Source organism: Coffea eugenioides, chromosome 1 (assembly GCF_003713205.1).
Source record: "Coffea eugenioides isolate CCC68of chromosome 1, Ceug_1.0, whole genome shotgun sequence".
NCBI classification, from domain to species: Eukaryota; Viridiplantae; Streptophyta; class Magnoliopsida; order Gentianales; family Rubiaceae; genus Coffea; species Coffea eugenioides.
In genome coordinates, this window is record NC_040035.1 from 46,523,975 (window position 1) to 46,766,910 (window position 242,936).

Genomic DNA, 242,936 nt, shown 5'->3' on the forward strand with positions numbered 1-242,936 from the left:
CTCAAACTTTCTGGATTGTTCGAGCTGTTCAAGTGTCCATTATACAATTAATTTCAGACTTGAACTTGGAAGATCTTTTCCCAAAATCAAATTACCTATGTGGATGAATAAGAGATAGTGTAGTACTAGTAAAACTCCAAAATTTCTACAGTTCACCATGCGAAACATGAAAAAAATTCCTCCTGCAACGTTACTTATTACCTTGCACATGGGCGCAACAAGAACAGCACCGTCCCAAAAAGCCCTGTCCTTCTTGTGCACTAATAGAGCCACCGCCCCTCCCATCGACTCTCCGTACAAGAACCTTTTCTTCCCCAAGTATTCTTCCCTACCTGATCCCACAAAATAAATAACAGCAGCCATCAAGGACTTAAGCCATGGTTATCATTTTCTTCTCTTTTGTTCTTCCGGGCATTCATTTTCCTCACCGTTTTCAAGAAAAAAGGTTGCATAAAAATTCAGTCAGGTATCATAACTGACGCAATGCTAAAACTTGAAGGGGAAAGTGGGGTGCAATTTATTTAATGCATTGTTTCCTAAAAAATTTTGCTCTCCAGGCCATCGGAATATTAGGTAACTTACAGCAAACGGATTTGAAGAAATGAGAGCAGTCGTTGACAATGTTGTCGAACTTTTTAATGTAACAACGGGCACCCGCGGATTTTCCATGGCCTTCATAATCAATTCCAAACACGCCATACCCGTATCTTGCTAGCCTGCTCCCAACACCTAACCACATGTATCAGCAACCAATGAAATTATTAAGATAACATAAATCAGTGCCCCTATATATTAAAAAAAAAAAATTACAACCATGGGGATTGCTCAAGTTTTGCTGGCTCATACACGGCTGGTTCAATTGCCAACTTGGATATAATTGATTGAAGATTCAGGTTGCTATATTTCTCCATCCACAAAAGATTTTCCCCCTATTTTCTCCGCTTCTAGCCAAATTTAATTTCATAACCACCGAGTTTTCGCTCAGTGGCCACCAAAAAGGAACTAAAATCACTCTTTAGGCTGTAGATTAGGTGTTCGAAACCTACCTGCAATGAAAAAAATTCAAAAGAGATGCCAAAGTACCCCTTTGATTTAATAGTTTCTTATACTTATCGTCTCCTTATACATAGCCTCTTTGAGTTTCCCTCCCCTATAGATTAGGGCCTCCCCTCCTCTCTATATTAGGATAGATTAGATTATAGAAATGTTATCGTTGTTGTAAAAATATATATATATATATATAATTGTCTAGTAGTAATAATATGATAATGTGACTTTGGGGGGGGGGGTGAAGTCAAGACTGACTACCATATTATGTGCTTCCCATTAGTGTTTGCTAACCTAATTAACCAGCGCCATTTTCAGCTTCAAATCTTCTGTTCAATTTATTACTTCAGGCATGCCATTGACCCAGTAGAATACGACGTCATGACGTTCCATGGTTGTCAACTATTTCTTCAGCAAGCACTCTCAACATTTCCGATCTTCAGTTGTTTAACCAACTGCGACATTCAATCATTGTACACATAATTTGTGAATTTTCAATTATTCTAAATGTTTCTGCCAATGTGACTACTTCTAGCAATTCATATCTAAATTATTTTTTATTTTCCGTTATTTGTTGAGAGAAACAGACAAATTGTTGAAATTAAATCCAAAAGGTGTGTAGCAGCGCAGCCCTTTAGTCTTGAGAGCTTCCCTCCCTCTAACTCACTTTGGTCTAATTTGACCCTCCCTTAGTATAATGTACTAGCTTAGGAGTAGTACAAATCTTAACAATTCACCCAAGAAATTTTTTTTTTAAAAAAAAGAAGAAATAGAGAGGTTAAAGCCCTCAATGACATGAGAGTTGTGGCTGTGATGTCACATGCAGAGGAGGATAAGTGGAGCGGGGGGATGGGCATCCATGCTGTGCTACTTCTGTTCCTACACTACTTTTTGTCCTACTTTCTTGCTCCTTTTTAAGCATGAACTGTTTGCGCGGACTGCAATATATACCGCGAAGAAACATGAAGAAGAAAGGAAAATAAAATGCAATTCAGCAAGAACCAATAAATTCAAAGTTAAGAACCCACTGACTGACTTCTTTGCTTGACCAACTTCTTCTTCTTCTTCTTCTTATATTTATTTATTGGTTGAGGTGGGTGGGGGTTAAACTTAAAGGAGTCTCTATGGCCAAATTTGTTGGGAGTCCCAGGAAGTATTTCAGAAAGCGCAAAGGGAAAGGACCAAAATAAAGAAGCAACACAATTTTCACGCATGGATTTAAAGAACATCAAAAAGGACTTGGCTGAGTCAATACTGGCCGAAGAAAAAAAGGGAAACGGATCATTGGAACAACAACATTTCTTACCTTTCATGAACTGGCTGCATTCCATGCCATAACCTGCAAACAAATAATGATCGAATAAAAAAGAGGACTAAGATTTATATCCGAAGGGGTTGGGGTTGGAGAGAGAGAGAGAAACCATGGCAAAGGAAAACAAGGGCCTTGGGAGAAGAAAAGGGCAACCATCTGCAAGAAAAGAGTTGCACTCCTCTGGAGTTCCTCGTATGCTCCTAGTGTCATCCCAGAGAGAAAATTACTTCAAACCGAGGAAATAACAATAGCTTGCAGATGATTCATTAAAAAAAGAGAGAGAGAGAGAGAATGATATGCATGGAATTAACAGAAACTAAAACACAATGACCCACCTCGTGATATTCAAAATCCATCTTGTTACACATGGCAAGGACCAAAGCAGGCCGAAACTAAGAAACGGAACTCAATATGCCCACCATTTGATCTAGATCTATGAAAGTCGAAAGTCTAGGCAGGATTTTAAGGTGGAAATTGGTCGGGTCTCCAGGATTGGATGAGACGTGGGACTTTCTTTAATTTTGTATAGGATCTTTGGAGACGTGAGTGACAGACGCCTGGTTAAGTTAATGGCCTTGGTTGCTTCCGTCAGAGACTCGGAAGGTTCCAAATTTTGCTGAGCTCGTTGTGGGCTGAGATAAGCCCATTCCATGTCCAGAACATTTTAGATACAGAAGATGGATTCGCAATAATCGCAGTGAAAATACACTTTCAATCTAAACACTATCACAATTAAATATATATTATACATGTGTAAAATTTACTCATGTGTAAAATTTACTCATGTATCATCCATCCAATCATGATAATAATGTATACACTGGCACAGTATACGTAAAATTTACCCTTGTTAATATTAAGGGCAAGTTTGACAGGTGAAAGAACAAAAAATTTTCTATGGACATTTGTGCCAACTAGAGTAGTGACGATATTTATGGGACCAAGTAAAAGAAAGAACATGAATGATTGCTGCGTAATTAAGCAAATTAAAATGCGAAATAACTGAAAATCAAAGCGGTTGCAAATTTTGGAGAGAAATGTTTTGGACAGGAGACCATTTGAAATAATAAATTACTATATCACTTTTTTGTAGCGTGATGTATTTGAGATAAAAAAAAAATGACTATACAAAATAAAATGTATTGAAAAATATGTTTCTGATACAAATAAATGAATTTTAGTTAGATAATTGCGATCCAAACAAACACATGCGTTGACGTTGTTAGCATTTCAGGCCATGGGAGCCCATTTCCGATTGTGGATTCGGGAGGGACTTCTGACGGTCGAAAGACGCTCATCATAGATAATTTGATGATTCACCATATGGGATGGGACGAGGGAGGCTTTCCATATTCATCTGCATTTTCTGGTTGTTGTTGCATAACCTTAGACTGTCTCCTCATACAGACACAATGAATCCATGTTATATTCCGACCCAAATCAAATTCCACACCAGTACAAATCCACAAATGTAAAACCCATGTCATGTCATCACCGCCAACCGTGACACGGATTGGATGAATTTAGTCCAACCACAGTGCATCCGCCTTGATTTATCACTCAGTAGCAGGTTACAAAACTACTCCACACAACTCCTGCCTTTCAAAATCTAGCCTTCTAATCAGAGGCTGGTTTCCATCAAAACAAATCTACACTGGAAACCATACCATTTTCCCCTTAAAATCTTAATTCATTGTCTGTCTATACATGTTTCACCAGAATCAACTATGGCCAGAGATGCTAACAAAATAACATAAAGAAGCACCCTTCCACCCAAATTCCCTCAAGAAGCCTGGAAAATACTAACAAACAAACACAGGATTGAAATGTTCTCCTGACAGAATTAAGTTTGCCTAAGCTCATCTAATGAGATCATGCACTCGCTCAATCTTTCTGCAAACAATGTGGTCTCATCTTGTTCGTTACTGTGGGCTTTATTGAGACCAGACATCTTAAAATCACGTGGCATCTTCAGCAGCGTAATACAAGGCACAAACAAGGCCAGAAACTCCAGCAGCCTGCTTCCAATTACGCGCACTAGCACCGATAACTGTCCCAGCTACAGCACCCGCAACTACAGGATTTACCTAGAGAAAGATTAGATAACAAATCTCAGATGCTTACAAGACTCTTCTGTTCCATAGCATCATATCACATTTGAGGACATGCTCAAAGATCAAAATACACTCCATCTAGACTATCACATTCCAATTTCAATCTCAATGTATCACCTACAAGCATAAGTTGAATAATTATAAATTACGTCCAGGATTTTTGTCATCTGTTCCAGACATACAAATAGCAAACAAGAATAAGAATAATCCGATAAACATCTTTTGATGTAACTAAAAGAAGGAAACTTCATTACTCCTCAAAATCTGTGACCAATTGCCAGAAAATATTTAAAGAAAACTGTTTCTTGTTAGCCCCAGCCAGCTCATTATAAGTTACTCCATTTCTCATAATTCGAATCTGGGACAGTAATCAAAATCTTTCTGTTCCTCTTCGTGAAAAGAGAAGAAGAGAACAAGAGTTACGAGATTGTGCTGCAATACCTCCAATGGCAGTCTTAGCAGGGGTGAACAGTAGCACAGATAAGTTAGTGATGATAAATTCGACTCCCGCCAAAAAAAAGATAACTAGTAGGCCCTTATTTTGTGCATGTACACGTGCACGTGTATGTTTGTATTTTTTTTTTTTTTAACTTCCTTCACTGCACATAGCTAATCCTGTGCTAACAATCATGCATAAATTCTTAACAAGAAACAATGTTCTACTATTTTTGTTAAGAGACATTTGGCTTTGTGGAAGTATATGAACTTTCCAGATTTAGCAATTTATAATCCTCCCACAGTTTCATTATCAGAGAGTTGAATCTAGAAGTTTTTGAAACCTACAATAACAGGATCCTAGCCCATTAAGAGGTGGACTTTTATTGGCTCTACAGTAAGCAGGTTGCATTATATGGGTAATTAGTAGATAACAATTCAAAAATTTGTTCATGTAATGGCCCTGAATGTAGTGTCAGGACACAAATGACCTTAGTAATTATGGATAGTAACGAGTTACCTATAGCATGATCCCAATATGCTTTGGAATAAACCAACATGTAGAAGTGATTTGGAAACAACTAAATTATTATTATTCTCATTATTATTATTTTTAAGTCTCATGCATGCCTATAACACTTTCTTTACTGACATCACCTTTTACAAATTACAGGACATGAACCAGATATCCTACTGACAATAAGCTTCCCTCTAACATTAGTGGGTTAAATATTCCAATATCTTCTACAATTTAAATTCCAAAGAGAGTGATAGTGAAACGATATGTTTCCTAAACTTTTCCCTTTAAGTTGGATATCTTGTGGACCTAACTTAAGTCACTCGAAAGTCTTTCCCACCTTTTCAGGATCAACTGCGCAAATCTTGCACAAATAGCTCTGGAAAGCTGATTCATGTTTCAAGATGAAAAGCTCCTTTTAGAGTGGGACAGAATTGCAAAATGTGGTATGAGGCATCACAGCAGAGAAGCTACACCTACTAATCAACTGGAAAATATCCATTAACTTGAAGACAAGTAAAAGAGTATAAAGAACCGAGCTAGTAGACTAACCCAATCATGTTGCCCGCGATATCTCTGTAGTCCACAGCGAGTAAAAGATAAAACTGTAGCAAAGAGTCCTAGAATAGACAACAGTGAATCATGTTCACAAACAAGGTCTAAGGAGTATCATTTTGAATATCTGAATTCCACCATGGTGAATGACAAATTTTGTTGTAAAAAGAAAGACCAGAAGACTAAGCCAATAATCCAGAAGGAGATTGCATTCAGGGAAAGTAAATGTAAACAAGATTGACAACAAAACAATGTCAACCAGGGATAATTAATGGAAGTGAATGCAGCGGAAAAGTAGTCTACAAAAGCACCAAGGTTAGAGAGGAAATGGACGATTTTAGTTGAGATATTGTCGCGAACAAAACCAGTCCAGGGTACATAGGTCATGGCAAAATTTGCGTAGGTACATAACGCATTCCTGTCTTCATTTAAAGCAGCATAAGAAACGGTAATTCTTCTTCACCATCGCAGCTCTATATTACCTTGAAGAAGATGGTAGAAGTTTACTGTGCGGCTCAGGGTTCGCATGGAAGGTGAAAAGCATGATTGTCCAACCTTGTCTATTTCCTATACTTTTGCTTCAATTTCCTTCTAGCCGTCCCTCGGTTACCCAGTTTACTGCTGCAATCTTCTTAATACATGTACACTTGTTCTGTTCAAGTCCATGTGTTATTGGCCAAGAAGAAGTGCCATTTTTCAGCTGTTTCTCTAGTTGAAGAAAAAGGGTGTTTACCATCCGACTAATAGAGCGGTTCGTAGAAGTTGTAGTTGCACAAAATTAAAAATTTACGTGGTGTGAAAAACAAAAAATGAAGAAAGTTCACTGTGTGAAACATTAAAGAAAAAGAGACATTTACCCCATTGAATGCCATATCGACCCGCTGACTTAGCCTGCAATTTTTGCACAAGAAGAATTACTAGTTAGATTAGAACTTTTATGGTTGTAACATAAGATAGAAAGCAGTTGTGGGTTGGAATTACCACGAAAGATGCACGAGTAATGCCAGTTAGACCTAAACCAAGTAGACATGTAAAAAAAAAGCTCAGCTAGTAATACTGGAACTCCATAACCGTAAAGTAAAGAAGATTCAGCACGGATTTGAGAATCACCTAATTTGGTAGCTTCGAGCGATCCTGTACAAGAACCCCAGATTAACCCAGCCTGCACCAGCCCAATTTAACCTCTTTTGTCAATAAAAAAAAATAATCGCAGTAAGAATATATATACATACACACACAAGTAGAGGAGGACGGAGAAGCAGAGGGATGTTCCCTACGGTGCCTACGCGTAGGGCGGAGTCGACCGCGAAGGAAGAGCAGGGAACCTCACCGCCAATGTCTCCCTCCATTTCACTCCGACCTCAGCCTTCCAAATTTTGGCGGTGCATTTTGCAGAATACTTAGCAGTATCGTTAATCCCATGAGACCCCAGTGCAATAGCCCCAACCGAATGGCCCAAGTACCATAACCCTTTTTTGTTTTTTGGTAAAGGCCCAAGTGTGACAACTGATTTACAGTTTCGAAGGAGCCTAAGAACGCCAAACTACAGTAATATTTTCCTTTCCCCCTCTAAAATATTAAAAGTAAGATTCAATATCATGTTGAACTTGAACGGATTTTTATTTCTGCTGAACTTGAATAAAGATTTTTCCAGCTGGGATTTTTCTTTTTTCTATTTGAGCAACGTTGAATCTTTATTGATCAGCAAGGAAAGTGTATTACAAAAGAATGTACTCATTTCAACCATGTTAGCACTATTACTATTTCACAAATATTTACGCTTCAATCGTCACTCGGTCAGAATAAACATAAGTTTATAGGCTAGTAGCCACCACCAAATCCTTAAGTCTTGGTAGGGAGAGAGGCCAATTCTTGGCTCCCACCAAATGCCGCAATATAGGGCTTTTCTAAAAAATTCAAATGGGATTCAGTTAATCCAATCCAACCTTTCCCATGCGATTGGATCTTTGACCTTCCTTAGCATGAGTTGCAGGTGGGTAAATTTTAGACTATGTGTTAATATTAGACAATTCTTTGGTTTCGCTAGTGAATCGCTCCCTCAGTTTATATTTCTTAATAATGACGAAAGTGATTTACATTTTGAATGATCAAAATCATGAGGATTATTTATTTCACTATCCAATGACAAATTTAACCTGAAATTATGATACCCAGAAAAGAGCGTAAAATCTCCCAGTAGCATTACTTGTCACACGTGTTTGAGCTGATATTGAAATTTAACAATTATCTCATCTTGAAAGGAAATGCAATTGGGTCCATTACTGGATTTGCTTTCTTCATTTGTTTAGGCATCCTGGTCTTTCTCAGTAATTGGCAACAAAAGTAGATGGGGAGCCCAGATATCCACGATCGATAGATGAATGGCCCAGACAACTGACCTTATACAAAACCACGGCTTAGGCCCAATATCAAAAATAGGTTTCAAAGTCTAGGCCGAACCATTCCAATTTGATAACCCTAAACCCTATTTTCCGTTTTGTTATTTTCATCCGAAATCTTTGAAGCACGCCTTTCCTCGTACACAGGCGCCTACCGCTGCCGGTCGTCCGCCCAAGTTGACGCTCGGTAAGCTGCTGACGTCGCTCAATCTCTCCATCTTATTTCGAATATTGCTTTTAAAAATCAGGTAATTAGGATTTGTTGTCTTTGAGATCCGATGGATGGTTACTGATTAGTACTTATTTGGGAAAAAAGTTGCAGAGAAGAGAAAGAGAAGAAGTGAAAATGAGCAGAGTTGCAGGAGCAGCTGGAGCCAAAGGCGGGAAGAAAAAGGGGGCCACCTTCGTTATCGATTGCGGGAAGCCAGTCGAAGACAAGATCATGGAAATTGCGTCTCTGGAGAAATTCCTTCAGGAGAGAATTAAGGTCGGCGGCAAAGCCGGAGCCCTTGGCGACTCTGTCACCGTCAGCCGTGACAAGAGCAAGATTACCGTCACCTCTGACTCCGCCTTCTCCAAGAGGTATGCTTAACTACCCATTTCTACAGCGTTTCCCTTGTTGAAACGGTAATTTTGCCTTCGCCGCCCTTTGATATTTTGGAACGAAAAGCTTCATCGCTAATTTATTCCATTTTAGATATGTTTTTAGAATTTTTTTTTTCCTTGGAAGCTATTATTAACTAACACTGCTTGGCTGAAATTCAACATGTCCCCTTATTTCTGGTTCTTGGCATATTTGACTAGCGGGTCTTTGGAATACTCGGAACCCAGGCCTCTATATGGTCGGAAATAGAATAAATATGATGGCGAAACAGATCGCTGTTGTATTATAGTAATAAGTTTCTTTGGAGAGATTTATTTCAGGATTTTTTGTGTCATTTTTATGGTTCATGTTCCTGTAATTTGTTTGTTTTGCTTACCATAGGGTTATGATAATAGCCACATGTCGTTGTACACATAAAGGTTCTCGTGGGCTCCTGTTCTGCATGGTGTTGAAGTTTTTTAGCACAGGACGGCATGGAGTTCGCTTATGCATGTACGTTATAGATAACGAATCACTTGTGCTGTAGTTTTAGCTCTGTTACTTCTGTGTTCCAGGTATCTCAAGTACTTGACAAAGAAATACCTGAAGAAGCACAATGTGAGGGATTGGCTTCGGGTGATTGCTTCTAACAAAGAGCGAAATGTTTACGAGCTGCGATACTTTAACATTGCCGAGGGTGAGGGCGAGGAAGAAGATTGAACTTAGAATTGGATGGTATTTCATGTTTGTTTTTGGCCTTTGGCTCAACTATTTTGGAACCCTCTTTTTAGTTACTCTTGTAACCTTGCTACCTGTTGGAGTTATTAAGTCAGCTTAAAAGTTTCGTTTACTTGCAAAAGGGACATGTAATCTATGGCTTGGCTTTTCTCTGAGCATTAAAATTGAGAGTTAATGGTTATTCGAGTCTTTATATGGTATTATTGTCACGTTATCCTTGGCATTTTGGATATGTTGGTTGCATCTCATGTTAATCAATTTTGTAGTAATTGATGATTGTTGTCAACTTTCCTTGGAATAAGCTCTGAATTTAACATTTGTCAGTTGAATTTTTTTATTGGTGATACGGAATGCTGTTGTCTAGCTGAATATGTACATGCTTACCTGTCCTGGCTCAGTCTGAGTACAGCTGCATGCGGAGTTAGAGAAAAACAGGGATACGGTTGGGTGAGGGCATGATTGGTTTCAAGTCCACTTGAACAATGATGAAGTTTCTTTATGGTGGTTGTGTTTAGAAAGCGATAGAATTGAGGCTTCAATGGCTGAAGTGATGGATATAATACAAAAGTTCTGTCGTTACTAGTATATATGCCTTGAGATTGCACTCTCTATAGGGGCACTGGACCAAAAGAGAGGAGCATTCCGGATTCTCCAAGCATGAGTGATCTTTGTGTCGGACACTAAACTAAAACTCCCCCAACGGTGTCTTCGGCGCGGTAGAGTTTAGACGGAGCAACCGCTTGGATCAGGTTTTCCAGATCTGATACGAGATATTGAGAAAAAATCCCCCAGCTTCATCTTAAATGTTGCTGGGAAGTAGGTGGGTTTTGTTCTGGTCTTCCAGTTTGATCGAAACATCTCATGCATGATTTAGAGTGGACCGAATCTTCATACGCTCGACTGGAGAGAGTTACAGAACGCGGTAGAAGGCCGGAAAGAGAGTGCTTTGCTTTTGCCAGCCGATTAAACTGCTTGGATCAAATGATTCTAAAAACACTCGGGTGCACAAATTTTCAACTCCTAATTTGAATTTAAAATTTAAATCTTAACACATTTATTATGCATCCTATTGTGACATGTTCGTTGTCTTGTGATTAACTCTTTCATTTCAAGGTGAGATTTATTAAGATTAATTCTTGAAGGTGAGATGCATCCGACACATGCAATGCAATGGCTGACATGCGTCTACCAAGTAAGATCAAGGAAGGGTCGGAAGTGTGTGGGGTTACTGATAATCGCCTAGAATGATGTAACACTTTTTAAATAAATTATAATTACTTTTTAACTATTTATGCATGATTACAATAGGGAATGCGATATTTTAATTTGAATTATTATTTTTGTGAGTTTTATACATGATAAATAATTATATGATATAAAGTTTGAGTAAATCTTATATATATTGACAGTGTATATATTATCATGATTGGATATATGACACGTACGTAAAATTTGGATTTCAAATTCAAATTTAGATTATATATCATACATCCAATGATGAAAGTGTATACATTGTCAGTGTATAAAAAATTAATCCATAAAGTTTTACAAGTAACTCGTGTAAACATTCAAATATAAAGTGTTCAAAATGTGTTTCCATCTATGCTCTGGTTCCGGAAGGAGGAGCTGCGCTGGTATCAACAAAACGCGTCAGGGATCTGTCGCACCGGGCATCCACCTTAGGGGAGGCGGGGCGGTGCCAGTAAAATAATCACTCAACATTTTTCCTTTTGGTTGATTTTTTTGTTGTGGTTATTAAAAAGAGAAGGATAATCCCCACATAACCGAAAAAAAAAAAGAAGAAGAAGAAAGATAGAGTGACGTCATCATCAATCTCTAAAGTCGTGAAATTTGATACGGGCTTTTATGGCTGGTCAAGTTACACGCTGCCACTATGGACGGGACGGCGATGGGGGACCCGAACCGAACGTCCATAATTTATTAAGTGCCTCGCGTTTTTCAGATGTAGGCTGCAGCAACGTCAAATCAATATAAGCATACGCAGCTGTACGTGGCGACCAACCAATCATGTTTTTTTTTTTTTGTTAAAAAAAAAAAAAAAAGTAAGTGGTTGTGGTGGGTGATAACAACTTTCGTTTGATTAAAGGAAAAATGTTCATCCTCAATATTTAAGATGTTAATTAATTTCATCCCTAAAATTTTATACAAAACATATTTCATGTCATAGTTTTATAATTTTAACCAATTTTGTCTCTGAAGATTATGTAGAGCACATTTAATCATCATAGTTTCATAATTTCTACCAATTGAGAATAATTAAATGATTGTTAACCAATTTGGACATAATATCATCATACGTCCTGTTAGTAATTGTATTATTAATACTTAATTCAATTATTGATTAAATTACAGAAATAATAACAAGTATTTTTGGATACGAGACTATTCCTTTTGTTTTTTTAATTGTGATATGATGTATTTGAGATAAAACATATAAATTGAAAGATAAATAGATGATTGAAACATATGTATGTGATGCAACAAAACAAAATTTTGGAAATAAATGAGAGTCCAAACCATTCATTCTTTCGCATTAATATTTTTCTCCAATTAGTTGTAGTGGGGTTATTTGATATTTTTTTCAATTGGCTATAGTAGGACTGTTTTTTTTCCATGACTTTATTTTCCTTGGATCTTCTTATTCAATTGTGATTAAGAAGAGAGTAATAGTGAATAAAAAATTCTTATGTTTTTTTTTGTACTAAAATGAAAAAGTGACTTAAGAAAAGATTTTTGTACTTTTTGTTGATCTAATATTTGTTCACTAAAGGGTATATTGTGGTCAAGGTGACGATATTCCATTTAAATTACTTGGCAATCCATTAATTGTCCTCAACTAGCCAAATTTATGAAATTATGAGAATGAAACGTGTTTGTGTGAAACTTTAAGTATGAAATTAGTCAAATTTAAAAAATTATAAGGCTGAAATATGTTTTGCATGAAACTTTAGAGATGAAATTAGTTAACACCTTAAACATTAGGGATGGGAAGTGCATTTTCCCTTTGATTAAATTGCCACTAATAATTGAACCCACTGCCGAAGTAAATTACTACTAATAATACGAGTAGAAGCAGCGGCAGTATGTTAGACTCTCTCTCCCTCTCTGCCTCCAATTCAACGCCAGGCCAGCATCCCTTACGGCCTTAGGATTCACCTTTTAAAAGCCCAAAACTATTTAAATTCAACTCCCCAATTACAAAAAACCATCCAGTGAATGCCGTGGATTGGGATTCCTAAAAATTGCTGGATGCTCCCCAAAATCAGACCGGTGACAGCTGTAGCATGCATGGTGGAGGAGTTTATTATCACGACAGTGGTTCTCGCAGCAGTATGATTGCTGGGAATGAGAAATGCGAGTCCTATCTGCTTTTCCATCACGAAACTGTACTGGGCAATACCTCCAGAGCATTCTTGTATTTTGCGTTGCTCGCCTATTGTTTTATCGGCCTGTCAGCTATTACTGCTCGATTTTTCCGATCAATGGAAAACGTTGTCAAGCATAGTCGGCAGGTGGTCAAGGTAGATCCCCTTACAGGGGCTGAAACCATTGAATATGAAAAGGTGTGGAATTATGCCATTGCCGACATCAGTTTGCTGGCCTTTGGGACTAGCTTCCCTCAAATTTCTTTAGCCACAATTGATGCTATCCGAAATCTTGGAAACCTATATGCTGGAGGTTGGTCTTTCCTTTTTTCCATTCGTATGCGTTCTGGTCACGATTACTTCTCTTACTAGGAGTTACAACTCGAAAGTGTGAAGAGGTAAGAAGGCGTGAGTGACCTGATTCAAAGTTTTATTGTTCTACCGCAAATTGCTTTCTTGGTTATCATGCTGATCCTTTATAATTTTCGTGGTAAAATTTTATGTTCATTTTTTCTGTTTCATTCTTTTGGTTTTCTGGGATCCGTCTGTATTTAAGTCTAGATAAGTTGTTACGTTCTGTCTTGATACGTACTTAAATTTCAGGTTTGGGTCCTGGGACACTTGTTGGTTCAGCTGCTTTTGATCTATTTCCAATACATGCCGTCTGTGTTGTTGTTCCTAAAGCTGGAGAACTCAAAAAGATATCTGATCTTGGTGTCTGGCTGGTAGAGCTCTTTTGGTCCTTTTGGGCTTACATCTGGCTCTACATCATACTGGAGGTGATTTTCATTTCTGTATTGAGCTTTTGATCTTTTTGCTTAAGCGAACATCTTAGAGCAGACCTTCTACACTGTTTAATAGGTTACCTGTTTAATTCAGCAATCGCCATTTTACCTAGAGAAGAAAGATGCTGTAATTGAGAGATTCATATTCCAGTTACTTCTTTAGAGAATGGAAAGATAGGTATTAAATATAGTTTTCAGTTATAGGGATGAAGATCAATGATTTCACCTTTCCTGTCACTATACAGGCTAACTTTACCAATAAAGTTTGACATTCTAAACAAAGCATGAGCCTTGTATGTGCCATTTCTTTTTCTGTAATAAGTTGAAATGCTAGTGTTGTCAGTGCTGGTCCTTCTGTTTATCTTCAATTCATGCATATGTGTTGAGCATTTAGCGCGTGAGTTGAGTTTTCTTAAGTTCATTTGCTTATCATTTTACCTTATGCACTTCACAGGCATATTTGGAAGCAGGGCAAACAGATATATTTTTTAACAGGAATCTCTGTGAAGGAGAATATTTTATTTTCTATGCAAGAATGTCGTGTGACTGATATTCAAAACGATTGTGGTTTTCACTTGCATTTGATGTCTTCTTTCACAATTTCATTTTAAGATGGTACACCAAAGACACTGCCTGTGTGCTAAGATTCAGCTTTGTTGTTCTTTGCAGGTGTGGACTCCAAATGTTGTTACTTTGTGGGAGTCTTTGTTGACAGTGCTACAATATGGGCTATTGCTTACACATGCCTATGCACAAGACAAGCAGTGGCCCTATTTGTCCCTTCCGTTGTATGTTCCAATTATACTCATTTTGGCCTTTTGAGTTTACTTTGTCCATGCTATTGAATGATATCTATACTTGTAGAGATATAAGATGTTCAATGGTATAAAACAGAAAAAATTCCAAATTTTTTGGTGTATCAGGGAAAGAAGTGAGAGGCCAGTCGACTGGGTGCCTGCTGAGAATATTTCATACGGACGAGTGAACAAGTTCCATCAAGAGTACTCTGAAGTCCTTAAGGATGAAGAAGAGGGAAGCGAGCAGATTGTTGACATCTTAAAGCATTCAGAGAGCATGGAAGGTAACTCTCACCTTTAATTGTCCATAAGACTACGTCATTCATTTGGATGACTTTTTCTGCCAATTAGTTGCATAAGCTTTTTCTGAGCACACATGAAATTTAGATCATGAAACCTTTTGAAACCAAAAAGTAACTGAATCTGATTGCTTAGGAAAGTTGTATTTTAATACACATCCAGCTTCCCAGACTGTCAAATTAAGCAGCTAGAGTGTGCCTTTCCACATGATAATGAAGTGTCCTGAATTCTCAAATAGAGGGACAAAATTGCAAATATGGGAGTCCCAGAACATCTCGAGAATTTAACTTTATCTAGAAGTGCTTGTGTGATGGTTTGGGTATAATAATAACTTGAGAATTATTTCAAGAGATAGTTTCAAGGAAGTATTGCGGGATTTCTTATTACTGCATATATCTTGAAATATGAATTTAGATCAATGCTAAATGGAATTTTAAAGTTTTTCGTTCTCTGGATTTTACATCTTATCCAATCTCCTCGTTTTGTCAATTTACATTCTGATTAATCTCTTGTGAAAGTTTAACTTGCAGGTCCTCCCATATATCATAACTTGCCCGCTAGTGATGTTTCTGAATCCTCATCTCACCATTTGAAAAGTGGCATAATTCTTGAAGAACCTTCTGTGCTTGCAATTTGGAAGCTGCAGTTTGTGGAGGCATATATGGTAGCCTTTTCATGCCTCTCCCATTTCATATAAGTCTCTTTGTTTTCTGTGGCATGGGTGTGTGTCTTAGTATGAATTAAGCAGCTACTCTCTCTCTCTCCAAGCAATGACTAGAGTCAAACAGGTTATAGATTTAGTTTTTTATCGCGCCATATAATAACCAACAGGAAAAATGAGAACACGGACGTATTTCAAAGCTTGCAATAATTTCTGGTCTCTAAATAATCATGACAACCAGCATTTGAATGAGCACTTCTAAGCTGTGGGATGATACTTTCGAACTAAAAAATTAATATGCGCGCACAATTACCTGATATAATCCTTTCTTATAATAACTTCTTGCTCTCTATATCTTCCTTGATGCTTATACTATTCATTAGCTGGTCATGCACTGGTTCTTATGTTAATCCGTAATTCCTTTTGTTGACCTTGATGAAAAATTCCTGACATACTTAAGATATGAAGAAATCTTCACACGTCTCCATCCTTGTCGTTGGTTTTATTGTTAAACAGTTGGAAAGAAGGGACTCAAGAAAATTGAACAATATGTGCCTGCGGCTAGCTAGAATCTTCTGGCAGCTTCTTCTTGCTCCATGGAGGCTCCTGTTTGCTTTTGTGCCTCCGTATCAAATTGCTCATGGGTGGATTGCCTTCATTTGTTCTTTAGCCTTCATAAGTGGAATAGCTTATGTTGTGACACAACTTACGGACTTAATAAGCTGTGTTACAGGTTATAACCTTGACAAGACTATCTAGTGCTTGGTGTTAATTGATTCTTCCTCTTAGCTATAATGCTTGCGTGCTGTATGCCTGGTGCAGGCATAAATGCTTATGTCATAGCTTTCACAGCATTGGCTGGTGGGACCTCATGGCCGGATTTAGTCGCAAGCAAGATTGCAGCTGAGCGGCAGATTTCTGCTGATTCTGCTATTGCAAACATTACTTGCAGGTCTGTCTCTCCTTTTCCATTTTGTTTTGAGCAAGTTGTTGGATGATAGATTCCTTTTCTCTCCTTTTCCATTTTGTTTTAGACTTGCATCCTCAATGTTCTTTGCTCTTGCAGCAATTCGGTGAACATCTACGTGGGAATTGGTATTCCGTGGCTCATTGATACAATATACAACTTCATCGCATACAACGAACCGCTGCGCATAAAGAATGCCGACGGACTTAGCTTTTCTTTGCTTGTGTTCTTCTGCACTTCCGTAGGCTGTATCGGAGTTTTGGTATTAAGGCGTCGCACACTGGGTGCCGAGCTTGGAGGACCAAAAATTTGGGCCTGGATCACTTCAGTGTATTTTATGTTCCTATGGCTTATATTTGTTGTCTTATCCTCCCTCAGAGTTTCTGGCATCATATAAGTTTTCTTTTTGTTCGCTTTTTCACTTTCCTCTCGACTCTATTTTTTTGTCTCCCCTAGGTAGTTTATCCATATCCATTTCCTAGTACAGGGTATGTAGGGTAGTGAGTGAGAGTTCTTACCATATTCTTAATTTCCTCGAACTCGTATCTTTTGTGGTGCGTTGCCACAAGTGTAAAGGCTGTCAGCTGGCTATTTATGCAAGAGAATCATTTCTTTTCAATCTGGGCATCGTTTCGTTACTGCAACTGTTGCTTTATATGATAGCAGCTTTCATTAACTTTTTTTTGGATTTGTTGTGATTTGCATAACAACACCAGGCACCATCCTTGCCATTTTAGATGCAGGATTCAATCCAAGACTTTCGTTCTAATGCTCTAATTGGTCTTTTGACCTAAATGAGACTCGAAAATTGCATGTTAACTGCATATTCCAGTTGAATCTGCAATTTCGACAGAGACGTGTAACTTATATTTAATCATAAACTTTTTGTCGTAATCATGACTCCTTGAGAGAAACTTTACCTCCGCTCTTGAAATTGTGTTCTCTTCGGTGAGTCGCCGAATAACATTATTCCCAAAAAAAATAAAAGGGATAAGACGTCACTTGATTATAATGACTAATGCAATAGTCCAAACCTTTTATGCACCAAAGCCTTGAGAACCAGAAAGCTCCAAGTGAGGCAAGTAGTTAGGGAGAAATGAAAGGTGTACGACTAATATTTTCCTGTCCACCCCATTTTCTAATAAACATGAAAACATTACACAGGAAGAACTGGACCGCAAGTACTTGTTTCACAAGCGGGAGAATGAACTCACGAATTTCCAATATGAAAACCTTTATACTTTGTGAAGATGGCACTTGACAACAGGAGGACAAAGTGCAGCACCAAAGCCAAATGCTCTGTAGAAATAGAATCAGCCGAAGAAATCACATAGCCACAAACATAACCTTCCCATGGTAGTATATGTCTAATGAATCTTCAATATGGTTCAGCTTCAGACAGCAGCACCTGTACAAGCTGTCACTGGAGCAGCATTGTGCTGTCTTGCGGAACTGTATTTTTTGGTGATAAATCTGGTGGAGGGCAATAAATATTGCACAATCAACAAATCCGCAATCGAAGTCACAATCAAAGTGAAGCATACAAGTTTTACCAATATATCACATCAGAGAACTTCAAATAATGCATACAAAGCTTGGAGATTGGTTTGGTTACCTGAAGAAATCTCTCCACAATAACTCATACATCAACCAGTTCATCCCAGTGTCAGAAGAGCTGTTTCCACCATTTTTCTGAGCAGATGCAGAAGAAATTGTTCTGCAGAAAATAATTGCATTCAAAATGTTAAACTATAGGACAATATCAAAATGCTTTAAATCGAGCAGGAAATGAAGAAGTGATAAATCCCACACCTTGATACAGATTTTTTCAGCTCATCAAACATGGAACGGGGAGAAAGGCAACCCATGGCAAGCCAAGGAGATATTTTACAAGAAAAGTTGGCACCATAAATGCTATCATTAGTGCCATCCTTGTTTGCCTTGTTTGGTTGCGCTTGGCATTCAGCTGCAAATCTTCCAAGCCTCTGCAACGCTTCTGTCTCCCCTCCAACAAGAGAGGCACTTGCTGCTGGCTTTCCATTCTGCCAGGAGGTAAGTTTGCAATAAAAAAATGAGTAAAACAACATGCACTCCATCTGCCCCCAGTATCCCCAACCCGTACAAATTTTTCTTTTTTTTTTTTATACAGAAACAGTTCCGTATTACTAAATGCTCAATAGCCAGTTTTAGACAAGTTCGGAGTTCATCATTATTGAGGTTTGATTTACACCATGGATCCAAGTAAATAAATTTGCTCTGCAGCCCCACTCTATTCCCAAAATCCAAGCACAGTCAAGAATAAGCCCCCGTTCAAATAGCCATTAGAAAGAAGCATAGACTGTCTAAACTCTTGATCTTCTTATATCAGGTTGAAAATAGGTACTACTTAAGAACCAAGCCATACAGACACAAGGTAACCAACGTAAATAAGTTTGCTCTGCAGACGCTTAGTAGACACAAAGGTTCAATTTACACCACGAATCCAAGTAAATAAGTTTGCTCCGCAGCTCCACTGTATTCCCAAAACCCAAGCACAGTCAAGAATAACCCCCCATTCAAATAGCCATTAGAAAGAAGCACAGACTGTCTAAACTCTTGATCTTCTTGATATCAGGTTGAAAATAGGTACGTACTTAACTAAGAACTTAGCCATACAGACACAAAGTAGCCAAGGCATGATACTGTTAGGATCAAGTGCATAATAACAAACTTGTTACACTTTCACTGCAAGACTTTGCCCAAACATTAATAGCACAATTACATCCATATGAAATCAAGCATTAACAAAACCGATACCTGGCCCAATGTAGCACTTGGGTTGAGACCCAAATCAACCAAGGACGGAATCTCCCCAGGCTCCACGTCTCCCTTAGCAGGCAATCCTTTCACCTGATCCAGGGCCTCTATTGTCTTCCTAACCTCCAGTCCCTGCACTTTCTCCTTAAACCCGCCGTAGTTAGTCGGCATTTCCGTCAATTTAAAGGGCAAATCGTCGATGTGATACAATGTGCTTCCCCAAAAGTACTTAACCTCCACTCCTTCCTCTTTCAACACCGCCTCGATATTATCCTCCGCCTTCACCTCGTCATGCGATACCTCCCTGTGGGCATACACAGCTTCCGCCCCAACGGCCTGCGCCAGCTCCACCAGCACAGTCTCTGGCTTCCCAATTCTCACCACAAGATCAGACCCCTTAGCCTGCAGAGTTTTTCTCAAGTCGGCGACGGATTCAAGCAAGAAAGTGGCCCTAAACGGGCCAGTCCTATCGAACCCAGAAGAGGATTTCCCGTAGTCCCTCGGGTCGAAACAGTAGACGGGCAAGACTGACATGGACTCGTTGTTGGCAGAGTTGAGGCACTCATTGTCGTGTACCCGAAGGTCGTTGCGGAACCAAACGATTGAAGCACGGCGGAGGGCGGCGGCGTCGGAGGGGTCAGAAGGGCGGCGGGGGTTGAGAGAGAGTGGGTTTTGGAGGGGGTTGGCGGAGATAGTGGACTTGAGGAAGGGTTTAGTGGGAGGGGAGAGAGCGGAAGAGAGGGAGAGGTGGGAGAGTGAGGAGATTTGGGAGGGGATTTTAACTTTGGCGGCATGAGGGGTGAGAAGGGAAGAAATTTTGGTAGGTGGGGTGAGGAAATGGGAGGGGAGGACGGCGTTGAGAGAGAGGGAGATGGTGGCTATGGGTAACTGAGGAGGTGCCGGTGGGATTGAGGACGGGGCAATGGCCAGGTGTGGTTGGTCTTCTCCGGGGTTTTCTGGGATTTGGTTCTTTTGGCTAGAGTAATCCATTTTCTAGGATTTCTTCTTCTATCTAGAATCTATAATCTATGGGTGAGAAAAAAGGAGGGTCTGAGGTCTAATAAACTCTTAAAGGAGGTGAAGTGAAGACTGAAGATGAGGAAGATAATCTGACAAGACCCTCCTGGTTTCTTCCCGTCCCCTGGAGAAGGATTTCGCAGCTAGAATGGATTTTATTTATTTAGGGGCAGGGAGAAGGGGGGTTTGGTATAAGCTATTTCCTACGTCTTTGTAGCCGACGGAGGGAGGTTGGTTGGTGGAGTGTGGAATGGATGGATGATGCAACTGGTTTGGTTTGGACTTTGGGGTGGTGAATTAAAATCTACGGCCATTGTTGTCCGTTGCACCCTTGTAGTATTTATTATTTACGACTCACTATACTAACCTTTGGTTAAAATGTCCAAAGTCGGAGCAGCTGCACTACTAATTCTTAGTCCATACTCCACAGTAATTGATATTGATTGACACGAGGCTTCGACGGACCTCCTCCACACCAAACTCCTCCACCTACCTCAAATACTCACAGCCGATTCAGTCTTTTTCCCAGAATACCCTACTGGGGAGTGGGCAGCACACGAAAGATGTGGGGTGGTGGTTGTATTAATTGGGAGTTCAGTGAACAACACATGCGGTGGAGGGGAAGCCACCCCAAAAGTTTAAAGAATTCTATTCACGCCACTATTGTATCGCAATACTTTATTAATATGACTTTTTTTTCTTTTATTTTGTACCTTAGGCAAAAAAAATATATATATATATATATAGCCCTGGCCATCCCAAACTTGAGAATAGTTGGTTTTATTAATTACGTTAAAATAAAATATTTAAAATTGGAAAGAATTTTATGCATCGAGAAAGAAATCTATGCACTACACATGGAAGCTGAAAAATGGATTAGGGCGTTGAGGTAGAACCGTAGAAGGGCGAAGACCGGATAAGCGTAGTGTTGCAGTAGCAAGCGCCGTGTTGTGTTTGTTTGTTCTCCATGGAAATTTTGGTCTCACCCACGCCGCTGGCTCCTGCCATTGCGAATACGAGAGGATCCCTATCTCACGCCGCCGCCATTAGAAAGAGGAATTTGACGCCCAGGTCCAAGCTCAATCACCAAAACGACTCCTTGTACCAAGCTGCAATTGAACGCGCTTCTCTTCGTTTCCAGGAGACTCTTCGGCCAGGCAAATTTCACTTTTATCTTGGAACTAACAATTTTGCTAAGGAAACAGAAAAAAAAAAAAAAAAAACTGCATCCCTAGTTTCTATTTACTTCTCATTGGGAAATTTGGCCATGCTGCTTACTACTAGAAGGAATACTGAACTAGGAACAATCGCTTCGATATCAGACCATAATCTCAACGACTTGGCGTTGCAACAATGATTTGATATCCGTAGCTTGTCATTTGGCACTATATATATATATACTAGTATTTTTTTTTTTGGGCTATTTGAAAGAGAGCATGGGCCGTGCTTGCATCTGCAGATCCTCTGTTTGTCGACCCATATGCTGGTTGCCTTGTTCCTACCAACAAATTTATTGAGGTAGACGTGACACCCCGGCTGCCTCTCTACTGCCTGGCGACCAAATTTATTGATGATAAGCTGCTGAATGCATTGGGTGATGATGACGACCTCAGACAGGTAGAGTAACAAGCACAATGGTATTCAACTTATTCTCTAGATCTTAACATCCGTCAATTGGCTATCTACTGAAGTCCTGCAGGTTGTTTTGTTCACCGATGGCATGGATACTCGGCCTTATAGACTCGACTGGCCCAGATCCACCCTCGTATTTGACATATCCCCGCAAAGGGTTTTCGGGGAAACAACGCTGAAGCTTAAAGGTGCGAATGCACGCCCTTGTCAGTTTCGCTTCTCCAGATTCTTTCTCTACGCCTCCTTCTTGTAAAGAGTTAGATACGCGTACTGACAAAATTCTCTTGAGAATCCCCAAAGAGGTTGGGGCCAGGATTGGAAGAAGCTGTATGTTTATCCATATACCATGCGAGTCGGCTAACATAGAAGAGATGATGCGTAACAGAGGATTTACAGGTGCCAGGCCAAGTATATGGGTTTTCCAGGTGATTTGATATTTTTAACCTGCGCTCATCTCCTTGAACTCTGAGCTAACGTAGCAACCTTGTTTCCCGTCGTTTATGTGGTTATTTCCGAAATTTAGCTGCCGTTCTTTCCTACCTCGTAATATTTCTGTAAGTGCCAATACTACCACTGTTTATTGTGTATGGTCATTATCATGTTCCTGATGTTGAAAGATTCTTTTGGAGAAACTAAAAAGTTTTTATTCTTGCCTAAAAATTTATTCTGCCTTTTGATTTCTTGAAGCTAAATAATGAGGGAGGTTAGAACCATTAGGAAATCTGTCTTAGTTTTTGTGTTCAACTTGGTAATTCCTGTAAATTTCCTTGTGATTTCTTGAAGCTAAATAGCGAGGAAGGTTAGCACGATTAGGAAATTTGTCTTAAATTGTTCTATCGAGGTTGGTCGTGTCAAGGTTTTTTCTTTCGGAAGTGTAAATATGATTGTATATGTTGTTTTAAATTGCAGGGACTGCCTCTTGTAAATTTGGCTAGATTTAAAGAGATCCTTTCTGTTATCAGCAATTTAGCCACAAAGGGGAGTGTTTTACTGGGAGAACTACCTTCTTGGTTATCAGCAGTTGATGCTGGTATCAAGGTTTGTTAATCTGAACACTTAACTGGTATTATTTGATCTCCGTCTCCTTTCGCTCTGAAGAACCCATCTCTTATCAGTCCACCAAAACACAGTGGATGGATAATCTTTTCATGAGCAATGGTCTCCGGGTAAACATAATTGGCTATGAGAATGTTGCAAGAGATTTTGAAAAAGAATTGGAAAAAGTAGATGACAACCATATACTCTTCATTGCTGAGCAACTGCGATTTTCTGATGAACAGGTAAAATTTCCTCTTTATCTCTGTTATGCTGATAGTTTCTGCAAAATTGTTGCTTCCGCTCATCTTTTCAGTCTCCTGATCTCAAACTGCGAAAATGTTTATGACTTATCGAAATGCCAATATCCTGATTTTGATCTCCAGGATTATGATATTTGGTTATAACAATCTCTGTCTCTCTCTCTCTCTCTCTCTCACACACACGCGTATGTTGATTGATGAATACATTGGGGGACCTCAGAAAAGACGAGCTTAATGTTGTTTCATTTATGTATTCCCAGTTAACTGTTACTGTAATTGGAACAGATGGAAACTTGGAGTAGAGAATTCCAGAGGATAGAGGAAGAAGCGGATGAGGAAGGTTTCGAGGAGCTATAAAAGTCAGCTTCAGGTCGCATCCCTTCAAGAAGATACGGAAGCTTCCATTGCTGATTAGAAACAAAATAAGAAGATGGGAGTATGGGACTGAGAAAATGTACATAAAATCTATTGAACATCAGATAAGCATAATAAATTCCTCATTTGCAAGATTCATAGAGAATCTAAAAACTCGTTTATTTAACACCCTAAACAACAATAATGTACAACTCACCCCGCACTTAAACCACTACGTGGTAGCTGTACTAGGATTACAAGTAGAGGTGGCAATATGGATAAATGGTTCATAATTGGTTTTGACTTAATGAATGGTGGATGAAATTTATTCAATCCATATAGATCCATTTAATAAATGGATCTAAATGGATGGATCTAAATGGATTAAATAAAATCCAATTATCCATTTATAATCCATTTAAATATTTTGGTTACTTTGTTTTTGTATTACCATTTCTTGTAATATGAATAGCTTTGAGAAAAAGCCGGAGTATTTATAAACACAATAATCTTGGACTAGTCTAAATCGCGAATTTCTGGACGTCCTAATCACTTTTTTTCTCACCTTCATTAATTTGATGCGGATCTATTCTGCAAGTTTCCGTTAATAATTCTACAGCATCTGAGATGTCAATTAACAACCACATGCCCCAAGTCTTCAGCGTGCAAAGGGCGTTGGAAATTAGTTATGTTTAAGTTGTTAAGATTTTCCCACTCAATCCTTCATTCAACAGCTGTCACATGTGGTCCTTCATTCCCAGTTGGTTCTAGTTAGAGGGATCTATCCGTTTCTTTTATTTGGTTTTTAGGGAAATGGATATATGTGGTTTTTGTGGATAATCCATATAAATCCATTTAATTTAATGGTTTTACTTAGGTCAACCATTTAAAACCAATACCATAAATGGATAATCCAAATCCATTTAATTATGGATTATATGGATGGATAAATGGATCTCAATCCAAATTGCCACCTCTAATTACAAGCAGCTTCAGGCAACCAAATCAACAACTTCCCCTCTTTAAGGCACAGTTCATTACACCCTGCTCTAAACCCAGCTGTAAATGGTTTAAGATTAACCAAATGTTATCAAATGCAGCATAAAGTGTGACGAAGGAGAACCAACGTCATGAAACTGGGAAAGGAGCACCTAAGTCAGGATTGCTGTCTGGTGAAAAACAACTGTTGCAAAAACCAAGAGGCCCATAACAAGTAGCCAAACGAGCAAGAATCAGTTTACTGTTAAAACTCAGTCAACCACCACCGGGGGAACACCATATTTGATGACTGAGAGACCAAGAAGGCCAAGATTGCAGGTGTACAGGTCAATCAAATGCTGACATCAATGTAAAACTGCGAGTGTTGGACGTGGTCTCACAACATTAAGCACTCCTCTAGCAGTTGCCTGTCAGCAATTACGTGACATAAAGCATAGTTTAATCATCATGCATAAACTATAAGTTAAGAAAATGCTGCAAATATTACCTCAAAAAATGAATTGAAGTTCAGACGCAAAAGAAAACGCCTAAGAAAAGGGGCTCGCTGACTCCCAGCCAGTCTGGTACTACGCAATATAGTGTACAAGGAGTTTGATTTCTTATTGAATTCCTGAAGACAATCAAAACAATTATTTTCAATGGAAGAACTGATGAGCAGTATAACAGAAGCAAATTCTAGCCGTCACAATCATCAGAAGTTGAGAGTACTGGAATCCCTAATAACATGCTAATGACATTGCAAACAAGTGCCTGTCTAGTCAGTCTTTGGAATACCTTGAAATGATGCAGGAGGGCCAAAATGCAAGACTAGCACTATTTCTGGCTTAAAAATATGCAAAACATCCAAGCGACAGAAATACCAGGTAAAATTAATAAAATAAGCTTCAGTTTTACATCACAATTCCTGGACTTAGGCCACTTGAAATAAATTTCTCAAGATAACAATTAAAATGATAGATCGAAACACCTATCTTACAATACTTCATATTTACCCCAAAAGAAGGGAAAGAGCACAAAGTTTACCTCTGATATTTGCTCCAGTTCAACTGTAATCTCATCACTCTCTTGGTTTTCAATCTTCCAGCAGAATTGCAAGCAAAGTTTCATTATGCCATCCAGAATTCTCGACACAGAACCAATGTCCAAGAAAGACTGAGATATTAACGCAGATAAGTACCTGCTTGCAATACTAAATTCATTATACATCCACCAAGTTATTAAACATGCAAAAAAAATTCAAAAAATGCAAAGTCTACAGGACCTTGGACAGAAATGAACCACAAGTTTAAACAGCCCAAAATGTAACAAGTGCATGAAGAACAAGATCTGAACATCTCTAAGCAAAATAAATGAGGTAACAGAAAATGGTTCAAGATTCATAATGGATCCATGAAAAGATCATTTTCATGGTTGTCATATCTCTCAGCTAAAACAAATCAAAAAGTTCTCATGTACCTTGTAATCTAGTTCCTTTACTATGAATAGCACTGGTCTAGGTTATCTAGCTCCATTTGGTATTTGCAACAAAATAGAGCATTCTTGACTAGGTTGAACCAGCCAGAAAGAGCAATACTTTCAATGTGGTCTGACATTAGCATGAGTCCTGGAGCTCAAAAAGAAATTGGAAACATCGGTAGTAGGTGCATTAATCTTATAGAGGAACAGAACTGCACCAAGGACACAGTCATATTATATTTGTGTGCTAATTTTGAGAAAGAAATCTTCCCTTGACTGGTCCCTCCTATCGACATCTAGCAAGTCACTTTCACATCTCAAGACAATTTCTTTATAATCTGCAGATAGCACTTTATTTTCTTTGCTAGTCAATCTCTAATGACAAGAAGCTAGCAGTAACCAGTAACCAATTTAACATAACATCTACGTAAAGAATATCAGGCATAAATAACAAATCAAAACTAAGAAGTAATTTAATATGAGAAACATCAATTACTCACTCTTGGTGGAAGCTCACAAGTTCTGTGAAATCATGAGAGTTCTGGATGTGAGATTGCAGAACATTCCACTGAGATTCTATTACATCCACCTAGGAAATCAAAAGGGGTAAGGAAGAAGGCAGGAAAAAAAGACCATACTACACCAATGATCATTAAATATGCAGGAGAAACTACTCCAACAATTTCTAGCAAGGAGCCCCAGTTTATAAAATTGTGCTAGCCAAAATACACATATTGATTGATGCATTTGCAACCAATTCCACCCTTCTGCACAAGCTTAACAGCTTCTACTCATTTACAATCAACATGTTCTGCATACACAGTTAAAACAAATATGGATGTAACAGCTCAAAAGGACATATCCAAATTGGTTTGGCTATTCATAATTTTTCATCTGTATGAAGATTTACAGGGTCAAACCATTGAAAAGAACTTATCCAAAAGGTGCTAGCTATGTCCTAACATTGTCTTTTACAGCTTTAATGAATACCATTCCTCTTCCAAAATGAAGTCACCCTTCAAAAGAGGTGTACCAAAAGCTTCCAGAAGAAAATGCAACTAACAATAACCATCCAATTCAATTTACTTAAGCCCTAGATTCCCAGTCTTCTAAATGAAAACAAACTAATTTATGTGAGCAAATATCTATGGCAGTAAAACTTCTTGAAGAAACAGGCGAGTTATTTAGGAAAGAAACAGGAATTATTGTGAACAAATATGGCAAATTTCTGTAATAACAACCTGGATGTAAAATTGAAGATTTCTGATCAGAAATGCCATATGTTCTCTAATACGCCACATTGGTCTAAAGCGCTGCCTTCGCTGATGCGATGTCAAGCAGCTTCTGCTATCATTGCGATGTTTTGCAAAATCAGAATGATCTTGAGACATAGCAGAGGCCCATGATTTCTCCAATTCCATCTGTGTTCTCTTCAGTCGAAGCAAATATTGGAAGATTCTGCGATACCTATAGCAAACTTCTTAGATGTATCTACAACCCTGTCACTTGTGTTACACTTGTAACTACTGATGAGACACTGTAATTTCTGAAACAAATTCAAGTTGTAATTTCCACACATTTATTGAACTCAAATGATACAATGCAAGCCGCTTTTCTCTACTTCCATGAAGTACCCCTCACAAATCATTTTTGTGAGATCAATGCAAACATAATAAGTGCAATAGATAAAAGTAAAACTGCAGGGACCAATGGCTTACGACTTGGGAAGAGGACAAACTATTAGGAAAAGTAGATATACCAAATAAGAAATGCTTTTAAGCTACCTTTCAATTCACAAATTAGAAGCAAAGAATATCACTCTACAGGATCAAGTATCTTACTTAGAAAGCACCTCCTGCGTGAAAAACAATTGCAAGGGCCAGTCAACAGAGTATTCAAGAGCAATGCCATCCCAGCCATCAAGTGGCACCTCCAGGGAAGTCTCTGATTGCACACTTGAATCTCCATCAACATAAGCTTTTGTCTTTGGCAGATCTACTTGGGAGGATTTAATAGGGATCCCAAATGAAGGCATCCTAGAAATTGCATGAATAGTAAAATAAGAATTTTTTAAAAATCTTTTCTCAGTCATTTGTTACCAATCATACATCAGACAAATCAAAATGGGTTCTGACCTTAAAGACACCCTTGAAAAATATCTGTCGTCATCTCCAATAGTTTTCACTGCAGCCTGAGTTGCGAGCATGTTGTCAATAATAAGGCACTCAAAAAAGCTCTGTACTTGAAAATAACACTCATTACAGGAACAAAGGATACATTCATGAGTTAATGAAGTATTTGTACGCCATAAAATCACCACAAATCCAAATGGTTACACTTACATAAATGAAATGCAGATCACTGCTGGTGATGGATGGGCTATACTAATTCCCTAATACTCTATGACACCTGGTGGCAGAAGGTTCTTCTCAAATGGACAAACAGGTGTTTAAATTGTCTCCATCCTATTGACTTATGCTTCTTGTTACCTTTCCAATAGTATTCTCATTTCAACATTATCTAATTTATTTTTCCCCAAAAAAGGACAGCAAATCCAAAATTACCTCAGGAAAATCTAGATCTGGCATGAGATATAAATAGACACAAGAAAAACTCCATCGTGTGCTGAAAGAATGTGGCATTATAGACACAGGTAAGACAACAAGCAAGTAGGAACGAAGAAGATTGATGTTCATAAAAATTTGATGGACTTACTAGCTGAAATGGAATCATGAGATCAGCTTCTGCAGTGGACAGGCGAGGTGGCAAATGCATCAGCTGGCGACTCTCCTCGAGAAAACTCTAGCAATGTCAAAGAAACAGCATTCAACAATACTTTCTTCACACTAAGAAATGGCAAAACACTTTTAAGAGGAGAATTTCCAATACTTTCTTCTTGGCCTGCATCCACAAGACTATTAGGAGATGCTCAGATTGTCCTAATCACTCTTATGTGTTCTCCAAACAAGCACAAACCTAGAGTGACACACAAGTGTTCCTCCCTCAAAACTTTAGAAAAGCAAATCCTAAACAGAAATGAAAAGGCTAAGACTGTCTTTCCAAAGTATTAGTGGCGCTTTGCAAATTGCATTTATACGTAGCAATCGACAGAAGATCCCCAATAATATTACTCCTTTATTGTGAAGTAATGGGATAAGCAAGACATTTTGAGCACAAGAACCTTTTAAAGAAAAGACCAACTTAAGTTGGTCTTTGCAAGATTTGAAGTTAACATGTATGAAAGTAACAAAAATCCATGCTTTACCTGGAAGAAATCACCTTTTGCTAAAAGAAAATAATCTTTAAGAGCCCTCAAATGGCCATTCAAGTCAGCACGTACAACAACAAGCTGCATAAGTAAAGAACTATGAGCACATTAGTATAAAGAGCTAAAGAAGAATAATTTTGCGGTCAGCACCTGCCAAAGATGACTTGCTGCGATCACCCTAATTGAGTCAATTGCACTCTCAAATGATCTTTTGTGGAACTCAGATGACTCCTGCAAAATACAAAAAATTCAATATAAATCAACAATAAATTCCTTATGTGGAATTCATTTGAATTTCAAGAAACAATAACAACAGATCATGCAAGAACAGTTTTCTCCAGGTAATACAAGCGACACAATAGTGGTTTTGTTAACGCTTAAACATATTCCAACCTTTAAATTTTGCAGCATGGTTTCAATCTTGTCAGCATCAGATTGAGGAAGTAACTCCTCCCCGGTGGACTTGTTCTGTGAAGATGAATCCTTAGTGAAAAAAATTCGAGAAGTGGACAATTGAGGTCTTTGTGATCCTCTTGGCATCTGCTGATAGGCTATTGCACCCTGGAATCTAATGGCAGGGCTTGGATTTCGTAGAACCCTTACAGCTTTCCCAGCAAAAAGAATTGATTCGGCAACACGCATCGGGATATGCTCTGGCAGCATATCCTACCAAGAAAACAGAAAAGATTATTGAATGTGGCAGTATAAAAGAATAGCACATAGTTTGTCAATAGCGAAGCCTTGCCATACCAAATCTCTGGAAAAAAAACGGGCTAGTACTTTAAGAAAGTTATTATATGGAAGAACAGAGGACTTATGCCTGAGCCTGTACTGAAATTCAAGGACACAAGGAGTCTTAAGGAGGCACATAAGTCAGATGAATTGATGAACAAATAAAGTAAAGTATGACATATTTTGTGGGCTCCAACCTCACACTTTAGCTAGTCTCTTCAACCGCCTATGATAACGAGTTTGCTATTGGACATGCCATCTGAAGTATAAACTTTACCCAAAAGGCATTTTTATCCAACTGCACTAAAATAGGATCACATCATTTGGTACTTGGTGTTTTAGGGAAAAACAAAAACAAAGGAAGAAGATAGCAGCAGGTAATATAGCTAGACAGATCAAAGAACTACATCACAACATTATGTAAAAGGAGCACCAAATAATGCAGAAATAACAAGATTCATATACCAGAGAAATATGGAAGCCTGAGTGCCAGTCGGTCAGAGATGCATCATTAGTTGACATCGACATCAGTTGCTCAACCACCTCTGCAGGTGAGTCATTCTCTGCATCCCTACTCTCCAGCCTAGACAAAACATTGAACTTAATACCTAGATTCAGGTGCTCTTAACACCAAAATGGAACCAAAAAAGAATTTTAAAAAAAATTCCAATTGTGGAGGTTAGAGATTTCAATTCTCATTCAGTTCACCAAATTGAGAGATTGTAGCAATTACAGTAAACAGTAATATGACATCAAATCATCACAGCAATTAGTTGAGATAGATTCCATTACCTACTTATAAAAAATTCTCCATACTGATCATGAAGAATCCCATAAATCATCCAAGAGGCAAGTTGATTGTACATAACCTGATGTCCATGCCAAAGCAGCCTATAAATCAAGCAACAAATAGCTGGCTAATTATAATCTCCAAAGATTTGGCTAAACTGATGTCCATGCCAAAGATCTAGCTAGTTATAATCTCTAAGTCAACAAAAATTATATGCACATAAAGATAGAACACTATAAACCTTTATCATGAACAAGCATTAGTAAATACTACCAGAAACAATCATCTGGGAAGAAAAAGTCATCCACAGACTTGGCATGCTTTTCGATATAACACAAAAAGGCAACAGATGGGTCCTCAAATGGCAAAGGGTGAAGTGTTAGCCAACTGAGTGCAGATAAATCCTTCTTGTCAAAACTAAAGATAACGGGAAAAAAAAGTTCATACCTCTGAATGCATGTCTGCAATTCAGGGACGCCACAGTGGCATCGTTTGTGAAGGAGGTTAAGAAGCCTCCCTCCACAGTAGCCATCACATTCAATTTCTAGAATAAGCTCATAAAGAGGTGGCAGAAGAACAAGGAACTGGGAAAAAAGATGCATCAATCACTAATACAAGATTTTATTAGGTATGACAAGAACTGCAGTGAGGAGAATCATAAACTACCTTATTGAGGCCTTGAGTAACTGTTGCCAAGATGGGTAGAGAATCAGACAACAAATTCTGCTCAATATGTAGAACGGCTGACCTGTAAACTGACAAAACCTCAGCAATGCCGTTAGCAATGGCCCTTCTGTAAACACCCTGCTTCTCTTTCTTCCCTTTGAACAATTCAGAAGTTCTTGAAGAGGGAGACTCATTTGAGGACCTTATCCAACTCAAGTTACGGGACTTAGTTGCAAAGCGATCAAGCTCCCTGTAGTAAAATCCCAGCTTAATGATCCTCTCAATGGCGTCCCTGTGATGAAGCCCAACATTAAATTAATTCTCTTCCAACACTAACTCCAATACCCCATATTGTACTAGAAAATGCAGCCAATCTAAAATCTCCTTCTGAACAGAGAGATTGTCACTGATTTAGCGATCAGACAACCCTAATAGCAGGTAGCCAACAGATACACTCTTCAACTATGGACGCGTGATGAAACTGCCGGAAAGAAAGGCAAAGAGCGGAATTGTTCCCTTATTTTAATTTCCTTTAAAAAAGTAGGGAGATCAATGAAGAAGAAGAATAGTAGTGAATACCTTTCACTGGGTTGGATGAAAGAGATATCCGGAGCGAGCTTAAAGGTGAAGCATTCCTCTGAAATGGGGGCATCCGGGGACAAGTTAATGCGGAGGGAATCTTGCTGCTCTCTTTCGTCGACGATGAGGTCTCCGGTGTAACCCAGTAGAGCCAGTAAGAGTTCGTGCAGCATAATTTGGCTTCCCCGTTGGCGCTCTCTAAAGTTCTGCCCAGATCGATTTCGAAATTGGCCCTTCTCCTACTCGAGTTTTAATTTTTAAGCAGCCAATACCAAGCCGGCATAAAATTTAAAAAAAAAAAAAAAAAACTTGTGGTGTTTTTTATAAAACTGAGTTTGAAAACCAAAATATCCAAATTATTGAATTGTTAAATACTAAATCTGATGCATTTGCATTTTGAGTGTATATTGCTTTCAGTGATAAGTGAATATTTTATCACTTGTATTAGAAGCAAGTTTTACTTTATAGATTCAGTGATACTTAATTAACTTATCCAAATGTTCAATTTTTTGTTTATCAAATACGTTTAAACAAGTTGAAATCCCAATCAATTAAATTAAAATGCTAAATTGGAGTATTAAACAGGGTCTTGGCTTTATTTGTTTGTACACATACAATGGCTATCTATTTGCACAAATAAGGAAAAATACAATTTTAGTCCCCAATTTTTAGCTCCTATGTGATAAAATTTTGGCAAAGGCAAATATGGTTCTCAATGTCTAGCACGGTTTTCATTTTCAGTTCCTAAAGTTTTGATAGGAGCAAATATTGCCTATAATGTTACCAATTTTAGAACAATTAACGGATTTTTTTTTAATATCAATGGAATCAATAACATGTTTGTTGAATTAAATTTCTTCAAAAGGAAGCAAAATAGTGAGTAATCTTGAACAACAAGAATAACTAGTGTGATGGCACATTAGTAACTGATTAACTAAGAATAAAAAATTGTTAAATCAATATTTTAAAAAAAATTACGATTGTTTGCTTAAGGGTGGTGGCGATAGAGAGTGAAAATAAATTATATGAGTGGATAAATTGGGTGCTCCAACTAATTTTAGTTTTCAGTTTAAAAGTTTTCCTTCTTTTTACTAGGAGGAAATTTGTTAATCTATACAAAAAAAAAAAAAAAAAAAAGGTATTACGATTGTCTGCTAGGGGTAATGAAGATGTAGAGTGAAAATAAATTATGAATCAATGAATTGAGTGCTCCGACTAGTTTTAGTTTAAAAGTTTTTCTTCTTTTTACTAGTTAATTAGTTAGCAAGTGAATTATTAGTTTTCAAATTTGTTGTTTAAAGTTGGCTACTATTTTGCTTCTTTATTTTAAGATTTAATTTAATGAACACACGATTAGACGTGACTAAACCTTGTCAGATATTGAAAGAAAAAAAAAAAAGGCATGCAGATGAATAACTTGAAATTTGTTGACTCTTCTCTAATACTCGCTCCCTTGAGATTGTGGGTTCATCATATTGACATGGAGCGAAATCTAGAGGCTATCCTGATAACTTTCAAAAACGTTGTTCGAGAAAATTCTAAACCCACACCCTCATTGACTACGCCGCAGAATTCTTGCATAAACATGAGTCAAAAATCATTACATGCATGAGAATTTACATAAGGAATAGTTTACCCTCCCCCCAAACCTACAAAACGCAGGGATATAACCCTTCGCGACCAGATGGCTAGACAAAAATTTATTTTTGGGATTGTAGTTTATTTGTAAATTTTTATTTGATTGCATCGTTAACACATTTTTCAATATCTTTAGACAGAAAATCCAACGACATGAACAACGCAAAAGTATTCGACAGATTACAGGCTACTTGATACATTTTGAACTCTGCATACAACTACATCACCCTTGCACCAAAAGAACCACCATTATTGACGGTCACCCAATGCAGGCCAAGGGCGCTGATTTGATCCGAATCAATTACTTGTGCAGAATAATTGGATAAATGCACCAGCAGCAAGGCGTTTCCCAACCCACGGGTGAAAGGGATATTTTTCCCTGAAGCCTTGGCATGAACTGCATCTCCAATGCACCCTAGACTCGTTGAGCAAAACTAGGAGGTGATCACCGCGCCATGCGCGGTGCGCGAATGTAATGATGCCCAGTAATGCCCAGCTGAGTAATTAATTTTGTAATATTAATTAATTCAAACAAGAAGTAATGTATTAAGGTTCACGGGCCAATAGCTGTATAGGGTAGCTAAGATGAAGCGGAAAATACCGGTAATGTATTTAATTTATAGGCAAATTACATTCAGTTAAATTCGTCAAGCATCTGAACAAATATTGAATGCGTGATACCAAGGAAAAATCTTTTCAACTCCGGTATCGTCGAAGATTAAAACTGTAAATATATTTTCAGATTCCGGAACAAAAACAAGGGTTTCGTTGTGCTGCAGTTGATGTCCAAGAATGAAATCTCTCCAGTTTTTGTGAAGGCATCTATGCTTTACACCTATCTGAGCACTTTTGTTTCCAGTATTGATAAGCAACATGGGAGTCTTGGTACCATTGATGAAGTGATCAATAAAGCGTGGAATTTTCTGTCATGAAGAGGTGCAGATCAGAAGATATGCAGAAACAAAAGGAAATTGCTTGCAAGAAAATTGGGATGATAAAGAGAATGCAGGTAAACATGGAATAGCTGACCAAACTGTTTGGAGTTGCAGAGTTAAACATTTGATAAAAGCAAACCGAATCAGATAGATCTTGGCAGAAATTTGGTCTGAGCGACGAAGCAACTTGTTGTTGTCTAGTAGGTGCATGGATATCATCTGCAATCAGTGATTATGTGTTAAATTTAAACTATGTATGATATGGATGAGGATATGAGATAGATACAGTGATATTTTCACCTCGTGATGCAACGCTATTCAAGTGCAACAGGTCTGGTAGGGGAACTGTCCAGGGCAATAAAACTTGTTTTTGTAGTTCACAGAAGTGAATGACATCAAATATCAGATTTCCGCTATGTCGAAGTAACAATGTGTCATGTCTTTTAACAATGTTTTGTTCACAAAAAACATCCCATCCTTCTTTGAATGCATGATCAGTAACTGTGATGGTCCATTGCCGCAGTCCAAACCTTAGAGTGATTCTATTGCAGTGATGCTGATGAAGCAACAATTCAAACTGAGCTGGTAATATCTTGAAAAAATGAGACAGGAAAATAATGTCAGAGAATACCATGCTATTCAACTGTAAATGTCGCAATGTAGGTGAACATGAACTAAAAGTTAACCTGTCCTCTGTGAATGCATTTGACCAGAAAACAGCAAGCCGGTAAACAGCTATTTGTCGGAGGAAAATTCGCTGGAGATACAGACATTGTATCTGCTATTGATCTATTAGGAAGAAAGCTGAAGAACTGAAAAATCAAAAAAGTGCCTTGTTAATAAAAATTGTAAGCACAAACCTATATTATCTTATGAGTGCTAGAAATAGATCGCAGAGTAATTCACCTGTGGACAAGTTCTTATGCAGAAAATGTGCCAGTGCAAATGTATGGTGGACAGTTTTTATGTATGATTTTGCAATAGCATCTAAATAGCTATTGAGAAATAAAATGCCAACCCGGAGTCTGCTCCGTCACACGGCGATGAGAACAGCGTTCTCGGGTAAAAGGCTGCGCTTTACATGGGAAACCAGAAGAGCGGGCAATTTTCGTTGCATTCATGACTGAATTATTTTTTTCAACAGTATCTGTAGAGCGGCTCACTTGAGCAGAGGTGGTTTCTGCAAGCGTATAAAGAAACAAGCTAAACAAAACAGGCTGATGTCATTTGAATGAATATAATTAGGATGTGGTGAGAAGTAAAGAATATTCAGAAGGGCTGTATTGAGAGTAGCCGCTGTTCAAAAAACATACCTTGAGATGTTGAAGCTGCTTCAAAAGGTTGGTTCTCAAAGGATGGTATATTTTTTTCAAAATGAAATAATCGGTGCTTATCATTGAAAGGAGATTGCAGCTGACCAGGTTGCATATAAACCTTGGCCAAAGGAGAGTACGTAACAACATTTTCAAAAAGCTGATGAGCAAGTACAGGATCCTTGCCTATGCTGGAAGGTTGCATAATGCTTCTAAAAAGATGAGAAGAACTGTTGGTCCTGTTAACTGATATCACAGGAACAGAGCAAGCAGATCTAATTATAGAATCGTGCCTCTCAAAAGATTTGTCTTTTTGGTCCAGAAATGGGTCTGCATGAACATCAGTTCCGAGGGGATAAAGCTTTTCACAGTTCATAGAAACATGGGCAGAAGAACAATATTCTACTGAATTCTGAAAAAGACAGCTCGTAAGCAAATCTTCTTTGCCAGAGTTAGGACCTTGGATGACACAATCTGAATGATCAAAGCAATCGCTCGGACGTTCATGCAATGCTACAGGTATAGAGGTCCTAATTTTTCTCCTAGGCAGACAAAAATCAGGCTCAATAATGGAAGAAGAGAGGTTCAAATTCTTTCTTTTTTCTGGAAGGAATTTTCCTTTGCAGCTCCTAAGATCAGCCTTAGCAGCAGGTGGAAGCTCTGCAGATTGTAAATGAAGATCCATCCATTTACGTAGAATTGAAATGTAAAAACAGCAACCAGTAGGCAGGGGAGTGAATGTGGTCTAAAAACAACCCATTGGATAAGGAGGAAGAAGGGCATTACTAACTATACCTGCAAGAAAACTTGCATTTGGAATGTCGCTTGCTATTTCAGCAGTGGAAGGAAAACCAACATGAGGAACAAAAGAAGCAGAGTCGCGAGAGGACATATATTGCAATGCCTCAGTAATGACATCGGCACTGTCATGACCGCTCTTCAATGCTTCACCTCCTAACACGTCACTATGCAGAGAAGGGTGATTCGCACTATCAAGGTTTTCATGATGCGAATCAGGGAAAGAAACACCTGATTCTATATAACCAAGCGGAACCTTGCGAATACGCGAGAGTAAACGTGTATCTTTTTTCTTGGCAGATCTATTTTCTCTTTGACGTTGAAGCAGTTCTTTTTTTTTTTAACGGTGGCATTTCTGCATACTTTTTGCGGCGAACAGCATTTCTATCCATTCGAGATCGCTAAGAGTGCTAAAAAGCCGAAGGATTATATAAAGAAAGGAACATCTTACTCAGCAAAAAAAGAATATAAACTAAAAACTGACAAAAAACAGAGCGAGTAAAAATAAAATAAATAGTAGAGAGGAAAAGAACCTAATAGCTAACAGCTGAGCAAAAAGCAAATATTTAACGAGGGGAAAAAATCAGGCAGGTAATTATAGTGCAAGAAATAGGCATTTTTTTACTGGCAATGGAACAACATCAGAAACAATAGAATAACGCATACATGGAATGTATAAGGATCATAAAAGGTTTAAAAAGTCAGAAAGAGCCAAACAATAAAAGGTAAAATTGGAGCAGGATGAAACTAACGATGCATCAGAAAATGCACGTCAAAGAGGTACAAATTAAAGCATAGAACATAGAGAAAAGAGTAAAAGAAGAACAGAACAAAATGAGGAAAACTAACCTGCTTGTACGAAGAAGTTAAACACCGTAGAACCGAATAACAGCAGAAGCTATCAAAGAAACCACGAGAACGTAAGGGGTAACAAGAAAAGGTGGAAAAAAAATGAGAGACAAAAAAAAAAAGAAGTTGATTTGGTGATAAGAATTTAGCAGGGACAGGAAAAAATAAAAATGGTCGAACCAGTTCGCAAGAGAGTAAAGAAGAAAGGAAGAAATAAAAAAACACAACAGTATGGCAGCAATTCTGAAATATTTAAACGATTAGAGGGAAAACAATAGAAAACAAACTGTAAAATCAAATGCTCACCAGGAAGCAGCAGCAACAACAGCAGTGCAAAATTGAAACTAAACAAATAAAGCGGGGAAAAGGAAGGTTCAAAATAGCTAAAGAAAATGAAGAACAATGCTTATGAGGTAGCTCTTTCTGTTCAGCAAAGAAACAAGAGCAGTAGAATAGGGAAAATAATGCAGCAGATGCACAATTACCACTAATCATGATGATGGCCAGCAGAAAATATGCTGTGGAAAACCAGAGAAACGCTATAACCATTGTGCAAAGGTAAAGTAGAAAACAACATCAATCAAGTGGAGCAAAAGAGCAATTAAATGCGATTTGTCTGGAAATTAAACAGCAAAATCAGAGCCTAATTTTAAAAAAGTGAATTGAAAAAAAGCTGTTGAGTAAACCTCATTTGTCGAGCAAGACTAATAATAAATAAAAGAGGACATTTTGTTTAAAAAAAGCTGGGAAAGAACGTAATTAAATGAGATTTTTTGGGGGAAAAAGTAGAGGAAAAACAAAAGAAAGCAAACTGTAAAAACCAACATGCTCACCAGGAAGTAGTGACAACAACACCAGTGCAAATTAAAACCAAGGCAATATATCGGGAACATGAAGGTTTAAAAGAGCAAAAGAAAAACGAAGAACACTGCTTATGAGGTAGCTCTTTCTTCCATGCAAAGAAACAAGAGCAATAGAATAGGGAAGAGAAAGCAGTAGATGCACAATTACCACTATTCACGAGTCAATAGTCCAACAACTGAACAAACAACAAATATTTAAGAAGAACAAAAAAGCCAGGCAGGTAATTATAGTGCAGAAATAGGCATTTTGTCACTGGTAACGGAACAGCATCAGCAAAATAGAATAACATGTACATAGAATGTATAAGAATCACAAAAGTTTAAAGAAAGTAAAAAAAAAGCTAAATTAAAAAGGCAAAATTGGAGAAGCATGTAGCTAACGATGCATCAAGAAATGCATATCAAAGAGGTACAAATTAAAGGATAAAATACAGACAAAAGAGTCAAACAAGAAGAGAACAAAATAAGAATAGCTAACCTGTTTGTACAAAGAGGTCCAACCCCGCGGAAACGAATAACAGCAGAAGCTATCAAAGAAACCACAAGCAAGTAAGAGGCAATAAGAAAAGGTGGAAAAAACGAGCGAAAAAAAAGAGTCGATTTGGTGATAAAAATTTAGTAGGGACAGGGGAAAAGGAAAAATGGGCAAACCAGCGCACAGCAAAGTAGAGAAGCAAGGAAGAAATTTAGAACAAAGCAGTATGACAACAATGCCAAAGTGTTCGAACAATTAGAGGAAATAAAAAAGAAAGCAAACGGTAAAAATCAACATGCTCACCAGGAAGCAGTGTCAACAACACCAGTGCAAATCGGAACCAAGGCAATAAATCAGGAAAAGGAAGGTTCAAAATAGCTAAAAAAAACGAAGAACAATGTTTACGAGGTAGTTCCTTCTATCTAGCAAAGAAACAAGAGCAATAGAAAAGGGTAAAGAAAGGGGTAGATGCACAATTACCACTGTTCATGATGCTGAGCAGCAGAAAATCTGGTGGGGAAAAGCGGAGAAATTCTATAACCGTTGTACAAATGCAAAGAAAAGCGGAGAAACGCTATAACCATCGTACAAATGCAAAGCAGAGAACAATGCGAATCGACTGGAGCAAAAGAGGTGAGGGCGACAACGAGAAGAGGCGACGGCAGATTGCAGATTTACAGACATGACCCCAGAAAAAGGACAAAAAAGACTACAAAGGCTCTTATGAGGAAGCGTAAATGGAGGCAGAAAGGATGGGTAGTATAATAAAAATGAGCCAGGTATTATTCAACTCAGGTAAAATCAGCTGTCAACAAAAGGAGGCTGGAGGCTGATGACAGGAAATATGAGCGGCGGATGAAGAAATCGAGAAACGATGCAGCCAAACTAAACAAACAAAATTTGTCCGTTGCAAAGACCTGGTAATTAAGGGTGTTAGTTTATAAGATTAGTTAATTATGAAACAATTAAATATTAAGCCCGCCAAAAGCAAAGAAGACAAGAGTAACGAGAAGCGGTCTTCTCAAGACAGAGCAACGTAGACAGATTAAGTAACTAACAATTAATAACAAGGTAATTAATTGCAAATCCCCAGGCAAAAAAAAGTAACAATATTAATTAATTAGTTAGCAATCAATTGTTAAAAAAGGGCAGCCAAATATGATTCGATCCGCAACCCCAAAAAAGAGGCTAAATTGTGGCTAATAACTACCCAGAGCCGGTAATTAAATGTGGCTTGTTGGGTAAAAAATTTCAATAACTATAAAATTCGGTAATAAAAAAGGAAATTGTCTGGAAATAAACTGCAAAATTAGGGGCTAATTAAAAAAGAACAATTTTAAAAAGTCGATAATTAAACTTGATTTGTTGGGCAATCCAAGATAAAGGTGAACATTTTCTTAATAAAATCTGGAAAAACAAAGGTAACTAAATGCGATTTTGTGAAGAGGCAAAAAAAAAAGGTTTTTTTTAATAGTTTCGAAAAAGTCATGAACTAAATGTGATTTGTTAGGTCCAAAAAAATAACAATTAAAAATGACATCATTAATTAGCTATTAACAATGAATAAAAGAATTGGTAATAAAAGTGTGATTGATTGGGTAAAAAAATGGAATTCAATTAAAAATAGATAAATAAATAGTTATAACAATTAATAGTGGAGAATCAATAATTAAACGCGGTGCGTAGCTTGAATAAACGATAAATGACACCAGCGGAAGCGCACTACATTGCTGATTGTTTATGTAGAATCAATACCAAATAAAGTTGTAATGAAAATTTGATAATAATAGGTGAATGCCTTCCCCTCTTATATTCGAAAAAAAATACGTGTTAATAATAATGAATATGTGTCAATTACAAGAATTTGATAATTAATTGTGATTTATTTGGAAACTACAAAAATGTTAATAATTGTAAGAAGTTGAAAGCTAAATGTTATGTGTTAGGTAATAAAAAATGAAATTATTGATAAGCTAACGAACAATTAATTGGAAAAAAAGTATTACTAAACGTCTGAGCAAAAAAAAGAAACAAAGTCCAAAAGAATTGTTAAACGTTTGAGCAAAACAAAAAACAAAAGAATTCACGCGTGGGAATGGATGGCAATCAATTGGAAATTGGCACGGGTACACAAAAGGCAAAAGGATTGCTGAACGCCTGAGGGAAAAAAAAAAAAACCAAAAGAAACAAAGCAAAGCCAACCAAAGCCACGTGGGACCACAATTTAGCTGCAGACTTCCAAGCAAGTGAAGCAACGTCCAAGCAAACAAAGAAAAGAAACAATCGGCTCGCGAGCAAATTCACATCACACGAAGCGGACGACCAAATTCACACGAGCGGACGATCATCAATCAACCAATACAAGCGGGCCACGTCAGCAATTGAAGCCCGATTGAAAACTTCCCCATTCCCCAATAGACTAGGGGGGCGTTTGGTAAGAGGGTATCGGAATGGGGTTATGGAATAAACCCCATAACTCATGTTTGGTTTACTGGTATTGGAATTGAAATATTGGAATGATATCTAAAAATATGTCATTTCTCCATTCCTGACTAAGTTCGTGGGTTTTGTCCAAAACCCAAATCTTATTCCCGGTCCCTCTTCTTCCTCTCTTTTTCATTATTTCCGTCGCCTTTCTCCCCCCAATTCTCTGCCCTAATTACCCCTTAAAAACACGACAAGCTGGAGCTTTTGCCGTGGGAAGAAGAAAAAAAACGAATGAAAACCACATCTGTGCTACTAGAGAGGTACGCAAGTTTTCTTCTGTTTGTTTTCTTGTTCCAAGTTCTCTATTCTCCAAGTCCATAAACAAGAATAATTTGTGCAATAGTGGATCTTCTTCTGCTGATTCTCAATCTTCCATTTCCCTTGTAGATTGCTCCTTAAAAGGTTTGTATCTCTAGTTTCTTTAGATTTTTTGCTCTTGGGAGCAGTACGTACTATGCTTTCTGTACGGTCCGGCAAATCTGCACACTTTTCTTATTTTGTTTTCTCTTCTGATATTAGCAGTTAGCAGATCTTCATGATTCTTGAGCTTTAGTGCTTCTTTTTTGTGGGTTCTGGCTCTTTTTTGTTTTGTCTTCCGCTATTGACTTTGTGGGGTCAAAATGAAAATCATAGTTTATTCCATCATCTTCTTGAATGCTGATCTCAAATGCAACCCAAAAAATGCAAAAGAATCCAAAACCAATAAGCATCAGATTTGTATCAATAGGATGAAGTACGGATCTGCATCATATCACCAAAGGTTCCCCACTCGCAAATCGAATTGGAATTTAGGCGTTACTCAAACCATTGATTTTGTGAGTTGAGTTATCACTTGAAACCCACCTACTTCATATTGGTGCAAGATTAGAAGTGCAGACCGTGGAATATTATAAATTTGTTAAATAGCCTGAAACCCGCTTGCGGGTTTCCCCCTTATGTAAAATGACTAAAAGCTGCGTTTCTGTTCTATTTATATCAAACACATACTCTCAAACCCTCACCTGAAGGGTGAGGATGAGAGGGGAGGTTTGCTGGGCATCCTAGGGCCCTCCGATGGGCATGTGCAACTCAACGCAGCTTGCATGTAAAATTTTTTTTTTTTTAAGTAATTTGTTAAATAGCCTGCCTGAAACCCGCTTGCGGGTTTCCCCCTTATTTTCGTCTATTCACTCAGCTCCGTCTGTTTTGACGATTTTCGTCCACTTTTCAGGTTAATTCAAACCACGGGGTATCGACTGGTATGATATGAAACCACAGGGGGTTTTTATGTATGATTGCTTAACCACAGGGGGATTTTTTGTTGTTTACCCTTAAAAATACAAAAACCTGCATAACTCTCCCCAACATATGACAAGATTATTAATAAGATTTATGTAATTTTTCTTTTGAAACTCTAAGACAAGGTTTATTGTCAATTTTACAGGTAAGGTTAAAATTGGAAATTTATTAGATTCCATTCCGAAAGAACCAACGAACCAAACATCAAGTATAGTAATGATACCCATTTCAGATACTTGAACCAAACAGATGTATTGGAATGAAAGGTCTCATTCCAAACCCAGGATATCCGATTCCAAATCCGAATCCGATTCCAAGCTGCGAACCAAACGCCCCCTAGATATGTTAATAAAGGATTGGGCAACCTCCTTCCTGCCTATGCCAAAACTGAAAACCTCAGAAAATCAGTAGATTACTTGCCTGCTCGTACAAATTTCAGGCATAAAACGACTCATCACTCAGTCTTCAAGGTCCCCTTGACTTCATATTTTTATTGGATTTGCCTTTACTTTTGCTCATCTGCTGCTTCTGTCTTTTGCTTCTATTATTCTCCACCTTTTCATGGGGATCAACATCCTCAAGCCTTATTGGCTTTATTATTAGACCAGCCTTCTTCACCACCTGGCAAGAGTAAAACACAAAAGTGAGCAATTCTCCAAAATTGCACGGTAAGACCAGCAAATATCTTTAATTTCCCTGACACAATATATTTACTCCTAAAAGATCACATGCGAGGAATTGTCAAATAGCACAAAAATCAAAGACTAAAGTATTCACTGTTTTCAGGAACGCACTTCTGGGCGATTAAGAGCTCCAATTGCTGTAGCAGGGTTAAATTCTGGTCCAATAGGCATTCGCATACTTTGTTCGAAAACTTCTTTGGATGTGTAAGGAAAGGGCAATGTCTTCATATGAAGTTTTTCAGCCTGTCAAAACCAAATAAATGCTTGTTAAGGTCACAGAGGAGGAAAAACTATAGTCAAAAGAATATGACAGAGGCTTCACATTTAACCACTAAATTGCAATGAATGCAAACATTGATTAGACGTCATCAACAGTAACTTGAGACGGAAGATAGAAGGATCTCGCCACCATCCTTTCATTTGATTACCCAGCAAAGAAGGGTGTTCAACTATATTCCATCCTTTATAATACACATGCCCACCTCGTAACACACAAGCAATGTATGAACCACATATCCAAAATTACAAAACAAATAAGATGGAGATAGACCTTCTTATCCAGCTTCTCAGATATTATAACATGATTCAGCTGCGCATCTCTCCTCTTCTTAAGGGCTTCCTCCCTTTTCTTTTTAGCATTCTCATGTTCTTCCATCATCCAAGAAGGTAATCCTTTCGATTTCTGTATGTGAGTCCACTGACCCCATCCAGGAAGTAGAGTCGGTTTTTCTGGTTCAGGATTTTCCTCATTCAAAACCACTTCTTTATCTTTTTCAAATTCCTCTTCAACATCATCTCCCGCAAAAGCACGGCGTATAAGTTCTTCCTGGGATGGTTGCTCATAAGTGGACTTAGTTCCAGAAGACAAAATGCCATCCACCATCTGTCCTTCGCTCTCTGTATCACTATCAGCATTCTCTCCCTTCGTACAAACAGAAAGCCAGAACACAAACACAAGTAAGCAACAATTTCCATTAGTATGTTGCATATGTGGCATATCGTGCGGTGACATACCTCCATATCTAGGTCCCCCATTTCAGTGTACCTGGTTGTGTTGCAATCAGAGACTTCCTCGTTCTGGACTCCTATTTTCTCATCAACGTTTTTCATCTGTTAATTATCCAGATATCCTATCAGACTTGGTAAAAACTCCTTTTTTCCCTCAGACATGTGAAACTAAAATTTTAAGACATGACTCACCTTTTTCGATGAATTGGACGCAAAAAGAGCGACTTCGTACGTAGTTCTGGGGCCTGGTTCTTTAACAATGTCCTCAAAACTCTATAAACCCACAGAAATAACCCCATCAAACTCTGTGGGATGGTGCCTTTAAAGAATAGATAAAGAAGAAAAGAGGGGCCAGGTGGGGATTTGGAAAAATAGAGACTCCATACCTTAAAAATAGGGTCATGGCCAATCTCGGACTCCTCACGCAATACATCAGGATTGATATTGACATCTGTCTGAGACTCATTATTCTTGTCCATTCCATCTTCCTCATCACCTCCAATGGCCTCAAGGCCTTCGTCGCTGTCACTGTTTCCATAGTAATTATCTGAATTGTTCTTATCCTTAAATTCTTGAACCTGCCTTTTAGTAGCACCAAAAACCCTTCTCCCGCTGGAGACATGGAGGTTTTCACTATCTTCCTCATTTTTATCTTCCAATTGCTTCAATGACAGCTCATAATCCTGAAGAGCAAGCCTTGCTTCTTCATCAGCAGCCTCTTTTCTTTTTTTCAAGCCACGGACCTATGAGAACACAAGTTGGCAGAAGAGTTAAACAAATATACAAATTTGCAGTCTGGTGTCTTGGTCAGAATAAATTTCTAAAATGATGTTGGACCACTGCAAATAAAGTAAATAAATCTCCAATGAACCAAAAAGAGTTACCATGAAAGGCAAAGAAAGAACTCCTGACTTAGGCAACTCTTCATTCCCTTCTAGTATTTCAAGTGTCTTTTCCTTTGCTTTCTTTAACATTGTTGATGGACCTTCTTGATCTGAATCAATTAAAATGTCATCAGAGTAATCCTCATCACTGCTCTCGTCACTACTTCCCATCATAGAATTCATTTTTCTTGTCAGCAGAGCATGTTGATTGAGTTGTTCAGCTATAGCAGCTCGAGTCCCATCATCTTGGATATTCAAACCGCGCTGGAGAATGCGCTTTGCCCACTTTGAGCTGTTCTTGTGTTTCAACGTCAAGCGTTCCTGTGCAATATTGCCAGCGAAAAATGGATTGACTCATGTAAGCTCATTATTCTTTTTCCACACTAGTCTTGCATTTTCAAATCCAAGTTTCAGTTGTCAAGGGTGTTAGACAAATTTGTCAATTACCTCTGCTCTCTTGAACTCTTGTTTCATTGCAAGTTCTTTAGCAGCTTCTGGGTCCATTTCCATTGCAGCAGCAGTTGCTTTCAGGCGATCTTTCTTCAACAGACGATGATATGTTTTAGACTTTATCTTTCTTATACGTTTTGCTTTCAGTTCATGACGGAAAAGAAGACTACGCATTTTTGCAAGCCGATTCTGTTGATCCCTCACATCTTCAACAGATATCTGTCAGCATCACGTTGCAAAAGGAAATCATTCAGGAAACTAAGTTTGGCATGCCTTAATTGGCAAATAGATTCTTTGAGAGTTATCTCATAAATAACATGACCAAGAGAGATGCATCTGAGCTATGTTTATAGAATATGGATACCTTATTCAGTTCCAAAAGTCTAGCACCGTCTTTTCTATGAGCTTCAATAATATCATTATCATTGACCAATGATGCAATTTTCTTCTCAAAAACACTCCTTGGTTTAAATTCAGAAGCTATTGATCCAACAGTGGAAAACCCCACATCTGTTTCTTCATCAAAATATATAGTGGGTGCTTCTCGGTTCCTCTTAACAAGAGGTTCCCACTTTGTAATATCCTTCTTTGACAGCTCATAAGCTGCCTTTCTTTCCAATCTCTCTTGATCTGATCTTGGAAGAGGTGCGTTAAGGGACAAAGACTTCCTTTCCATTCGATGCACATCCTTCCTGAGTTTACTGAAGCCGGACTTCCCATGAAGTGGATCCAAAAGGTCCTCAATGCTTATGCGGCTGTCACCCTCAAGAATATCACGACTGGGATTGTATTCAGACTCCGGATATGCCTCAGATATGACAAAATCACTATTCTTCCTCTTACCTACGAGAGAGTAACAGAATTAATCAGCCTAATTGCTCTCAGTTTTACAAGTGGATTATATGGTCTGGTAGCTTTATCACTCACTACAAGCAAGCAGAGAAAGAAAGAAACAAACACTGCAAACAAATAGGCATAAAAAACAGAAGAGGAGAATGTCCCAGAAAACAATTAGTAGAAACCGCTTCCATTGTATAAAGATGCCAGCTCCTGGAAAATCAGTGTACAGACAGCATAAGGAACATAAGGTCGTCAAGATGCATATAAACAATGTACCAAAAGAACATTTTGCTAAAAGATGTTTCATATTGCAACCTACGGGTGTTAAAAATCAAATATTCTTCTTCAGTCAATGGACTCAAAAGCAACAAGTCGGTGAAACTTTGTTGAGCGACATGCAACAAACCTAGCCTAAAATATGAACGACAAAATTGAGTATCATTACTACCTTCAAAGGCATCACCAGGCAATCCAGTGATCTCTTGCAGCATCCTAGAATGCCTTCCGTCATCTTCATTATCAAGCTCATCACCGCCCCTATTAGCCTCATCTCCTTCATCATTGCCATCATCTGATGCTACATCTTCATCCTATTTGACGAAAGGAAATAAAGCAATTAAGGAAACAATTCAAACTAGCAATACCATAAAGGAAAAATAATAAGTTCCAAAAAATCACCGCATAATAATTTCCAGCAACGACAAATACCATTGTTAACTTTTTTTTTATCTTGGGTATACCATTATTAACTTTAATTATCTTCACTCCAACTCAATGCCACCTTCAAATGCATACAATGTATTCGACGTATAAACGGAATTCTCAAAAAGAAGAAAATTACTCCGATATTTCAGAAATACGAGGAAAAAAAATATATTTTGCTAAAGCATGGACCTCAAATTCCTCCGGGAGCTCATATTCGTAGTTATCAACGGAGTCAAATCGTTTATTCTTCTTGGATTCCTCCTCCGGTAGAGCTTCTTCATACTCGTAAAGGTCGTTGGTTGCGGCCACATCGGAGTCGCTGGCTGCGTCGTCGTCAGAGAGCTGAGTAGTAGAGTTTAAGAGATCAAGTTCCTTCCGTAGGGCATTGGGCAAACGAGGACCCGTTCTCCTCCTAGCCTCCCTGTCCTGCTTCGAGCTATTGCGACCGTTCTTCTTCTTCTTCTTGAATTCTCCCCTATTTTTGTGCCCGTTCTCGTCTCTCTTTTTTCTCTTCTTCTCCGCCATGCCGTCAGGGCGTGTTTCCCGTTCAAGTGGAAAAAAAGCGAAAAACAACTCGATCGCACTGCTACTACTTGAAACGAACTTTTAACACCGTGTTTGGAGGCGGTACTGGGTTATGTTGCCTCGAGTTATTGGCTTTTTTAGGGCTCTCGTTTGGCGGTCAACCCGACGCAGCTTTTCGGATCTACAGTGGAGCTTGGTGTTTGCCCCGTTCTTTAAAAAACAAAAACAAACTTTTCGGTTTGCATTTTCCTAGTTTGGAAAGTAATTTTTCTATTTTGCAAAGATGAGAAGTATTTTTTTCGTAAAAATGTTTGATAAAAATCACAAGACTAAATCTTTTATACAATAACAATATATACATTATTACAGTTGGATTCATGATATATATATACAAAAATTAAATTTTAAATGGGATTAAATTTTATACATTATCGATGTAAAATGGAATTAATTTTTATACACTATCAGTGTAAAAGATTCTTTATACACATAGTTAGATAGGAAATAATTGGATCGGATGGTAAAAAAAAGGGTATTATAGGACCCCTCACACAAAAAAAAAAAAAGAAAAAATTTTTAGATGAATGTCACATTATCGTTATTCAATTTTTAAATTCACCTTTTGTTCATATATCATATATCTATACTTGTTAGTGTAAAAAATATTTACACTGACAGTATATATAATATTAAACTATAACAAATTCCTTTAGTATCAAAATGACACTATTTTTTGGATATGTGATTATCTAAAAAAATTTTAAATTCATTTTTTATTCATGTGTTATATATCTATACCTATTAGTATAAAAAAAATTTTACATTGACGGCATATATAACATTAATCCATAACAAATTCCTTTACTATCAAATGGACACTATTTTTTGGATATGTGATTATTTGGAAAACAAATATTGTAATTGCACCATAAATATGGAGTGTGTTAGGGTAAAGTATTATTTAATATATTATTTGAAATAATTACGGTAACATTTTTTGTAATATGTTGCATGTGAAATAAAAAGATTAGTAAGAAGATAAAAAATACATTAAAAAAATGTGTTAGTGATGCAATCAAATTTTTTGTAAATAATTTCTTATCCAAACAAACTCCATTTTAATTAAATTTTTTATTTTTTATTTTTCATACATCACATTATAAAATGACTACAATTATTGCTTCATATATACTATATGCAAACAATCAATTTTGTTTGGATTTGAATTGTTTGGTTGAATCATAATGCATTTTTCAATTATTTATTTATCTTTGTAAACATGTATCACATTTCTATTTTCATTTTTTTCACACTAAAATTCGTCTTCAAGCGGATTCACAAATTTTTATATAAATTTATCTTGGTTTGCATTTTCCATCATGGTTTGCAAAATCATATGTGTAACCAATTTACATGGCAAATGTTATAAACAAACATCACAAAATTCTTGCACACGAACAAGAGGTGCACGCTATTTTTGCAAATATTACATTCACATTTGATCTTATTTGTATAAAAATTTATCAAAAACTTGTATTTGACTTACTTCATTGGAATGAGTGGAAACTAGCTATTATCTTGGGCAATTATTTGTTAAGCAAAAGTTGTTATAAATCATAACTTTTGCCCTCACAATGATTATATAGCTACAAATGAGAGTGCCAAATTAAATTTTAGGTTTCAGGTCAACTCGATGGAATGCTTATTTATAATTGTGTGAAATTACATAGCTTTATGTTTTGTGTAATTGATAGAGATTTGTAGAAGATATTTCTCTCTATTCCGCTCTCTTTCTCTCTCCCTCCCACTTCAATTTATTTTTGGTCATATGTATTAGTGGCTCTCACAAAATATTCATCACAAGTTCAGTTTTAAGAAATTAATTTTGGTAGGGACTAAAGATTGTATTGGTTATATTTAAAAATTCTCATACTAAAATTTTAAAATATTTGTGTTTGGATATGAGATATTTGAAATAATATTTAAAATAATTATTGTAACACTTTTTATAATTAGTATATAAAATAAAAAAATGATTGGAAAGATAAAAAAAAGTGTATTGAAAAAATATGTTTATAATGCAACTAAATAAAATTTTTCCCCAAATAATTGCTATTATTCATCACAAAAAAATTTTACTTTAACGGGATGTGTCTGAATACAAAAAAAAAATCAATTTTTTAATATTTATAATCATGTTTTTTGTATTACATATATTGCATCATAAAAGTGTTATAGTGATTATTTCAAATAGTACTCTGGTATATTGTTTGGATTAGATATTTTGAAAAATTTTTTGTAGTAATACTTTAGTAGATCATACACATGTGTGAGATAAAAAAAATAATAACTTGAAACGTGATTAAAGAGAAGAGAAAGGAGGGAGGGGATGGAGGTGAAGGAAAAGAGGGATGGAGAGACGAATGACGAATGAAAAGAGATAGAGAGGAAAAAGAAGGGAAGTAGATTGCCTATGGCAATCGGGCCAATTGATCGGTGCAATAGCAACAATGCGAAAAGAATGATGGAGTGAGGTGTGGACATGAAAGAAGATGAGAGGAAAAAAAGGGAAAATAAAGGGTAATTGTTTTTTTCTTCAAACCCTCAAATGTACAATCACAGATACAAAATTTTTTTACAATTTTTATACAAACATCCGTAAACATATAATCCAAGTGGAGCGTAAATAAAGAGCTCCATCGAATAATCCAAAAACACACCATTGGATAGCTTGATCTTCTGTATGGCACATATGAAAGATGCACGGCAAGTGAAACAGATTATTGACATCTATGCAGAAGCTTCTGGCCAAATCGTAAATGCTGATAAATCCTCAATTTTTTTTGGTAAGAACATAAAGGGGGAAAGTAAAAATAGGATACTGGAAATGCTAGGTGGAATGAAAGAAATAAAGCAAAGTAAATATTTAGGATTACCACGAGTGATTGGAAGGTCCAATAAACAAGTCTTTATCTACATTAAAGAAAAGATAATAAACAAATTGAAAGGATAGAAAGAGAAGCTGCTAAATCAAACTAGAAAAAAGGTATTACTGAAGTCAGTTATTCTAACTATGCCAACATATGCAATGGCATGTTACAAATTACCCAAAGGATTATGTGAAGAGATCAATAAAAGAATGGTAAAGTTTTGGTCGGAGGGAAATAAGAATGAGAAGAAAATCCATTTGATGAACTGGAAAAGGATGACTGAAAATAAAAGGTAAAGAGGGACTAGGCTTCAGAGATCTTCCGGAATTCAATAGTGCATTGTTGGCAAAACAGTTATGAAGAATACTAACTCAACCTAACTTAATGATGAACAAGGTGCTGAGGGGAAAATTACTTCAAAGGAGAATCAATTTGGGAAATAAAGATTAGAGCTAGTGATTCATGGATTTGAAAAAGTATTATCAATGCCAAATATTTGCTTGACATTTAGAAAAACAAATGGATAATGGAAAGGGGAAATGGGAAACTATATAATCCAAAACCACCAAACTTTTAACTGCAAAAAGTACATGAGTTAATACAAGATGGAAAGTGGGAGGTAGATATGATAAGATCTATGTTTGTGAGGAAATTGCAAGCGTATAATCAATACCCCAAGCAACATCTGTAATGGAAAAGATAGATTAGTATGGCCATTCTCAGCAACATGAGTATATACTGTTACAACTGGTTACATGGTTATGAAGGAAATCCAATAGGAAAAAAAGGAGGGATTATAACAAGAAGCAACAAATTGTAGAAATTAGCAAGATTTGGGAACTTGAAAATTTATGTGGAGTCTAAATATGAAGCAAAAGCTTAAGCATTCCATATGGAAATGTTTGCACAGAATAATTCCAGTGAATAAGGTTTTGAAAAGTAAGATATGAAAATGAGATGATGAACGCATATATTGCGGAGAAGGTGTTAAAGCAATTGAACATATGATGTTCTTTTGCAGACATACTAAGATGATATGGAAAGTCGCTCCAATTAAATGGGATGAAATACTAGAGTTTAGAAAAAAGTTTTGATAATGGAGGTATATTATCATGAAAATCAAGGATAGAATGGAAAAAAGATCATATTATACTAATTGTGAACATATTGCAGTGGATTTGGAAGTCAATAAACTAGATACAATTCAATAGAGAAAGAAAGTGTTTATATCTAATAGTTAAGGGGGCTGTGCAAGAATGGATTGAATTTCAGAATAAATAGAGGCAGAAAGCATATGAAGAGGAAAAAATGAAAGGTAAACTCAAGCGGCGAGAGTAAATGGATACCACTGTGAGAAGGTCCAATCAAGCTCAATACAAGAAGATATTTGGATTGTAAATTGTTTGAGATTTTTTACTGTAGCACTTTTTTGTGATGTGATGTATGTGAGATAAAAAGGTAATTGAGAAGATAAAAAGGTGTATTGAAAATTGTAATGGTGATGTAAACAAATAAATTTGGGGAAATAATCTCCTGTCCAAACACACTCATTGGGGAATTGTTGCTAGAAGAGCTAATGGAGCTATAATAAGAGCTTGGGCAGGTCCTGAACAAAGAATCAGTGAACCATTTGATTGAAGAAGCAAATGCAATTAGAAATGCACTGGTCAAAGCAAATTTATAAGGCTGGAGAAATATGGAAATCCAGTCAGATTGCAAAGTGACAGTGAAGAAGATCATGCTGGAAAATATTAATGACCCCAAAATAGGATTGGTTGTACAAGATATCAGTGTGATTAGAAAAGAGTTTAGTAAGCGTTGCTTTTCTTTTATTAGATGGGAAAGTAACCATCATGTTAGTCACAAGCTGACAAAGTATACCATAAACTTGATTAGTGAAATTAAGTGGAAGAATTCCTTCTATCTCTGATTAGTTAGATTAGATGGAGAAGATTTAGGAGCAGTTGCTCCAGTTTTGTAATAGCTTTTGGTATATATAAGAAAATGTTATCGTTTGAAAAAAAAAGAAGAAAGAAATAGGACCTACACAAAGAACTCCATCGAATAACCTGACATGGAAACTAACTACTTCTAGAATAGTTGGTTACTAGAAAGAGTTTTAAAACTCTTATTGGGTATAAGTCAAGAGATCGAATCCGTTGGCCTGTATTATTGTTCAAGATTTTTTGAAAATTTCATCAGCGAGTGCAAAGATATCCGTCTGGTGACGATTCAGTCCCCTCCGCTTACCCATTGATTCTCTTGGATCCACCCCTTCCCCTTAGTGTAGAGTAGGAGTAGGTCTAGATAAACTTCAAATTCTCCATTAACCCTCTTGGGTCTATCCATTCTTCTTAGTGTAGAGTAGAGATCCACCGATTCGGTCCCCTCCGATCCGAATTTCCTATTGATTTCCTTGAGTCCATTCGTTCTCTTTAGTATAAAATAGAAGCAGGTCTATATAAACTCTAGATTCTTTATTGACCCCTTGGATATACTCCTTACTCTTAGTATAGAATAGGTTGGCCTAAAATAGAATTTATTGTGTAAAAAAAAAAAACTTGACAAAAAGAATAGAAAAAATCGCCAATTTAATCCCTAAACTTTTTTTTTCTGTCGATTTAGTCCCTATACATTATTTATAGCCAATTTAATCCCTAAACTTATATTTCGGTTTCAATCAAGAAGCTTAGCGGCGGAGCCACCGTATAATTTCCATCAGCTTCCCAATCGAGCAACCCAGAAGGGGTATTTTCGGAACTTCCATTCTGGAGCCTTTACCAAAATTAACCGAAACAAAAGTCCTATGAGAAATACTCACTCAAAACCCAAAATGAAAACAAAAAAATTTCTCCAGTCGCCACAGAATTCTTGAAGAAAATCCTTGCATAAGATTTAGCCACCACCGCTGCCACGCCTAGCGCCACCGGGGCGTGCTTACGGGACGACCCATATCCGAAATTGTCACCACCGATGACGATGGAGTAATTCGATTTGAATTGATCCGGTTCAACAAAACGAGTCTGGTAGGAAGAGGGAAGTCTGGTTAGAGCATAGGACCTGAGCTTTTTGTATTCTTTCGGGTTGGAGGGGACCAGGGTAAGATACTTGGCGGGAATGATTTGGTCAGTGTCTATGTTGTCGCCGACAACGTAGCAGATGCCATGAAAAGTGGAAGCGGTGACGGTGGGAGGAGGAGTGGTGGAGGCGTTGGGGGGAGTGATGGCGGAAAGGGGCTTGTGTTGGAAATGGGGAAGAGCAGAATGGGAAATGAGGGGTTTAGTGGAGGGATAGTTTGGCGAATTTGAGGCGAATTTGAGGGAGGAGGGTGGGGAGAGAGAGGTGGTGGCAGTGGTTGAGGTGGTGGGAAATTTGGCGGTGGCAGTTGGGTTTGATGGGATGATTGAAGTTGAAGCCACCATTTTGTGAAACGTGTTAGAGTCGTATTTTAGTGGGTGTTGTGCGTGTTTTTGTGCTCTCTGAAAGAAGTGCGTCACCTTGGGCGTTTCTTGTACGGGCTCTAGCCTCTGAGGGCTTCTTTCTTCTCTGGCCGAATCAAGGGGCGCAGCGCCCTTTGTTACTGGTATTCCTACTTGTGATTCTCATTTGCATTTATTCTATCAATTGGTTGGCTGAAGATTAAGAAGATTTAGATGATAAAACACAAACATGGGATGCATTCAGATTTTTTAGTGAGAACTTTTCAAAAATTCTTCCAAGATTCGAAAGAAAGCCACAAGGTCACCACCCCTCTTCTATGAGAGCTGAGCAAGAATTTTTTGCCCAAGAAATTTTTTTGTTTTCATTTTGGGTTTTGGGTGGGTATTTCTCATAAGACTTTTGTTTCGGTTAATTTTGGTAAAGGCTCCAGAATGGAAGTTCCGAAAATACCCTTTTGGGTTGCTCGATTGGGAAGCTGATGGAAATTATGCGGTGGCTCCGCCGCTAAGCTCCTTGATTGGAACCGAAATATAAGTTTAGGGATTAAATTGACTATAAATAATGTATGTGGACTAAATCGACAGAAAAAAAAATTTAGGGACTAAATTGGCGATTTTCCCAAAAGAATAACCTGAAAGGAGGTGCCACGACGCCGTGTGGGCATTAAGCAAGTCGTTGGGCATTACAAATCTGAGGGGAGGCGCCAAAAACCGTGCCGCGTACACTAGATTCTAAGTTTTCCTTCTCTCGGAAGCTTATTTTTATTATTTATTTATTTAATAATAGTTAGTAGTGGTAATAGAGTGGTAATAGACCAGTAATACTAGCAGAGACTAGTGCATAATTCATCCGCCCCTGAAACTTCTATAAAAGCCCTTGTACCCGCTCTTTGTTCTTCAGTCTTCCTTTCCTTCAATCTCTCTGTCTATCTCACAGTTAAACGACTGTAAATGGCAAGTCAACTCAAAGTGGATGAACTCCGCTCCGAATTATGCAAACGAGGCCTTAGTACCACTGGAACCAAGCCCGCATTGGTCTGAATACCCAACCTCTCCCCTGCCCCTTTTTCCCGCAATGATTTCTCTTTCCTTTTTTCTTCTCTCTCTTTCTTGTCTGTTTGCTGTCGAAATTTTTGATCGAGTGAATCATCTATAGGTTCGGCGACTGGAGTCGGCGGTCAAAGAGGAGGAGGAGGAGAAAGGTAAGAAATCCAGAGATGCGGACGGAGATTTAATCAGTCGGAAAAGACAGAGGGATGATGATAATGGGGATTCCAACGACAAAGTCAAAGCCACTGAAGATTTTCAAGAAATGAGCGTTAAAGAACTCCGCAAAGAAGCTAGTCTTCGAGGGATTTCAACGACTGGGTCCAAGAAACAACTTATTGAAAGGCTTTCAAGTGATGCAGATGCAGATGCAGACAGGAAGGACGACGACCACAATCTTGAAGGTATAACATGGAAATTTTCTTACGGTTATGTATTTATGGTATCACAGTCCTGATAAAATTTTGATGGATAAATGATATGGGTGGCAGAGGAAGACAAAAGTAAGAAGGCGAAACAAATTACAGCGACCAAGAAGGGTGCAGCTGTATTGGATCAGTGGCTTCCGGATGAGGTTAAGTCCCAATACCATGTTCTGCAAGAGGCAAGTCTTCTTTCTATTCATGCTGAATGGTTTCTGTTCCTAACTGTTTTTCTTTACAACTCAAACATAATATTCTTTCTTCTTTCGAGCAGGATGAGGATATTTATGATGCCACCTTGAACCAGACAAACGTTGGGGATAACAATAACAAGTTTTACATTATTCAAGTTTTGGGTAGGTATTCAACTCATGGAGCGTCCAAATTACGTCTTTCTTAGCAAATTTCTGATACTTGGATTCCATGCTCTTAGTCGTTTTACTGAGTCATTCAATTTCCATTGCATTGCACTTGATTGAATCATAGAATGCCGCTTTCCCCTGTCTTTTCAATTATTAATGCTTCTCTGAACGCCGTAAATTGATTGATTGCAGAATCCGACGATGGTGGAAGATTCATGGTTTTTAACAGATGGGGTAGAGTTGGTTCAAAGGGTCAGAACAAGTTAAGTGGCCCCTACACGTCTAAACAGACTGCCATTGATGAGTTTCAAACCAAGTTCTATGGGAAGACTAAGAACAATTGGTGGGAGCGTCACGAGTTTGTTGCTCATCCCAAGAGCTATACTTGGTTGGAGATGGACTACAGTAAAACTGACAAAGAATCAACTGTGAGTTGTTTTAAGACTGATTCTGAAATTTAGTCCTAATTCAGTACACAGAAATAAATGACTACATGAAGTGAATGACTCAAAATGAGAAGCCAGGCTATGTGAAGTTTGCTTTTCTGCAATACATAAGATCCTTGGTCTCAAGGGCAAAGACATTTCATATCTATCTCCAATTAGTATGATACCGCAAGCTTTCAGATGGTTCTGGTATCAGTTCTTAAACTTTTTTGACAATTCCAGGTCCAAGAACCATCAGCATCAAAAATGGACAGGCAACCTCGTGAAACAAAGCTGGAAGCGCGGCTTGCAAAGTTCATCTCTCTTATCTGTAACGTCAGCATGATGAAGCAACAAATGATTGAAATAGGTTTGTTTATCAAACTCCTATAGTTTTTCTTGTGAAGAGGGTTATCACAAGTTTATCTGGTCATCAGCAGTTAATACAATATGGTGGTTTTGTATATATGTAATGTCTCTGTCCTTCATGTGAATTCTCAGGCGATTGTGATACACCTGCCATACTTTAGAGTGTATGTATGTCTTGCTATTAATATTTCTGACGTATTTACCTGGTGTCATTCCTTACCCTGTGTGTCCTAAGCATATGGCACTTTATCTTTCTCTGTCATAGTTAATTTGGTTTCTCTTGTGCTATTCATGGTTTTAAAAACTAACTTCACCACATGTTTTAAGAACACAGTTATGAACTTATATTGCTTTGTTTAACCCTGTAATTTCATGCGTATTTTTTCCTTAATATTCTCTTTTTTTTTTCTTTTCGTGAATCCCATTTGGCATGCTTAGTAGTTTGTGGAATATAGTATGGTATTTGTTACTCCCTGGAAGAAGAGATGGAGGTCAGTGGAAAGAAAATGATCTTGAAAATGAGACTACTCTGTAAGCATGTCTAGTTTAATTATGAGATGCTGGTTACTCAAATTGCTTTTATGATAGTTTCTTTTTATCACATAGTTCTGTCATTAATCATTCATTATCAGTTCTCTATGTTTTGAATCAGCTATGGGTAACATTTACATCCTCTGCTATTTAATAGGATACAATGCTGAAAAATTGCCTCTTGGTAAACTAAGCAAATCAACAATTTTGAAGGTAAGTTGCTTTATCATTGGCTTCTGTAGTGCTTTATCATTGACTTCTGTAAACTATATGCATGCATTTGTACATATAAATTTTTTCTAAGCAGTAGGTCAACAATTTATGAAGATATTGTGCATGAAACCTTTCCTTCCCTGGATATTTTTTACTCAAGTACTGAACATATGAACTTTAATTTCAAAGCCAGATTAATTATGTTTATTGACTCTTGCATCATGATATAATGAAATCTTGGCCTAACATGTTTGATCGTGCTAGAAATGTTTCAAAGCAAGACTTTTATGGTCTTAGTTTTGTACAGTATAGATTGCAAGTGTCTAGTCTTCATGTGAGATGATGAAGTCCTAGAATTCGTGATTGTTGCAACACTCAGTGCTCCAGGGCAATTTGATGCTTCTTTTAATTTTGAAACTCTGACATAGTAAATTGGCATTTGTTCTGATTTTTCACTTTTTTCCTGTTATTATTTGCTTCCATGACCTGCAACAGTTTTATAAGTATTAGTACATAACTTTAAATAACTTTGAGAGGGCCCATCTTTTACACTTTTTTGTGACATTGTAATGAGGTTGTTTTGGAACTAGGTGTAGTTGTAATTTCAGCAAGCTATTTTCCTTCTTAAGTTTGTTACTCGAGGATTGATGTTAAAAATGGAAAAGCATAGGCATATCTTGACCATAAAAATGACAAGTTAAATATTCAAGGAATTATCTGGCAATCAGTCGCAAAAGCATATTGCTTGGCAGAAAAATATGTAAGGATTGATTGATTGAATGCTTTCTCAACTACTATCTTAAATCTGTCAAAAATGAAACCTTTTTTTGATTTCTGAAAAGAATTTTCTATAGGATAAGAAATTGAAATTATTTGTGGCGAACAAAACCATTTATGTTACCTCTTCTCCCGTGAGAAAAAAGAAATATTAGGTGTTGCATTTTTTCTTAGCAATGATCCAATTATCAAGCAGGTCTGCATTTCTGCTTGCTTATCTTGACCAAAAAGATGTTGATGATAAAGTTTGCTTGAATATGTTGCTTTCTGCTTGGTGTATTATTTTGCTTCATAGCTTTATTTTGATATGAACAGGGATATGATGTATTGAGAAGAATTGCAGACATAATTGGGCAGTCAGATAGGGAAATTCTTGAGCAATTGAGTGGGTAAGAATATATGCAATGTATGAATTTTCTACACAATATTGGTGGTATATGATTTAAGCACTGTGTTGATGATCTGGCTCTCTATATAATGATTGTGATGCAATTTCTTCTGCAGGGAGTTCTACACGGTTATACCTCATGATTTTGGTTATAGAAAGATGCGTAAGTTTCCTTCCTCCTGCAGCCTTTGCACCCATGCTTGAGTTATACACCCTCGTTAATAAGTGTGTCGAGGTTACAATGGGCCAGCTGATGATGTTAATTCAATTGTCTCTTTGTTTTTCATACTCCTTGTTCTTTTTTTTTTGGGCCATTTTCTTCCTTCTTTTCTTAGTGCTTCTGCAGTAACTTAAAGTTATGCATGATGACAGGTGAATTTGTCATTGATACCCCTCAGAAGTTGAAATCAAAACTGGAAATGGTGAATCTTTATCTCTTTGTTGATTTAATGCATATGTTCCTTAATGTACTTGAAAATATTTCCACTAAGAATGTCAAGCACATTGAGTTACTGATCTTAAATGCTTGACAGCGTTCCTCATACTGAATGACTGTTGTTTTATGTTTTAGCTACCATGCAATTGTCAAACCACAGTTATCTCTTTTTAATCCATGTTTCTATGTGATATATGTTCGGTATAGTTTTTTCTAATAAGAACAATTTTTGCATCTTGGGAAATTTGAAGGTTGAAGCTCTTGGGGAGATTGAGGTGGCAACAAAATTGTTGGAGGATGATACTGCTATGCAGGTACTCGTTTCTGTAACCGTTTATTCCTCTTACAAGTGATTCAATGTTATATTTTATATTATTCCTTCTACTTGGACTATGTCTAATTCAAATCTAGCCTTGGTTGCAGTAATTAATAGTCTAAATTGGATAGATTTTCTTTCTTCTTTGTTGAGAAAATTAAAATGGGCTAGATTTGCTTGATTCTATATTTGCTGAATTTGAGAAATTCAGCTCTTGGCTCTAGTAAAAAATTGAGGGTCAATCTAAGAAATGTTAAATGGTCATTGTTTATTGGGAAGCATTGGACTTAGATATCTTAGAGAAGGAATAAATTGATATGGTGCTTAAATGTCAATCTCAACATAGGAACCATTAAATAAATCTTGCTTTCAACTTTCTTCATGCCAACATCAATAAGCAAATATAATTATTCCTTCTACTTGGGCTCATATCTTTGTCTAGGCAAGGATATCATTAGTTAAGCCTTTCACGAGGATGACTTTCTGCTCTTTATTCACAAAACTAAGATGCATCTGAGTTGCTTTTATTTCTTCAGTGCTAAATCAGGATTCATAATTTATGTCTTGTGAAAAGTTGATGGCTAGATAAAAGAGAATGCTAGTGGGCATCGTCTTAGGATAGCACCCATGTTCATCTTGTAGAAAGAAGATTAGGAATGGTGTTTGAGGGCAGATTTTAGTGCAACAATCACTGGATTTTTTCCTTTCAACTTTCTTTGCGTCAGGATTCATTCCACTATTTGCTTTTGCTTGTTGAACAATTTCTATGACCAGTGGACTTCCAATATCACATCCAGGTTCCCAGGAGAGAGGTGGTTCATATGAAAATGATGCTTCATGGCGTGGTATTTTTAATTAGTACTTCTAATAGAGATTGATGAGAATCTATTGCAGGAAGTGATAATATTCCAAAGATTCAATAAGAAAATGAATGTCAAAGAGGAAACTCAAGGTGTTAGCTCCTTTTCTTTGGGAGAAATTAAAAATCTGAGAAAGTGAATTTGTCATGCACCCGGTGATTACTTCTCTGTCACAGTATATGCTTCCTGATAGATGATTTTCTTCCCTCATCTGTGGCATCATTATTTTCTTCAGGAAACACTTTCTTGAGTTGCAGACATTAACTCATCATTTCTGGTTGTGAATAGGTGGATCCTTTGTACTCCCATTATCAACGGCTTCATTGTGAACTGACTCCCATTGAAGCTGATTCAATTGAGTATAAAATGGTATTTGTTTACTGTTCTTGATTTGTTATATTCTTAGTTTTTGGTCTTCCAAAATCTGATCAGGCATTGAGATGCTTACTTTACGGGTCTGGGATTGGCATAGGGACTTATTCAATTGCAGTCTGTTGTTCTTGTTTTGCTTAGTGCGCAAAGGTGCTAATCATATAGAACTTAGTTACCTTCTTTGCTCAAATCATAGAATGCAATGTGCTTTCTGCTTTTCAGATAGAGAAATATATGAAGAACACCCATGCAAAGACTCATTCAAGTTATAGTGTTGATATCATTCAAATCTTTAGGGCTTCAAGAGAAGGCGAATCTGAACGCTTCAAGAAGGTAAACACATTTGTATCGCACATCCTCATCGGTTTTTTCCTTTCAGTCCTATGCTTTGTCCAATCTCTATTTCTCTCCTACGCTATGAGGCTGATGCAAAAGTCTGATTGCTTTTCCGAGCAGTTTTCTAAGACACACAACAGGTTGCTCTTATGGCATGGTTCTAGGCTCACAAACTGGACTGGAATTCTATCACAAGGTTATACATTTCATTTATATCTGTCATAGTACATTTCTGTAGTTATTGGGCAATAGTTGACTTGAAATGTGCCATAAAAATTTTCAGGTTTGAGAATTGCTCCTCCAGAAGCACCGGTAACAGGTTATATGTTTGGGAAAGGTGTTTATTTTGCAGATATGTTCTCCAAAAGTGCAAATTATTGCTATTCATCTTCCAATGCAGATGCCGGTGTGCTGCTGTTGTGCGAGGTTACTTTATTCTAATTCATTTCAGTTCTCTTGACTTTCAAGGAAAAAAGAGAAATCATAAAAGTGGAAAGATAAACTTCATATTTAGTGTCCTGAATATATTGTTGCTGGATTATATTTAAGTTGATATGAATAAGAGGTCTCATCTCTCTCTCTCTCTGCGCATATGTATAATATGATGTTTTATCAACATTATTATTTGCTCACAAATACATGAAAAGCTATTCTCAGATATCCCTATCAAGTGTTCCTACTGAACAAACCGGCTGTTGTCTTGTAGGTTGCACTGGGGGACATGGCTGAACTGCTACACGCAGACTATAATGCAGACAAGTTGCCTCAGGGGAAGCTGAGGTCTGCGCCTATATTCTCCTCTTATTGTACTGACAACCTGAGTCAGTCCGATGAATTATTTAGTAAATGGAAAACTTTTTGAGTTGTATGGTACTTGCTAAATTGCAGCACAAAAGGAATCGGTGCTACTGCGCCAGACTCTTCCGAGTCTCAAATGCTTGAAGACGGCGTCATAGTTCCCTCAGGTAGACCAAAGCAACTAGGAACCAAGGTTTGTCTCGTCATAATTACGCACACTACTGATGTTACTTACATAAGCTTTTCTGGTTTTCACACAGTTATAATAGCTGATTTACCACTGAAATTTTCTGCTTGCAGGCTAGTCTTCTGTACAATGAGTACATAGTTTACAACGTGGAGCAGATAAAGATGCGATACGTTTTGCAAGTAAAGTTCAATTACAGGAGATATGTGGTTCAAAAGGTTTGATTATATAAAGGGTTTGATTTCTGTGTTCTCCTGCCGCTCTGTGTGTGTGTATATATTTATTTATTTTTGGGTGGTTTTGGAAAGAGGCGGGAACCGGGCTGTTTCATATCACCATGTATGACAAAATCGATCTTCCAAGTCATTACGCTTGTTCTTATTGGAGTACCCTTCTCTCTCTCTCTCTGGGTGTATAAATTGGTACCCAAGAGTATGAGGAGGACTGAATTTTCTTCCCGTGATAAATGGCCTCTGTTCTGCTCCGATTAAGACAGACGAAGCACTTTTACAAATTGTTTCCTCTGCAATTTCATCCTTTTATCACACATGCGCTCCAAAGGAGTAGCCTCTTTTTTTTTTTTTTTTTTGAAGTGTAAAAGTGGGAGGCTTTCGAATTCATTTATACTTCCGTTCTGCTGTATCACTCAATTCATCTGCAATCTCCTTCCTTTTATCATATGCGAAAAAAGTAGCCTTTTTATTTAGTGTAAAAATATGAAGTTTTTGAATTCGAAATCTCTCATTTAAACTCACCTTCTCGTATGCGACTCAACTCGTTTTCCCCCAACCCCCTCACCCTAGGTGAAAGAAGTAGCCCTATCAGTGGGCATAGGTACAAAACAAAAAATTTCAACAGGTTGAGTTGCATTGCACGCCAATGATAAGATGAGTTGTATTTTTTTTTTGTCCTATAACTACTCCTCCTGTATACTAGGGGAAGGGAATTTAAAAAGATTAAAAGGAATTCGATGAATCAGCACTGCTCCAGACGGGTGCCTACACGCATCCACTAGCAAAACATTTTTAGAAAAGTCTAGATATTAGAATGTGTAGGCACAAGAAACATTTTCAAAAAAGCCTGGATATTAGAATATAAGTAAAAAATTTGATCCTTTAACTTTCGCTCAAAGAGTTTAAAACTCTCTCGTGCTTTGAGCTTAAAACTCTCTCGTGCCAGCCTAGTTGGTTGATAAGGTGAGTTGCTGCTAGTGCTATAGCAAAAAGACTGCTATTAGTACTTAGAAGGGTAAATTTGGAATTGAAATGAAGAGGCTTTAGGACCTTGTTTTGTTGGACCATGTACAGAAAAGCCAGTTCTACTGGCAAAAAAAAAAAAAAAAAAAAAAAATCCAAGTGGAGTAGGAAAAGACGGCTCGCCACTCATGGGAAATTAGTTTGTATACGAAGTAGTGCCTAAGCAAATCTACATTGTCGCTGGCAGTCGGCGGCGGTTGATCCCCCTGGCCGCCCTGGTTTCTTAGAAATTACTACTGCTAGAAATTAAGAGAGCGGTCTTCTCCCCCAGGGCTCCGGAGGTGACCATTTTTCGTCTTTACAATTCTTTACAACCGTACACAGCAAAATGTGAATGAGAATTATAATTGCAAAACTGCCCCTCTCCCCCCTTCTTCCCGTTTGTGTGATTGCCTTCTTTTATCTTTGGCAAATCATATTCTTTATTATTTTGTGAATAATTAACTTTATTGTAAGAAATCTTTGGTGAGATTTTGCGAGGAGCAAATGTGTTCAAATTTCTATAATATTGTACGCCATATGTTTGTCGAATTGTGTGGCCAATCCTTTCTCTGACATTGGAGCCTTTTTGGGATTTTTTTTTTTGGGGTGAGTTTGCCGCAGCAATCTTGCTTCCATTTGTGTCTTAGTCTCCTGATCACTAATTCACTATGCGCTGTGAAATACCGTTAATTTCACCTAAGGTATTTCTGCCTTTTCAACCCAAAACTCCAATCTGGCAGGCTAAGTATTTCTGTAACGTGTTTTATGAAAGGACTTTTTTTTTTTTTGGTCTACTTCGTTCTTGCTGTGTGCCGAATCGATGATTATATGTTTGCTTTTACCATAACGTGTTTATAATTTTTCAGTGTCTGCAAGGAGCGGAATAGAGTTACTTGTTCATTTTTGCTGAAGGGCATTATTTATCGTTTTACATTTTTGTATTTGGGGGACATTTTGGCGGCCATCATTCAACAGGCATTGATGATCCGTTGTTTCCTACTTGCAGTACAGAATCCGTCTCTGGCTATTGGAGTAGATTCTGGTTGGTTGGTTGATCTATAAAGCATTCAGCTGACATAGATATGGCTGACAGGCAATCAGTTGATCAACAGCAGCATGCACTTGATTCACAGTCTCCTCCTGCATCTAAGGACGACATGATTGCCTGTGTCACAGCCTTAGAGGCTGCTTTGCTTCCATGCCTGCCTGCCAGAGAACTCCAAGCAATAGATCGTTCTCCTCATCCTTCTCATCAGAGTGAGTCTAGTCAAAACCCTGAGAAGTACTCTTTGTTCTCATAATTTATTTCAACTTTCTAGCGATCAAATGTTCACTACTAGGGAGCTTTTTAGAATTTCGCCTCCACACCCCCCCCCCGGGCCCGCGGCCTTTTTCTTATTTCCAGGATAAGTTTTTTTGAGGCATTGTTTAGAATTTCGAAGTTTTCCTTAGGCTATTCAATGCAAATTTTGAGTCTAAAGATGAAGGGTTATTGGATAGTGAATGAGAACAGTATTGCAGAGCTAATTCTTAGATAATAAGCCTAAACTTTTTCCATCGTTTTTTATTTTCATCTGTAGCTTCTCTGTCTGCACTAGATGTATGAGGATTACCTTTTGAATTTTCTCATTGGCTTTGTTAACCAATCCTTTCCTCTTTATATTCTTGAATATGGCTGGTTCTCTGAAGCAAGCTTGCTGCATCACCCTGGATTGTTTTTTTTTTGGCTGAGTGCACTTTTAGAGGTTTGCTTATATATTTGTGTGGCATTACCTGCTGCTCCATGATTGTGCGGAAATTGATATGTGGTTATCTTGACACATATAAGCGCATTTTATTCTTCTCCACTGTATCCTCTTTCCCTTATTGTTGCATGCGTTCTTATTTTAAGCAAATTGAAGAATTGCTTTTGTTGCTTGCTAAGTGGTAATACCTTTCTTCTGCTTCAGTTGATGTGGAGCGGCATGCCAGAGATTTTATGGAGGCTGCAAAGAACCTCCAGCTTCATTTTATAAGCTTGCAACGGGAAGATCAGCCTTCCAAAGCTGAAACCCTTCGAAAGGTAATGCGCAGCTTGCATCCAAAATTCATTTGTTTAATAATCTTCATCCCTCCTTCTCCTATGGGGAATACAGAATTCTTTATTATTATTATTATTTTTAAGTGTAAGCGGGATCGCTTACATTCCATGCCATCCAACCCGTCCCTCCCTCTGGGAATATAAAATTCATGTTGTCTCGTTCTAGCAGGAGATTGCTACGATGGAAGAAGAGTTAAAGTTGAAGAATGAACTTATCGATCGGCAAGAGAGGCTGATTCATGATTGGAGGAAAGGGTTGAAGGATCAACTAGAAAAGCACAACAGTGAGTTAGAAAGAGTGTAGAGAACATGCTGAATACTAGATTAAATTTGGCATCTGAGTTTATACTGAATCAGAAGATGCCATTTTGTTATAATCATAGCTAGTTTGCCTGTATTGAACTGTGTAACTGAGGACAGTATTTTTTTGGGTTATCAAAGTCAGATATCTGTTGACAAAAGAAACGGAAAAAGACTGATGATCTTGCTGAATCCAATTACACCAGCATCAGCCTTTGTATGGCTGTGTTATACATGCTTAGACATACCTGGAAAAGATTTCGCTACCCCTGCCGTTCTCTTACTGATTGCTCGCAGCAGCAGCAGGCGAATTTAAGAATTTTGTGAGGGTGTGGTAAAATCAAAATGGCAAGGAATTGTTACAGCAATTGTCACCAAAAAATCTCTTTTGATGGAAACAGAGAAGAATAGAGCAATCCGAGAAGACGTTTTAAGGTAATTACACAACAATCTAAAATTACACGACTACAACTAGGAAAATTCAGGGTAAAATTGTTAACAATCATACTTGATAACATTCTTACAATCCTACCATCCTCTTCCTCAAGGAAAAATAAAAAGCAAAGATGGTAACTCATCCATTTACTTCTTTGCATAAGTTATTAACATGGGATTATCTGCTGTGATCTTGAAACCTTGAAGTGCCTGCATCGCAACAGTTGATTGTATCTCATTTTCATACTCAACAAAAGCAATACCAGGTTTCGCTTCAACCATCCTAACTTCTTTAAAGCCAGGATATTGACAGGAGAGCATCTGCAGCATCATTGGAGTCGTCTGGTGAGGGAGATTCTGGACAAACAGAATATTATTTGGTGGTGCAGGAGCCTCAGGCATAGCAGCTTTAGAACCAGCCATGTATGGTAGCTGTGACAACTGTAACATTTATAGAGAGAGAGAGAGAGAGAATTTAAAACAATTATAGGTATGATGAGAAACAATTTGCAGTACAGGTTAGTATAGACAGGCCTCATATAAACAATGAAGCCAGGCCTAAATTGCCAGACACATTTACAAAGAAGTAACACCGCGTATTTGCAGCATCCCTTGCAAAATCAGTTAAAAGACCAGCTATCTGAACATATGCAGAAATATTATCCAATCTTTTCATCTGAAAACTAGGTATGCCAAATTATCACCAGCTCTTTACTTGCATTTCCAGATTTAGCATCATGGGAACACCAAAGAACAGAAAATTTGAATCCTCAAGATCAAAGTTTTATTATTCGGACTTGAATATTTTGTTTTTCAGTGCATATGATCCAATGCTCCTATTAGAAGAGACAACTGTCAAAATCTGATTCACATCTGCTTAATCATAAACTCATGCAATCCATCATGAGGCAGCACCCACTTTGCACACAAAAGGGAAAAACTAGTACAAGGAGTTCCAATACTGTGACACTGAGAAGGTAAGAATGTGCTACCAATTGAGTGACATTGGCAACACACCATGGTGCTTCATTTATTTATGTCCTTTCTTAAAGAACTCTTGGGAGGAACATCATTTTAAATCTTCATTTTACCAATAAATATTAAGCTAAGAAAGTTAATTTCATCTTAAAATATTTATTTTATGGGGTATTGTAAAACAGAAGTTCAGTACTCAAGAGAGACAAATCTGATTCATGGGGGCCTGTTTCTGTTCTATGGGCCTAAGAGAGCAACAGCGACAAATAGCAAAGCATTTGAGAACTTATAAACCCAACAATCATGTCTATACTGTTAATCGTCTTAAGGTAGCAATTCTTTCATGCACAGCTTATTGAGGTTATACTTTTGAATTTCACCTTCCAGGAAGCTTCACTTAGTTTATTCTCCTTAAATATCATTACATCATAGATGGAAGCAATGCAAATACAATGGGGGAAATAGAAAACAGATAATAAATTTATCATTTGACAACATGCTTACCGGAGGTGTTGCCCCATAGGGACTAGTATATGCAGGATGGAGACCCATCCCAGGTTGATTTGCATCATGCTGGTCCTTTTTCTTCCTCCCTGTAGAAGACAGAGAGCATAATTAACAGGAAAAATTGCTAAACGAGCCTCAAAATATTAAGGAAAACTAGCCCCAAACAATATCATGAAGTATGCACATATTTATGCAGATTGCTTATCATCCTCACTTAAAGTAGGATTTCTAAATTCATATTGACAAAAACAGCAATTTCTTCTGGCGGGCAGAAAAATCTACAGAAAAGGAGTTTTATATGTCGCAAAAATTTGAAATCACCTCTAACAAACTCTGTTATGGTGATATTCAGCACTTGGATAAATACCAAGGCAAATATATCATATGTGACAAAGTGATGCATAAGGTGTCTTACCTCTGTCATCGCTCTTCTTTCTTTTTTCTCGAGGTACAAAAGTGCCATCGGCCTTTGCTACGACATCTGATTTTGTCTTTGCATATTGTATTCTCTGAGATGATTTTAGCAAATCACTTCATCAGAAGTACTCAAAGAAAAGAAGATTTTGTTCAGAATCCACTGATAATGTCAGGAGTGATGAATAAAAAAAATAACAAAGAAAAAAGAAACTTGAGTTACATTAATGTTATATAACTAGAAGTATAAACACTTTGAGCATAACAAAAATTGCGACAAAGGAATTTGAATAAAGCACATAAAAGAGAAGAAGGGAAAAGGTTTTAGGCATTGGGAATTTTACCATAGGCTTGTCGTAGAATGGAAAGCCCTGCATTTGGCGAAGCGCACTGGGAGCAGAAGAAACGTCCTCGAATACCACCCAAGCCTGTCCTTTGTGTTTGAGGGTTTTGAACGCTAATACTTCCACTATCTTTCCGAATTGTGAGAAAACTGCTTTCAGTGATTTCTTCAGCTCTAAAAGAACCACCATCACCCCCCACAACCAACAATCAAATTACACAAAAATTTCAGTTTGAAACTAGCAAGGAATAGGATAGAGTTTAATTATAGATAATTAGAACAAAAGATGACAATTACCGTCGAGCTTGATTTTCTCGTTTAGATTGTTAATGTAAATAGTCTGATTTTGAGGAATATCAGTCCCTGGGGTTGCCGCCGTCAGCTCCGCCATGGCTGCTGGACGTCTTCCTCTCTACTTAAGAGCAGCAATTTGCAGGAGCAGCCGTGCTTCAATATACTCTTTAACGAAGCTGGAGAATTGCCTAAAACCACCGACTACGACCTTGGCTTGGAGGTTTTCCGATCGTTGGGGTTTGGAATTTGGGCCTAATTTTTTTTTTTTTTTTGATAATGGAATTTGGGCCTAATTAGATGGGTTATTGTACCGCTATTTGTTTAGTTTTGTAGTATGAACGACGGATTGCGTCTAAGTTGCTTGTCTTCTGGGCCATCTGTTTGCTATTATTGGATACCCGAAATGGGTTGCTAATACCAGGCCTTTTGATATTGGGCTCACCCTTCCGAGCTAGACCGTCAACCGACCTAAGTGGATACGAGCTCCCCCCAATCCGCAGACAAAGAACAACGGGATAATAACTACCTATTCAAATTAAGTAGCCATTTAGCACGACTGAAAGGAAATGTTATAGCTAGTTTGTGAGTTGAGGATAGAAAAGAAAAAAAGAGAGAGGTTATAGAAAAGAAAAAAAGAGAAAGGTTAAGTTATCATAGAAAAGAAAGGATAAGAAAGGAAGAGAAGAGATTTTAATGTTATTTGAAAATTTAGAAAAGAAAGGAGATGATTTTGGACACATTGATCAATAAATATTTCATTCAATAGTTTTTCAAGGATAGAACAGGCAATTTTAAAAATTTTTGTAGCCTTTCCGTAGCTTTCCTTTGCTTTCTGCCCAATTTGGACTGGAAATTTTTTTAACCTAACTGTAACGGATCTCCTCTTCCTTCCAAATCAGCCGGATTCTCTTCCTTTATATTTCATCAAAACTCTCAACGTGAAAAATGTCTACCTTTCTCTTCCCTTCTGTTTCTTTTTTTTTTTTCCTGTTCAAATCTCATCTCCCAAACTAAGCATTAGATAAGGCTTCTTGGTTGATGATCCTATTTTATTCCAAGAAAGGAAATATTACCAACTTCACTTTATGGTGTACTAGTCAGCTCACTTGGAGAAATGCTTAAAGTAACAAGGAGTTGTGGAGGGGGAGGGGGAGGTTATCAAACCACGGGGCAAAAGTTTCATTTCATATGTCATTGAAATTGAATTGCTAACCCGCAACGCGAAACAAGAAGAAAATCACCAATTTGTTGATCATGATTACAACACAACAGAAAAGGAATAAAACTTGTGTTTGTTCCACTTCAGTTCCAAGTTCCAACTCCAACTTTAGGCAGCAAGATATACTCTTGTGGTGTGATAGCTACCCCTGACTTCATTGACAAAATGCTGAGACAAGACAAGGAGATATTTTAGCTCCAACAAACTTCTTCAGCCATTCCTTGTCTTTGTATATTTGAGGTAAAAAAAAAAAAAAAAAAGGGCCGAGCACTAGTCAGTAAAGTAAGGTTTTCGATCACTTCCGATGGCATATTCGTTGAAATGTCCCAACGGATGTCATAGTAGTATGTGAATCTGATGGTAGGCCAATAAACTGCATTGAGATGTAAGAGCTGCGGCCCCGGCAGCCATTCGTTTACTCTTTTGGAATATGTCATTGCCATGGCCCAAAACCACATATAATTATTTTCACCTGAACCGCCTAAACCGACAAGGAATACTCCTACGAAAGGGTGGGTCGAAGCCACAAACTTTTCCATTTCTAGAGACTATAAAAATAATCCGGCCACTTTATGGTGACAAAAAGGAAGAATTGCAAGAAAGCAAGGGGATGTGAGCATACAATAATACCGGAGGGTTTGATTCCTTAATTTGTCTTCGCGAGGGAGATGTCTTTCTTCAGAGAACAATCCAATAGGGACCTCACATTTATAATATAGATATATACCATATGTATTATAAAATTTTTCCAACAATAACCACTCATTAATGCGACTAAATTTCACTCAATCTATTATATATATATATATATATATATATATATATACCAATAATTATTACTTTATTTTATATTTATGTATATTTTTTAATTAATTTTATCTTTTCAAATATCTAACATTTGAAAAACATGTTACGAGCACACTCGTTAAACAGAGCTATATCAATCAGCTCTTTGCTTGCTGCGTCTCTTGACTGCCTTCAAGAGCCACCGATGGTGAATCGCTCACCCTCGTCTAATCATTATAGATTCTAACGTCAGGCACGATATGCGGCTCTGACAATCTCTGATATGTTATGTATCCAAAGCAAGCGGCGGCGGCGGCGGCGGCGCCGCCAATTCTCAAGACCAGCACCAGCATCCCATGAAAAAAGAAGAAGAAAAGGTTATAAATTGCAAATGGGCAAAGGTGATGAGAACCCAAAATTGCTAACCCAGTAATTTGCACATTGATTTGAGCCATCCCAGTTAAGCAAGAATTTAACTTGCGCTAATGTGTAAATAAATCGATATGGATGCTTGACGAAGTTAAGTGGCCACTACTTGCAAGGTTGTATGATGTAATTATCAACTGCACCTGAATGTAGATTAGGGCAGGCAGCAAATGTCAAATGAGCAGCCAACTGAGAGAGTGAAAGGTACACTTCATCATTGGCATTGGCCGTAGGGTGATTGTTGTCGGGTGACGACGATGAATTCCACTCCACCATTAGGCTAGGCGTCGGAGATCAACCTAATTTCATGACGTCCAAGGGTGAATTTAATTTAATTACTAATAACAAGACTCTCTCCAAATACTTACAAAGCAATTTCAGTCGTTGAATATTTTTTATTTTACTGTGACACTTGCATGCAGATGCAAAGTATTTATTGTTCTTATTTAATTTATATAGACTCGATCTTAGTTGTACAATGGGTTTACGAGAATCAATCACCTCTGAAAAATGTTGTACGTCCCCTTTCTGCTCATGACTTCTTCTTGTTTGTTTGTATATAGCATTGGCTTTGATGTAAGACAGATTAAGAAATGATTTTATCAGCATCCACAGCTGCAACTGAGTGCCTCGATGAAACATTCTCAGCCACTAATGGAAAGCCGTCCATCCACTTGGAGGAGGATTGGAGATTCACTAACAAAAAGCTTTTTAAGTTCATGGCCACGAGAATCACGACATCCTGACTGTTAGTACCCGAAAAGTAATAATGGAACCCACGAAGCAGTCTCCCCTTCGTTGGCTTTTGGTGTCTCAAAAGTAGAGCTGTAAACGAACCGAATCGAACCGAGTATCTCATGTTTGAGCTCTGTTCGTTAAGCAGTTCGAACAACGTTCGTGTTCGTTTGTTAATTTTCGAACTCCAAACCTGTGTTCGTGTTCGGTTCGTTAAGTAAAATTCGTGTTCGAGTTCGAGTTCGAGTTCGGCTCGTTTAACATAAACGAGCCGTTCGCGAACATGTTCGAAATGCTCGAATCCAAATTATTTTATGCCTTAAATATGCCATGCAAATTATTAATCATTCTAAAAAATAATTAAAGCACTAAGTGACTAAATTCTATTATTCATTAACTATATAACTAACATTAACATAAAAACAACAAATAAAACAAAGAAATTTGCCCTCCAAATATAAAAGTCCAGCCATAAAATTAACCCTAAATTTGTTAAATAATAATTATGTCTATGTTCGCGAACGTTCGTTAAAACTCGCGAACATGTTCGTGTTCGTTCGATTATTAATCGAACAAAAAAATTCGTTCGAACTCGGTTCGTTTAAAATTTCGAACGAGCCTTTCACGAACACGAACGAGTCGAAACGAATCGAGCTACCGAACAGCTCGGTTCGTTTAACAGCTCTACTCAAAAGCTTCACCTACGTACGGGTCACCCTCGGGTAACAAGGAACCCACGAAGCGTGCTTTTTTAAATTGGAGACCATCTGGAATTTTTGTTTTTGAAATTTAATTTTTTTACATATATCATAAATTTAACGATAATAATAATATATTAAATTTAATTTTTAAATAAAATTATAATATTTATTAGATTATAATATATGTAAAATAAAATAAAATAAAGCGTGTGGCGGGATAGAATATTGCTTTTTTTTCTCTTTTAACACGTGTCTGAAAACCAGTCTCAAAACAATATAAAAAACCATTAATTGAGCTAAAAAATTCTTGTATTCTACGTGCATGAATCCAAGGACGTAGGCTTGAATATTTGGCCATGTACAGACTAAAATAAGCGTAAGTTGACGTGCACCAAAAGATCAGCGAGTCCCGTGTTAGTATGAGTAGTTTGTTTGGATAAGAGTTTATTTGGATGATTTATTTGAGATATTTACTGTAGCACTTTTGTGATGTGATGTATGTGAGATAAAAAGGTGGTTGGGAAGATAAAAAGGTGATTGGGATTTGTGAGGCCAAATTTTTTTTTCCAAATTTCCTTTGGAAATTTGGCCAAATATATTTGGCCAAATATATTTGCTGACGTGCACCATTACAATTTCCAATACACATTTTTATCTTTCCAATTACTTTTTTATCTCACATACATCACATCACAAAAAGTGCTACAGTAAAAATATTTCAAATAACTTACAATCCAAACACACTTTTCATTCTTATCCGAACGAGTTCGAGGAAAAAATCAGAGAGATGCAACCCCGATAAAGCCATTCAAAGAAAAAAGAAGAGGAAGAAGAAAAGAAAAGCAGAGGAAAGCGAAAAGAAGCCCCAGAAGAGTCGAGAGAGGAGTAGAAACAAGGCATATTGATTGACACATGGCGGGGGCAAGTTGGCAAGAGGATGAGGGGCCGTTCACGCTGGGGTTTGGGTGGCTGTGTTGACCGATGACTGAGCTGGACGCCACTTTTCCTGCAACGTAACAACCAACCACATACATTAACGGAGCACCCTGCAGTGAAAGAAAAAAAAAATTCCAAAGGTGATGATCTAGTCAATTCTATACACTTATTAATTCCTTACACAATTTTTTTGGGTTTTTCTGTCTCTATCTTTTTCTCAGTGCCCACCAAAAGGAATTAAATATCTCTTTGAGCAAAAGATCAAAAATTTGAATCTCACTTATAACAAAAAAATAAATGGCCAAAAAAAAGTACCAGAAATTGGAAAAGTTAAGGAAATTTCACCGCCACCAGTACCGTTCCAGCTACTAGTATAACTTGGAGACGTTAAAACCGAAAAAAAGGAAAATTTAAGGAAGTTTCGCTGGCAGAGTGTGTCATTCAACTTTCACACGACCCGGTATTATATTATAGAAATGTTATTAGTTGCGTCAATAAAAGGGTACTACTAGTATAATTCGGAGAAGTAAAACCCACACGATACGAGACTAGTATAACTTGGAGAAGTGAAACCCGAAAATTGGAAAAGTTAAGGAAATTTGGTCAGTGTCAACTTTAACCTGCACGAGGAAAATGTATAATAGGATATCTTTGATTACGAATGTTATCATTGCGGTAAAGAAAAAAAGTATATTACATAATTTGGAGAAGTGAAACCCCAAAATTCGAAAGGGTTAAGGAAATTTCGCCGCCATCATTCCACTTTCACACGATGCGATATTAGTTTCTGAGAATGTTATTGTTGAGTCAATAAAAAAAACTACTACCACTATAACTTGAAGAAGCAATGCTTTGTTTGCAACGTGATTTTACGCAAAAAATATATATATATATTTTTCGTGAATATAATATAGGCTTTGTTTGGATATAATATTATTTAAAATATTATTTGAAATAATTATTGTAACACTTTTTGTGATGTGATGTATGTGAGATAAAAAACTGATTGAAATATAAAAAAATTGATTGAAAAATATGATTATGATGGAAGCGAGATATTATTTGAAAAAATTTTGCTATCCAAACATATATTTTTCAATTGTTTTTTTTATCTCATATATATCAAATCATTACAATTAATCGCTTTTTTTTTTCTATCTTTCGTGCTAATGTTGGACATAACCATTTACTCATGAAATTAACAAATCTCCTCCTTCATGAGTAACCCCCACATTAAATCTAAATTTACAAGCCTTTCTTCGAACCCACTTCTAAATTTACAAGCATCTTATCATCTAATGTCACATTTTCTCCCCATTATGGACTCACTTTTTTTCAACATTTAAACTGTATTTTGGACCCTTGCTAACCCTTGGCTCATTGATCTAACACCGACCGAACCCCTGCCAAAATCCATGGCCCACATAGTTTAATATTAGCCAAACTTCTTAGCACTTCGGTCCATTACCAAGAAGAAAATTTTTATCGATCAAACTTCAAGAAGAATTCACTTGCTAATGAGTAGTCCAGTTTCACAACTCAAAACTTTGATACTAATTTGGTAAGGAGAAACATCTCGAAAGAGTTCACCAAAGAGCCCAATATATAAGTCAGGAATCGAACTCTGACAAAAAAATTTAAGCTATTAGGTTTCAGACCCCTACTTACATATTAACCGCTATTTCTCTATCTTTCGTGCCGATATGGGACAATAATACATTATTTTATTAAAAAAAAATTTAAAAAATAGCGATCCAAGAAGGTCCTCGAAACCCAGAAATTGGAAAAGTTAAAGGAAATTTCGCCGCCAGCGTCATTCCGCTTTCACACGACACGTGGATATCGGCACCGCCCCGGAAGCAGCAGATGCAAACTTTAACCTGCACAGTTCTTCTTCGCCACAGTCAATGACGTTATTGAGAAGGGTGCTTAGGACGACGATTTTTCCTCGTCGAAAGAAGTATCACGTGTCGAATGACAATGATTGATGTTAAGATAATAAAAAGTAGAAGAGAAGAGAGAGACACCCCCCCCCTTTTTTTACTTGCTCCAAATTAATTCCCAGCCCGTTCCAACCATAAATAATTGTAGCGTATTGCTCCATTCGTCAGTCCGTCTTCTGGAAAGTAGAAACACATTCGAGCTGGCGTTGAATGTTCTACTTTCCGTTTCCCTGGGCTCCGGGGGTGGGGCAAAGCGGTTTTTTACATTAATAATAATAATTCATGCAGATTCTCGGAATAGAATACAGAACCAGCTTGCGCGCGCGTAGAAATTAGGGGTGGCAATTTCTGACATGACCCGAAAACACGATACGAATCTAACACGAAATTAATGGGTTTGAGTTGAAGTTTTGGGGGTTCGGGTCAGAATCGGATCGAACCCGATGAACCCGAAAAGAAAACATGTCGATTTCGGGTCAACTCATGGTGACCTGATATGACCCGATATGACCCGTTTACAAATTAAAAATAATTTAATAAACATAAAAATTATTTTATCTAACTAAACTAAATCATTCTTTTTTTTCAAAGGCATTAATTACTTAATCCTAAATGAATTTATTTACCTTGTGTGAAGTTAAAATTATTATATTTGGACAAATAATATAATTCATTTTAATTTATTTTATATTTGATTTGGGATAAAACACTTTTACGGTATTTAATTTATTTTGGATTTGATTTGAAATTATTTATTTAAATTTTTATTACTTGATGATGTAATTAATTTTGTGAGAAATTGATTTATTAGAATTTATAGTGATAAATTAATAAATTAAAATTAATTTTCGGGTCATTTTGGGTCGACCCGCCGACCCGTCAACCCAAAATTTTCGAATTCGTGTTAGATTTACTGACCCGTCACGGATTGATGGGTCGGGTTCGGATTGGACCCGAATTGCCACGCCTAGTAGAAATCTTCTGAATTTGATGCATAACTCGAATTTACTTACCGCCGATATATATATAATATAAGTTGTTGCGTTTTGAGACGACAGAGAGGTTAGAAGCACAGAAAACCAACAAGTTGTGGTAGATGTTTGTTTAAGTTCTCAACTTCGGAGATGGCCGTCTGTCAATCGCCCTCCTCAATTCAATCATGCTAGTTGGCTTTTTAGTTTTTCAATAATTTTAAACTTACAAAAACATTTTAGTCCTGTTTAAATTGCCATTTTCTGTCAGAAAATTGCGCTGTTTTTCGTGATCATATTTCTTTATTATCTTTCAGAAAATTGCGCAATCATATTTCTTTATTATCTTTTTTCTTCACATATATCAAATCGCTACAGTAATTTTTTCATGAAAAAATGACGGAAAATGCAATCCAAACGGGGATTCACCAAAAGCATAATTAGTAGTAAGTATTTAAGTTTAATAACTTCTAAGTATAATTTTTTTTTCGTTTGTTTGTTGGTGTAAAAATAATAATAATAGCTTGAGACTTCCAGTAACTTCCATATTGATTCTAATAAAAATATCTTATCCCACTTCATTATAATTATTAGTATTAATTAATATAATAAGATGGAAAAGACGGGGACCAGGTGTCAAAACACCGGAGGACGCTTTGGACATGAGCAGAGGCCAACTTTGACGGGGGGTGGCCGAGTCCATCTGACCCAATATTGTGCGTCGTGCCGCATAACGCGTCCCGCAGTCCTATATAAGACGCCAGCTTTGCAGCCCTAATGAAACCTGAAAAGCAAAGCCCTTTCGCTTCATAATACAACAGAGAGACAGAAGGAGGGGAGGTTAAAAAAAACGTTCATAAGACGCTGCTGCAGGAGTTCTATTCCCATCCCCAAGTAAAACTTTCTGCAGCAGCTCTATCATCCATCCAATTATTAATATATATAATCGGGTATAATTTTCCGTCCTCTTCGTATCCATCCAAACAAACAATAATGGCACGCTCCTTCCCCAACGCAAAGCTCATCTCAGCTTTCGTTGCCCAAAGGATCTCTGTCGCTGCGAGCAGGTATCCGTTTTTGTTCTTTTTTTTTTGTTCCTTTCTATTTCTGTCGTTCCCAGATATTTATATATTGTTTTCAGCTTCTCGTGGGCGATTTAATCATGTAGGGGTGTAATAAATAAAAAATACGTGTCAATAAAATTATGCAGGCGGGGATATGCAGCAGGTGCATCACAGGGAGCGGTGCCTGGTAGCATGAGAGGAGGAAGCAACGCGAACATGATGCGGAAGAAAGGAGGGGAAGAGTCGAGCAGCAAGACCACCTCGTGGGTGCCGGACCCCGTGACCGGATATTACAGGCCTGAGACACACGCCGCCGAGATTGATGCTGCTGAGCTCCGCAACATGCTCTTGAAGCACAAGAATTGAAAAAGAAACCCACAAAATGGGGGAGGCTCTCAACTCCCAACAGTTCTTGGTAAAGACGTGGAGGGATCAGTTTTCGCCTTCTTTAGTTCTGGTCCAAGACTAGTGCCTTTTTTTTTTTTTTTTTTTTTTTTTTTTTTAGGGGGAGTGGTTTTACTTGGTAACCTCATTTCGTTTGATGAAACGTTGGAATTGTCAATTGTTTGTTGTATTACTGCTACAACCAATATACATCTCCCTTAGGCCTCATGTGTAACGACTGGTGGGGTTAGCACCGAGTAATTCATGCGGGTCATATTCATTTTAGCTTTTTAGCCTCTCTTACCTTCTCTCTCTCTTTTGCTCTTTTCTTTCTGGAATATATGTATATACATCAGTGCCGGTTATTGCCAACCATATGTGCTCCTGTTAGTTACCAACCTACATAATGTTAATCTGGATATGATCAACAAAAAATAGTTTGTTTAGTTGGAAAGGACTTCCAGGATCCAAAAAAAAATTCGAAAATAAATGATTTTCTTTTGAAGGAAAATTGCTAAATAAGGAAACCAGCATATTTGTTTTGGGTATGAATTACCGGAAATTTTTAGTATTTGGAAAAATGTTCATGGTGCTCGCCGGTTCTGAAAGTTCAAACTGTTTGGTCAGGATGATGTTGAATACACGCGCTCAGATTTCATGCGATCACCATGAGTTTTTTTTTGCTTTTTTGGGGGTTCCTTTGTAGGAGCATTTTCTCAACAAGCCGCCATGCACGATAGACAATTCTAGCCGGAGAATCTTTTTATTTTAACGTTTTTTGATTTCTACAACCCTGCTGTATGCCAGCAAAAATTAGCTAGCTAGTAAGGTGGACATGAAAATGCGCCTCAATAAACAAAGGTTATCTTTTCTGGAGTGAGTAGCATCATACGTGATGGACAATTGATCCCCTTGGGACAAAATCAAATGGGGCTTCCCTTTCTTTCATCAAAGATCAGTGTATTTGATTAGTGGAATTCGGGAAGGGAACCTTCATGGTAAAGTTCCACAAGCAGCAAAAACAATGAACACATTCTGACCACCTCTTGCCACAGAGCTTAAGGATTGATAAGTGGCAAGGCCGCCAGGAACGGCTCCTTTCGGGAGAGCCAAAAGAGAGAAAGTTGGCACGGGGAGTGCTCAAGAATCAACATTATTCTTGATGCATGTGATAATCGACCAAAGCAATTAGGTGGTTACCCATTATTCTTTGTTTCAGTAATTTGAATATTCTGTCAAATTTTAAAACAGTAGTGTGTTATTTTTGCATCTGTGTGTTGAATCTGACAGGCAGTTTGAGACTTGGGATCATTAACCAGAGCCTAATTTACAGTATATGCTTTAACTACTAACCAATTGATCCTTCCAATTAAACCAAAAGCCACAGGAACCGCAACTCGTCTTCCCCCGGATGCTGAAAAGGTTCATCCTGTTTTCACGAATCACAGATACTGCGCACTGAAGTTCATCCACATTCCTTTAGAGATGACCTGCCCAAAATATATTCGACAACTATTTAGAAGGACTTCAACCAAACTGTGCAACCCAATTTCACAACACAATCACATCAAGTTCCTCAACGCATAAATACACACTTTTGCTGTGTTTCTCTCTAATCAAGTAGACAGACAAGCAACATCACTCACCTAAGACTTGGAAATCCCAATGCTTCAGCTAGTACATGCACATGCACATTTGCTATATTCGTACATAAAGAACACTTGTTGAGATAAAAAGGGGATTCCTCTGCAGTTCAACCTACATAGGCCATCATATCCAAATGCAATGCAACTTTTGACACAAGGCACTGTTGTTGTCTACAATAGCAGTTGCAAGCTTACCATGAACAAAGCTGTTGCTTTGGAAGAAAAAAATATTTACTTCCCCAAAACAATTGATCCAAGCAAGGAGCTACACTAATGTTGTTAAAATATGTCGCAGCAGATTGATGAAAAATTCGGTCCACAAACCAACAAGCGTGGCATAATTCAGATTTGTTGATCTACCAATGAAGTTAAACATCTGAAAATAACCTTCTTAGAAACTGAACCAAAAAATAAGATCAGTCTTTGCCATCTATCTTTTTTGTCACAAAATATGAAAAGAAAAAAAACTATCTTTAAACTGACCTTTTGGCCTGAAAATGTCTTTTCTTTCACTCTAAATGAACAATTCAAGGAAATAAAAGGTGTCTCTCATGATCCCTTTCTGCTAGTCCCCATAATGAAACTCCAAAGAGAACTATCACTAAGCAAATGCGGCACCCTCGTTTCGTTTACCTCGCTATAAGCAAGCACCAGCTGATAGCAGTCTATCTCCCTAACTAGTCTCTCCAAGTATAGCACTTAGTCTATGAATTTTGAGCATGGATGTGAAACCGAGGATGCCATTTAGAAGTCCATTTTAGATGAAAGGAAAGCCCTCAGGATTAAAAAGCCCGAAGCCCTAATCCTGAAAGTAAAATACATGAAAATAGCTTAGCTTCCTTAACTATCTTCTCGATCGTTTAATTTCTCCTGTCCATGGTGAAAACTAAGCGTAAAACCGTGTTCTGGCTTTCAGCATTTTAAATTCCAAACGTGAAGACTTTAAACAAGATACAGACCAGAAGCAGTAAATGTTCCCAATAGAACAAGCGAACGCTCCACATTACAAATATCATCAACGTAAAGAGTTCCTGTGTTGTCCAAAATTTCACAATAAACTAAGCGAGAGATCAATTTTCAATGGTTGCAGGCAGCAGAACATAAATCAGCCACTTTTAGTTCATAGCAAAGGGTCTTACCAGCAATTGACATGCATTCAACATCTAAAACTAATCTCACAAAGCGAATTCGGGATAGGAGCAATAAACCGCCAAGAACAAAAAAGAGAACTAGCTCCAGACGGAAGGAAATCAAGAAGCCAGCTTAGGCTGAACCCAAATTGGTACAATATGATATTGAACAGCTGACAACAGCAGTATCTCCAATAAGAGGAAAAGAAAGTGAAAACAGGGGAACTATTTTTTTTTTTTAAAAAAAAAACAGCCTAAATCCAGAACTAACCTGCCAAGTGGTCGTGGTGGTAGTGGGTCCGAAAAGCTAAATTGAAGAAACAAAAGGACTCCTGAGAATCTTCCTAGTTTCCCCATCGCAATTCAATCCGCACCCACACTGCGGAATAAGATCGAAATTATCAACTGGGAAATCTGCGGAGGCAATCCCAACGGAAAACTGAAGGTCATCGCCGTTCCGAGTAACCTCCAAAATGTTGAGCCAGATAAAGAAAACCTTGACGCTAACGCCGGTGAGCCTCGAGAGCTTGTCCTTGGATATGTAACCACTGACCTTGGAATTATACTTCAATTGATACGAACCCTCCAACGAAAAGCTGCAAGACTTGTTAAAGTAAGCATTGAATTTACCGGTTTCCTCATCCAGATCATAGCCGGTGGCGCCTTTAGGGAGGAGGCCCACGGGAAAGTCATAGGATTGGAGGATTTCGTAGGCGCTGGACGCACCGTGGCTTGCGGCGGAGACCAGCAGCGGTGGGTTATCGTATACCGTCAAGGAAGAAAGGAAAAAGACAACTAGGAGAATCGAACAGTTCATTGAGCGAACTTTTGCGGATGATTTGTTTCAAGAATGTTTATAATTTTTTTTTTTTACGCGAGTAATGGGTATGAATTCAACAAGACAATGCTTGAATTGCGCTGGGCTGGGGAGATGGGAATGTGTCGGCTCCCGGGTCAGAATGCGCAGAGATATCAAACCAAAGTTGCCAAACCTATCTTCACACAAGTTTTTTTTTTTGGTTTTTCTGTGGGGGGGGGGGGGGGGGGGGGAGATTTTACATCTGCAGCTTTTGCTTGCAACCAAACGTAGGCAGGAATAATTAATTAATTGTCTGTGGGAACCAGAACGTAAGTAAGTTGGATTAATTATTATTGGGGACCCGGAGACCGAAGCAGTTAAGGTTCTACAACAGAACAGCTGTATCCAGTGCAGCAGACTAATACTAATAAGAATAACCAAATCAAAATTCTTAATTTAGCTGAAAATAGTAATAAGTCTCTCTCTCTCTCTCTATTAAAACTTCTTCTTTCTTATCCCCTACCCCCAAAATTGTAATAACCTCAAAGTAGTAATAATTTGTGGGCCAAAATTAGACTTGCCAAAAATCCAATTTGACACCCCTAATCCTAACACCTGACTCATTGAGACAGCCACGCGTCATCTCCAGAGTTCTGCCTATGGTAACTGATCCTACCCAGTGTCTGCATCTTCCGTGTCATTAGTCCATCGGCACTTCTATTGGATGAATGAAAGTATTTGTGATCCTTTTATCCCAAAAAAAAAAAAAAAAAGTCCTAGGAATGAAAAACAGCTTTCGCACGTGTTTGTGGTTGTGCACAGACCCAACTACCTATCATACGTGTCCTACTAGTACTACTACTGTTTCACCTAAAAACCAATAAAATCTATTGACACAGAATTATCTTTTCTTTTTAGTACTAGCATTTTCCTAACGACTGTCCTAAAACATTCACTAACAAAACTAATATTCAGCTAATCCGTCATATATATATATACACACACACACACACACACACAGATATACAGTGCAGCTTTTGCCCTTGATTGCCATAAACAGGACGTAACCAATCCGGACCTTTCCTTTACAAGGACAAAATGAAGAATCGGAAACTCCAAAATAAATATGATTGGGTGCAGGATTTCTTCAACGAACATACAAGTACACAGCTACATAGATTCGTATTTTGCAGAATAAAGCGCATAAAATGGATAAGTCTACGAAATGGGAAATCTGAAAACAGTGCCCCTTATTTCTGGATGATCCTTCAGCATTAAAAAGAGAACCATCACCTCCAGGTTACAGCTAATACGGTACATAATTTTTAAGCGGAAGCTCACCGGTGCTGTTCAAGAAGGATAGAAAAGGCGCCTCCAATTAAACTTGGAGCCGCTTCCGTACATTCCGATTCCGTCCCCAACGGCGTTGACGCAGTCAAATCCACAGCCACACTGGGGACTCTCATAAAAGTTGTCCACATGAAAATCAGCAGAAGCGATCCCAACGGAGAAGTCCAGCTCGTCTCCGTCCAGGGTCACCTCTCCAATGCTCAGCCAAAAGAAGAGGACCTTGACTTGGACACCGCTCAAGTCCGTGAGACGTTGATAGGATATGACCCCCGTTACTTTTGACTTGTACCTGATATTGTAGCCATCTATGGTGAAGCTGCAAGTCTCGTCCAAGTAGACGGTAAACTTGCCGGTGCTCCTGTCCAGTTCATAGCTAGTCACCCCCTCCGGTAGAATACCCACAGGGAACCCGTACTCTTGCAACACTTGGTACACTGTTGGAGTAGTACCGTCGTCGCTCATCGCCGGCGAACTTGACAAGAGTGCTAGGGAGACGAAGAAGATGCACAACGTCGTCGTCGTGGTTCTTGAATCCATGGTCATTAGACGCTACCTGCTGTGTTTAGCGATCAAGTGGTGGGAATTAGTTCCGAGATTTGGTCGATTTTGGCTAATAGATCCTGTGAAATAGACTGCAAGAAACTGATCCGGTTTCCTTCTTTTATCCCTAGTCTTACCTGTACTGCTGCCGCCGCTGCTGCTGCTGTAGTGCTACTGCTACTGCTATTGTATTCTCACGGGAAACTAGGAGGTGCTAGAGTGAAACGCTTCTTGGCTAAGGTCGGGGATACGAGTCCTGTAGTCCAGCCGCGTGATCAGTACGTGGGTCAAAAAATGGGACTTTGTTGATCGGGAAAAGCAAACGGTATTCAAGTCCGTGACGGATGTATCGACATTCAATAATGATTTCAAGTTTTCAACCACTCACATTCCAGGAAACGGGTCAGGAGCGGTCATTAATGGCCATGATTTGACCTCAACAAATTATGCAATCCAGATCACAAGTTGTGCATCAATTTTCACATCGTGTGTAAGACTTATAAAATCTATATGTGTATAAATTTGAGAAGGGATTTTTAGCAACAAACCTTCACAAACCTTCCCACTCTCAACTCTATTTTTCTAGCATTTTATATTTAATTTATTTCGTAAAAAATATCATGGGCTAGCATTTTATATTTAATTTATTTCGTAAAAAATATCATGGGCACGTTACACCCCCCACGTTTCCCTCAAATAAGAAATTAACTCCAACTAACACTCCCACGTTTCCCTCAAACAAGAAGTTAACTCCCACTAACACTCCTTACACACCTTACTCCAACTAACACTCCTCACCCACCTTCCCACTACAATAAACATTTTCGCAGATCATCTCCATGAAGTCAAGGTATACTGGTTTCAAAATATATATGTAATTCTGGCAGATTTTAAATATCGGCTTGCACCACATCAGTACCAATTATCATTTGGAAACGATACGAATATAGTGAATATTTTAGATGATTGTGGAACCATACCCCGTTTCAAGTTTAATCTGGTCAAACTAAGAGATACAGAACAACACATGGACAATGATTTGCAATTGATAGGTATTTCATTCTTAATTAACCATACTTATATTTAAGTTGTATATTTGAACTGGTATTACTTATACTTTTTGATCTTTTGCAGATGTAATTGGTTTAGTTGTATCTGTTGGTTCAACACTATCAAATATCTATCAATGATAAAACTAAGTGTGACATACTTTTACTTGACAAAAGGTTAGTTAATAGATTCAATATCTTTAAAATATTTTATATTCTGCAAATTTTGATTTATACTTACCAAAATTCTCTAAATGAAGTTTGACAGTAGTTCGGTTGACTTTATGTGATAAATTTGCAACTGATGATAGTGAACACTTGCCTCAAACTGTTACAAAAAATAATGTTTTGCTAGCCTATGGTATTTGTGTGAGAAATTATAAAGGTAATTCAATTTATTTTCACTTTATTTTATTTAATTTTTATAGTTTATCAATAATATGCACATTGTGCAGGACCATCACTTTATACTATTCGAGCAAGCAAATTGTATGTCAATTACTACTTGGATTTAGCTCAATACCTATATAGTTGGTAAGTTTTACAAATACCAAAATATTAAATTATTAATAATATTTCATACCCTTACGAATATGTATTTGAAAAATGTGCAGGTTTGAGAATGATAAATGTGCTCAAAAATTAGTGACGTGGTTGCGGTCATGCAATTTTACAATGTCCCAAGCATTGTTGATATCAAATGCTAAGAGAATATCGATATCCGAATATGCAGTTCTACCTACGGTACAATTCCTCTCAATTAATTAAGTAATGAATAAGTATCTACATGTAGTTTCGAATTAATAATTGTAATTTATACATTCTTTGGATGGTTATAGGTTAAATATTTTCGGATACTTGCTTACATTCAAAGTATCAACATAGATAATATGTTCCATGAGTTATGCAAAAATTGTGGACAACCATGTCAATCTCATTTTGTAAAAATGGTGTGTATCCATTGTAATGATGTAGTCGACATTATTGTTAGGTAATTATTTTCATATATTTTGAATTTTAATATAATTTTTTGCATGATACATCACAATTTCTTTTTAACAGATACAATGTTAACATAGAAGTTAGAGATTCCAGTGGTAACCTATACCTCACTTTTCAAGACAAGCATGCACGATTCATGTTTCGTTGTAATGCTTCTTATCTTATAAATTTAAAAACAAAGGTATACATTATTTATATGTATATATTTTTATATAATATTATTTACAAACTGTCTAAAACAAAATATAATTTTAAATTATGTATGTTTTTAATTGTTAGAAAAATAGAGGTGCATTATTCGACTAACACATTAATTCATGCAAAAATTGTGCATTCTCATTTATAGTACAAACTTCACAAAAATCAACAGAATTAATTAAACCGCCAATACTGGCGTTCGTACTTAGAGGTGACTGGTGTGAAGAATGTTCACACCTTTGTAGAAGATTATCAAATCAAAGGCAAAATGTTTGTAAGTATTTCATTTACTTATCAAATTAAATATTCAATTATATTTAATTGGACCCTTATGTCGCTCAATTTATGATATAGACTTCTATTTTTTTTCATCAAAGTGATAGTTTATAAATAATGGAGATGTTTTATCATATATTGAACTATTGTTACAAAGTTTCATTTTTTTAAATATACTTTCATGTGCCCGTGATTATAATATTTTACTATTTTTAAATTCCTCCATAGATTGTAATTTTTTTCAAAAATATAATCTGCTGTGCGTAGCACGGGTATTTATACTAGTTTTGTACTAAAATTACAAGTTGTGCAAACAAAATTACGCCGTGTGCAACCAAAATTGCAACCGTCCGTGCCCCTTGTCCCACATTCCACGATGAGAGTGTGTTTGGATTGCAAATTTATCTCAAATAATAATACGCTTGCATCATAAACACATTTTTCAATCCACCTTTTTATATTTCCAACTACTTTTTATCTCACATACATCAAATCACAAAAAATACTACAGTAATTATTCCAAATAATATTTCAGATAATACTCTATCCAAACACACTTTTTGATATTTACCACTATTGTCTCACTTGTCTTTCTCACGTAATTGCAATGGCATGTCAATCAGGAAATAAGTTCAGAAACATCTTTCTAACAATTTAGATTATCTCCTCTAAAGTTTAAAAAATTACATTAACCTCTCTTATTATTATTACTAAAAGACTACACTGACCTTCACAAAATCTACTAATCATATGAAAATGGAGTTAAAAAAAACAAAAAAAAAATCCTTTCCCACTAAAACCTCTTTATTTAAAAACCTCATGTCTCATTTCATCTACGACAATATCTAAAAACTCTCATCTTGTTTCCTCTGATTGGATTTCTTGTTCAATTATGCAAAAAAGCCGATCAGCCAATAAGGATACATTTGTTCTAACTTAAAATTCTTCTATCATTAAAGTTGTTTTAGAAATCATGTAAGGATAATATAGGATATTCATTGCATCCTTTGTGCATATATTACCAATTGTTATCAAGACACGACATATGAAGAAGGTTTCTATAAATTTTCAAACTTCATGGAAGGTAACTATAACTGTGAAAAACTTTAAGGTACGTTTATGAAATTATCCCATCAATCAATTTCCTACTTATCATTTATCAAGCCATTCAAGAACCCCACCATTCTTTTTTTTTTCCTTTTTTTTTTCGTGGATCGGTGCTTGTCTAATCCTATACTTACTCCTAGTCCTACTCTAACTTATACTAAGGGAAGGGCCTAATTGGACAATTAAAAAATCGCAAAGATTGAACTACAGTCAGATCAGACGGATGCACTGCACACTAAAGGGAGGACCGCACCATTCTATTATGTCTTGTGACTCCATTGCCCCGTCAATGGTACAAACTTTTTTTTTTGAGGGAATTGGACAGGAAACTTAGGTAGAGGATCCATTTCGGATTCAAACTGTAGTGGATTTGTTTGGATAAAGTATTATTTGAAATTATTACTATAGCACTTTTTTTTTATGTGATGTATGTGAAATAAAAAGATGGTTAAAAATATACTAAGATGAGCTGAAAAAATGTGTTTATGATGCAAGCCAAATATTATTTAGAATAATTTGCTATCCAAATACTCTCAAAATTATCACTTGCTAGTTACAACACCACCAATGCGTGTTGCAGTGCAAGTCGAGATGTCCTTTTTTTTTTAAAATTAATTGACAATATCTATACGCTATGTATACTTTAACCTAAAGGAGTGTCCAACTAGATCATAGGAAGCTAAAGAGAGGAAAATCCACCTCTAAATAAAAAAGGTACACTAATGCACATGAGCAGGTGCAAAGATCTATAAAACCTTAAAACTGCAAATTCCCTATTACATTCTATGCTATGCATGTTGGTCAGATGCTCTCAAATATTCACACATTCTTTTTAGTTCCATTTCTAACGTTTTCCACTAAAAGTAGCTCATAGAGTCAGTAGTATTACACATTTTTTTTTTCAAAAAAAATATAATTCGGACTAGTCATACTTAGCTTTGTCCTTTACCCCGTTATTTATCTATTTATTTATTTTTTACTTCCGAGAGAAAATAATAATGACGGATAACTAATAAGCTCAAAATTTTCGATTAAAAAAAGGCTAAAAAATTAAAAACATCGTGAAACACATTGGTCAGTGCATTTTTATCGAAAAAAACCTGCGAGGTGCTGTCCTAACTCAGGAAATGAATATTTAGGATTGATTGTTGTTGGGTCCCGTTCTCAAGTGTCAGACTGAACTTCTACGGACGCAATCCGGACTCCCTGGGCTTGGGCTTGGGCTTGGGCTTGGGTTTCAAGTTCCACCACCGGTAATCCCACACAAGCCACAAATTGCACAGTCGCCGGTATTTTTAACAAAGTGATGGACTGTATAGAATATACAGGATGCCCGCCCCGGCGCGGCAACAAATACTCATTACCTATTTGCTTTCATTGCAGACTCTTTTGCTAATTCAAATCCGAATGGACTGTAAAAAAGTGATGATTTAACTTTGAAGTGAAAATCTCCCCTAACAAGTCAGTAGTGTAAAGACGAAGACAGATACCAGTTATTTTTCCAATCACCACCACCTGTAACACATTTAAACCCACATCCACACCGGGGAGACACCTCAAAATCACGGACCGGAAACTTGGCGGAGGTGATACCAACCGAGAACTCAAGATCTTCCCCATTCCGTCTTACCTCCACTATCTTCAACGACAGCTTCAGCACTTCAACGCTAACACCTCTGAGTTTGGTGAGCCGATCCTTCGATATCACTCCGGATATGGTGGACTTGTACCTCAGCTTGTATAAATTCGTCAGCCAAAAGCTGCAGGTGCCATTTAGATGAGCCGAGAACTCACCGGTGTTGGGCTTCAAATCATAGCCGGTTGCACCCTGTGGAAGAAGACCCACAGGAAAGTCGTATTGCTCAAGAGCTTCGTAAGCCGAAGGCTTCTCCTTTCCAGAATAAGCACATAGGCAAAAGGGGCAGAGGCAGAGTAGGGTCAACCACGATGACATGGATTGGATACCTTTTGGCTTAAGAAAACTACTACCACCCCAATAATATTCTGCTCTCTTCATTTTTCTGGGCTTTTTCCCCGTAATGGACGGACGTTCAAAAGTAGTGCCTCATATAGAATTCGCGACAACTTCAACAGCTAATGCCTAGTTGGTATCTCCCGAAGTTTACAAAATTACATTAGTAAAGGTGAATGAAGGAAAAAGAAAGGTAAAATTTAAAAAATTTTCTACTCAAAATCATAAATATCATAGCAAACATCATGTCAAAAGAAATGAATAACCTATTTTGTTGAATATTGTGATAACTAGTATAATTTTATTGCTTATTTATGTTATGTAATTTATTATATGTGAACTTTTTGACTAATAAAATATGTATATTAATTATTTTTATTTTTTTATTAATACAACTTATATACATGCATATTATGAAATTAAAATTCCATCTCTCTTCTCAAAGTATTTTTTTAATGTTATTTTTTCTAATTGAACTAATTTTGTTATCAAAACTTTAACTTTATGAGAGATTTGTATTACTTTACAAACTTCAGAGGAGGCTAGTGAAATTATTAAAAACCTTAGGGGAGGTATCTGAAATTATCCCTAATGCCTAATGGGGAATTTTGACCCCAAAAAAAAAAATGCCAAATGGGGAAGGCTACAAATAATTGTCGCTATTGGTACACTATCATCTTAGCTGTCATGCACCTCCACCTGTCCACGTGGTGCTGTTTCTTTTTTTTTTTTTTTTGGGGTGTTTTTGTTTTTTGTTTTTTTTCGGGTGAGTTCTCCAAATAACAATTTAAAAATCCATTGATGTTAATACCCGCTAGACGACCAGTGCAAGCAATCAATAATGAAAGTTACAAACAGAACGAGTTCTTAAACCACTGAATGTTGCTGATACTTCCCCTTCAATTATCAGATGCCAATCAACATCCAGTTGAGCCAACAACCAGGGAACCTTTTTTTTTTTCCGGCAACGATGACATTTCAACCAGGGACCTACCCAATTCAAGAAGACAAAAAATAGAAAGCAATGGGAATCTGGCGATTATTAGAGGGAATATTACAGAAAAAGCAGAGATCAACTGTAGTAGAATGGAGGATTAACAGGATATAATTTCCTCAAGACTCAATTTACATGTAAACCTTTCTTTCCTGTACCTGTTCGGTTTTCAAGCAACGGAACATTATTGTATGAGTTCTAAAATAGACTTAAATCATCTATACAATTCATATGTCCTATTTACAGAGTATTAGTTCCCCAATCCTCGGGTATTAAGCTTTTATGTTTTTGAGGTTTTAGAGATTCTAAAGCCAAAACAGAAAAGCAATCCCGAAAAACCATTATTTTTTGGGGGAAGAGTAGAAGGGGGGATGAGGAGGCGTTGATTAATCTTTTGGTATGTTCTTCGTTCTAAAAGGAAGAGTAAAGTAAAGATAACAAAGAACAGCAACTGAAACAGAAAGGGAAATCACCAAAAGGTTGGCATGAACATAGCCAGGTAAGGACATGATCCCACGGTTACAATGTCAAAATATAACGAATTGCAAAATCAAGTAAATAAAGCAAAGAAAAAATAATTTTTGGTTAAGTTGGACATAAACCAAGTCTGATAGAGCTACCTACGATCTTAAGAGACCAAGCAACATTCTAATCAGCAAACAGAAACAAGCTATTGGAGCTGCAAGAGAGTGTGATGAAGTACGTAACACCAAATTTCATGGGCAATTATGAAAATTTGAATAGAAACAACCAATGAATAATAACGCGAGCCAACATACTATGATTAAGCTAATTCCAACTAGTGTAAAGTAACTGGCGAGCCAATGGAAGAATTACCAGCAAATAAGCACGTATAGAGAATGAATAAATTTAATTCACATCTTTCAGTCGTTTTATCAATGCATCTAGAGATTTCTTCTTCGTATTCTGCTTCGCTCCCCTTGTTCCAAATGACCCAAACAGCCTGTCGGATTGATCCCTTAACTTCTCTGAAATGGCCACTACTTTGCGGTAGTCCAAAGCATTATAACTTCTCTCTCGGATAACTGGATTTAAGAAGTTCTCAGGATGATTGCTCAAGAGCAAGTTAATCAATTGCCTTGACTCAACAAGTGCTGTTTTCAACTCATTTGCATCTGCATCAGACAAAAGTGTAGCTTGGTTCTCAGCAAATGATTCCAACATCCGGATATCCACATCAAGTCCCATAATAGCGTTTACGTTAAATCTCTTAACTGATTCCCCAAGTAAAGCTCCAACGATCATCTCAGATATGTGAGAAAGAACATCTTGCAGAACCCTCTTAAGAACCTCAACCGGCAAAATCTGCTGAGCAGTAGAGACGAGAGTTTCTAGAAATATAATCACCTCATTCGCATATTCATTACCACCCTGTAGAGTATCATCGGCCATCCAGTTCACATTCTCAATTAGAGTCAAAAATCCATCGACCTTCTGCTTAAGCAACCCAGAGAGCATCTCCTCAGCTGCATCACGAGCTTTCGTTAGAGGAAACTGCTTCCTGCCCCTTTCGGCCATTCTTAAAGGAATTCCTGAAAGTTGTGCAGCATGGCAAAAAAAGAAGTCACAAGCACGCTCAAATACAGCCATATTCGCTGCCATCTGCATTGCCTGAGTAACCCCGTTAACTGAAGTATTAATGATCTTCAATAAAGCCCCATCCAGAACTTCAGCCAAGAGCCTATCCAAATACTTCTTCACCACATCATAGAACTCGAGCTGTCCGCCATACGACATGAAACTCACCGAATCCTCAATGAATGACCGCACAATTCTACAGCAATCAGGCACGGTGGAAGAAAATGGTGCAACATAAGGGAATGCGGGCATAAGATTAGAAGTTTGTAACTGAAACGAGAGAACGTTCATGGAATATTCATACTCTTTCTTCATATACATCTGCTCAAGCTTATCCGCGGCAAGAGCCTCGGCAATCTGCTTACGACAATCAGACAACAAGAGCTCATGATACTTATCCCTGTGCTTGCTCAAAACATCAAGCAAAGCATCAGTAGGATAACCATATCTCCGCAACGTAACGCCAAGCAAACTCACATAATCCTTTATCAGTAGCAGATGATTAGCTGTCTGCATTCTAGAGAATTGATCCTCTAAAACGGAACACATTTTGCTCACAGCAGTATCCCACAAATTCTCAACCTCCATCTTCGAAATTAACCCCCCACCAGTCCTCAAAACTCTATCCTCAACTATAAAGAACCCGGCAATTTGAGCCAAAAAGGTTTGATGCGATTCGAGAAAAGGGGTCATTGAAGATACCTGAAAATCCGAAGTTAATTGAAGCTTCCGGTTTTCGAAATAATACTGCCTGAAACGATCCTCCAGCCCAAGAGTCTGGTGAATATGATGGGCTCGGTACAAGGGCATCAAATCAAATCCCAAAGCCCCTGCCCCACCGTTACCATAGCCTTCCCTGTTATTCTCGCTGAATCCGTCTAGCCCTTCATCATCTTCTTCCTCAAGCGCGTAAACGCAGTCCCGAAGACTCAGACGACTCTGCTCCTCGGCTTGCCTCTGCTTGATCCTGAGCTCCTCCTCTCTCTGCCTAGCAGCTGAGGCTTGCCCAATCGCGAGTTGACCCAGATTCCGACTCACTATTCGAATCTCCACCAGCCAGTCCCCGAACTCCTTGCTTACTTTCCTCTCTATATGAGCTCGAATCTCCGGGATCTGCTTCTCCAGCATGCGCCGGAGAGTAGACGACGGCATCTTTTTCAGAAGCTCACGCTCAATCGAGTCCACGCACTTGAGGGCCATGTAGAAGTTGTTGTTGGAGAGATGAAAATTGGCTCGGGAGCAGAGCTCGACTAATTGAGCACAGGTCCGAAGAGATTCGATGGCGAGAGTGATGTTCTTGCATTTGTTGCGGGCCTCGACGAAGGAATCCAGGGAGGTGAGCAAGGGGAGGGCGACGGACTGAAGCTGGGAGTTGGAAATGGAGAGAGAGGATTTTAGGGAATCGACGTCGGAGAGGAGGGAGCGGAGGTCGTCGACTGCCATGATGAAGTCTTGGTAGTGGGCCCTACAAACGTCCTCGATTTCGGACTCTTTGGATCGGGAGAAGTGTCGGAGGTGGTGAAGGAGGGTCTCGGGTTTACCGGTGGCGAAGGCCTTGCGGACGAAGGGGCCTAAGTCCTCGCCGTTGCAGATGGCAGCAGAGAGGAGGAGCTGGTCTTGTTTGTCGGCGGAATCGCCGTTGTCAGTTGAAGCCGGAACTACTTTCCGGCGCATCTTGGACGAGTGCATGGGATGGGTTGGGGAGTTGGAACGGACAGTAAGTGCTAGAGCGACGGAGCCGCTAAAAATGGAGGGGATTTAGGAAGGAGGAAAATAAAACCCGCCAAAAAAAAAAAAAAAACGGAGTTGGGAGACCGCTGAAGAAGAAGAAGAAAAAGAAGATCGTGGATTCGTGAAAAGTGGGGTGGTTAGGACTTAGGACATTGAGGAGGTCCGCTTAGAATTTTAGTCCCCTCCAGTAATCTTAGGTATCTATTGACTAAAATGCCACTGGAATGGGTTGGGTGGGTTGGTTTGACGGAGTTTGCACTTTGTTCTTCATCTCATCTCATAGTTAAAAAGATGCTCCAGGAAGTGTTACGTTAAAGGTAAGGAATTAGAAAAGGGCAGTCAGAATTTGAAAGAAGAGAAGGAAGCATTTCGAGGTCTTTTCGTCATTTTCCTGCTCTCATTTCGCACGACTGTCTGAAGTCGAAGTATTAGTCAAAATCAGACGCCGTCCAAAAGCATATCCAATTGTCGACCCCCGGCGGCCAACTGCCTCGACGTACAACGCAGCTACGGAGTACATACCAATTTTCTAACTAAAAGAAAATTTGGATTCTTGCATCTTATTGCATTCCGCCCTAAACTTTATATAATTTCTCAAAGATTGTGTTTAGATCGGTGGATTTGATTCTTTTGAATTTAGCGAAGGATGTGATTCATTTGGATAAGTGGTTGCTTACAAAATATTACGTTTTTCAATCATCCTTTTTTATTTTCTTAATTTTCTATTTATCTCCAATATATTGAAAATTAGATCGACTTAAGCCGTCCATGGATTTGATCTGGTTCATAATTTGGGTTGACTAGGCCTAAGACTCGGTCAAAATTTTATTAACCGTGCAAGCTGGAATGCATCATAAACTGGCAGTTTATGCTTTCGTCGATTGAAAAGAAAAAATGATACATTTTTCCAATTCTAAAGACTAATCACTAAAATTTATCTTTCAAAATCCAAGTTCTTTGGAAATATTTTTGTTTTTATTAGGTGATGTCTTAACTCTTAAGTTAGTCCACGAGATATCTTACTCTATGCATGTATATTTATATATTTTATTTTTGAAAAAAAAAATCATTGAACCTAGATTGAATCAGTCAGATCGATTGAATCGCTATCCGGACACTTCATTAGTTCACTTATCGATCTGAGTTTTAAAACATTATTATTTATCTCACATACATCACATCATGAAATGTGTTACATTAAATTCATTCTTATTTGAACACACTCGTTCTAAGGATGGTGACGAAATGAGTATTCTCGAAAATTTTTCTTATCAAACCCTATCGAGTGATCCTACGAGTTTTAATTACTATTACCTAACCCTCTTCATGCGAGTTCCGATTACCCATCGGGTACTCTCTATCTGCTAATTTGAATGATCAAAAAATAATTATTTTTATGAAACTAAAATTAATTTATACGTCACCGTAAATCAATAATACAAACATTGAGTCTTATATTTGGACAAAGCAATAGAACATACATGTACAAAATTCAACATTTTATGAAAACTAAATCAACATTATTCTATTTTTAATCACAATTGTCTCCATTTGAGACTTCTAGTTAAATCATGCTTCTCACTACTAGCAATTTCAGCAAATTTCCAGAAGAAGATTCAGACGATCATTCTCATGGTCATTTCCAAACAACTAGTTTTATACAAAACATGACAGAGAACGCTTGACACTATGAATATGGAGAATAAAAATACAAACTAAAGAGAATAAGAGGGTTATGGACTGTGCAACGAGTTAGTTTAGAGGTATGGGTTATTAAACTATAAAGGGTAAAATACACTAAACCCCCTTGTGATTTGGGTTATTATCATAAAGCCTCCTCATTATTTGAAAATCCCCAAAGAACCCCCACGCCCTCGTGGTTTGGATTAATTTGGGCAATGAACGGAAATCGTCCAATTTAACGGAAAATATGAAATTTCTATATTAACCTTGTTTCAACCTATACTAAAAGTTAGTTCAAGATTTACATAAGATTTTAGAAACTTTCTCACTCCATTTGAGAATAAAGAAACATCAAGTGGCTCATTTGAAAATTTCAAAAATTTGGAGCAGCTGCTGCAGAAGAACATCGAGGAAAAGAAATTGTTGATCCATTCAAGCGATTACCAGATGCAATAGTTTCCGTCATTCTTGACAAAGTTTTTGAAGCCAAATACCTCTGCAGGTGTTCCTTTAGTCTCCAAAAGATTCTCTTCTCTTGTTTACAAATCCGAATCTGTTTCTTTCAAAATCCCTGTTCAGATCTCACTCATCCAACGTAATCCCACACTCCGACTGGCTGCTTTTCCCGGCAAACTGGTCCATGCTGTCACCTATCCTATGGTGTTTCTTCAGCCGGCAGCCTATGACTCCGTCATGTGGACATTTTCGCCACCCTATTGTGCCTTCGATCACTACCTGGTGCTGGATTATCTGCCACAATTTCTTCGTAAGTTTACTTGGTTGAAATCCCTTGTCATAGATTTCGATTATTCCGCTTCCGGGGGCAACAACAATAACCTCAATTTCACCAAGCAGCCAGCTCTAAAGTGGACGTTTGACACAAATTAACAACTAACCCACGGTACTATTGGTACCCTTATATTGATGATGATGATGATGATGATGATTTTCGCATTTTTTGGTGGTCTCGTCCTCGGGTTTCTCTGGGTCCGGTTGAGCTTACGGGTCTGGGTCACGTCAGCCTCCGGGCAGGTATCGGGCCAACCAGTTTAATTGTACTTGGTGGTAGATGATGATGATTCTGAAGGAGTTCGGGGAAATTTTTTTCCCCCTTCTAGTAGAAATTTGTAATTACAAATTGGTGGTGCAAGTTATAACAACTGGGAAAAGCAGATGGTTTTAGGCTTCGAGGAGTTTGAAGGTTGAGGTGTTGGGTTGCTTCGGTTGGTGAAGGGTTGAAGCAAATACTGGATTCCATTGGTGGAATCTTTTGCTGGGTGTCACCGGATTAACAAAGGTTGGTGTTGATTTTGCTTCAGTTTTTCTACTCCAGATGGTTTAGTTCAGGAGAAAGAAGAAAAATGAAGAACAAGGAAGAACAAGGAAAAAAAAAAAGAAAAGAAAAGAAAATGTAAAATTACCACATTACCCTTGATGTATTGTTATCACACTCGCTTGTCAAGCGTGTGTAATTCACTTCCCGTCAAATTGGACGATTTCCGTCCATTATCCAAATTAGTCCAAATCACGAGGGGGTTCTTTGGGGATTTTCAAATAATGAGGAGGCTTTATGATAATAACCCAAACCACAAGGGGGTTTAGTGTATTTTACCCAACTATAAAATTAAGACCTAAGAATATATATATAAAAGGTATCATGTATTGAATTTTTTGGTATCCTCTTATCAAATCCTCTCTGGTTACTCGTCGGTAAATTTGCATAAATACTAAATCCTAATAACCCTAACAAATAACCCATTAATCATCTAATCAAATTAACTATCAAGTCGACTTCCTGTGGGTATTAGATTTTATCCTATCTATTGTGATCCCTAACTAGTTCAGCTAAAATTCTTTTAAAACAAGAAAGGTTTACAGTTAATAAATAGAGTTGGCATTATGATTGAATAAAAAGTGGCTAAATTCCCTTTCTTTCCCCCAATTCGTTCTTGAAGCACCACTAGAGCCACAATTTTGTTCGGCATCTTTAGGCTTTTATGACATTGGAGCTTACTTCGTTCTCGTACAAATACTTGTACACTCACACATAAAAATAGTTTTGGGCGTTTAGAAGTCAGATTGCACTTTAGGATCATTTGATTTTTTTTTATTAGAGAGAAAGTCATGTAAGAAAAAATAAAATGAAAGAAAGTGAAGCAAATGAAAGAAAATCACTCTCCTATAAAATGTTTGGTTGATAAGAAAATTTTTGAGAGAAAATAAGTAGTTTTGTGGCAATTATTTTAAACATTGTAAATAACCAACAAATTTTCTACAAAAACTTTTAGCTTTTGCAGGATATGAAGAGCTTAAAAGTGGAGGAAAATTCGATAACTTCTTGCTAAATAAACACATATAAAGGGAAAAAATAATTTCCATTCATATTTTCACTATTTTTTTAATTTATTTTTTCTAGTAGGGAAAATATAGGATTTAAGAAGTGAAGAGGAGGAAGGGGAATTATAACCAATGATTTCTAAATTCTAAAGTATCAGTTAGTAAATGAATGCCTTTTCAAATATCTTTACACTCTGTTCCAATGCTGTAATAGTGGAATGCGATGGATCTGGCAATGGCAGTGAAAGTATTAAAGAATTGTTGATTTGAACATTGAGGATGCTCACCTCGGCCACCGTCAAGGCTGAGGTCATCTCACTTCGTCCGTCATATAGGCCACGATGATGTCTCTTAGACATGACTCCTGGGCCCTGCCAGATCTCTGGTCTACGGCATGAATGACCTCTATACTTTAGGCATCCCACTTCAGCTGCACGCTGATGATGTCAACCTACCTGACACAATACAGAATCAGTGCTTTATCTGAAAAGCACCTGATACTCTTAATGGTTACTCTCACAGGACTCCTCGTCAGCATGTCCAGAGTGCTACAGTGTCAGAGTCAGATGAAGAGGTGATTTTTGGTAGGTAGCTGGACCGACCTAAATCAGTCATCTCTCGAGTAAGGTGAGGTGAATTCACTTCACCGAAGTGGATGGCACTACTTGTTTATCCGAAGTGGATGGCTGGACTTCTCCCCTGGGATCACTCCGACGATCAAGTTAGTACTAGAACGAGAAAAATAATAGTATGTGTGAATGAACAGTATGCTTACTTGTTGGGAGTACATGAGGGGTATTTATAGAGCGAAAGCGGAAGGTAGGACGGAGGGCTCACGCTGGTGGGACCCATGTCCTGGTCATTACGGCTCTGTTCCCTGCCAGGAGGTCTAACTCTGACACTGTAGCCGCCTGGACATGATGACGGGGAACCTTGCGTAGTAGCCATTAAGAGTATCAGGTGCTTTTCAGATAAAGCACTGGTCCCGGATGATGTCAGGTGCGTTGACATCATCAGCGTGCAGCCGAGGTGGAAGCCTGAGGTGCAGAGGTCACCTGAGCAGCAGACCAGGGACCTGCCCGAGCTCAGGGATCATGCTCAGGACATAACTGCGCTCGGGTGAGGGATGAAATGAGGTCACCTCGGCCGTATGGGGACTGCCGAGGTGAGCATCCTCATCAGACCTCCTGGTGCGGGACAGAGCCGTAATGGACAGGACGTGGGTCCCACTAGTATAAGCCCACCGTCCTGTCCTCCACTCCTGCTCTATAAATACCCCTCATTCACTCCTAACAAGTAAGCATACTGTTCATTCATACCCGCTCTTATTTTCTTGTTTTCTCAATATACTGACTTGATCGTCGGAGTGATTCCAGAGGAGAAGCCGCGCCATTCACTTCGGACAAGCGAATTCATCACACCTCACTTGAGAGATGACTGATTCAGGCCGGTTCCGCTATCCACCAGAAATCACCTCTTCAAACACCTTGTACATTTTGAAATAAATAGCTCATGGGAAAAATAAAGAGATGTGAAGGACAAATTTTAAATGACATATAAATTGAGTAAATTCGAAATTCATCATTTTAACTATTAAAATTCCTTCCACTTAAAATTCACGAGAACCACGCGAACGACTATTGAACAATAGATCCATTTTGATTCATTGGGCTTTGTCAGGAATGATAAGTACCACAATTGTTCCGTTGCATAAAGTGGGCCGAAATACATCATTTAGGGCTAGGTCCATTCACGGGCGACAAACCACACTCTCCTGATTCCCAGTTAGATAAAACGGCAGCATATAACCCTAGTAGTCTTCCTTCCCTTCCAGGCCGAAAAACATCTATCGTTTCTGCAGGCGCCGCTGTGGGGAAAAGCAACAGAAGCAGTCGCCATGGTACTAAATCCCATTTACTGAATAATAGTTTCTGACTCAATCACTAGCATTTCTTGTTGCTTTTAATTATGTTAGCAATGGATTTGTTTTCCTTTAGTGTTAAGGAGTTTTACCTATTTTTTGGCTGGTTTGTGGGATTGGGTTAATTAGGGTATCGATCTAAAAGCCGGAGGTAAGAGCAAGAAGACGAAGCGGACTGCCCCCAAATCCGATGATATATACTTGAAGCTGCTGGTGAAGTTGTACCGGTTCCTTGTGAGGAGGACCGGTAGCAAGTTCAATGCAGTGATACTGAAGAGGTTGTTCATGAGCAAGATTAACAAGCCTGCTCTTTCGCTTTCACGCTTGATCACTTACACCAAGGGCAAGGTGCCTATCTTAACTCCCTCCCTCTGCCATCATTATGCCCTTTTTGGAGAATGCTATGGGAATAATAAGATCTTTGCTACCTATTTCGTCCAGGGTTAAGAACTCGTGTAATATTTCCGTTCTGTTAAATTTAAGTTGGCAAATTTGAACTGCTTCTATACACAGTAAGTTCCAGGGATCGAAATGTTGATATAGCAAACGGCTTCTATCTTCTCATTTAAAATTGTTGACTGGCTGATTCATTTCCTTCATTCTCTATCGGTGCTCAACATTTAGTATCCTGCCCCTGAGTCCATTCGGGACAAAGTGCAATCTAAAAGCCAAATATAGTATTAGTCTGTGTTAATGTAATTGAGTGTATAAACATGTGTTTGGTATGGTGGTTCTCAGGAGGACAAGATTGCAGTGGTTGTTGGGACTGTCACGGATGATACTCGTGTGTATGAAGTTCCTTGCCTGAAGGTTACCGCACTTAGATTTACTGAGACTGCGAGGGCTAGGATTGAGAAGGCAGGAGGAGAATGCTTGACTTTTGACCAGCTCGCACTCAGGGCTCCTCTTGGCCAGAACACGGTATGTACGTGTGTGTGTGTGTGTGTGTATATATATATACCACCATGATGCTCTTCCCTTGCATGTTTTCTTACATCTGGCTGGCCCTTAGAAATATGTAACAGGTCCTCTCTCTCTTTGCCTGGGAAATTTTAGTTTACCTGTTAGGTGCAAGGGAATAATGTAGTTTACCTGTTAGGTACATGTAAAAGAGTGATAATTTTGCTTGTAATTGTACCTTGTTTTCGGATTTTTCATGCTTTTACAACTTTTTTTTTTAAATTTTTTTGATTTTATCTCAATGTGAATCGCTGGCAAGTCTTTCTATGACCTGTTTAGGTTCAGTAAACCTCTGTAAGCTTCTTGCTGAGGCCACATTGGATACGTTAGATGGGTTTGCATCCTCTTGTGTATTAAGTGTCTAAATGGTTTCTGAATTCATGACAGTAGTGAAAAGCTGGAGATTTATGTTCCCCCTCAAAGCCTGTGCAATTTCATATGTTGCAGATGGACAGAAGGGAACTAAATGTAGTTGTTGGAAAGACTATCCTGCAATTGAGTGGTTTTTGACTTATACTAAGCAATCTTTATGAATATGGAACTTTTAAGATGAAAAATTAGTCGTATTTACTTCTTAGAATTAACTTAAAATCCTTCGAACTTGTGTTCTGGCATGTCTACCCGCTTCATTTTGAGTTGCCCTCCCCAAAAATCCCCAAAACATTTAGATAATGACATGGATTTCTTGGCTGTGGAACTTGTACATTCAGTTAATGGCATGGATTTTTTGGCTCTATAATGCAGGTACTTCTTAGAGGGCCTAAGAATTCTCGTGAAGCAGTGAAGCACTTTGGACCAGCACCTGGAGTACCACACAGCCACACCAAGCCATATGTTCGATCCGCGGGAAGGAAATTTGAGCGAGCTAGAGGAAGAAGAAATAGCAGAGGATTCAGAGTTTAAGTTGTTGTCAATTGTTGAAGGCATACTAATATTCTATTGAGATATGTGTTTGAAACGTTCTGCCCTGCCCGCCTATTTGCTTTCCTTGATGTTTCTCCTTAATTATTTGTTTCGTGTTTGAGAACTACTAGACGTAAACGTTTATCGGTAGCAGGCTCTTGAACTTGCACCTAATATTTTTAAAAGTGTGGACAGCGTCCATGGCTGAGAGTACATTGCAAGTAAACATTTCATACTTTGAGCAGGCAGCGGTGCCATTTAGGAAATTTTCTATTCAGAATCATATCCTTCTTCTTTGCTACATATCTAAATTGGCTAATTGGGAGAGGATTTGGCAGGTGTTCAAATAATGTCGCTCTTCGCTATAATTGAGTCAAAACTTGGCAAAAAAACTGAAAATGAGCCTGAGGCCACATTGTTGAGTTATTTTTTATTTAAATTTTTTCATGTGAAAAATTCCATTAGCTTTACGAAATACATTCTGCTGTAAGCTGAAAGACAATTAACGGGACACAATAATTTGAGAAATAAAATCTTATTGCTTCCTATAGAAGACACGAGTGTTCAGTGATTGTAGCCATTAAGTTTGTGCAATGTCTTTTCAATTTCATACGAGTATAAAGGAGAGGTAACAAAATTACTTGCACTAGTTTTTTTTTGGCTTTCAGATACATTTAATAAGAGTATTTCAGTAGTAAGCGCACTCTTATCATAGATTGATCTTGCTCTTTCAATGGTCACTACTACGATAACGTGCTATACGAAAATTTTGTTAATTCAAGGAAATTAATAAAGTTTTGTTTAGAACAATATGTTTGTACATGCTTTATTGTAATCATATACATACGAGAGACATAAAAAGTATAAAGCCAAATATGCGGGAGGATTATTTCTATGATTTTCCCTTCTTAATAAACTCACAATCTTTTTTCAACTCGTTGTGTGATGAAATATAAGAAAAATTTAAACACCGATACGATATAGGTACTTATCACATGTATTAATTTTTTATAGACCGTTGGTGTGTATATTGACAAGTCTGAATGTATGTTATATCATTCTAATTTAAATTTGAACATCAAATTTTGTTAATATGATGTGTATTTAAACACGTATACATTATCAGTGTATAAAAAATTTACTCTTATAAAATACTATATTTGTTCTTTTAACACAGTGCAAAAAAATGGAAAAGCAGGATAAACCTTTTAGTAAAAGACCAACATCAATGATATTTTTCTTCCAAAACTTCCTAACAATATAAAGGCTAAAGCCAGTTTTTCTTCCCCTCTTTTACGTTTCCGTGATTAAATGATTTCAACAAACAGGACCTTAATTTTCAAATCTTTTATTCTTAATCATGAGCTCCCAAACTAGCCATTACTTCTTCTTTTTTCTTTTTTTATTTACGATAACGATAATACTTTTATAACCTAATCTATTCTAATCTGGAGAGAAGGAGAGTCTAAAGAGTTTATGCAAGGAGCTAGTAGGTATAGGAACTTACTAGATCAAATGAATGTCCTGATATCTCTTTTGAATTTTTTTCATTACAGGTAGGGTTCAAATTGCTAACTTATAACCCAAACTAGTCATTACATAGGGCGAAAATTCTTGTGTTCAAACAATTTCTTTTTTTTTTGGTGGAAGTGTTCAAAACAATTTCGACCTCCGTATTGGTTCAACTTTCAAGTGCTGTAACCTCCATATTCCAAATTTTTGTCATCTTCCGTACGACTTTCTGATATCAAATTCCGTTGTTTCATTCGCTCAGATTTAGCGAGTGCTCACTATAAAATGATTAGCAGACTATCCAGATGCTAAAAGCACCTGAGTTTTGGTTCTTCAACTTTTCCACGGTTCCCAATACCAACAAAATAAAAAATTAAAATTAAAAAAAGGCCGCCCGATTGGCGAAGTTGAAATCCTCCGCCTCCATCACCATGGACAAAATACAGCACAGAAAGGTACCCGTTAACGGAATAAACCTGCACATCGCGGAAATAGGCGATGGCCCTGCAATATTATTCCTCCATGGCTTCCCAGAGCTCTGGTACTCGTGGCGCCACCAGATGCTCTCACTTTCTGCCAAAGGTTACCGGGCTATTGCCCCTGACCTCCGCGGCTATGGGGACTCCGACGCCCCGCCTTCCCCTTCCAACTACACCGCCCTCCACATCGTCGGGGACCTGGTGGGCCTCCTCGACTCCCTGGGCCTCGACCGGGTCTTCCTAGTGGGCCACGATTGGGGGGCCGTCATGGCCTGGTACTTTTGCCTGCTGAGACCTGACAGGATCAAGGCCCTGGTGAATATGAGCGTTGTCTTCACCCCTAGGAACCCCAAGAGGAAGCCCTTAGAGGCTATGCGCGCTCGTTTCGGGGACGATTACTACATCTGCAGATTTCAGGTGCTTGCTTCCACTAACAATTTCTTTTCTTTTTCTTTTTTTTGGCCCCTCTTCTTCTGGCGTTAACTTCACTTTTGAAAATTGAAGTCCATTTTTTGTTGTTGATGATTTGCTTAATTTATGGGCCTTTCTTCTGTTCTTGATGTTTCGGTTGTTTTGCTACTGCTAGTCATCTCTTTCTTTTCGGTTAAGCAAAAGATAACAGGGCTGCAAGTACAGATTTTTTAGCTTGTACGTAAGTGCAATATGTCGTTGCTCTGCCTTCTCATAGTCATGCATCTGCACTGAGCAGCAAACTTCTGGTAAGTTAGGATTATTAACATTGTAGAGACACACAGATTAAGGAGAGGCTTATGTGTGCGTGTATTCTATTTTAGGCAAGCTGTTGGGTTTCAAAATGGGCATTGATCATGCTTCATTGATCTAACTCAATGAAAATTTCAGGATTTGGTGCTTTATTGCCTTTAGGTGTCACCTGAGCAAGCCCATATCCGTTTTAGTTAGGATATGGGCTGCCAACTTTATATCACAGGTTTTAGTTAGGTCTGGATGACTATTTATTATCCGTTTGATATCTTCCAGCTGCCAACTTTGGCAGCTGAAAATCTCACCACCTGTCTTCAATTTTGTCCAACCTGCAATGGAGTTTATCTCGATGAAATATCTAATTACCTGCCTTGTCATTTCATTTGTATCCTTGTTTTGTTAGGAGACTGCAGCTTGCAAGAGTTTTGGACGTTAAATGCTTCTTGGTTTAATCATTCAAGAGAGCAAATGCATTGGCCTTCTTTCTACATGATGCTAAATAGAAATTCATTTCCTTTCTTGATGGTTTTTTCGTGTAGGAACCTGGAGAAGCAGAAGAGGAGTTTGCTCGTGTTGACACAGCAAGGATAATAAAGAAGTTCTTAACATCTCGAAGACCAGGCCCTCTGTGTGTACCTAAAGAGGTAGGATTTGGAGGCTCACCTCATAACCCAATCCAATTGCCCTCTTGGTTATCAGAAGATGATGTCAATTACTTTGCCAGCAAGTTCAGCCAGAAGGGCTTCACAGGTGGATTGAACTACTATCGAGCTATGGATCTGTGAGTTTTTACTCATCAACTCTCTTTTCTTGTCATGAAAACTAATCTTTTATCCTTGTTTACCTCTGAACTCTTCCTTTGCTTTGTTTGTTCTTTCACTTTTCATATAACCATTGACTTGCATTATTGCAAAATTGAGCCTTGAAAGTTAAAAGCCTTCAGTTAAACTTGAGAAATAATATGTTGCTGATCAGCTCAAATCAGACTTATGTTGATGTATGCAGTTGTAATATTTCAGCTTCACCTGGTGTATTTGCTACATTAGAACAAAAAGTGAAGATGTTTACTTGCAAAGTTTGGCTTACACTTTTTATTCAACAAAGATGTTCCGTTAGTATCACAGAAGATAACACAGAATTAGGTGCATAATTTTCTTTTGACTGCTGCAGAAATTGGGAGCTCACAGCTCCTTGGACAGGATTGCAAATAAAGGTACCTGTTAAGTTTATTGTGGGAGATCTTGACGCGACTTTCACTACCCCGGGTGTGAAGGAATATATCCAGAAGGGTGGATTTAAAAGAGATGTGCCGTTCTTGCAGGAATTTGTTATAATGGAAGGAGTGGCTCACTTTATTAACCAGGAAAAGCCAGAGGAAGTTAGTGCCCACATCTATGACTTTATCCAAAAGTTTTAGTACTTTTTCACCGTTTGCAAATGTCATTTTACTGCATCTCCTAGTTGTGATCTTTTAAAGGTGTAGTGTTTGGAATCGGATATCCTATAAATATCCATGGGACAGTTAACTGTTCCTGGTCAGGATATTGCTTATTGCCTTCCAAGAAATAAAGAAGTTCGTACTTTGTATTTTTTGTATTGAGAATATTGTTACTATAATAAAAGATGTGCAAATATTTTGAGAAAATTTCTTGCTGTATTGAGTTGAGAGCTAGTGCAATACTTTTTTTTTTTTTTTTTTTTTTTTTTATTGTATTGACTGCAGAGTCCACTGAGATTTTTAAGAACACGTTCATACAAGAGTACCCGGCTTCCCTACCCTCGGGGTAGTTTATTCATGCAACGCTGTGATTGGACTTTAGGTACGAAGTCAGAAATAGAGTAGCGTAGAAACTGATATACCTTCTTTTTAAGGGCATATTACTCTGGATGGAACAATAGGTCAAGCAATGTCAATTTAACACATTGCGGATCAAACAGAACTGAAACTATCAACAAAGCGGCTTTGTTTAGTAATGCCTGTCATATGCTTATTATGCTAAGGTCAAGAAGGTATTTCTGAAAGTTGCCAGATATATGCAGAGTCTCCAAGCATTCAAAAACTTCTAAAGGGGCATGAATACTTGATGAAAAGCATAGCATTAACAAACAGAAATCCTTTCATTAGGTTCATGAATTCAAACTTTCGGGAACTCCATCCTAAAATGAAGGCTTACCGAGGAACCCTTTATTTGGAGTTAGAAAGCAGGAAATAGGAGCAGATAATTGCTGTAGAAATTAAAACTTGCTGATGAAATCATAAATGTGGATGCTGCACTCGTCTGCCTTTTCCTGGTTGATAAAGTGGGCAGCTCCTGGTATCACAATCACTTCTTGCAAGTCAGGAACATCTTTCTTGAATCCTCCATTGTGTATGTAATCTTGGATGCCCGGTATATGATAAGTTAAGTCGAGATCGCCCACCACAAACTTAACAGGAACTTGAATTTGCGCTTCTCTCCATGGTGCTGAAAGCTCCCAGTTTCTGATACATTGGCCATATATACTAATTAGGTGGAGATAATATGCGTGATTTGAGAGCATGAGTTTCTTTATAATATAAAACTTGTGAGCTTATACAACCGATCATTCCTATTTTCATGTGTCTCAACTTTGACAATCGCTCTGTGATTGATTGGGATAGTGCTGGTGTTGTGAAAATTATCTGATTCAACCAGTGGGGAGTTTAACATGGGCGTGGACTCATTTCTTGTTAAATGTTGATTAAAATGTTGTGGAGTATCCAGTGCCATCAGATTATTGAGAATCGAATTTAAGAAGTAAGTGGTATTAGGGGTAGCAGAAGTAGTAGAAAACTATAACTTACAGATCTATACAGCGATAGAAGTTGAATCCTCCGCTGAAACCTGTCTTCTTGAATTTAGTGGCATAGTAATTCAGGTCTTCCTGTGTCAGCCATTCGGGCATTGGGTTGGGATTTTGATGAGCAAAATACTGAAAACCACCTCTAGGAATACAGGGTGGACGTGTATCACGATTTGAAAAAAATGCCTTCACAAGGGGCAAACTCCTCTTCCACCTCTTCCGTTGCCTGCTACAAGAAAAAACAGTAGTAGTAGCACAGAAATTATACTGAGCAGGGGCCGGGAATGGGATGAAATATGCAGAGCAAGTTTGTATTTTTCGAAGGCTTATTTAGGAGCAAGCATCAAAATAATTTACAACTCCTCAATTAAGGTCCCGAAGTTCCATCTGTTTAGGAATTTTTCTCTAGCATCCTCTCTCCTCAATAATCTACAACTTCCGTTCATGGATGGTTTCACTTTCAACTACTAAGTAGTGGTAAAGAATATGGAATAATTTCAAAAATCTCGCCTGAGGTTTTTAACTATTGCAGAAAATTCTCATCTGATTTAAAAAATTACACCTACCTCCCTTATAATTAGCATTTCAGTAACAATATAGACCCATTATGCTATCCTAAAATACTCGTTTGTTATTTAGAAAAGAGAAAAACAAACTAATAAATTTCTTTCACATTGCAATTATTATAAACGACAAAACTACCATCCTAACGAATTCAATAAACCACTTCACCTTAATTTTCATATTTTTACAATTTTAATAACCTACTATTGCCGCCACAAAACTTCCCTTGCAAATCAACTATAACAATTAAAGTCTACATTCATCTTAATATTTAGCCTTAATTTTTTTTTTACCTAAATTCAATATTTGAATTAACCAATGTTACTATTCAACCTCGTTATTACTAAAATAATGTAACCTACCAAGAATATTAACATGCAGTAACCAAAAGTAACACTAGAAATCACATTCCATGTCTTTAGACAAACCTGACTGTAATTTTTATATCTCAAAATTCTTTTTTACATAATTGGCATAATACCATAATCTTCTTTAATCCACGTTCCCTTCGTAGCTATCATTTTTATTTTATTGTATGCACTCTGTATCACCGTCATTTTTTCACCTTTATTTAATTTGACAACAAATATGATCGTGCAACTTGTCATTTTGTAATTTTAAGTGAATAATATTTATAAAAAAAAAAGACAAAAAAGAGAAAGTGTGTCTATTTGCAAAAAAATAGGAATTATAAAATGCAGGAGAAAAAAGATAAAAGAAAAAGTCTGAGAGATAGAATAAGGGTTTAGTTTGTGTGACAACAATTATTTTAGAATAAAAGATTAGTTGTAATTGTAGAGATTTTCTATTTGTAGGAATCATTTATAAATAAAAGATATTATAGTCATTTTACTATATAAGAATGGAGAAGAACGGAGGTTTGTGTAATTATTTAAATCTGAAGGAACGTGAGTGAAATTATTCCAGAGAATATTTTACCTGAAATCTGCAGACATAGTAGTCATCACCAAAAGTCTCGCGCATCTCCTCTAGGGGCTTTTTGGATGGATTTTTGGGGTCGAAATAGTGGTACACACAACTCATGTTGACCAGGGCCTTGAATCGATCCGGTCGGAACAAGCACAAGTACCATGCTGTGAGAGAACCCCAGTCGTGGCCCACCAAGAACACCTTATCTAGACCCAGACTGTTCAAGAGGGCCACAAGATCTCCGACAACATGGAAGGCCGTGTAGCTGCTGGGACTGGGCGGCGCGTCAGAGTCGCCGTAGCCTCGGAGATCGGGGGCAATAGCTCGGTAGCCTTTGGAGGCAAGATACAGCATCTGGTGGCGCCAGGAGTACCAAAGCTCCGGGAAGCCATGTGCAGAGGCCCCGTCCTGGGCCTGTACACGTGGCAGCCCAGGGCGATCCGAGTTGGGCTTGGACCCCGGGCCCATGGGGAACCAGCCCAGGTCACGCGGCGGCTAGGGCTCCGTGGGGCTCCCGAGAGCTACCCCGCGGAGGGCGGGGAGAATCCCCCTCAGCGCGGGATTGGGAGCTATCCAGGGCAAGTCCCGAAGCGTACGGAGGTCGGACTCCTAAGAAGGTATAAGTAGTAACGCACAATGACTGCGCAAGGTACGCTCACCATTGGCAACTCACTCCCGACTGCTTTACTGCTAGTACACTCTCCACTCACCGGAAAACTAACTTGACCGTCGGACCGCCCTCGGGGACTACCTCGGGGCCCCTGTTAGTTCACTCTCTCGTTTTTCTTTCAGGCTTAGGACGCGCTCTTTCCATCAGCTCGCCGAGCTCATCAGTTTAGCTCGGTCCGGGGAAGTTCCGTGCTTTTTCAATTGGCACCGTCTGTGGGAACCGAAGGTACGAGTATTTGCGTTGATGGCGAGAACGCGTTCCAAGCGAACCGGGAATAACACTGACCCCGGAGCCGGTGAGGGGTCCCGGCGAATGGAGACCGAGGCGGCCCGAGGCGCCGGGGGCTTGGCCCTTTCAGGGGAACGAAAACAGCAGATCTATCAGTTTGTAACCGAGAACCTCCCCATGCGGGAAGACATAATCCGGCAGGCGAAGGAGGGGGGTGAGGCCGGGGGTGTGCAGACCTCTAAGACGAAGGGGAAGGAGAAAGAGTCGCTCCCCATTCCCCTCGGAGAACGAGTCACGGGACCAGCCCCCCAGGAGGAAACGACCGCGGACTCCTCCTAGGCCGCGAGCCTCGGTGGTCGGGGACAGTGAGAGATATTCTCGCGACCGGTCCGCTGGGGGCCGACCGAGGAATCCCTCCTCGTGGAAGCTTGGGCGGAACGAGCCGGAGCGCTCCCCCGCCCGATCTATCAAGAGCCGGCTGCGGGACCCTCCCCAATGGCAGCCCGTCCGGGACGAGCTCGAGCAGATCCTGCGTCCGCAACTATACGAGGACAACTACGCAGCCTCGCCCTTCACCTGAGAGATAGAGGACTACCCGTTACCTCGGAGGTTTAAAATCTCGAACATCGAACTGTACGATGGTTCGACTGACCCGGAAGACCACCTCTCGGTCTTCCTGACGCACATGCGTCTAAAAACCGCCGCGGATGCACTCCGTTGCAAGACCTTCCCCATGTTTCTGAAGGATAAGGCCCGGCTCTGGTTCCAGGGCCTGGCACCGGGGTCTATCCGGAGTTTCACCGAGCTGGCCAGACAGTTCGCCGCCCAGTTCGTCTCTTTGAAGACTTACTCGAAAAACGCGGCTCACCTGATGGCCATCAAGCAAAAGCCGGACGAGTCCCTGAAGAATTTCATGACTCGCTTCAACACAGAAAGCCTGCAGATCAGGGACAAAGATGAAAAGGTGGTCATGGTTGGCTTCATGAACGGGCTAAGGGTAGAGGAACTCTACTACAAGCTTGCCGAACAGCCCCCCAAAAATCTGGAAGAGCTCTTGACCCGGGCTCACGCCGCCGCCAACGCAGAGGAGGCCGCCCGCCTGAAGCGAGAGTCAGATCGGGAACTCGGAGATCGGAGAGGACGGGGAAACCCCCCAGAAACCAAGGACGGCCAAGACAGGAAGAACGTCTTCGATCGCCTCTCTAAGGATAAAGCCCCCGCTCAACCGCCACTCCCGAAAAAAGGGTATACACCCCTGACTCGGCCAAGGGCACAGATCCTGGCTGTGATGGAGGCAGAGGGTCTAGGAGGACGGCCGCGCAAGATGGGGACGCCCCGGAATAAAAGGAACCAGGACCGGTACTGTGCCTTCCACCGGGATGTAGGGCACGACACGGAGGGATGTTGGGCCTTGCAGAAGGAGATTGAACACCTAATCCAGCGTGGTTTCTTGGGGCGGTTTGTGCAGCCAGGTCGGCCGGACCAGGAGCGCAGACGTGCCTACCGCGAAGAGAGGGGTGAAGGCTACCGCCGAGACGGCCTTGAGCGGCGTGACGCGGCCCGAGGCCACTCCCCCGACCAGGGCACTCAGAACTTGGTAGGGGTTATAAACACCATAGCTTGGGGTCCTACGGGAGGAGACAGCCATACAGCCCGGAAGAACAGGTGACCTCCCCCAGACGGAGATGATTCACTGAAGCGTCTGCGCATGGACGAGGAGATCACCTTCGGACCGAGGGACGCGGTTCCCTTGGCATCCGGAAATCATGAGGCCATCGTAATAGACGTTGTTACCAATAATTACCGGGTGAAGAAAGTATACGTCGATCAGGGAAGTGCAGTGGACATCCTGTTTTACAGGGTGTTGAAAGAGCTCGGCCTGGAGGACGGACAGCTAACCCCTGTTCGGACACCTCTAGTAGGCTTTACCGGACCGCCCATCAATCCGGAGGGGATGATCACCCTGATGGTCACGGTAGGTCAGGCACCCAGATGCCGGACCATCCCTGTCAACTTCGTGGTGGTCAAGCAGCCATTCTCGTACAACATATTCCTAGGTCGGTCCGCTTTGAATGCCCTCCGAGCGATTCCCTCATCGCTCCACCTCAGCGTCAAATTCCCCACCCCAGGAGGAATTGCCGAGGTGCATGGAGATCCGGAGGTGGCCCGAGCTTGTTACCTAGCCATGCTCCGGAGACACGAGAAGGTGGTCGCTCAGACGACCAGTTTGGAGCCTTACATCCCGGGGGAGGAGGATCGGCAGCTGGGCACTCAGGATGAGATCGAGGAGTTCCCATTGAAGGAGGACAGACCTGACCAGATAATCCGCATCGGTGTGTCGCTATCGCCCAAAGAGAAGGATGACCTGAAGGCCCTCCTAAGGGAGTACGCCCAGGTTTTCGCTTGGACGGTAGAGGACATGCCTTGGATTCCGACTGACCTGACCGTCCACCACCTCAACATAAACCCCCGCTCTAAGCCAGTGAAACAGAAAAAGAGGAATTTCGCTCCAGAGAGAAATGAGGCGATCAGGAAGGAGGTCGGAAAGCTGCTGGAATCCAAAATCATCATGGAGGTCTACTACCCCACCTGGCTAGCCAACCCTGTTCTAGTAAAGAAGGAGGACCAGTCCTGGAGGATGTGCGTTGACTTTGCAGATCTCAATAAGGCCTGCCCGAAAGACTGCTTCCCCTTGCCGAGGATCGACAGGTCCGTAGATGCTACTGTTGGTTTTGACGTTTTGTGTTTCCTGGATGCCTTTAAGGGATACCACCAGATAGAGATGGCCGAGGAGGATCGGGAAAAGACTTCGTTCATCACCGAGGAAGGGACCTACTGCTACCGGACGATGCCATTCGGGTTAAAGAACGCTGGAGCTACTTACCAGCGCTTGGTCAACAAATTATTTCAGAACCAGATCGGCAGGAACATGGAGGTCTACGTGGACGACATGATCGTCAAGAGCCGAGCAGGATCACAGCTCGTCCCCGACTTGAGGGAGATCCTGAACATCCTCTGGGAAAGCCGGATGCGGTTGAACCCGAAGAAGTGCACCTTCGGAGTTAGGTCGGGCCGGTTCCTCGGTTTCTTGGTCTCCCGAGAAGGGATCGGGGCCAACCCCGAAAAACTCCAGGCCATCATGGACATGGCCACTCCACGGAATGTGAAAGAGGTCCAGCGACTCACGGGAAGGATGGCCGCCCTGAATAGGTTCCTCTCATGGTCCGCGGTAAGGGGGCTCCCCTTCTTCCGAATCCTAAAAGCGCCTAAGGACTTTTAGTGGACCGAGAAGTGCCAGAAGGCCTTCACCGACTTGAAGGCGTATCTGGCCGAGCTGCCCACCCTGACCGCCCCAGAGCAGGGAGAAACCTTGTTCCTGTACTTGTCCACTTGCAACGAGGCCGTCAGCGCGGTTTTGGTGCGGGAAGATAGGGGGGCTCAGAGGCCAATATATTATGTTAGCCGCGCCTTACAAGGTATGGAAACGCGGTATACGCCGGCAGAGAAACTGGTCCTCGCCCTGGTACATGCTGCCCGGAAGCTCCGACCATACTTCCAGGCCCACAGCATTGTGGTCAGGACCGATCAGCCCTTGCGACAGATACTCACAAAACTTGAGGTTTCGGGTATGATGACTAAGTGGGCCGTCGAGCTCGCCGAGCACGACATCGGCTACCAGCCCCGCACCGCTATCAAAGCCCAGGCCCTAGCGGACTTCCTCGCCGAAGGAGTCAGTCTGTCCACAATTGAGCCGAGCTCCCTGCCCGAGGAGGCCCGGCCGGAAGAGCCTTGGGTACTGTTCGTGGACGGGGCCTCAAACAAGGAGGGAAGCGGAGCTGGCCTGCTACTCACCTCGCCTACAGGGGAAGAGCTGACCTACGCGCTCAGGTTCGACTTCCCGGCATCCAATAACGAGGCCGAGTATAAGGCCCTATTGACAGGGCTGCGGATAGCCCACCAGATGGGTGTAACCGCGATCAAGGTCAGGAGTGATTCTTAGCTCGTAGTCAACCAAGTCCGCGGGGAGTACGAAACTAAGGAAGACGTCATGAAGAGATACTTGGCCAAGGTACGAGAGGCGAGAGCCCTGTTTGACATTTTCGAGATCGAGCGGGTGCCGAGGTCACAGAACAAGCGGGCGGACGCCCTGTCAAAATTGGCATCCTCCTCGTTTGCCCACCTTTGCAAGGAGGTCCTAGTCGAGGTGGTCAAGCAAAAAGCGTTGATCAGGTTCAGGTCCTGGCCATAGATAGCCCGGCCTCATGGATGACCCCCATCGCAGATTTCCTCAGCTCGGGAAACCTCCTCGCAAACAAAATCGAAGCCCGCCGACTCCAACTCAGAGCTGCTAAGTACACCTACGCCGAGGGGACCCTCTATAGGAGGTCTTATTCATCCCCCTGGCTAAAGTGCGTAACTCCTGAAGAGGGCGATTACGTCCTCCGTGAAGTCCACGAAGGATTATGCGCGGTGCATGTGGGGTCCCGGGTACTGGCCAAAAAGTGCCTTCTCCTGGTCTACTATTGGCCCTCGGTTTTCCAAGATGCGGCGGCTCTGGTTCAGAAATGCCGAGCATGTCAGGTGCACGCCCCGCTGCGCCACCAACCCACTCGGGAGATGGTCCCCATCCACGGTCCTTGGCCCTTTGCCCAGTGGGGGATAGACCTCCTGGGTCCCTTCACCCGAGCTCTGGGCAGGTACGAACACCTCGTGGTGGCCATCGACTATTTCACGAAGTGGATGGAGGCCGAGCCACTGGCCACTATCTCCGGAAGGGCAATTCAGAAGTTCTTTTGGAAAAATATAGTCTGCCGCTTCGGGATCCCGCATGTATTGATATCCGACAACGGGCGACAGTTTGCTGAAAATCTCTTCAAAAGCTGGTGCGCCAAGCTGGGGATTAGCCAGCACTTCACCTCGGTCGGACACCCCCAGGCCAACGGTCAGGTGGAGAATGTTAACCGAACCATTCTGCAGGGGTTAAAGATCAGGTTGGAACTAGCCCAGTTTAACTGGTTAGAAGAACTACCTAGCGTCCTTTGGGCCTACCGCACTACACCGAGGACGGCCACCCACGAGACCCCGTTTTCCCTGACTTACGGGGCGGAGGCGGTGGTGCCCGCGGAGGTCAGCCTCCCATCGCCCCGAACACAAAACTTCGTTGCGACAGCCAACGAGGAAGAGCTGAGGTGCAACTTGGACCTGCTGGAGGCCAAGCGGGGAGAGACGGCGATACGAATGGCTAAGTACAAAAGCCAGCTCGCCCGTTACCACAACGCGAGGGTACGGAGTACGCAGTACCAGCCTGGAGACCTCGTCCTGAGAAGGAACTCAATCAGCCGAATTCATAGCACCAACAAGCTTGATCCAAATTGGGAAGGGCCGTACAAGGTCTTAGAGACAAGCCCGGCTGGGTACTGTAAGCTTGCAAAATTAGACGGAGTAGAGGTACCCCGCACTTGGCACTTCTCGAATTTGCGGTTATTCGTAGGATAGGTTTGTCCAGGGTGTCTTATTGTATTCTTTGAAATTTTAGTACCATTTCATCATTAAATAAATGCTCAGTTTCCTTGTTTTAGATCCCTTCTCACTATCAATTTCGTTTAACCTTTCACCTCTACACTAGCACACTCAGATCAAGCTAAGTGTCCTAGCGAGGGGGTTGGGGGTGAGAAATCGTAACGGGTGAAAGGCTTTTTCAAGTTTGAGGAATCGACGCTCGACCCGGGAGGTCAGCATGATTACTTTTGAAAATGTTTGGGCGTTCGACCCAGGAGGTCGGCGACCAGGGGACAAGTCGAAATAATGAGTCGACGGAAGGCCTTCAAGGTCTGGGACGTGATGCTCGACCCAAGGGGTCGGCAGGACCGCCTCTGGAACTTTACCGCTCGACCCAGGAGGTCGACGCAACTCAAAAACCTTGGGGCTCGATGCTCGACCCAAGAGGCCGGCACGCCGTTCCATTAAATCGGGTTTGACGTTCGACCCTGGAGGTTGGCGTAGCTTGAAGCCTAGGTGTTTTGTGTTCGGCCCTGGAGGTCGGCGCATCACTCCGGTTTTTTGGAATTCTACTGCCAAATCAGCCTGATGGCTTGATGGTTTGGTGTCCCTGACAACTTAGCTGTTAGCTTAAAGGGCGTTAGATGCTCGACCCAAGAGGTCGGCACGCCGCCTTGAAGGATCTATTTGGCGCTCGATCCGGGAGGTCGGTGTTCCTTTTCGGTCACTAGAGTTTGCCGTTAGCAGGGAATGGAAAGACAAATCAGACAGTTTCATTTAAAAACTTCATCTCATATATACATTCAGACCCTATCTATTACAAGGCTTACCGAGCTATACAAGGAAAGGGGAACCTAGCTATGCCTTCTTCTTGCTGGCGATCTGCTCAAGGAGGAAGTTGAAGGTACACCTTAAGCATGTTGAGAGGTGGGAGCCGAAGGTACACCTTAAGCATGTTGGGGGGGCGTGTGGAGAAGGCTGTTAAAAAGGATCTGTGGAGATCTTGAGCTGCGGGGCATGGTCACATCCTTATAAGAGGATGGAAAGGGTTTCTGGAGTGACCGCTGCCCTAAGCCACAGGCTCCTTTCCGGAAGCCCTGCCAGGAGTCTCCTCCTCCTCCAGAGGAAGCTCCGCCAGCTCGGCCCCCACGTCGCTCCTTCCCATCAGGTCCTTCAGGGCATGCCCCTTGCGGTACCCATCGAAGAGCCAGTCCAACTTCTCCTCGACCGCAGGATTGTAGTCCTTGAAATCCGCCAAGTTGAAGCCGGGTGGGTTGAGGCTCTTCACCTTGTCCAGGGCCCGCGTGGCGCCGACCTGGAGGATGGGCTGGTTGAGGAGGGCCACGTCCTCGGCGAACTGATCGGAAGAGATGAAGTCTCGGACAGCCTTCTCGCGTTCCCGGCTGACGGTGCCGGAGAGCTCAATGGCGTGCTCCTCCCTCAGTTTCGCCACGCCCTTCTTCTCTTGGTCCAGCTCGGACCGGGTGGAGGCGAGCTGGACCTGGGACCCCTCCAGCTCCTTCTCAGCCTTGCCCAGTTTGGCCTTAAGGGAGTCTACCTCCTTAAGGGCCTTGGTGAGCTTCTGCTCGGTCTCCCGATTCTTCTTTTGCATCTTCTCCAAGTCGGGAGACAGCTCGGAGAAGCGGGTCACCAGGGCAGTACCGGCGGCGTTGGCCTAAAGAAATGAAAGTAAGAGTTAGCATATTACGAACCCCATTCAGAGAAAGAACAGGGACCCAAGGGGCCTAAAAGGGAGAGGGCTTACTTGGGCCTGGGCGGTGTAGTACATGTCCTGGAGCTCGGACGGGCTGGCCAGCTCCATCCACTTTTTGTCGCGTGGAAGGACTGAGCCCGTGACCAGCTCGCGAGCCACCCCGGGGAATTGGGCTCGGTCATTGATGGAGAGCTCCCAGGACGGGCAGAAGTGCCGGGGATCGTGCATCGTGGGGGCCTGCCCCGGCTTCGCGGGGGCCACGTGGCGGAAATGCCACAAGCTCGGGGGGCGCTCTCCTGGGCGTGCTCTTCCGCAGAGCCTATCCCCAGGTGGACAGGGCCCCCAGACGTCAGCTGGAGAGGGCGCTGTGCCGGGCCCTGCGCAGGTTTCCTTCCGGGTTGGGAAAGCTCGTCCTCTCGTCCCCTCTTCTGCCCCGTTACCTTCTTTTTGCCGGGGACCTGCTTGGAGGGGGACTGAGCTTGAGAGGCCTCCTTCTGGGGGACCGAGCTGCCCCCAGGAGTCGCAGAGGTCTCAGGTGCCCTCTTCGCCGCCTCAGGCTGTGTAGTGGAGGCGACCTCCTCTGTCGACGCGCCTAGTAGCCTGGAGAGCCTCTTCACTGCAGAGAACACCACCGGATTAGTGCTATAGGTCAGAGAAATAAAGGGGAAAAGGTAACAGATAACAAGGGAACAGGTGCAGTATTACAGGCATCTCGGTCGGCGGGGGAGAATGCCACCCCTCCGGGGGACCCAGACAGCTTCCCCAACAGCCCGGCCGCGGAAATCTGCTCGGTGGAGAACTTGGCTGCGTACAGCTTCACCGCAGAGCCCAGCAGCTGGCCGAAGGCCTCAGGGTCCAGGTCCTCCGGACAGGAGTCGTCCTCGACCCCCCCAACCTTCCACGCATTGGGAGGAAATTGCGTGGTTTTAACGAAAAAGAAGTCCCCCTTCTAGTGTTTTACGGAGGAAGAGGGGACCCCGTATAGAAGATCTTGGGTGCCCTTTCCGCCGCGATTGCTGGCGGATCGAAGCCTTGAGAAGTAGTACCACCCAGGGAGAGAAGCCTTGAGGGCGTAGGAAGCACGAAAGAGAGAGAGAGAATAGGGGATGGAGCAGATCTGACAGTAGATCAGGAATCCGATGATGATCCTGATCGAGTTAGGGTGGACCTGGGTGATCCTGAGCCCCCAGTAGCTCAGGATCTCGGGGGCGGAGGAATGGGGAGTCGGAGCCCCGCGACCAGTTGCTCTTTGTAAATGACTACAAAGCCTGGGGGAGGTCGGCATGCTCGATCGGTGGGCCCGGCGGCTCGCGGCTCGAAGGCCGGGGAAATGGAGAATGACGCGGCCAGCTCGGCCACCGCCCCGGGCGAGAGGGTGGCCCCCTCCCGGTCGGGGTGACCGTAATTGAACTCCGGATCATCCCCCTGCTCGGAAGCAGGGGTCCCCTCGGAGGAATCCCTGTCCTCCCCAGCTCCCCTCTGGGTTCCGCCAGGGGAGTTATGTGGAGACTTGGGGGAGGGGATGGAGGCGGCTTGCTGCTCGATGAGGGTATCGAGCTCGGCCACCTCCTCTAGGAGTCGGGCAGAAGGAGAATGGGCGGATGGAGAGCTCATGATGTCAATAGGCTCCAACAAGTCAGCAATTGGGAAATTGGGATTGGAAGAAGAGGAAGAAGCAGGAGGAGGAGAAGATGAGGATGAGGACGATGAAGATTAGGACGAGGAGGAAATAAAGATTCTGGGGGCTCTACGACGGGCCGGAATCTGGGATGCGGTGGAAGTGACGCCGGAATGGTCCGACATAAAATGCAGAAGGGGGCCAAAGGAGAAAAGGGAACGTGAAAGAAGAGGGGAGAGAACTTACTGATAATCGAAGTGAAAAAAAGGATGGAGAAGTCGCCGGAATCTGGATGCTGGAAGCCGGAAGCCTTGTTGCTGAGAATTGGAAATGCACGAGGAAAGGAGAAAATGACAAATAGAGTTAAACGGAATTTGGCAGCCCCTATTTATAAGGGACGAAAGGGGGGGAAAAACGGTTACTTGAATTTGAACCGTCCCGTGTGAACGCATTCAAGAGCGGTACGGAGATCGAGGGGACGTGACAACTGAAAGGACGCGAACGCCACTTCCCAATGTCAGCACTGCACCGGAGGTGACCGCGGCAGAGCAGTGCGATGATGGGCTTCCACGTGGCAAGGGAATAGATCAGGTCTGCCTGGGAGCCTGACCTAATCTAGGGGGTTAGTGCAGAGGTCCCGTCCTGGGCCTGTACACGTGGCAGCCCTGGGCGATCCGAGTTGGGCTTGGACCTCGGGCCCATGGGGAACCAGCCCAGGTCACGCGGCGGCTAGGGCTCCATGGGGCTCCCGAGAGCTACCCCGCGGAGGGCGGGGAGAATCCCCCTCAGCGCGGGATTGGGAGCTATCCAGGGCAAGTCCCGAAGCGTACGGAGGTCGGACTCCTAATAAGGTATAAGTAGTAACGCACAATGACTGCGCAAGGTACGCTCACCATTGGCAACTCACTCCCGACTGCTAGTACACTCTCCACTCACCGGAAAACTAACTTGACCGTCGGAGCGCCCTCAGGAATTACCTCGGGGCCCCTGTTAGTTCATTCTCTCGTTTTTCTTTCAGGCTTAGGACGCGCTCTTTCCATCAGCTCGCCGAGCTCATCAGGTCAGCTCGGTCCGGGGAAGTTCCGTGCTTCTTCACCATGTAAGAGTAACACCGCTGGGCCTTCACCAACCTCAGCTACGTGCATATTTATGCCGTTGACAACTACACTTTGGTGCTTTATATTCTCCATCTCATTGCTTAAAGACCTTTTTGACTTGCTAATGTACTAGCCAAGTATAGCTCACCATGCCTTCACTTTTGCTTGCATTTATGGGTCTTATATAAGAAGAAAATCGTAATTTAGGGAGTATTTGATAAAATTGAAATGTGAATTATGCATTCAATATTTATTAAATTATTGAATTGTAAAATATAAAATCTGACAAGTCATTGAATTGTTAATTACGTATTAAAAAAATATAGTGCTTAGAAAATTTATTTATTACTTATTTATGGGAGTAAGTTTTGTTTAAAAAATTCAGTGTTATTTAATTAATTCAAATGTTCAATTTTTTATTATCAAATTTGTTTTTAACATGTTAAAATTTGAATTATTAAATTTAAATATTAAATTAAATTATTAAATAGGATCATATAGTTTCAAAGATGGGACGATGTCCCGAATTTCTTGTTTGACCATAAAAGAAAAACACATAAAAATATTTTTTTTTGCCCTTTCGGGAGGGGTAAAACACCCATGGAACGCTCCTAGTCTAAGAGGTGAGCGAGTGTATGTGAGGGAAGGTCCCAATAAAAAAAAGAAGGTCCCAAACGTTACGCATTAATTACTCACATGGCCAAGTCTGAAAAGCATTAAGAAGTCGGTTGCAGCACTTTGAGTTTGCGGAATTGAAAATGACGTAGAAACGGCATTGTTGTTTCTGTAGCAAGTCCGACGTCAAATGACCTTTTCATTTTGCTTTCCACATTTGTTTAGATGTTAGGCCAGTTTTGTACCGTACTTCAAGTTTACACAAATGTCTGAACCCATTGCTTCATAGTAATCGTCGACTACTTAGACAACAGAACCACCTTCTCGATTAAATCCCCCAAACCCAGACAAACCCCTTTTTCTATTTTTAAGGTTTTTCCTCCTCCTTGGATAGGAAACTATTTGAAATAATTTTTTAAAAAAAATACTGCAGCATTTTTAAAAAATGTATTGATAATATGAATAAATTAGTGTGTGTAAATAACGTGCAATTCAAAGCATTGGCCGGTTGCTGCACTTTTGCGAGTGCCCAACACCTTCAATAATCATCATCTCAAGCTTAAAGTTCTCATATCGCTTGTTGAGTTTACGCAGCCTTTAACAGAAAGCAATCATCCACAAACGAGGAAAAGTTTCCATAGCTTTATTGGTCCTTAATCTTTTATACATACCTGTGATGTGATCCGGTCGCTTGATGTGTGTCCACCTCATCAAACATATAATGCTTTTTTTTTTTTTGGTATAAATCATATGTATCTGCATACATTTTATGATCTATGATTAATTCTGTTATAGTCAAATTGAGCCTCTCGCGGGGATAATTTTCCCAACATTACATTTCCATGAATTTTGAACTCGAGACGTTACGGTTAATGATATGCAAATCCCTTCTATTTATACTAACATCTATTGGTGAAACATATGATACATTGAGAGAGATCAACACATGTACAGTATGTAAACATGAAAGGGGAAAGAACGTAGAAAATGATGACAGACATGTGAATGGTTCACAAATAAATTCCTTAGTAGAAGGAAAAATACAACTAAATATGCTATTGATTTATAGCCACGGAAAAATATATAAAAGAAAATAAAAAATAAAACAGATTATTCTAGTAAAATGCCTCCAATACTAACCAGGACCACAATAAAAAAAAATAGAAGAATAAAATGGGCCTAAAAAAAATTAGAAGAACCAAACTAACCTTTTGATATTTATAATGCTACAGCCTACAGCCACTTTCTTCCTTCCAACTTTCTCAGGTATATTTGGAGACAAAAATTGTGATTATTTACCAATAATGAAGGGAGAAGTGTAGTAGTATGTACTAGTACCTGTTGTCCTTAATAGTAAGGGTAAAATTGATAATTAAAAGATGACATTTTTTTTTAATAAGGGTAAAAATGACATATTTTTTACACCAAACTCTACTCACGTTTTATATTTAGACTAGTGGGTGAGGCAAACATGTGTGTGTATATTTTAGGAAAAAAAATAAAATAATGAAAATTGATACAGAATAACAAACTAGTCAAAGCAAAGAAATTAATTAGAGTCGTGAATTTTTCCCCTTGTCTATTGATTGAACTTGGTGGGAAACTGGGGATAAGTATGGTAGTAACGAATAAGTATATTAGTAGGAGTTAATGGAAGCATGGACCGTGGGGCATGAAATTAGAGTTGCAAACAAGTCAATTCAACTCACGGGAGCTCGACTCTAGATTGGTCAACATCGAGTTTGAATTGACTCTGACAAATGAGTCAAGTTGAATATACGGACACTTGATTCGTTAGCTCGTCAAACTAGCTTGAATTTATATATTTTTAATAATAAAATTATGTATATGTCCTCTATATTTTTATTATTTAATTAGGATAAATTGTCAATTTTATTCATTTTGAAAAAAAAGAAAAATTATTTTTTATTTTATTTAAACTTGAGTAGACTCAAAATTGAATTCGACAAAGCTCAAATTGGAGTTTGAACTCGAACTTGAGTTTTAAAATAAAAACTCATTGAATTTGAATTCGAATTCGAACCTAGTCAAAATTGAATTAAGCACGACTATTTAGACCAAAATTCAATTCAACTCAGATTGTTTGCGGCCATATATGAAATGGTAGTATAGTATTTCATCTTGTAAGAGTAAAATTGGGATAAATTTGATGATAGAATTTTTCAACACTAAATCCATAACAAAGGCTTTATAAATAGAGAGAGATATATGTGCCATTGCGTTTCCGCTCAAGGCATCAAATGGGTCAACTATGCCTCTCTTGCTACTTGCCATCACATCATCAACATGTTTGGATAGTGTATTATTTAAAATATTATTTGAAATAATTACTGTAGTACTTTTTGTGATGTGATGTATGTGAGATAAAAATATGGGTTGAAAAATGTGTCTATGATGCAAGCGAAATATTATTTGGGATAATTGAGATATCCAAACAAACCCGTCTCTTCGAATCCTAACGCTTCTACCCAAAAAAAAAAAAAAAAAAAAATCCACTGACGTGGTAATCATTTATGAAGACGCGAGATTCGAAACGCCTGGAACCTACGGCTTTCACAATTGTCCCAATCCAGGTGGAAACTCAAGTTGAACCAATGGGCCTTACCACGTAGAAGCAGTGTGGTTTCGGCATAAGTCCGCCAAGTAATGTCCTCGTACACCAATGTCTCGATGACCGTTCCATGGGACTTGACTTGTCACTGTGGGCGGAAATGCTTAATGGATAAAGCCCACTGGAAAATCTCCCCAACTGGACCTTTGGTACTTTTTTATTCAACATACATAATATTTGTGTAATATATTCTATTCTATTCGAAGAAGAGGATCTAACCTATGAGAGGAAAGCCACAGAAGTGGCAAGCCACAAATAATATCTGGTGGGAAGCAATATTATGTTTGAACCTTTAACCTCGTATCCACAATCAAGATTTAAATTCTTGGTCATGAAGATTTAAATTATTGGTGGTGACCAAGAGACAATAGACCAAATGGCTGTTGGCAAACCTTGAGACGGTGAAAATGAATAATTTGTCCCGGCATCCCGGGAAGGAGATCTAGAGATCGAGTGAAACTTGTCTTTGACGGTTGAACAATAGCCGCAGTCAGGAAGTCTTCATGCGAAATGACAAAATCCTGGGGAAGTTTTTCATTCATCTTGTTTGGCAATTGAATTGAAAAAATGAAACTTAAGATGCATCCGTCGTTTCGTTTATGTTTGGAAACTATGGAGTAAATGAAGGAGGTGAAGAACCTTGAAAGCCAGAAGTTTCTTGAAACTACGCTTAGGTCTTTGACCATTTAACCACCGTTCGTAATCCTCTCCTTCTCTTTCAAATCAAGTGTACAAGAAAAGAAACCTATGACGCAGAATTTCTACTTTTGAAACGTGCCCAATGTCTGTTACCCAAGAATTGTGCCTAATGGAGTAAAAAGCATTCCATGTCCGACTTTAGTTGTGAATTCATTGGATTCTCCTTCCTTGGTTCATTTCTCCTCAGCGCAAGATGGTTTGGAAAAATTAAATAATATCAGAACAGATTCCATGTCAATTGGTATCTAGGCATAGGCACCTGTGTTCTTGCATCATTGGGTTGGATGATTTGATGATCGTATAGGGATATATCTACCTCTCAATTTCAAAGAACTAGCAGCAGAAAATGAATAATGTGGTTATAGTAATAAGAAACCAATTCTAATTCCTAAACTTGTATAGAATAGGAAATAACTTTTAATCCTAAACTAAATAGAATATTCTTTGGCTACTACTTCAAGTAACTAAAATCAATTAGAAAACCAGTTACTTCCGTACAAAACAAGAAAACTATCTAAAAGAAATAAAGCCAATTTCTTAACAGAAATATCTACCTCTCAATTTCAAAGAACTCGCAGAAACGCCGCAGAAAATGAATAAAGCGTTATGCGTATGAGTATGCCTTTTTGCATGCGGGAAGATTGCTCAGTTCACTTCAGATCAGAAGAGCACATGATGGTATGAAGCGGCCACAAGAACAAACATACTTCTCAGGTCTTACTCTGGCCCATCTCTTGCTGACTAAAACTGCCTTTCTCAATTAATAATATTCGCAGCCATCGATCGATCCACGCCTCCCTTATCAACTTTTAAGTACTACTACTGTATGTCTAGGTTTTGTAAGTGGGGTGGCGTAGTTCCTTTATTATTCTTGATGTAAAGAGTACCCAAATGCCGGGTGTGGTGTCATTGGCTGATCGTTTTCATTCTTTGACTTATTTTTTTCCCTTTTAAATTGGGTGGGGGCTGGGGACAGAATGCCAATAATAATAATATGTTTTTGTATACCGCTGCTTTCTGTTAATTCTGGCTTTTGCAGGAATGACTCCTTAAAATATTCGGGGAACTCACCGGAATGTTTACCACCAAATTCCTTTGAAGCTAGCTAGTCGTTTCTCTTCCATCTTTCCTCTACAGAAAAAGTTTGGTCTTTCTGTGCTAGATTCTGACTGACCATTATATCCTGCAGTTAACAGTTACACTAGAAACATATCGGTGGTATGAAGAAAGAGTATCAACTATCAATGAAAAGTCAAGACAACTCCAGAATGTAGAGTGGAGCTTGAGATTAGCGTCAAATTTGATAATATGTACCAATGTGGAAGCATATCGTTCATTTCAAACTCTCGTGTTGTTTGCTTGTACAGGGCCGGGAAAGAACAAAACAAAAGTAGATCAAGGTGTGAATCAAATATAGAATCCATCAGATTGAGGTGGATGATGGGGCTTTAGTTCTACCGGTCTCAGAGCTTGTGTTGACTATAATTTCATATTCTTGATACATTAAAAGGCATACTGCAGATGCATGAGAGCGGACGGGCCTTTTTTGAAACTTTTTGACTAACTCACTGAACTCAAGATTCAAGCCATCCCATGCCATGCTTCTATTTGTCATCTTTATCCGACAGCAGTTTCCCTCTCATGACTGCAACATTTCGTCCTTTTTTCAAGACTCCCTTAACTTTGCTGCTATTACATTACTATATTCCCAACTTTCTTAATTCCGAGTAAACGGGAGTACAGCTTCGTCATTATCAAGTATCATCATCTGCTTCTACTAAATTCAAAGGGGGGTTTCAAAAAAAAAAAAAGAAATTACCACTTCGCTGTCCATGACAAGTTTTAACATTACGGTAACTTGGTCATTCCTCTTCACAAGCAAGAGATGTACATTGCTCTTATCCAGTACCGGGGATCTGGAAATCCACCTCCATCATCTACCAGCCCTCGGAAGTTATGGAAAAAAGCAGCTTATTGCAACATCTAGGCTTGGAAAAATTGTATTCTATGCTATTTTCAGTTTCACAACACCAACCTAGGCCGAATGAGCAACATCGGATTTTAGCTTCTTGTGAGATGGACGTGCATATGGTATGGCAAAATGTAAAATGAGGCCTCCATAGTATTCTATTTATTTTTTACTTCTTAATAATGTAACAAGAAAAAGGGGTTATTTATTGATAGTACCTTTTCAATGAAATTTGTTGATGCATATAAGCTACTCTATTTCACCCTGTTTTCCACTAGCCAGTGAGAGCCTCTTGGAGCTTTGCGGTGCACTAGATCGCGAGTTCAAACCTTACCCAATACATTATAAGAAAGTATTGTGCTTCTGTTGCTCAAAAAATAAATTAGAAAATGTACTAGTGCACTTGTTTGGTCCCCTATACAAGTCTACCTGAACTTCCTCTTCTCTCCTACAATACAGAAGTAGTGTGGATTATTTCCGTTAAACACAAAAAAAAAAGGTGCATTAGAACTATTTTCTGTTAGAACAACATTAGTGTAGATTCTTAACGTTATGTTTTTTTTTAAAAAAAAGAGTACATTATAAATATTTTCTTCTAGAACGCACGCAAAAAAGAAGAAAAAAGATCTCAAGCGTCATTCGCCAAAATATGGCCAACCTTTCCTCTCTTGGGGGGTTTTTTCGGGCGGGAAGGGGTTGGGGGTTGAGTGTGTTACCCAAAGAGAGTATTCTTTTTCGGCCCTCGTAGGAAGGGGAAAATCTTTCTTGGTTATTTTCTATTAATCTTTCTTCTTTTTTCTTCCCAAGCATCTTTTCCGAGACTAAATTTTGTGAAGTTGGATACGAGGTTCATTCATATCTAATTTGTGGTCTTAATCTAACTCTTTCTGTCTTGGGAATATAGTACTGTTAGTCAGTCCAAGCTGTAATCTTCTTTTTTTTTTTTTTTTGAATTATAAATGGAGGTAATATAGATGAGTGCCGAGCAATCCAAGTAAGTAAAGTGATTAACCCACACAAAAGAAATAAAACGAGGGGATAAAAGTGACTAGAGGATGAGCTTAAAAAAGGAAGAGAATTTTTCCCAAAAAAAAGGAATAGATGCAGAGCTTCCACGTGACAAAGTCACGTTCGCTACTAAGCCCAAACCCCCATGTACTTCCATTTTGTTCATTCATTCATTACTATCCCGTGAAAAGCTGTGACAAACGTGATTTAATGTAAAAACCAAGCTGCAGCAAGCAGTAGTCAGTTACGACAAAAGACTTTTAAGGCTTGTTGAAAAATTACGAGTTCAAATAGCATATTATTGAGATCCAAATGGGCTTTAGGTTTAAACTATAATCATAAACAAGTGTATAAATATACTTTTAAAAGATAAGTGAATATAGAGAGCCATTTGGTTGAGATCCAGCTAGGCCACGAGAAACTGACAACCACACAAATTTGGAGAAGTCACGTATTAGTGTCAAAGTGATTATAGATAAGATTTGAAACTTTTTTTTTTTTTTTGTCGACACAGGGGTGTGACAAAATAAGAATTTGTTTGGATAGTGTATTATTTGAAATATTATTTGGAATAATTACTGTAGCATTTTTTGTGATATGATGTATGTGAGATAAAAAGGTAATTGAAAATATAAAAAGATAGGTTGAAAAATGTGTTTGTGATACAAACGAAATGTTATTTAGAATAATTTTGGTATCCAAACACTCCAATATGGGTTTGTTTGGATAGTGACTCTATATCCCAAATAATATTTTGTTTGCATCATAAACACAATTTTCAACTCGTCTTTTTATATTCTCAACCACCTTTTTATCTCACATACATTATATCATAAAAAGTGCTATAGTAATTATTTCAAATAATATTTCAAATAATACTCTACAAAATGGCTTTCTATATCTACTTGCTAGTATATTTAGAGACTTGCTCATGATCACACTTTAAACCTACGGTGGATCTCAACGGCATTGCTTTCTAATATATCTAAACATCTGTGCATGATCATACTTTAAATCGATCGATTTTGTTAGAAAATATAGTTTATAATAATAAATTCAGTTTTCTAACTGTGAAACATTTAATCACTCGAATTTATCAACAAAATTATTTTATTATTTTTGCTAAAAATTTGAATCAAAATCCATTTTTTTATTTTGATCAGAATTTATATTCTCAAACAATTCTATTTTATATATGATTAATATCTTCTCCAAGGGGGAAACAGATATTAAAATATAATAATTTACTATCAATTCATTCACTATTTCCTTTTTTAGAAAATAATTTTTCACAGAATAGACTAAAGTAGAAATATGAATACCCTAAAAAAAAAGTAGGAATAGGAGTACAGTAGGCATAGATATTGATGTTTGATTAAAAAATAAATAAAAAATAGTACTAATTGTCAGTCGGCCGAAATAAAACGTGTAATATCTATATCTATATGTATTCAGGAAGGGATTTTTAGCAGAAACCCTCTCAATGCCTTCTAAACTTGTCATACTTTTTTCTAGATTTTTGTATTTATTTTAATACATAAAAAAGTAGTGGGTTATAACCCACCTTATCACCAATCAATATTTTCACTATCCCACTATCACCTTATCACCAATCAATATTCCCACTATCTCACTCCCACTATCCCACTATCTTAACTCATATTTTTGTATTTATTTTAATACATAAAAAAGTAGTGGGTTATAACCCACCTTATCACCAATCAATATTCCCACTATCCCACTATCACCTTATCACCAATCAATATTCCCACTATATCACTCCCACTATCCCACTATCTTAACTCATCCTACAATTACTCCTACAAATTCTTCTTTTACTGATCGATTTAATTAACTTATCGAATTAATTCCCTCACCCTTTCTCTCAGTTTCTTATTTGTTTTGGGTTCTCTATTGATTTTATAAATGTATTGATTTTGTTTCTTTTGTGAGCAGTAGTGGAAGATATTATGTGCAGAGACTCCAGCAGAAATCAACCTTCTTGCGGCCGGCTTAATTTTCCAGGTCAGTCCCCTCTGCCTTTTAAGTATGTTTTGCTTTTGCTTTGTTTTTTGTCATGAATGATATTGCATTGATTTTCTGATCATCCATTATTTCTGAAAATTTTTTACAAAATCTTATGAACGGTTGTTTGCTTATTGTTACACTGTAAAACAAATGTAAAAAGGTATTGCTTGCTTATATAATTGCGGATGGTATAGGTTCATGATTGAGGGTTCTACTATTTCTAACATAAATTGTATATTATAAAAATTTATTTGTTTGTATTACTGAAATTTTTTTAATTATTTTTTATTGCACATTTATCACATAAAATAGGTGTTACGATAGTTATTTTCATAATTTTATTCCAAAAATGATCGTGCATGAAATAAAAAAAATATTTTTTTATAATTAAAAAAAATAATTAAAAATGGTTTATAATTGGAGAAAAACAATTCAGATACTACTAATAACTAAGGCACTATACGCCCATTATTAAAATTGGATTAATTTTTAATTTCGTCAGAAATCTTTTTGGCAAAATTGCATTCTAGCCTTTCTTTTCTTTATCAACAATGACAATTACAACTACGTGATTCAACTATCTAGCAACGGCACAATTCAACTCATGGAATAAATAGTTCATTACTTAAAGTACTTAAACGAAAGGTTAGAGTCAAGTCCTACTTAACACCTGCAAGTAATATATTACAATTAGAAAAAAGAAAATGATTCAGGAGGAGCAAAAAACTCACCAAGCCCCTGATATATGTGCAATCGTCAAGGCACTTTTGAGTATTTAAAACTGCATTCCTTAGTTCAGGTAACCACTTCTCTGTAATTGTTTTCATTTGATTACAATGCAATTCTATTAAATTCTATTGATGCTATTTCTATATTAATTATTATATTTTTTTGGTTAACAGTTCTCATACAATGTATCTCTATTTACACATAAAATAAATACATAAACTATTGATTTTTAATTTAATATATATTTTATTTCTAGATCAAAGAAATGAAAAATCTAACTGTCCTCAAGATCGCCAGACATCCACATCACCAATGATTTTGCGTGATCATGGTAAATATACAGTTTCTTATATCGTCATACTCATATTACATACACATTTTTTGGCTACACTATCTTGCTAAATCAACTATAGATACAATACAATACAATTGTATTACAATTGTTCGATTACAATACAGTTGTATTACATTCTATTGATGCTATTTATAGACAACTTAGCAATTTTATAGATTAGCAATTGATTTTATTTTATAGATTACCAATTACTACATGTACCAAAATATTTTTATATAGGGATTACTTCATTAACTATGGGTGCTAATAACAATTCAATTGGTGCGTATTTTTCATTTGATTACAACACAATTGTATTAAATTCTATTGATGCTATTCTATATTAACTATTGTATTTTTTTGTTAACAATTCTCATACAATGATAAAAAAAATTCTTATACAACCGAAAAATGACGGTTCTTGAATGATATATACATTCTATTATATTTCAAACTATTGTTAAACAGATATTATATTTTAATTTGATTGGTAAAATTTTTTCACCTTTATTTGTTCACCATTTTATTTTTTTTTCAATAATGTCAGCACCGTGCATAGCACGGGTATTCCCACTAGTACTCCTAGTATTACTCCTGCCGCATACTACTCCCTCCGTTCCTTATTAGATGTCCTAATCCATTGTTTCTTTTTATCTGTCATTTTATGATATCAAGAAAGCATTTATGAACTTTTTTCCAAATTTACCCTTGTTTACCCTTTCAATTTTCTTGAATTGGAACTCTAAATAATTAAATGACAGATAGTATTAATTAGGTATAGTTGAAGAGAGATAAAGGGTAATTTTGAGAAGTAAAGTAAAACTTTTGTTGACTTTTAGAAAATAACCAACTTTCTTAATCTAAGAGAATTAGTTATTCAGGCCATCTAATAAGGAACGGAGGGAGTACTATACTGGTAGTATTAGCATACTACTCGCGAAAAGAAGAGCTGATTAACCACAAAAACCATAGCACTTCTTAGAGGAAGATAACCATAATTAGTTGCAAAGAGAACAAAAGTAGTAATTACAGCAGCCGGATGTTGGGCTTAATTTGGATTGCCATTATTTGCCAAAAAATTATTTATTTACATCATAAATATATTTTTTAACACACACTTTATCTTTTCAATTATCTTTTATCTTACATATATCACATTAATAATTATTTTAAATAATCTCCTATCTAAACACACCCAGTGATAAGAGGGAGGATGCAGGGCAGGGCATTGAAAGAGCAGTTTTTTTTTTTTTAGCAATTATAAATAGGGTGCGGGATTGGAGGGGCGGGAGCTGTGTGCTGTAACAGCGCCTTTTTCCCGTTTCTTGGTCACTTTGGCTCAGTAGTAATAGGACCGCTTGGGTATTCGCAGTTTGTTGTGTAGTGTTCCCACAATTTTAACTCCAACGGGCAGGGCAGCAGGAAAATGACTAACTACGTTTCCTCTGCTTCTCTGGTGGTGACCACCGCCCTCGTTTTGCTTTCCTTCTTCTCCACCTCTCTGCTTCTCTGCAATGCTGCTGCTTACCCACCACACCACCGCCACCCTAGCTTCGCCTCTCACAACTACAGAGATGCTCTCTCCAAATCTATTCTCTTCTTTGAGGGGCAGAGGTCAGGAAAGCTCCCTCCTAACCAGAGAATCACTTGGAGGAAGGATTCTGGTTTATCAGATGGCTCTGCAATGCACGTACGTCTTTCAATCTTTCGGGGTTGTTGAGCCTTGTATCTGATACTTTGATTTTTTTGCTTTGGCCTTATTTCTTAACTTTTGAGGGACAATGCTGCTGCAGGTTGATTTGGTGGGAGGCTATTATGATGCAGGGGACAATGTTAAGTTTGGGCTTCCAATGGCGTTCACCACTACCATGCTCTCCTGGAGTGTCATTGAGTTTGGCGGCCTCATGAAAGGCGAGCTTCAGAATGCTAAAGAAGCCATTCGCTGGGCTACTGATTACCTTCTCAAAGCCACTGCCCACCCAGACACAATCTATGTTCAGGTTTCTGTCCTCTCCGAGAATTGTTCTTTCCGCCCCCCCCCCCCCCCCCCTTTTTTTTTTCTTTTGGTGTTGGGGCGGGGTGTAATGAATGAATGAGTTAATGACGGAATGAGGGGTAAAATGTGACATCTTGACCTCTGATCCTTTAGGTAGGAGATGCAAACAGGGACCATGCTTGTTGGGAGAGGCCTGAGGATATGGACACCCCCAGAAGTGTGTTCAAGGTAGACAAAAATACTCCAGGAACTGAGGTGGCAGCAGAAACAGCTGCAGCTCTTGCAGCAGCTTCTTTGGTCTTCAGAAGGAGTGACCCCACTTACTCCAAGACCCTAGTCAAGAGAGCTATTAGCGTAATGCAGACCCCTCAAAAACTACTACTCACTAATTAGTAGCATTAAATTAAAATGGAGTAGTACATTTTTTTTTTTGGTTACAAATTTTGGGTAAAATAATACTAGACTTGAATCCTGCTTTGCCACTTGGGAACGTACGTACAGGTCTTCGCATTTGCTGACAAGTACCGAGGCTCTTATAGCAACGGACTGAGGCCATTCGTCTGCCCCTTTTATTGTTCATTTTCTGGGTATCAGGTAAGTCTGGCAAAATCTTTAAATTCTCTCTCTCTCTCTCTCTTTTACTAATGATTGAAGAAGTGAATTAATTGCATCTATACTAGTCGGGAAATGGCCCAATGAGCTTATAAATTGAGGTTTAAATTGTTTTAGTTCTGATGAGAGTGCAGGATGAACTGTTGTGGGGTTCTGCTTGGTTGCACAAAGCCACCAAGAACCCAACCTACCTTCACTACATTCAAGTGAATGGACAAACTCTAGGAGCAGACGAGGCTGATAACACCTTTGGATGGGATAACAAGCATGTAGGAGCTAGAATTCTTCTTTCCAAGGTTGTCACCACCTTTCTCATTGTCATTGGTTGCTGCTAGTCATCAGTCATCACTAAAAATTGCTGCCATATGATGATTTTCCAGGCATTTCTGGTCCAGAAGGTTCAACCCCTCCACGATTACAAAGGCCATGCGGATAACTACATTTGCTCTCTAATTCCAGGAACCCCCTTCTCTCAAACTCAGTACACCCCAGGTAGGTCCGTCCGTTTCAGCAGCCTTTTTTGTTTTTTTTCTCTGTTAATAAAAATTGTTAATGATGTAATGCCTCTGCGTCAAGAAATTTGATCGAGTGCAAGTGCTCCTGGAAGGAAAACATTTTCATGACTAGTCATTTCTGTTTAGTAGTAATTGAAATGAAATGCAGGTGGTCTTCTGTTTAAGATGAGTGACAGCAACATGCAGTACGTGACATCAACGTCTTTCCTGCTGCTCGCTTACGCCAAGTACTTAACCCAAGCTCACGCGGCCGTTAATTGCGCCGGAACCATTGTCACCCCGAGACGGCTTCGTACCATTGCCAAAAAACAGGTACAAATATTTACCATTATTGCAATGTAACATGTGTTTGTGTTTGTGTGGGCGTGCTGTTTACATTTCATCATCAGGTGGACTATTTATTGGGAGATAATCCGCTGAAAATATCGTACATGGTGGGATACGGCCCAAGATATCCTACGAGGATCCACCATAGGGGATCCTCCCTGCCTTGTCTAGCTGCCCACCCGGCAAAGATCCAGTGCTCCTCCGGCTTCAACTTCATGAATTCCCAGTCTCCGAATCCTAACATTCTCGTGGGGGCGATCGTTGGTGGCCCCGATCAGCACGACCGCTTCCCAGATCAACGGTCAGATTACGAGCAGTCAGAGCCGGCCACTTACATTAATGCCCCCCTTGTTGGAGCTCTTGCGTATCTGGCCCACTCATTTCCCCAACAACTCTGAATCTGATGAGGTTTCCCGGCCGGCGGCAACCAATCCAAAAGTGAAGAGCACAAGGCGGCATCTCATCTTTTACCTTACCTTACCCGTATTACTATTATTATAATTATAATTAGGCGTTTCTTTTTCTTTCTTTGTTCTAACTTCTAAGCCTACAATTTGTTGCTGTGAATTGCCACTGATAGCCTTTTAAAAATTTCGATGGCTAATTGTAGTAGTTGTAGGTCACAAGTTGTATTCCACCCTACCCTACTGTCCCCACTACCACTGGACCCTATTTATTTTACTCCTATTTATGTGGAAATGTGGCAACTCGGCAATGGCCAAGAAGACACCCTTAAAAAAAAAAAAAAAAAAAAAAGAGGAAGGGCTCGAGGCTCGAGCCCCCCAAAGCAATGTTTTCAGAACCGGACCGGACCGGCCGGTTCGACAGGTTGGACCGCGAACCGGCCATGTCACCGGTCCGGTCTAATGTTAAAGTCGGAAGTTCATGGAGAACCGTTGAAACCCGGACGAACCGTGCGAACCGTTAAGAACCGTGAACCGGCGGTTTTTTAAATTCTTCAACAAAATATCAAGAATGGTGTAGCTAAGATTCGAACCTGGATCTCCAAATTTAAATATGACAATCTTACCGCTAGACTGTACTTAAGTTTGTTGAGAATTCTACTTGACTAAAAAATATATTAAAACATCAAGTTCTTCTCTTATTTTTTTTTTCAATTTTTTCTTCTTAACCATTTTTAACCCAAATATCCACAACAAGATTTTCTCAAGTCTTCACCATTATTATCAGGTTATTATCTTTAGTAGATTGTAAACAAGTTGAAAATTTCAACTTTTCTTGTTTTCCAACATTTTAGTAAGTTTAATTTTTTTCTTTTCAAAGTTTTTTTTTATATTATTATCTTTAGTTGATTTTTTGCATTTTCTTATTTTTCCCCTCAATTTTCATATGTTTCCCTCATTTTTGTTTTATTTTTATTCGATTAATTAAGGATGAAATTTTTGCAAAAGTAGTGCACATCCGTGTAGGAATTGGGTAGGAATTACAAATAATAACATTGGGTTGGTCAAAAATATGGTAGTTGGCACATAATCGAAACTATTGATAATTGAATTTAAAATAATTAATGGTATAGGATCATTGAATTTAATATAACATGTTAATTAGTAATGTTTAGTAGCAATTAATTTTTTATGTGTTTAACTGTATATTTGTTTTTCAAAAATTTTTAGTTTTTTTTAGTTTGAGCAATTAGATTTATATTTTTATAATAAAATTTTAACTTTTTCAGCTTAAGTTGATGAAATTGTGAAGGTGGTGTGGTTGCTTATCATGCCACTGATAAAAGTTTGCTATTCAAATAGTTTGTCTTAACTTGAACTCTTTTATGGATTTTTTTAAGGGTTGTAAAAGAATTTCAATATTTAATTTATTTATTTTTTGTGTTTTTATTTGTGATAATTGGTGCACATTTGGATTGTATCTATTTATGTTTATAATGAATTTATGAAAACTTGTGGTGAATTATGATATTTTAATTATATTTATCATTCCATGTTTTGTGTATAACTTTTAGAAAATTTATTATTATCATAACTTAAATTAAGTTATGTTGGTAAAGTTCAAGTGTAGAATGAAACCTGCTTAGTACTTAAAAAAAAAAAAAAAAAAAAAAAAAAAAAAAAAAAAAAAAAACAGTGAACCTTTGAACCGGCCGGTTGGACCGGTCGGACCGGTCAAACCGCGAACCGGCCACCTCTCCGGTTCACTGACCGGTCCGAGTTTAAAAACATTGCCCCAAAGAGACTTTGTGCACGTTCTGCCAAAAATACAGACCAGTAGTAAGTACCATTTCACGAGAAGGATGATGTACCTTCCACTTCGCTACTCTCTCTCTCGCGTTGTACTGTGTGATAATGAGATTGAAAAGCTCTATTAATAAATTTTTGCGTACAAGAAATGTTAAATTACTTAAAATTATGAATACTTTATATGACACTCTTTGCATTGATTCTGGCGCCCTTAACCCTCTTCATTTTCAGCCAATAGACTCAGAACTCCCAGCGCTGAGCAAGAGTTTGATGATGGCTGATCATCGTTTTGAGAGGACAAGAAAGAAAATAGTTCTACTTAGCCATTTATCTTGACATTTGCTCCGGCACAACACAAGTGTTCTCCCCGAAACGAAACGAAACAAAACAAAAATGTGGGGGGGCGAAGAGAGAGAGAGAGAGGAGAGAAGGAAAACACCCAAAACAAAATAAATCGATATACCGTTGATGTGGGGCCCAATACTTGACCGTTAAATAAGTAAAACTGGAACGACAGGTACCGTGCATCGTAGACCACAGGCGCCGTGTGATCACCTGACACGCGTGTGGGCGGAAGATCAGCACGTGGTTCGGAAAAGCTGCAACACGGCAATGTGTCAGAAAATAAAACAGCAGCAGCAGCCAGCAGAAGAGGAGTACGTTCATGTTGGTTAAGGAAGGGGTCTTTGGTTTGGTCTTCTTGTGACCCCCCCCTTTTAACTTTTAAGGTCCTGCTGCTGCGTGCTTTAATTCATATACTTCGTAGTACATATTCAATATGCTGATCTTTAATTCAATTTCCCGTGCTTTATTCATACAAAACAACGACTGAAGTACAACATAAAAATCACGCCCCCACGTGAATGGGCTGGTGGTTGGCGCCTCTTCCTCGGGACCGTCAGGTCCTGGGGTCGAACCTCCGCAGCAACATCAATACCGCCGTGCATCTATCGTGTTTGGTTCTGGTTGGGGCGCTGGGCCGAGCCGGAGTGGGATTAGTCGGGCCGCCTTTACGGTCTTGACCCGGACACCCACTCCGTCAGCAAAAAAAAAAAAAAAAAAAAAAGTACAACATAAAAATCACATCATTATTATTATTGAGAAGCAACCCGGGTCGTCCATGATAGATAATGGATCCCTTAAAGACTGCTGCCACGGAGACCAGATATCTGCACAACCTTAAACAAACATAGGGGATGTAGGAATTCATCACATCACATCACATCACATCCTCCACCACCCATCCAGCATATTTGTCCCATGACAGAATACCTTTCTTGCCATCATACATACAATACAAAAAAGCTCTTGAAAGCTACTATTATTTAGTGCATCATCATCCAAAGACTCGTCAAATTTAAACCGGTTGAATGAGGGTAAAGATTCAACGTCCGCATAAGCACCCACCGGAACGAGCATGGCATACAAAACCATATATAAATCTCACACTAGTTAGTTAGTAGTACAACCCTCTAATGTTGATCATCAACAGCCAGAGGAACAGATTTTACCTGAAACAGAGAAAACAAGGAAACAAAAATCAAAGGCTCTTCTTCTGCTGGCCAATAGGCACCACCTTTGCAGATAATCCACACTGATACTAATACAATGTAACATTTCTACTACCACCATATTTAGTCTTAAACAAAAAAGGAGAGATCGAGGATCTACCAATTCACGGAGCTTGAGAATGTAGAACATCTCCAGATATCTCCTAGTTTCCCGCCTCTCAAGCTTTGAAACATACTTCCAGAAGCCATAAACTCCAGCCAAAGTCATCAGCCTTTCTGAATATATTTTCCAGGTATACCTGAAAACGTACGTTGTATAGGCAATTATTATCAAACCTCACATGCCTGCCAAGATGAATGGCTATATGCCACCACCAACAAGAACCAAATATTCTTTCCTAGACATTCAGACCTTTCATAAATCCTTTGAAGTCCTGCTCTAGATATTTTCTCCCAGTACTTTGGATCTTCCTTGCATCGCTGAAAGAAATTTACCATTGCTGCAGAGTCCTTATCAGGGTGATATGGATCAATGTGGAACCCAGATATCCCATCTTCAATGATCTCCTTAGGACCACCATGGCAAGTTGCAAATGTAGGAAGGCCACAGGTCATCGCCTCCACAACAGTAAGCCCAAAAGCTTCATAAAATGCAGGCTGGAAAGAAGTTCAAGAACTTTTTCAATTTAATCCGTTAAGAAAACATCCTGCACGCAAATTGCTGATCCACGGGAAACATGATTACTGTACCTGAACAAAAATCCCCCTTTTGTCAGCAATATAACGATATAGCTCACCATTCCGCGCTCTATTTGTTTGGGCAGCTATCCAACGGAATTCGCCATCCAAATTATATTCTTTCATAAGCATGTGCATCTTCTCTATTTCAGAAATTTCTTCCCTGTCACTTGATTTTTTCACATCGTTGTAACCTGCCACCACAACAAGGTTTGCTAATTCCCGTAGTTCAGCATTTTTAGCATAGCACTCTACCAGGCCTGTGATGTTTTTAACCCGATCCAGCCTTGCCATGGAGAAAATAATGGGCTTTGATGCGTCCTTCAGAGTACCACTGCATTCAATAGAGTCAACCAAAAGCAATTAATCCTGAATGATGCCTTTTCAAAGGCGAAAGTGCTATAGTAGGAAGGACTCAAAAAGTTGAACCATCTTGAGAACCATGTAGCAATAGTTGATTATTTTGGTAAAAAAGCCTCTCCAACTCATCATAATGCACTTACATATGAAGCCTTAATATTGGAAAAAAAAATGCAAAATAAGTCACTCACATATGCTCATCATTCTGCTCAGGATCAAATAACAGATTTTCAATTGAACCATGAAAAGAAGTCAGCCTTTTTTCTGTGTCTGAGTAGGGAAAGTAAATTGCCATATCTGCACCAGGAGAAACTATGTTGAACTTGGGATCAAAAACATCGATGCCGTGAACAACACGATACAGGCCAGGAAGAGTGAAAGCCGTATGACTCTCGTACTGACCAACTGTATTATTCCTGAAAGCAAACAAATCAAGCACAAAGACAAGGTTGCAGTTGAGATATATAACAGCAACTGTGATTGAAGAACATTGAACTGCTTCATTACACAAAATAACAGTCATATGGGCACCAAAAAGCTTACGTTCCAGCAATCTCTTGGTATGTGCTGGTAATTATAAAATCTGAATGATTCATAGCAAGCAGGTCAGCAGTGAATTGACATGAGAAGTGATATTTCTCCTCAAATTTTCTCCAGTATATGTCCGAATCTGGATATTTTGTTTTCTCCAAGGCATGAGCAATAGTGCACTGTAAAAGTTATGAAAGTGGTTTTCACTTTCAGCAAATTGCAGACATTATAAAATTACTATTTCATGGCAACAGAATAGCAAATTAAAAAATGTATGTATCTCAAACCTGTGTAACTCCAAGCTTGTGAGCTAGTAAAGATGCAACCAGATTACCATCGCTATAGTTGCCAATAATGAGATCTGGTCTACCCTGCAACTCGGCAGAAATTTCATTTGCCGCATCCTGAGGAGAAAACCCAATACAATGGTTAACAGAATCTCCTATCATTCTTTCTAATTAAGAACCACAATAGTCTCAAAACAAATGTCATCTTTTTTAGCTGCAGTAATGTACAAACACTAGTACTACTATTCAAGAACAATTTCTGCCCTAGACAAAACTTTTTAAGAGTTCCAATCAGATTTACTCAGAAGCCGGAACAAAGAAAAGCTGTAAGTCGTAAGTTCAGCTGCAATAAACATAATCTACTATCGTTCATGGAAAGCAATAATGTCCTTCAGGTACAAAATATCAATTTAAGCAGAAACTCCATATCACCTCCATCCTTTCCCTTACCAGACATTTAATCTGGTAAATAATCGTGTTCAAAAGTTGCACAGAGAAAAAAAAAATGCAAAAATCCTCAACATAGCAGTCGCTTCAAATTGACCAACATTCAAAAATAAGATTAGTCAAGTAATGGTGACTAAACTCATCCACTCTGATTCCAATAATCAAAGAAAAAGTATCCTGATGAAAAAATCTGCTTTGAACCTTTTCCTATCTCTAATGTTCCTGTTTATCTTACCTCTGTAAAAGTCTCCAGGTAAGGCCAAACATCAAACCTCGAGATCCATTTGCGGAGAATTCCTTTCTCAGTTCTAAAAGGTACACGTAAAATGCTTGTATACTCAGTTCCACTAACTCTTTCCAACCTCTGGTTGCATGTAGTGCCTTTTGCATCAGGAATTAACCGAGTCACCTAGTAAGGAAGACAAGTCATATCAACAGTAATATTCAGATAGGTTCAGATTTCAAAAAGGATATCACTTACAATAAGAATTCTGGGAGTGACATTCAGCCCTTGCTGCTTTATTCTTAAAAGCATTTCATTCTCCAAGGCTCGAACTTGATCCAGTATATAGACAATCTGTATGTCATCCAAGAGGAACAATGATTTCTAAGCACCCTTTAGCAGCTAAACTACCATTACATAATAAGGAGAACTTCGGTAAAAAACGATGCCACAGTTAAAGACAAAAAAGAAGCTGAAATCTTTAGAAAAAGTACAACTCTAGTTACAAGTATAAAATTCTGCCCTCAATTTAAAATGATTTGGACCAAGACAACAAAACATACCTGGCCACCAGTATCAGGCAAGCCCAAGACATTTGCTTGACCAAAATATCCATGAACAGACAAAATGACAACGTTAAACACCATAGGTACTCTACCAAGAAAAGTTTCCAGAGTAGAAGGATCAGGTGCTTGAAGGATGTCAGAAAGAAGATGCATCATATTCAGAACCCTTGCTGCGGTGTCACCCCAACCCCTCTCAAAACCCAATTCTTGCAATCTGCATAGATACAACTGTAGGTAAACAGCCTAAAAAAAAAAAATTAAATCTAGCTAAATGTATATATTCTATAACCATAACTACAAAAATCATCTTAGGGTTGGTTCTTGTGAAGAAACATACGCATATTCAAAGTCAGAATAAGGTGTATCTTGTGGGAGCTTGGCAAGATAATCCTCTGCCTTGGACAAAGCAGATTCAAGCCTGGATATGCGTTGTATCCTATCATTCAACATTAATACCTGCATGGGAACAATGGTATCAAATCAAAATTGCTATAGTTGTGTCCACCTAAATGGAGTTGGTAGATACAATGCAGCATAAACAGTCAGGTTAACTACAAAAGCCAGGGAGCAATAAAATTCTGCGCAACAGTAGACATAATCAAATAAGAACGTGAAGTTCAGAAGAACTTACATGCCCTTTGTGTTTATGTGCACGAAGGAAATCAAGCAATGGCTCCAAAGAATCTTTATTGCGGAACATGATTGAAGAGAGGTGACGATTAAGAAATTGAACTCCATTACCAATATAAGAAGATCTGGTTGGGCGAGGAAATGTTGCATTGAATGGTTCAAAATCGAGCTCAAGAACTAAATGGTCTTCAGAGCTAGAACACAGTGAAAAGCAATCAAATATTCATAATATCCAGAATTGGTGACCCTGAATCAGAAAACTAATTCAACTCAATTAAAGACCACACTAACTTACCGGCCATCCACAAGTTCTTCCTTAAGATGGAGATATTCTGAAATTGACAACTGATCAACACTAAGTTCATATACGTTAACGCGTACATACTCCCAAACACCAGGCCTTGGACGGACAGCAATAGCAACAAACGGTGGTAAAACAATAGCTTCCTGTAATTAGCAATCAAAGACAAAAAGTATAAAGGAAATCTCAAAATTCCCGGTTGCTTTTTCTTAGTGGACCAGAAAGAAAATCAGGAAGACAACTTTCATTTTCGATTTCTTTTTGCTAGTAAAGTGAAGCACGGTTATATTAAGAATTTGAACGACAGAAAGTATTATTTAATTTTTAGAGTTAAGACGTCAAAAACAAGAAGGCTACCGACCAAGTAAGTGGGAAGCAAGTTTTTGCACGATTTTGATGAAAGTTTTAATTGACTTAATTTGTATAAGATGTTTACACTTAATTGACTTAAGTGTAAAGAACTCAATGGATCAATGATGTCATCTACCGAATGCCCTGTTACCTGTTTCCTTACTACGTTGCTAGCTGCCGTTGTTGTACTGGTTCCAGCGTTTTAACAAATGTGTGAAACTCAAAAGAAAATAATGTCAACCTTGGCCCAAGGAAAGCGTAGAGATCCACAAGATGATTAATACGGTATAAACACACCAATTAACATATCATCCAGCAGAATCTGACCGCAAGCGCTCCCCCACCCCACCCCCGGCCTTCCCCAGCGCCAAAAAAGGGAAAAAAAAAAACTATTCGGTACTAGAACAATAGTTATAGTATTACCTGAGCGGACCGTAGAACTTCACTAAACGGCCCCTCACTAAGCTTTTTACATGCGGTTTCATCAACGACGATGTTATCTAGTTCGTCGATCAGGTGATGGGGTTGCAACATCCCCTTCCCCTGTGCCACATATCTTTCGAAACAGAAACATAACCGACAAATGAAAAACGATCAGAAAAAGAAAACATTAAATACCAGACAATCTACTTACATAAGTACTAGAAACAGAAAAAACAAGCAAAGGAACAAAAGAAAAAAAAATTAAAAAGAAAAACAGAGAATTTCAAGACAATATAATATTTCTTCGGTTCCTGGGTTAGGATTCCAGTAAAAATAGACGACACAAACCTGGAGAGTAGGGCAACAAGTTCGTTACGATGCGCAGAAAGAGTGTCTTCCACCCTTTCTCGAATACTAGGCAGTTTCTGCAACTTAATAGTGGCCATTTTACTCGATCAAGAGTTCTCTAGCGCTTTCTTTCTTTTCCTTTTTCTTTTTTTTTTTTTTTGTGATGGGTTTTGTACCGAGCAGAGAGAGCAACCTGGGTCAAAATCAAATGGATTGATGAAGAAGATGGTGGTGATCAAATTGAATTTATACAAGTGGAAAGCGAAAGCAGAGAAAGCAAAGGTGGCGGTTTATTGCAGCTTTGTTTTTATGGAGGAGAGGAGTACTAGTGCTACTATTCGAATCCACTCGTCGTATTGTTGTTATCCCGGTGCAGTTTTAGTGAATTTAGATAAAGAAAGGGCCCACTCGAGGAAATATTTTTTTTCTGGGGATAAGGTCGGGGGACCTATATGTTTTTTTTTTTATTATTAGTTTTAGGATAATGATTTAAAACATTCCTCATATTTTATCATATAAATCTTTTCATTTTTTACTTTGAAAATGTTTAACTTTACCTTGCTGACAAAATTAAATCAATAGAATTTGATTCCATTTTAGATTTTTTATTATTTTTTATCTTGAATCTATCACGTATGGTCAATTTTTAGAAGCAAAAAGATTAGATATCATTTATAATTTAATAAATCACCTAATTTATATATTTATCATTGCTTATAGAAGATAGAATCTGATCCGAATCATATTCATTTTTCTTATCTATCTAATTCATATTTATTTTTTGTCACTAAAAAATGGAATCTAACTTTTTGGTACATAAAAATTACTATTGTGGATCATATGATAATTTTAAGTGAAAAAGTGATTAACATTTTTTATTATGATAAAAATATATATTTGATAAGATGTGACGGATGTTTTCAACTTTTTTTTTTGGGATAATTTCAGAAACCTCCCCTGAGGTTTCTGACACTTTCACTGACATCCCCTGAGGTTCTCAAAATTTCACTTACCTCCCTTGATAAAAAATTGGGCCCCTTTTCTGACGTCATCAGGGCCAAAATTACAGATATATCCCAAGTAGTTGGGGTTAATTACTACCGTTTATGTTTAAGTTACATAATGAATTTTCTTATTCTTTACGTACCTATTCTTGTCATGCAAGATTACACGCCTGACTTCAAATTACGTACTTTGCAAGAAAATGTCTGTGGAGTCATTTGTTACAAGACAAGAAGTTCAATCAAATAAGAACAATTTATGTACACAGGTGGGATTGGGAATTCAAGCTTGTCCTTTTTGGTATTTAGGATAATGTTTTTATATGAACTCAAGGAAGATGGATAGCCTATTTTGCAAGGTTATTAGGTAATTTACCTTTGTGGAATTCTTGATATCAAGCCATTTGATTGCTAATGTGGACAGGTGGCTTAAGCGCGTAATAAGTGCCATGGATTCGAAGTTCGGCTGAAATATCACATATCGAACGAAGTCTTTATTAGAAACCTAATTAGAAACCTATTAGAGTTCAGTGAGCTCTCGTACTAAGCTCCACCGCCAACCCTTCCATTTCGAAAAAAAAAGACAAAAGCAAAACAAAAGCAAACACACGAAGCGCAGAATAACGTTGAAACCCGCAAGCGGGATTATGTGTTTTTTCTATTTCAAGGTTAGCTCGCATGCGGGTTAATGTTATATTTGAGCGCGAGAAGAAAAAATTGGTAATTAGGCTCTTTGGGCATTATAAGTAAATATTTAAATTAATGGCAGTTTTATTACACCAATATTATTGTATTATCATTATTATGATTATTGTATTATTTCTTATGCAAATATAACATTTAATTATTTAAATTTGATTTTATTTTTACAATTTATAAAATTTTTATCACTTATATAATATTTTTAAAACCCTAATACATCTAAATTTGATTTTATTTTTCAAATTTATAAGATTTTTATTTAAAAAAATGGGATACGGATAAGATATCCGGTTGGTTCGATTTGCATAGGTGCATATGAGAATATCCGAATACTCCTGAAACCCGCAAGCGGGATTCTGTGTTTTTTCTATTTCAAGGTTAGCTCGCATGCGGGTTAATGTTATATTTGAGCGCGAGAAGAAAAAATTGGTAATTAGGCTCTTTGGGCATTATAAGTAAATATTTAAATTAATGGCAGTTTTATTACACCAATATTATTGTATTATCATTATTATGATTATTGTATTATTTCTTATGCAAATATAACATTTAATTATCCAAGCAGTTTGATTTTATTTTTACAATTTATAAAATTTTTATCACTTATATAATATTTTTAAAACCCTAATACATCTAAATTTGAATCTAATTTTCTACAAGTCATACTTATAAATGCGAAATCTAACAAAAAAGTTAAATACAATTTTTGCAGGTCAAATTTAACAAATGCGAGCTATTTGCAAAATTTTAAATATTTGCAACATTTTTTAAAACAAAAATTAGAAGCTTTCTGCAAATAATTCCCTACCTCTCAAAAAATACCAAAATAAAAAAGATAAGAGCTCGCATTTGCTTCCTAGAAATAATTCCCTAGCTCTTAAAAAAGGAAAAAAAAAATTGAGAAGAGCTCGCATTCGTGGAATGCGAGCTCAATAACCAGAGCTCGCATTCCACGAATGCGAGCTCTTGTAAGCTCGCATTTGTGAAATTCACAAATGCGAAGACCCCCCTGACGGAAATTAAACCCAAAATCACCCCTTTTGTAGAATTTTTTTAAAATTCATCACAAAGTTGGAAATTTCTCAATAGAAATACAACTTGTCTGGATTCCTTTCACTCTCTGATATCATTACGGTTGCTTTGCGATTACAGCGGCAAAACCTGTTTTTAATGGAGAAAGATGTAGGTGAATTCCATGATTCTCCCCTATGGCTTGAAGAGGCCATGGTTGCAGCTAAAACTTTTTACTCAGAGCTCTAATTGTAGCACAGCAAATGCACTTGTTATCACTCCAAATTAGTAGCAAAGAATGTTAATAGCTTGAAACCTCAGAGGTAGTTAAGTTGCTTTGCTTTATATGCTATTGCTACTGAAACAGCAAACCTTCTGGCCGTTGCAATTTGCAGCTAGCCGTTGCAAAATCTGCCAAATAACTGTTGCATGGCACATCTGGTGCATGCAATTTTTTGTATTGCACTTACCCCCCCTCAACTTTACTAATTAGTCCAAATCATTTATTCTTCTTTGAATCTTCTACTAATACAACTTCTGCAAAGGGTAGCTATGGAATAAAAATACCTTCTCACACATGAAAATAATATTTTAATCTGATTTGGACTGGATTGTTACCACAAAATCAAAAGCAAGGGAGGTAAGTGAAATTTTGAGAACCTCAGGGGATGTCAGTGAAAGTGTCAGAAACCTCAGGGGAGGTTTCTGAAATTATCCCTTTTTTTTTTCTTCTTGATATGCTGTCGGCGATTCGTGGGATGATGAAAACATTAGCTCCCATGGTATTCGCGTCCAATGATTATTGTTTGTTTCTGGTTTAGTTGCTGAGAGACTATTTCAATTTTCACAAGGGGTTGGCACGCAAGAACTTTTGGCAAAGCCTTCACATGCGCGTGTTGCTTCTGCTTCTAGTCGTTTCCGGAATCATGACTTTTCATTCCAACATTAATAAAATTTTCTTCCCGAAATCCAAAGTTGGAGCTGTTAATTTTGCTCCCTGTCAGCCACTGAGGGTAAAGTAACGTAAGTAATTGTTTGGATATGAGGTTATTGACACCCAAAAAAAAATTAATTGAATTATAAACACGTTTTTCTATACATTTTAAAATTAATTAAATTATGAACACATCCTTTTAATTATTTAAATTTTTTTATCTTACATACGTCACATCACAAAAAGTGTTATAAATAATTATTCCAAATAATTACCCATCCTAACACGATTTTTCTGCTGCAGATTTTCTATTTCATCTAAACCATGTCAAACTAAGTGTTTGTGCTGGTACAAATTCAATGCACTAGACTACAATTTTACAAGAAAGTGTGTATAGGAAAGAATACCAAGATCTCGAAAGAATGTGATAAATGAACCCGTCAAATGCCGATTAACATGTATCGTACAAAATTATAACTCAATGTCAGTTGCACATTAGCTTTGAACTGTGAAGAGTAATTTTCCTTATTTCAGCCTTTTGTTTTTATGGTTCGAAGATTGTGTATATTAACCAACTGTAAATTCATTAAAAAGAATAAATTTATTTACTTAAGGAGTTTTATGGACAACATATCGAATTATAATTGATAAATAAATAATTCCATAGAGATTGTGGTTTTAACATATGTAACTACTAGTGATTGCACGGCCTGCTTTCATATGAACGGGGTATGCTCATTTGATTATATATGTAATCTGATTTTAGATATTATGATCCTAAAAAATTAGTTGAAGTATTATTTTTCTCTATGTTCACGTTCTCTGAATAAAGTTCAATCATTTGTTTGGATAGTGATTTTCTATCACAAAAAAAAAAAAAAAAAAAAATTATGCTGGAAGACTTGAGCCGTTATCTCTCAAAAAACTAAAAAATTCCTTTTTCTCCCCAAAATAGAAGTTAAAATAAATTAAGAGCGACGAATTTTAATGCAAAAATATGAGGTTGGAAGACTTAAGCGGTTATTTCTCAAATTATATTTGCACCGCCTCAAAATTTTTTTTTATATAATCCGGAACATGTCTCGATTTGAACCCTTAGAACCCGAGCCACTACACCAAACCGAAGAAGTGCGCCAATGCCCCACACAGTGACCCTGGACAAGTCACAGGGGTTTAAGTATAGGGTAAGATTCGAACTCAGAACTTCAAAAGTCCTTAAGAGCCCGCCTAAAGCTGGACCACCCTGGGAAGGCGTTACGCCTCAAATTGTACCTCACATTGACTGAAACTGTGGCATTACATTCTGGGATAAAATCAGAAGGACCAAATAGAAAAAAAAAAGATGGGCCATCCATTTCCACCGGATTATGTGCAAGAAGAATTTGCGGTTGACCGAAATGAGAAACAGTTTAAAGGCACGGGAAAGGTGAATTCCATTAGCAAGCCTTTTGGCTTTTCTTTTTTTCTTTTTTTTCCCCCCTCTCTCCTAATTATCATTGTCGTTGCATTTGTAAGTAGACAATATTAAATAATACAAAAACTGTCTTCAAAGAAGGTCACAATGGCTCTGAGAGAGATCAAGGCGTTGTATCTAGTATTGGCTTCAGCGGCCTTGCTCTTGTGTAACAAGGGAGAATGTAGCTCTTTTGGAGCCCGTCGTGGCCTAGCAGCTGACGTTGAGACAGTTTTTGATGTTACCAAGTTTGGGGCAAGGCCCGATGGCAGAACTGATGGCTCTCTGGTGAGAACTATATGTATATATATATATAGTCATTTGGTTAATATTTACCCAGTCTTCATTTATTTATTCTATAGCATAGCATTGAACTAACAATGATGGAAACGCGCGTACGTACGTGCAGCAAATGATCAGGGCATGGAATGCTGCATGCAAATCAGGCGCACCGGCGAAGCTTGTTTTTCCTCCGGGCAAATTTGTGGCAGGGGAGGTAGTCTTCCAGGGGCCATGCACCACCCCAACACCCATAACCATTGAAATCCAAGGAACCATTTTATCGAGCACCGATCTTAGCGTGTTCACTCAGGGAGTATGGATATCTATCGAAAATGTGAATGGGGTCATAGTCACCGGTGGAGGTACTCTCGACGGCCGAGGGGCCTCTGCCTGGGAATATGCAGGAGGAGATGGTGCTGGCCTTCTTCCAGTTGTAAGTGCACCTTGAGATTTATTTTCCCCTTTTTCATTTTTTTTTTCTCTCTACCTGGGACTTTTAATTATTCCTTTAGCTATATATTCTTAATCCTTTTACTACATGAATCGTGCAGTCTCTTCAAATGTTGAAAGTACAAAATGGTGTTATCCAAAATATCAACCTGCTTAACAGTAAAGGCTTCCACAGCAAGGTCACCTGGAGTGCCAACATCACCGTGTCGGACCTCACTATAACAGCCCCTGCAGATAGCCCCAATACTGATGGCCTCCACATTAGCAGCTCTCAAAATGTGAATGTCACAAACCTTACAATAGGAACAGGAGACGACTGTATCTCCGTGGGCGAAGGCAACACCAACATTGCCATCTCCAAGATTACTTGTGGCCCAGGACATGGCATCAGGTGCCCACACCCACTTCCAGCTAAGCTAGTATCAATTTCAATCTAATTCCTGATCCATACTTTTGATCAATTTTCTTTTCCTCTCATTTGCCAGCATTGGAAGCTTGGGGAAGCGCCCGGCGGAAAAAGATGTGAACGGGGTAACCGTAACAAACTGTACATTGACAGGCACAACCAATGGCGCAAGGATTAAAACCTACCATGCATCTCCCCCGATGCGTGCTTCTGGTATCGTTTATGAGGACATAATAATGAACGTCGTCAGAAATCCAATCGTCATTGATCAGCATTACAATTCCAGGAAAAAGAACCAGGTTAGATACTCTGTATTATAATAGTTTCACTGCTCATAATCCGCACGTACTGTTAATCTACCATTCATGCATGCATGCATATATTGTACTATACACAACAACGAGAATTCTTTCGTTATTTGGGAAATTAATTAATTAATGATTGACAACAAATGATGCATGGGGCAGCCGTCGAGGGTGCAAATCAGCGATGTTCACTTCCGGAATATCAGGGGAACCTCCGCATCACCAGTTGCAGTTAATCTGGATTGCAGCCAGGCAGTCCCGTGCCAAGGCGTTGAGATGGTCGATATTAATTTAGCTCCAGCTCCGGGAGTGGCTGCTATTTCATCTGCCTGCATCAACACCAAACCAACTTTGGGAGGCAAGCTCACCTTGGGTCAAGGTGGTTGTCAGCAGTAATTCAGCCCACTTCTCAACCCCCAAGAGGCCAAAATGAATATTATGATCACACCAAGCTTTGTTACTAACTCCGATCCCTCCCTCGAATATACCTACTGTTGCAGCAGCATGTATTCCTTCACCTGCTATTTTTGTTATATTTTGGCAGATGCAAAATATATCGTCTCATCAGTGTTACTGAATTTCATGCCTGTCCTCCTAAGCTGTTCAATAATTAAGAACCAAACTTGAGTGGTACAAGGAGAATCCATCTCTTCAATATATTGCATGTCTATTTGACGGATATTTTCTTGAAGAGCTCTAGCAATTAATTTTTTTTCAGTACGTCTTGTGAAACAAAAGTTAAAAGCGCAATAAAAGCTCAAGAAGAACAGCTTTTCTTTTTTTTTTTTGAAAAAAAAGGTAAAAGTAAATTTGATGGTTAAACTTATAAGAGGTGAGTAATGGAGCGCGTCTGTGAATCGTGATCAATGTCTTCGATTTGGATACGCAATTTACTTAACATATGACGAATCCACTGGACTTGCCATCAACTCCAGAGTACTAATTTTGATGACGATAGGTTTTCATTTCTCTCAATTTTTGAAAATGCCCATGTACAACTTTGAATTTCCCATGACCAATTACAATTATCACTGTTAGACCAAGTAATTAATTATCTCCACTTTCTTATTAATGGCTGTTCGGATGTGTTTCACAGATTGTCTTGATTCCAACATCTTCAAGTGTGAAATTTTTTTCACTTTCTCCTCTTTATTTTCATCAGTTTTGAAATGGTTGACAAGTGATCAATTTGAAGCTTGCACTGAGTTTTTTTTTTTTTTTAAAGCTGCACTGAGTTAGTCATGATAGACAATATTCACTTAACTGTTAATCAAGGGTGACTTGGTTATAAAATATAATAAAACACAATCTTATAGTGATACCCCAATTCCAATCCCACATCGAAATCAAGCAAAGGAGAGGAATGATTTATAAGTTTAGATGTTTGAGCTATTTAATAATTTGGATTAACCATTATGAATCCGTAATTTTAATTCAAAAGGTTATGGGCGTGAGGCGTTACAAATGACATCAGCGTGACACTAGAGCCACATACCGGGAAGGGGGGCCATCTTTAGAGTCCAAACATGATCAAGTGTTTTATGATTTTGACTATATAAGGAACTATGTTACGACGTTTGAGTTAGTGTGTTATGATTCTAACTATGTACAAAAAGTGCAAGGACTAACGTGTTACGTGAACTCTACGTGGAATGAGATTGAAATAGTGCCACATACGGGGCCTCCTCCAGAGCCCAAACATAATCAAGTTTTTTATGGTTTTGACTATATAAGGAACTGTGTTATGACGTTTGAGTTAGTGTGTTATGATTCTGACTATATAAGAAAGTGCAATGAAGTATGTTATACTTCTGACTACACAAGAAACTAACGCCGAATCAATTTGTCAATTTGTTACAGTTTTGACTACGCAAAAAAAGTGTAATAAATTGCGTGGCACGTATGGGGCCTACCTCCAAAATCCTATTTTGGTTTTGATTACACAAGTATGATCGAATATGTTATAGTTTTGACTACACAAGAACCTAACGCTTGGGCCAATGTGTTATGACTATGAGTATACAAGAAAGTACAATACACTGTGTGCCATTTTCAAGGGTTACCTCCAGAATCCTATTATGATTCTGATTACGCAAGAAAGTGCAAGAATGTTATGGTTCTAACTATATAAGAAAATGCAAGGAAGGAATTGAGGCCTAGGTTAGTGTGTTATGATTTTGACTATGCAAAAAAGTGTAATGAATTGCTTGCCACGTACAAGACTCACCTCCAGAATTTTGTTGTGGTTCTAACTATGCAAGGAAGTGCAGAAGAAGCGCAGAGGGCCATCTCTAAATTTCAAACATGATTAAGTGTTTATGGTTCTAACTATACAAGGATCTGACGCTTGGAGCAGTGTGTTATGGTTTTGAATATGAAAAAAAAGTGCAATGAATTACATATCATGCACGGGAGCTACCTCTAGAATCTTGTTATCGTTCTGACTTTGTAAGAATGTGCAAAGATGTTATGGTTTTGACTGTGCAAGAAAGTGCAAGGATGTTATGGTTCTAATTGTGAAGAAAGTGCAAGGCTATTATGCTCCTAACTTATAAGGAGCTGCATGTTGTGTACGAGAGCCATCTCTAGAATCCTAACATGATCAAACTTACAAGGGCCATTTTCAGAGTCCAAATATGCGTATTATAGTTATGGTTTTGACCATGTAAGGAAGTACAATAAATTGTACACTAGTACAAGGGTCATCCCCAGAGTCCTATTAGGTTCGGACTATGCAAAGGGGCCACTTCACAAATCCGAACATGTGTGTTATGATTATGATTCTGAGTATATAAGGAAGTGTGAGGAATTGTGTGCTATATATGGGGTTGAATCCTATCCACCATTTGATCTTGAATTCTCTGACTAGTGACATTGGAAGTGATTTTTCTAGTTCTTGAAGAATTTTGAAACTCCAGCAAAAAATCCATGGAACTTTGAACTCCATGTGGAATAAAATTGGCCTTGTATACTCTTCTCCTCCTGCTTTTTTGAGATAAGTCTGCAATCCCATTAAAATGTTTGGAGGTAGAATTTCTTTTTGAAACCCAAACCATTGCCACCAATGATTAAACCAAATTGGGAATTCTTTGTTGCAAGTTTCTTTGAATGTGAAGAACCATGAATGATTGAAAAGTCTATACAAAAAAGCATGATACCATGCCATTTTGTAATCTTGATAAGAGAATCCATTTGGAATAAACCTAACTGAGAAGGATTTTTTTGAATAAAGAGAAATCCATTCATTAGGAGAACAAACTTTCTTTATAATGCATTTTGAATGGCTGATTATTTATGGGTTCTTTTTATCTGGAATATGAAAAATTTTCATAGATTGAGTATCTGTGAGAATTAATTCATAATAATCTAAATTTTGGGATGGGTCATCTGGTTGCCAAAAGCATTTTGAAGGGAAAAGTCTTTGAGTAAAGGAATTGAGTGTATTATAAAGTGGTACTTCTTGAAATCTAGTTAAAGAAATGTATTGAGTAAAGGGGTTTTGTGAAATAGGGATTTTCATTGGTTTTTTCAGGGGTTCTTGGAATTTGTTGCATTGGTCTTATTTGAGAAGAAGTTGGAGTACGAGCGGCTTGACTATAAGTCAATGCTGGAAAATCTTGCAATAATTGAAATCTATTTTGAGTTACAGGAGTAAGACTCATCTCATAATCTTGAGGAGTTTTAAGTCTAGAACTTCCTGCTTTTGAATCCATAATCCTGCAAAATTTAACAAATAATACAACTTAATTTTTGCTTTTTCTCTCTGATCTCATAATTATATCCTCTATTGACTCATCATCTTCTCCATGGACTCTTTTAGCCCATTCTCTTTGTAATATTGTAAGATCAATCATTCTCCTTTTTGCAAAACATCGTTCTCTAATACTAATAATAGCTTTTGAAGGTCTCATCTTCACTTCATCATATTTTGGAATATCATAGACTTCAATTCTCTTAATTTTTTCTCCTTGAACTACATAATGTATTGTATTTCTTGAAATAATACGAAAATATTTTTTCGTATTATTTTTATCATTGTATCTTTTTCGGATTGCCTTGAGCAATTGCTTATTTTGATCCATTTCTCTGTATAAACTCTCTTGTCAAAAAATCAGGAAGAGAATTATTTTCTCCTTTGATAAATTCTATTTCAAAATCAAATACTGATAAAATTGCTTGCCATCTAACAAAAATTTGTTTTGAAACTATATTTTGAACATCTTTTTGTAAAACTTCTTTTGCCGATTATAATCTATTCTAAGTAAAAAAATTTTATTGTACAAGTCATCTTGAAATTTTGATATACATAATACTATAGATAAAATCTCATTTTTAATAGTAGAATAATTCTTTTGTGGATCATACCATGTTCCTGAATGAAATATAACTAATTCTTCTTTTAAATCATCTAGTCTTTGTTTTAAAATTCCTCCATATCCTAATTCTGATGCATCGGTTTCTACTATCATAAAAGCTCTAGGATGAGGAAGACATAAGTATGGTAACGATTCAATTTTTTCTTTAAGATATCTAACCTTTTGAGTATGTTCTTCAGACCATAGTTTAGGATTTTTCTTTAATCTATTAAATAATATGGAACATTCTTGTCTTAATTTAGGAAAGAAATTTGCAATATAATTTAAACATCCTAAAAATCTTTGCAATTGATTTTTCTCTTTTATTTCTTCTGGACATTTATTTGCAAATTCTAAAGCTCTATTTATTGGTTTTATTGTTCCTTTATCTATATCATGTTCTAAAATTCTTATTTTAGTTTGGAATAATTTCATTTTAGATGCTGATACTACCAATCCATTTTTCTTAATTACCTTTAAAAATATATTTAAATGTTTAAAATGTTGTTCTAAAGATTCTGAAAATATTAACATATCATCAATATAAACTATACTAAATGAACTATAAGGGTTGAATATATCATTCATTATATTTTGAAATTCTGAAGGTGCATTTTTTAATCCAAATGGCATTACTTTCCACTCATAATGGCTAAAAGGTGTTGTGAATGCTGTCTTATATCTATCTTCAGGAGCTATTATTATTTGCCAATATCCTGATTTTAAATCAAATTTTGAAAATATCTTTGCATTATATAACCTATTTAATAAATCTTTTTATTTGGAATTGGATATCTAATCCATTGTAAAAATTTATTTAATGGTTTATAATTAATAACTAATCTTGGAACTCCTCTTTCTTTTTCAACTTGATTCATAACATAAAAAGCTGCACAACTCCAAGGTGATTTTGAAGGTGTTATTAATCCTTTATCCGTTAATGTTTTTATTTCTTTCTTACAAAATTCTAGTAATTCAGTATTCATTTGTATAGGTCTAACTTTTGTTGGAATATTTTTCTCATTAAAATCCTTTTCATAAGATAAATTTAGCATATGTTGTTTTCTATCCCAAAAGGCATTCGGAATGTCTGCACAAACTTCTTTTTTAATTAAATCTTCTAATTCTAAAATTCTTTTTTGCATTTTTATTTCTTTTAATTATTCTTCAACTTTTAAATAAAATTTTTCTTCCTTTATGTAATTTATATGTTGTTTAATTCTAGTAATAGTATTTATTGTTTTATAAATAGAGGATGATTGTAATATTTGTAATTCCCTTTGTCTAATTGGAGTTAAAAATTTAAAAGTAATAGTTTTTCCCATAATATTAGTAGAAACTCCTTCATATCCTACTGAAAATGGATATATTTGAATTAAAAAGGGTGTTCCTAATATTATATCATTACTTATATTTTTTACAATTAAAAAATTATGTATAAGACAATAATTGTTATTACATATTGATCCTTTTGTAAATTTATATTTTACTTGTAAATTTTCTTCATTTGCTGCCATTAATGTTTCATTTGTTCTTTCACAGTATTTAATGAAAATTATTCATTCTTTTATACAGCTTGAATCTGCTCCACTATCCAATAAAGCTACACATGTTTCTTTAAAATCTTCTACTATTATTGTGACTAAAGCATACCACTTTTGAAATGTCATTTTTCTATTATATTTAGATATTGTTGTTCATTTACTGATTTTTCTGGAATAATTATTTCTTCTGTAGTTAATGTTTTTGAAGTGAAAGGTTTATTTTCTATTAATGTCATTTTGGCTTATATTTCTAAATCTTTAGTTTTTAATTCTATAATTTCTTGTTGTAATTGTTTCACTTGAGTCTTTAAATTATTAATTTCTGTTTGAAGATCTTTAGTAGTTTCTTTTTACATACTATTTATATTAGGATATTTATCTATTAATTTTGAAATACTAAATGGTTCAATTATTTTTGGCATCTTATCTTCTTGTATGATTAAACTCTTTAATCTTTCCAAATATTCTTTTTTAGCTAAAGGATCATCAATTTTTTCTATTATATCTAATAAAAATTCTTTATCTTCCTTTTTTGTAATTACATTTATGTATTTTGGGTACATTTATATATTTTGGATTATTTGAACAATTACAATCTTCTTCATCATCTGAACTACTTATATCATTGTAATAATCATATTCTATACTTTGTTCTTTTTCATTTATTAATAAGTTTATTAATTTATTCTTTATTTCTTCATCTTCTGCACATATTTCATTTATTTTTTCTTTTAATTTATATTTATTTGCTTTATGTCCTACTTTCCCACATTTATAACAAACAATTTTCTTTTTATAGAATTTTTTGCTTTTCTTTTTCTCATAATTTTCATCTTTATTAGATTTTTTATATCTTAAGTATTTTTTTCCTTTTTACTTTTTTTTTATATGCTGATGGTGATTTAATTCTTTTTATACCAAATGCTTCACAAAATGATCCTACTTCCTTTGTTTTAGAACCATACTTAATTAGAAGATTTAATTAAAAAAGAAGTTTGTGCAGACATTCCGAATGCCTTTTGGGTAGAAAACAACATATGATAAATTTACCGTATGAAAATGATTTTAAAAGAGAAAAATCAATTGCAAAGATTTTTAGGATGTTTAAATTATATTGCAGATTTCTTTACTAAATAAGACAAGCAAGAATGTTCCATATTATTTAATAGATTAAAGAAAAATCCTAAACCATGGTTTGAAGAACATACTCAAAAGGTTAGATATCTTAAAGAAAAAATTGAATTATGATTATGATTCTGAGTATGTGAGGAATTGTGTGCTATATATGGGGTCTACCTCCAAAGTCTAAATACGATCAAATGGACAATTTGGATGGTGACAGGTTATGTGATGATGCAAAATCCTTTAGTAGAGGTGAATGTGATATCCCAATTCTAATCCCACAATAGAAAGAAGCAAAAGAGAGTAATGGTTTATAAGTTTAAATCCTTGGGCTATTTAGCAACTTTGGTTAACTATTTTTGGCCTATGAATTTCGCTCAAAAGTTGCTTGGACTAACTTTTGGACCTGGGTCACGACACTTATTATTATATGTAGTATCAACATATTACAACCTTATTTGTATAGTAATATATTTTATTTACACAATCTTACAATTTGTCCGTTCTTATTAAAAGAATAAATTAACCATTCACATAGACACACACATGTATATATGTATTTTAAACACTTATTATTACATTTAAATTATACTTAGTTTATCATATGAATAGATATAATAACAATTATTGAACCTCTGCAATTCAACACTTTCCAAATTAAGTATATTTTTTCAAAAAATTAAGAGTCTGTCTAATGAGTGTCTATTGGACACTTTCTAAGATGTAATTCAGGCGTTAAATTTTTAAAATGGTAAAACTTGATTAAGAGAAGTGTATAAATACAATGATGGATAATAATTTGTTAGTGTGTGTATTCACATGGTATATTGAGTATGATTAAAATACATTAAAGATTGCTCATTGGGCATATGTTACACGAGCTAAAAGAATATAAATAAAAGTTAGTAAAAGTTATTTACTTTTCCTAGTGAATTTAAAGACAAAATAATGCAAATGTGTAAGCATATTGAAAGGTATGGAAAACTTGAGAAATTTAAAAATATCTAGAATTGTGTATATTATGGTAGTTGGAGAATTGTATACAATATTGAAGCATGATTAATTGGCAACTCCATTAAAAGAATCTTAATTTGTCATTTTCTTAGTAAACGAATGGTCTGTCCAACGAGTGTTCACGCACTCGTTAAGATAGATTTCAAGTCTTTGCATTTTGAAAAAATAATGTTAATCAGAAAAAATATAAAACATAAAATTGGGTAATAATTGTTAGTGTATGAATTCATATAGTAGATTAAGTGTCATTTAGACATACTAATGCATGCCTATTGAACACCATTAAAAAAATCCATAAAAATATTAATATCAAGTGATTATTATTGATAACTACAAGATGGGTCTCATGTGTTGATTTTTATAATGTATAAATAATTTCAAACGCTCAAAAATGTTTCTAAACAAAAATAATAAAGTTCAATTTGAAATTTCTCACATTGACTCAAGAGATAAATAGACACCAAAGAAAATAAATTTATCTATCCAAAGCTAAAGACACAAATATTTTTTTCCTAAAACTAGGACTGCAAAAGAACTAAGGGTCTGTTTGATAACATAAAAAAGTACTGAATCTGAATTTTTTCAGACATTCAGATGTTTGAGTGTTTGATAAATGAAAATCTATTTACTGAACTTGTTAAGCAGTGCTGAACCTGTGTGTATTTTTTTCAGTACAAGAATCTTAACTGAATGCTTAATTCTGATAAGAATCAATAGAATTATTTCAACTACCTTATCTTATCTACCAAATCTACCATTGTTTGTTAATTATGTTCAAAATTCTTATCCAATTAAACAACCTAATATTCTCTATCTAACGATTTTTAGTTTCTCTTTTCTCCCTTTTTAATGACTTTCACATTTTCTCCATACTTCTCATATAATATATTTCATCTTTTATATTAGTTGGATTTAAAAATAAATATTGTCATTTTCATACATAACAATTTTAAACTAATTAAATTATAGATTCTATTTCTTTTTTGAATGAAATGATATAAGGGCAAAATTATCAAATTAAATTTATTAAACATTCAATTATAAATATTTATCCAATAGTATAACTAGATTTAGCATTAAAATTCAGACATTCATATATTTTTTTCAGTACTTAAAATTCAGCAAATTAATTGTTTCAGTATTCAGATTTCAGATTCAGTTTTATCAAACGGAACCTAAGCCACTTGTGAGTTAGTCAAAACTCAACTCGATTTCGGTTAATTTCATGTTCGAGTCGACCAAGTTAAGTTATCGAACTTAAGCCCAGTATAGAGAAGCTCAACGTGTTAATTCATGAGTCGACTTGGTTAGATGTACGTACGTATGTGTATGTGAATGCATATGTGTTTATATATCCCTCAATATTTTTATTTTTACCAAAAAAAATTGAATATTTTATTCATTTTTAAAAATAAAAATTATTTTTTTTATTTTTAAAAATTCGAGTTGGCTCAAGTTCGAGCTCGACTAGATTCAAAAATGAAATGAAATTCGAATTTAAGTTTTATATTGAAAATTCATCAAGTTCAAATTCGAATTTGAATTTAACAAAATTGAGTGGAAACTCAATTCGATCAAATCAAAACTCGACTCATTTTCAGCTTTACATAGAATATATTGCAAAGATGTCTATCCTATATATAAAAGGAGAAGCAGCGGATTGGGATAAACATTTTTTGCCACTTTATGTACTTTCAGTACTTTCAATTTACTCTCGTTAAAATCACTTATTACTTTACCATCTAAACACAAATTGCTAAAATAACTATATGTAATTATTTTTAATCATAACTAATCTAAACAATCATGACAAAATGATTGCCTCTAACTCTATACTAAGCACTGTAACTAGTAAAACTGTCATTTGATGGAAGGATAGGTTAAAATACAACAATTTGCTTTAGTAATGAAAATATTATACAAAATTAACTGGCAAAAATGCACCTGAATTACGCAGGTATCGTGTTAGGGGGCAACTAGGCAAAAGAAGGAAAAATATCTATAGCAAACGGCTTTTGTGTGGACTCGGCTGAATAATCTGTTTATCCCCTTTCTCTCTCTAGATTATCTCCTCACTCGCACCTCACCCCATCTTCGTTCAATTCAATTCCGCAATTCTGCAATTCGCAAAACCAGCCTCCATAGATATTTGTCTGACCTGGACACCATCATTTCAGAAAAGAAATACTACTAGTAAAGGAAAAAGGGAATGCGAATCTTTTTGATTCCCTGCCCTGCTGCTACTTACTACTGCTATTAGCTAAATTCAACTAATCATACTCTGCTTTCTTTCCATTCCTAACCTTATAGTTAATTGGAGGTCAATGAGAATTGGATTCTGGTTGTTTGAATGTTTTGAGCACCGTTCTGTGCGTGCCTTGCTGTGTTTCCACACCGATGCTTCCAAATAGATATGGCTTCCGCATCCTGTATGTCAGGTCTGTCTCCCCGCCTTCCTGCCTGCCTTGTTTCTTTAGCATTTGTTTTTATTTCGTAGTAGTAATTTATTTATTTAAGGGTAATATGCTATTCCTTCCCCTCCCATCCCCTTGATACGACCTGATTGATTGTTGTTCAGCCCATGCAGTTCCGGTAGAATGTGTGAACGTTTGTAAGTTGTGGAAAGGCAGCGATGTGAGTGGAAGATATGAGTGCAGTGTGCTGTCGTGTGCGTGGAAGGCTCCCAGAGCATTGACTGGTTTCCTTGCCAGTACCGCGAATCCTTCTCCTCTTCAGCTGTCCACTCCATATAGGAGAAGATATCGCTTCACATGTGTAAGTTTTATTAGAAGTATTCTCCAATTCTGGTTTTTGTTGCTTTGGAGCTGGATCACTATTGACTTAAGATGTGTAAGTTCTATTGGATTGTCGAATTTTGGCACTTTTTGTTCCGGAGCTAAATAACTTTTCGTGTACTTTTTCTTCCGAGCTGCACTCTAACCAATTTATTGGATTTTCTTGGAATTAGCTATTGTTCTCTCTACAATTTGGTCGAATGAAAGTTCTTCTGGGTGAAGTATGGCAAGTTTCTATCATGACATGATTGTTTTGGTGTTGCTTAGAGTTCTGTAGCATTAGGAGAATTTCTTCAGAAGTCCAAGTACTTTTGATGGCAAAACTTGTCATACGCATACCGTTGGTTTTGGCTGGTCAACAAACTGAGAATACCTGTATACATTTGATTCGACTGTAATGGGATATTATGTTATACTCTTTTTTTCCTTTGGGGATATTATTAATAGGTGAAGTAGATATTAGGTAATATTAAAGCTTACATGTTATTTTACTGTCTATGGGATGTCCTTTTGCTTTACTATCTTAGTTTACAAAACAACAAGAATGTGTGATTCAAGGGGGAATGAGGTACTTGGGAAACTAAGTTACAAATCTACATAAGCTCCAAAACCTAACAACTTATGTGCAGATACAGTTTGAAATGCTACAGAACCTTCATATGCACACTATTTTATTTTTCTTCTGAAACAAGTATTCATGTTGAATTACTTCTCATGGTGTCTGGATCTTTTACTTGCACCAGGGCTGTGATGCCATGGATTCTGGAGGTTGGTATATTGATAAAACTTCACCCGTTGCACTTGTACAAAAGTTGTTACAGTTAAGTCAACCTCATCTTCATTGCTGTAAGTGGAAGTTGTATTGTTCTTCATCCATGTGTTCTGAATCTTCTGAGGAGATCTCTCCGGGAACTTTGTGGGAGGTATATATTTTTCTTCGCTTTTAACTAGTCTATAGTGTTTTCTCTATCTGTTTGCTTTTGTACTTGTGCAATCTCCCCATCCTCTTGATTCTAGATTATCACAATGTTGATATGCTGCAAATTTTTTGAGTGTTGGTATCTTTTAGGCTGTATGTTTGAAAATTACTTGGAAATTTATTTTTGACAATATCTTTAATGCCAAAAGTGTTTTGGGAATCTAAGGCTGTACATTTGTGGGAAAGCACGTCCTTGTAAATTTATTTTTGATAATACATTTTGATGCCAGATTCTTGTTAGAATGTTAGAAATAACTCAAACCTGTACACCTTTACTAGATTCATCTCTAATTGGAAGTGACCTGCTACCACCTTCTTTTGTATAAGGTTGAGTTCTTGAGCTGCAATTCATGCATTGTAGAAGAGTCCAGCTCTTCTCTTACAATTTTATGGGGCATTGTCCTCTGCCCTTTTGTTATATATCTGACTCATTCTAAGAAGTATCCCAGATGATAGACATTTGCTTTTACTTTTTATAGTCTCATAATGTTGAGATACACTAATTCCATTTGTACTTTTTCTGTCAGGAACTTAAGCCTACTATCTCATATCTTTCTCAGAGAGAACTTGAACTGGTCCGTAGAGCTCTGGATGTAAGTTGTCCTCTCTTATTAAAAGTGTACACTTCCTGAACACTTCGTACGTGTCTTATCTTGGGCTCTTAGTTACTTTGTTTTTCGAGTCTTCTCTCATTCTCTTCCCTTCTCCTTCCCTACAATTTGACTCACCTCATGCCATTGATGGAGTTAGATATAGTGAGTAGCATTTACTTGGGTCAAGAAATGAGGCTATTTAGACCTATGTATAGTACCACCACTTTTGCCTTTTTTTTCTTCCAAAATATATCAAAAGGATCTCTTGCAGCTGGCTTTTGAGGCACATGATGGTCAAAGAAGGCGCAGTGGGGAGCCATTTATAATTCACCCAGTTGCGGTTGCACAAATTCTAGGAGAACTGGTGAGAGTTGCAAAATTCCAAAAAGCTAATGTAAATTCATTTTGAAGAAGTATGGCACTTAATCTGGAATCTTCTTATTCTACATGTAATCAACTTCATTCATGTCTACTGCATTTTAGGAATTGGACTGGGAGTCAATTGCTGCTGGTTTATTACATGACACCGTCGAAGATACGAATGTTGTTACTTTTGAAAGACTAGAGGAGGAGTTTGGTGCTCCTGTTCGCCATATTGTAGAAGGGGAGACTAAGGTTCTCATCTCTCTCTCTCTCTTTCTCTTGCTGATGTTAAGGTGGGATCTGTTTTTGGATATGCAAGTTTTTTATTGTATTTGGTGCTTTAGGTGTCCAAACTTGGAAAGCTCAAGTATAAGGATGAAGATAATTCTGTACAAGATGTCAAAGCGGATGATCTTAGACAGATGTTCCTGGCCATGACTGAGGAGGTACTGCTTAATTACGTCTATTCATACTTAATTTAGATATTTTATATGGTTTAGCAGACCCTGACATTTAAAATCACTACCTTGCAGGTTCGAGTTATTATAGTCAAATTAGCAGACAGGTTACACAATATGCGTACTCTTTCGCATATGCCTCCACATAAGCAGGTGGTGCTGATATAGTATTATATTTATCCGTTCATTCCTATTGTTATTTCTTGATGCATGCAACTTTTCATTTTTGAATTGCCTAATTATGCATTATATCATCAATTTTGTGCAGTCCAGTATTGCCGTGGAGACACTGCAAGTGTTTGCCCCACTAGCAAAACTTTTGGGAATGTACCAAATCAAGGTGTGCCATTGCTTCCAACTAATGCCTATAGAGTGATGGTTAAACTTGGAATGCCAACTACAATTAATGTAAATATGGCTGTCAAAATTCTGTCATGTAGTGGGAATAAGTGTTTCAAAATAATTACATTTTCTTTCTTTTTGGAATGCCATTCCTAGCCTAGTTTCTTCGTCTTTTCCTCATGAGCTGTCCTTTTTCTTAATGAGTTGTCAAATTCAATAATCTGCCAAAAACTCTTGGGGTCTTTGATAGTCCATGTCCTTCAGTATCTGTCGCTTGATTTTTTTTCTCTCTTACTAGCAGCACTGCAATTGAATAAGATTGAGCACCAGCTTCTTCCTCTTTATCATTATATTTTAGTCACCTTTCTATTCAAAGAATATTATTTTTGTTGCAATTTTCAGTCCTCTTGTACTCATCCAATGTTTTTTTTTCATCTTTTTGTGCTTTTCATCCATGTGATTGCTTTGAATTTATGTTTGTGTCCTTGTCCTTGTATTATGTTCCTAACAATTTGGTTGCCTTGGTTCTCTTGCATGGTACCCTGATCCCCTTTCAGGATGCTTTTTGTTTCTTTGAAAGTTGAGATAATGTTATGAGTTTGTTCTTCATAATCTGTTAGAGATCCAAAGTCTTAACTGACATGTTAGTATTCATAATTTTTTTTTGCGTTTCTGAGGTTTGCCTTGTTTAGTTGTTTCCAACATTGATTAGAGTTGCAACTTTGTTTGCACCGTCTTAGTATATCAACTTTCTTCTGGCAGTCGGAGCTCGAGAATCTGTCGTTCATGTACACAAATGCGCAGGATTATGCTAAGATCAAGAGTAGAGTTGCAGAACTCTACAAAGAACATGAGAAAGAGCTCATAGAGGTAAATTTTGCTTTATGGTGCTATCAAACTGTTGAATGAATCTGCATTATACAGACTAGCAATTCAATCACTTGGCATTTTTTATGCTTTAGATGCTCCAATTTTCAACTCTTGTTGAAATTTGCAGTTGTAATAATCCTCAACTTCCATGCACCCACTTTTACTTTGTAATTTTTGCTAAAATCTTCTTTTCTTTTGGAAGGCAAAGAGAATACTAATGAAGAAAATTGAGAGCGATCAATTTTTAGGCCTTATGACTGTGAAGACTGATGTTCGGTCAGTATGTAAGGAACCTTACAGGTAACCCATTTTTCATTTTGTAGTTTCAGTTCTATTAGTGTTAATTAGTTTGGTTATGCTGTCTTCATGGATGCTTCAAGTGCTTCCAAGAGGGTTGCAGATTTAGAGTGACTAAGAAAGGGTGAACTAGGAGATGTTGCATTGACATTTTCATTACTGATTTACTTTTGTACCTCTTTTTGTTTTCTTCAGTTTGTGTGCTAATGGAAAATACTTGTTATGTTCAAGATTCATTTTTTCTATGAAAACAGGGATGGTTAGTTTTCCATTATACCTTAAGGTGGAAAGTTTAATATACCATATTTGAAAAGATTCTTAGATGTAACACCATAGTTTCTAATGTCTGCCAAGGAAGAAAATTGGGACTATTTACTAGCTTGCTTGCTCACAGCCTTAAACCATAACTCTTTACTATACTTGTTTTGGAAATTTTACAGAACTTTAGGTATATAGGAGACCTTGTTTTCCCTAATATCCTTTTTTTTCTTCTTCTTGTCATAGTCAACCTTTATCATGCAGTCAAAAGTCTAAAGATATATTAGTTTGCTGATAAAGAAGTTGCAATCTACTTAAAGTTTGTGGCTCTGACGTGATGTCCATTTTGCACAAGACTAGGCACAAGTTATTTGGACTATATGTAGGTAGCAAGTTTGAGGCAAGATGGTTGGGTGCGTGTTACAAACTTCTTCTTCAAGCAAGTTGATCTCTTTTCAATATGAAGTTGAAAATATGAATTTGATGCAATATATTTGCTTCCAGCACATATTAACTATGAATGGAGATTTTTGGTAATATTATATGGTTTTATCAGAGTTCAGCTCACTCAAATCTCAGTTTAGTGTGCATCTTTTCCTGCTTTTCCAACTCCTTGATCTCTACAGGCTCCACCCCCACCCATACCCTCAAAGAAGAACTAGAAGTCAAATAGAATATTTAGAGAGATAGTAAGCCCTTACCTGAAGAAAAGAGCTCCTAGTCCTATGTTACAAGGATTGATTCACTTTGATTGCTGTGCGGGAAGGTTGACTTCATATCAGATGACCATGATCAATTGCGCTTAGCTTATTTTGTCCCCGTTATTGTTGGTCAACTATATTCATCCTGAATATACAATTTAATGCTTACTTCATAAAGATGCCGTTTAACAAGTCATTGATGTCTTTTTTGCAGCATCTACAAAGCCATAGTAAAATCTAATGGTTCAATAAATGAAGTCAACCAAATTGCTCAGGTGTTCTTATGTTCTTGGGCTTGTTAATCCAATTGAAAGTGATTTAATATGTGGATGTGATCATTGGAACTTTTGTACTTTTTGGTACCCAGCTGCGGATCATTCTGAGACCAAAGCATTGTGTTGCAGTTGGACCTTTGTGTAGTGCACAGCAGGTAAGCTATTGCCACATATATATTCTGTACATCAGCATTTACACATATTTAGGTATTTATACTAAATATCTCTTTGTTGTAATTTACTAAACAGCTCACTGTTGTCATTATTTTACTTCAGATATGCTACCATGTGCTTGGGCTGGTACATGGAATCTGGAACCCGATTCCTCGAGCAGTAGGATCCTGTGCTATTCTTTTCCTATTGATTTTTTCCTAATTATTGGAAAATTGGTTAAAATTGTTGCCAATACCCTTCTGTGACAGATGAAGGACTATATTGCCACCCCAAAGCCTAATGGGTATCAGAGTCTTCATACAACTGTGATTCCATTTCTGTATGAAAGCATGTTTAGGCTTGAAGTCCAGGTTGGTTCTGGGTTTTGTGAAGCCCTTGCTTCTGTTTTTCCTTTGGTTTGCACTTCTAGCAGATATATTTCATGTAATCAAATTGTAACTAAGTACTTATCCTTCATTCTTTCTAAATGTTTGCTTTTAGTAACTTGCTGGGAATTCATTAGTGGTTTTAGCATATGCTTTACAGATACGAACTGAAGAGATGGATTTGATAGCTGAGAGGGGTATTGCTGCTCATTATAGTGGGAAAATTCTTGTAAATGGTTTAGTTGGACATGTAATTCCTAAGGGTGGAAGTTCAAGAGGGAAGACAGTTTGCCTGAACAATGCCAATGTTGCTCTCAGGGTAGAATATCTTTTCCTCTGCAAAATCATATAATATAGAGGCACAGTTGTCTTTCAAGATACTTGTGTTAGCAATAAGTAACAAAGCAAAGTTCTTGCTAAATGCTCCTGTTTTACCCATTTAAATACTAATCCTGTGGTAGAAGTCCTTCCTCTCCTTCAGATTGGCTGGCTCAATGCAATTAGAGAATGGCAAGAGGAGTTTGTTGGAAACATGAGTTCAAGGGAATTTGTGGACACCGTAACCAGAGATCTCCTAGGCAGTCGAGTTTTTGTTTTTACACCAAGGGGAGAGGTAAAAAGAAGGAATGACTTCACATAAACAGATAATTTGCTTTTTAATGCCTCACAGTTTCCTTTTGCATGGGTGCAGATAAAGAACCTTCCCCGGGGGGCTACTATTGTTGATTATGCTTATATGATTCATACGGAGATTGGAAACAGAATGGTTGCTGCAAAGGTATAATTCTTTTGTTACGTTGGGTTGTTCTCATTTTATGTTCTAGCTGATAATGTATCCTTGTTTTCAGGTCAATGGAAATCTTGTCTCTCCATTGCACATACTGGAAAATGCTGAAGTTGTCGAGATAATCACCTACAACGTTAGTATATCATATTATTGACACTTTTCCACCTATCTAAATTATATGATCCCCATTCTTGGTAAATTAATTTCAGTGGTCTGCAGATAGTTTAGGGTGGCTTCCCTTGCTGTCTGTTTGTTGACAGTATAATAGTTGTGACTTTGATTTCCTCAGATTCTTCCTCCTCCCAGCTTTTAACTGAGATAATTTGGGTTTGACAAAAACTAAAGCTTCTATGTGCTTGTCATCAAAGTTCGGGCTAGAAGTAGCTTTTCAGCGGGGGAAATAAGATGTAAATTACTGTTCCACAGTATTGTCCTCATAGGAGACCTTCTAAATTTCTTAAACTCTTATTCGATCTTGAACTCATTAAAGGATGAATGGGTATAGTTGGCCCCCCTTTGTTGTTCTTATTGCTGTGTTAGGATGGTGGTGATAGTGTTCCTTTCTCTTTTCTTATTTACTCTGAAACGCAGTTTGCCAGTTGAGTCAGAATTATATTTCCATTCGTGGGGCCCTTGTTTTACTTTTCTTCGGTTACTTGGTAAGTGATTTGTTAGATGTGGAAAGGGCTGAAAGACTTGTAGTTATCAACTTGAGCATTGCCTTAAAAAAATAATAAAAAGGTTGGTTGAGGTTGATCCTTTTAAGGAGTCAAACGAAGCTTGAACAGATTCTAGTGTTTACACCTTGTTTGCCTTGGTTCAATAAGCATAGAAATGCATAATTACATATGGAACATCCAAGTTACCTGAGCTCGGCTTTAATAGTAATCAAGCCAAGCTCGTAAAGAAATCAAATCAAACTTGAACGGTATACTGTCCATGGCTTGTTTACACTCATAGGTAAGGTGCCATTACCCTGAAACCACTATTTTCAGACTAGGAAGTTATTAGTATATCCTGGAAGTTTGAACATAGAACTTCATTGCTTTATTTCTGTTTTCTGTTATGTCTACATTGTCTGTTTTAATTAAATGTAATGATGCCTATATGCTTTGGATGTACTGGTGGCTAAGTGGGGTTCTACTTTATCAGGGGCTCTCAAGCAAGTCTGCTTTCCAGAGACATAAACAGTGGTTCCAACATGCAAAAACTCGAAGTGCTCGACACAAGATAATGAAAGTATGCTTTTACTTTGTATTGAAAATGGATGAAATTTTTTAATCATTTGCCTTAGTTCTTTTAACCTGGGTGCATCTTTTCAGTTTTTAAGAGAGCAAGCTGCACTTTCAGCAGATGAAATAACTGAAGACTCTGTAAAGGAATTTGCTGCTAAATCTGAAGAAGATGGGGATGTAGAGGTCTCGGAGTACTCCAAAGGAACCAAAAACACATGGGAGAAGATCCTCAAAAGTGTTATGCAAGTGTCATCCAGAAATATGCGTGGTAATCCAATTCAGTTTCAGACAGGTATTCAATACCCTAAGGTTAACGGGAAACATAACAAGCAAATGCAGCACGTGAGTTTGAAGACCACAGGAGAGGTATTATCACAAGGAAATGGAATTGCCAAGATGATACATGCTAATATTCCAACATACAGGGAGGTGCTGCCTGGCTTAGGGAGCTGGCAAGCAGCAAGGATTGCATTTTGGCACAACAATGAAGGTCACTCTATCCAGTGGCTCTCTGTAGTCTGCATAGATCGAAGAGGTAACTTTTGCTCTGGTGAGATTTTTTGCTTGCCAATTGTCCTGAGATTCAAAAGAGGGATGCATGTTGATGCAATTAGTGAGGCATGGAATGTTAACCTTATCATTGACTCTTCTTAGAGTTATTCGTTCTGCATATTGCTGAAATCAAGGCAAGATAATGCACCTGCTTCCTTCTTGGGTTGGGTTTTGGTTGGGGATGGAGCAGCAAGGAACAGCTCCCAAGTATATTGGTTTATTATATTGGCTTTATTCACCCATCGCAGCTAAGATTATCAAGTTTTTGATCCTACTAGGTTTTAATTAACTTGAATTTGTCAAATCAGGTATGATGGCAGATATCACATCAGCTTTTGCAGCGGTCGGCATCACTATATGTTCTTGTGTGGTCAGTTGGGAATCTTGTCTCGTTTTTAGCTTCTTGAAGTATCCTTACCTTGGATTGCAATATCTGTTAGACTGATGTTCAAATAATGGCAGGCTGAAGTTGACCGGGCAAGGGGGATGGCTATCATGTTGTTTCATGTTGAAGCCGACGTTGATAGTTTGGTAAGTTACATAAAAACACCTGTAACCAGCTCTGATCTCTGTTAAGCTAGATGCACTTTTATTCAAATTCTCCGCAGGTCAGTGGCTGCTCAAGGGTGGAACTTATCCTCGGTGTTTTGGGATGGTCGACAGGCTGCAGCTGGCTTAGCCCATTGCAGACCCAAGAACTTCTAGAATGCTAGTGATTCGTGATTAGAGTTGGTCAACCACCTACTGATGCTTCAGAAAATTTTGTATCCAGGAATCAAGAAGGCTCTCTCTCTCTCTCTCTCTCTCTCTCTCTCTTCAGCAGTATACCTTGCTTCTCTCAAAATTGCTTTCATTTTATACTTCGAAAAGGGACGAGCTCCCAAACTGAGGTGGTTTTTGGAGTCGGGGGATTGTATATAGAGAGGGGAGTACGTAGTGAGGTTATACTTGTAAAGGCAGTAGTATAAATAACAAAATAGCTGTAGGAAAGACGAAAGGGTGACACCATTCATTGCGTATGGATCCCGCCCCTTTGTGACAACGTTCATTATCTGTAACCTTGCCAATGCATGAGAAATTGAGATTCAGGCTGTCCAAGTGCCACTGTCTTCTGAAGTTTTTGAAACACACAATTCAGAATTTTTTTTTGTTAAATATTAATGTTGTCACTATCTCATTGTAGTAAATATATGGCTCATAACTCGACTATGGGTTTCTTGGATAATTAGGGTAGGCAGCAAAAATTTACATGGAACATATAGAATTAAACATGCACAGAGTTTCCGGGAAAAGAAAATGGGGTCGTGGTAAACTCTAAATTGACTATCACAAGTGGCAACGAGGTAGAGCCGTTTTTCTAGTAGTTTATGGTTTGTGTGTTGAAACTTTTGTAAGTATGATTGTAGAATCATATTCAATGATTTGAACAGATTTCCAACTGGGCTATTTATATATTTCGAGATTGACTGTAGTTCACCAGTTTGTGATTATTTTCAATGAATGACAGATCAGTTGACGACATGGCATCGCGTTGCTCTTGTCTAAGCCAGGAAAGTAAAGGAATTTTAATGCCCAAAACAAAGAAACTGATGAGAAGAAAAATGTGGCGTGGGTACTACTGTTGGGAAATTAAAAACGGGGTGGACACAACATCTGTAAGTTTAGAACGGCGTCTATGACGCTGGAAGTCTTTTTTTTTTTTTTTTTATTATCGGAACGATAGATGTCCTATAACCTAATCTAACCTAGTCTAAGGGGAAGGGGTTCGATGTAAGTACAGACTCCATCGATGAAGGTCAATTAAGACCGCCACAAATTGTGACAAATTTGTGGAAGGCAGGGATTGAATCCCTGACCTCCAGCATCACCTTTAATGGTGATGACCACTGGACCAAATGGCCAGTGGCCTGTGACGCTGGAAGTCTCTCTTAACTTATCTTGCTAGAACTGGGAAATTAAAAATCGTACGATTGGAAAGAGATCACGTGCTCCCTTAAATCTGACATCCTATTCGAATAAAATAGGTTATTTGAGTGGTCTTCAAGGCTCAAAAGGAAACATGTGGTCCGGGTACTACCGTTGGACGAATTCATTCAATTTGGGTGTGACAATCACCTTTTTTTTGTCTTTTCTATTTTCAATAGAAGAGAAGTAAATATAAGAAGTGAGGTTGGAGAAGGAGGAATTTGATTCAAAACTTCTGAATCTTGGGTCTCAATCTTAATGACTAATTCGAGCATAACACGATCGCTTTGATGTAACATAAATTCGAGACTTTCATTTTTTTTTTCCTTTTTTGTTCTGAATAAGTGGATTTCTTTGATAATTCCAGCGTTACTGCCCTCTTTCATTGTAAAGGAGGACTACCTTAATCAACGTTTTATATCAGTACTAGTACCATCTTTTCTGCAACTCACAATTGATGTGAAGCAATGAAGCGTTGGTAAAGTAATCAAATGCTCGAAAATAAGTTTCACTGATAAAAAGTTTTTTGACGATTAACTAGTTTTTGTCTCTTATTATATAGTGAGCACCCCCACTACACATTCTGCATATATAATATTTCAACTGAATGTGAATGACAACTGCTTCAAAATCCCTGAATCTTGGAAAGGATCTTAATCAGGACGACTATGAGAGAAATCTTCAAGAAGGGCGGGCCAAATTGCCAGAAACAGAGTGACCATGAGAGCGCCAGGATAGTTGGTATAAGAATTCTCAATTTCTGTGAGTATGTTGTTGGTTGATGAGTCTGCTCCGCAAGCTCCAGCATAACCCTCTCAAGAAAATTCAGTTTTGAGTTGCTTTTACAATCATTCCCATTTCGGATGCTCTTGTCAATGATGCCATCATTGTCAATGTTCTGAGGGCACGTAGGTACTTGTGTCCTTACATTTTGATCTTCCTCCATGTGCTGTTCTTCTTTCTTTCCATTGATTTTCAGTTCTTTCACCTCCGCACATACTTCCTCCAATGAGTCCATGGGCCAAATTGGCTCAGCATTGGATTCGACGGAGGAGTCTCCTGTTCCCTCCGAACTATCTTCCACTTTGTCAGTCATATTTGCCTCATCTGCATCATCATCTCCTTCATCATGAAGGCTATCTTCCTCTGGCCTCGTTTGATTATGCTCTTCTATAGTGACATTGTCTGCATAATTCACCTGGGATCGACCCTCAACTTCCTCCAGTTGTTTTTCATTGTCACCATTGAGATTTTTCTGTATTTCAACAAACTGCATTGGTGAGTTCTCACTCTCTATAACCCTGTCGTCTGAAGCTGGTTCATTTACAATAGTCTCCTTCCTTGCTTCAGCGGCTTCAGCAGACAGCTGAAGTTCTGTAAAGCCATCATCACTTCCAATCTCAGGCTTCAGCAGACGGCTGAAATCCTCACATGTTTTATCCTCAGATGTTAGCTCATCGAAGACAGAGTTATCTTCGTGATCAACATTTGAAAAAAATCCTGGTTTTTCAGTATGTAGCTTTTGTTGGTTGCTAGCTGAAGCAATATTATGTGGGAATTGAGCTGACTCACCATTTGCTTGACTTTCTTCGCAGCTGATAAGCTCAGTGTCTCTGGCTTCAGCTTCCTCCATCATTTCATCTTTCTCCTTTACTTCAGCAGATTCAGTGGTAGGCGAGCCAACAAGGCATCTCGTTTGGCCTTTTTCGGACATCGAAGTCACTGTACCTCTGTGCTCGTCTAAATCAATGGCCTCAAGAGTATCATTCCCTTCGGTTTCTTCATTGGCTCCAATGTTCAGTAAGCTATCATGATGATCGCATTTGTTTTCTTCTTCTGCCAACATCAGAATTTGAGCATTGCCTTTGCCCTGATCTTCATGACTTACCTCAAGTTTTTCATTTCTACCATTCACTCCCAAATTTTCAGTGCACGGTGAACCATGAACTAGGGTCATCTGGGTCATGGTGTCACCTTTGCCCTGCCCCACAATAGCCGCTTCAAGCGCTTCAACCTTTTCGATCACTTCCACTGTTTCAAAGGCCAGACAACATTCTTCGCTCTCCGGTCTTTGATCTTTGGTCGGGAGTAGGTTGGCGCTGCTCTCACTTTCTTGATCACAATGAAATGGATTCTCTTGTTCTTCACCGGATTGCAATAATGTACCTGTCCTCTGCTCTATCTTAGTTGTTTCTGCTGCGTCTTGACTATTCAATTCTCCCATATCCTTATCCGAGGAGCAATTACCGTTCTCCAGTTCCATCTCCTCTCCATTACCGTTCTCCAGTTTTTGTTTTTCTTTTTCTGTGCCTTTATCAACAAGAGCTGCGTCAACCGGATCATCTTCTCGAATTATCTCAATTTCTTCCCCAGAAAAGCGGTCAGCAACTTGCTTCGGCTGATGCAGCGCTTGATTTCCAACTAGTGGCAATGGAGATTCTTCCTCCTTGAGGGGAGATGCGTCGAACTGCAAGCTGCTTACCAGTCCGCCGGGAGAATTTGAATGTACAAGTTGTTCAGAATCAGCTACGGGATCCCCTTTTCCATCATCAGCTTGAATCTGGTACTTTTGATCCTGTATCAGATTAATCTAGTGTCAGAAATCTTCTAGTCTTATGCATCAGGGTCACTTTGTGTTATGACAGTGCTTTCGATTTTTCTTTTCCCCTTCGTCCAAGTGCAGGTTTCACGTGTTTTGTCTCTACAATTGAAGAACAACTCAAGACATAGTACTAATTACCTGGATGAAGCTTTGATCTGAGGTAACGGTGTTATGGTTCTCATGTATTCCAGTCTTTGCTGTTCCGTTACTAAAAATGGCAAATAAACAAGCGGAAAAAATCAGCACAAATAATGGAATCAGACTGAGGAAGGGAGAGATTATCGAGTAGAAATGGTAGAAAAGGATCTTTCGGCAATTGCAAACCTCAAGTTTTGATGCGTATCCGTACATGCAGGAGAATCTGAATCGGGAGCAATAAACTTTAGGCCCTTGGCTTGATTTGTGTTTTTGTCCTCCAGCAATTTGTAAGGAATCTCAGCGGATGGAGTTGACGGATCACGGCTGCAATTCTTGATATTACTGGTGGACTTTTGGAGCCGCCTCCTGATGAGGAAAGCTGCAGTAGCACTGGCTACTGCTCCGCCCAAGAAAATAATTCCAACTCCAATCCCTCCACCACCCCCGGCTTTGCCTATTCTGCTGATCACAGTCTTGTTCCTTCGTTGCTTGGGAAAGGTGCTTTTGGGCGCCTCCATCTTCTTCTTCTTGATGATTGTTTTCTCTTTTGTATTTGTTGCTCCTCCTAAAATCCTAGTATTAATTTTCTTGGGTTTTTTTTTCTTTTTATTGGGTGGCTCTGCTAATCTTCTTTCATTTCATTAAAATGGTGGTTGGTTTTCATTAAAATTGCATGCTGTGACGGCAGGGAGAGAAGGCTCAAAGAGAGTGAGGAGAGAATTGGTGAGATATGATGAACTTTTTGTTGGTTGTTTCAGAGCGGACTGAATCTTCCCTTCCGGCGCTTGAAGCGGACAAAATCATGGTCTACTCTCACTAGTTTTCCACTGCTAGCCGCTAGGTGCCAACTTTTTTATTTTTTTACCTTTTAGCAGCTACTTCATGTTTGGGGGAAGCAGCACTGAAAAAAAAAAAGGTACTCCCTTGCAAAGGTTCAATCAACATTATAGGATCTCTAGCCATGCGCTGCACGCGAGCCGGACCCCCAAAAAAAAAAAAAATAAAATAAAATAAAGCCAGCCAAACAAGTCCTATATATGTCACGCGATGCGCGAGGTGGAAAAATGGCAACGTCAAATCAAACGCAATGACGAAAAACACCTGGACTGAAATAAGGGGCCTGTTTGGAACCTGAGTTTTTTGGGAGTTTGTCTAAAACTTTACTGTAGTGCACTGTAGAATTTTTTGAAAAAATTTTGTAGAAGTTTTTGTAAGGTGAAAATTTTTTTTGTAGAAGTTTTTGTAGAGTGAAAAACTTTTTTTTTTCTTTTCTTTTTTTCTTTCTTTTTCTCTTTCTTTTTCTTTTTCTTTTTCTTTCTTTCCTTTTTCTTTTTTTTTTCCTCTCTTCTCCTTCTTCTTCCTTTTTCTTCTTCTTCTTTCTTTCTTTCCTTCCTCCCCGTTACCTCCTAGCAGCACTCACGCCCACCCCTCTCCTCCATTTTCCCTTCTCCTCCCTCCACCTCCCGCCACCCCTTGTGCCCCTTCCCCCTCTGCCACCACGATGCCCTCCCCCCCGCCACCCCCTGCCCTTTCCTCTGCCAGAGCGACCCCCTTCCCCCGCGCACCCCCTGCCTTTTCCCCAGCTTTTCCCGTCACTCCCCCTCCCTCCGCCACCCCTGCCCTTTCCTCTGCCAGAGCGACCTCCTCCCCCCACGCACCCCCTACCTTTTCCCCAGCTTCTCCGGCCACCCCCCGCCCTTTCCCCAGCTTCTCCCGCCACTCCCCTCCCCCCGCCACCCCCAGCTTCTCCTGCCACCTCCTGCCCTTTCCCAGCTTCTCCCGTCACCTCCCCTACGTGACCTCCTCCCCTACCACCCCCCTGCCCTTTCCCCAGCGCAACCTCCTCCCCCCGTCACCGTGCGGACGGCGCTGAAATAGTCCCGCGGTTCCGGCAAAAAGCATCGAGGAATTTGGAGAACTGGCAATGCTTTGTCGTGGAGGATTTGCTTTTCTACATCCAGTTGAATAAGGAAACCATCACGTTGAATTTGATGTCCAATTCCTCCATTCTGCACTTTTTTTGCCCTTTTTTCGGCTTTTTTGGGCTATGATTTTGCTTGTTCGATTCTTGGGCTTTTATGTTCATTTTTTGTGTTTGAAAATGAAGGATTTAAAAACTGCCAGAAAGGGGAAGGGGGAAGAGGGCGGAGGAGGGAGAGAAAAAAAAATTGTGTATGGCCGGAACTGACCGCCGGAATAGTAACCGGCGCCGGAAGTGATGGTGGAGGTGGTGGCTGGCGGCGGACGATGTGGTGGGTTGGGTGGTGGAGGAAAAAGAAGAAAAGTTGAATGGAAAGTTTTTTGTGTATTTTTGAAGTGTGTAGGTAAAAAGTTTTGAGAAGTTTTTTGGGGTTCCTGTAGCAAAAGTTGTTAAAAAACTAGTAGGTAAAAAACTGGGTCAAAAAACCCACTTCCAAACAGGCCCAAGATTTGGAAACAAAAAGAAATGCGCTAGCCTTTAAAGATAAGTACACATGTGACATGACAAGACAAATGGCAAAGTCTACAGACCAGTTATTAATTTTTAATTGTGTACAAATTTGAAGATGACACATCTTAATTTGACTTCGGCCGATGCAAATAAATCGAGTAGTTTTGACAGGTTGAATTAAAATAATGTGAATTGGTGGGAGAATTATCGACAGAACCGAACTAGGGTGGTGCGAACCTACGCACCCTCCTACTATACTTCTATTTGATGTCTTTTTTTATTTTTTATTTTTTTGTGTTTTTTTCAAGGGTAAAAGGTCTGATGGCTCTAATGTGTTGTTGGCGCATTTGGTCAAGCCTCCAGTCGAAAAGTCTTCATCCCTTCGATTCCGCTATCGACTTCCTCTTAGGATTAATTACAGTTTGCTCCCTTCGTTGACTGATCAAATGTTAATGATAAATTTTTCATTCAAAATTTTAATAAAATAACATTAATGTCCTTACATAATAGTTCTAGAATAATGTTATATATTTAATCGGAATATGAAACATTTTATTAAAAAAACAACACAAAGTCACATGATTTAAAAAATAAAAGATGGTATAATACCAAGGAATTGAAAAATTGTATTGTGGAGAAAAAATTTAAAAATTCTTAAAATATCTGCACAAGTTTTCCATCGCTTATCCTTCTTCCTTTAAATTGTAAAGAGAGATTGATTTTGATAATTTTCATTTACCTTGTAGCTTTTGCAAAAATCTCATATAAAACATATTAAAAGTGTTAAAATAAAAAAAATATAAGCAAACAACTTTCATTCCAAATGCACTGATTAATTTTTATTTCATTTAAATTAAGTACTGCTATCGGCATTGAGATAAATACATTGAATTGCTTAGACTTCATTTTTGTGAATCCTCTAACTCATTTTTGTACTAAAAGATCAAAATGCAGAGTGTAATTGTGTTTAGATGCATTTAGCAACTATTAAAAAAATAGGTATTTATATATTACAATTATTATGTGTGTTTAAGAATTAATTAAGAATATTTTAATCATAAAAATATATAATTTCATCATAACTTCGTCAAAATGTTGCCTAAAAAGGATGAAGTGTATACATTTGAAGTTTAGAGGGGGGTAAAGTATTATAAGAGCTCGAGTTCAAGTGAGCAGAGTGTAATTAACCCTTCTTCTTAGTTCTTATTTGTCCTTTCCTCCTGGTGATTCCCGAAGCTGCCTGGCACCTACATACATGATTGATGCTACAAACACCCTCGATATTAGACGCATTGAGTTTTCTTTGTTAACTACGGTTTACAGCACCCACCTACCCACCCAAAAAAAAAAAAGAGAGAGAGGGACGTAGAGCAATTTCTACTTTTGGCACTTAGTGGCTTTGTGGTGCCAATTCCAAGATTCCCACCGTTACATTTGTTGCAGCCTCCCTGCGTTAGATCCCCGAGAAGATGTCTTCTTGTTTTATCCTTCTATCCAAATTTCGAACGAGGATCACGCCTTTAAAAAAAAAAAAAAATAATCATACAATTCCAACAAGGAGAAAGTTGTTAATTGGGCTCTTTTTTTTTTTCGATAGGATAGACTAGAGTTGCTATTGAGCCGGGTCGAACTCGAGTAGCACCATACTCGAGCTCGAGCTCGATCAAAATTTGTGCTACTCGAGCTCGAACTTGATCGATGAAAAATTTGGACTCGAGCTCGACTCATTTGAGCTCCCACCCTACTAATTTTGTGATCCCCTGACCTCCCACCCTACTAATTTTAGTGGTGACCGCTGAGTTTAGGTTTTGTTAATTAGGCTGCTAGCATGGGAAACAGTGGTCTAGCAAAGGTGTTTACTAGCGTGTGCAACTGCAACAGCGAAAGAGTTGGGCGAGAGAGAGAGAGGATATAAAGAAAAACAAAGCAAGGTATGAATGCGATATAAAATTATCAAATACATAGGAACCAGCAAAGGCTTGATTGAGTCCAGAGGACCATTAAACGCAGTTAATTCTAACAGTAGATTAATACTTTTGCATTCTTTGATGTTGAAGAAAATACCCAACCCCTCCCCACTCCCCAAAAAAAAAAAAAAAAAATTCCACGCACACACACATACTACCAGTATTCTTCAGGATGCGTTTTAATCATCCGGCATCAGATTGTGGTCAACATGATGGTTGTTTGTATTGTTTACCTGCAGCTTAGAGTGCCATGCGCGTGTTTGTTGCATAATTTTTATTTTCTTGGTTACTGTTCAGTGATATTAAGAGACTAACAACTCAAACAGGAACCATTAGAAAATATTTTTCGCACCTCTAATTGATATTAGGGTTGTTGGATGTCATTGTCCAGAAAATATAGGTAACAATACTTTTAGTTTAGCCTGAAAACGATAAACCATTAGTAGTAAATTAAATTTTACGGTGATGGAATGAGACAAGGTGCAGCAACCCCAGAGTTCGATTTATGGAGTAGTAAATTAGGCCTTGAACAGCTAGCTAGCTTGGATGTGGTGGGCTGGGGATTCAATAACTTTTATGTGTGGTGTAGTGGGGAGGAAGGACAATCATTGATTGAATTTAAGAAGAAGAAGCCACCGATGATGGATGGCAAACACCAAATTGGGTCCTGATTATTGCTTGGGCCAATATCCTTCCTTGTTGCTCCACTATTCGTCTGACATATTGATTACTGCAGGACGCAGGAGTTGTAGGTGATTGAACTCTGAAAGCCGACTCTGGGACACAAGACAGGGCTTGGGTTATTACTCAATACTCAATACTGGACGTCCAGAGGATTCAGCCCTTCAACTTTTAGTTGGGCCACAGGCTGGACGCCCAAGGCACCCAGTAGTGTAACCTCTTGGGGTTTTGTTTTGTTTTGTTTTGTTTTGGGGCTTGGGGGAGAAATCAAATGGAGGAGTTTCTTTACAGTAAGAAAAAATAAAAATATAAACAAGATCAAACATCTTCACAGCATTTAATGAAGATCGAATACCTTGGGAGGAAAATACCTGTTTCGTCCCTCACTTTTTGACAAAAAAAATAAAAATAAAAACTTTTTTTTGTCCCTCATCTTAAAATGAAGTAAATTATTCTCTTGCATTCTGAAAATGAAAGAAATTAGTTTCACAATCACAACCTGATATAGATTTTGGGGATAAAATTGGAACATCACTTCAGATAGAAAGGTTTTTTTAATGTAATTTTTTTTTTAAAGAGAATGGTTTTTTTGTTTTGATGTTATAATTTAATTTTTACCTCCTTATGCTGGCTTAATATCATTTTCTCAAAAAAAATAAATTTTTTTACATGGAAGCATTTGTTTTCTGAAGTTATAATTTTAAGTAAATTTTTTTTTTTTTAATGTTGATGTAATGTCACGTGCATATCAAGCGTAGTTAGATTTGAAGTGAAGATTTGAATGTAATGACACCCACTCAGTCAGAAAAAAAAAAAAAAAAAAAAAGATTTGAAGTGAAGAAAACTAAGGTGATGTTCTAGAAGAGGGTTAATTCCACTTTGTCCCCCCAAACTTTGGACGATTATCCACTTAAGTCCCTAAACTTCAAAATGGGACACTTAAATCCCTAAACTTATAAATACCTCCCACTTAAGTCCCTGAACTTATAAAATGGGACACTTAAATCCCTAAACCCTTATAAAATGGGACACTTCGACCACCAACGGCATTCAGAATTTGTTAAAAATTTTCCTTAAGTGGGAGGTATTTATAAGTTTAGGGACTTAAGTGTCCCATTTTGAAGTTTAGGGACTTAAGTGGATAATCGTCCAAAGTTTGGGGGGACAAAGTGGAATTAACCCTCTAGAAGATGTACCTGCGAGGGACAGAACAAGTCACTTACTCTGTTTTGGTTTGTGCAGTGTCAGTGTGTGGTGGAACTTGGAAGTATAGAGTCTATAGAGTATAGACTGGGGAATTGGAAGCGTAAAAGAAATCCTCCTCTTTATGGGCTATCCCAGCCAGCCTGCCTGCCTGTCATTAGTAGCAATCCAGGTCCAGCTTAGCTGACGAATCTGGGTAACGTTGAAATTAACAAAACAAAATCAAAATGGGGAGCCCTTCCGGTCCGATGGGTAGGACCTCTTCCCCATTCAAATACGTCAGCGCATCGGTTAATCGGCGTCTTCGGGTCCAAATCCAATTGCTGATCATTCATTCATTCGTTGGTTCATGTGATGTGCTGCCCACCAGTTTTCAGGTTTACGATGTGCTCCCTATCCCACGTGGCAGCGCTAGCTTTCTGTTACTGTAAAATATTATTAGTATTATTTATTACCAAAGGTTGACCCGCATTTGGCGAAATGGATTTGCTGACTAAATAAAGGAAGTACAGAGTGTGTCCGAAGGTTCGATTGCTGTCCAGAACAACAATCACAAGTCACAACCTCCACCTCGTTTTCTTCTAGAATAAATAAATAATCCAACAATTGTTTGTTTATTTATTTAATAATCTGGAATGTGCCTGCAACGCGCTAGGGAGGGGGCATGTAATCAAACTTCTTTCCAAGCTCGCTCGTTCAACTGTCGCGCCCGGTGCTTCTATTTCTAACTTTTTCTATTCTTGTTGCCTCAAAAAAAAGAAAAAGAAAGCCTTCCCTGATGCTGCTGCACCGCTGTAAATGTCAAATACAATTGACCACATGAGCTGTAAAATGTAAAATACTCTTCTAGTTCAAAAAATACACATGTAAGATTGACCGCACAAGCTTTTTCGTTTTATGAGATTTTCAAATTCCCATCGACCGCTGGATTCTTTTCATAGGGCTTGAAAAATGAAAATCATGAGAAAGAAGAGGAACGCCATAGTTTGAGCCTTTTTTTTTTTTTTTTTGTAGGAAATAGTATGAGCCAATTGTCACTCTTAAATACAAACAAGCATTGCAGGCAATGACAACCATTTCAGCAGGGTTAGACAGATTATTATTGCGCTATGTACATTAGGATTTTTTTTTTTATAAGAAAAAATTTGGATGAGTTCAGTTTCGATCACTGTTATAAATCAAAACATGCTTCTAGAACGATAGGTCACTTACAAAGATACTTACAAATCGATTACCAATAATATAATTCTCACATTGACGGATCATGACATGCCTCCAAAACAATAGATCATTTGCAGTGACACTTATAAATCTATTACCAATAATACAATTCTCACATCAACAGATGGGATTCAAACACAATCATTTTAAAGTTAATTTTCAAACTATTTAAATTCTCTCTTTTTTAACTACCATAGTTTTAAATATAATAATTTTCTTAAAAGAAGAAGTAACATTTATAAATTTTTTTTTTAAAAAAGAAAAGCAAATACATGCTCTAACAATTATTAATTATTCTACATGTAATACTACCCGATTGTGTGGGACACACCTAAGGCTTGCGCGCTAAAAGTAATACAGTAGTTGACACTAATTCAACCAAACGCGGGTTTAGTTTGTAAGCGTCACTGTTCACCAACCCTGCCCCTGCTATAAAACCGCGGACCCGTCCCAGGCTCTCTCATTACATAAATCAGTTAGGATCATCACAGCTGCTGTGAAATTTCTCGTCTCTCGCTTCGCGTCTCCCACCCACCCTTATCTCTTCTCCTCTCCTCTCCTGTTCAGAAGCTACCGCTACTCTACTCTACTTCACCAAGTTAGTCTCTGTTATTTAGTTTGACATAATCATCCCTGTTCCACAAAGTACTGCAAATTTGTAAGCTTAGATCATCAAAAATGTGTGGCGGTGCAATCCTCGAAGGCCTCATCCCGCCCCGCAACAACAACGACGGCACTCGCCGTCTCTCCTCCGCTGACCTCTGGCCCTCCGCTGCTGAATTTTGGCCCAACTCTCACCTTGCCAAGCCCAGCCGCTCCAACCCAACTGATGCCCCCCACAAAGCCACACACGAAACTTTTCACGATCCACATGATGAAGCTGGTAAGTAAGAATCAATAGTAAGTTAATGCTCTTCCGCGCTAGCTAATAGTCATGGCATCATTTCATTATTATCCCTCTCTCGCATTCTTTTTTTTTTTTTTTTGATATTTTGTGCAAACAAACAGGTGGAAAGCAGCAAGTCCTTCCCAAGGGTGCCAAGAGGCAGAGGAAAAACTTATACAGGGGGATCAGGCAGCGACCATGGGGGAAATGGGCTGCTGAGATTCGAGACCCTAGGAAAGGCGTGAGAGTCTGGTTGGGCACTTTCAACACAGCCGAAGAAGCTGCCAGAGCCTACGACAAAGAAGCTCGAAAAATCAGAGGCAAGAAAGCCAAGGTTAACTTCCCAAACGAGGATTCGACCAGTCATCCCACATGCATCCCTTCGCAACCCCAGTACCAACAGGTACACATCCCCAGCCCTCCCACTTTCTGTGGTCCCTCCTCCTCCAATGGCAAGTTCAATCAGCTCCGTGTTGGGTCGTCTGATTGCAGTGCCAGTGACTGCTATCACGCGAACAGCATCGATGATTGTGTCCGTATCAACAATATGATGGGTTTTCGAAATCCAAGCGAAGAGGTTTCTGGTTCTGGTAGTTCAGATAATGAGTGTTTTCTTGGCCACCTTAAACAAGTAGCCAAGGCGGAGGAGGAGGAGGCTTCGGTTATAACTGAAAATGATACGAAAGACAATAACAAAGCAGCTGAAAGCGAGGAGTACCAAGTGGAAAAGCTGTCTGAGGAGCTGCTGGCCTATGAGTCCTTCATGAAGTTCTATCAGATTCCTTATATAGATGGGCAGTCCGCGGCTGCATCGGCCAACCCTGCTCAAGAGCTGGCAACTTCTATTCAGCTTTGGAGCTTTGATGATGTCTCACCCGCCAATCGCCCAATGCCTCTGTAAATCGCCCAAGTTCGATGGTCTTTTTTTTTTTGGGAGTCCCAATTGTGTTTTGGTGCCTAGTTTTTGTAGGTTTTGTTGTGTAATTGACATTAACTTCTTAAAACATTGGAGGAAATTGTTGTTAGATTGCAGGTTGGTACTCTTGACCGGCTTGTTTAGTTAAAATACCTGTGTACGTTGGCACTTTGTAATTAGTGTTTTTGTGGACATAAAACTTTGTAAGCACTCCTGTTATCTGTTCCCATCAATGATAAATCTGATCTTTGCTCGTATGGACCCAAACTAACATATATGCTCAATTTGGGGCATCTTATTATCAGACGATAAGAAATTCTTCTCTCTTTTTTTTCCAGATAATAAGAAGTTGCTAGCGATTGAGTAAGCCACGTTTGTTTCCACGATTTCCCTACTTTCCTTTTCGTTGTCGTGATGGAACATGTAGAATGCAACTCGGATTAATTTTAAGCGTTTGGTTAAATTAGCCTCCTTGAGTTTTCAATCATTTAGGCTTGTTTTAATTTAGACAATTATATAGAACAGTAGTATCATCCGATAGCGTAGTAAAAGTATAATTGAAAAAGGGTTATGTAATTTACATTTCTATTATGTTATTTACACTCTCCCAATCTCGTTCTCATTTCGATGAGACCATGTTATCCCTACCTTAATTTCTTCTCCTTATCCATAAGCTAACTATACCAAATTTGGTCATACAATTAGGGTAGGAGAATAAATTAGGATAGAGATAATATGGTTTCGTCAAAATAAAAATAAAATAGTGAAAGCACAGATAATATAATAGAAGTGTAAATAACATTACCTTGAAAAAATTATAATAGAAGATTCTTTGCCCATAATAAATGGGCTTACAATTAGTAGAATATTTTGATTTTGTTAGTCCTAGTTGCGTTAATTTTCCACTTTGGAATTGTTGATGATTATTCCGCGAACTTCAGGTGACGTTCCACTAATAGGATGGTAAAGATGATTCTAGGGCTGCAAACGAGCCGAGCCGAGTCGAGTTTTGAGCTAATCGAGCCGAGTCTCAACTAAATTTTACCAAGCTCGAGCTCGACTCGAATCGAATCAAGTCGAGCCGAGCCGAGTCGAGTTTTGAGCTAATCGAGCCGAGTCTCAACTAAATTTTACCAAGCTTGAGCTCGACTCGAATCGAATCAAGTCGAGCCGAGCTTGAGCTCGAGCTCAAAAAAAAAATAAAAAATAATTATTTTATTTTTAAAAAAATAAATAAAATAATATTTTTTTCTTAATAAATAATAAAATATTAAGGATATATACGTAATTTTACTATAAAAATAAAAAATAAAAAAATATATATATAATATACGTAATTTTATTATTAAATAAAAATAAAAAAATATATATATATATATACCCAAGCTCGCGAGCCGGCTCGCGAGCTAACGAGCTTAATATTCTGAGCTCGAGCTCGAGCTCGAGTTTAACTCGAGCCGGCTCGAGCTCGACTCGAGCTTGACTCGAGCCGGCTCGAGCTCGACTCGGGCTTGACTCGAGCCGCTCGCGAGCGGCTCGCGAGCAGCTCGATTCGTTTGCAGCCCTAGATGATTCCAAGAATTTTTATCTAATGCTTACTATTCAAGATTCAAGACGCATGCTTGAGTGGAAGATGTCCATAAAGGATGACGCAAGCAAATAGTAGGTTTCTTCGTTCTTATACTCACTCCGTCCCACTTTGATAGTCCCGTTTTCTTTTTTTTGTCTGTTCTAAATTGTAGTCCACTTTTCAATTGAAGAATGTAGTTATATTTTAATTTTTCTAAAATACCCTTATTCAATGTAAGTTGTTGTTACTATAAATCTATCCCATTTAATGAGAGTTGATTCTTTTTTTACCATCAATTCAAGTTCCCATAAAGTTATACTCTAATTAATGTGAGGGTATTTTAGAAAAATAACTACCTTAATTGATTGTTCCAACAAAGTTAATTAATTTTTTTAAAATTGTGTGAAAAAAAAATTAGAACTATCAAAATGGGACGGAGGGAGTATGTTGTAGTTGGGACTTGGGTGTTGGAAGGCACCCCAAAACAGATAGGTGTTTTAAGATTGTCGTAGGAGATGGGGACACGGCACATTGTTATCATTCAGCCGGCGCTGCTGGTTTTGTTTCTGGATATAGTACATTGGCCGCCAACGCCTTGGGCGCCCGCTGATTGGCCGCATAAGCTGGTCCTTTTCTGCTTAGCCGTTTTTCGTACCTGACACCTTCTTTTTTTCCTTTTTTTTTTGTGACAGTACTTCGTACCTGATACGCGATTCACCATGATCAAAGAACACGGTTGGCTCCAACGTTCATGCTATTGCTTGGAAAACAGGAAAAGAAGTAGATGCGTGACGTGCAGTATTTGGCATGTTTTTTTGACTTGTTAAATGGATAAGCTATTATTTGAAATAATTACTGTAACATTTTTTGTGATGTGATGTATATGAGATAAAAAGGTGATTGAGAATGTAAAAAGTTAGGTTGAAAAATATGTTTATGATGCAAGCGAAATATTATTTGGGATAATTTTAGTATTCAAACAAACTTATTTATTTGGCATTTTCGTGTGACATACTAGTAGTAGTGATAAATTATCAACAACTAGACAAGACATAAGATGTATGATTATTATCCAAAAAAAAAAGATAAGATGCATGATTTACCATTCTTACTTGGTGATCAACACACGTTAATAAACTAAGTAGTAGCATGTAACACCATCTCCCTATTGCCTCGGGACGATGAGTACAATAGCAAACTTATGCATCGAGTAGAGTTGTAAACGAGTCAAGTAAATTATTTAATGAGTTCAATGTGATTATTTAATTAGTCAAGGTCGAGTTTGAGCCTCGACTCATTTATTTAACAAGTTAAAATTTTGTTTTTGAACTTGAACTTGAATTTAAGAGAGTTTGAATGAGCTTGAAAATCATATACAAAGTCACAATTCATAAAATTTAACTAATTCACTAACCTAATAATTAAGTTAAATTTCACCAAGAAAAAATAGACATACGAATTCCAACAAATGTTAAACAAATCTAGATGCGCATAAATAAATTATTCATGAATTGAATCTAGCTCGACTAGTTTAGTGATGAAGGAATATACAAGCCAAATTTGAACTTAGATGAGTCGAAATTGAGCTAAGCTTGCAAACAGCTTGGTTCCTTTAGCATCTCTAGCATCAAAACAACAACAAACTAATGCTCTAAAAGATGGTTATTTTCTATTAATTATAAGGTTATTATCACTTTACTTTTTTAAACTATATCACTATTATCAATTTACCCCATAATGTTATTTTTTAGTCACTTCACCCCATAGATAGTTCAACTCAGTTGATTAATAAATTTTTGATAAAAATTTCCTTTTATTTTATACCATTACTATATTGTTATTATTACTTTATCTCTTTAAATTATAGTGATATAATCGCTTTACTCTCTAGATATTTCACCCTATCGTTAATCTAAAAAGTATGTTAAAAAATATTTAAATGTGTTTACCTTTTTTATATATAATTTAAAATAAAAAGTTGGAATAATTATCTTCATTTTTCACTCTAAGATTCCAAAAACATAAAATAATTGGTTTTCTCAAAAAAAAAAATTACCCTTATTAATGCTTGGAAAAGAAAAAGGAGATAGGACAGAATGAGACAGATAATTAGATTTTGCAAAGAAAAAAATAAGGAATAATCTAATATTATCGTATTACTTTAATATCCTTGGGATTATAATTGGAATTGAGTAATAAACAACAAATTAAAATAATTTTAAAATAATAAAAATATTTGAATTATTTATTGTTTGTATTAAAAAAAAAGAATTGAACTCTCTCTCTCCCTCTCCTATTTTTTTTTCAATATTAATAAGATTCCAAGAAGAAAGATTCCATTTGGACAGCCATTTTTAGCCGAAAAATTACGTCGTTTTCCATGGTCACATTTCCCTATTATCTTTCTTCCTCACATTCATCAAATCACTACAGTATTTTTCAACAAAAAATCCTAGAAAATGCAATCCAAACAAGATGTTTTGACTTTTGTTTTTCTTGATACTAAAAGAAGAAGAGCCACTCTAGATTTTTTATTATTTATATTATACAAAAAAGAGGGTACTAGCTTTTAAAATTTTTGAATTTGTTAAGTTGGTTTAATGGCGGGATATATTGCTTAAAAAATAATTTTATGAGGTAAATTGATAATAAGATTATAATTTATGGGGGTAAAATGATAATAATTTTAAAAGTTAAACATGTCTTATCACTTGAATTAATAAACTCTTTAAGTTTGAACATTACTTTTAGAGGTAAAATGATTAAAAATACGGTAAGAGAAAAATTGACAGTGACACCAAACATTAAACGGATAAAATGATAATAACCCTTAATTATATTAGCAACATATCTACAAAGCAGTTTTTCAGAGCTGGACTTTTGACCGCTGGCGTTGTCATTGGACCCCACTACTGGATTACCATTTCCCCATGGAACTTGGAAGTGAGCGGGTTATGGTTTATTACTCCTTATGAGTAACTAATAGTACTTATTATGGAAGATTTGTTTTCTTTTTAAGGCATCATTTTGATTGAGGGAATGGGAGGAAACAAAAGGAACACGAGGGATCAAATCCGTTTTATGTTTGGAAAGGAAAGTATAAGGTGCCTCCAGGGCATATGGCGCAGCGGTTGAGGGGTCGACTTTAACTTGCTGGCTTCCCCACTGATCGGGGTTCAATTCGTGTCTGCTGCACTGCACATCCTGACTCGCCTGGGATAGCTGTATTGCTATCGGCTTCCTTCCGATTTGGTGTGCTGGCTCGGGTCCTAAGAGATCGGGTCGGGGCATGTTCCGAGTTACAAAAAAAAAAAAAGTATAAGGAGAGAAAGGGATATATTGGGTAATTTCTTTTTCCCTGTCTAATTTACTTGTGACCTCTTCCTTCCTTTCCTTTCCATCCTCAGTCCAAACAAGAAAATTACTATCCGTCACTTTATTACTATTCTCTCAATCGGACGAAGCACCGAAGTCCGAACTATCTTCGTTTGGGCTAGAAATGACCAGTACACCATGGTACAGAACGAACTTCTGTCCAATCAACCTTCAGCAACCCGAAAATCTAAAACTTGGGCCTAGAGGATGGTTAAGCAAAGGCGGCCCAAAAAAAACAAGCCCCAAAGAGAAACCCTACAGCTACAGTCGAGTGATATAAGAAAGCTCATTTTCGCCGCACCCAGCATTTTCTGGTAGGATTAGCTTAGTTGGCACAGAGAGCAGGTGCCAGAAGAGGAGGAGGAGACGGACCGACAGACGAAGGGATGGTGTCGCTGAAGCTTCAGAAGCGGCTCGCCGCCAGCGTCCTCAAGTGCGGCAGAGGCAAGGTCTGGCTGGACCCCAATGAAGTCAACGAAATCTCCATGGCCAATTCTCGTAAGTTTGTTTCACTCTCCTTGGCTGATCATCTACTCTCTAGTGTTTTCTTTCCTAGTGTTTCAGTGTCTTGATATTGATTGATTGTATCAATCGATTGCTTTAGGGAAACTTTTGGCTTGTATTACTATTAGCGAGGGGATAATGATGCTATTCAAATAGGAGTAAGGATTGATGTGTAAGTCATAAGCATCGACTAACTTAAATGTGAAAAAAAGATTTTTTTTGGGTTTGGGGGGGGGGGGGGATTGTCATCAGGCTTTGTTGTTGGTCTCGACTAACTTTAGGAAGGCTTGTTTCTGAAAATATTCGCAGTGGCCGCCTAAGAGCTTTTACCTCATAGCTTATGCTGCTTTTATTCCTTCCTTGCATGCCTGAGACATCCTTTTGCCCCATCTTCCTCTATGTTCACTATTTTCCCCAGTGCCTCGTTTCTTACCTAGAAGTAATTGTGTCCTATCTGTATTGGCTGTTTTATGGGTTAGTGTGGTGTTTCATTTGGCATAGAAGTTTCAAAGAAATGATCATGCGTCAATGTGCATTTGGTTTCTATATTGTAACCATCTAAATAGCAAAAAATGGCATAAAAAGGATTAAGTATTACGTGTAAGTTTTCTAGGTTTTGTGATGGAGATTGAACTTGCAATAAGGGACTTGTAATAGATCGGATTAGACTACATTTCTTAGCATGCCAAAAATAAAAAACTACTTTCCTCCTACGGGAGCTACATGAACGCTCGTCCTGCACATGCCTGGTGGGCTAGGGGTTTCAAATTCATACAATGCAAAATCTATTGTTCAACTAAACTGAACTAACTGCAAGGTTTCTGATAGGTTTTGTTTTGTAACATATTTTGTAATTGCTATTTTATGTTGATTTTGAGAGCAACTTCACCAGAATTGATAGATTTATGTTGCTGTTGGTTGGTTAAATACAGGCCAAAACATAAGAAAGCTGGTCAAGGATGGTTTCATCATCAGGAAGCCTACCAAGATTCATTCAAGGTCTCGTGCTCGCCGGATGAAAGAGGCCAAGCGAAAGGGCCGCCACTCTGGATATGGTAAGCGCAAGGGTACAAGGGAGGCAAGGTTGCCTACAAAAGTTCTTTGGATGAGGAGGATGAGAGTGCTTAGGCGCTTGCTTAGAAAGTACAGAGAGTCAAAGAAGATTGACAAGCACATGTATCATGACATGTACATGAAGGTCAAGGGTAATGTTTTCAAGAACAAACGTGTGCTAATGGAGAGCATCCACAAGTCCAAGGCTGAGAAGGCTAGAGAGAAGACCTTGTCTGATCAGTTTGAGGCTAAACGAGCAAAGAATAAGGCAAGCAGAGAGAGAAAGATTGCTAGGAGGGAGGAACGTTTGGCCCAGGTTAGATCATTGCCTAATTGTTTTCCCCCTTGGCTGTTTCTCCCTGATTTATCAGTACCATAGATTCAGGAACTGTTTGGAGTGGATTTCTTTGTTGGTCCATCTTGAAATGATTACATACCGTACATGTTACATAATAGTGCTTCCATGTGTTTTTCCCTGTATCATGTAAAAGAATTGGACACGTGTAGTTTGATTTATCATTACTGCAAAAGTTTTATGCATCAGTAAAAATTCTAAGGGTGTTTTGCATGCATATAAAACAGGGGCCTGGAGAGAGACCTGTTCAGCCAGCAGTATCAGCACCTCCAGCACAAACAGCTCAGTAAGTGCATTGTTGCTGATCCACTTGATACATTGTTGCTGATACATTGTTACTGATTTTTGCTTTAATGAAATTTTTGTCTGAATTGCTCTGTTAATGTTCAGGGTATCGAAGAAATCAAAGAAGTGACTGAATGAGAAGAGGGGGGCATTTGTTGCGCTGTATCATCGTTAAGTCCTTCATAGTGTTGCAATTTAGTGTTACTGGCTGCGTACTGTTGTTTTGCTGTTCTTTCTTGAAAATACTCTGTTACCCAGATTTAGATGGAAGGAGTTTTTGGAATCTTAATATTATGCACCAATTGTGCCTTGGTTTCTTTACGTCCTCACTTCGGTTTAGCTTTTCCACCAAGGCTCTTAAATTCAAGTGACCTGGTTTCATGTCAATTGGATGCGGATGCATTGGGAAAGAGGGGTTTGAGAGATGATAGGCTATATTGCTGTAAAAATAAAATAATTTCCATTCAAGCTAAGTCGATGCACGTATTGATGCCTAGTTGTAAATCGTAAATCACGCAGTTAAATGTAGAAGCAAGGAAAGTCTCTCTCTTTGCGCCTCTTTTTTTCCGGGTTCAAAGTAGTTTGGTTGGCTTTGATTTCGATCGCCGCCCCAGGATGTCTTGGGAACCATAGGTCCTCACTGCTCAATGCCATTTTTTCGGGGAAGTCTACCGGAAAGGTTTATTTGCCTGGAAGCGTTCTCCGAGAAGTTTAGCGTGACAATAGTCTCGTGAGAAGTCGTCCAATTATGCCAACAAGATGGCAACCGGGCTGGAAAAGTTTCTTTCCCACTGATGAGGAGAGAATCTTTTCGGTTAGTCATTACCATACAGGGTTTTGCTTCAACGATAGAAATCCATTTGAGCGGCTCTGATTACACATCTTGAAAGTTTATTCATAATGGTGCAGGGGATTTAAATATCTTTGGCTGAGTTTGGATAGGGCATTTTTTAAAAGACAAGTTTTTCATATGCAATTGTTACAATAATACACAAACAAAAATAACCTCAAAAATATAAAAAACATAAAAAATAATTTCAAAAATATCAAAAAGTAACATTAAAAACACCAAAAATAACCTCATCTACAGTAAAAGTTTTTCACTTATATTACTACAGTAAAATATTTCAAAAACAGCTAATCCAAAAAGCTTATTTTGATCATTATCCCTGCTATAACAGTCGGCACAAGGGGGAAAGTTTGGCTGCATCTCTGTGTAGTCCTGATTTCAAAAGGTTACCTCTTCATTTGGGTTTACAGATCCCAAGTTTGACGATGAATGTAACTGTGGTGCCTTTGCCGAGGCCTTCACTCTCAATCCGGATGTGGCCTCCCATTAGATTTGTAAGCCTAAAATTGTCAATTAAATATTACAGGTATTCGTCAATGGACTGATCCTGCAGGGGACTGTACAAACTGGAATCAACAAGTCACATGCATACCGTTTGCAAATGGCAAGGCCAAGACCTGCACCACTACCGCTCTGACTTGAAGAACTATAAGGCTTGACAAACTTGGTAAAGACTAAAGGAATTTCTTGGGGATCAATACCCTGCCCAGTATCCATAACCTGCAATGCAAATATTTGGAAAGCGTTATGTTTTATATTTACCAAGCAACCATGACGGTGAATGATATGAACAATGGCTATTTTGATCAAATATACCATTTCAACGAGAGTATAATGAAAGAAGTAGACCCTAACTAGGTTAAAAGAAACCATCTTTTAGTCATAAAGTATGGCCTTTCAATAAACCATACAGTATGTGTGAAGACAAAGGATTGACACAGAAACAAAAGGTTACAACTGTTTTTTCACAGTGATGATTTTTAATCAAGTGTAGACATGGAGTGCTGACAGCCAAAGCCAAATAAACCAATTGGCATGTGCATCAATGCCTTCACAAAATTCAGACTGATCAATTGGCATGTGCATCAATGACAAGACAAGCAATAAAACTGATTAAGAATACTGAAATTTCCCCTATCAAAAGGAAAATTGAATTCTCAACCTGCGCTTGTAAGTAGTAGAATTGGCCATTGCAAAAAGCAGCTTCCGAAAGTTCCCAGTCTCTAATGTACTTCAGCTTGGGAGCAGAAACAAAAATTCTAACAGAACCCTCCTTTGTAAACTTAACAGCATTTCCCACAATATTCAATATTGTTTGCAGCAGCTTATTTTCATCCCCAATAGCATAGAGAGGCAAATCTGGACTCAAAATCAAACTAACCGATAACTTTTTTACACATGCAATTGGCTTTATCAAATTTACAACCTGCATTTTAAGGACACAAAAGCTTCACTAACTAAATATTGCATCAAAAAAGGGAACAGACAAACAGAGTCACATAAAAACAACCTAGACAAATTTATCTACCTCTCGAAAAACACCATGAAGATTGAATGCTTTAACATCCAATTTGAGGCTGCCATTTTCAAGGCTCGAAAGATCCAGAACATCACTAATGAGCGTTGCTATAAGATTGCAACCCTTAAGTATCATCTCTATTACAACCCTTTGATCCAGAGTTAGTTCAGTCTCCAAGAGCAGTGAACACAACAAGAGAACTGTATTTATTGGTGTTCTCATTTCATGATTCATCATAGCCAGGAAATCATTACGAGCATAGATAGCTGCCTCTGCTTCTTTTCGAGCCGAATTCAAAGCAACATTTTGCTCTATGAGCTTGTGGTGTGCCCACATAGATTCTTCAAGAATTGCAGCATGTGAAAGAGCAACAGCAACCTAACCAAATCATAACAGTTCAGCAGAAAAAACTTAGTCAACTTAATTATTATCAGTTTAACTCGAAATTATAAAATTGTAGAAGTGCACATTGTACTGTTTCACCATGTAATGGCCCTTAGAACATATATTGACATGTTAGCAATACCAAAATTTCAGCAAGGCACTTGATGAGGAAAATTTGAGTTTATTCTACACCTGGTCGGCAACAACTTCAATAAGTTCTAACTCATGATTACGCCATTTTCTTACACCGTTCATAGGTAGTATTAATACCATCAGCGCATAACTTTTTGAAGAAAGTTCAGGCCAGTTGTGGATTTGGAAATCCAAGATGTTTAAAAGAGGTATGCGAACAGCAACAACTTCAGGGGCACTATATCTTCGAAATGCAGGCCTGATCCTGGCCAGAGGGCAGGCATGTGGAAGACGAATTGCTTTAGCGCTATTGAAGACTTCACTTAAGTCGGGAAGATTAATAGGCACGCTTGACCCATCAGGTATGAGAGAGTTAAGAGTATGAGAAAGTTGGAGATTGAGACCTCGTCTTGATGGCATCCACAGTGCACATTCCTCCAATTGTAAACATCTACCCAACTCAACAAGAGTGGTCCTTAATATGGTTTGCCTGTCAAGGGTACTCCTGATTTCGTGAGTTAGCATTCTAACATGCCTTCCAGATTCCTCCTGTTTTATAACAATGCCCATCTCTCTGTCCAGCTCATCAACCTTACTCTTCAAAAATAATTCCTGGTTCCTCACACTTAGCAGGTCAGGAATAATATGAACAAGCATCAGTGCAGTAGCACATGACACAACTGCAGTGGACATTTTTGCTATTGCCACGGCTACAGCAACAGTTTTAGAGTGAACGGAGAATGTCCATAGACTTATAAAGTGGGATGCTCCACAGAGAATAATAAATGCACCAAACTGGATTAGCACCCATCGGTAAGGGAAGAAAGCAGATTTCTGGACAAAATATACAAGTTCCACCGGAATGGAGAAATAGGCAAATGCAATAAAAAGGTCCGCAATATACTGAAAATTTAACAACTGCTCCTCAGCTGCCCACTGAGGCTCAACACAATCACAGGAGATCATCACCTGGCAAAAAATCAGGGAGAAGCAGGGGATATACCATCATACCAAAAAACATTTCACTGCGTTTGATAAAGTACTAGTGCTTGACTCACAGTAGTATGAATGATAATTTTTATTTTCCATTTTTAACCTGAAAGGCTTTTTACCTTATCTTTTTTTTTTTTTTTTTTTGTCTCCTGTACTTTGTAGCATCATTTCTCAAACAATAATGACTTCGCCCTTGATCATTTATAGACTCAGGGGGGAAAAAGTGATCGCACATACTGCAAAGCTTTGTCCAAAAAGATCTATGAACATCAAAACCTGATAAATGCTAAAAAATAAATAAAGAGATGACGAAAATATTTCTTTACAGCCCACACAAGTGGGTATAAACTAAATAATTATGAGGTATGAAGTTTGACAATGCTACTCATGCAGGAGTACCATATACTGAATTCCATATCCATATTATACGACAGCTACAGAAGACTAGTATCTTTTTGCGAGTACTCTCTTCATATCTCCAGAGAAGACCCATACTCTTAAAAGATCGGTTCTAGTACGATGCTGGACAGAGCAGAAGCCAGGCAAGTAGAAAGAACTTTGAGTGGCCATGAATTTTTTTTTTTAAAGAAATAACTGATTTCCACCCAAATCCAAGTTTTCCCAGAATTTCTCATTAAAAGGAACTAAAATAAGAGCAGGCATTTATATCCAAGAAAATTTATAGGACTAATTTCCACCCAAATTCAAGTGTTCCCCGAATTTCTCATTAAACGAACTGAAATAAGAGCGGAAAGCTTAATCCTATATTGAATACTGGCACACAAAGTAAGTAGCATTAAATGGCAGAAAGAATTTCGAGGGAGGAGATAAGAATGGAAGTATCACCTTCAACCTTTTTTCCAGAATGGTCGGAAGCGAAAGTGAATTACGTAATCTGCCCTCTAAAATTTATGGATTCGTCCAATTCAAAAGGAAAAGGGTGCCAAGATTGACCGTCTTTTCCACTCACAACTTCCATGCGCAACCTTTTCTGCAAGCACGAAGACAAAAGTGAGAGAGAGAGTCTCCAAATTCAATGAATCCACGCGCCAGGTGATAGTATTAGCCGCCCAACGTTTTCACCATTTGTTTCTCATGTTGGAGAAGAAACTATGACCCTGGTTGGATAGCAATTTTAGGAAATTCTCGTAAAAAAATACACTGTAATATATGAAGTAAAAAATAATTAAAAATACTGTTCATAAAAAAAACGTAGAATTTTTTTTTTGATAAAAAATAACTTTTCAATACATAATAAAGAAAAAGTGATTATAAGATGAAATAGCATTTATGGCACTCAGGCTCTTGACACCCATCCTTCCCTTTTCATTTGTATTTGGATAGGAATTGTTTATCAAAAATGTTAGTATTTATTTACATCACAAATATGTTTTTTAATTTATTTTTTTAATCACCATTTTATCTTTCATACAAATAAATTAATTAAACCTTTTCACGTAAAAATATTATAGTAATTATTATAAATAATCAATCTCTTATCCAAATACATGCATGCATTCAGATTTTTTTTCCCCACAGGCTAACAGAATGAGGTTAGCACGTCAATGTCGAATGACTAGAAAATGTGGAGAAATTAGAAGCAGCAGCTGCCCAGAATTTCAATTATAGTTGCCAAGTGAATGAATTCGCAGAGTGACAACCACAACTACAACTTTGCGCAATTGCAACACTGCCGTCACACATGCATTTCGTTGTCTCTGCATCTGATATTATTCCCTGCTTCTACTACAAAATTGTATACAGGCTTTCCCAACTTTTCGCATCCTATTAATTTTGATAAAGAACTGCTTAGAATAGGATAAAACAGAGCCAATGCATTTCCCCATCCATTATTGCAATAGAAAAAACAAATTTAGCTGTCCCAGTCCCGAGTAGTTGTTTGGTTTCGGTGGCAACTTAGTCGCTGGGACCAATCATCTTCTCTGGCACTACAAGTGTGTCAAATTCTTCGGAGGTCAGAACTCCCAGATTTAAGGCAGCTTCCTGTGAAACACAAAGCTCGGTCAAATTCGCATTCACAAAATTCATTTAATATTTAGTTTGCATCATAAACACATTTTCCAACTCACCTTTTTTTATACTCAATCACCATTTTTTCTTACATCACATCACAAAAAGTGATCCAATAATTATTCCAAATAATACTCTATCCAAACAAACCCATATGTTTTTCTTTTCAATAAAACAGTAATTGAAAAAAATAAAAATGCCTCTGTAAGTGGACAACCTAAACTCCCAACAAACTTCCAGGAACAATACTCTCATGAGGTTCCTAGAAAGAATGAAACCCAAAGAAATCCAACACATTGCACAGTTGAATTATAACTCTCACCTTCAGAGTACTTCCCTCCTTGTGGGCTTTCTTGGCTACTGCAGCAGCATTATCATACCCAATTTTCTGTTACAAAGCAACAAGTTATTATTAAAGAGAACAAAAACTTTAAAAAAAAAAAAAATATCAAACATGTTAGTGAATTTACAAGTACAATGTAAAAGCAATGCTAGGAAAGAAGCTTACAGGATTTAAAGAAGTGACTAGCATGAGTGACTGCAAGGTTTGCAAAAAGCAAAATAAGTCAATAGTTAATGACCACAGAAACAGATACATTGTCATTTATGCATCAAGGCCTTCACTAACCTCGTGTAACAATTTAGCGATCCTTTCCCTATTGGCTTGAATTCCCCTCACACAATTCTTCTCAAAGGAGGAAGATGCATCACCAATCAATCTCAAAGACTGTGAACATCAAAGGTAACAAGAGTCAGACACCAGATATGTGATGAACCAAAGATCATTTAGAATTCGAATTCGCACAGGGACTGCTAGAGTGGCCTCAAAAAGGCTGTTTATGTTTCATAATAATACATCTAGAAGATATTCGTGAAAAAGTATGTCAGAGATGGAAGCCAAAAGCTATGGAATTGAAGCCGTAAAAGAAGCAAAATTTACGTACAACAAACTTAATAAGCCAAGTATCCTTCCATAACCCATATCACCTCTATTCTTCTACTATATGATAAGAGAGGAAAAAACCAAACCCTACATTGTCTCTCATATTTCTAGAACCGCTTCATCAATATTTTTGCACGGCAGGCACATTGTGGGAAGACTTTCTACTCATGAGAAAGCCTAAAGTTTTTATGTTTTGCTACTTCACAGTTATAATTAAGCAATATTGTCAAATAGCAAGAGATGAAAACATACATGCAGAAGACAACTGGCAATCAGAGGCTTGAATACATTCAGCTCAAAATGGCCATTTGATCCACCGACTGTGATGGCAACATGGTTTCCCATAACCTGCAAGTAATTAGAGATGAGAAGAATCTAAAGGATCAAACCATATTGGGATGTTCGATCGACTGCTTTTATGAGCAAATATTTTCCTTGCTTTTTCAGCTGTATTCTAAAGTAAACACCTTCGGTTGTTTCTCAATTATATAACAATAACAGCTCCTCAAATATGGAGAAGTAGTCACAAGCAAAGGTATCTAGAAGAAACACAATCTGGAAAATAAAAGTAAATGATATGCTCGAGTTCTCCATTCCAACCTGAAAAGGAACAAGTATATACCTGAGCACAGACCATGGTGAGCGCTTCACACTGAGTGGGGTTCACTTTCCCCTGAAACAAAGTAGGTTCAGAATAAAAATCAGGAGAAATCAGTGGACAGAAATTGCTTGCCATACCATGCACTGATCCGCATGTGTCACCTCAAATACATGCAAGGCGCAAAGACATTACCGGCATAATACTGCTGCCAGGTTCATTTTCAGGAAGAATAAGTTCGCCCAGACCACACCGTGGACCACTGTAACAGGAAAATATAGTTTACTGTGCACTTAGCAAGAAAACTGTAACGTATACAGTAAGATAATCTTTAAAGAAACATTACCTTCCCAAGAAACGAATATCATTTCCAATCTTCATAAGAGAAGTAGCAACTGTATTTAGGGCTCCACTAGTTTCAACAAATGCATCATGAGCAGCCTGCAAGTAAAAGACCAAGCGGCTAAAAGATTTTAGAGGGCGTTTGATAAAACTAAAACTAAACTCTGAAATCTGAAGACCAAAACTTAATTGCTGTAGCTGTAGTCCTAATTCGATGAATCCATGAAGTCAAATCTGTTTGGTAATCAGATGAATGCAAGTACTGAAATGAAATATTTCATTCTATACATATTATATAGGTTAATAGTGATACTATGTTAAAATACTACTTTTTAACATTAATAAAGCATATACTAATACGGAAAGTGTATTTCTGTTTGTTTATGTGTGAAAATGTGTCTGAGAAAAGAAAAATGTATGCTGTGTCTTTAACAGAGAGATTATGTCTCAGTATGTCATAGAATAAAATGTGTGTTTTTGAGTGTGTGTGAGAGAGAAAGAGAGAGACAGAGCAAGAGGGAGAATGTGTGTGTGTGGAAGTGTGCCTGTGAGAAAGTACGTCTATGTGTAAAAATATAAAAGTGTTGAATAATTCTTTTGAGTAAATATTACTGTACTAGTTCAACAATTCGGCAAATTAAGTGATACAACTTTCACTTACAATTTTCTATACAAATCAAATGGGCCTTAATGTATTCAGATATAAGCAAATCCAATTATCAAACAAACTTAATAGAAAAAGCACTTAATTAAGGCGGTTACCAAACACCCCAGTGACGTATATAAAAATAAATAACTAAAAGAACCTAATGCTATCAGAGCCAAAAGGCAAATACATAATGCACCATGGGAATCAAGAGTTTACAAGTGCTTCAAACTTGTTTTCAGCTGTTACAAATGGTAACTTTGTCTCCTCTGCCACAGCAGCAGCAATTTTCACATCAAACCTGAACAACAGTCATGGATTTGTAGATTCACTTTATCCACACTTCATAAAGCTCCATTAAGTTTACAGGTGCCTGGAAATTAAATGACATGTTTCACCACACGCTGTAAGGCATACCCTTTCTTCGTGTTCAAACCAGTTCCTACAGCAGTGCCTCCCTGTGCAAGCTGTTCAAAAGACGTTCCTGTTCCCAGTCAAAGACAAAGAGAGGGAGGTAGGGAGGAGGAAGGGGAAATATAGAAGTTTGACGCAACCTGATACAGACGAGGAAGAGTGCACAAGACTCGATCAATCCCATACTTCACCTAAAATTAGGAATGCAGCTAGGATGAGTACTCCATAGCTGAATAGTAACACTTGAGAATTTGAAAAAAATAACAATAAAACATAAGTACAAGGAACTCCAATGAAACTTGTCACCTAAACAAGGATCCCTCTACACTTTCTTAAGTTGAAGAAACATGACTTCATATCATACCGAAGAGATAGCCTTAAACTAATTATGGTGGCAAGATGTCCATCTTAACATGAAATTTTAGCTATCCGAAGACTATAATTGAGAATCTACACGCAGAATAAAAACTACTTGAACGAGCAGACAGGCAAAAGTCAGTATCATTTAATAGACAAAATGGAGTTCCTATGATGAAGGTAAGTGTCATGGGAGGTCATTCCATTTACCACATTAATCACAACCATTATTACACGACAAGAGGCAGAAAGATCTTACTTGTGTTGTATACCCACTAAACTCCTGTCCAAGTGTCAAAGGTGTAGCATCTTGAGTGTGTGTACGCCCAATTTTAACTATGTCTTTGAATTCAATCGACTAATAAAGAACAAAAAGGAAAACAGTATTAAAATTACAGGTAAAGTTGAATAGTACAAGCAATATAAATATACAAGCCGTTATTAACCAATATAAGCTTGAAACGTGATTAGAAATCATATGATAAGTAGAGAGGAAAATTACAAACATAAAAATGATCCATATAAATACATGAAGTCTTCATAAAACGGGAACTAAAAGAAATTTTAAAGAAGATGGATATGGAGACACAAATGAGTGTATCTGCATGCCACCCTAGTGGAAAACTTCGAGATTTACCAACAAATTTCAAAATTAACTTCTTATTTAAATTCTTCAATGACTAGAAATCTTTAGATTAAGTAAGTGCATGGGCAGCTTTACAATGAATTCCAACAGCTTTAAATTTACTTAAGTAGTAAATAATAAATAAACACTACATCAACCTTTGAGTGCAGACTCGTTTGCAACTGTTTGAGATTCGGTATTAATCTCGAATTTACTTCCACTGCAGCTGCAATATGCATTACCTGTGCATTAGACAAATGTCAACTTGTTAGTGGCCTCAATTAGTGTACAAGTTAAGCATGAAAGCTCGATAAATAAGTTCACACTCACAAATGACTAAAATTTGTGAAATGTTCCAGTAGGAGGCTTACTGTTGGAAAGGTGTCATTTGAAGACTGAGACCTGTTCACATGGTCATTTGGGTGAACAAACTTCCCACCACGCTTGTGCCCTAGGATTTCAGCAGCTCTATTTGCAATAACCTGTAAAAGTCAGCTGAAACCTGATTAAAGATCACCTTCAGAAGAAGAAATAGAACAATCAGAACACTTGAGATTCTGCAAAGTTATTCCAGATGCTCAAAGACAGAGTAGCAACAGATGCATTTCAAATCAAAAACAAAACATCACTGGCAAGGTGATTAAGCATTAGGTACCTCATTGGCATTCATGTTACTTTGAGTGCCACTTCCAGTTTGCCAAACCACCAGAGGAAAATGATCATTTAGTTTCCCCTCTGCAACTTCTTGCGCAGCCTGCATTATTGCCTTTGCAATAACAGGATCAAGACCATACTCCATATTCACCTGTAAAAGCAACAAATTCGACATTGTATAGTCAGCAACTGAATTAAAATCGGCAAGGATGCATGAATCAGTTCACAGAAATTAATCAATCTTCATGCAAAGGCTGCCAGTGGGCTGATCACCCAAATCGCTTAGACAATCAGTGTCAAATTCTGACCATCCTTTTTCATTTTGAAATAGACATTAAATGTGTCAAAGAATTATGCAAAAATTCATTTAGAGAAGTGCATGACAGCGGAATTAGAAACATTAAAGTGGATGAAACAGTGCAAAATGATAAGCAACCTTGGCAGCACACTTTTTAAGAATGCCAAATGCACGTATAATTGGCTCAGGCATCCGTTCTCGCTCACCACCAATTTCAAAGTTCTGAAGTGATCTTTGAGTTTGAGCTCCCCACAACCTGAATAGCATCAATAAGAAAACAAAAGTCTTATGATCGCTCGGAGAAGAAGGAAGCATGCAAGATGGAACTTAGAAACCTTTAGCATCAGTATTATTGCCAATAAATGTAAAACATTGAAAATAAATTTGTCTCTGAGCTGGTTCACTGGAACTTTACATGGTAATTCATGCAGTAAATGTTGAAGCACAGACAGTAGCACAGATCTTTAGTTTTGCCATATCAAGCACATACAGAGAAACTCTATGCTATTGGACGAGCCAAAAGGAGGACTGCATTAGAGCAATATCAAATGCCCCATACCCTTTATAAAAAGAAGAAGCAACTCACTCTGACACAACCTACGGAAACCCCAAAAGATGTTAAATTGAAGCTTAAATTGCAAGCAAAAGAATCTCAGTTTTCTCAGTTTTATAATAAGGAGCCAAACAACAAGAGAAGAGAATGTGAAAAGAACCCTCACCGCCCCCCCCCCCCCCCCCTTCTCCAATGTGAAAGAACAATTGGTTGGACCATGTGATAACCTACGGTGAAGCAAGCAATTCCAGAGACTTCAAGCCCAACATATTCGGGTTGGTGTCTGTACTGTCTCTCCATTTTCATCAGAAGAGGGGGGAAAAAGTGGTTTACGAGAAATATGCAAGTGTTCATCTTTGCAAATGACTCTGCATATGGTGTTTGTGAATCAGCACTCTAACATTTGATAACAGGAGGCTTGCAGCAAACCAAGAGGGTGTGGGCTCCTTGAAGCCAGGGACCAAGGCGCCACCCTAACCCGAGAATGTAGGTCACCAGTCCAACCCAATGGGTTATCATAAAAAATAATTAACAAAAAAAAAAACTAAAGAAACATTTCCGCAGAAACCGAGAATAATATACCGTATAGTAAAGCAAAATACCTAGTACTAAGCATGTAAACCCCTAAAAGAAATGGAGAAAGGGAAGAAAGTACGGACTTGTCAGATGGAACGAGAATGGGTCCAAAAGTGTCTCTTTCCTCCCTAAAAGAGGTAGAAAAGCATCTGAAGAGGGACGTCGTCACAGTCCTTGATCCAATGGATAGTCGACGAGACGCTACCAACATCGCCATTGTTCGAAGCAGCAAGATTTAGGTGTTCTAGGATAAAAGACTACTCAATCATCAATGAAGATGAAGAAAGAGAAAACAAGCACAAGACGAAGAAGAAGAAACGGATTAATGTCCACTGAGGATCTATGATGTGCAGTCTGGTCAAAGGAAAACGAACCTGAAGTCGCCAAAACAAAAGCCGCCGGTGACGGATCCCAATAGGGAGTCAGAAAAATGGGGATCGGGAAACTCGAACTTAGGGCACCTGAGGTCCTGACCCACTTACTCCACCCGGAATCCGCTTTTTTTTTCTTTTTTTTTTTAATGCCGGTTTATGTCCAAACCGAAAGAAGATTTGCACGAGAAGACAGGCAGGTCTTCTGTCTGTATGGAGGTCCGGATGGCTCATATCGATTTTCCTCACGCCTGCATAAACGTGTATCCTCTCTGAATTGATTGCTCCATTATTTTGCGTACCTCGAGTAAATGGCTAAAATGGTAACAAAATTATTCAAAGGGTTAATCACAATTAATTTTCTTAACGTATACGGTATACCCTTTTCTCCATTTATCCCCTAACCCTGTTTCTATCTTAGTTTATTCCCTGTTGGATAAAATCAACCCTCCATTATTCTAATTTTTTATTGTGCCTTTTATTTTTTTCCCCATTTTTTCCTCTATTTTCTTTGTCTCTTTCTTCCTTGAATTTTCTTTTTTCTACAATAAACTTCATTTTAGTGATTGAAGCTAAAAAAAAAAATTGCAATATCTATTTTTTCTCCAAATTATCATAAAATGTTCAAAACCTTTCTCTGAAAAACCCTTTTTTGACCTTTCAATTCTTTTGCCTTTTTCCTTTCCCATTCCACTTTCTTATTTTATTCTAAGATAAAATCACAAGATAAATTTATGCCATGATCAATTATCATTAATTAGAATTTGGAACACATAGCATCATACAAAAGATCGAAATTGGCTTTTGATCCTTTCAAGGTTGTGCTCATGATCCCAATTACAATCTTTATATAAAGATTTATGTTGAGATGAAGTTTTCTATTAAGAATGATTAAAGAGAGAAAAAAGAAGTAAAGAAAGGGGAAAAAAGGGAAAAAATGAAAAATGAAAAATCACAATAATGAAAGAGTAATTTCGTCCTAGGGTTAAGTGAGAAATAACAAGAATTGATCACTCTTTTTTTTTTTTTTTGGGCTTGAAAGATCACTCCACTCCTTAAAATGGGCATTTAGGACCATTTTGACCAATTTAACCAATAAACCATCCAGGAAAAAAAAAAAGAGTAAACTTGACTTATTATTGTAGGTTCCAAGGGTAAAAAAATAAGGATAATTTCAGAAACATCCCTTGAGGTTTTTAACAGTTTCATTGTCCTCTCTTAAAAATATCATTAACCTCCCTTAAAAACTAATGTTTTTGTAACAAATTAGCCCAATTCAAAAAAATTAACAATAAAAAAATGATTTCAAGAGCGAGAAGAATATTTCATACCAAAAGTGCCCTCAACTTATTACTAGTTGGTTAATTTAGAATTAAAAAGGAATATTAGTTAAAAATAGAAAATAAATACTAAACTCTAGCATGAGCACAATAGAATTTAGTAATAATGATATTTTTCATAGAACTGCATAAAATATCAAAATAAGAGTATTGGAGAGAAAAACTTGTTAATTCTGAATCAAGATTTACATGTAAGACTCATAAATTGTTAGTATTAGAATTCGAAAGATTTTGAACAATAATTGAACAAAACAAAGTATGGACTTTTCAAGGAAAAAAAAATCAAAATAGATTGCAAATGATTAAAAAAATAAAAAATATGCTAAAATATGTTATATTTTTTGAAATATTTCTTTAAATTGTACGATCCATTATTTTACATGATTAACAAGAAATTTTCATAAATTGCAATTTTAAAAATAACAACTCTCAAGTAATGTTTGGCTTAGTAGAAAATATATGATTTTAACGGAAAAGCAAATAAATCAAAGAAGAAAATATTGTTTCCAACCATCGTGTTTGGATTATACATACGAAGAAAAGAAAAAAAGCAATAAATTGGAAAATAAAGGAAAGAATAGATTATGTGCAGTTACATTTTATCTATAACTTAATAAAATCAAATTGTAAACATATTTTAATAATTTACTCTATTTTTTTGTGTATTTTCATATTCAGCTTGTTATTCATATGAAAAATTTATGAAATGATAATATCTCAATAGGAATTTTAATCTTTTTTAGGAGAAGGAAATTACAAGAACTACTAAAATATAGAAAACAAATTTTAAAGTATTAACAATTATCGTTATAAAATTTGGTATTCAAGATTTTTAAATTTTTTATATTCAAAACCATGGTTAATTTAGTATATATTTCCCAAGTTGCAAGAATAATAAAGTCATTTGACCATCCATGAGATAAGCATTAGACCCCATATGACTTAGACAAGAAATAAGTGATATCAAAATCTTAGGAAAGGATAGTGAAATTGTCAAAAATTTCAATGAAGGTTTCTAAAATTATCCGTAAAAAATATTATATTCTAATTGATACAAATTTTTTATTAAAGAAAAATCAAACTTTAGGGGTTAACACGTATTTTAACCACACTTTATATGAGGTCAACGTAATTAATTTAGGAAGAAAAAAAGCACCAACAACATCATCCTCTCCCTCCTCCACCTGCTCCTCTTTCTCCACCACCCTCGCGCCGTCCCTATTGTACAACCTCACCACTGCACTCTCTCCTCTCCTCATCAAATCTTTTCAAGTAAATCAGAGAAAGAAAAGAAACCCAAAAACGAAATTGGTAACCATGTTAGCCCACAGCTCATTGTTGAGCCAACTGGAACACAATCAATGTCATTTGTTGGGACCCATGAGTATCTTGCACCTGACATTATCAATGGAGAAGGGCATGGCAGTGCTATAGACTGGTGGACTTTTGGAAATTTCCATTACGAGTTATTTTGTTTGGTAAGATTCCCTTCAAGGGATCTGGGAATCGAGCGACCTTATTCAATGCTGTCGAGCAGCCCCTACAATTTCCAGTCTCTTGTCGTCAGATTTTCGGCTAGAGATCTTATAAGAGGGTTGCTAGTAAAAGAGCCGTGGCAGAGGTCGGATTCGTTGTGCAAGCCCATTGGAGATCCTAAGGCTATTTGAGATTGAGAAGATTACCCCTCCCAACACCATTAATTGGTAAAAAAAAAAAAAAACTACTCTTGGAGCTATCCCCTTTCAGCAAAATTCTGATAATTACTTCGAATTTGATTTCTTTTGATGGCTTTCAGAACTGATTGGAAAGGAGGAGGAGGAGGAGGAGGAAGAAAGAGAGGGGAAGAAGAAGAGGGGAGTGAGGGTGGCTGGAGAGCGGTGGGTGAAGGAGAGAGGGGAAAAGGTATCGAGCAGTAAAAGATAGGGGAGAAGTGAGTGGTAGGAAACGTGGCAGAGGTAAGAAAAGAGGATGAGGTGGCAATAAAGTGGTGGAGAATGCTGCTATGGCGGGAATGGGAAAGGGAGTAAAATGACGACATAATCTGGACATTTTTTGCTCATAATTTGGGCAATTTCGGTTAATTGATGAGAGAGTGATTTAAAACGCTCGTTCTAGAGAATTGAATATTTTTTGTCAAAACAAAAAAAACTTGTGATCAATTATTGCCATTTTGAACAATATTACGACCATTTTAACCATTCATTTTAACCTTATTTTACAGCACTCTTCAATTTCAACTTGATTGCTTCTACTATGAGTATTTTCTTTATTCTTTAATGGATATATGTACACACACATATACATATATACACTTTTTGATAGAAATCCATTTATTTAGCAAATTATATATGACATCTTTAGTTACAATAAAAAACCCTGTTTTTTGAAGTTAAAAGATTTGCTTGAATTTAGAATAAGAAGATAATATTCTTAGAAACCCACTAAAAAAAGAATAACATTCAAATCAATCTCATGAAACTACCATCAAAACGATTAGAAAAATACACATTTCACTGAGTTTTTGCTTCTTAAGACTTGTCATTAGTTTGGATGCATGATTATTTGGAAAAATATTTGTGCTTGTATCACGCACACATTTTTAATCACCTTCTTATCCTCTTATCAATTTATATGTCTTTGCATATGATACATGACCAAAAAGAGTGTTAGATTAATTATTCTAAATAATATCTTATCCGCGTAATACTTTCAAATAATATTTTAAATACAATCTTATGGAATATTGCTAGATATTTTTTAAATGAAATATTATATACACTGGCAGTGCATGCACTATCACGATTGGATACATGATACGTGAGCAAAATTTAGATTTTAAATTTAAATTTAGATAAATTATCATGTATCGAATAGTGATAGTGTATACACGATAAATTTTATATAAAAGATTAATATATTTTTTTTGAGTTACATGCGTGAACCTATGGAGGTTTAATACCATATTGCAGCACTCGGATAAGGAGATTCCTGCATTCATGTAGCCTTAAATTTCTTTAGGTGCAGGATTGGGCTTCCGTACTTGACTAGAGCTCGGATAATTTGTTTGAATTATTCTTAGCGTGCATTCCTGATAACCATTATCCATGTTTGGATTGCATTTTTCTTTTTTTTTTTTTTTTTAGAAAAATTATTATAACGATAAAGGTAAAAAGGTGATTGGAAAATGTATTCACGAAAAGCGTATCCATTTTTCTTGGTAAATTTTTTTCATTCACATTTCTAGATGATCTATTAAGAAACATTTTTAGATGAAATCTGTCTTTCATTGTAAGATTGGAGAGTAACACCGTATCCTTCATCCAAATTCCTTCCTAACCTATAAAAGATCGAGTTGTTTACTCAACGTGATTGAAAATCAAATGGAATACACCGATTTGACTAGTGGAATCTCAAACAAGAGATTCGATTTATATTAAACTCACAAAATAAAAAAATGATAAAATTAAATCTATAGTCACTATATTATGTTTCTCTATCTGTTTTATATAGTTTACCGTTATCTAGACTATTCAAATTTTTTTAAAAGCTAATTACTTGATATGGGCATTTAAACCGATTGAATTATGAGCTAAAAGCTAGTCCGATTCACCTATTGGTTCAAATTTTTTTTTTTTTAAAAAAGAAATGAGTTTATTTGGATGATTTATTTGAAATAATTACTATATCACTTTTTATGATGTGATGTATGTGAGATAAAAAGATAATTACAATTTGTAAAGTAAATTATTTCATCTAAAATCATCTCAATCCGAACAAATATATTGGTTTTGCTAGGTCAATTTTAAACTCTAAAATCATTCGTCCTTGACACCTAAGATGTCAAGATGTACAAAATCTACCTTCCCATCCTCTCCCAAGGATTAGAGGTTACCTTGACCCAAAGGAAAACGAAAAAAGGAAACACTATGGCGGTAGCTCTTAAATTCTAATAACCACATCATCTAATCCTAATCATATTAATCGGCAAATCCACGAGGGTCTATTTTGACTAGCAGGATCGGTCTTTCCCATGTACCAAAATAATTATAATTCAAATTAAATTAGAAAACCAAAAGGAAGACAAACGTGATAAAACACTAACGTTCCAAAAGGTAGTTGGGGAATGCAAGAAGGTGATTTTTTTTTTAAAAAAAATTGATTTCTCTTGGTATTTGAAAAATTCTGAATTCTAACTGAACTTAAACCAAAAGAAAAAAATTGTAACTTATAGAGGCTGTCAAATTAAAAGACTATATTGAATTGGATATTAAAAGATGGTTTAAACACAGTAGGGACTAAGAACGAAAATCTTTGAAAAAAAATTCTATATCCAAAAAAAAAAAAGCCTACAGGAACAAACTCATTTTTCCCCAAAAAAGAAAAGAAAAGAAAAGAAGCCTATAACAACATGCGCCATTTTCCAAATTTAATCTAGAAGAAAGAAAACAAGTACTCATATAATATAAGATAACGAAAAAAAGAACAAGGGACCAAATAGTGGAAACTGAAATGGAATCATGAGCTGGAAGAGCGTGCCCCGGTTGGTAGGGCAAGCCGCTTGATGCTCTGTTTGGGGATGAATTACAGCGGATTGGTGGGTGGCAGTCAAGATCGGCAGTTAATTGCAGCAGCAATCAATCCCAATCAATGAGTATAAAATTCCATAACCAGAGCAGGCCAGTTCATAAAAGGAGCACCACACACAATCAACAACAACAATAATAATATCAATCGGGTGAACCCCTCCCCCCTTAAGAATTTCAAAAAAATGTTAGCAACTCTATTCAGCCCCAGCCCTAATAACACCGATCAACTACTTGCATGCTAAGGACCGTTTAAGGTTGCTGTAGTTTATTAAAATGTACTTAATTAATAAAAATTTGATCAAAGTATTTATCATATTGTTTGGGTGTACACTTATATAAGTATTTTTTATTTGGTAATGTATAAATTTCAATTTTTATTTATTGAAACACAAAAATTGCTCTAAAATTTGAAAATCTATTAAATGTTTCATTGGCTAAAAACTCTACTCCAAAATTCAATAAATGCTGTTCACCAAACACATGAAATCATTGCTTTTGTCCTTCTGTAGTAAAAACACGGTGACCCCAAAAGCATATTGAGGTACATTTGTTTTTTGGCATGCATAATGCCCGTTCTGATCAACTTACCACATTATCTTTTCCTAATTAAACGGGAAGCCTAAAGCCTAATGTCATGTACTCTCAAACGAATGCATTAACAAGAAACAGCTGCTAAAAAAAATTAAAAAGAAATTAAGAAAGGAGAAACAGAAAAAGAAATAAAAATATAAAGTCGATAAGTAACTTGAAACAAAATAGTGAAATACTACTTATGAGTAATCAAATTTAAAAATGAAAATCTATATTTAGCATTAAAAAAAGAGTAGAAGTTTAACTGGAACAGGTTTGCCAGTGAGACGTCTTTTTTGGGCGTTTATCCGATAATAAGAAGTTCTGGGGGCAGCATAAGGAGGAGGACTATTTGGCTAACAGGTACTCATAAGGAGGGGTCTTAGGAATAATAATTTTTTTTTATAAAAAATATATATAATATTTAAATGTAGAAAGTGCTATAAATGTGATTGTTTGCATTGACATGCATGCAGTAAATTAACTGTTAGTAGAAAAAAAATCCAAAATTACGCAGCTGTTAGGAAAAATCCAATTACTAATCTTCTACATTAATTAATTTGAGTAGGTTAAGATACCCAAGACGTACAAAATGCCCAAGGAAGATGACCACAACATAACAAAAACAAAAACAGGAAAGGAGCGAAGGATATGAGTGAGGAAGGTGCGGGGACTGTCACAGGGCGAGAAAACCAAAAATTAAAAATTTTTTTTAAAAAAATTCAAGCAAGCAGGGCTAGCGGGGGCAGAGCGTGGGCCCGGGCCAGGGCCCGAGCCTGAGGGAGGAAGGCTCTCAGCTCAGGTGTCAGGGGTCGGGACTCAAAAGAGTCAGGACTGGGGAGAGGGAAAAAACTAAAAGAAGGTTGGTAGGGGGCCCAGGACAGGCCGTCTACGGCTGTGATCTGGCAAGTGAGTGATGCCAGCCTAGCAAATTTCCATACATCATTGGGGTGGTGGGTGGGTCCCTTTGTCTTTCATCCCCCACATGGCCAGATGCCGCTCTTCCTCCTCCTGTCCGCTGTCCATGCACCATTTGCTCCTCCATCTACAAATCCTCTACTCGCACACCGTCATCCCACAATTTAATTCCCTTTGTCCTCATCTCCGTCAATTTCCCATTTTTATGATTATTAGCGTTCCCTTTAGTAAGGGTAAATTGCATGAACTTCCCATGAGGTTTCTAACACTAACACTCACCTCCCTTATGATTTAGAAAATAGCAGTGATCACCCTTGAATTTAAGAATTTTGTTGCAAATTCAGTCCATGCTAGAAAAGTTACCATTAAAAATTTGTTTTAAGGGGTAAGATGAAAAATTTGCACCAGATTTGTAATTCATGCTGCTTGCCAAATTGTATTAACAGAGAAATGACAAAATATGAAAAGCTATTAAGAATTAGTAAAATTCAAGAGGTGTAAGTGCAATCAAATGAAGTTTACCAATGATACATGAAGTAGCGTTAGATGCTAATGGCTAGTTAAATGACTATATATCCAGATTCTTGCAGCAAAACTTATAAATAATACACCGCACTCTTAAAATTCTCTATTAGCAATGTGAATAGTTATTTGTGGGGTAACACAATTGTTTATGTCATTAGCACCAAATATATATATATTATATATAACCGAGCAATCAGTTAATTAACATATATATTTATGTTATTAGCACCAATAAACATCACTAAAAGTTACTGAGCATGAGATAAACCTAATTACAAGTAATTAGAAAGTGTAGGCTAATAAGATAAAGTTGTCTCTAGTAAGTGAAAATTTGTTCATTAAGTTTTTGTAATTAGTTAGGGTATACAAGTAAATTCATATAATTATTTTTTGAGCAATATGTCTAATTTCCTTCTAGGGGAGGTCAGTACTATTTTAGGAACCAAATGGGAGATGAGTGCTAATGCGAGAAACTTCGGAGAAGGTTTATGCAATTATCCCTTTTAGTAATTACAACAACTGGTGCTAAAGAAAGATTGCTCCAATCCCAATTTTGCCATTTGCCATACGAGTATTATACTACCATACTACAACTAAGCACTATCCTAATTTCTGACAAACAAGAGCCCATTTCTAAACAATAACTCACACTCCACATATTCATTTAGACTTTTGGACAAACACTGCATGTAATACTACCGCACTTCTTGTCTTTACCCACCCCTTCTTTTCTCTCTCCCCCATTCCCTCTCTGCCGTTGCTGCGCTAATTTCGTGTCGGCAATGACCCGTTTGCAAATTAGCCATTTTTAACAGAGCGATTATGGCTAATAATTATGGTATTACATTAATTTCTCCCCTACCACTTTCCATTTCTTTATACCTACGGAATTTTACTAGTACATTTTCTGAAACGCTCTATAAAATTTTCAGAAATACACGCCTATCTACTTTTATTCCACTTACGTATTTTGATTGAATCGGTATCTATGTATGTGATACTGGCACCAAAAGTGTCGTACAAAGGCAACAACATAGTAATGCAAAATGTATCAAGACCAGCATCTGTCATTTTCCTAATCCGTGCTGTCGCTTTCTCTTACCATACTTTTTTTTTTTTTTTTTTTTGGGGGGTATTAGCATAATAATTTGTTCTTCTTAATTGCCACTCTGACTATCACTCCCCCAAACAACACAATACGAAGCCCACACTAAAATACAAAATCACACCTCTTTCGCCTCTCTCCTCTGCTCTTCTTCTCTTCTCTCCCTCTATCATTCTTGTACAGAGTCAAAAGCTACTGAGGGGTGGTCAAGAATGGGAGAGGAGAAGAGACTCGTGAAGAGGCTAGTAAGTACGTTGTTTTTTTTTTCTTCTTTTCTTTTTTTTTTTGGGCTCTAATACTGTTTTCTATAGTGACTTCCTCTATAGATTCCGGGTGGGTTCTCTGATTTAATTGCCATGCTGATACTTTTGCTACAACTTTGCGCTGATTTGTTCAGTGTTCATCACTTGTTTCGAGCGTTTGCATATGTTAAACTGGTTGAATGGTTCAAATCATGGTTCATAAGGGTTGTTGTGCATTACTGGCTGTGCTAATTTTGTCGTGCTCAAGTCTTGTTCTGGAGTTTGAATCCATCTTATAGTCAAGATCGGGCCGATCCCAGCTTCTAGTTCTAACTGCAGCTTCTTCAATTGGCTACATTGTCGTTTCATGGCCACAATTTACCTACTGGTGATAGATTCTCGGATGCTTTTTTTATTTTTTTTTTTTGTTTGCTGCGAAGGCTTTTTTGCAATTTTTTTCTTTGGTTTATTTGGTTTAAACGAAGGACTCGTGTTTGTTTGCTAGTTGAACTGGTCTTGTACTCTTCTCTGTTAATATGAACTACTGTTGGGATATTCTGTTTTCGGCTAGTTTGGGCATACATTGCTCTCTTGCTCCGACGTGGTACTCGGTAACAAGGTCATCATCTAAACTTGGTAAATCGTATACCTGCGGCAATGGTGCTTGCTCCAACACTAAAATTTGTTTTATCTACTTCCTTGATTGTCTTCATCTCATTAAGTTCAGTCCTTTCTTTTTGATTTCCCTGCATATTCTTTTAATCTAGCACAGTGGAATACGCCTATGTATTTGTTGGACTTTCAAGCGGAGTTGTGAGTTTTTCCCAGTAAAATATGCAATAAAGGTATCAAATTTGGCTCCATCTCCAACTTCAGCTTATTAAAGAACATAACAAGATTAGAAAACCTTGCCTATCTTGGGCCTTTCAATTGCTCATTCATAATTTTACTTCTCGTGTCCATCAATTTTCAAATTTCAGATGTTATAGCTACTTCTATTTATTAGTGTTTTGTTTAGTTGGAGTCTTCAATTAAAGCGGACATGGTATAATGGAACAAGCTACTCATTGGTTTCACTCTTTCGTAGGTAAAAGAAGATTGGATCAAAGATTCAATATGAAAAAGTTTCAAATTTTCTTTTACACATCCATTGAATCTAGTAGTTAAATGTTTTTGCTTGAGTGACCAGTTTTTGCTTCCATGAAACACTAGAAAGCGGTACTCATAAATCATAATTCATGCATGTTAGTTAACGACGTTTGACATATACGACCTTTAATTCTTTCCTTACTGGCTTTCTTCTCTTCAGGCAGTACTTCTTTTGCTTTTGGCTTTTTGTGATGCAACTAAGCACATTGGGACTCAATACGATGGAGAATGCCAGTTTATTAGGCCCCTCAAACCTCGGCCACACAGTGTGTCAGTCTTGGAATTCGGAGCAGTTGGGGATGGAAAAACATCAAATACTGTAGCATTCCAGAATGCTATATTTTATCTTAAGTCCTTTGCGGACAAGGGGGGTGCCCAACTCTATGTCCCCCGTGGTAGGTGGCTAACTGGATGCATTAATCTCACGAGCCACCTAACTCTATTCCTGGAACGAGAGGCTGTTATTCTTGGATCTCAGGTTGCCTTCTATTTCTAACTTGTTGAATGTAAAAAGCCACGTTGTTTGTCGATGTAAACCTTTACAGCTGGTATTCTAATTTGGCCACCTGTCTTAGATGAAACATGGTGCACAATTTAACATTCTAGAGTGATAGTCTTGCTGGGGTGGGAACCTCCACATATAGTTACTCCATGTAGAATTCCTCTAGCTAATTCGTTTGGTTGAATGTGAACTTATGGATGTTTACTTTTGTCGTTGCTTTAACTTGTTTTCTTGTGGTATTTGCAACACATTCTTTTTCAGCATTTCAAGTAAGTATACATGGTGAACTTAGATATCAAACCAAAGTTCAAAATTGTTCTCTTGTTAGTCTACTTCTCCTAACATTTAGTTTCACATTTGCTTATGTCGTGATAGGATCAATTACTTGCCTATAAACAAGGATAGTTTTCAAGTTTATACATTTGATATACATTTTAGTTTCTTATGGATTTTATTTTGTTCTTTAGGATTATACTCACTGGGATATAGTTGACCCATTACCTTCGTACGGTCGAGCTATTGAAGTTTCAGGTGGAAGATATCGCAGCTTAATTAGTGGAAATAATTTGACTGACGTGGTGATTACAGGTATGAACATTTTTGTTTAATTTTATGCGTCAATTTATTAGGTGTATAGATTATCTTCTCAGTATTCTCATGCAAGTTTTATGTGTTTTTATTTGATACAGGCAACAATGGAACTATTGATGGTCAAGGTTCAATTTGGTGGGAGAAATTCAACTCCCACTTGTTAAACTACAGTAGACCACATTTAGTAGAATTTGTTGGCTCTAATGATGTTGTTATTTCCAACTTGACCTTTTTAAATGCCCCTGCCTGGAATATACGCCCGGCATATTGCAGGTACCCTTGAATTCTTTACTTTTATAACTTTTTTTAGAGGAAAGCTAGAACATGAAACTTATAAGTTTCTAAAATATGATGCAGTAATGTGCTAGTTCAGAACATAACAGTTCATTCTCCTCCCGAGTCTCCATATACTAGTGGAATAGTCCCAGGTTTGTTATAAATTTATTTGCTACTTATAATCTTCTTACGCATAGTAAGTCTATCTCTATGTTTGTGACGATGTTCAATGAAACATAAATCTGCAATTCGAGTTTCAGATTCTTCAGAACATGTTTGTATTGAGAATAGCAACATTAGTATGGGTTATGATGCAATTGCACTCAAGAGCGGTTGGGATGAGTATGGAATTGCCTATGGAAAGCCTACTACAAATGTTCATATCCGTGGGATCCGCTTGCAATCAGGCACAGGATCAGGTGTGGCTTTTGGAAGTGAGATGTCTGGAGGCATTTCAAACATACTAGTTGAGCATCTTGATATTCACAACTCGTTTGTTGGCATCGAGCTGAAGACCTCAATAGGGAGGGGTGGTTATATTAAATACATCCTGATATCAGATGTGATAATGGAAAATGTGCAGATAGGATTGAAAGCAACAGGGCAGTGTGATTCACATCCTGATGACAAATTTGATCCTCATGCCTTACCAACTATCAGTGCAATCACTTTTAAGGACATAAGAGGCACAAACATAACCGTGGCGGGAAGCTTCACTGGCATAAATGAATCTCCTTTCACTTCATTATGTCTCTCAAACATCTCTTTTTCTGTTACTTCTGATCCTTCTGCATCATGGATTTGCTCTAGCGTGTCAGGATCATCTGATAATGTCTCACCTGAACCCTGTCCAGACCTCCAGGAAATATTTCCTAATTCAACCACTTGCTTCTCCCAGCTATATTCAAATAGTCAAGTTGCAATTTCATGATATAAGTGTCAAAAACTACATTATCTCGTTCGATTCTGATTCTATGAGGGTGCAACTCCTCTGATTCTGGTGTATAATCTTCCAATAAGATGCGAGCTAGATACTTCGGTCTCATGCTTTGCTTGGTTAACATTGGTGTTCCAGTGAGCAAACTCTCCCAAGCGGTGTTACCTGTCAAATCTGTCTCCTCTTGTACAGCATCAATTTCTTCATTCACTTTGTAAGAAAAAGTTTTGGTAGTGCAGTACGGTTCAGATACATTGTGGTCTAGTGTTATTTCATTTTCATTTTGTCATTATTTTACATTGTAAAGTTCTGCACCGGAGACTAGTTCAAGATTGGTTTTGTCCAGATGGATAAAAAAGGGGCATTATAGAGTGGAGTGATTGTTTTTTCCAAATAAAGTTTCTTGTTATATCTGATTGAATTACAGGCCAACATGACAACCGAATAGAGTTATGGCAACTTGCTAAATAGTTCTTGAAGTCTACTAACATTTTAATCTTTAAAACTATAACCTTCCACTATTGTTTGTGCATTTTGGTGTCCCGTTTTTAGTGCAAGTCCGAAAGGGCTAAGACAGAGACACCCTGTCTGCAATCTTCATGCGTGCCTGGGCCAGCTGGAAGTTTCTTCCCGACAAATTTCAAGCGCTTCATGGCTTGGTGTCTGCGCCCACTGGAAGTTTCTCATTTGCAGTGTCTTGGCTGCGAGCAATGGAAGTTTCTCATTTGCAATATTTTGTTTGTTATGGTGCACATCGTCCGAGTGTAGGGTACATTCCTCTATCGTATCCCCTCCTCACGTCTATGATGTGTAGCTCAAGGAAATTGGTTAATCAAAAGAGATTAAGCCTTGAGAATTCCAAAACGAGGCAGCCAAATGCTTCTGCAGCCTTCTAACAAAACCCGTGATAATTATTCAAACCGTGACATAATTTCAACCCTTCAAACACGCCATTTCCCCCAATAGATGCACAAAATGAACGAACCTCATCTCTGCAGCGAGATTATCATTGGAAAACATTATTGTCATCACACAATTCACACCCGACGGGATCAATTAGTTGACAAATCTAAGGTAACATTCCTGAATCCGGATGCTCGTAAGGCTTGCTTTTTGTTGAGCACCGGAAAAAAAAAAAAGAAAAAGAAAAAGACAACGGTTTTTCTCACCGCACTGTTTTAGTGGTCTTTTTTATCACACTCTTAATCCCTTCGAAGGTGGAGACCCTGATCAGGTATGCAGCAACTGCATTTAGATCCACGTTGCACCATCTCATGCAGACACACAATGGTTCATAAATCTCGCGTCTTTGCTAATTCCCTGTGGCGAAAGCAAAAAAGTGCACCAAGGAAAAAAAATGGTTGTTTCTCTCTGATTCACACAGAAACGGAAACACAGATAACAAGAAAAAACGGGAGGATCATAACATTTATCACAATGTTGCAGCTGATTGAGATAAAAGCTGAACCCAGGCAAATTCTTCCTTGTAAACAACTCTATTCTCACACGAGGCTTCGCACGTATACACCACAATAGTTGCCCAATCAAGAGAATCTGCATGATTTTCAATTCCAAAGTAATATAGTAGTTGCGGCAATACCTGTAACCAAGGGAAAAGATAAGATCATAGTTTAAAGCCAGGAATTTTCAGGTATGGCATTACTGGACAGGTAAAACGTCTACATATGCAACAGGCACCAAAATTAATGGGCCAGTGATCGAGCAGCTATAGAGCTTTCTGCTGAGGAAAAGCATATGCATAGCTGAAATAAAGCACTGCACCTGGAATTCACAAGCTCGAGGCCCACCACAATAGTTGCACCTTGGAATATCCATTTTTGATGGCCGGCCACTTGATATGGGCCATAGTGGTTTGGTTTTTGCCAGTCTATAGTACCTGTTTCACAACAAAATCTGAACTTCAGATGCAATGACACCCCTCTTGGAAGTGAGAAAATTTGATAGAGCAAGATATGGGAAATTTTTCTTATTATCAAAAAAAGAAATAAGAGATGGAAAATTTTCCTAAATTTTTTTGCCACCCCACTTGAGCCATATGATTGACCTATAAATGTTTTTGTTCCACTTCCCATGGATATGTATATGCTTAGAAATAAATTCATGTTTATTAACCTCAATACTTGCTCAGGTTCACGGGATATTCGCTCTTGAAAAGCTGCCCAAGATCTTTTGTCACCACCCACCTAGTCAGGAGCAATGAAAAGGAGGCTATATAAGATCATTCACCGATCCATAACACCACATTACCTAAACAACAACACTAACCTCAAAGGTGTCTAGTAATGACTTGACTTCATCCATTTGGCTTTGTGAAACCAATGACTTATCAAATCCATCATACTCAGACTTTTTATCTCGACATTCATCTTCATTTACAATCTCAAATTGTGGCCACAGGTGATTGCTAGCAACTGCATGCAATGGGAAACTCTATGAGATGTGTATATCATTTCAAACAAGTAAAATGAAATTTACATATCAAAACGCGCACATTTCACACCATCAGGTACTACAAGTCCTGCAAGCTAAAGCCTCCAATAGGATAAGGAAAGTGTGGTTGTACCATTTTATGACTCTGGCTTATAATATTTTAAGCCAATAAGTACCTTCTAATAACAGACTCTACCTGGGACTTGTTTTCAGACTTAATTTAACTCGATCAGGAAGCAAATGGCTTGACCCAGGCATTTTAAAATCACATCAGGACCTCTTCTGCAGTACAAGTCAATATACTTCATGATCCAGGGGCAACCAACAAGACGTTTAGTTGTAATTATTCTTCTTACCTTTTTGTGTTTCTGCAGGTAAGTCACTAATGGTTGATGCAGAAGCCACTGGTGCCATATAGGGCTGTCGGCACTCAATTTTATGACCTGAACGCCAGTGTGCTGTCTGGATATAGTCGGTCCACGAAGAGGCGACTAGTGTTAAAACACAAATCCAAAAGAGTTCAAAGATGAAAAAGGAGTAAATCTTCGTGTCCAAATCACCTGGTGTTTCTCAGAGCAGTAACGCGCTATTCTGCAATTACTACAAATTTTATCTCCTCTCCATGTACCGCACCAGCTACAGAGTATGGCTGAGACAAAAAAAAATATCTCAACATCACAGTCAAGAAATAAAATGCAACTAGAACGGATTGGATGTTCCTTGCACACCATAGTAAAACATAACCACAAAGGAAATTCTCTTCTAAACGTATAGCATTTAGTAAATGAACATATATGCAGCATAAATGTATTGCATTTAACAAATGAACATATATGCACTCATTCTTGGAGCAGGAAGTCCCATTAATATCTAAATGATACGATCTTGCCTTTGTTAATAAAACATAAGCTGCACTCCAACTTTTACATGAACAGGGGTAACACTAAAAGATAAACACAATTAAAGCTGAGCATGTAAGGCCCAATCTACCGCTCCCCTCCGCCAGGAAAAGTACTTCATAAATCATCATTAGGAGGAATAAAACAAGCCAGGAAAAGTACTTCATAAATCATCATTAGGAGGAATAAAACAATAAAAAACTTTTGCAGGAATGAGCTAATGACTCGCATATTTTGACCAGAAGAGTTACCAATCTATCTTCATTGTAGCCCCAGGAAGAAGCAAACAGAAGTTATGACTAACCTCCATTTCTAGTACGTCTGTCACTACCATCATGTCTTGGAGGCTCACTAGAGTAAAACGAGTTGAAACGAGGCAATTGGCAACGGAAGACCTTCACACTGCAGAAAGCCACCATTTTGTGAAGAGAGGACAATTTAATAGATGTATTATACGAAAATTCTTCAGAATAACATCATCCTTTTTTGTTGTTGTTTGTGTCGGGGGGGGGGGGGGGGAGACCCAAGGTACCTTCGAAATGCCTTCTCGGGCTGCCGTTTCCATTGATCATGTTGGTCTTTAAGAAGACAAGACATAGATGGACAAATGAAAACAAATAAGGTGCGGTGGAATGTTGACTCCTTGTGTAAAAGAGGTGCATAAACCTGAGTACAAAGAAAAACAATAATATCAAGAGATTATCTACTTTTGGCGGTCAAACGGCATTCTTAAATTTGCAGAAGTGAGGAACATAAATCGAGAAATATGGATACCTGAAGCAGAAACTGCAAAGGTTGGGCGCAAAAGTCACAAAGGCAAGACCTCCCGCTGGGTAAATTTGTCGGATCCAACCATGCCTGCATTTCAACAGTTAATTGCTTTATCCCGTAATCAAACAATAAAACATTGGCAAATTTTGCATATAAACAAAATCAAAACGGTCATTTGAGAAAGTTGTTTTGTGTTAGATATTAGTATCAAGTAATGGTAGTTTTGAACAACATACAGGAGTACCACCAGCTACACTAGGAAACAACTCCCGAGATAGCGACCACGAATGTTTAGGGCTCTCCACAAAGCCCAAGGACACCGGCTCTTCACCTTCCTCCTCCTCCTCGTCGTCGTCCTCCTCCTCATAAACATCATCAACCATGGGAGCATCCTCTTCATCTTCTTCCTCGTCAAGACTGGTGATTTTCAGAGTCCTTAGTTTCTCTGAAGGATCGCCGCTGCTGTTGTCATACTCTCCTTCCGACATACTCTGCACAAATTTGATTGCAGAAAGCTGAAAGGTCTCTCTCTCTCTCTCCCCTCTCCTAGATGAAGAGAACTGCAAAGGTGGATAATTTTGCTACAACAGATTCTGAACGACGAAGCTAAGTTATCTCTCAATTGTCCCACTGTTTTACAGGCAAGTTAAAGCCCCGTACCGGAACCCTTTATTCCGTGCCGGCTCGACTAAGACAAATGAGAGATTACGTTTCTATAGCCGATGTTTGGTTTCTGTGTTGCTGGTCAAGGCCCGAGACAGGGTATAGAGTAAATGAGTAATTGAACCGGGGGTGGGGATGGAATTCGCAGCTGCACCGCAGTAAGCAGAGGTTTATGTGAAATATGGGCCTCGAAGGGTTTTTCGTCGCGACAAGAACCACGGAAACGACGACGTGGCATATCATCCTGACGGACGGATTATGCTGATTTTTATTCCCCCCATGAACCAGAACTAGGAGAATAACACCGCGCGATGCGCGGTGTAATTTTCAATCTTGCCCATAAATGCCCAATTATTCAAATTCAAATATTAAATATAAAAAAAATTATTAGATGCCTCTCCTCTTATTGCATGGACGAAATGGAAGATTTCATCTGTTGCAATGGAAAATAATAGGTACAAAGCTTTCTACAATGCTAAAAAGTTTCGTTGTTTCAGCAGCTTTTTTAACTATGAATTTAAAACTGTCTTGATCCCATTTATATTCAGATAAACATATGAGCAAATTAAATCCTACCATATGCCAGAAAGTGCAGTAGACTGCTCCAAATCGTTTTCTTTCTAAAGATCTCAACACAAGGCCAACATGTCAGATGATAGAAGATGCTCAACACAAGTTTAAGTGAGTGCACACCTACATGCAATAGGCAATAAGTGAGTGAATGCATGTTAAGTGGAGGTCATGACAGGATCTTAGATTAATTAGACAAGTGACTGCAGAACCTACAAGCACAGGAGCCCCCTGGTCATAAACAAATTTAATAAGTAATTAGATGTTAATTAGTCATACTTCTTTTCCATTTGATGTTCTAACCACCCTCATAGATACACTAACTGCCAAGATCTAGAAAAAGAATGACCTCTCAGGTATAGAATGGTGGGAAAAAATCACATTTACCAATTGCCCATGCATGCTCTTGTTTGGTTGCGTATAAGAAATTAACTACAGAGAAGATGCGGCCATATCGAAATCACTAAAATAATAAGGTTGTACACATTTTTTATATTAAATAAATTGACTAATCAGTATTCATATGATTGATAGAGCATTTAGAAGTATCAGAAATGAAAAACGGTTGAAGGAAACAAGAGGTTTATATTTTGAGAAGGGATCATTAAACGAGGGACGTTTTTTTTTTCCTAAAAACAACTGTAACAATGAGAATGAATGTACTAAATCTGCATTTTTTTTGCTGAAAAAGTCCCAGATGATACCTACAAAAAATAATCGAACTAATATCTAAACTAAGATTTATCTAAACTAAGATTGAGCACAAAATTAATGTACATTCAGAAAGTTACAAATAAAAGATCAAACAGCCAATAAATTCTTCTGATGTCTTAGACGTGTGATAATGCTTCCTGTTTAGCTGAAGGCATTTTCTTCAAAGCTAGTTGTGCAGCATCCTTAAGCTGCAATTTTTTAGTAGGTAAATCATTAGAAAATAAAATGATGGTTGGCAGTTCCATAACAGTAACATTAAAATGACATACACTCAAATTTGCCTTAACATGATTCCACAACGGAGGTAAGTCAGCAGAGACTTTTTGCACAGAAAGCTCTGGAGGCTTTGCATTCTTGAAAAAGGAATGTTTCAATAGTTTCTCTGCAGTTAGCCTCTTTGTCAAGTCTTTCACCAAGCACATTGCAACCATTTCTTTAAAACACTGTTCGAAATTGAGGAAATGCTTTAGCAATAAAAAACATAAGAATGAGGAAATGCCGAAATAGAAACAAACAGCTAGAATATGGATCTAACTTGGTGTCCTAGAGAAAGTTTATATCTAAGTAGAAACAAACAGATAGAATATTGATCCAGTTTGGTGTGCTAGAAAATGTTTATATCTAAGCACAGTAGCCAACTATTAGAAGAAAAAGGACATGCCTTGGGGAACTTTTTATCGCGGTCATAATCAAGTCCAGGAGGCGCATTTTGTATGGTCATCAAAGGAACCTACCAAAACGAGGAAGTTCCATTAAGTGCACAACTACAGTTCAAGAACATGTTGCATCAAGTTCATTATTGTTATCTGGTGTTGTTGCATATAACGTCCATACCTTCATTGGGGGATATTTCGAGAATGGTGCATGACCATGAGCCAACTCCAGTGTGGTGGATTCCAAATGAGCAGATATCAGCCCTGATACAAAGAAAAATCACCATTTCTTTCACAAAACTATGAAACCAAATTATGCACAAAGGCCATTTTAGTGTTTCTGGAATTCATTAGACACAATGTTTACTTAATTTCTCTTCTTTCTTTCAGGTTTTCCCTTAGCTCTAATTTGCTGCTCATGACAAGCTCTAGGTTGCAAACTTAAAAGGAACATATACTAACAACTTTCTAATTCAACTAAAATATATTAGTCACACTACTTCCCACTTAAGTGGCGAAAATTGGAGCATTCTATACGCAAAGACCATTCCCAGGGACTGATTTTCCATACACTCAGAGTTTCCTTTGCCACTGACTGTAAGCTCTCGTAAAACAAGTACAATTAATATATAATAAAAAGCTTAGCCATGCTTGTTTAACATATAAAAAGAGGTAAAAAATTTTACAAGAAGATGAGCACCACATTGTCCCCAGCTGGCATTTCTCGGCATAATGAAGCAACTATATCGGCATAATCATTAATATCTAGCCTCATCAACTTCACTGCATTCATAAGAAAAGATCTGACTTTAGTTGAGCAGTTCTTTAATACTCTCTCCTAACCAAGAGGAAACGGGTGAAGTAATCTGAGGCAAACAATAAAGGTAATGGAGTAATAATAAAACAAGAACAAGAATAAATGAAACAGAGATCTATATAAGGAAGGGTACCTGGTTTTCCTTTTGCACACTAGCTAGAATCGGCTTTAAAAGACCCAATGGGATGTCATCACTCTCATCTAAAAGCCAAGTCATAATATCTTCCATGTATGAGAATACAGCTTGTGGGTGGTTGAACCTTGTATTAGACATTCAAACACAGAACAACAATCAGCACATGACAATTGAATGTGTTGACTTGCATGAGACAGGTGCAAGATTAGCAAATGAATACCTCTAATTTGTTTAATTTGGTACAACTTTCTAAATTACTCCGTTAGGCTAGTTGCATTGCATACCATGAGTTGATCACTCAACAACAAATAATAAAGGCTTGCCATGAGTCGAGCAAAATTTTCAATTTCATTGCTGCTAAATGAGGAGTTCACGAAGTTGAAAGCAGATCATATTTGCAGGAAAGAAGGTTGAACATAATGGGAATGCTATTACAAGTTCGAATTCAATGCTATTACAAGTTCGAATTCAAGATAACCTTAATTGTTAGTATTAGAGTTAATTTAAAGAAGCAAACAAATATCAATTACTACAAGACCCAAAGAGAAAAGGCAGTTAATCAAAATGTCTTGACAATAAAAATACATATTAAAAATTAGCTGTAACATCTTAGCCTTACTTAATGGTACTTAGAAGGACTTCGAAGATTTTAGTGACCAATGAGTCGCAGCCTATGTCCAGCAAGATGATGCAGCATTTGACCTTCGCAACGATTTCAAGAATGTGCAAAGCTTTAGCATAGCAGCGACCAGAGAAAAGCGACAACTTCTTGAATGCAGCTAAAGTGAACCGAAAAATATCTTGTACAGCATGCAAATGAAAAGGCTGAGAACTGGCTCTAAACAAGTATACAACAGGAAGCAGACAAACAAATACAGAAAAGAGTAAATACTGTTGTAGGTGTTCAGCTTACCTTCATTCTTTCATTCTCATAAGGTTGATGCGGAGAACTAATCCTTAACACCTCACAGATGCAAGACATAACTGAAATCCTGACATCTGTATTAGGATGTCTAAGCAGCCTATCAGAGATCAAAGCCATCATCGAAGGCAAGAGCCCATCTTGAATCAAACTGGAAGGATCTTAACCGAAAAAATAAATTAAAGAAAATCGCACAACCTGAAAAGTTGTCCTTCTCGTGGACTTTCAATCCATTGTCCTCAATCTATGAGAAGCAAAATGTGATTGTGAGTAACTGCAAATTCAAGAAAATAAAGAAAGAAACAAAAACTAAACCCAAAAACATCAAAGTGCCTTCTTTGTTTTCTTCTTTTTGTTGATTAACAAAGAAGAAAGAAAGCGTGTAGATGAATGATAGATTCGGTCATCGTTTGAGAGAGAGGGAGAGCAAGAGAGGAAGAGTGTTCGTCTGAGCTCTGAGGGAGACCGAGACGGAGAAAGTGAGATGAAAACAGTGGTAAATATCTGTCATAGGACACTTTTTTTTTTGAAGGAACAATGGAATCCAAAGTAAACTCACGTGAGGAGCACAGATTTTGGACTAACACTCTCTAGCCAATAACCATTGACCACATCACCACCACAAGCACCTCTTTTGAGATATGGCATTCCCCCTTTTATATATATGTTAATTAATTAACAAAAGAGTAATTCTTAATTGTTCTCAACGAAGGCAGAGAAAAGGATTGAATTAGAAAAATCATAGTGGCCTTGGATGAGGGAGATAGCTATAAGATGGGTTGGTACTTTTCAACTTTGCCAACAATAGAAGAATCGAAGCTCGGGCCTTGGGTTTTGCCAGGGGATTTTTCTATAGAAAAAGGAGAGGAAGAGGAAGAGTGGGAGGCAGAGTTTCTTGTCGATTTTGGCACTGAAAAATAATAGATAGAAACATGAAATAAACAAATAAACAGGGTAAAGAAAATATAGGGAAAAAAAGTAGTTAAGCAAAGCAAACAAAAGAAAGAATTACAAGAGATGAGGAAAAACCGCGGAAGACCCTATACAAAGTGGTTTATGAAGGGAATGAAAGCAAAGTTCCAATTTTTGGACTTGCAATACCACAAACAATAAACAGATTAGATAGCCCAAAAATATCTTTTAAACGAAAAAATCATAAAAGAACTTTCTCAAATTTGTTAAATGCATTCTGATACTTTTTAGTTGCGAAAAAAAATTAAGATTCTTTCCAATTTTTATTTTTTTTAAAAGATAACCAAATAGAATGCACGTTATTAAAGGGGAAAATTTTACAGAATCTGATGTTGGAAGAAATTTCCAATTTTTTGCACCTACAACATATATATACAAATTAATATACAAAAATTAGACTACTAAACCCCACAAAAAATCCAAAAGGTTAGAGAAGTACTAAGCAAGAAGAAGAAATTACAATGCAAAAAAATCATGTGTCGTGCACAACATCCTTTCACGACCATTTTACATGACTCAATTAGGCTGAAATTCCATGTTTTTCTTTTAAGCTGCTTATTTTTCTTCTCATCTTCTACTTTTGATCAGGAGAAAGAATTTAAAAAATTTACAATAAAAAATGCATAGCAAACTTTACCACGATAGCTAGCTAGCTTATTTACCACAATCACAGGCATAGTAGTAGAAGATAAAGACAAGCAAATCACTGAGCTTTCTCCTTAATGCTTCCTAATTCTCCCCCTTCAGTTAGAAAATTACACAAAATACTTGCATGCATAACCAATAATAAAACAAAATGTTTCCATAGTTTACAATCAATGCCAAAGTAATGCAATAGTTTCATTAGAAATGATTTGACCTTTTTTATTTGATAAAAACTCAAGACTATGATTCTTTGCGAGCCTTAGCTCATTTTATTCTTAAGCACATTTATTTTGTTATAGCTATGTCACCTTAAGTTGAATCACAATTTTCATTCTCAAGGTGAATTGTGAAAAATCTTTTGCAAATTAAAAGAAAGTCACCACCAGAAAAAATAACAATACCTCACCATGTAAAGTGCAAATGAGTGAAACTCTTTTATTACCAGAAGTACTAAAAGCATATTAAAGAAAATAGTAGAAGAAAAATGCTTAAATCCAAACAACACTTCTGCCTCATAGAAAGAGAAAATTCCACCATTCATTTCACAAGCACAAAATGAGATTTATCATTAATTTTTTTAAGTCAAGCATCCCATGAAATTATCATCAAAGTCAAGCCCCTCTAGGCTGTAAACAATTCCAGTCAACAACTTATATATTGGAAGGTTTACAAATTGAGAGAAACCTATGACGGACAAAAAATCTCACTTCTAGTTTTTAAAAAGGGATTAAAGATTAAAAAAAATAAAGCAAGATTTGCCCCAGTGGAATGAACCACTGATTATTTGCAAGCATCAAATGCAAAGCATTATTTATTGTCTTCATTCAAATGAATTCATTGAAATTAACAGATATGGAACTTGGCAAACAAAAATCGAACACCCAAGTATTAGCAAATACATGAATGTCAATGGTTTTAATAATCAGTGCACAAGTTGAGACTTGAAAATTTAGAAGAAGTAGAGTCCTATTTCGTATCACTTAGAACATATTTAACATAATACCAAAAGCATATAATTAAATACAAATTCCTGATAATACATAGCTGCACTGGACAAACAAAACACATACATATTGTAAAAGGCCCACAATTTCTTGATAACTATTAAAGAACAGAAAGTATGACAGAAAGTACCTTAACTAACTGCTGAATGTTAGATAACAAATCATAATATTCATCGGCTCAGTATAGAGAACCTGACAATACATATTGAATTAGGTAAATTGGAAAAAAGAGATTAAGAAAAGGTAAAATCAACTATTGAATGTGTGTGATAAATGAGGTGGAAAGAAAAGCCATCTTAAAAGGTAATAATACATATTAGTGTATAACACATATTTTGTTATAGCTATGTCACCTTAAGTTGAATCACAATATCATTACCTGTACAACCTGTAGGAAATTATGTATCACCTTAATGGCCTCCAAAACTTTTGAGAACTCCAACTTATCTTCATTCTTCACTGAGGTCAGGCACAAGACCGATGTAGTTTTCTTATGAACAATCTGCGAGAGAGTGTCAATTACATCAGTCCTGGCTACAATAAAAGCGTCCAAAAAGGCTCCACAAAGAAGGAAACTTACCACTCCCAATCGCGATTTTCCCTTCACAATACAATAGGGAATTTCCATCTTCCTGCACAAAGCAGGAAGCCAAACAACCAACTCGATTGGTTCCACATCGTGAGCAACAATTGTGCCTTGTTCAGCAGAAAATAATTTCTATGAGCTACAGCTTGTACTACCAAGAGTGAGACACTACAGAAAACGAACAAAATATAGAAGAAAAGTACGATAAAGACCTGCTCAACAAGGCACGTCACATGCTGTAAACTGTATTTGACAACGATTGGCTTCTTAGCATCAGAAGCTTTCCCTTTAGCCTCAGCTTGAGCTGTCTTGAGAAGACGCTCTTTTTTGGCTGCCTTGTCCTCAGGCCTGTACTTGAGAAGCATCTTGAATAGATTTGTTGCTGCATATCAATGGAAGCATCAGAAAATACATACATTGGCAAGAGAAAAAATGAAGCAGTGAAATGGCAACCCCGAAAGGAAACAGGATATCTCCTTGACTGGTATTATTAAGATAGGGACAAATTTAGAGACTCCCTTAAATCTACCACAGCAAATTATTAGCTTTTACCAATTTCATGACAACAGATAGAGCGACACATTACGACTCAGTTTCTAGTCATCCAAGAGATTATAGGGGAAGACGATGTACAATTACCATGTACAAATATTATGATCCGAGCAACCTCAATTTCTTTCTATTTACCACATCTGGCATATCCAGTTGGCTAAGAACCATAAAAGAATGATTTTTAAATTTACATAAAGATTTCATTTCCTATTTAGTTACAGCAACACCGTTTGCCCTGCTCAACCATGGGATCCTATTCTACGCAATCATCAGAGAGAAAGGGGGGGAATAAGAATGAGTAAGCATTTGAAGTATGATTACAAGTGCAATAGGTGATCAATATGCGAGAAAGCACAGATTTATGTCAAGAAAATAACTGGATTTTTCTTTACAGCAGTCAAATACCAGACCAGGGTTGTCAAGATGGTGCAATCAAGGTGAACAACTTAGAGTCCCGATAAAAATCATCGTATAACATTAAGAAAAAGGGGAAACAGCATAATAAATAAAAAGCGAGTGAGGGAGAGGCGACCAAGATTTTTGTCGAGTCTTGGAGAACTGGTTGAGCGTCGGAGGAACCTTCAAGCACTGCCTGAGGATCCTCTTCTTCCTCTGGATCCGGACATTGAGAGGCCATTTGATGAACCTGGTGAGATCCTTCTTCGGTGGGAGGGCTCCTCGAATTCCGAACTGCTTCGGACGCTTCTCGAACAGAGGATTCGCCACCTTCTCGATTTTCCTCCTCGCCACTGCAGCTGGAGCCCTCGCACCTCTCTTTGGAGCCTTCAAAACAAAAAAAAAGCATCCATCAATGACAACACAAAGAACTCAAAATGTCAGAGATATGGCGTTTTTTTCAAAACCAAACGAAAGATTGAAAATTAGAATGCAGCATCTGCATATATGTGTATCAGTAACAATCATCATCGAGAAGACAGAAATAACTTGGTGGTGAAGAGCAGCCTTACCATTTCGTTGCCTGAGGGGTTTGGAGAAACAACGGCGCGACGTCAAAAAGCCTAGGGCTTAGTTTAGGAGTTTAGGTCTTGTTAGAATAGAATTAGAATTAGACGTTATCAGTTAGTCAGTTAGAAGGAAAAACAGAGAAACAATGAAAGAGGAAAAATGAAAACAAGTTGGACGAACACTCTCCAACCAAGATGTGAGACATAGGAATCATCTGCATTTTTCTGTTTTGGTCCCATGGGTAAAGGAAGAAAGAAGAAAGGGAAAAAAAAAAGAAATGAAAAGGTCAGCTTTCAAAGAAGGAAAAAATGGAGAAGTGGAGGTGGTTGGATGTAGTTTTTCATTTCTGAATGATAATGATCAGGGTGACGAAAAAGAAAGAAAGTGAAAACAGAGGAAGAAAGGGAGTAATGGAGGCGGTGATGATGAAGAAATGGAGAGGGGAAAGTGGAGAGTGGGAGATGACTTGTGACGGTGATCTGCAAATCAAATCAGGGGAGAGGAGGAAAATTTTTTGTCCACTACTTCTCCCAAATTCTAACCAGTCAATCAATCAAGTCTGCGGTGTAAAAGGCCAAAAAAAGTAGCCTGCAGAGCAAATGGTGAACAGTAACAGCATCGTGGGAATAAAAAATTTGGACGAACACTCTTTAGCCAATCACAATTGGCCACATCACCAACACAAGCACTCAATTCGGCCATTGCATTCGCTCTTTTATACATATGTATAAAAAGAAAGCAAAAGAAAAATGAAATAAAATAAGACAGAGAGAGAGAGAGAGAGAGAGAAGGCGTGACACGGTGTGTTCGTACGTTCACGCCTTCTTTGAGTATTGTTTTCTAATGGATTTCGACCAAGCAAACCATACGGTAGATTTTTTTTTTGGAGTAAACCATGAGGCAGAGTTGATGGCTTTTCTGGTCTTTTTTTCTTTTTATAATTCGTGAGGGAAATTTTGGGAAGCAAGAGCTCATCCATTCGACATGGCCTGAGTTTGCGTCTTTACGTGACTACGTTCTGAGTAGGGCTGCAAACGATTCGAGCTGCTCGCGAGCGGCTCGAGTCGAGCTCGTTATTAATCGAGCTCGAGCTCGAGCTCAGAATATTAAGCTCGTTAGCTCGCGAGCCGGCTCGCGAGCTTAGGTATACATATATATTTTTTATTTTTATTTTTATTTAATAATAAAATTACGTATATTATATATATATTTTTTTTTTATTTTTTATTTTTATAGTAAAATTATGTATATATCCTTAATATTTTATTATTTATTAAGAAAAAAATATTATTTTATTTATTTTTTTAAAAATAAAATAATTATATTTTATTTTTTTTTGAGCTCGAACTCGGCTCGACTTGATTCGAGTCGAGCTCGAGCTCGAAATTTGCTGGCTCGTCGAGCTCGAGCTCGAGCTCGGTAAAATTTAGTTGAGGCTCGGCTCGATTAGCTCAAAACTCGACTCGGCTCGGCTCGTTTGCAGCCCTAGTAGGGCTGCAAACGAATCGAGCTGCTCGCGAGCGGCTCGAGTCAAGCTCGAGTCGAGCTCGTTATTAATCGAGCTCGAGTCGAGCTCGAGCCGGCTCGAGTCAAACTCGAGCTCGAGCTCGAGCTCAGAATATTAAGCTCGTTAGCTCGCGAGCCGGCTCGCGAGCTTAGGTATATATATATATATTTTTTTATTTTTATTTTTATTTAATAATAAAATTACGTATATTATATATATATTTTTTATTTTTTATTTTTATAGTAAAATTACGTATATATCCTTAATATTTTATTATTTATTAAGAAAAAAATATTATTTTATTTATTTTTTTAAAAATAAAATAATTATATTTTATTTTTTTTTGAGCTCGAGCTCGAAATTTGCCGGCTCGTCGAGCTCAAGCTCGAGCTCGAGCTTGGTAAAATTTAGTTGAGGCTCGGCTCGATTAGCTCAAAGCTCGACTCGGCTCGGCTCGTTTGCAGCCCTAGTTCTGAGTGTTCTTTCAACTCAATTTAAATAAATTTATTACCAATTGTTGTTACACATATCAGCTTGTGAGAACAGAAAATATCATTGTGATTTCAATCTTTTTTCTGGGTAAACCCAGAGGCTTTAAGCTCTTGCAATTTATAGGCAAAAACTAGTAAATTAAATTGGTGTTTTTTCCCCAATTTTCTGATTTTAACACCATATGTGATTGGGCATTTTAATGTCAATTTGACTTTGTGTATAAAAGGATTTTTTTTGATGTGGTAATTATTCAAAAATGAAATTCTTTTTGAATTATTATGGAATAAAATTCAAAAATTATTTCTATTTTGATCATTTCTTCTATTTTTAAATTCCCGCTTGTGAGTTAAGGTTGATTTATCACCGATATCTCCACAAGTAATGCTGGGTTCTCACACATCCATGTTTCATATATATCATCGAACTGGAGCCGGTTCGCGAGCTAATTAATTCAATATTTTTAAACTCGAATTCGACTTGATCAGTTTGAACTCAAATTCTCGAGTAGTTCGATTTATTTGCGGCCCTAGTTGCAACAACAAACTGTTAAAGTTCTGCCAATACCGATTGCCGTTGAGGGATTTTTTATTGAGATTGTCATTGCCATTCGGTAGTGTATACCAAACGGGTGGTTAATATATTAGAGCAATGTCCAATGAGTGCATGGGGCATGGATTTAGTAGGAAGGGGTGTGGATTTAGCCCCTCCCAAAAATTTAATCCAACTATCTCATGTGCAGGAATTTTAAGTCAGGAGTCAGGACTCATTCCTCTTCTGCTGCATCTGGACATTACTGTTCCCTGTATAGGAGAGTCGATCCTAGTCAAGCACTGATGCAAGTTACCATTGCAAACACTGCAAACAAAAGCTGAAAACTAGGATGGGGCAGCAGAATCTGAAAATTCTATCTACTTTTCTGCTTCCAACAGCTGGTATTCATTGTTCCATTTTTCTTTGGTCTTGTACACAATGTATAGTGAATTAAGCAAGCAACTGGAATTATTGCTGCACTAATGTACATAGTGAAGGTAGCCTCAGAAATATGAAAGAAAGGAAAATTTCAATAAAACTCTCTTCTCTCTCAAAACACACAAATAATTGAAAAAAAAATAAAAAATCATGAATTAGATATTTGCAAATCGCAAGGGCCTCAAACACCTTCGTTACTTCCTTGTCCCATTCTTTCTCTTCACTTCACGAGCACCCGCCTGCCTCCCATTCTGTAAAGGTGGGTGACTAAGCCCATTACTCATTTTTCGTGATGGTGAAGGGCCTAGTTTTGGAACCAAGCTCCTGTCACACGAAATCATCAAAGAATTTAAGATTAGCATTCTGGAAACTAGTAATATCATTTGGTTTTGGTACTAAGGTCAGACAAATACCTTAAGTTTGAGTTGTTTGCTTGCTTTGGATTTTGTTTCTGGATCTTTGTTCCACTTTCACTGGTGAAACTATTCAGTCTTGAATGATTTAACTGCCAAAGCAAATCTGGCTCAGATGAATCACTAGTTGCAGCATCAAGCTCGTCCAAATCATCAGTAGCAGCAACCTCTAACCGACCGTTTCCTTGAAGCAATTTATAAGCTTTATCCGAATACAAACCAGAAGAATTTGAAAGATATTTCTGGTAAAAATCATTGGTGCCATTTTCTTCCCAGCACTCTAATGGGCTATCAGCCCCCTTTATAGGATCTTGCTTGTTTACCATGACCTTGTCCACCCATTCGCCTGAGCCCATTTCTTTATCATCCTCCATGTAGTCTACACGACTATCAGTGACTGGGGGCCAGGGAGGAGAATTTCCCAGTAGCTCGTCAAGATCAAAGCTTTGCTTTTTTTGCCTTAATGCCGAATTGCTACAAACCTGTAAACGTGTCAGAAGAATGACTTATCAGGATTAATAAAAACCTGAATGAGTAAAGAAGAAAATTTAAGACTACCAGTGGATGGAAAAGTATATTCCTGATTTGATCCTAACTCATAGTCTGTAGTTATATGGAACTAATTTTTGAAAATGTTTGTTGGAGGCCATGGCCCCAGGTAACACTGTTACTTTCAAACAATGCCAGAGATGAATAATTATCTAGACGGAGATGCATACTTTAGTACATCACTGCATAGTGAACATTAGCTGTTTACTTGTTCTCACAGCAGAGGGCAACAAGCCAAGAATTGCAACAATGGCTGGAAATAGAAAGTGAATGCAACATAATGGTCCAAAAACATTACCTCTATATTGCCCACATCCCCCATAGGTTTCCTCTGGCTGTTATAATTGGTTGACATGTCTCTTTCTTGAGGCCGCATAGCATATGGACTACTAGATATCTTTAGCTGCTTCATCTCTGTATCCCCTTCTTTCTGTGCTAATGCAGCCTTCAGGCTGGCAATCTGAAAACACACCCCTGTCAGCACAACCATGTTGTGGAGGAAGTTTAACATTCAACGAGAAAATGGAAGTAACCTGTTCTTTAAGATCTTTTACATCAGCAGAATCTCTGTTCACTCGTGCAGCACCAAGTTCAACAGTAGCTACACGCTCTGCAAATTTGAGTGTACTAATTGTCTCCCCTATGGCATCAGGCTCAGGGCTTACGTGAACAAACATTAGTGTCTTGGCCTGTCCTCCTAAAAAAACCCATCCCCAGAACCAGAGTTACATTATAGGAATAAAAGATGAAACAATTACAGGCTTGATCATTTTCTGTCTGCCCTTACCAAGTGAGTCTTGGAGCAACTGGGTGAGTTTACTGTTTCGGTAAGGGACATGCACAGTCTTTTGAGCAAGGGAAGAGATCACATCACCCAAAGCAGAAAGTGATTTGTTGATATGTTGTGCCTCTTTTAGTCTATCTCCAGTCACTTCAGATTTGTCCACTCTCTCACTTCCTGCCAAGTCAACCAAATGCATGCAGCCACGGAGAATGTTTCCAGCAGTCAAGTCCCTTCCTTGGACATGAACCGTTAAGCAACTACAAAAATTTTGTTAAGAAGGGTCAGCATTTAGCAAATCAACTACAGAGCATGTAAGGTGGCAATGAATTTACACCTGTGAGAGCGGCTACTACGGTCATTCAGTGCTGTTGCACCCACTGCACGGTTCCTTTGTCCCAGGTTCATCAAATCAATAACATCGTAAGTTGATGTTACACGAACCAGGCTTGCCTCAGGAACATTTAGTCCTGTCTGAGAATTGTTTCGAATTTCTAATGTAATTAAAGTTAATGAAAACTATTTGAAATGAATATGAAAACCTTAGTCTGAACCTGGAGAGAATGCAATTCAGATACCAATGCATGAGGAAATGAACATATATTGCTCCAGTTGTCAAGGACTGCAAGTATAATTGAACTGTACTAGAACACGGATATTATACAAAGGATATCTTTTGTTAATTCCATCAGTAACCAAGAGATCCCTAACTTGCTCATTATATATCTCGATCATCTGAACGGATACATCATAGTAGAAAGTATCCCTTCTTTGTTCAGCAAGAAGGAATAAATCACCCAAAGCCCTGTAATTTACCCCTTGATTTTCCTCTGTCAAATCTTTAGGACCGCTCTGAAAGGAAAAGAGGAAAATCACATAGTTTCATGCTTCTGCACGCCCAACAATGAGGAAAAACATTTATATGTTGGTTGCCATACCATGGTGTAAGTTTTCCCTGATCCTGTTTGCCCATAAGCAAATATACAAACATTGTATCCATCAAGAACTGATCTAATCAGTGGCTGAGTATCTGAAAAGACTTCCTCTGCCACAAACCAATAGCAAAATGAGCTATTAGCAGAGCCGAAAATTTCATTAAAAATGTTAACAATAAAAAAAGCCCTTATTCTAGTAAAGTAAAACCTTGAGTGGCTGAGGGCCCAAACACTTTATTGAAATTAAAAGACCTCCTCCCTTTTCCATGCTTTGCTGGTGTATTTATTGTAATAGTTCCTTCTTCTATATGATCAACAGTGCTAATATGATTGTTTTGTCGTGGCAAGAATGGTCTCACTCGACAGTAGACCCTGATGCTTCCTGGTTGAACAAGTAAAAGCTAAACTTCATATGGTTATTGGCCTAAATGTGATTTTTTTTTTACCTGAATGTCATTGCAACGACTAGGAGATTTATTGAAAATTTAAAATTTTACCCTTAAGGTCTTGCACTTGGTTGTAAAGTCTGCGGTTTTCTTCGAGAACTCTATGATAACCAGAAGCAGCATGAGCTAGCCCATGAATGTGCAGGCCTACATAAAACCACCAAGTAGAAACATGAGCTAAGCCGCAAATAATGTACGCCTGAAAGAGTTTGCCTTTACCACCACCACACCCCCCCCCCCATCTTTATCCAAATCCCGCAAGAAGTACAAACTTTGAGAAGTTACATTGGCCAAACAGAACCAGGATAAAAATTCACCTACCAAGATTTTGAATTTCCTCATGAACCTTGGACTGCATGAACTGCATCCCAGCTTTTGTTGTAGAAAGAGTTTGCTTTAGCTCCTAGAAGAAAATGAACAAAAGATAATTCTGGTCAAATCCAAAAGAAATTTTTGAAGAACTTAGACATTAGAAAGATTATTTAGGCTCAGACTCTAATGTTTACCTTAATATCTCTCTCTTGTTGGTCAACAATCATTTGCTGCTTCATGGATACTTTCAACTGTTCATCAGGGTTATAGCTTTTCTGAAAGCAATTATCCTTCTTCACCAATGTGGCATTTTTATTTCCAACCTTAGTGGTTTCAAACATTTCATCAGTATCAGTTGATAAAACTTTCTATATGATAAATTATATCAGTTCATAAACCACCATGCTACTTATATGAAATATAACATTCATAAATTACCTTTACATTGCCAGAAGCATTGTTTAAGAATGGTTTATTTTCATGACGGATAGTTGAATCTTTTAAAGTTGCTTTCTGCTGTTTGGACATGTAAATACGATAAGGTGAAGCATCAGTTCCAAATGTATCTTCAGATGTCAGAAGATGAAGCAAAATGAGATCAGAAATGAACCGCAATTACTATCATTCCAAAAGCAGCTGATATCTAGTAGGTCGGAGTACATTAGTGATTCAAAACAAGATGAAGGAAATCTAGATGAAAATCATAAGTAGTTACCAAAGAACAAAGATTTGAACGACATACAAAAGACAACAATGATGTTCACAAGATAGACTTACCAGTTGAATTTGGCTTGCGATGCGCTGTTCAAACTCCTCCACAACTTTATTTAACACAGATTCCACAAGCTGTAGCAAGTAGAAGACATAACGTCCAAGATAAATATCAACGCAAGCAGAAATTTACAGAACGAAAATTATCTTTTTAAACAAAAAATAAATAAATAAAGTACCAGATGTCACATGTACATAATATTAAAACTCTTACGTTTGGAACTTCTTCAGGCTTCTTATCTAACAAAACTGCACGGACAAGCATACTCAAGGAAGAGTTGTGCTGCAGAGGTAAAGAGGGACGTTGCAATGAATAACCCCCAGATTTTGAGAAATGGTAGAGGAGGCATCAAAAATGCTGTAAGATGGAATAGCTACCTCTTTGTTAGGTTCATTTTCAGTTGATGCACAGTTCACAGATTTCTCATTCAGTGATGCAGTCCTTGATAGTGAGCTTGTGAATGGCTCGGGGTTCTTGCGCCCAAACTGTTTTGCAGATGTCACCTGCTTCACATTTCCACCAAATCTCCAAACTCCAATGCTTCCTGCCTGCTTCCATTCAGCGTAGGATTTAAGTGCCAAGACACAATTAACAACCCTTGAGGATTTCCCTCCCTGAGATGACATTGCAGGAGATTCAATGTTATGTTCCAATAAATATCGCTCCGAAATTTAAAATGAAGAAAATAGTCTTCTGTATCATTATGACAGCAACTAGACCTACTTGCTCAAGATCAGATGCCTCAAAGGAGGGGATCCCCAACTCCTGTACAGCTACCAGAAAGTTCCTTACGTTCTCGAAGTACTGGTATGCAGACAAAGCCGCTCCGTCTGGAATAAGTGCGGCATCACAAGGGCTTTCGACAACCTGAATGGACGGAGCAAGGTAAAAAGACCGGAACAAATAGCAGGCCTGAAACTCCTAATTTGAACCCACTGACTTTTGTAGCCATCAGAGGAAAATTGAGGTTCACCTTTGGGACGGCTCCAGGTTGGAGCTTATTAAGCACATTACAGAGAATTATCCCACTTCTTAGGCCGAGCCTGAATTCATCCTCAGAAGGTTCTGCTGGCAGATCTTTTGCACCAACGACCCCAATTATCTTTCTCAGCCAAGCAGCAGCCTCGTATCTTCGGATGGCTGCAAAACCAAAACGGGCTCCTTCACTCCACATTATTCAAAGAGAGAGAGAGAACCTACAATTCGACTAAAAATTTGTGAAAGTTGCATTTTGACTAGTGCTACTTATACTACGAGTCATCGAACAGAAATTTGACAAAGAAACCGTTAAAATTCAAATTCAAGTTCGTTCTCAAGAATACCAAGTGGGAATAGTAATTGACTACGCTCCTGAAAAGTCGGGAGAATTTGGAATTCAACCAAACAGCTTGGTTTCACACTCTTTTTTTGTTATTGTTTAAAAAAAAAGGTTATCTTGGTTCTGGATTAGCAATAGAAATTTAAGAAAGAGCGGAGCAGAAGAATGAAGATACCGGCTTCCTCTGCTCTGCGGGCATCCAAATCAAGATCTCGGGATCGGTTGCCGTGCTGTTGAAGAACGTCCTCGACTACAGACGCCACCGAGAATGCCAATGCAGCCCCTCCTCCACCCTCCGGCGCCGCAGCCGTTGCCATTCCCAATTCTTTGAGAAATGTAGGGAAGAAAAAGAGAAGTGCACAACTTTCAAACTAGTACCATCAATCAAAGTCTCTGAAATTGTCGAAGTGCAGCAGAACGAACCAATTAGGATGAAATACCGAGAGAGGCCTAGGAATTGAGATGACAGGATGGGAACATAAAAATATGGGTGGAAAGGAGAAAAAGAGAAAAGAGGAGGAGGAGGAAGGAGGGGTGAGTTGGAAAGAACTGGTGTGAGGAAAAAGTACTCGTTATTTTAGAGCGTTGCTTTGTTGATAATGCACTCCTCTCTAATATGCAGTTTTTTAGACTTTTTTTAATCAAGGTAGGTTGTTCCTTTTCTTTTTTTTCCCGGTTGGGGGATGGCCGAAATGAAATGGTGTAGCAGACCGGTAAGTAGCAGCAGCAGTAGTAGTAATTGATTTGATTAGATCAGCAGAAGGAGGGAGTTGGGCATGCTTTTAATTTTTGATGATGATGAAGATGATGATGCTGCTGCTTTTCTTTCGCTTTTGCTGCAATTCCACTACGCCACCGCCCCCACCCTTTCTTTCTTCTCTTTCTCGCGATCAGAGACTGTAAGATTATGTAGTACTCATGCATATACATACACATACATGAACTAAGATACGCAGATACAAACTGCTACCAAACCAAAGCAACAAACGTCTCTCTGCGCTACTTTTGAATATCTAATTCTTCCCTCCCTGCGCTACCATGTTCCGAACCTCATTCCGTATCTATTGCTTCGGACTTCTTCAGTGTGAACAAAAATCCCTATAATTTCTTAGCGCGTTAATCCCACGCGACACTCATCAACGCGTTCGTATGCGTTTCTTCCTTTTTCATTTTCTTTATGTGGAAATTTTTTAAAAAAAATGCAATCGGTTCTCATGCTTTTTCACTCTTCTTGTACTATAAGAAACGGATCGAGATATATATATATATATATTTGGCTGATGGTTTTGAGCTGCATCCTCGCCTCCTTCCTATGAAGGTCCACTTTTCGGCAAGAATCCAATGAGGGGGCTACTTCACAGTCTATTATCCACCCGAATTTTCTCAACTAACAGATAAATAAGCTGGCGCAAGTTTGAAATTTCAAACAAAAACCACATAATTCATCAACTCTTTTGATCTTACTCTCAAGTCTCAACCATTGACAAAGCCTTCTCCCAATCCTCGTTACCTCAAATCTTAGGTGCTTCAAGCGTTCTTTTAAAATGACTCGCTGATGCGACTAATCTCTGGCTACTAAAAACAACGGCAATATTTAGGAACCCACATCCAATGCCATTCTCTCATCTATAGTTCGTGACTTTTGTCTATTAATTTGTCGACTCCACCTCCAAAGTGCTCATTGAATGTTCCATTATTCGAGTTGTCAAGGTAGGTGATTCGAATAAATTTGAACGGATTTTGTGCCTTTTGCATATTAATTCCGTCGATTCACCCCAAAAGTACTAATGAAATATATCACTATTAAAATTGTCAAAATAGGTGACTCGAATGGATTTAAGCAGTTTTTATGCCTTTTGCATGTTAATTTGTCGACTCCACCTTGAAAGTACTAATATGTGAATATCCCACCAATCCACTGTCACTCTTCAACAATTCAACCTATCAAAACTGAGGTTGAATAATGTCATATATCTAATAGTAAAAGTAATGCATATACTAATTGCGTATCTAAGATTAATCTATATATATAAATATATTTTTCAACTTGGCAAATAATGCCTAAGTGTGTTACAAAAACTATTCACCTCTTCGTCAAAAGCAAATTATCCCAGAAATTTGGGAAAAAGTAAAAGAAGAAACCGTAGTAAAACAAATAAAAACTAAACCACAGAGCAAAAAAAAAAAAAAAAAAATTCCCGCCTCTCCTTAATTAAGCAGAATTCAAATTAGTTGTTGAAGGTAGAAGGAAAAAAAGAATCTTTGAAAGAAAAATGGAAAAAAAAAATTAATAAGAGTAGGTGGATGTAGATGTTTTTGTCCTCTGCTATACTGAATAGAAGAATTGTCTTCATTTGTTTTCTACGGGACGTTTCAAGAAACAGATGAAAAAGAAGTTCCGCTAGCTAATGTACAGGGAGTTGATTTTTTTTTTTTTTGTCGATACGATAGATTATTTTACATTAGGGGACGAGGAGAATCTCAAGAGATCCAATGATAATCCAAAGGGGACTGAATCACTATTGGACCAAACCGACGCACCGGTTTGAATTTTTTAAACAATGCCACTTTTAAGGCGGCAAATTGGTGGGAACTTTCGCCTTCCACCCCACCAAACTTTTATGTATTGGTAGTGGCCACCAGTCCAATGCCAGTGGTTTGTGATGAAATATTTGTAGTGTACGATTTATAAGGGTGAGGATAAAATTAAAAATGAGCCAGCCAAAATGACACGTCGTCGAATACCTTTCTTCGAAGCACAAGGTCGCCGAGTTCCTGTACTAAAACAACCTTGGAATGGGTTGCAGTAAAGACTTTCTTGTAGTTTACTAAACAACCTTGCAGTAGTATTATTGCTTGAAGAGTTAAAAAAGAATCTGAGGTATGTGCAGAGTCAGCCAGAGCAATGAGTTTTCTTGAAGGCCAAGATATACATACATATATCATCATCATTTCATTTGTTGATCGAGGTAGCTTTGAGTTGGGATCCTTGCTTAATTAGAGCCGGCCCAAGACATCCACATCATTTGTTGACTGCTTGAAGGACAGTAGTTAGTCTAAGCTTTTCGGAGAAATCAAAATGAAACAAGTGGGAGTCAGTAGTGTACTGAAATTAGATTTTCATATCCATATTCAAGTAATTAATTACTCCTCCATGTTTCGATTACTTTACGTGCGCATAAATTTTTGATACAAGTAATTAATCAAAAATATACTCCAGCTACTTATTCCCAATGATGATGCAGTCATATCTATATATATATATATATATATATATATATATATATATATGCGGGGAAGTAGAGGACACCTCAGCTAACCCTTTGTTGACGGAGACAAAGAAATGCCTCTAAAGTCCTCAATTGATTGTAATTTCCAGTTATAGGTTTTAAGTATGGATCAAGGGAAGTGATAGAAAGGCACAATATTTTATTGGGACCGTGATCACATGCGCACGTCGTCATCCTCCTTCCTAATTAGTATCAACCAAAGTAGCAGGAGAAGGGACTGCAATGAAAAGGTTTATCGGCAAAAGTAGAAACAAAAAAGAAAATACAGAAAACGGAGGATTTTGATTCATGCAGCATTTGATTGGGTGTTCGACCTTACCAATAACAAACACTAGACACCGTAAATCCAATTTCTTCTACTCTATCAGTTTCAGTTTTTCTTCTTCTTTTTTTTTTTTATTTTGATTTAGAGAAGAAAGAAAAGAAAAAAAAAAAGGCCCACCAACCAAATGAATAGTAAGTAGTAGGCTAGGGGTCATTTTCCGATGATGAACTGTTTTGTTGGAAACGGTTAGCTTGTGATCAAGCAGTCGCATGAAGTAATTATTACCAAACTAAACCAATACGAACTCGAAAACGAATGCGGGTGGGGTGGTTTTAATCTACTAGGAGTATTTATTTACCTGGGGACTGGTCGACGCTGCTTAAATTAAGATGCAAGCAAAACTCTTATCCCCCTGCCTCTGCCGCATCTTCATCTTCATCTGCCGCCGTGTATTTCTTTTTCCCCGGACAAAGGATGCTACTGGGAGCAGATGAATGAAAAAATTATTTTATTATTGTATTCTTTTCTTCTGAACATAAAAAGTGGAAGCGTATCTATAGATATTCTATAGAGGACATCATTTTATTTTATTACGGTGAATTGGAGCACTTGATTTCAGCTAACGTTCGAAAATTTCAAATACATGGTTTGGAACCGAAGCTAAATGGTTGGGATAACTGTGGGGGGCCTGCGGGGAGCGTAGGTAGGTGTCGGGAGTCTGGGACCTGGGGCCTACTGATGAAGGGAACAGCCGATTGGTCAAATTGACAACCCGGGACCGGGATACCAGAATCTTGAAGGAATCCAGTCAACATGCACCACGTAAATTTTTTTAGGTCCTACAAAAGTTACTCGTCATGTCAACGTGTCGACCAACGATTGGCACGACACTCCACATGCTTACGCGGATGGTCCAACGCGCGATTTTATTTTTAGGATTAAAAGGAAATGCTACTCGCTCTACGATCTCGCTTTTGTCTTTTGGACTTTGGAGGAGTGGATGACGTCACTCTCTCCTCTCCCTCCCGTCCCGCGTAACGCGTTAGCACTTAGCACTGCATTTGCTGTAGTAGTCTTGGGAAAACTGAGAATGGTGGTTACAGATGCTGCTAATCCCAAAGGTTATATTAATATACCACTTTGTTGGTTAAAAATAAAATAGTAGTAATAAAAGAAGATAAATTGAGTCACTGAATTTGTTCGGATAAGAGTTTATTTAGATGATTTGTTTGGGATACAATTACTATAATATTTTTTTGTGATGTGATATAATATATGTGAGATAAAAAAAAAAAGATTGAAATCTGTGAAGTAAATTATTTTATCTCAAAATATTTCAATCCAAACACACTCAGTACAGTACTGATTTTTTAGGAGGGCGCCGCATCAGCACAACCGCATATGAGGATTAAGTGGATTGATTCATCATACATAAGCCCTAATAATCTAATCTGACTAAAAAAAATTTGTTTTGGTCGTCATAATTTCACGGGAAGAAGCTTTGGCCATATAATAATTAATAATAATAAGGACGATTAAAATCACATGCAAGCACGTACGAACGAACGACTGGTGGGCTGAAGATGAAGGAAGGGTGATCATAATAAGCGTTGGGCCAATATTTGTATGATGATGATGAAGAAGTTAAGTTGATGGAGTAATTAGTTCCGATATATGAAGATGCAGAGCAGCATCGGATCGAGAAAAATGCCAGAATGGGTTGTTCGTGTCCATTAATTAGCCCTTGGTGCAGCAGCGATGATAACAAATTAAGAGAGCACAGCACAGCTAACCGCACTTGCCCGACAATCCCACGTTTCACATCTCTCTCAACGTCAACAACAACAAGATCATCCCACTCAATTTTATGCGTCTGCTGCATTAAAAAGAAAAAAAAAAAAAGAAGAATTTTCTGAGTTCCCTTGCTGCTGAAGAGAGAATTTTCTTGTACTCTAGGGAGCTGAGTTATATTATTGTTGTTGTTGAAATCCTAATTAATGTGAGTCTTAGGTGAATCGGCAGCCGCACGAGGAATCTTTTGTGATCCAAAAAGGTAAATTAAATGTTCTTATTTTTGTTTTTAGTTACTTTGATAATTGTCATCATAGTACTCACGCAGCCCTTTCATTCCGGTCGGATGCTGTCATGGCCGTGTATGTATCACTAGTAGTATTTCCCTCATCATTCCTTTTGGGTTGGCAGCTACTTTAACAAATTCTCCAGAGGCAAAAAATATGCTTCCCACTTCGGATGCCAGCCCCCACCAAAAACCAAAAGAAGAATACTTAAAAATCAGAGAATAGCGAATGGATATTTTGAATACAACTACAGACTTGCCGGGAGATTTTTTTTTCTTTCTTTCTTTTCCGTATGGAAAGAAAGGATGCTTCAACATACATATTTTTCTTTTATCTTTTTTGGGTTTCATATTCCATGCTACAGTAAACCAACCAAAGTGAAGTGTCTGACCGGGAAAAGGTTGAAAAAGGAGGAAAAGAAAAATAACCATATGCTGATGCTATACTCAGTGATGATGACACTAGGGGTCCACGACACAACCAATAAAATCATGAAAGCACCGCCACTCCTATATCTTTTCGGTTTTTCATTTTTTGCGGACTTTTACTTTCTGAGCCAAAAGAGGGCAACTTACTAATCATCATCATTCTCAGCCAAAACCCAAAAGAGTGAGAATTAAGCCGTCCTACTGCGCCTGCTGCTCTTTTTTACATTTCTTTCTTGAACTGCGCCCTTTTTTTTGTCCAAACCATCCTCCCAGACCATCAGTGACTTCAATTATATGCATTTCAACCCTTTCTAAGATCAGCTAAGCAAAGTGCGAATGCTATAATATATCCCTATTGAGTATTGGCTCCAAAGAACATCCCCACTGAAGAAAGAACCAATATATATCTCTCCCTATATATATATTTTCCAGTGTACTGACCTGAGGTACTTTTGAGTTCGATGACGATGCTTTGCAAAGGGTTCTGTGCAGTAATTTACGTAAGACTCGTGGATTGCTAAAAAATGGATATTTGATTGATATTTGCAGCAAGCATTCTATTTGAAAATGCAGAAAAATGGATTGCTTAATTAAGTTGACACTTTTACCCTACATTGTTGGTAAATAACAAAAACTTATAGAATTAATTTTATATACACTGATAGTACGTACACTATCATGATTTGATACATAGCACATAAACGATATTTATATTTTAAATTCGGATAAGTCGTCATGCATCCAATAATGGTGGTGTATACACTGTAAATGCATAAAAGATCAATTCAAATTTATAAAGGACATTTGTTGGGAAAATAAAAGTGCTTAAACATGTTGACAATTTCACTCTTATGCTATTGATAAAAAACATACCCTTATGCTGTTGATAAATAATAGTGATTTATAAAGGATATTTATTGAGGAATATAAGCCATATGTAACGCCAAAGGCTTTCTTCAGAAACAACACATATTTTGGGGTGTTCAAATTTTGAAAAAAAATCGAAAATCGGCCAATCCAATCTAGATTGGATATCGATCAAACAGAAGTCGACAAAAATCAATTGATATTTAAACTCTAAAGTTTGGTAAAATAGTTTCAGAATAGATATTCAAATTCGATTATCGAATTTTTGATTAAAATTTAGTAAAATAGTTTGAGAATGGATATTAAAATTCGATTATTGATTCCCAATTACCGACCAAATTATCGAATTTTTTATGTTAACATATATTACCTACTGATATATATCACGGACAAATCTATTTATATAAATGGTGTTATAAGCTATAACTTATATTTGTATATGATCAATTTGACTGAAGATAAAATTACAAGATAAGGGGTGAAATTATCAATAGATTTTTTTTTTTTTTTAGATTGCTTATCAATATATTTAAGCAATCTATTGTTTTTTACTTTTTGGAATGGAATACTTGACACAAACACCAAATGAAATACTCTCAGATAGGTAAAATGGCCATTGTTTTCGTCGAGAGGGCAAAGTGTTATTAACCCTATTTTATACTTTAATTCTCTGGATTGTTGCTGTTCTTGCTATAGGTCGGAATGAGCCAATGAGGTGACGCTGTAATGAAAATGAAATAGGGTTGTTTCCCAATCCCAAATCCTTTGCGGTGTGTTATGTTCTCCTGGACAAATTTTACTTCATTTAGCGGACAATAATAATATTTCCTCCTCCCAACCTTCATAAATTTTCATTTACATAAGCCATCAGAATTGCAATTTAGATGTAATTCTTAAATATTTACTTACAATTTAGGAAGTGCACAAGGTATCCTAAGAAACTTGTCCATATCCTGTGTGCATCTTTTGCCCCAAAAAAAAAAAAAAAGGCGGCAGCATCCTATGCGAGCCTTTTTAGTGCTAATTCTCAATTTATTTTATTTCTTTAGCCCATCTCGATTCAATGTGTTA

At 37.8% G+C, this 242,936-nt stretch overlaps 31 protein-coding genes, 1 long non-coding RNA gene and 2 pseudogenes across 49 annotated transcripts in view; 15 read left to right on the plus strand and 19 right to left on the minus strand.

Annotated features, from left to right (window-relative positions):
* The window catches only part of LOC113748919 (caffeoylshikimate esterase), a 4,677-nt gene extending 1,800 nt beyond the window's left edge, over positions 1 to 2,877 (minus strand). Inside the window, exons 1-5 of the mRNA XM_027292522.1 lie at positions 2,695 to 2,877; positions 2,469 to 2,559; positions 2,354 to 2,386; positions 583 to 729; positions 202 to 332 (exon numbers count right to left, since the gene is read on the minus strand). Coding sequence (XP_027148323.1) covers positions 202 to 332; positions 583 to 729; positions 2,354 to 2,386; positions 2,469 to 2,559; positions 2,695 to 2,727 — 435 coding nt within the window. The 5' untranslated portion in view covers positions 2,728 to 2,877. The remainder of the gene's footprint in view (positions 1 to 201; positions 333 to 582; positions 730 to 2,353; positions 2,387 to 2,468; positions 2,560 to 2,694) is intronic.
* A 1,000-nt stretch (positions 2,878 to 3,877) lies between these two features.
* LOC113748929 (outer envelope pore protein 16-4, chloroplastic) lies at positions 3,878 to 7,404 on the minus strand. 5 transcript variants are annotated; one of them, XM_027292542.1, is made up of 6 exons: positions 7,213 to 7,404; positions 7,091 to 7,142; positions 6,965 to 6,993; positions 6,838 to 6,871; positions 5,978 to 6,045; positions 3,878 to 4,446 (listed from the first exon to the last, which is right to left on the minus strand). In XM_027292542.1, the coding sequence occupies exons 1-6, from the start codon at positions 7,327 to 7,329 to the stop codon at positions 4,318 to 4,320; spliced, it is 429 nt and encodes a 142-aa protein (XP_027148343.1). In that variant the 5' UTR covers positions 7,330 to 7,404; the 3' UTR covers positions 3,878 to 4,317. The 5 variants fall into 5 exon arrangements, with proteins under 5 accessions (XP_027148343.1, XP_027148351.1, XP_027148365.1 ...); XM_027292550.1 differs by having other exon boundaries at positions 6,962 to 6,993; positions 7,219 to 7,402; XM_027292564.1 differs by having other exon boundaries at positions 6,962 to 6,993; positions 7,267 to 7,401.
* Positions 7,405 to 8,454: 1,050 nt separating this feature from the next.
* LOC113748962 (60S ribosomal protein L22-2-like) lies at positions 8,455 to 9,930 on the plus strand. 3 transcript variants are annotated; one of them, XM_027292583.1, is made up of 3 exons: positions 8,455 to 8,566; positions 8,702 to 8,961; positions 9,538 to 9,930. In XM_027292583.1, the coding sequence occupies exons 2-3, from the start codon at positions 8,726 to 8,728 to the stop codon at positions 9,680 to 9,682; spliced, it is 381 nt and encodes a 126-aa protein (XP_027148384.1). In that variant the 5' UTR covers positions 8,455 to 8,566; positions 8,702 to 8,725; the 3' UTR covers positions 9,683 to 9,930. The 3 variants fall into 3 exon arrangements, with proteins under 3 accessions (XP_027148384.1, XP_027148376.1, XP_027148390.1); XM_027292575.1 differs by having other exon boundaries at positions 8,456 to 8,566; positions 8,696 to 8,961; XM_027292589.1 differs by lacking the exon at positions 8,455 to 8,566 and adding an exon at positions 8,605 to 8,627.
* A 2,885-nt stretch (positions 9,931 to 12,815) lies between these two features.
* On the plus strand, positions 12,816 to 17,215 carry LOC113755330 (magnesium/proton exchanger). The gene is made up of 8 exons (XM_027299384.1): positions 12,816 to 13,399; positions 13,690 to 13,865; positions 14,541 to 14,659; positions 14,795 to 14,952; positions 15,499 to 15,632; positions 16,146 to 16,362; positions 16,452 to 16,581; positions 16,696 to 17,215. Exons 1-8 carry the CDS (start codon positions 13,006 to 13,008, stop codon positions 16,991 to 16,993), a joined length of 1,626 nt encoding a protein of 541 aa, XP_027155185.1. The 5' UTR covers positions 12,816 to 13,005; the 3' UTR covers positions 16,994 to 17,215.
* A 359-nt stretch (positions 17,216 to 17,574) lies between these two features.
* On the minus strand, positions 17,575 to 20,698 carry LOC113755425 (blue-light photoreceptor PHR2). The gene is made up of 4 exons (XM_027299456.1): positions 19,393 to 20,698; positions 18,409 to 18,638; positions 18,212 to 18,313; positions 17,575 to 18,069 (listed from the first exon to the last, which is right to left on the minus strand). The coding sequence occupies exons 1-4, from the start codon at positions 20,380 to 20,382 to the stop codon at positions 17,991 to 17,993; spliced, it is 1,401 nt and encodes a 466-aa protein (XP_027155257.1). The 5' UTR covers positions 20,383 to 20,698; the 3' UTR covers positions 17,575 to 17,990.
* A 454-nt stretch (positions 20,699 to 21,152) lies between these two features.
* Positions 21,153 to 23,852, plus strand: LOC113762819 (putative S-adenosyl-L-methionine-dependent methyltransferase MSMEG_1480/MSMEI_1444). Of its 2 annotated transcripts, none has more exons than XM_027306435.1 (7): positions 21,153 to 21,566; positions 21,869 to 22,026; positions 22,109 to 22,229; positions 22,342 to 22,466; positions 22,951 to 23,079; positions 23,157 to 23,321; positions 23,625 to 23,852. In XM_027306435.1, exons 1-7 carry the CDS (start codon positions 21,377 to 21,379, stop codon positions 23,694 to 23,696), a joined length of 960 nt encoding a protein of 319 aa, XP_027162236.1. In that variant the 5' UTR covers positions 21,153 to 21,376; the 3' UTR covers positions 23,697 to 23,852. The 2 variants fall into 2 exon arrangements, with proteins under 2 accessions (XP_027162236.1, XP_027162244.1); XM_027306443.1 differs by having other exon boundaries at positions 21,154 to 21,566; positions 23,172 to 23,321.
* Positions 23,853 to 24,840: 988 nt separating this feature from the next.
* Positions 24,841 to 32,386, minus strand: LOC113762815 (gamma-tubulin complex component 4). Its single transcript, XM_027306420.1, has 16 exons — positions 32,183 to 32,386; positions 31,604 to 31,895; positions 31,385 to 31,521; positions 30,940 to 31,038; positions 30,613 to 30,730; positions 29,809 to 30,081; positions 29,566 to 29,646; positions 29,413 to 29,496; positions 28,863 to 28,949; positions 28,283 to 28,338; positions 27,989 to 28,183; positions 27,389 to 27,614; positions 26,648 to 26,736; positions 25,716 to 25,869; positions 25,180 to 25,302; positions 24,841 to 25,099 (listed from the first exon to the last, which is right to left on the minus strand). Exons 1-16 carry the CDS (start codon positions 32,353 to 32,355, stop codon positions 25,037 to 25,039), a joined length of 2,250 nt encoding a protein of 749 aa, XP_027162221.1. The 5' UTR covers positions 32,356 to 32,386; the 3' UTR covers positions 24,841 to 25,036.
* A 10,578-nt stretch (positions 32,387 to 42,964) lies between these two features.
* Positions 42,965 to 47,997, minus strand: LOC113777726 (U3 small nucleolar RNA-associated protein 14 homolog A). Its single transcript, XM_027322912.1, has 11 exons — positions 47,578 to 47,997; positions 47,132 to 47,273; positions 46,208 to 46,686; positions 45,841 to 46,062; positions 45,394 to 45,714; positions 44,896 to 45,252; positions 44,702 to 44,782; positions 44,516 to 44,611; positions 44,052 to 44,423; positions 43,613 to 43,744; positions 42,965 to 43,439 (listed from the first exon to the last, which is right to left on the minus strand). Exons 1-11 carry the CDS (start codon positions 47,911 to 47,913, stop codon positions 43,284 to 43,286), a joined length of 2,694 nt encoding a protein of 897 aa, XP_027178713.1. The 5' UTR covers positions 47,914 to 47,997; the 3' UTR covers positions 42,965 to 43,283.
* Positions 47,998 to 55,166: 7,169 nt separating this feature from the next.
* LOC113775865 (poly [ADP-ribose] polymerase 2) lies at positions 55,167 to 62,605 on the plus strand. Its single transcript, XM_027320908.1, has 18 exons — positions 55,167 to 55,318; positions 55,440 to 55,734; positions 55,822 to 55,934; positions 56,027 to 56,108; positions 56,307 to 56,542; positions 56,783 to 56,909; positions 57,597 to 57,652; positions 58,745 to 58,818; positions 58,934 to 58,980; positions 59,190 to 59,239; positions 59,505 to 59,567; positions 60,718 to 60,798; positions 61,024 to 61,134; positions 61,258 to 61,333; positions 61,421 to 61,563; positions 61,844 to 61,917; positions 62,026 to 62,128; positions 62,236 to 62,605. The coding sequence occupies exons 1-18, from the start codon at positions 55,235 to 55,237 to the stop codon at positions 62,344 to 62,346; spliced, it is 1,926 nt and encodes a 641-aa protein (XP_027176709.1). The 5' UTR covers positions 55,167 to 55,234; the 3' UTR covers positions 62,347 to 62,605.
* An 878-nt stretch (positions 62,606 to 63,483) lies between these two features.
* LOC113781066 (mediator of RNA polymerase II transcription subunit 28) lies at positions 63,484 to 65,964 on the plus strand. The gene is made up of 4 exons (XM_027326910.1): positions 63,484 to 63,659; positions 64,367 to 64,617; positions 65,310 to 65,422; positions 65,610 to 65,964. Exons 2-4 carry the CDS (start codon positions 64,443 to 64,445, stop codon positions 65,742 to 65,744), a joined length of 423 nt encoding a protein of 140 aa, XP_027182711.1. The 5' UTR covers positions 63,484 to 63,659; positions 64,367 to 64,442; the 3' UTR covers positions 65,745 to 65,964.
* A 144-nt stretch (positions 65,965 to 66,108) lies between these two features.
* Positions 66,109 to 68,929, minus strand: LOC113781057 (U1 small nuclear ribonucleoprotein A). Its single transcript, XM_027326898.1, has 5 exons — positions 68,712 to 68,929; positions 68,416 to 68,588; positions 68,073 to 68,166; positions 67,655 to 67,743; positions 66,109 to 66,616 (listed from the first exon to the last, which is right to left on the minus strand). The coding sequence occupies exons 1-5, from the start codon at positions 68,803 to 68,805 to the stop codon at positions 66,323 to 66,325; spliced, it is 744 nt and encodes a 247-aa protein (XP_027182699.1). The 5' UTR covers positions 68,806 to 68,929; the 3' UTR covers positions 66,109 to 66,322.
* Positions 68,930 to 77,196: 8,267 nt separating this feature from the next.
* On the plus strand, positions 77,197 to 78,170 carry LOC113759225 (protein SENESCENCE-ASSOCIATED GENE 21, mitochondrial). Its single transcript, XM_027301796.1, has 2 exons — positions 77,197 to 77,492; positions 77,636 to 78,170. Exons 1-2 carry the CDS (start codon positions 77,419 to 77,421, stop codon positions 77,853 to 77,855), a joined length of 294 nt encoding a protein of 97 aa, XP_027157597.1. The 5' UTR covers positions 77,197 to 77,418; the 3' UTR covers positions 77,856 to 78,170.
* An 875-nt stretch (positions 78,171 to 79,045) lies between these two features.
* LOC113777062 (uncharacterized protein At5g01610-like) lies at positions 79,046 to 81,669 on the minus strand. The gene is made up of 2 exons (XM_027322110.1): positions 80,921 to 81,669; positions 79,046 to 79,363 (listed from the first exon to the last, which is right to left on the minus strand). Exon 1 carries the CDS (start codon positions 81,464 to 81,466, stop codon positions 80,957 to 80,959), a length of 510 nt encoding a protein of 169 aa, XP_027177911.1. The 5' UTR covers positions 81,467 to 81,669; the 3' UTR covers positions 79,046 to 79,363; positions 80,921 to 80,956.
* An 843-nt stretch (positions 81,670 to 82,512) lies between these two features.
* Positions 82,513 to 83,700, minus strand: LOC113748692 (uncharacterized protein At5g01610-like). Of its 2 annotated transcripts, none has more exons than XM_027292232.1 (2): positions 83,476 to 83,700; positions 82,513 to 83,351 (listed from the first exon to the last, which is right to left on the minus strand). In XM_027292232.1, the coding sequence occupies exon 2, from the start codon at positions 83,339 to 83,341 to the stop codon at positions 82,799 to 82,801; it is 543 nt and encodes a 180-aa protein (XP_027148033.1). In that variant the 5' UTR covers positions 83,342 to 83,351; positions 83,476 to 83,700; the 3' UTR covers positions 82,513 to 82,798. The 2 variants fall into 2 exon arrangements, with proteins under 2 accessions (XP_027148033.1, XP_027148028.1); XM_027292227.1 differs by having other exon boundaries at positions 82,513 to 83,354.
* Positions 83,701 to 88,090: 4,390 nt separating this feature from the next.
* LOC113750200 (uncharacterized protein At5g01610-like) lies at positions 88,091 to 89,108 on the minus strand. Its single transcript, XM_027294178.1, has one exon. It carries the CDS (start codon positions 88,985 to 88,987, stop codon positions 88,433 to 88,435), a length of 555 nt encoding a protein of 184 aa, XP_027149979.1. The 5' UTR covers positions 88,988 to 89,108; the 3' UTR covers positions 88,091 to 88,432.
* A 1,347-nt stretch (positions 89,109 to 90,455) lies between these two features.
* LOC113777532 (exocyst complex component SEC15B) lies at positions 90,456 to 93,368 on the minus strand. The gene has a single exon (XM_027322655.1). The coding sequence runs from the start codon at positions 93,222 to 93,224 to the stop codon at positions 90,807 to 90,809; it is 2,418 nt and encodes an 805-aa protein (XP_027178456.1). The 5' UTR covers positions 93,225 to 93,368; the 3' UTR covers positions 90,456 to 90,806.
* Positions 93,369 to 99,088: 5,720 nt separating this feature from the next.
* Positions 99,089 to 101,336, plus strand: LOC113764726 (60S ribosomal protein L18-2). Its single transcript, XM_027308704.1, has 4 exons — positions 99,089 to 99,186; positions 99,337 to 99,555; positions 99,946 to 100,128; positions 100,912 to 101,336. Exons 1-4 carry the CDS (start codon positions 99,184 to 99,186, stop codon positions 101,068 to 101,070), a joined length of 564 nt encoding a protein of 187 aa, XP_027164505.1. The 5' UTR covers positions 99,089 to 99,183; the 3' UTR covers positions 101,071 to 101,336.
* Positions 101,337 to 102,810: 1,474 nt separating this feature from the next.
* LOC113765006 (epoxide hydrolase A-like) lies at positions 102,811 to 105,429 on the plus strand. The gene is made up of 3 exons (XM_027309060.1): positions 102,811 to 103,478; positions 104,324 to 104,565; positions 104,955 to 105,429. The coding sequence occupies exons 1-3, from the start codon at positions 103,014 to 103,016 to the stop codon at positions 105,199 to 105,201; spliced, it is 954 nt and encodes a 317-aa protein (XP_027164861.1). The 5' UTR covers positions 102,811 to 103,013; the 3' UTR covers positions 105,202 to 105,429.
* A 436-nt stretch (positions 105,430 to 105,865) lies between these two features.
* On the minus strand, positions 105,866 to 119,042 carry LOC113780130 (annotated as a pseudogene).
* An 11,224-nt stretch (positions 119,043 to 130,266) lies between these two features.
* Positions 130,267 to 133,050, plus strand: LOC113778763 (endoglucanase 17). 2 transcript variants are annotated; one of them, XM_027324257.1, is made up of 8 exons: positions 130,267 to 130,631; positions 130,735 to 130,941; positions 131,091 to 131,291; positions 131,439 to 131,531; positions 131,684 to 131,845; positions 131,930 to 132,041; positions 132,213 to 132,376; positions 132,454 to 133,050. In XM_027324257.1, exons 1-8 carry the CDS (start codon positions 130,368 to 130,370, stop codon positions 132,787 to 132,789), a joined length of 1,539 nt encoding a protein of 512 aa, XP_027180058.1. In that variant the 5' UTR covers positions 130,267 to 130,367; the 3' UTR covers positions 132,790 to 133,050. The 2 variants fall into 2 exon arrangements, with proteins under 2 accessions (XP_027180058.1, XP_027180066.1); XM_027324265.1 differs by having other exon boundaries at positions 131,091 to 131,165.
* Positions 133,051 to 135,668: 2,618 nt separating this feature from the next.
* LOC113761216 (sucrose synthase 2) lies at positions 135,669 to 141,633 on the minus strand. The gene is made up of 15 exons (XM_027304093.1): positions 141,321 to 141,633; positions 140,973 to 141,105; positions 140,193 to 140,344; positions 139,899 to 140,091; positions 139,605 to 139,723; positions 139,265 to 139,481; positions 138,960 to 139,055; positions 138,714 to 138,887; positions 138,032 to 138,148; positions 137,757 to 137,923; positions 137,405 to 137,629; positions 136,866 to 137,187; positions 136,528 to 136,772; positions 136,276 to 136,414; positions 135,669 to 136,115 (listed from the first exon to the last, which is right to left on the minus strand). Exons 1-15 carry the CDS (start codon positions 141,416 to 141,418, stop codon positions 136,077 to 136,079), a joined length of 2,436 nt encoding a protein of 811 aa, XP_027159894.1. The 5' UTR covers positions 141,419 to 141,633; the 3' UTR covers positions 135,669 to 136,076.
* Positions 141,634 to 146,529: 4,896 nt separating this feature from the next.
* On the plus strand, positions 146,530 to 148,478 carry LOC113773789 (exopolygalacturonase-like). Its single transcript, XM_027318403.1, has 6 exons — positions 146,530 to 146,709; positions 146,831 to 147,136; positions 147,255 to 147,544; positions 147,639 to 147,858; positions 148,027 to 148,256; positions 148,409 to 148,478. The coding sequence occupies exons 1-6, from the start codon at positions 146,530 to 146,532 to the stop codon at positions 148,476 to 148,478; spliced, it is 1,296 nt and encodes a 431-aa protein (XP_027174204.1).
* A 9,460-nt stretch (positions 148,479 to 157,938) lies between these two features.
* On the plus strand, positions 157,939 to 168,071 carry LOC113763108 (putative GTP diphosphokinase RSH1, chloroplastic). Of its 3 annotated transcripts, none has more exons than XM_027306832.1 (24): positions 157,939 to 158,337; positions 158,478 to 158,674; positions 159,438 to 159,617; positions 160,201 to 160,266; positions 160,538 to 160,630; positions 160,750 to 160,881; positions 160,974 to 161,075; positions 161,163 to 161,240; positions 161,356 to 161,427; positions 162,192 to 162,299; positions 162,502 to 162,599; positions 163,770 to 163,830; positions 163,923 to 163,985; positions 164,107 to 164,163; positions 164,253 to 164,354; positions 164,530 to 164,688; positions 164,851 to 164,982; positions 165,061 to 165,147; positions 165,218 to 165,289; positions 166,309 to 166,395; positions 166,479 to 166,926; positions 167,252 to 167,313; positions 167,406 to 167,474; positions 167,552 to 168,071. In XM_027306832.1, the coding sequence occupies exons 1-24, from the start codon at positions 158,313 to 158,315 to the stop codon at positions 167,654 to 167,656; spliced, it is 2,655 nt and encodes an 884-aa protein (XP_027162633.1). In that variant the 5' UTR covers positions 157,939 to 158,312; the 3' UTR covers positions 167,657 to 168,071. The 3 variants fall into 3 exon arrangements, with proteins under 3 accessions (XP_027162633.1, XP_027162641.1, XP_027162650.1); XM_027306840.1 differs by having other exon boundaries at positions 158,487 to 158,674; XM_027306849.1 differs by lacking the exon at positions 164,530 to 164,688.
* A 1,321-nt stretch (positions 168,072 to 169,392) lies between these two features.
* Positions 169,393 to 172,469, minus strand: LOC113782590. 2 transcript variants are annotated; one of them, XR_003469814.1, is made up of 4 exons: positions 171,835 to 172,469; positions 171,649 to 171,718; positions 169,484 to 171,483; positions 169,403 to 169,450 (listed from the first exon to the last, which is right to left on the minus strand). XR_003469814.1 is itself a non-coding variant. In XM_027328475.1 (3 exons), exons 1-3 carry the CDS (start codon positions 172,164 to 172,166, stop codon positions 169,534 to 169,536), a joined length of 2,352 nt encoding a protein of 783 aa, XP_027184276.1. In that variant the 5' UTR covers positions 172,167 to 172,468; the 3' UTR covers positions 169,393 to 169,533. The 2 variants fall into 2 exon arrangements, 1 of the variants encoding a protein (XP_027184276.1); XM_027328475.1 differs by having other exon boundaries at positions 169,393 to 171,483; positions 171,835 to 172,468.
* Positions 171,380 to 171,944, plus strand: LOC113782604. Its single transcript, XR_003469815.1, has 3 exons — positions 171,380 to 171,471; positions 171,592 to 171,670; positions 171,866 to 171,944. It is a non-coding gene; the product is annotated as an uncharacterized LOC113782604 (long non-coding RNA).
* Positions 172,470 to 179,670: 7,201 nt separating the features above from the next.
* LOC113783697 (ethylene-responsive transcription factor RAP2-3-like) lies at positions 179,671 to 181,193 on the plus strand. Its single transcript, XM_027329906.1, has 2 exons — positions 179,671 to 180,034; positions 180,160 to 181,193. Exons 1-2 carry the CDS (start codon positions 179,830 to 179,832, stop codon positions 180,936 to 180,938), a joined length of 984 nt encoding a protein of 327 aa, XP_027185707.1. The 5' UTR covers positions 179,671 to 179,829; the 3' UTR covers positions 180,939 to 181,193.
* A 5,017-nt stretch (positions 181,194 to 186,210) lies between these two features.
* Positions 186,211 to 188,416, plus strand: LOC113749723 (60S ribosomal protein L19-1). The gene is made up of 4 exons (XM_027293585.1): positions 186,211 to 186,396; positions 187,335 to 187,771; positions 188,038 to 188,096; positions 188,201 to 188,416. The coding sequence occupies exons 1-4, from the start codon at positions 186,285 to 186,287 to the stop codon at positions 188,223 to 188,225; spliced, it is 633 nt and encodes a 210-aa protein (XP_027149386.1). The 5' UTR covers positions 186,211 to 186,284; the 3' UTR covers positions 188,226 to 188,416.
* Positions 188,417 to 189,183: 767 nt separating this feature from the next.
* LOC113781486 (probable ethylene response sensor 1) lies at positions 189,184 to 193,038 on the minus strand. Of its 2 annotated transcripts, none has more exons than XM_027327441.1 (6): positions 192,820 to 193,038; positions 191,095 to 191,949; positions 190,474 to 190,842; positions 190,108 to 190,371; positions 189,538 to 189,665; positions 189,184 to 189,445 (listed from the first exon to the last, which is right to left on the minus strand). In XM_027327441.1, the coding sequence occupies exons 2-6, from the start codon at positions 191,944 to 191,946 to the stop codon at positions 189,340 to 189,342; spliced, it is 1,719 nt and encodes a 572-aa protein (XP_027183242.1). In that variant the 5' UTR covers positions 191,947 to 191,949; positions 192,820 to 193,038; the 3' UTR covers positions 189,184 to 189,339. The 2 variants fall into 2 exon arrangements, with proteins under 2 accessions (XP_027183242.1, XP_027183235.1); XM_027327434.1 differs by having other exon boundaries at positions 191,041 to 191,949.
* Positions 193,039 to 193,559: 521 nt separating this feature from the next.
* On the minus strand, positions 193,560 to 200,630 carry LOC113775509 (fumarate hydratase 1, mitochondrial). 2 transcript variants are annotated; one of them, XM_027320431.1, is made up of 18 exons: positions 200,385 to 200,630; positions 200,094 to 200,267; positions 199,020 to 199,137; positions 198,585 to 198,734; positions 198,301 to 198,411; positions 198,088 to 198,171; positions 197,564 to 197,662; positions 197,088 to 197,138; positions 196,951 to 197,000; positions 196,753 to 196,834; positions 195,892 to 195,986; positions 195,741 to 195,807; positions 195,570 to 195,620; positions 195,200 to 195,295; positions 194,633 to 194,731; positions 194,513 to 194,542; positions 194,327 to 194,392; positions 193,560 to 193,977 (listed from the first exon to the last, which is right to left on the minus strand). In XM_027320431.1, exons 2-18 carry the CDS (start codon positions 200,225 to 200,227, stop codon positions 193,891 to 193,893), a joined length of 1,470 nt encoding a protein of 489 aa, XP_027176232.1. In that variant the 5' UTR covers positions 200,228 to 200,267; positions 200,385 to 200,630; the 3' UTR covers positions 193,560 to 193,890. The 2 variants fall into 2 exon arrangements, with proteins under 2 accessions (XP_027176232.1, XP_027176223.1); XM_027320422.1 differs by having other exon boundaries at positions 200,094 to 200,254; positions 200,385 to 200,629.
* Positions 200,631 to 209,515: 8,885 nt separating this feature from the next.
* Positions 209,516 to 213,543, plus strand: LOC113775783 (probable polygalacturonase). Its single transcript, XM_027320794.1, has 6 exons — positions 209,516 to 209,670; positions 210,977 to 211,294; positions 211,786 to 211,906; positions 212,008 to 212,182; positions 212,267 to 212,337; positions 212,446 to 213,543. The coding sequence occupies exons 1-6, from the start codon at positions 209,638 to 209,640 to the stop codon at positions 213,114 to 213,116; spliced, it is 1,389 nt and encodes a 462-aa protein (XP_027176595.1). The 5' UTR covers positions 209,516 to 209,637; the 3' UTR covers positions 213,117 to 213,543.
* A 555-nt stretch (positions 213,544 to 214,098) lies between these two features.
* Positions 214,099 to 218,142, minus strand: LOC113779639 (programmed cell death protein 2). Of its 2 annotated transcripts, XM_027325702.1 has the most exons (10): positions 217,480 to 218,140; positions 217,247 to 217,330; positions 217,005 to 217,138; positions 216,777 to 216,874; positions 216,134 to 216,222; positions 215,930 to 216,035; positions 215,409 to 215,554; positions 215,256 to 215,326; positions 214,905 to 215,019; positions 214,472 to 214,722 (listed from the first exon to the last, which is right to left on the minus strand). In XM_027325702.1, exons 1-10 carry the CDS (start codon positions 217,729 to 217,731, stop codon positions 214,555 to 214,557), a joined length of 1,263 nt encoding a protein of 420 aa, XP_027181503.1. In that variant the 5' UTR covers positions 217,732 to 218,140; the 3' UTR covers positions 214,472 to 214,554. The 2 variants fall into 2 exon arrangements, with proteins under 2 accessions (XP_027182058.1, XP_027181503.1); XM_027326257.1 differs by lacking the exons at positions 215,256 to 215,326; positions 215,409 to 215,554 and having other exon boundaries at positions 214,099 to 214,722; positions 217,480 to 218,142.
* A 982-nt stretch (positions 218,143 to 219,124) lies between these two features.
* On the minus strand, positions 219,125 to 222,596 carry LOC113761020 (serine/threonine-protein kinase fray2-like). The gene is made up of 8 exons (XM_027303823.1): positions 221,710 to 222,596; positions 221,416 to 221,596; positions 220,794 to 220,920; positions 220,544 to 220,626; positions 220,025 to 220,107; positions 219,852 to 219,920; positions 219,460 to 219,633; positions 219,125 to 219,378 (listed from the first exon to the last, which is right to left on the minus strand). The coding sequence occupies exons 4-8, from the start codon at positions 220,572 to 220,574 to the stop codon at positions 219,307 to 219,309; spliced, it is 429 nt and encodes a 142-aa protein (XP_027159624.1). The 5' UTR covers positions 220,575 to 220,626; positions 220,794 to 220,920; positions 221,416 to 221,596; positions 221,710 to 222,596; the 3' UTR covers positions 219,125 to 219,306.
* Positions 222,597 to 224,513: 1,917 nt separating this feature from the next.
* On the minus strand, positions 224,514 to 226,905 carry LOC113761015 (annotated as a pseudogene).
* Positions 226,906 to 229,336: 2,431 nt separating this feature from the next.
* LOC113760994 (kinesin-like protein KIN-14I) lies at positions 229,337 to 235,696 on the minus strand. 3 transcript variants are annotated; one of them, XM_027303790.1, is made up of 19 exons: positions 235,113 to 235,696; positions 234,593 to 234,759; positions 234,343 to 234,486; positions 233,997 to 234,233; positions 233,833 to 233,901; positions 233,625 to 233,693; positions 233,286 to 233,360; positions 233,042 to 233,170; positions 232,857 to 232,938; positions 232,587 to 232,682; positions 232,298 to 232,471; positions 232,093 to 232,199; positions 231,828 to 232,006; positions 231,492 to 231,653; positions 231,161 to 231,414; positions 230,907 to 231,070; positions 230,672 to 230,833; positions 229,825 to 230,306; positions 229,337 to 229,735 (listed from the first exon to the last, which is right to left on the minus strand). In XM_027303790.1, exons 1-19 carry the CDS (start codon positions 235,252 to 235,254, stop codon positions 229,606 to 229,608), a joined length of 3,024 nt encoding a protein of 1,007 aa, XP_027159591.1. In that variant the 5' UTR covers positions 235,255 to 235,696; the 3' UTR covers positions 229,337 to 229,605. The 3 variants fall into 3 exon arrangements, with proteins under 3 accessions (XP_027159591.1, XP_027159583.1, XP_027159599.1); XM_027303782.1 differs by having other exon boundaries at positions 233,286 to 233,363; XM_027303798.1 differs by having other exon boundaries at positions 233,286 to 233,363; positions 234,593 to 234,815; positions 235,113 to 235,190.
* Between the last annotated feature and the right edge of the window lie 7,240 nt (positions 235,697 to 242,936).

Coding starts and splice junctions, on each gene's coding strand:
- LOC113748929 (XM_027292532.1), bottom strand. CDS start 7,329: ATGGAGGGAGACATTGGCGGTGAGGTTCCCTGCTCTTCCTTCGCGGTC. Junction 6,872..6,961: donor TTACTCGTGCATCTTTCGTG/GTAATTCCAACC, acceptor CAAAAATTGCAG/GCTAAGTCAGCGGGTCGATA. Junction 4,447..5,977: donor ATCGCGGGCAACATGATTGG/GTTAGTCTACTA, acceptor ATCTTTCTCTAG/GTAAATCCTGTAGTTGCGGG.
- LOC113748962 (XM_027292583.1), top strand. CDS start 8,726: ATGAGCAGAGTTGCAGGAGCAGCTGGAGCCAAAGGCGGGAAGAAAAAG. Junction 8,962..9,537: donor GACTCCGCCTTCTCCAAGAG/GTATGCTTAACT, acceptor TCTGTGTTCCAG/GTATCTCAAGTACTTGACAA.
- LOC113755330 (XM_027299384.1), top strand. CDS start 13,006: ATGCATGGTGGAGGAGTTTATTATCACGACAGTGGTTCTCGCAGCAGT. Junction 14,660..14,794: donor CCCTATTTGTCCCTTCCGTT/GTATGTTCCAAT, acceptor TTGGTGTATCAG/GGAAAGAAGTGAGAGGCCAG. Junction 16,582..16,695: donor ATTGCAAACATTACTTGCAG/GTCTGTCTCTCC, acceptor TTGCTCTTGCAG/CAATTCGGTGAACATCTACG.
- LOC113755425 (XM_027299456.1), bottom strand. CDS start 20,382: ATGGATTACTCTAGCCAAAAGAACCAAATCCCAGAAAACCCCGGAGAA. Junction 18,314..18,408: donor CTGAAAAAATCTGTATCAAG/GTGTGGGATTTA, acceptor TATTTTCTGCAG/AACAATTTCTTCTGCATCTG. Junction 18,070..18,211: donor TTGTGGAGAGATTTCTTCAG/GTAACCAAACCA, acceptor GCCCTCCACCAG/ATTTATCACCAAAAAATACA.
- LOC113762819 (XM_027306435.1), top strand. CDS start 21,377: ATGGAAATTTTGGTCTCACCCACGCCGCTGGCTCCTGCCATTGCGAAT. Junction 22,027..22,108: donor ATGATGACGACCTCAGACAG/GTAGAGTAACAA, acceptor GAAGTCCTGCAG/GTTGTTTTGTTCACCGATGG. Junction 22,467..22,950: donor CAAGTATATGGGTTTTCCAG/GTGATTTGATAT, acceptor TTTAAATTGCAG/GGACTGCCTCTTGTAAATTT.
- LOC113762815 (XM_027306420.1), bottom strand. CDS start 32,355: ATGCTGCACGAACTCTTACTGGCTCTACTGGGTTACACCGGAGACCTC. Junction 28,950..29,412: donor CAAAAGGTGATTTCTTCCAG/GTAAAGCATGGA, acceptor TGACATTGCTAG/AGTTTTCTCGAGGAGAGTCG. Junction 25,870..26,647: donor CTTGTGAGCTTCCACCAAGA/GTGAGTAATTGA, acceptor TATTGCAAGCAG/GTACTTATCTGCGTTAATAT.
- LOC113777726 (XM_027322912.1), bottom strand. CDS start 47,913: ATGGCGGAGAAGAAGAGAAAAAAGAGAGACGAGAACGGGCACAAAAAT. Junction 47,274..47,577: donor AGCTCCCGGAGGAATTTGAG/GTCCATGCTTTA, acceptor TTCGTCAAATAG/GATGAAGATGTAGCATCAGA. Junction 44,612..44,701: donor CGTCCAATTCATCGAAAAAG/GTGAGTCATGTC, acceptor GATAATTAACAG/ATGAAAAACGTTGATGAGAA.
- LOC113775865 (XM_027320908.1), top strand. CDS start 55,235: ATGGCAAGTCAACTCAAAGTGGATGAACTCCGCTCCGAATTATGCAAA. Junction 56,109..56,306: donor TTACATTATTCAAGTTTTGG/GTAGGTATTCAA, acceptor GATTGATTGCAG/AATCCGACGATGGTGGAAGA. Junction 61,135..61,257: donor AATCTGAACGCTTCAAGAAG/GTAAACACATTT, acceptor TTTTCCGAGCAG/TTTTCTAAGACACACAACAG.
- LOC113781066 (XM_027326910.1), top strand. CDS start 64,443: ATGGCTGACAGGCAATCAGTTGATCAACAGCAGCATGCACTTGATTCA. Junction 64,618..65,309: donor TCCTCATCCTTCTCATCAGA/GTGAGTCTAGTC, acceptor CTTCTGCTTCAG/TTGATGTGGAGCGGCATGCC. Junction 65,423..65,609: donor AAGCTGAAACCCTTCGAAAG/GTAATGCGCAGC, acceptor TCGTTCTAGCAG/GAGATTGCTACGATGGAAGA.
- LOC113781057 (XM_027326898.1), bottom strand. CDS start 68,805: ATGGCGGAGCTGACGGCGGCAACCCCAGGGACTGATATTCCTCAAAAT. Junction 68,589..68,711: donor CGAGAAAATCAAGCTCGACG/GTAATTGTCATC, acceptor TGGTTCTTTTAG/AGCTGAAGAAATCACTGAAA. Junction 66,617..67,654: donor CCTATGGGGCAACACCTCCG/GTAAGCATGTTG, acceptor TAAATGTTACAG/TTGTCACAGCTACCATACAT.
- LOC113759225 (XM_027301796.1), top strand. CDS start 77,419: ATGGCACGCTCCTTCCCCAACGCAAAGCTCATCTCAGCTTTCGTTGCC. Junction 77,493..77,635: donor ATCTCTGTCGCTGCGAGCAG/GTATCCGTTTTT, acceptor AAAATTATGCAG/GCGGGGATATGCAGCAGGTG.
- LOC113777062 (XM_027322110.1), bottom strand. CDS start 81,466: ATGAACTGTTCGATTCTCCTAGTTGTCTTTTTCCTTTCTTCCTTGACG.
- LOC113748692 (XM_027292232.1), bottom strand. CDS start 83,341: ATGACCATGGATTCAAGAACCACGACGACGACGTTGTGCATCTTCTTC.
- LOC113750200 (XM_027294178.1), bottom strand. CDS start 88,987: ATGAAGAGAGCAGAATATTATTGGGGTGGTAGTAGTTTTCTTAAGCCA.
- LOC113777532 (XM_027322655.1), bottom strand. CDS start 93,224: ATGCACTCGTCCAAGATGCGCCGGAAAGTAGTTCCGGCTTCAACTGAC.
- LOC113764726 (XM_027308704.1), top strand. Junction 99,556..99,945: donor TCACTTACACCAAGGGCAAG/GTGCCTATCTTA, acceptor GGTGGTTCTCAG/GAGGACAAGATTGCAGTGGT. Junction 100,129..100,911: donor CTCCTCTTGGCCAGAACACG/GTATGTACGTGT, acceptor TCTATAATGCAG/GTACTTCTTAGAGGGCCTAA.
- LOC113765006 (XM_027309060.1), top strand. CDS start 103,014: ATGGACAAAATACAGCACAGAAAGGTACCCGTTAACGGAATAAACCTG. Junction 103,479..104,323: donor ACTACATCTGCAGATTTCAG/GTGCTTGCTTCC, acceptor TTTTTCGTGTAG/GAACCTGGAGAAGCAGAAGA. Junction 104,566..104,954: donor TACTATCGAGCTATGGATCT/GTGAGTTTTTAC, acceptor TGACTGCTGCAG/AAATTGGGAGCTCACAGCTC.
- LOC113778763 (XM_027324257.1), top strand. CDS start 130,368: ATGACTAACTACGTTTCCTCTGCTTCTCTGGTGGTGACCACCGCCCTC. Junction 130,632..130,734: donor CAGATGGCTCTGCAATGCAC/GTACGTCTTTCA, acceptor ATGCTGCTGCAG/GTTGATTTGGTGGGAGGCTA. Junction 131,846..131,929: donor CTAGAATTCTTCTTTCCAAG/GTTGTCACCACC, acceptor ATGATTTTCCAG/GCATTTCTGGTCCAGAAGGT.
- LOC113761216 (XM_027304093.1), bottom strand. CDS start 141,418: ATGGCCACTATTAAGTTGCAGAAACTGCCTAGTATTCGAGAAAGGGTG. Junction 140,345..140,972: donor AAGTTCTACGGTCCGCTCAG/GTAATACTATAA, acceptor TGCTAATTACAG/GAAGCTATTGTTTTACCACC. Junction 139,724..139,898: donor CACATAAACACAAAGGGCAT/GTAAGTTCTTCT, acceptor GTTCCCATGCAG/GTATTAATGTTGAATGATAG.
- LOC113773789 (XM_027318403.1), top strand. CDS start 146,530: ATGGCTCTGAGAGAGATCAAGGCGTTGTATCTAGTATTGGCTTCAGCG. Junction 146,710..146,830: donor GCAGAACTGATGGCTCTCTG/GTGAGAACTATA, acceptor ACGTACGTGCAG/CAAATGATCAGGGCATGGAA. Junction 147,545..147,638: donor GGCCCAGGACATGGCATCAG/GTGCCCACACCC, acceptor CTCATTTGCCAG/CATTGGAAGCTTGGGGAAGC.
- LOC113763108 (XM_027306832.1), top strand. CDS start 158,313: ATGGCTTCCGCATCCTGTATGTCAG. Junction 160,882..160,973: donor TTGTAGAAGGGGAGACTAAG/GTTCTCATCTCT, acceptor TTGGTGCTTTAG/GTGTCCAAACTTGGAAAGCT. Junction 165,148..165,217: donor ACAGAATGGTTGCTGCAAAG/GTATAATTCTTT, acceptor CCTTGTTTTCAG/GTCAATGGAAATCTTGTCTC.
- LOC113782590 (XM_027328475.1), bottom strand. CDS start 172,166: ATGGAGGCGCCCAAAAGCACCTTTCCCAAGCAACGAAGGAACAAGACT. Junction 171,719..171,834: donor GATACGCATCAAAACTTGAG/GTTTGCAATTGC, acceptor TGCCATTTTTAG/TAACGGAACAGCAAAGACTG. Junction 171,484..171,648: donor CAGATCAAAGCTTCATCCAG/GTAATTAGTACT, acceptor AATCTGATACAG/GATCAAAAGTACCAGATTCA.
- LOC113783697 (XM_027329906.1), top strand. CDS start 179,830: ATGTGTGGCGGTGCAATCCTCGAAGGCCTCATCCCGCCCCGCAACAAC. Junction 180,035..180,159: donor CGATCCACATGATGAAGCTG/GTAAGTAAGAAT, acceptor GCAAACAAACAG/GTGGAAAGCAGCAAGTCCTT.
- LOC113749723 (XM_027293585.1), top strand. CDS start 186,285: ATGGTGTCGCTGAAGCTTCAGAAGCGGCTCGCCGCCAGCGTCCTCAAG. Junction 187,772..188,037: donor GGGAGGAACGTTTGGCCCAG/GTTAGATCATTG, acceptor CATATAAAACAG/GGGCCTGGAGAGAGACCTGT. Junction 188,097..188,200: donor CCTCCAGCACAAACAGCTCA/GTAAGTGCATTG, acceptor GTTAATGTTCAG/GGTATCGAAGAAATCAAAGA.
- LOC113781486 (XM_027327434.1), bottom strand. CDS start 191,946: ATGATCTCCTGTGATTGTGTTGAGCCTCAGTGGGCAGCTGAGGAGCAG. Junction 190,843..191,040: donor TTGAAGTTGTTGCCGACCAG/GTGTAGAATAAA, acceptor TGATTTGGTTAG/GTTGCTGTTGCTCTTTCACA. Junction 189,446..189,537: donor GGCCTTGCCATTTGCAAACG/GTATGCATGTGA, acceptor TGACAATTTTAG/GCTTACAAATCTAATGGGAG.
- LOC113775509 (XM_027320431.1), bottom strand. CDS start 200,227: ATGGCGATGTTGGTAGCGTCTCGTCGACTATCCATTGGATCAAGGACT. Junction 198,172..198,300: donor CAAATGACACCTTTCCAACA/GTAAGCCTCCTA, acceptor TCTAATGCACAG/GTAATGCATATTGCAGCTGC. Junction 195,808..195,891: donor GATATTCGTTTCTTGGGAAG/GTAATGTTTCTT, acceptor TTCCTGTTACAG/TGGTCCACGGTGTGGTCTGG.
- LOC113775783 (XM_027320794.1), top strand. CDS start 209,638: ATGGGAGAGGAGAAGAGACTCGTGAAGAGGCTA. Junction 209,671..210,976: donor AGAGACTCGTGAAGAGGCTA/GTAAGTACGTTG, acceptor TCTTCTCTTCAG/GCAGTACTTCTTTTGCTTTT. Junction 212,338..212,445: donor TACTAGTGGAATAGTCCCAG/GTTTGTTATAAA, acceptor TTCGAGTTTCAG/ATTCTTCAGAACATGTTTGT.
- LOC113779639 (XM_027325702.1), bottom strand. CDS start 217,731: ATGTCGGAAGGAGAGTATGACAACAGCAGCGGCGATCCTTCAGAGAAA. Junction 215,327..215,408: donor CATTACTAGACACCTTTGAG/GTTAGTGTTGTT, acceptor GCTCCTGACTAG/GTGGGTGGTGACAAAAGATC. Junction 215,020..215,255: donor GAACCTGAGCAAGTATTGAG/GTTAATAAACAT, acceptor GTTGTGAAACAG/GTACTATAGACTGGCAAAAA.
- LOC113761020 (XM_027303823.1), bottom strand. CDS start 220,574: ATGCCGAGAAATGCCAGCTGGGGACAATGTG. Junction 220,108..220,543: donor TGCCAGCTGGGGACAATGTG/GTGCTCATCTTC, acceptor TCTTTGTATCAG/GGCTGATATCTGCTCATTTG. Junction 219,379..219,459: donor ATGTTAAGGCAAATTTGAGT/GTATGTCATTTT, acceptor AAAAAATTGCAG/CTTAAGGATGCTGCACAACT.
- LOC113760994 (XM_027303782.1), bottom strand. CDS start 235,254: ATGGCAACGGCTGCGGCGCCGGAGGGTGGAGGAGGGGCTGCATTGGCA. Junction 231,415..231,491: donor CGTAGTAGCCGCTCTCACAG/GTGTAAATTCAT, acceptor AAATTTTTGTAG/TTGCTTAACGGTTCATGTCC. Junction 230,307..230,671: donor GGGATGTGGGCAATATAGAG/GTAATGTTTTTG, acceptor ACACGTTTACAG/GTTTGTAGCAATTCGGCATT.